This window comes from Dendrobates tinctorius, unplaced genomic scaffold, assembly GCF_039654945.1.
Source record: "Dendrobates tinctorius isolate UK_male_01 unplaced genomic scaffold, ASM3965494v1 ptg000192l, whole genome shotgun sequence".
In the NCBI taxonomy this organism is placed as follows: domain Eukaryota; kingdom Metazoa; phylum Chordata; class Amphibia; order Anura; family Dendrobatidae; genus Dendrobates; species Dendrobates tinctorius.
The window spans coordinates 5,614,285-5,902,642 of record NW_027361859.1 but is presented as its reverse complement, the minus strand read 5'-3'; the positions used below and the strand labels follow the sequence as shown (position 1 = coordinate 5,902,642).

Genomic DNA, 288,358 nt, shown 5'->3' with positions numbered 1-288,358 from the left:
TATTGTATGTGTTGTGTGCTTTGTGTTTTTTTTTTACTAACAATTGTACTCCGTCGCCGGATACAGGGACTACTCTCCCATCCTAATAGCCAGATGAGAGCAGTAGTCCCATACGGCGACTGAGTACAATTGTCGCACTATCGTCGCATGGGGACGGACAGACGCACACAGACAGACACACATATACATACCAAATCAATCAGACGGACAACATCCATCCCCATGCGACGATAGGACTCCATGCTGGTTGAAAGATGGAGACTTCATCTTCCAGCACACACACACATTCCGCCCACACACTTTCTCCTTCCTGACATCACTTCCCTCTGCAGCGTTTTTGACACCCTAATCCGCAGCAAAACCGCAGATCTTTTTTCCATCTGCGGTTTTGCTGCGGATTTGACTGACTCAATGCAAGACAATGGGTGCAGAAACGCTGCAGATCCGCACAAAGAATTGACATGCTGCGGGACAAAGAACGCTGCGATTCCGTGCATTTTTTTCCACAGCTTGTGCACAGCGGATTTTGTTTCCATAGGTTTACATGGTACTGTACACCGCATGGAAGACTGCTGCGGATACGCCAGGCCAAATCAGTTATTTGGTCACAACACCACACATAAAAATGCAATAAAAAGAATAAAATGTTGCATTTACCCTAAAATGGCGCTAATAAAAACTACAACTCAGCACCTAAAAACCAAGCCCTCATATATCGACTGGAAACAAAATGTAAAAGTTACAAGTCTCAGAAAATGGAGGTACAAACCAGTTTTTCCTTTTTCTTTTTTTAAACAAATTTCATATATACATAAATAATTAAGAAATCATTATTGTCAGGGTATTTTTTTACAGCACAATGGACTCTGTAAAAATGAAACCTCACAAACAATGGCAGAATTGCATTTTATTTACCCTACTTGAAAGGTTTCAATCAAAACTACAATTCATCCTGTCGAAATGTCTCAAACAGCGACAGACAACTATAAAAAAAAAAAAAAGAACTTATGGCCCTTAGAGGAAGACTAAAAAAAAAGAAAAAAGAAAATTGGCTTTGTACTTTTGGGGTTAAATAAACCTGCAAGGGAAAGCATTCCATCTCCCATCAACCCCAGAAAATGGAAGAACAGGAGGTGATAGAGAAGTGAGGAAAGAGTGAGCAGAATGGATGTCATCAGTCCTGTCAGGAAGATAAAGGGAAAGAACAGAGAATCCACTATCATCATCTGCCTGAGCCTCCTCCATTATATCTGAGGTACAGAGCGAGACACAGAGCCTCCTCCATTATATCTGAGGTACAGAGCGAGAGACAGAGCCTCCTCCATTATATCTGAGGTACAGAGCGAGACAGAGCCTCCTCCATTATATCTGAGGTACAGAGCGAGACAGAGCCTCCTCCATTATATCTGAGGTACAGAGCGAGACACAGAGCCTCCTCCATTATATCTGAGGTACAGAGCGACAGACGGAGCCTCCTCCATTATATCTGAGGTAGAGAGCGAGAAGCAGAGCCGCCTCCATTATATCTGAGGTACAGAGCGAGACACAGAGCCTCCTCCATTATATCTGAGGTACAGAGCGAGAGACAGAGCCTCCTCCATTATATCTGAGGTACAGAGCGAGACAGAGCCTCCTCCATTATATCTGAGGTACAGAGCGAGACACAGAGCCTCCTCCATTATATCTGAGGTACAGAGCGACAGACGGAGCCTCCTCCATTATATCTGAGGTAGAGAGCGAGAAGCAGAGCCGCCTCCATTATATCTGAGGTACAGAGCGAGACACAGAGCCTCCTCCATTATATCTGAGGTACAGAGCGAGACACAGAGCCTCCTCCATTATATCTGAGGTACAGAGCGAGAGACAGAGCCTCCTCCATTATATCTGAGGTACAGAGCGAGACAGAGCCTCCTCCATTATATCTGAGGTACAGAGCGAGACACAGAGCCTCCTCCATTATATCTGAGGTACAGAGCGACAGACGGAGCCTCCTCCATTATATCTGAGGTAGAGAGCGAGAAGCAGAGCCGCCTCCATTTTATCTGAGGTACAGAGCGAGACACAGAGCCTCCTCCATTATATCTGAGGTACAGAGCGACAGACGGAGCCTCCTCCATTATATCTGAGGTACAGAGCGAGAGACAGAGCCTCCTCCATTATATCTGAGGTACAGAGCGAGACACAGAGCCTCCTCCATTATATCTGAGGTACAGAGCGAGACACAGAGCCTCCTCCATTATATCTGAGGTACAGAGCGAGAGACAGAGCCTCCTCCATTATATCTGAGGTACAGAGCGAGACACAGAGCCTCCTCCATTATATCTGAGGTACAGAGCGACAGACGGAGCCTCCTCCATTATACCTGAGGTAGAGAGCGAGAGGCAGAGCCGCCTCCATTATATCTAAGGTACAGAGCGAGAGGCAAAGCCGCCTCCATTATATCTGAGGTACAGAGCGACAGACGGAGCCTCCTCCATTATATCTGAGGCAGAGAGCGAGAGGCAGAGCCGCCTCCATTATATCTAAGGTACAGAGCGAGAGGCAGAGCCACCATTATATCTGAGGTACAGAGCGAGAGACAGAGCCTCCTCCATTATATCTGAGGTACAGAGCGAGAGACAGAGCCTCCTCCATTATATCTGAGGTACAGAGACAGAGCCTCCTCCATTATATCTGAGGTACAGAGCTGCCTTCATTATATCTGATGTACAGAGCAAGAGAAAGAGCCTCCTCCATTATATCTGAGGTACACAGAGAGAGACAGAGCCTCCTCCATTATATCTGAGGTACAGAGCAAGAGACAGAGCCTCCTCCATTATATCTGAGGTACAGAGACAGAGCCTCCTCCATTATATCTGAGGTACAGAGCTGCCTTCATTATATCTCAGGCACAGAGCGAGAGACAGAGCCTCCTCCATTATACCTGAGGTACAGAGCCACCTCCATTATATCTGAGGTACAGTGACAGGCAGAGATGCCTCCATTATATCTGATGTACAGAGCGAGAGAAAGAGCCTCCTCCATTATATCTGAGGTACACAGAGAGAGACAGAGACTCCTCCATTATATCTGAGGTACAGAGCCTCCTCCATTATATCTGAGGTACAGAGCGAGAGACAGAGCCTCCTCCATTATATCTGAGGTACACAGAGAGAGGCAGAGCCTCCTCCATTATATCTGAGGTACACAGAGAGAGGCAGAGCCTCCTCCATTATATCTGAGGTACACAGAGAGTGACAGAGCCTCCTCCATTATATCTGAGGTACAGAGCAAGACAGAGCTGCCTCCATTATATCTGAGGTACAGAGCAAGACAGAGCCGCCACCATTATACCCGAGGTACAGAGCGAGAGACAGAGCCGCCTCCAATATATCTGAGGTACAGTGACAGGCAGAGATGCCTCCATTATATCTGATGTACAGAGCAAGAGACAGAGCCTCCTCCATTATATCTGAGGTACAGAGACAGAGCCTCCTCCATTATATCTGAGGTACAGAGACAGAGCCTCCTCCATTATATCTGAGGTACAGAGCTGCCTTCATTATATCTGAGGCACAGAGCGAGAGACAGAGCCTCCTCCATTATATCTGAGGTACACAGAGAGAGGCAGAGCCTCCTCCATTATATCTGAGGTACAGAGCTGCCTTCATTATATCTGAGGTACAGAGCGAGAGACAGAGCCTCCTCCATTATATCTGAGGTACACAGAGAGAGGCAGAGCCTCCTCCATTATATCTGAGGTACACAGAGAGAGGCAGAGCCTCCTCCATTATATCTGAGGTACACAGAGAGTGACAGAGCCTCCTCCATTATATCTGAGGTACAGAGCAAGACAGAGCTGCCTCCATTATATCTGAGGTACAGAGCAAGACAGAGCCGCCACCATTATACCCGAGGTACAGAGCGAGAGACAGAGCCGCCTCCAATATATCTGAGGTACAGTGACAGGCAGAGATGCCTCCATTATATCTGATGTACAGAGCAAGAGACAGAGCCTCCTCCATTATATCTGAGGTACAGAGACAGAGCCTCCTCCATTATATCTGAGGTACAGAGACAGAGCCTCCTCCATTATATCTGAGGTACAGAGCTGCCTTCATTATATCTGAGGCACAGAGCGAGAGACAGAGCCTCCTCCATTATATCTGAGGTACACAGAGAGAGGCAGAGCCTCCTCCATTATATCTGAGGTACAGAGCTGCCTTCATTATATCTGAGGTACAGAGCGAGAGACAGAGCCTCCTCCATTATATCTGAGGTACACAGAGAGAGGCAGAGCCTCCTCCATTATATCTGAGGTACACAGAGAGAGGCAGAGCCTCCTCCATTATATCTGAGGTACACAGAGAGTGACAGAGCCTCCTCCATTATATCTGAGGTACAGAGCAAGACAGAGCTGCCTCCATTATATCTGAGGTACAGAGCAAGACAGAGCCGCCACCATTATACCCGAGGTACAGAGCGAGAGACAGAGCCGCCTCCAATATATCTGAGGTACAGTGACAGGCAGAGATGCCTCCATTATATCTGATGTACAGAGCAAGAGACAGAGCCTCCTCCATTATATCTGAGGTACAGAGACAGAGCCTCCTCCATTATATCTGAGGTACAGAGACAGAGCCTCCTCCATTATATCTGAGGTACAGAGCTGCCTTCATTATATCTGAGGCACAGAGCGAGAGACAGAGCCTCCTCCATTATACCTGAGGCACAGTGCGAGACAGAGCCACCTCCATTATACCTGAGGTACAGAGCGAGACACAGAGCCTCCTCCATTATATCTGAGGTACAGAGCGACAGATGGAGCCTCCTCCATTATATCTGAGGCAGAGTGCGAGAGGCAGAGCCGCCACCATTATATCTGAGGTACAGAGCGAGAGACAGAGCCTCCTCCATTATATCTGAGGTACAGAGACAGAGCCTCCTCCATTATATCTGAGGTAGAGAGCGAGAGGCAGAGCCGCCTCCATTATATCTGAGGTACAGAGCGACAGACGGAGCCTCCTCCATTATATCTGAGGCAGAGAGCGAGAGGCAGAGCCGCCTCCATTATATCTAAGGTACAGAGCGAGAGGCAGAGCCGCCTCCATTATATCTGAGGTACAGAGCGAGAGACAGAGCCTCCTCCATTATATCTGAGGTACAGAGACAGAGCCTCCTCCATTATATCTGAGGTACAGAGCTGCCTTCATTATATCTGATGTACAGAGCAAGAGAAAGAGCCTCCTCCATTATATCTGAGGTACACAGAGAGAGACAGAGCCTCCTCCATTATATCTGAGGTACAGAGACAGAGCCTCCTCCATTATATCTGAGGTACAGAGATGCCTCCATTATATCTGATGTACAGAGCGAGAGAAAGAGCCTCCTCCATTATATCTGAGGTACACAGAGACAGAGACTCCTCCATTATATCTGAGGTACAGAGCCTCCTCCATTATATCTGAGGTACAGAGCGAGAGACAGAGCCTCCTCCATTATATCTGAGGTACACAGAGACAGAGCCTCCTCCATTATATCTGAGGTACACAGAGAGAGGCAGAGCCTCCTCCATTATATCTGAGGTACACAGAGAGAGACAGAGCCTCCTCCATTATATCTGAGGTACACAGAGAGAGACAGAGCCTCCTCCATTATATCTGAGGTACACAGAGACAGAGCCTCCTCCATTATATCTGACGTACAGAGCAAGACAGAGCCGCCACCATTATACCTGAGGTACAGAGCGAGAGACAGAGCCGCCTCCATTATATCTGAGGTACAGTGACAGGCAGAGATGCCTCCATTATATCTGATGTACAGAGCAAGAGACAGAGCCTCCTCCATTATATCTGAGGTACAGAGACAGAGCCTCCTCCATTATATCTGAGGTACAGAGACAGAGCCTCCTCCATTATATCTGAGGTACAGAGCAGCCTTCATTATATCTGAGGCACAGAGCGAGAGACAGAGCCTCCTCCATTATACCTGAGGAACAGTGCGAGACAGAGCCGCCTCCATTATACCTGAGGTACAGTGACAGGCAGAGATGCCTCCATTATATCTGATGTACAGAGCGAGAGAAAGAGCCTCCTCCATTATATCTGAGGTACACAGAGAGAGACACAGAGCCTCCTCCATTATATCTGAGGTACAGAGCGAGAGACAGAGCCTCCTCCATTATATCTGAGGTACAGAGCGAGAGACAGAGCCTCCTCCATTATATCTGAGGTACAGAGCGAGAGACAGAGCCTCCTCCATTATATCTGAGCTACAGAGCGAGAGAAAGAGCCTCCTCCATTAAATCTGAGGTACAGAGGGAGAGACAGAGCCTCCTCCATTATATGGCAGGCAGCACACCACGCTGCCGCTATAGGGCCCCTGAGTAAGAGGGGCCCGGTGCTCCCCCCCCCGCATTCAACTTATCGGCATCATGGACGCCGATACAGTTGAAATCAGAGATTGAGGAGAGAGCATCATGTGATGCTCTCTCTCCCATCACTCCCCCTCTGCGTGTGCCAGCAGTGGAAATGATGAGACGTTCAGATGCTCTGCAGAAGTCAGAGCAACAGGGAAAGAGGAGGAGAGGTAAGTTGTGCGTGTGTCTGCTGCGCTATACTGTGCTGCGTGCGTGTCTGCTGCGCTATACTGTGCTGCGTGCGTGTCTGCTGCGCTATACTGTGCTGCGTGCGTGTCTGCTGCGCTATACTGTGCTGCGTGCGTGTCTGCTGCGCTATACTGTGCTGCGTGCCTGCTGCGCTATACTGTGCTGCGTGCGTGTCTGCTGCGCTATACTGTGCTGCGTGCGTGTCTGCTGCGCTATACTGTGCTGCGTGCGTGTCTGCTGCGCTATACTGTGCTGCGTGCGTGTCTGCTGCGCTATACTGTGCTGCGTGCGTGTCTGCTGCGCTATACTGTGCCGCGTGCGTGTCTGCTGCGCTATACTGTGCTGTGTGCGTGTCTGCTGCGCTATACTGTGCTGTGTGCGTGTCTGCTGCGCTATACTGTGCTGTGTGCGTGTCTGCTGCGCTATACTGTGCTGTGTGCGTGTCTGCTGCACTATACTGTGCTGTGTGCGTGTCTGCTGCACTATACTCTGAAGGGGCTGCAGTATACTCAGAGGTGGGATGCATTACACTATATGTACCCACATTATACTGTATTGAGGACTATTTGTATATATTTGTATATTCTTCCTCAGCCAGATTAAGGGTAGGTGCACACAGTCAGTAAATGATACTTGTGCAGCGTCCAGATCTTACAGTATAGTGGATGGAATTTCAGAAAAATCCCCTGCCCACTATGCGTCCACAGACACCAGTGGCTCACCTGCGGAGATTGCAGCATGTCTACTTGTCTTGCGGAGAAGCGAGTCTCCTCAAGATAAATGTCACCGGTACAATGTATTGGATGCGTTGAATCCGCACCTTTCAATTAATACACGCGGAGTCATCTGCGTCCAATAGCCGGCAGTGGACATGTGCTGCGTCCAAAGCGCTGCCAATTACCGGACGTGTGCACCTACCGTAAGGAGGCCGGGAAACAATTATCGAACGACTCCAATAGTGTAGCTCGCACTTGGGTAGCGGCCTGGACTCAGCGCAAGTAACTACAACAGAAAGGTTTCTGTGTCATGTGCAATATGTGAGCATTTATCTACAACCGGCTCTGCCTCCATTATATCCGAGGTACAGGGCCTCCTCCATTATATCCGAGGTACAGGGCCGCCTCCATTATATCCGAGGTACAGGGCCGCCTCCATTATATCCGAGGTACAGGGCCGCCTCCATTATATCCGAGGTACAGGGCCGCCTCCATTATATCCGAGGTACAGGGCCTCCTCCATTATATCCGAGGTACAGGGCCGCCTCCATTATATCCGAGGTACAGGGCCTCCTCCATTATATCCGAGGTACAGGGCCGCCTCCATTATATCCGAGGTACAGGGCCGCCTCCATTATATCCGAGGTACAGGGCCGCCTCCATTATATCCGAGGTACAGGGCCGCCTCCATTATATCCGAGGTACATGGCCGCCTCCATTATATCCGAGGTACAGGGCCGCCTCCATTATATCCGAGGTACAGGGCCGCCTCCATTATATCCGAGGTACAGGGCCGCCTCCATTATATCCGAGGTACAGGGCCGCCTCCATTATATCCGAGGTACAGGGCCGCCTCCATTATATCCGAGGTACAGGGCCGCCTCCATTATATCCGAGGTACATGGCCGCCTCCATTATATCCGAGGTACAGGGCCGCCTCCATTATATCCGAGGTACAGGGCCTCCTCCATTATATCCGAGGTACAGGGCCGCCTCCATTATATCCGAGGTACAGGGCCGCCTCCATTATATCCGAGGTACAGGGCCGCCTCCATTATATCCGAGGTACAGGGCCTCCTCCATTATATCCGAGGTACAGGGCCGCCTCCATTATATCCGAGGTACAGGGCCGCCTCCATTATATCCGAGGTACAGGGCCGCCTCCATTATATCCGAGGTAGAGGGCCGCCTCCATTATATCCGAGGTACAGGGCCGCCTCCATTATATCCGAGGTACAGGGCCGCCTCCATTATATCCGAGGTACAGGGCCGCCTCCATTATATCCGAGGTACAGGGCCGCCTCCATTATATCCGAGGTACAGGGCCTCCTCCATTATATCCGAGGTACAGGGCCGCCTCCATTATATCCGAGGTACAGGGCCTCCTCCATTATATCCGAGGTACAGGGCCGCCTCCATTATATCCGAGGTACAGGGCCGCCTCCATTATATCCGAGGTACAGGGCCGCCTCCATTATATCCGAGGTACAGGGCCGCCTCCATTATATCCGAGGTACAGGGCCGCCTCCATTATATCCGAGGTACAGGGCCGCCTCCATTATATCCGAGGTACAGGGCCGCCTCCATTATATCCGAGGTACAGGGCCGCCTCCATTATATCCGAGGTACAGGGCCGCCTCCATTATATCCGAGGTACAGGGCCTCCTCCATTATATCCGAGGTACAGGGCCGCCTCCATTATATCCGAGGTACAGGGCCTCCTCCATTATATCTGAGGTACAGGGCCGCCTCCATTATATCCGAGGTACAGGGCCGCCTCCATTATATCCGAGGTACAGGGCCGCCTCCATTATATCCGAGGTACAGGGCCGCCTCCATTATATCCGAGGTACAGGGCCGCCTCCATTATATCCGAGGTACAGGGCCGCCTCCATTATATCTGAGGTACAGGGCCGCCTCCATTCTGTGCTGCACACTGACCTTTCTGATCCCTCACCTCTCCGATTACTGGCCGGTGTCAGACCGTTTCCTCCGCAGTTATTCCTGGAGTTACCAGTCCGCACAGTGTGAATGGGACGTTGTGTGTGAGGAAATGTTCCCGGCCTCCGGTATCAGGTACTGAGTCCTGCACTTGTTCTCTCTGTACAGCAGGGGGCGCAGTAACAATCAATCCCTGTGCTCTACTATAGTCACCCTGGTAACAGTCAGTCTAACACCGCCCGTATACACACTGCTGAAGGGGTTAATGTCACTGCACCCAATAATGAGGAATCTCCAGCACCTACCTCCACCCGCAGAGCCGCACTCCACATATATGGCTGCTCTGTGCGCACAGGACCTGGGATGAGGTCACAGGAGGGGAGGAGTCAGGGGTCACATGATCAGGGGCCTCAGTGTATGCAGGACTCTGCTGTGCTGGTTGTCATGGTGCTGGATGAGGGGAAGTTTCTGTGTGGGGTCAGGAGGGGTTTACAGGGGGGATGTAGCAGAGCCACGTGTGTGTACGAGGTGTACGGAGCAGAGCCGTGTGTGTACGAGGTGTACAGAGCAGAGCCGTGTGTATGAGGTGTACGGAGCGGAGCCGCGTGTGTACGAGGTGTACGGAGCGGAGTCGCGTGTGTACGAGGTGTACGGAGCGGAGCCGTGTGTGTACGAGGTGTACGGAGCAGAGCCGTGTGTGTACGAGGTGTACGGAGCGGAGCCGTGTGTGTACGAGGTGTACGGAGCGGAGCCGCGTGTGTACGAGGTGTACGGAGCGGAGCCGCGTGTGTACGAGGTGTACGGAGCGGAGCCGCGTGTGTACGAGGTGTACGGAGCGGAGCCGCGTGTGTACGAGGTGTACGGAGCGGAGCCGCGTGTGTACGAGGTGTACGGAGCGGAGCCGCGTGTGTACGAGGTGTACGGAGCGGAGCCGCGTGTGTACGAGGTGTACGGAGCGGAGCCGCGTGTGTACGAGGTGTACGGAGCGGAGCCGCGTGTGTACGAGGTGTACGGAGCGGAGCCGCGTGTGTACGAGGTGTACGGAGCGGAGTCGCGTGTGTACGAGGTGTACGGAGCGGAGCCGCGTGTGTACGAGGTGTACGGAGCGGAGCCGCGTGTGTACGAGGTGTACGGAGCAGAGCCGTGTGTGTACGAGGTGTACGGAGCAGAGCCGTGTGTGTACGAGGTGTACGGAGCAGAGCCGTGTGTATGAGGTGTACGGAGCGGAGCCGTATGTACGAGGTGTACGGAGCGGAGCCGCATGTGTACGAGGTGTACGGAGCTGAGCCGTATGTGTATACAGGGTGTGCGGAGCCGAGCCGGTTTGTGTACGAGGTGTTCGGAGCCATGTGTGTACGAGGTGTACAGAGCGGAGCCATGCGTGTGCGGAGCCGTGCGTGTACGATGTGTGCCAAGCGGAGCCACATGTGTATACAGGGTGTGGATGAGATGTGCGGAGCCGTGTCTGTACGAGGTGTACGGAGCGGAGTCGTGTGTGTACGAGGTGTACGGAGCGGAGCCGCGTGTGTAAGAGGTGTACGGAGCGGAGCCGCGTGTGTACGAGGTGTACGGAGCGGAGCCGTGTGTGTACGAGGTGTACGGAGCGGAGCCGCGTGTGTACGAGGTGTACGGAGCGGAGTCGCGTGTGTACGAGGTGTACGGAGCGTAGCCGCGTATGTACGAGGTGTACGGAGCGGAGCCGTGTGTATGAGGTGTACGGAGCGGAGCCGTGTGTACGAGGTGTACGGAGCGGAGCCGTATGTGTATACAGTGTGTAAGGAGCGGAGCCGGGTTGTGTACGAGGTGTGCGGAGCTGTGTGTGTACGAGGTGTACAGAGCGGAGCCATGCGTGTGCGGAGCGGAGCCGGGTTGTGGACGAGGTGTGCGGAGCCGCGTGTGTACGAGGTGTGCAGAGTGGAGCCGCGCATATATGAGGTGTGCGGAGCGGAGCCGCATGTGTACGAGGTGTACGGAGCGGAGCCGCGTGTGTACGAGGTGTACAGAGGGGAGCCGTATGTGTACGAGGTGTACGGAGCTGAGCCGTATGTGTATACAGGGTGTGCGGAGCTGAGCCGGTTTGTGTACGAGGTTTTCGGAGCCATGTGTGTACGAGGTGTACATAGCGGAGCCATGCGTGTGCAGAGCCGTGCGTGTACGATGTGTGCCGAGCGGATCCACATGTGTATACAGGGTGTGGATGAGATGTGCGGAGCCGTGTCTGTACGATGTGTACGGAGCAGAGCCATGCGTGTGCGGAGCCGTGCGTGTACAAGGTGTGCAAAGCGGAGCCGCGCGTGTACGAGGTGTATGGAGCGGAGCCGCTTGTAAGAGATGTACGGAGCGGAGCCTTGTATGAGGCATACGGAGTGGAGCTGCGCATGTATGAGGTGTACGGAGCGGAGCCGCGTGTATGAGGCGTACGGAGTGGAGCCGTGCGTGTATGAGGTGTACGTAGCAGAGCCGCGTGTATGAGGTGTATGGAGCGGGGCCGCTTGTAAGAGATGTACGGAGCGGAGCCTTGTATGAGGCATACGAAGTGGAGCTGTGCATGTATGAGGTGTACGGAGTGGAGCCTGCGTGTATGAGGTGTATGGAGCGGAGCCGCGTGTATGAGGCGTACGGAGTGGAGCCGCGCGTGTATGAGGTGTACAGAATCATAGAATCGCAGAGTTGGAAGGGACCTCCTGGGCCATCTGGTCCAACCCCCTGCTCAAAGCAGGATTCGCTAAATCATCCCAGTCAGATATCTGTCCAGCCTCTGAAGACTTCCATTGAAGGAGAACTCACCACTTCTCGTGGCAGCTTGTTCCACTCATTGATCACTCTGTCAAAAAGTTTTTTCTAATATCTAATCTGTGTCTCCTCCCATTCAGTTTCATCCCATTGCTTCTAGTCTTTCCTTGTGCAAATGAGAATAAAGTTGATCCTTCTACAATGTGACAGCCCTTGAGATATTTGTAGACAGCTATTAAGTCTCCTCTCAGTCTTCTCTTTTGCAAACTAAACATACCCAAATCCTGCAACCTTTCCTCATAAGACAGGGTTTGCAGACCGGTCACCATTCTGGTCGCTCTTTTCTGAACTTGCTCCAGTTTGTTGATGTCTTTTTTAAAATGTGGTGCCCAAAACTGTACACAATATTCCAGATGAGGTCTGACCAAAGAGGAGTAGAGGGAAATAATGACTTCACATGATCTAGACTGTATGCTTCTGTTAATACATCCTAGAATTGCATTTGCCTTTTTTGCTGCTGCATCACACTGTTGACTCATATTCAGTCTGTGATCTATTAGTATACCCAAGTCTTTTTCACATGTGCTGTTGCTCAGCCCTATTCCTCCCATTCTGTATATGCTTTTTTCATTTTTATTGCCCAGATGTAGTACTTTGCATTTTTCCCTGTTAAAAACCATTCTGTTAGTTGCTGCCCACTTCTCCAGTTTATTTATATCTTTTTGAATCCTCTCTCTCTCTTCTCTAGCATTAGCTATCCCTCCTAGCTTTGTGTCATCAGCAAATTTAATCAGTTTACCCTCAATTCCTTCATCTAAATCGTTGATAAAGATGTTGAACAATACAGGGCCCAGGACAGAGCCCTGTGGTACCCCACTTGAGACATTCTTCCAACTGGATGTGCAGCCATTTACGACCACTCTTTGGGTCCGATCACTAAGCCAGTTATGAATCCACCTAACAGTTGCCTTGTCCATTCCATACTTAGTCATTTTTTCAATAAGGATTGTATGAGATACTTTGTCAGATGCTTTGCTGAAGTCAAGATATACTATATCTACAGCATTTCCTTGATCCACCCAATCAGTGATTCCGTCATAGAAGGAAATTAAGTTAGTCTGACATGACTTATTAGTTACAAACCCATGCTGACTCTGTTTAATCACTTCATTCGTATCCAGGTACTGACATACATGTTGTTTAATAATTTGTTCAAAGATCTTTCCTGGTATAGAAGTCAGACTCACCGGCCTATAGTTGCCTGGGTCCACCTTCTTCCCCTTTTTGAAGATAGGAACAACATTTGCTCTTCTCCAGTCTTCTGGGACTTCTCCTGTTCTCCAAGAATTTTCAAAGATTATGGAGAGGGGTTCAAAAATTTCTTCTGCTATCTCTTTCAGTACTCTGGGGTGTAATTCATCTGGACCTGGAGACTTGAATTCATTTAGGTTAGCTATGTGTTTCCTCACTTTCTGTTTATAGATATCCCGGATTCTTCTATTCCCTTAATAGGACAGTGAAGAACAGTTGATGTTACATTTCCTTTCTGAGAGAAAACAGATGCAAAATAGGAATTTAAAAGTTTGGCCTTCTCAACATCCTGTCTTACCATTTCATCATTTTCATCCTGTAAAAATCCTATAGCATCTTTGACTTTTCTTTTACTTTTGACATATCCCCAAAATCCTTTATTATTGCTTTTGACATCTCTTGCAAGCCTCAATTCATTGTCAGCTTTAGCTAATCTGATTTGTGCCCTGCAGGTTCTGCAGACAGCATTATATTCTTCTTTAGATATGCCTCCCTCTTTCCATTTTATAAACATTTTTTTCTTCCTTTTTAGCATGTGCTTAAGTTCTGTGTTCATCCATCCTGGCTTCCTTAAATGCTTCCTATTCTTCCCTCTTTTCGGAATTGTTAACAATTGTGCTTTGAGAATTTCATTTTTCAAGATTTCCCATCCTTCCTGGACATTTTTGTCTTTAAGGATATCCAGCCATTGGATCCCTCCAATTCTCTTTCTGAATCCCTTAAAATCTGCCTTTCTGAAATCTAACCTTGTCGTCTGAGTCTTCACAGGTCTTCCTCCTCTAGTTATCCAAAATTCTAAAATAGCATGGTCGCTACCTCCTAGGGTCCCAGCCACTTTTACCTCCTCAACCATTTCCTCCCTGTTTATAAGGATTAGATCCAAGGTAGCAGTTCCCCTTGTTTTCTCCCTTACCTTTTGGAAGATAAAGTTGTCAGCAAGAGAGGATAAGAATTTCCTTGACCTGTTAGTTTTGCCTGAGAGAGATTCCCAACAAATGTCTGGATAGTTGAAATCTCCCATGACAACTATGTCATATTTTTTGGAGAACTTAGCCATTTGATGCATAAAGAGTTCATCCATATCTTCAGCTTGCACAGGCGGCCTGTAGTAAATGCCTACAATGGTGTCCTTTCCATTGTTCTGTCCCTGTATTCTTACCCAAACAGTTTCCACAGAACTCGCAGTCTCTGAAGCTTCAATCTCTGTGCAGATATACGCGTTTCTAACATACAATGCGACACCCCCTCCTCGTTTATCAAGTCTGTTTCTTGCAAATAAGTTGTATCCTTCTAGTCTTGTATTCCAATCATGTGTATTGTCCCACCAAGTTTCAGTGATTCCAATGACATCATATTTCTTTTCCTGTGTTAGTTGTTCCAGTTCTCCTTGTTTGTTGCCCATGCTTTGTGCATTAGTATAGAAACATTTTAGTTTGTAATTGGTTTCTCTTTTTCCAATATTTGTATTAATTAGATTCTTTCGTCTTTGTTCTTCCTTTCCACTTCTAATAGCAGAGTTCTCAATAGCATTTGTCAGGTGTATGGCTTTTTCTGGTCTTTTGCTTCCCTTCCCATGTTGTTCTAGTTTAAAGCTCTCCTTACAAGTGTAGCAAGGCGACTTCCAAATACATGCTTTCCAGTCTTCGTAAGGTGCACCCCATCTCTAGCAAGTAGTCCATCGTATAAGTAATTCACTCCGTGATCCATAAATCCAAATCGTTGCTGATGGCACCATCGACGTAGCCAGTTGTTCACCTGCAGAATCTTATTCCACCTCCTTGTTCCATGGCCATCCACTGGGAGGATGGAAGAGAAGACCACCTGCGCTCCCAGTTCTTTCACTTTCTTGCCTAAGTCTTCAAAGTCTCTGCAGATGATTTCCAGGTCGTTTCTTGCGGTGTCATTTGTCCCCACATGTAGTAGCAGGAATGGGTAGTCATCTGTAGGTCTGAAGAGTCCTGATATCCTGTCAGACACATCTTTAATTTTTGCACCTGGAAGACAGCACATTTCTCTTGAAGTTATATCCGGTCTGCAGATAGCGGCCTGTGTTCCTCTCAACAGGGAATCCCCCATGACCACCACTCTCCGTTTCTTCTTCACAACATTTTTCTTTCTCCATCCAGGAGGATTCTGAAGGCGTACAAGGTTGCTGTTTGTGGGCAAAGTCTTATCCTGATGTATATCTTCATCGTTTTCCTGCGTGAGAGCCTGGTACTGGTTTCTGAGCAGTATGGGTGCTGACTGCCTCCTGATCCTCCTGCTTCTCTGGGTCACATGTCTCCATTCCTCTGTTTCTTCAGGTGCACGTAGGAGGCGGTGCATGTAGGAAGCGTATAGAGTTGAGACGTGCGTGTATATGATGTGGGCAGAGCAGAGCCATGTGTGTTTACCATGCGCATGGAGCAGAGCCCTTTTTGGGTGTGTATGTCACGCACAGAGCCACATATGAGTATGGCATGTGCACAGCGGAGTTGTGTGTTTCTGGAACTGTTGTGGAAAACAAAATCTACGTGACAAACAACTGTTACAAATAATAATTTCCAGAACTAATGCACTTACATTTCGGTGAGTACAACACACTAACAATCGGTCATAAAGGTGAAACTTGTATAAAGTAACACAGTTTATCACAGCCGATCCTCTGTTATAAGGCTGTGTACGCACGTTGCGGATTTGCTTGCAGAAATTTCTTCGCGGTTTCTGGATCTCTTGGCAGGAAACACAGTGGAAATTCCACACGATTTTTATGCAGATTTGTATGCGGAATTGTTACCTAAATAAAGATATATTATTTAAAAAACTGATGTCATTTCCATGTCCAACCTCCATTGTTGATGTGCTTCATCCAAGGTAGGCTCTATTCTCGATTCTCCGCCCACACACTCTTCCTCCTTCTGAAATATTTTCCTTTGACAAATTCGACATCGTTTTTGGCACCAAATCCGCAGCTAATCCGCAAACCTTTTTAGGCTGTGTGCCCACGTAGCGTTTTTTAAGCGTTTCCGCAGTGTTGTTAAACGCGCGATACTGACGCGGAAACGCTTAAAAAAGGCATTCTGTAATGCTGTAGATAAGCCCCGGATGTAACCTGAAAGAGAAGAAAAACACGTTAGATTATACTTACTCTGGGGTCCGGTCCAATGGGGTTTCACGGTCCTGTCCGGCGCCTTCCATTTTCTAGCGATGACGTCCTTCTTCTTACTTCTGCTACGGCTCCTACGTAGGTGTACTTTCTCTGCCCTGTTGAGGGCAGAGTAAAGTACTGCAGTGCGCGGGTGCCGGACCTCTCTGACCTTTCCCAGCGCCTGCGCACTGCAGTACTCTTGCTCTGTCCTCAACAGGGCAGATAAAGTATGCCTGCGCAGGAGCCGCGGCAGAAGTAAGAAGGAGGACGTCATCGCTAGAAGATGGGAGGAGCCGGACTGGACCGCGACACCCATCGGACCAGACCCCAGGGTGAGTATAATCTAACTCGTGTTTCTTCTCTTTCAGGTTACATCAGGGGCTTTTCTATAGTATTACAGAATGCTGTAGATAAGCCCTGATGGCGGTGGCCGCATCTCATATGCCAAAAATGAGGTGACAGATTCCCTTTAATGAGGCCCACGACTCATTTCTTGATAGGTCGAACTCAAATAGAACTAGTGCCACGATACATGGAGGACAAATACAGAAACTGATAGACCATCTGGAGCTGACAGATATGTGGAGATGGCAACACCCCACTGATAAGGACTATTCCCACTATTCTCATATCCATGAATCCCATGCAAGGTTAGACTCTTGACTATTGGGTTTGCCAATGGTGTTGCTTGTCTTCTCGACAGATATATTGAATGTTGATGTCTCCCATCATGCTCCAGTGGTATTTAAATCTAGATTAACAAATCCAGTACCAAAAGAAAGGAGGTGGAGGTTCCCCTCTTACTTATACTCGTCTGATGATCGCAGGGTCTTTCTGCAGTCATCCTGGAATACATACAAAGAGGATAATAAAGAACGTTGCAGTGATGCACATCTATTCTGGGAGGCCTTTAAGGCTGTACTAAGCGGACAAATTATCTATGTTGGGAAAAAACGGAAGAAATTGATAGAGGCGACATTAGCGACACAGAGACAGTTAACGCAGGCTTATTATAAGAATTTCAAACTAATAGACAAATACTTCTGGAAGCTTAGGAGGCCATGGAAAACATATCTCTAGGGCATGAGAGAGCGCTGTATAGTCTAGACTATCAGAAGCACAAATATTTTAAATGGGGGAATAGGTCGGGGAAGTTACTTGCCTCTCTCACTAAACCATATAGAAATGCGACTAGAATTACCAAAATATGTAAACAAAATGGTAAAATCATAACAGATAATGAAGAAATATTGGACGAGTTTAGACAATTTTTTTAGCTCTCTGTATGAAGTCGGGGGGAGAGGAGACCGAGGTATTGCAGGCCAGCTCTGCACTTAAATGTTCTAAAGCATCGGGTCCAGATGGGTATAGTGGGGAGTACTATGAAATTCTGGGTCCTTCAGTGGGTCCACATTTGTGTGAGTTGTTTAATGGAATTATAGAAAAGGGGAACATTTCAGATAGTTTCAAGGAAGCATGTATTGTTATTAGTGTTGAGCGATACCTTCCGATATCGGGAAATATCGGATTGGATTGGATTGGATCGGACCGATACCCAAATAGTATCTGATATCGCCGATTCCGATACCAGAAACCAATGCAAGTCAATGGGACAGAAAAATCGGAATTAAAATAAACCCTTTCTTTCCTTGTAGGTTAATTTTACATGAAGGAAAACAACTAAGAATAATGTAGAATGTATTGGGGGAGGTGGAGGAGACATTAAATGCATAGAGGTTTAGCCCAATCAAATGGAATAGCAGGAATTATTTTTTTTTTAAGACGTTTGGAGTTACAAATATATTGACAATGTTAAAGGGGTTGTGTAGCAATAGAGGGAGACGTTCAGAAAAGGCACATGTTGGCGGAGTGTTGGAACGGAGTGCTTCATCTAGCTTGGAGGTTGACTGAGCCCCTAACCCGGAGGACACGGCACGGATGCGGGCACCTGTATGCACAACAGACTGTGAGTAAAGCTTTGGAACTACATGCCCTGGTGTCCTCCAGTTATTCCTGCGCCAACACACTCAGCACTGCTACATCTCTGTGCCTGGCACTGCACCATCTACGTCTCTTCACTACCTCTCCATCTACACTGCCCTGGGACTACTGCCCTACCTGTGGAGGGCCACAACATCAAAGCTGCACCACACCATCTGTCCCAGAGGATCTGTCTGCAGCGTCGGCTGAACATCTTCATTGCCGACCACAGGTGGCGTCACGAATCATTCACTCATAAACTTTAATCATCATCCCCACATTCAACATTTCCCTTTTACAATGGACGCCCAGGACCACGGACCGGGTCACAGCTACCGTGACATCTCCCATTGAAACCAACGGGCCCGGTACCGAGTACCCCACCAGCCCTGGCGGGCGATCCAACTTGGCGGAAATACACAACAGAACATGTTGTCCGGGCTTTTCACATAATCTCAGTGCATATCTAGGCTGCAGAATGCTGACAATAAGTAATTTACCTTCTGTGGCTAGTCTGCACGGTTTCCAAGATATCATCTCTTGCTTCTAAGATAAACGTCCAGGGGGGGGTGTTCTGGCATTGAAATGAGAACTGGTCGTTTCCTCCTCCCTCATTAGTTTCACGTTCCATAGATCACTGTTCAGCGTGTGTCTGGGGGAGGAGCAGCTGGGTGGTCTGCTCGCAGCCAATCACAGCCATGCCATTAGTTAACATGCCTACATGCCTAACAGGATGTGCCCACACTTCTTAGGATTCCTCATTGGCTGAATCAAATCAAACTGGCTCATAATATTATGGGAACTTCCGATTCCGGTATTCGATATGCAAAAAGTATCGGAACTCAGTATCGGAATTCCGATACCCGATATTTGCAGTATCGGAATGCTCAACACTAATTGTTATGCTTCCAAAACTTGGGAAGGATGCAATGCAGGTAGAGGGTTATCACCCAATTTCATTGCTTTACTCGAACTTTAAACTTCTTACCAAAATATTGGCAAACAGGGTCCAGCAAATTATTCCTGAAATAATCTCACCACATCAGATGAGGTTTGTACATGGGAAGTCAATAACCTATAATATTGGAACAGCGATAGGCACACTATCTTGTAGTAATCTTATTAATGGTACAAAGAACATAGTGGTGGGGCTTGATGCCGACAAGGCTTTTGATAGGGTTTTGTGGAATTAGCTTTGTAATTTACTGGAAATTAGGGGCCATGGTTTTGCTCTGCAATCAGGTTGATATATTGAGATCCCACGTCCAGGCTCGTTATGAATAACTAGATGGAAGCCTGATGCTATCACATCGGGAGGACGGTAAATGTCACAATGGGGGCAGGCTTTTGAGAATCTCTCCCCCCATGTGCTCACCCACCTATCCACTCTCTCCCCATGTGCTGACTTCTCCAGTCTGTGCTCTCTTTTTGACCTGTCAACCCCATGTGCTATCCCCCTTGTCTGCTGTCTCTCCTTCCTGTGCTGTGTTCTCCCCTCATGTGCTGTCCCGTTTGAGCTGTCTCCCCCGTGCTCTGTCTCTCTCACCCCTGTGTCTGACCATGTACAGAACATACCACAGCTCCTGGGCAGTGGAGGAAGCAAAAGACAATACTGACATTACAGCAGGAGATCGCAGAGGATACATTTTGTGAGGTAAAATATTGTTTAAAAACAGTCAGTGAAATATTTTACCTCACAAAATGAATCCTCTGTGATCCCCTGCTGTAATGTCAGTATTGTCTTTTGCTTCCTCTCCTGCCCAGGAGATGTGGTATGCTCTGTACATGGTTAGACACAATTTTTAGAATGAACTTTCGTTCGTGGGAAAACCGCTTTAAGGTGACCGGCTTCCTCTGCCTGTAGACACATCGTGCATCTGCCGCTGGGATCAGCTGAATGATTTACTGCGCCTGCGCGGGATTCACGCAGGTGCAGTGCAACGGTGTTCCACTGGTGGTACCGTTGTGGTACTAGCAGGTACGCAGGATGCAGTGTCGAGTTGCGAGTCGGATTGGTTTTTACAATAACGTTTATAGGCCTAAAGGAAACTTTCCTCAGTCTCAGCCTGTTCAACCAAAAGGGGTAACAAGGGTTGCCCTTGCAGGGGCTCAATACAGTTCACACAAACAGAGGAGAACACGACTACGTCCGGCGAGAGCCGGTCACTATAGGGCCGCGGTATGGCCGACTATGGGTCCTTAACTATATAGTCAACTTAGCCGTCCTGATGTCCCTCGGCGTCCTGACGTCCCTCGGCGTCCTGGTCGGTGGTTCTTCGGCGATGCAGCCGCTGGGCCCAGCTGTTGAAGAGTTAGCGTAGTCTTCGAGCGTTCCGCCGCTCCTGTGGCGCTGGGATGCCTCCGGCCCCAGATGAGTCCTTGGACGAGTAGGCCGCAGCCCCTGGACGGGGGCAGGCTGCAGCGATGCGGGGTGGCGGGTGACAGACCACCTGTGCAGTTAGCCCCTGCGACGGGGACCCGCGATGAGCAGAAGCTTGGCCCTTGCAGCGGACCGGAGCGGGAAAGTGGTAACATAGTAACATAGTTATTAAGGTTGAAGGGAGACTTTAAGTCCATCTAGTTCAACTCATATCCTATCCTAACTTGCCCTAACATGTTGATCCAGAGGAAGGCAAAAAAAACCCATGTGGCAAACAGTAAGCTTCACATTGGGGAAAAAAATTCCTTCCCGACTCCACATACGGCAATCAGACTAGCTCCCTGGATCAACGCAATATTAAGGAAACTAGTGTATATACCCTGTAATATTAGACTTTTCAAGAAAGGCATCCAGTCCCTTCTTAAATTTTAGTAGGGAATCACTCATTATCATTACAACATCATATGACAGAGAGTTCCATAGTCTTGCTGCTCTTACAGTAAAGAATCCACGTCTGTGAGCATGCTTAAACCTTCTTTCCTCCAGACGTAGAGGATGCCCCCTTGTCCCCGTCACAGGTCTAAGAGTAAAAAGATCATTAGAAAGCTCTTGGTATTGTCCCCGCATATATTTATACATTGTAATAAGATCACCCCTAAGCCTTCGATTCTCCAAACTAAATAACCCCAAATGTAATAACCTGTCATGGTATTGCAGACCCCCTAGTTCCCTAATAACCTTGGTCGCTCTTCTCTGCACCCGCTCCAGTTCAGCTATGTCTTTCTTATACACCGGAGACCAGAACTGTACACAGTATTCTAAGTGTGGTCGCACTAGTGACTTATATAGAGGTAAAATTATGTTCTCCTCATGAGCATCTATGCCTCTTTTAATGCATCCCATTATTTTATTTGCCTTTGCAGCAGCTGCCTGACACTGGCCGCTAAATGTGTTTGTCGTCCACCCATACACCCAGGTCTTTTTCAGTGACTGTTTTGCCCAGTGTTTTACAATTAAGCACATAATTATACATCTTGTTCGTTCTACCCAAGTGCATGACCTTACATTTATCCCCATTAAAGCTCATTTGCCATTTATCAGCCTAAGCTTCTAGTTTACATAAATCCTCCTGTAATATAAAATTGTCCTCCTCTGTATTGATTACCCTGCAGAGTTTAGTGTCATCTGCAATTATTGAAATTCTACTCTCTATGCCCCCTACAAGGTCATTAATAAATATGTTAAAAAGAAGCGGGCCCAAAACTGACCCCTGTGGTAACCCACTGCTAACCGTGACCCAGTCCGAGTGTGCTCCATTAATAACCACCCTTTGTTTCCTATCCCTGAGCCAGCTCTTAACCCACCTACACATATTTTCCCCTATCCCCATTGTTCTCATTTTATGTATCAACCTTTTGTGTGGCACCGTATCAAAAGCTTTTGAAAAGTCCATGTACACCACGTCCACTGCATTCCCTTGGTCCAGTCCGGAACTTACCTCTTCATAAAAGCTTATCAGATTAGTCTGACAGGAACGGTCCCTTGTAAACCCATGTTGATATTGGGTCATGAGGTTATTCTTCTCCAGATACTCCAGTATAGTATCTCTTAGGAAACCCTCCAGGATCTTACCCACAGTTGAGGTTAAACTTACTGGCCTATAATTTCCAAGTTCAGTTTTTGTCCCCTTTTTGAATATTGGCACCACATTTGCTATACGCCAGTCCTGTGGTACAGACCCTGTTATTATGGAATCTTTAAAGATTAAAAATAATGGTCTATGACTGTACTTAATTCCTGCAGTACTCGGGGGTGTATCCCATCCGGGCCCGGGGATTTGTCAATTTTAGTGATTTTTAGATGCCGCCGTACTTCCTGCTGGGTTAAGCAGGTGACATTTAATGGAGAATTTTTATCCCTGATCATGTTATCCGTCATGGGATTTTCTTGTGTAAATACTGTTGAAAAAAAGTCATTTAGCATATTGGCTTTTTCCTCCTCCTCCTCCACCACCATTTCACCCAGACTATTTTTAAGGGGGCCAACACTATCATTTTTTAGTTTCTTACTATTTATGTAGTTAAAGAATATTTTGGGATTATTTTTACTTTCTCTGGCAATGAGTCTCTCTGTCTCAATCTTTGCTGTCTTGATTTGCTTTTTACAGAATTTATTTAATCTTCTGTATTTAGTTAATGCCTCATCACTACCTACTTGCTTTAATTCTCTAAATGCTTTATTTTTATCTCTTATTGCGCCCCTTACAGCTCTATTTAGCCATAGTGGTTTCTTCCTATTTCTCGCATGTTTATTCCCATACGGTATATATTTGTCACGGGGGCTTAGTTCAACTAAGGCTGAAATACCCGGGGCCCCTGTGGTGTCCCTTTACTAGGGGAAACCCTGTCTGACCCTCAACCCAGGGTTTTTGCTGAAGGTGCAAATGCCTGAGCCTCCGACCTTTCCTTATCTCCTGCTCAGCCCTGCACTTAACCCTCCACCCTCCACCCAGTGAGAAGTCACCACCAAAGCTCCCACACAAATAATGACAGACAGGGAGAACTTAAACTGCACTGCGCCGCACACACACAGGAATAAACAGTAATGTGAACAGGGCACAACTAAACACAAATATGGGAAGGAGAAAGGATAACGACGGATCATACGACACCAGATATGAATCTCTCTCTCTTGAACACCTCCACTCCAGACCGGAACCACTTGGTATGAAACACAAGCTATAATCGGCGACGCCCATAGGCCAGCATGACTATTTAAAGACCGTGGGCGTGACTAACCATCCAACCTGGTCTCCAGCAGGATTAACCCCCGAGAGCCTGAAGATCAGGCCGGCGCCACTGAGGCTATAGTGGCTGGAGGTGGAACTACCTCTGCCTGCCGGATGCTGTGGTGTGAACAGCGTCCGACATGACAGTACCCCGTCTTCTACGAGGGACCCCAGGGCCCTCAAGACTCATAGGACCCGGCTTGTCCGGATGACGACGGTGAAAAGAACTGACCAGCCGATCCGCATGTATGTCTGAGGCTGGAACCCAAGACCTCTCCTCTGGACCATACCCCCGCCAGTGCACCAAATACTGAAGAGTACGGCGTACTACTCGAGAGTCCACTACCTTGGCGACCTCGAACTCTAACTCGCCATCCACCATGACTGGAGGTGGCATCGGCGTCGTGTCCACCAAGCCTACCACCTTTTTCAATAAAGCCCTGTGAAACACGTTGTGTATCTTGTACACCGCGGGAAGTTCCAACCGATAAGCTACTGGGTTAATGATGGCAGAAATCCTAAAAGGCCCAATAAACCTTGGACCCAGTTTTAAAGAAGGGATTTTGAGTTTTATGTTCTTCGTAGCTAACCACACCCATTCACCCACACACAGGTCCGGACCTGGCACGCGTCTACTGTCAGCCACCCGTTTGTACCTGGCACTCATGCTCAACAAACGCTGTTTCACCCGCCTCCAGACTGATGACAATTGGGCTCCTAGCTGATCCTCCTCCGGGACACCCCCGGAGTCACCCTGACGTAAGGTACAAAACTGAGGATGTTGACCGTACACACAAAAGAATGGAGACTCTCCTGATGACTCTTGGCGGTGATTATTTAATGCGAATTCGGCCAGAGGAAGGAAAGTAGACCACTCCTCCTGGTTGTCGGACACAAAGCATCGTAAATACTGTTCTAGATTTTGGTTCATGCGCTCAGTTTGTCCATTAGACTGTGGATGAAACGCCGATGAATGTGACAACTTGATCCCCAACCTTGAGCAAAAAGCTTTCCAAAACCTCGCCACAAATTGCGTACCCCTATCAGATACTATGTCAGACGGTACTCCGTGGAGTCTGACCACCTCCTTCACAAATACCTGAGCCAACGTCTTAGCATTGGGCAAAGAGGACAACGCCACAAAATGCGCCATCTTTGAAAAACGGTCAACCACCACCAGGATGACCGTGTTCCCTGCCGAGGCTGGCAAGTCAGTGATAAAATCCATGGAGATTTCTGTCCATGGCCTATTGGGTACCCCCAGAGGCTGTAGCGTGCCAGCAGGACGGGTTCGGGGTGACTTAGCCCTAGCGCACGTGATGCAAGCTGCCACGTACGAGACCACGTCCTGCCGGATTTTGGGCCACCAGAAACGACGCGATACCAGCTCTAAGGTGCCCTTCACCCCTGGGTGACCAGCCAGTACCGAATCGTGGTGTTCCTTCAACACCTTAGGCCGAAGATGCAGGGGTACAAATGATTTGTTGGTGGGAAGTCCTGGTGGTACCTCCTCTTGGGCCTCGGCAATCTCCGCCTCTACCTCAGTCGTGAGAGCCGAGACCACTACCCCTTTCTGGAGGATGGGTACCGGCTCTTCCCGAGGTTCTCCCCCCGGAAAACACCTAGACAAAGCATCCGCCTTGGTGTTTTTAGCCCCGGGACGGTACGTCACAAGAAAATTGAAACGAGTAAAAAACAATGCCCAGCGAGCCTGCCTAGGAGACAGACGCTTGGCCGACTCCAGGTAGAGCAGATTCTTATGGTCGGTGATAACTGTGACCTGGTGAGCCGCCCCCTCCAAGAAGTGTCGCCATTCCTCAAAAGCCAGTTTGATGGCCAACAACTCCCTGTTGCCGATATCATAATTCCGTTCGGCCGGCGACAACTTCTTGGAGAAGTAGGCGCATGGATGCATCTCGCTCAAGGACGAGCCTTGAGACAGTACTGCCCCCACTCCCACCTCCGACGCATCAACCTCTACCACAAAAGGTTTAGACACGTCTGGTTGCACCAGAATGGGGGCTGAAGCAAAACTATTCTTCAGACGCTCAAATGCACGTATAGCCACCTCAGGCCAGTTCGCCAGATCGGCACCCTTTTTTGTCATGTCCGTGAGCGGTTTGGCGACAGTCGAAAAGTGTTTTATAAATTTCCTATAATAATTCGCAAACCCAAGGAACCGCTGGAGTGCTTTCAGACTCTCCGGCCTCTCCCATTGCAACACCGCTTGCACCTTAGCGGTGTCCATTTTAAAACCAGCTGCGGACACAATATATCCCAAAAAGGGCAACTCCTGGACAAAAAATAAACATTTTCCCAGCTTAGCATAGAGCTGGTTCTCCCGGAGCAACTGTAACACCTGCCTAACATGCTGCAAATGAGTGTCCCGATCGCTAGAATAAATGAGGATATCATCCAGGTATACAATCACAAATCTCCCCAGGACATGAGCAAAGACATCATTAATAAAATGTTGGAAAACGGCAGGCGCGGTGGTCAACCCAAACGGCATAACCAGACTCTCAAAATGACCCTCAGGAGTGTTAAACGCCGTCTTCCACTCATCCCCCTGACGGACCCTTATGAGGTTATACGCCCCCCTGAGGTCCAGCTTGGAAAACCATTTTGCCCCCGCTACCTGGTTGAACAAATCCGGGATCAACGGCATTGGGTAGGGATCACGGATAGTAATCTGGTTTAACTCTCGGAAATCCAGACACGGGCGTAACCCCCCATCTTTCTTCTTAATGAAGAAAAACCCCGCGGCTACAGGCGAGGACGAAGGCCGGATGTGACCTTTGCTCAGACTCTCCGCGATGTAGTCTTTCAGAGCTTGTCTCTCAGGACCAGAAATATTAAACATCCTGGCCTTAGGTAATTTGGCCCCGGGTTTTAACCTAATAGCACAGTCATAGGCTCTATGTGGAGGCAGTTCTGAGCAACCCTTCTCAGAGAAAACATCCGCGAAATCCTGCAAAGCCTCCGGCAGGCTGGGCGTCACGGCGGACACACATGTGGCCAAGCAATTGTCTTGGCAGAAACCACTCCATTGTACTATGTCCTGAGTCTTCCAATCAATTACCGGGTTGTGCCTGGACAGCCATGGAAAACCCAGGACCATTTGAGCTGGGAGATTACGGAGGACCCTACATGTAACCGACTCAGAATGTAGGACCCCAATGTGGAGTTTCACCTCTGCCACAAACTCAGTAATCTCCCCTTGAGGGAGGGGAACAGCATTAATGGTCACCACCTGTATGGGGTGAGGAAGTTTTTCAATCTTAAACCCGGCGGTGTGTGCAAACTCCTCATCTATGAGATTGGTGGCGGAACCGCTATCCACAAACACTGATATAGGTAGCTCTCTGCCGGCGACAATAACCTTGGCAGGGAGCATACATTGAGATACCATCATGGAGGATATGCATACGCTCAGTTGGGTCTCCTCCATACCCTCTGAGCTTAACAGTTTTCCGCCGGTGTGACCCTCTTAGGTAGTACCGGGCAAACGTTAACATAATGACCTCCTTTACCACAGTAGAAACATGCTCCGGACTTCCGGACTCCCGGAGCGCGAGGCTGAACCTGTGCCACGCCAGCAATCTGCATAGGTTCAGGGGACTCATCTACTTCAACCACACCTGCACCTCTGTTTTCCCCCAGAGGTAGCGTCTCCTGTGCCCCCTGACGAAAACGGCGATCAATACGTATCACCAAACTCATGGCAGACTCCAATGATGCCGGAGTCTCATACATCAGGAGGGCTTGTTTCACCCTCCCTGATACCCCATGAATAAACTGGCTCCGCAGTGCTGGGTCATTCCACTGTGTGTCTACAGCCCAGCGGCGAAATTCCGAACAATAGTCTTCTGCCAAGCGCTCCCCCTGGCGGAGGGCGCGGATTTTAGATTCCGCTAGAGCCAGTCGGTCAGGGTCATCGTAAATGAGCCCGAGGGCAGAAAAAACATTATCGACCGAATGAAATGTAGCAGAGTCAGGTGGTAAGGAAAATGCCCATGCTTGGGGGTCACCACTCAGTAATGACAACACCAGCCCTACTCGCTGGGCCTCATTACCTGAGGATATTGGCCGCATGCGGAAGTATAATTTGCAGGCCTCCCGAAATACGACAAATTTGCTGCGATCGCCTGAAAATCGTTCTGGCAGCGGAAACTTCGGCTCTGCACCGATACCTGCAGATGCCGTTTGCACCTTTGCTACTACCAGGCCCTGCTGCTGAACTGCCCCATTCAACTCGGAGACCTGTATGGACAGCGCCGCCAACTGGCGGGTTATGGAATCTAATGGATCCATGGACTCCTGAAAAAATGTGGGCCGATTATAATGTCACGGGGGCTTAGTTCAACTAAGGCTGAAATACCCGGGGCCCCTGTGGTGTCCCTTTACTAGGGGAAACCCTGTCTGACCCTCAACCCAGGGTTTTTGCTGAAGGTGCAAATGCCTGAGCCTCCGACCTTTCCTTATCTCCTGCTCAGCCCTGCACTTAACCCTCCACCCTCCACCCAGTGAGAAGTCACCACCAAAGCTCCCACACAAATAATGACAGACAGGGAGAACTTAAACTGCACTGCGCCGCACACACACAGGAATAAACAGTAATGTGAACAGGGCACAACTAAACACAAATATGGGAAGGAGAAAGGATAACGACGGATCATACGACACCAGATATGAATCTCTCTCTCTTGAACACCTCCACTCCAGACCGGAACCACTTGGTATGAAACACAAGCTATAATCGGCGACGCCCATAGGCCAGCATGACTATTTAAAGACCGTGGGCGTGACTAACCATCCAACCTGGTCTCCAGCAGGATTAACCCCCGAGAGCCTGAAGATCAGGCCGGCGCCACTGAGGCTATAGTGGCTGGAGGTGGAACTACCTCTGCCTGCCGGATGCTGTGGTGTGAACAGCGTCCGACATGACAATATTGTGCACAGCTCCTATTCAGGATGCTAATAAACGTCTCCCATTTTCTTTGTGTATTTTTATGTCTCAGGATATCGTCCCAGTTAATTGCACCAAGATCATCTCTCATCCGTTGGAAATTTGCTTTCCTGAAGATTAGTGTCCTTGTAACCCCTCTACTACACATCTTATTAAAGGATACATGAAAACTTATTAATTTGTGATCACTATTACCCAAGTGACCCCCAACCCTTACATTTGATATGCGGTCTGGCCTGTTGGTTAATATTAGGTCTAGCAGTGCCCCCCCTCTTGTTGGGTCCTGAACCAGTTGTGAAAGGTAATTGTCTCTCATAGTAGTCAAAAACCTATTACCTTTGCTGGAACTGCAGATTTCGGTTCCCCAATGTATTTCAGGGTGTTGAAGTCCCCCATAATAATGACTTCTCCTTGAGTCGCAGCTTCATCTATTTGCTTTATGAGGATATTCTCTGTTGCTTCCATTATTTTTGGAGACTTATAACAAACCCCTATCAGTAATTTATTATTTTTCCCCCTCCCCTTATCTCTACCCACAGGGACTCTACATTTTCATTAGATTCATATATATTATCACGAAGGATGGGTTTTAAGGATGATTTTACATATAAACACACGCCTCCCCCTCGCTTATTTGTTCGGTCATTTCTGAACAGACTATAGCCCTGTAAATTAACCGCCCAGTCGTGGCTCTCGTCCAGCCATGTCTCAGATATCCCCACCATGTCATAATTATGTTCCAACAACATTAACTCCAGTTCCTCCATCTTGTTGACGAGGCTTCTGGCATTAGTATACATGCACTTTATGTATCTCTCTGTACCTCTATTCTTTCTTAAATTATTAACTGTTCTAACCCCACCCCCCATGCCACCCCCACCCCCAATTTATTTGTGCCCAGGTCTCTAACTGCACTGCTTTCCCCTCCTATAAAAGGAATACCCTCCCCCCGTCCCTAGTTTAAACACTCCTCCAACCTTCTAGCCATTTTCTCCCCCAGCACAGCTGCACCCTCCCCATTGAGGTGCAATCCGTCCCTAGCGTAGAACCTGTAGCCAACTGAGAAGTCGGCCCAGTTCTGCAGGAACCCAAACCCCTCCTTCCTACACCAATTCCTGAGCCACTTATTAGTGGCCGCCAACGGCACTGGACTTGCCACGGACACTGGTGAGAGCGGGGCAGCTGCGGGTGTCAGGGAACAGGCCGCAGCCGCGGGACGGCAACGGCCGCGGGCGACCGCGGGTAGGCCGCAGCCACGGACTGTGGGAAGGCAACAGCGGCCGCGAGCTGTGGTGAGGTGGCAGCGGCCGCGGGCTGGAGCGGGGCAGCAAGTCTCGGACGGTCATCTCGGCGCCGTCCCTCTGCTGAAGTCCTCAGTGGGCGTCTTCCCTGGCACTGGTAAGTCGCTCTAGCTCTGTCGTTCCCACGGTCTCTTGCTGCCTCTGTCCCGGTCTGCTGACTCATCGTGACTGGCGCTCCCCGCCCCTTTTATACTGGCCTCTCCCATAGCCCAGCTGTCCATCTCAACGGTCCATCCCCGAACTCTGTCCCCCAGGAATAGTTTCCCCCGGAACCTACATGATGGCTCCCTTGGTTCCGGCCCGGACACTCGACGGGGGCCGTTCCTCCCACACCGTACAAGAGGCTGTGTGAGTGTATGCGTTAGTGTGACTGTGAGTGTGTGAGTATGAGTGTGTGAGTCTGAGTGCGTGAATGTGTGTTGTGCGTACGGCTTATATAGTGTGTGTGTGGTGCGACGGTGTTCCGCTGGTGGTACCGCACAATGGGTTTGTACCAGCAGCAGTTTCCATATTGAGACACCCATCACTTGGGTGTCCCAATATGGTGGTCAGTGAACTTCCGCCACTTGGAATTCTGGGATACAGTGTCATCTGGACAGAACAGGAAATGAAAACATTACAAGGCAATTATATAAATCCAATGAGGTACTAGACAGGGTTACCCACTATCTCCATTATTATTTAATTTGGCGTTAGATGCCCTATTAAGAACTCTTCAAAACTTACCAGAATTTCAGTGGATACACTCTGGAAACGTAGAGACTAAATTACTAGCTTTTGCTGATGATATTCTGTTGATTATAGCTAATCCGACCCAAACTATTCCAGCCATAGTGTAAGATTCAGAGATCTTACCGGGTTTAAAATGAATTATAACAAATCGGAAGCATTGGCAGTATTCAGATCGGGTAGGATATCTGATGGTTCCTTTCCCTTCCAGTGGAGGACGGAATCTATTGGATATTTGGGCATACGACTCCCGGCAGATCCCCACGCTCTTTATAGACTTAACTACAAACCCTTTATTATGAAAATAACCTCTTTGGCTCATGGAAACACTTCACCTTGTCATTTTCGGGGAGATGTCACTTACTCAAAATGATAGTGTTCTCGAAGTTATTATATTTAGTAAGTTAGTGCCCAAGTCTGACAAATCTATTGAACAAGGCTTTCAGGCAGTTTATTTGGGGAATTGGGGGTAGATCGCACATTGAGCTGTGTAAACTGCAATTACCAAGGAATGAGGGCGGTATCCATTTCCCCGATATTAGAAGATATAATATTGTGGCTAACTTTAGGTATATAACCGATTGGTTGCGGGGGTCTTCACACTTCGCCAATGTTCATGTGTAAATTGGAGAGTGGAATGTCACCCTTTCAACCTTTTCTAGGCAACCCCCTGTTTTTAAAAGGTAACCCACCCAAAGATTATATGACCCTCGCACAGCAGAAATGGATTTTAGTGATTTGCTTATTAGACCATTGTTTCTCTATGATTACTTTTGAAGAGGCGGTACAGCGTTTTCCATTGTTTAAAGGCAGACTGTTTCTATTTCTTCAAGCACGTAGCTTGGCCCTTAAGTATGTTAATAGTAGACAAGGGCATAGCTGGGGAAACAGGCTTGATATTATCTTTAGAACGGGTAGAACTCAGGCGACATCAACTAGTAATATATACTCTATCTTGCGAAGAGAGTGGTCGTGGGATACAAAAGATACAGGCCCGGCGAGATGGACAAAAGACGTTGGGGGTTGGAGGTACAGGATATATAGGAAATGACTATGACACAAAGAAAAATCATTCCATACAGCAGTTATACTGATATGGCTTTATTACTTATGCATAGGGCTTATATCACCCCTTATACAACCTTTGGCAAAAATCATGGAATCACCGACCTTGGAGGATGTTCATTCACTTGTTTAATTTTATAGAAAAAAAGCAGATCACAGACATGGCACAAAACTAAAGTCAATTCAAATGGCAACTTTCTGGCTTTAAGAAACACTAAAAGAAATCAAGAACAAAAAATGTGGTAGTCAGCAATGGTTACTTTTTTTTAGACCAAGCAGAGAGGAAAAATTATGGAATCACTCAATTCTGAGGAAAAAATTATGGAATCATGAAAAACAAACAAACCAAAAAATTTTCATTCCCAAAACTAACACCTGCATCAAATTAGATCTGCTCGTTAGTCTGCATCTAAAAAGGAGTGATCACACCTTGGAGAGCTGTTGCACCAAGTGGACTGACATGAATCATGGCTCCAACACGAGATGTCAATTGAAACAAAGGAGAGGATTAAAAGAGGGTAAATCATCATGCAATGTTGCAAAATTAAACAACTGAATGAACATCCTCCAAGGCCGGTGACTCCATAATTTATGCCAGGGGTTTTATACAGTCCAAGATGTCCCCCATGAATTCATATCAATGTGCAAAATGTGGTCAGCATAAATCTGATTTATTTCATCATATGTGGAGCTGTACTAAAATTCTAAAGTTATGGCATGATATCCATGATGAACTACAACATACTTGTAGGGTAGAGTTTCCCCTTACCCCACAGTGGGCAATTTTCAATGTCTTTGAGGAGCCTCAGAAATCACTACCTAAACATTTGAAGGCTATATTGGTGATCTGGGCCTCAGAGGTCAGGAAATGTATTCTGCATCAGTGGTGAAGAAGAATATTCATAATTGAGAGTCCTCAGTGGTTGATACCTTTTAAAGGGAATCTGTCACCCCTTTTTTGAGATATCATATAATGATATCATTCAATTGTGTGTCACATAAGGATTCTCTCAATACTTTTGCTTCCCCCTGACCCCGCACCTTTCGTGCATAAATACATCTGAACCGATATAAAAAAAGGTATGTAAACTGCCATGGTCCGGTCCGCTGGGCGGGGCTTATTCAACTGCTCGCCCCCTCCCTGTCTTGCTCTATGCATTTCTTCTTGTGCAGAGCAAGACAGGGAGGGGGGGAGCAGTTGAATAAGCCCCGCCCAGCAGAGCATACCATGGCAGTTTACATACATCTGAACCGATAAAAAAAAGGTATTTAGGCATGAAAGGTGCGGGGTCAGGGGGAAGCAAAAGCACTGAGAGAATCCTTATGTGACACACAATTGAATGATGTCATTATATGATATCTCAAAAAAGGGGTGACAGATTCCCTTTAATGGCTAACTGAAAAGATGGTAACACATTGCAAGCTTTCGAGACTACTCAGGTCTCTTCATCAGGCATTGACTAGTACAACATCTGAAGAATCACATATATATGCACAACACAGCACAGAAAAAATGCAATAGATAAGACAAGTGACGTGAAGCAGAATTATCATTATGGTAAAGGGAGAAACATAAATATTGGACCAGTTCATAGATAAGGAGTCTGGATGTTTTATTGTCCTCTGATTGGGGTCTCCTAATGTGTTGTGATGCCCCTACAAGGTCTTAGGAGCAAATTCCTTAATTGTAAAAAGACAAATCCATGCAACACATTCATTCCAGCACTGAGAGTGTCAAAGGTCGTCATAAATTTATACTCCCAGTAATTTCATATCCATGGTGTTGTTGTGATCAGGCATACAAAAATGTTTTGCCACAGGTAGATCCATTCTTTTTTCTTTTATTGTATGACGATGAGCATTCATCCTTGTTCTAAGCTTTTGCCCTGTCTCCCCCACATACAGACCCCCAGTTGGACATTTAGTACAAATAATTAAGTACACCACATTAGATGTAATGCAGCTGAAAGTACCTGGGATCTTGTACAGTGTAGTCTTGATGTGAGTTGGGGATCTTTATCTTGTCCGTGGTCATTATAAATAGACAGGTTTTACATTTTTTCTGGTTGCAAGGAAAGGTTCCTGCAGCTGTTGGAGAGGACAGGGAGCTTCTGACAATGATGCTTCTTAGATTTGGGGGCTGCCTAAAGCATAGTAGTGGGGGGTCTGGAAAAATGGATTGTAATCGGGCATCTTTTTGTATTAAAGGTTGTAATTTCCATGCAGCTCCCCTTAGCACTTCCAGATTTGGGTTGTAGGTGACTACTAGAGGAACCCAGTTATTTTCTTCTTTAGCTTTGTAATGTAGCAGGTGATTCCTTGACATTCTGGTGGCTCTTGTAATTTGGTTTTCAATTGTTCTTGGATGGTAGCCCTGATTCAAAAAGGTCTTTTTGAGGTGACCAAGGTGTTTGTCTCTATCCATGGGGTTGGAACATATACGATAGTATCTGATGGCTTGGCTATAGATAATAGAGTTCTTTATGTGTTTTGGATGGAAACTGTCCCATTTAAGGTATGTTGGACGGTCGATTGGCTTCTGATACAGGGATGTCTCTATTTCATTGTTTTTTAGCTTAATCATGGTGTCCAAAAAGTTAATTTCAGTGCTGGAGTAGTTGAGTGTTAAGTTGATGGTGGGATGAAACTGATTAAACTGTTCATGGAACGTCTTTAGCTGTTGCTCAGACTCCGTCCAGATTATTAAAATATCATCAATGAAGTGGTAGTAGGCCAAGGGCCTGATGGGACATGAGGACAAAAAGTCGCTTTCACGCTTGGCCATGAAAAGATTTGCATACTGTGGAGCCATTTTACTTCCCATAGCTGTGCCAATCTCCTGTAGATAGATCTTGTTGTCAAATTCAAAGTGATTGTGAGTGAGGATGAATTTTATAAGTTTCACCACAGCATCAGCATCAGTCCCTGTGTTTTCCATGAAGAATTTGCAGGCATTTAATCCATCTTGGTGTGGGATATTAGAGTACAAAGATTCCACATCCACGGTGGCCAGGATGGTTCCTTCTGGTAGAGGACCTATTGCTGCTAGTTTATTCAATAGGTCAGTTGTGTCCTGAATGTAGCTGGCTGTATCTTTCACCAGCGGTTTAAGAATACCCTCTACCCATCCAGATACCTGCTCAGTAAGGGTGCCCACACATGAAATAATTGGTCTTCCTGGATTTCCAGATTTCTGGATTTTGGGAAACATGTAGAATGTCCCTATTCTTGGACTCTCTGGTATCAGGTCATCGCCGGCTCTTATGGACTGGTCAGGCAGACAAGATACCAACTTGCTTAGCTCCTTGTAATAGTACTGTGTAGGATCCGACTCCAATTTTCTGTAGTAGCGTGTGTCCATAAGTTGTCTGTTTGCTTCCTTCATGTAGTCTGACGTATTCATCAGTGGTTAAATCCAGAGGCACCTTCGAGATCATTAATATTATCTAAGGTTCATTATTTGTTTAGGATGGACTGGTTAGAGACTTCGACAAACAAAGAAAAATTGGCTGAGAATTTTTTTACCAGATGGTCTTCGTTTGTTCCCACTCTTGATTTAGAATCTAAGAACAGACTTAAAAAGCAATTTGAAAACACAACCTGGTGCTTATTACAATGTATTGGTGGACAAACACCAATTTAACAAGAATTGTCGAATGATGATGCACGTAGGGAGGGATGGGGCAAGGGGGGGTTAAATGTTAACATAAACTTAACTACAAGCTACGCCATAGCCATTTAATGTACTATTAAAGGGAATCTGTCACCCCATTTTTGTCCTATAAGATGCGGCCACCGCCATCAGAGGCTTATATACAGCATTCTGTAATTCTGTGGATAAGCCCCCAATGTAACCCAAAAGATAAGAAAAATAAGTTATATTATACTCACCCGGCATCCGGTCCGGTGGGTGTCGCGGTCCAGTCCGGTGCCTCCTATCTTCTAGAGATGACATCCTGATTCTTAGTTCTTCCGCAGCTCCTGCGCAGGCATACTTTCTCTGCCCTGTTGAGGGCAGAGTAAAGTACTGCAGTGCACAGGCGCCGGACCTCTCTGACCTCTCCCAGTGCCTGCGCACTGCAGTACTTTACTCTGCCCTCATCAGGGCAGATAAAGCACGCCTGCGCAGGAGCTGCGGCTGAAGTAAGAAGGACGTTGTCACGTCGCCGTAAAGACTCGGGGCCTGCTGTCCTGGCCTCTAGGAGGCGCCGGACTGTCACGTCACCGTCTGACTCGGCGCCTGCTGTTCCTGCCTCGGCCACTGGGAGGCACCGTGGTTCGCCCCCGAGTGATGGCGGCGACAGAGAAGGGGCTCCTGCACAGGCATCTAGTGGGCGCAGGCTCCGCTCCTCTGTCAGTCATGAAGGGGTTGGTGCATCACCATCTGGCCTGTGCCTGGGGGCGGTCCTGATGACATCATCATCTGTCCGGGAACCTGTGAGGGATGACCTGATCCCTCAAATACCTTGGGACTGGTCTTGCAAGCCGCCGGATATATTCTTGGTTCCCCTGTGTGCTACGGTGTGATTTGCTATTGTTTGACTCTGACCTCAGCCTGGATTTCTGAGCCCTCTACTGCCTGATGATTTTGTACCTCTGCTACTCTCCTGGTTTGTGACCTTGACCTGGATATTCGACTCTGCTACTGCCTGCCGCTTTTGTACCTCTGCTACTCTCCTGGTTTGTGACCTTGGCCTGGATATTCGACTCTGCTACTGCCTGCCTTTTTTGTACCTTTGCCACTCTCCCGTTTTGTGACCTTGGCCTGGACTGTCTACTCTGCCACTGCCTGCCAATTCGGTACCTCTGCTGCTCTCCCGATTTCTGTCTACATTTTTGGTTCCCTGCCTTTTTCCCCTTGGCGACCGTCCTGCTCTGGTCCACTGCTCCTCTAGACAGCCACCCCCTGGGCCTTGCTACAATTCCAGATCCCAGTATAGGGGTTAAGGGTCTCGGGGTTTCTCGGGGTGCTGTCCCTATTGCAGCCCAGATTCTCGGATGGACGTCACAGACAGAAGATGGTAGGCGCCGGACCAGACAACACCCAACGCACAGGACCACGCCCCCCGGTGAGTATAATCTAACTTGCTTTTCTTCTCTTTCAGGTTACATCGGGGGCTTATCTACAGCATTACAGAATGCTGTAAATAAGCCCCTGATGGCAGTGGCTGCAGCTCATAGGCCAAAAATGAGGTGACAGATTCCTTTTAAATGCTTAGGGTTATTATCGTGCTGAATAGTGTATTTCCTCTTCATCTTTTTAGCAGAGGCCTGAAGGTTTTGATTCAGAATTTACTGCACCAAAGTATAATGCTGCCTCTTCAATGCCTCACTGTGGGGATGGTGTTTTTTTGGTCATGCGCAGTGTTGGCTTTGTGACAAACATCATGATCTCATCAGACCAAAATGCTTTTTCCCATGATATAGGTTTTGGTAAAACACAGTTGAGCTTGGATGTTTTTCATTGTAAGAAAAAGGCATCCGTCTTGCCTCCCTACACCTTATATTGTTTAGTCTCCTGAAGGGATTTGAACCTGCGATCGTATAATCCTTTATAATATTACACTATATACACTGACTTGAAAATGTATTCACCCCAAACTCTCCTCCGCCACCCCATTGGTATTCTTTGTGTTTTGCTACTTTACAACCTGGAATTTGACTGTTTTTTTCTTTTGAGGGTTTGTATATCATATAGTGATCCTCTGAAAGTATAATAATCCCTACATTAAAAACAACCTATATAATAATAATCTTTTATTAATAATAATCTTTTATTTAATAATCTTTTATTTTTATATAGCGCTAACATATTCCGCAGCGCTTTACAGTTTGCACATATTTTCATCACTGTCCCTGATGGGGCTCACAATCTAAATTCCCTATCAGTATGTCTTTGGAGTGTGGGAGGAAACCGGAGTGCCCGGAGGAAACCCACGCAAACACGGGGAGAACATACAAACTCCTTGCAGATGTTGTCCTTGGTGGGATTCGAACCCAGGACTCCAGCCCTGCAAGGCTGCAGTGCTAACCACTGAACCACCGTGCTGCCCCAATATAACCCACAGAGTACAAGAAGAAACAGGATGGGGAGGATCCAAGTACTAAAAACATTTCAAAGTTTATTACTGACAAATGCATCTATACAACAGATAAAGGTAAACCTTTTTGACACCTTTCACTCCCTCCTCAGGCCGAAAGCACAAGCCCCTATCACAGACATTTGTGCTGATGACCTGGCCTCCCACTTTACAGAAAAAATAGATAATATCCATCTGGAAATCTGCTCCCAACCACCAAGTGCTGTGACTCCGATCCCTTCCTGCATCTCCCCTGACTCACTTTCCACATTTGATCCCATCACAGAAGAAGTCTTCAGACTCCTCTCTTCCAACCACATGCACTACCGACCCCATTCCCTCACATCTCCTCCAGTCTCTCTCTCCAGTCGTCACAACTCACCTAACTGCAATCTTTAATCTCTCCCTCTCCTCGGGCATTTTCCCATCCTCCTTCAAACACGCCATCGTTACTCCATTACTAAAGAAACCCGCTCTCGACCCATCCTGCACAAACAACTACAGACCAGTCTCCAATCTCCGCTTCATCTCTAAACTTTTGGAGCACCTAGTATACTCCCGCCTTACCTGTAACCTCTACACTCACTCCCTTCTAGACCCTTCACAGTCCGGCCTCCGCCCCCTACATTCGACTGAAATTGCACTCATCAAAGTGACCAATGACCTTCTGACAGCAAAACGTACCGGTGACCACTCTCTGCTCATTCTTCTCGACCTATCTGCAGCTTTCGACACTGTTGACCACCATCTCCTACTCTCTAGGCTCCAGTCACTAGGTATTAAGGACACTGCTCTCTCCTGGTTCTCTTCCTATCTTTCTGACCGCTCCTTCAGTGTTTTGTTCTCTGGCTCCACGTCATCTCCTCTTCCTCTCGCTGTCGGGGTACCTCAGGGCTCAGTCCTTGGCCCCTTCTCTTCTCTCTCTACACAGCCCCAATTGGACAGACCATCAGCAGATTTGGCTTTCAGTATCATCTTTATGCTGATGACACACAACTATATACGTCATTCCCCGACCTTACCCTCGCTGTACTACAGAACGCCAGTGACTGTCTGTCCGCAGTCTCCAACATCATGTCTGCTCTCTATCTGAAACTCAACCTCTCCAAAACTGAACTTCTTCTGCTCCCGCCATCTACTAACCTCCCTAAATCTGACATTTCCCTCTCCTTGGGTGGCACCACAATAACACCTCGGCAGCAGGCGCGCTGTCTGGGTGTTATGTTTGACACTAATCTCTCCTTCACATCCCTTATACAATCTCTTGCCCGCTCTTGCCACTTACACCTAAAGAACATCTCTAAAATCCGCTCTTTTCTCACCATGGAAACAACAAAAACCCTCACTGTAGCATTGATCCACTCCCGCCGGATTACTGCAACACTCTATTAATTGGCCTCCCCGTTACTCGACTATCCCCTCTCCAGTCCATACTTAATGCAGCAGCCAGGGTCATCTATCTGGCTAATCGGTACTTGGACACGTCCGCTCTTCGCCAGTCCTTACATTGGCTGCCCATTCATTATAGGATCCAATTCTAAGTACTTGTTCTCACCCACAAAGCTCTCCACAGTGCAGCACCCCTTACATCTCCTCCCTCATTTCTGTCTATCGGCCTAACCGACCGCTGCGCTCTGCAAACGACTTTCGACTAACCTCTGCACTAATGCGTACCTCCCACTCCCGACTTCAAGACTTCTCCCGCGCTGCGCCAATCCTCTGGAATGCTCTAATCCAAGAAATTAGGACTATCCACAATTTGCATAGTTTCAGGCGCTCCCTCAAAACACATTTGTTCAGAGTGGCCTATCACGTTCACTAATCAAAGTCATTCTATGTGTAAGTGTGCATGTGTAGCCCATTCACTATCTCCATCCATCCCTCACTCCCTCAAGATGGCTGGACCATCATTGTAAATACACCATTGTAAAAACACACCTGTACTTTTTGTCTCCCCACCTCATTGTAGATTGTAAGCTCTCACGAGCAGGGTCGTCTTATTTTGCTTTAAGTATTGTATTGTTAACGTTGTTACTTATGACTTGTGTTTTGAAGCTGTTAAACTGTAAAGCGCTGCGGAATATGTTAGCGCTTGTCACGGGGTCCTTCTCTGGTATCACACAATCAACAGAGCAAGCGAAGAGTAAACAATTCCAAGACCTTTATTCAGGCAAAAATACGAAAGGGTCCATATTCAGTCCACCACACAAAGGATAAGATAGTCCAGAATAAGAATGCAGTCCAGTATCAGGATAAAATGTCCAGGGAAACGAGATTCCACAACTCTAGCATTCAGAGGATAAAAATGGATCCCTCTCTCTGAAATGCAGCCTTTTCACCATCATGTCTATACGGGAACTGACCTGTCCAGCTGCCGTTCTTCCCCCCACCCCCTTCCTTGTCCAGGGGTAGTCCAACAAGTTGCCTCCCAGAGGAAAACAAAAGGCCTTAGGGATTAATGCACTACAGGGGGTCATCAAGAGACAGATACAGTGAGGCTGTAGACTTACAATGTAATAAGAAAAACACTATGAAAATAACTGGAATTGTTAAAAATAGGAATATACAAAAAATGACATCCACATAACATCACACCATCACAACCTCTCCCCCCCATAATAAGTGAGCACGCCATGAGGTCTACACAGGCCTCTGGCCTGCTCACTTTAGTCCATATTGCTCAGTTATTTATAGTTCCCATTGTCCCCTGTTACGCGGTTCAGCCATGTGAGGGGGTTGTGGTCTGTAACAATTGTGAAGTCTCTGCCATACAAGTAGGGCTGCAATTTTTTTAGCGCCCATACGATGGCAAGGCACTCCTTTTCAATAGTGGCATAGGCAACTTCCCGATCCAGTAGTTTCCGACTGGCAAAAGCAACAGGATGTTCTTCTCCGGCGGTGTTCACTTGGCTAAGTACTGCCCGAATCCCAAAGGTGGATGCATCTGTCTGCACGAGGAACCTGCGTTTATAATCCGGGGCAGCCAAGACAGGAGCAGTGACGAGGGCAGTTTTTAACGCTGAAAAGGCATCCTTGCATGCCGTCGTCCACGTCACATTCCTAGGCATGTTCTTGCGGGTCAGGTCGGTTAGGGGCTTGGCCAAGGTGCTGAAGTTAGAAACAAATTTGCGATAGTAACCAGCAGTTCCTAAAAACGCAAGTACCTGCTTTTTAGTCTGGGGTCTACACCAGTTGCTAATGGCTTCCACCTTGGCAGGCTCAGGCCTTAAGTGTCCCACCCCCTACTCTATGCCCGAGGTACTGCACCTCAGCCATCCCTATTTGGCACTTATCAGGGCGAATGGTCAGTCCTGCAGTAAGGATACAGTCCAGCAGTATGCCCAAGTGTTTAAGATGTTCCTCCCAGGTTGTGCTAAAAATGGCGATGTCGTCTAAGTAAGCACAGGTAAAGTCCTGACATTGTTGTAACAGTCGATCCACCAGTCTCTGGAAAGTAGCGGGGTGATAGCATGGTAATCCAGGATAGTCCGCTTTACAATGTTATAATCCCGATTCCGCAGTGCATCAATGGTTCGGTAAGCCTCCGCCAAGCTTCCGTTCAGGAGCCCCACTAACAAACGCATCCAGCTAGAGTGGGGCACCTCCATCACAGCACACTGCTGCTCAAAGTCTTTGAAGAACCCCTCCACATCTCCAGAAGCCTCATCAAATGGCTTAAACTCTGTCCGGGTGATCCGTACAGGCTCCCGGATTGTTGGGGTTACACTCCACATTGCGTTACTCCCTTTTTCAAGCTCCATTGCTTCCTGTCTCCGCTGTGCCTGGCGGGCAGCCTCCTCCTTGTACTCCTGAGAGACGCCGGGGCCCAGAACCGCCATCTCTTCTTCATACCACACCAACCACTGGCTTTTCTGGATGGGGATCCCGGTCTCCAGTGCTTGTCCTTCAGACATCTGGGAGGAGGTGGCCGGGCTAGCGCCCACCAGTAGATCGATTAAGGCCTCTTTAGTCAGTTCCTGGTAGTTCAGGCCCAGGTCTCTGGCTCTCTCCTGTAAACTGCATACAGTCCAATTTCTGTACTCACTCTGTGGGTGGTTCTCCACTGGGTTACGCTCTGTTGATCCCACTGCTGCCACCAGTTGTCACGGGGTCCTTCTCTGGTATCACACAATCAACAGAGCAAGCGAAGAGTAAACAATTCCAAGACCTTTATTCAGGCAAAAATACGAAAAGGTCCATATTCAGTCCACCACACAAAGGATAAGATAGTCCAGAATAAGAATGCAGTCCAGTATCAGGATAAAATGTCCAGGGAAACGAGATTCCACAACTCTAGCATTCAGAGGATAAAAATGGATCCTTCTCTCTGAAATGCAGCCTTTTCACCATCATGTCTATACGGGAACTGACCTGTCCAGCTGCCGTTCTTCCCCCCACCCCCTTCCTTGTCCAGGGGTAGTCCAACAAGTTGCCTCCCAGAGGACAACAAAAGGCCTTAGGGATTAATGCACTACAGGGGGGTCATCAAGAGACAGATACAGTGAGGCTGTACACTTACAATGTAATAAGAAAAACACTATGAAAATAACTGGAATTGTTAAAAATAGGAATATACAAAAAATGACATCCACATAACATATCACACCATCACAGCGCTATATAAATAAAGATTATTATTATTAATCCTAAACAGGTCATCACAATTATTATATCCTAATCCTGTAACTTTGTCTGTGGTACCTATACCCGGTTCCCTGGTCATAGTGCAGACAGCTCCAGTACATCTGATATCTACGAGTGTGAATAAAAACCTATCTTCAACTCTCCAAGTTGACCGTAAAGTCCGGCAGTCTCCTTATCCTGCTAGTCAGTGACCTCTGTCATGTTTCCCCGTGTCTTCAAACCCGACGCCTGGGAGTGGCCGCTGCAGTATCGGTGCCTGCCTAGGAGTGGTACTTGGTGGCTACCTGCAGCCCAGCCTGTCTCCACCATCAGGAGCTCCAGCAAACACCAGGTAGCTGCTTCCTAGGCAGGTCTGGCCCTGTGGCACAGTGGGTCCATGAACCACGTGCGTCACCTGCGGGCGTGACACTCTTTATTGTGAAGCAAACAACAGGACAAAATAGCCGAAAAATTTCAGTGTGCATAACTATTCATCCCCCAAAGTCAGTACTTTGTACAGCCTCCTGTTACCACAATTACAGCTGCAAGTCACTTTGGATGAGTCTCTATGAGCTTTCCACATATTGCCAATGGGATTTTTGTATATTCCTCAAGGCAAAACTGCTCCAGCTCCTTCAAGTTAGATGATTTCCTCTGGTGAACAGAAATCTTCAGGTCTGCCCACAGATTCTCAATTGATTTAAGGTCTTGGCTTTGACTAGGCCACTCCCAAACATTTACACATTTCCCCTTAAACCTCTCAAGCAGGGTCGGACTGGCCCACCGGTGACACGGAGGATTATTGGGTGGGCCCAGGCACTGACACATGCAACTGCATAGGGCCCCCACTGCTCCAGGGGCCCCCAGCCAGTGGTGTGTCACTAATAGTGGGTGGCACACCACGCAGATGCTATGGGGGCCCCCAGTGCCAGTGGAGCAGCAGTGGGTGACAAGAGGCAGAAGCCGACCCTGAGTTTGCTTATTCCTATGGTACTGGACTACAGTCTAGGATTTGACCCGGCTTGTTTGACTTCTCTTTTGCCATCTGGTGGTAGCTTCGCTGCTGCACGGCAGGTCTGCTTCATCTGTGTGCATGACCTCTCTCCACTCTATTGCCACCTAGCGGAGCTAGGTGGCAATAGAGCACTGCAGCAGCTTGATAGCAATTGAATCAATCATTCTCCTTTAATGATCCTTTCTACTGTGTCTTGATTTGATACCATGAATCCACCAATATGTGCACCGGAACAGATGTTGACAGATCATGAATAAAGGTGCAGAGCGCACCAAAAACGCGTTGATGTTCTTGCTAATGGACAATATGTGGAAGTAACAACGTTTTAATACCACACCAATAACGCTGAAGATTTTCTGTTAAGCTGGATCCTTCTCTACTATACCTTGGTTGTTTCAGTTTCTGGTAGAATCGCTTTTCCGTGCTCCAAAGGAAAATAGGCTGTTTTCGGTGAAATGGCTTCTTCCTTTTTCATTTAGTAAGGTTCTTATCTGTGGATGTTAGTTCACATGAAAGGGACTGGTAAAGTAGTAGCCAACCGTTTATTGAATCCTTCAATGAATAAATTTGTAACACCACTACAAGTCACAAACCAACTCGCTCCAACTAGATTAGATAAACTCCTCGCTTGCGGCTACTACTGAAGTGCTCTACCCTCTTGTCCTTAGGGAAATGGAGCACTCACCCCTTTCCCTAATCCCTTTTTGGTAATCTATATTGTATTCCTGGGTTCAAATCCCACCAAGGACAACATCTGCAAGGAGTTTGTATGTTCTCCCCGTGTTTGCGTGGGTTTCCTCCGGGCCCTCCGGTTTCCTCCCATATTCCAAAGACATATACTGATAGGGAATTTAGATTGTGAGCCCCATTGGGGACAGCGATGATAATGTGTGCAAACTGTAAAGCGCTGCGGAATATGTTAGCGCTATATAAAATAAAGATTATTATTCCTGACCAATGACAGATTTTAATAGAGTCACTCGTTTGGCTCAATCAGACATCTGTGCACATCGGTCCGAGTATGGACCATAAAGCACAGACAGGCCGTGGCTCTCCTAACTCAAGTGTTGCAACCTCATAGATAAGAGGCTGTCATGCTCGTTTCGGGAGACCTACTGCCAGCCTATGCTTTGCAGTCCGTGCCCATAGACATCTGATTATGCTTTGCAGTCCGTGCCCATAGACATCTGATTAAGCCCTCATTCACACAAGCTGGAAATTATTACTAGAAACACTAAAATCAGAACTACAGTTTACTGTAAATGAAAGATTTATTTAAAATACATCAGTATTAATGAAGGAGGAAGACCTGGTGGCACAATATACCAAGCAGGAAAGGGAATTATGTTGCAAATTTCACCGGAGTAAAAGTCAGAGGACCCCATCAAGCGAAGACGTTCTTGAATTCAATGTAACTTTCTCCTGCAGCTAACAATAAATCTAATGAACTACACATTTTTTGTCCATTAATACTAAGTTTGTATGTAGAGTAATGTCATTACAATGTTATAGATGCCAAGAGGGGGATGCCGATTATAGGCATCTAATATTTCCCTTTTCTTGCGTTTGTACCTTTTTGAGCTGGTCCGATCTCCAGTACTAGTTATTCCTAGGATATGCCAGTTGGGTCTCATTGATCGTGATGAGCCTTGGCTACGCGATTCCTGTATATTATGTGAAACTTTTCTTGTGGCATGGATGTACAGGAGTCCAGATAGCCTGCTCAGTAGTGTAATATGGTTGATAGAATTAGCTCTGCATGACCTATAAATAAGAATTTCCCAGAAGAGCATTGCATGGCCTTTAAGTCTCCTTACGCCAGCATGTCAGGCATGTAACTCTCCACAAGGAATGACATTACCCCTTACACTCCTCTGAAAGGATCATTTCAAAAACAGAAAAATGTCTTAACATACCTTCGAAGTATAGGGCAATCCTCGCCACTATTTCTATCCTAAAATGCCTATCAGCTCTCCCTCATTTCTATAGGTTTTAAAGCAAGGTTCTAACATGATGCCTCTTACTTATGTTTGGGCAAAATAATGCAGGAGGAAAAGTTAATTAGTGTAAAGCTAATATCTCCATAATGGAGATGAAAAATAAAATTATTAAAAAAATACATTTTATTCAGATCTGCAGCCACTTCATCAAGAAATACGTAAAATGTAATGAAAGGTCTTTTTTTAAAGGGGTTCTATGTGGTCCGATATTGGGGGCATGACGTGGGCCTGGCCTGCCCCCCTGATAATAATGGACCACATACAAGCAGACAGTATCAGGGGGCAGGCCGATACTAGTAGCTGGAGGAGGCCATGCCCCCAATATTGGACTGCATACAAACAGATAGAATCAGGGGGCTCCTGCTACTAGCAGGGAGCAGGCTATGCCCTCTGTGTGACGTAACATCCCATAAGGGAGGGAGAGCAGTGAGGAGCAGCTGCAGTGTAACACAGCATTACAGGTAGTGTGAGGATAGGAATCACTATTTATGTTAACATAATAATCTATGAAGGTATGTCCATTACAATAATTTTTTTATCTCCCCGGTGAACCCCTTTAAAGGGAATCTGTCACCCCTTTTTTCGAATATGAGCTGCCGGCACCGACATCAGGGGCTTATCTACAGCATTCTGTAAAGCTGTAGATAAGCCCCTGATGTAACCTGAAAGATAAGAAAAAGGAGTTAAATTATACTCACCGGGAGATGGTCCGGTATTTGTCCGATGGGTGTTGCGGTAATGCGCCTCCCATCTTGATACCATTTTGGTGTATATTCGATCTTTTGATTGCCCGAAATTGCATTTTATCGTAATGTAGCAGTGACCAAAAAAACTGAATTCTGGCATTTTTTATTTTTTTCTTGTTAAGCTGTATACAGATCGGGGTAATTCTTTTTTATATTGATAGATCAAGCGATTCTGAACGCGGCAATACCACATATTTGAGCTCACGTCAAAGGGAGGGATTCCGACGTCAGCGTACTATTACGCCCAACGTCAGAAAGGGGTTAAGAAGATGAAATTTCTCTGAAAAACATTTTCAAAATTTTCATCATGAAAATAGTTTCATTCCTGTGTGAGTTCTCATGTACAAAAAAAAAAAAAAAAAAAAAAAAAAAAAAAAAAAGAGTTGACTAATAGGAATAACAAAGACAGACATGAAAATGGCTTCTCACCAGTGAATTCTCCTATGTGCAGCAAAATGTGGATTGATGTTAAACTGTTTCTCACATTGAGAACATAAAAAAATAGCTACTCACTAGCGTGTGTTCTCTTATGTTTAACAAGATCTCCTTTGTAGGCAAAACATTTTGAACATTCTGCGCATGAAAATGGTTTCTCCCCTGTGTGAATTCTTTGATGTGCAGAAAGATTTGCTTTCTGATTAAAACATTTCCCACATATTAAACATAAATAGGGTTTCTCCCCTGTGTGAGTTCTCAGATGCATAACAAGGTTTGATTTATAGGAAAAACATTTCCCACATTCTGAACATGAAAATGGCTTCTCCCCTGTGTGAATTCTCTGATGTGCAGTAAGATTTGATTTCTCATTAAAAGATTTCCCACATTCTGAACATGAAAATGGCTTCTTCCCTGTGTGGTTTCTCTGATGTCTAATAAGTTTTGATTGAATGCTATAACATTTCCCACATTCTGAACATGAAAATGCCTTCTCCCCTGTGTGAATTCTGTGATGTGCAAAAAGATTTGCTTTGCTGTTAAAACATTTCCCGCATTCAGAACATAAAATTGGCTTCTCTTCTGTGTGAGTTCTCTGATGTCTAACAAGTTTTGATTTAACACTATAACTTTTACCACATTCTGGACAAGAAAATGGCTTCTCCCCTGTGTGAACTCTAAGATGTACAGAAAGAGATGGTTTGTCATTAAAACATTTCCCACATTCTGAACATGAAAATGGTTTCTCCCCTGTGTGAGTTCTCGTGTGCTTAACAAGATCTCCTTTGGAAGTAAAACCCTTTCCACATTCTGGACATGAAAATGGTTTCTCACCTGTGTGAATTCTCTTATGTGTAACAAGATCTCCTTTACCAGCAAAACATTTCCCACATTCTGAACATGAAAATGGCTTCTCTCCTGTGTGAGTTCTCTTATGTACAACAAGATTTGATTTCCATGTAAAACATTTCCCACATTGAAAGCATGAAAATGGCTTCTCTCCTCGGTGAATTCTCTGATGTGCAACAAGAGTTGATTTGTGCTTGAAACTTTTCCTACATTCTAAGCATGAAAATGGCTTTTCCCACGTATTAGCTGTTCGATGTTCAACGTCACTTGAGTTATTTTCATTTTGATTAACAGTCTGTAATGATTCAGAAGATAGGGCATGTTGAAAAGTATCAGATGGTAGATCTTTGCTGTGAAGGTCTGGAATTATATACGGAATAATGACATTCACTTCATATGGATCTTCGGTTTTAAACCCATTTTCATCGTTTTTAAAATCTGAAATTATCCGAAGTCCCTCTGAGCTCCCAGCACAGTCATCTGCCAAGATAAAAATGTATATATACATATTTATTTTTCAGTAACATTGTAGTAAAATTCAATTTATAACTGGCTTAGGCCTGCTTCACACATCTGTTTTTTGGCGTCCGCCAAAGTGTGAAAAACGGATCAGTTTCCATTTTGCCACAAACGGATGCTACCGGATCCGTTTTTTGGACGGATCTGCCTTAGCGACTAATGCAAGTCTCTAGTTAAAAAAACGGATCCGCCAAAAAAATGGCGGATCCGTTTTTTTTTGCTAAACGGCGGATTTTGACGGACGTCTAAAAACGGATGTGTGATCCACCTCTAAGACAGCAGCGGCAACAGGAGAAGTCAATCCAGTGACTGATAGGTTATGATGTTAGGCCAACAGATTATACTCAAACACTCCATTACAAATGCCGTATTAACCCCTTCTCGACCAATGACGCCTACGTAGGCGTCATGAAAACCTGTGCCAATACGACCAGTGATGCCTACATAGGCGTCATGGTATAAATAGCATTCCTGCGGGTCGGGTGACCGGGTCACTGAAAGGTCACCTGACCCGCAGGTACAGGAGGCTTTGAAATAGCATCGGCCATGACTGGAGACAGTGATCAGAGCCCCCCCCACCCACTGATGGAGGAGATATGCCCCGCCACCGACTGACGGCGGCGATCTACCACCACCGTCAGCATCTGCTCACCCTCCCCGCCGCCTTCCGATCACCCCCCATGGTACCCTCCGAATCACACTGTTGCTCCCGGTGTCCCGCCGCCATTGATGATGGATGGGCGCCGTCATCTTCCAAAATAGCAGGCGCATGCGCAGTGCGCCCGTCGAATCTGCCAAGTGGCAGATTCCATTCATTCATCGCAGGTACATTTTGACCACTGTGATAAACCCTATCACAGTGATCAAAATAAAAAAGTAAATACCCCCTTTATCACTCCCTTAGGTAGGGACAAATAATAAAATAAAAAATATATTTTTATTTTTCCATTAGGGTTTGGATTAGGGTTAGAGGTGTGTTGGGGTTAGGATTGTGGTTAGGGGGGTGTTGGGGTGAGGGTTGTGGTTAGGGGTGTGTTGGAGTTAGGGTTGGAGTTAGAATTGAGGGGTTTCCACTGTTTAGGAACATCAGGGGGTCTCCAAACGCGACATGGAGCCACCATTGATTCCAGCCAGTTTTGCCAAGCCCAGACATGTGCCCAAACAGTGGTTTACCCCAACATATGGGGTATTAGCGTACTCATGACAAATTGCAAAACAACTTTGGGGGTCTAATGTCTCCTGTTACCCTTGTGAAAAAAAAAAATTTGTGGCAAAAAATGATTTTTTATTTTCACGGCTCTGCGTTCTGTGATGCACTTGGGGGTTCAAAGTGCTCACCACACATCTAGATAAGTTCCTCGTGGGGTCTAGTTTCCAAAATGGGGTCACTTGTGGGGGAGCTCCAATGTTAAGGCATATAGGGGCTCTCCATACGTGACATGGTGTCCGCTAACGATTGGAGCTAATTCAAAAGTCAAATGGCGCTCCTTCCCTTCTGAGCCCTGCCGTGCGCCCAAACAGTGGTTTATGACCACATATGAGGTATCAGTGTACTCAGGAGAAATTGCCCAACAAATTTTAGGATCCATTTTATCCTGCTGCCCATGTGAAAATGAAAAAATTGATGCTAAAAGAACATTTTTGTTGGAAAAATTAAAATGTCCATTTTTTCCTTCCACGTTGCTTTAGTTCCTGTGAAGCACCTGAAGGGTTAATAATGTTCTTGAATGTAGTTTTGAGTAGCTTGAGGGGTGCAGTTTTTAGAATGGTGTCACTTTTGGGTATTTTCTGCCATATAGACCCGTCAAAGTGACTTCAAATGTGAGGTGGTCCCTAAAAAAAAATGGTTTTGTAAATTTTGTTGAAAAATGAGAAAATCGCTGGTCAATATTTAACCCTTATAACTTCCTGACAAAAAAAAAAAAAATTTGTTTCCAAAATTGTGCTGGTGTAAAGTAGACATGTGGGAAATGTTATTTATTAACTATTTTGTGTCATATAACTCTCTGGTTTAACAGAATAAAAATTCAAAATTTGAACATTCAAAATTTTCGAGTTTTTTTTTCACAAATAAACGCAAAAATTATCGATCTAAATTTACCACTAACATGAAGCCCAATATGTCACGAAAAAACAATCTCAGAATCGCTAGGATCCTTTCCCGAGTCATTACCTCATAAAGGGACACTGGTCAGAATTGCTAAAAATGGCCAGGTCATTAAGGTCAAAATAGGCTTGGTCATGAAGGGGTGAAGAACCAGGGGGCGTTCATTACGGGTAAAAGAAAGGCGATTTCAGCAGCTAAATAGGAAAGGGTTCTTTACAGTTAGAGCAGTCAGACTGTGGAATGCCGACCACAAGAGATAATAATGGTAGACACTAGAACAACTTTGACTGGATGCTTTCCTTGATACACATAACATTGTGGGTTTTAGTTAAATTAGTGACAAAATTTACGATTGGAGGAGAAAGATTGAACTTTCTGGACCTAGGTCTTTTTTTCAACCTATGCAAGTATGTAACTACCTGCACTCTAGCACCGAAAAAAGGCACAGTGATGCATCAGTATAAATAGCCATGGCTTTGGAGAAAGTTTAGGGCTGGAGTAGAACATGTAGTTTGTATAATTTTGTGTTATTATTAGCAAAAGCAAGGAGTGGATTCAAAAAAGTAGCACTAGTCTTTTATACTTTGTTATACCCAAGAATAGGTAATGATGGAGATTTATTAAGACCGCTGTAGATCGTTGACCGGTGAAGATTTTCATTATAATTTACATCACTTTCTAACAAATTATAGTAGATTGATCAGGCCGTTCATGCTCTTCACACCCCACACCTATACTAAGCTCCAAGGACATTTTGGGAAAGTGTTGAAAACAGAGGTGAAGGTTTAAAATGAGACAAGCCAAGTTGACCATATGGCGTGTGTCATAATTTGCATTTTGTTGTGTTTTTTTACTTTGGAAAAAATATGGGTGCACTGGAAGTCCCAGAAAGAATTAGCTTGAGATCCATGTAGAAGCCAGCACTTTTTTTTTTATTCAATAGTTTTTTATTAAGGATTTTTGGAAATAACAGGTATAACAAAGGGGGGGGGGGGGGGTAAATTAACAGGTTCATCATAAGTACAATAAAGCGTACAGTATTGATACATTGAAAAATAATATAACAAAAAATACAATGAAGTAATGAACCAGGGAATGAGAGAGGATAAACTGAAAATGTTGAAACTTTCCTCTCGGCTGGGGTAGGGGAAAGAACAGGGACATCAAAACAGTAAGTTAACAAAGGGGGGAGAAAAAAAAAAAAAAAAAATATATATGAAAGGGTATACTCTCCAAGTGTAAAAATCTATAGGAATCCACCAAGTAAATTGGCCAATTCAAAACTCCACAGGCTATCAGATCGTTTCCCTCAATGGTGGAAGGTGTACTTGCTATACATAGATTTGTTAAGTACAGAATAATTTTTTTACGTCAGGTCACACGCTCCATCTTTGTTGAGTTTTATCCTTTTTAGTAATGTCCCATGATAGAATTAGTTCATGTGAATAGAATGAGTCCATTCTCCACCAAATGTCATCCAGTGATGGGATTGATTATGATTTCCAATTGGAGGCGAGGGCTTGTCTTGCGGCAGTAAGTACAAAAGAACAGAGCCATCCATTAGCATAAGGAAGATCAGTGATGCCTATGTTTAATAAAGCTAATGCCGGGCTCATTGGAACTGCGCATCCAGTACAAGCTGATAGTATCTGAAATATATCATCCCAAAAGGGTTTTAATTTACAACATGGCCACCAAGAGTGTAAAAGCGTGCCTATTTCGCCACAGTTTTTCCAACAAAGAGGGGAAGAGATCCTTGAAAGAAATGGGCTATACGATTGGGGGGAGGTACCAGCGAAGTTGAATTTTTTTTGCAATTTCCATGTGGTTAATACACAATGAGCTTTTAAAGGGGCCAGGATATGGCTAATTGCCATTGTTCTTGGGTAAAGGAAGTGCCTAGGTCATTTTCCCATTTGACCATGTATTGAAGCTTATCATTTGTGGGAGAGTTAAGATAATTGTAGGCGACTGAGACCCCTCTAGAAAATCTTTTTTTCCCCAGGATAAAATGTTGGATTGAAGACGGGGCTACTTGGGAAAAAATTGCTGGATGAGAGGATAGGAAACTTTTCAATTGGACATAGGAGAAATAAAAATTACCAGGGAGTTGGTATGATGATCTTAGATCCTCAAAAGTTTTGAGGAAGACTCCTGAAAGCATGGCTTGCAAATTAGGCACACCATAATCATCCCAGCGATGGAATTGGGAAAATGGGACCACCCAATCAAAGCTTTTAAATGAGACATATTTCAACGGGATGTGTATCAGCTTTCTAGAGATCAACTCTTTCCACATTCTGAGGGCGTGTTCCATCACAGGAAGCGAGCAAGACTGTGATCCCGGGTGTAAGAACTCCGCCTCCATCGTTAGTCTAGTAGAGTGGAGTTTGGTGTTGGATTTTTCCATAAAACCCAAGAGTGTTTGGATGTAGTATCCCACCACTCTTTAAGGGCATCAATCATGCATGACTTATAATAAAGATGGATATTCGGCAGTCCCAAACCTCCCTCTCCCGTCTTATAAAATAGCAAAGAACTCTGAAATCTAGACTTTTTACCACCCCAAATGAAGCGGAGTAGCAGGGACTGGATCTCATCCAGCAATTTTCTAGGTAAGGGTAGTGGGATACATCTTAAAATGTATAAAATTTTTGGCAAAAATATCATCTTACAAGTCTGTATGCGTGCCATCCATGAGATTTCTAGGGCGCTTATTCTATTTAATTCAGGCTTAATGGAATGTATTAATTCCGCAATGTTTTTGGATACTAAGTCATTGGAAGGGGAAACCAGGTGAATTCCCAGGTAGGTAATAGAATTTTTAGCCCAAGTAAACGGCAAGGAGTTTTTTAATCTAGTAATCAATCCGGGAGGACAACCAATCGGAAGGGCCATCGACTTTAAGGAGTTCAATTTGTAAAATGATACCTTAGAAAATTGAAAGAGAATAGCTAAAAGAGCTTGAAGAGAGTTTTCGGGATTTGTCACAGAAACAATTACATCGTCTGCGTACAGCCCGACCGGCTAGGCCACCTTCCCTATCCTTACTCCTGTGATAGCTTCGCAGGTACGTATCTTCTCCGCCAGAGGCTCCATCACCAATGCAAAAATTGCAGGAGATAAGGGGCACCCCTGACGGGTACCGTTAGAAATATAAAAGCGGCCCGAACTAAAACCTGCTGCCAGTACTTTTGCACTCGGGGAAGAATATTGCGCCATTATGGCTCTCTGGATATGTCCAGTGAGCCCAAATTTAGTCAGCACCGCCTCCAGGTATCCCCAGTGCACCCAATCAAACGCCTTTTCTGCGTCTAGCGAGACGATCACACTGGGGATCCCAGATCTCTCCGCTCCGTGGAATCAAGTTCACGATGCGGCGGGTTGCATCTCTAGTTTGTCTCCCCGGTACAAAGCCCATTTGATCCGGCATAACCAGTTCAGGAAGGACTGTGTTGATTCTTTGGGCCAAGATTTTAGAATACAGTTTCAGGTCGCAATTCAAAAGGGAAATGGGCCTAAAATTCTGTCTTGTTAGGAGGTTTGCCTGGTTTTGGAAGACTCACTATTGTTGCTTCTAACAACAGTGAATTAATTTTGCTTTTAGTTCTCCAGTACAGAAATAGCCGTTGCAGGTATGGAGATAATTGTTCTGAAAATACTTTATAATTCTCATTGGCAAAGCCATCTGGGCCTGGAGCAGATTGTAATTTAGATGATCTAATTGCTTCTATCACTTCTTTGACCTGGAGAGGAGAATTCAAAAATTCCAGTTGGATCTGTGTAATCCTAGGTAGATTAACAGATGTAAGAATTGCTCTCTTTGTAAAGTGGAGGGATGATGGGTACTAAGATCTGAGTTTAAATTATATAAGTGGGAGTAATAATCAGCGAATGCATTTGCTATATCTGTTGGGTCATATATCTTTTCCCCTTTTGTATTGAGTAAATGGTCAATCCTCCCCTTAGCTGTCAATTTCTTCACTCTACGGGCAAGCAGTGCGCCTGCTCTATTTCCCATGGCGTAATATTTTGCTTTAACTCGCTTTAGATTATGTTCATATTTGAATAATAAGAGCTTCCGTAGCTCATTTCTACTCTTCAATAGATCATTGCTAATTGAGGGGTCTTATTTTGGTTTTGTTTTTCTTCTAGAATATTTATCTGGTTTAAGACTGACCGCACTTCACCCTCTCTGCGCTTTTTTTTCCATTGAAGCTAGTTCCATACATAAACCTCTCATGAAGGCTTTGTGCGATAACCACAGGGTCTCATCAGAAACTTCTCCGTTACCATTAATCTCGAGAAATTCTCTCAATTCATTAGATAAATATTCCCTGTTTTGAAAGGATTTCAAAAGGAAAAAGTGTTCAAGCGCCAGGAGAAGGCAGAGAGTGGTGTGCCGTCACCCCCCGAGTTCTAATACAATCGAGGCATGATCTGACCAGGTAATTGAGCCTATTTGGGAGGATTTACAGAGTGATAAGGCTGTCCTATCCACCAAGAAATAGTCTATTCGGGACAGAGATGCAAACCTAGAGGAAAAATACGTATATCCTCTCTCGTTGGCATGGTGGTATCTCCAAACATCATGGAGAGCCTCTTCCGCTATAATTCCCTTCAATTCCTCCCGGATGGTTGTCCGTGCCGAATCAACATCCAAATCTCTAGATATAGGGGTGTTAAAGTCTTCGCAAATCACCAATGGGCTCTATGACATAGAACAAATTTTCTTGAGAACTTTAGTGAAGAATATTTTAGTGGAATTATTAGGACTATAAGGTCGCTATTGTATAAGGAGAGTTATTTAGAAGGCAAGAGAGGATCAAAAACCTCCCATTGGGATCTGTAAGTTGGGATAACACAGAGAATGAAATAGTGTGTTTTATCAGTATAGCTACGCCTGCTTTTTTGTGTGGAGCATTGGCCTGGAGTATTATAGGGAATTGTTTATTAGTTAGGCGTGACGCATCTTTGGGAAGTAGGTACGTCTCTTGCAGGCAAATCACGTCACATTTAGATGAGCATATTTCCTTCCAGAGAAGAGACCTTTTAAAAGGGGAGTTTAATCCTCTCACATTCAGAGATAAGAACTTAATACCCATAGCTTCATACCAAAACTCTTAAATACACTCAAAAGAAAAATTTGATCGGCCCTGCATAATCCTGAGAGAGAGATGACTCGGAAAATACAATTATGGTTACTTGGAGAGTAGGGACCCTGTGAAAAAAGGTTAGAATACAAAAAATAAACATATAGAAAAACAGGTAAAACAGTCAGAACCATGTAGATTTTGGTAGCGCCCAAATGATAGCGAACCATCCGGATATACGCTATCAAGTAGGGGAAGCGTAGAGGATACGGATGAGAAGAGAAAAAAAAGTAATCAAGTCCGCACCTCTATGCCGGGAGGCGCTAAGAGGAAGCAAGTGCACGGAGAAAATAACCAAAGTTGAACTCCAAAAAGAAAAGAATCACAGACCTCATCAATTTACAGTGGTCCAATCAGTTGGAATTTTTTTATATTGCTGATCCGTAGGAAGGGAGGAGACAAACCCTTCTGGGAGAAGTTTCCATTTGCTGAGTTGGGATTCTGCATGTCTCGGTGACAAACAACAATTTCGTCGCCTTTATTTATTAGTAATTTTACCGGAAATCCCCAGTGATAAGGAAAATTGATGTCTCTCAGAATTTTTGTATATGGGGCAAATTCCTTGCGTCTCGCTAACGTGGCTGCTGATAAATCTTGAAAGACTGTAATGCCTTGAAAAGGAGCAGGAAGATTCAGAGATTCTCTAATACAGCGTAGAAATTTTTCTTTGATGGAGAAAAAATGAATCCTCGCTAAGGTATCTCTGGGTAGCGAGGGATTTATGGACTTGGGTTTAGGTACCCTATGGATTCTGTCCACCATCAATTCGAATGCGGAGGTTTCCGGCAATACAGCCCGCAATAGATTTTGAAAAAACTGAGCCAATTCAGAGTTTTTAACACTCTCGGGTATCCCGCGTAATCTCACGTTGTTTCTGCGAGATCTATCTTCCTGATCTCCCATTTTATTTCTTAGGTATTTAGAGGTGTCTTTCATCTCATAGTATGCATCGACCAGGGTATTGTGGGAGGCCGCAAATGCCACCATTTTATCTTCTAATCGAGATGTACGTTCTTCTAAGTTCCTTACATCCTTTTTTAAAGCATTCACCATCTGCTTCATATCATCTTTTAGGGATTTGTGTAAGGTACCCAATAATTCTTGCATCGTATTTTTAGTTAATGGGGCGTCTGCTGTCGTGGAGTCTTCTCCCATTATTGAGCTTTCGCGGGAGGAGTGTCCCAAGGGCGATGGTAAACCCGTTTGTGTTTCACCCTTAGTGGCTGGTGTATGGGCTTAGCAGTCAGCTTAGCAGGTGAGGTCGTTTTGCGTGGCCTGCCCCTCGTCATTTTTGCTCTTTCAATGAACAAAGAGTAGAGAGATCGTATATATTATATATAGTCCAGCTTGCGATAAATGTCTCTACTGCCCTTCTTTTCTTTGAGATTAGAACTGCTTAGTGCAGCTTCTAAGGAGGTCTGCGAGGTTGGAGCTACCACATTATGATATTAGCATAGTAGAAAGACTCGGTTGACAAATTGATTTGCTACATGTTATTTGGAATATAGGATTTATCCAGGACACATCCGGATTGATGGAGGAAGAAAAGTGGTAAGTAATGTTCAAAGACTCCTGAAGGCACCAGTAGATGGCAGTCACACACCAAGTTTCTCAGGTGGTGTGCAGTCCAGGAGGAGAGCATCGAGTCCCATAACCTTTCAGTGTGTAATTCTCACCATGTGCAATTATAAATACCAGGAATATATTTACATGCAACCAAAGCATGTTTCTTCAGCTGGGGGATGGCAGATTGCTGATTAATCAATGAGAGATTAGAATCATAGAATCGTACAGTTGGAAGGGACCTCCTGGGCCATCTGGTTCAACCCCCTGCTCAAAGCAGGATTCGCTAAATCATCCCAGTCAGATGTCTGTCCAGCCTCTGTTTGAAGACTTCCATTGAAGGAGAACTCACCACTTCTCCTGGCAGCCTGTTCCACTCATTGATCGCTCTAACTGTCAAAAAGTTTTTTCTAATATCTAATCTGTGTCTCCTCCCATTCAGTTTCATCCCATTGCTTCTAGTCTTTCCTTGTGCAAATGAGAACTCCGGGGTTCAGGAACTCACACCAGAAGGGGGAGGGAGCCAGCAAGATGGCCGCAAATCACTCTCCCCTCCTGCTTGTTTCCAGCACTCACCCGCTGACAGCAGCAGTCTGCAGGCTTCACTTCTCACCCCTTCGGCCTCCTGTCAGTCCTCCCATACACCACAGTCACAGTTGATAAGCAGAAAATGATGGAGTGGTGGGGCAGGTCGCCCGTCCTGGTTAGGCCACAGCTCACGTGCTCCAGAAGTAAGATCTCGGAACGGCGATGAAGGGCTCCAGACCCCACCCGACCACACACCCAGGTCCCACCAGTCAGGATTCCTGAGGTATCTGGACTGCAGGCTGTAAAATCTGCACGGATGGCTGAGATCAGAGGTGGATGGAATACATAGCTCTCCTCTGCACGTCTGCTCCCCTCAGCCTCCGAAGCCAGAACTCTTAAGGGGGTTTTACACATTGCGATATCGCTAAAGCATCACCGAAAAAACGTAATTCTGGCGTTTTGATTTTTTTCCCCCGCTATGCCGTTTAGCGATCGGGTTAATCCATTTTTTTTATTGATAGATCGGGCGATTCTGAATGTGGCGATACCTAATATGTGTATGTGTGATTTTTTTATTGCTTTATTTTGAATAGGGCGAAAGGGGGAGTGATTTAAACTTTTATTTTAAAAAAAAAAAAAAAAAAAATTCATATTTTTAAGAACTTTTTTTTTTTAAATTTTGGCATGCTTCAATAGCCTCCATGGGAGGCTACAAGCTGCCATAGCCTGATTGGCTCTGCTACATATAGGCGATGAGCAGATCGCCTATATGTAGCTGAATTAATGCATTGCTATGAGCGCCGACCACCGGGTGGCGCTCATAACAATCCAGCATCAACAACCATAGAGGTCTCCAGGAGACGCTGGTAACTAAGGTACACATCGGGTTTCTAAGCACTGCGCGCTGCTTAGAAGCCCTGCGTTTACCTTAGTAACCAGCGTGCTGATCGCTGGTCTCCCGCCTGTCACACGTAGCGATGCGTGCTGGCCAGCGGGAGACCAGCGATCAAAAAAATGTCCTGGCCATTTCAGGACGATCAGCGATACCCAGTGGGGGGCCGGTCGCTGGTGTCACACACAGCGATCTCGGTGGTGAGATCGCTGTTGCGATGGGATCGCTATGTGTGACGGGGGCTTAAGTTCTCTTCTGTTCTTTACGAAAATATCTTAACATTATCTTTTGGATCCTGTGACCCAGGCATCTATGTGGGTGAAAGCAGTAATTGTGTCCATTTGTACGGAGTCTTATTTGTTCAAATACTGAACTGAGATGATAAAAAGGCTTGTCTGATTTGGCATTGGCAATCACCCGCTATCCATTGATAATAGTTTACTTATCTACATCTTGGAATTTTACGAATACACTTTACAAATAACAGTCCTCCTTCGAGACTGGAAAGATACAACATGTTTTTTTATTGGGGTGGTAAAATCCTGACCATTTTTACGGTTTCAAATGACTCTAGTACCTTCTGAATTTACTTTGTTTCCATCAACAACAAAAATTGTTTCCCTGTCTTTTATCCTCACCCACTGATCTCAGCCTTGCCAACAATTTCAGCATTGCATTTATGTGCACCTGCATAGCCTTTTCTTTGCTTAGGCTAGTTTCACACTAGCTTATTTTCCACGCAGTGCTCGGCGCCGCTAAGGCCCGCCCCCTGTCTAATTTCTGTATATTGATCTGTGTAATAAATTCCCACAAATCATCTCTATGCAGTAACATTTTCACTATAAACTTCCATAGCTGGTCATTGTTCAGTTTGACCACTGATTGTTTTGCTTCATACTCTATGTTTATCCATGAAAATAATACTTGCCCCAAAAATAAACCTAGCAAGATTTTACCGGATTTTGGAGTATGATTGAAATATAAGCCCTATTCCAAAACTAAACCCTAGTTACAGGTAAGGCTTGGTGTGTGTGTGTGTGTGTGTGTGTGTGTGTGTGTGTGTGTGTCCGGGATTGGCATCTGCACCGTCGCAGCTACAGCCACAATATTTGGCACACTCACACGTCTGGACCCCGAGAGCGTCACAGACTATGTTGTGAGGCGAAATTTTAACCCCGCACATTCCAATCCACCAAACAATTTTGCCCCTATCTACATAATGGGGAAAAAGTTAAAGGAAAAGTGTTGGAGGCAAATTGACAGCTGCCAGATGTGAACAAGGGGGACTTAAAGAATGAGAGCGATGGCGCCAAAGAGTATATACTGTACAGTTGCTAAGGTGGGGCCCTGACATGGGAAACTCACCACACACGGGGATATGAACACACACACAAAATGCGCCACACACTACCACGTGCTGCAACACATATACCACCCTCAGCACACATTTCACCACACATACACCAACCTCGCCACATAAAAGTCGAAACACAAAAGTCGCATCTCAAAACTCGTCACGCTGTCCCAGAGCTGTTTAAAAGATGAAAAATGAGCTGTGATTGGTTGCTATCAGCAACAGTTTTCTTTGTAGACAGTTGTGGTAACTGAGGCCTATTATTCTTATAATTTCTATGGTGTTATCGTCCTTCTGTAAAGCTGGAAATAACACAATTTATTACCGTGCCAACACAGACCACCCTCTGACACAGACTGCAGGGGGAGCCAAGTATCACTCAGGATAGGATTAGATACACGGCTCAGCAGTCAGTATCACACAGGATAGGATTAGATACACAGCTCAGCAGTCAGTATCATACAAGAGAGGATTAGATACACGGCTCAGCAGTCAGCATCACACAGGATAGGATTAGATACGAAGCTCAGCAGTCAGTATCACACAGAATAGGATTGGATACATGGCTCAGCAGTCAGTATCACACAGGATAGGATTAGATACATGGCTCAGCAGTCAGTATCACACAGGATAGGTTTAGATACATGGCTCAGCAGACAGTATCACACAGGATAGGATTAGATGCACGGTTTTTATGTGCAATATAATCATTATAATTTGTTATAACTAACCACAGTTGGTTACTATGCCCAGGCAACGCCGGGCTCTTCAGCTAGTGTATATACAGTACAGACCAAAAGTTTGGACACACCTTCTCATTCAAAGAGTTTTCTTTATTTTCATGACTATGAAAATTGTAGATTCACTCTGAAGGCATCAAAACTATGAATTAACACATGTGGAATTATATAATTAACAAAAAAGTGTGAAACAACTGAAAATATGTCTTATATTCTAGGTTCTTCAAAGTAGCCACCTATTGCTTTGATTTCTGCTTTGCACACTCTTGGCATTCTCTTGATGAGAGGTAGTCACCGGAAATGGTTTTCACTTCACAGGTGTGCCCTGTCAGGTTTAATAAGTGATATTTCTTTCCTTATAAATGGGGTTGGGACCATCAGTTGTGTTGTGCAGAAGTCTGGTATATACACAGGTGATAGTCCTACTGAATAGACTGTTAGAATTTGTATTATGGAAAGAAAAAAGCAGCTAAGTAGTAAAGAAGAACGAGTGGCCATCATTACTTTAAGAAATGAAGGTCAGTCAGTCCGAAAAATTGGGAAAACTTTGAAAGTGTCCCCAAGTGCAGTAGCAAAAGCCATCAACGCTGCAAAGAAACTGGCTCACATGAGGACCGCTCCAGGAAAGGAAGACCAAGAGTCACCTCTGCTGCGGAGGATAAGTTCATCCGAGTCACCAGCCTCAGAAATCGCAGGTTAACAGCAGCTCAGATTAGAGACCAGGTCAATGCCACACAGAGTTCTAGCAGCAGACAAATCTCTACAACAACTGTTAAGAGGAGACTTTGTGCAGCAGGCCTTCATGGTAAAATAGCTGCTAGGAAACCACTGCTAAGGACAGGCAACAAGCAGAAGAGACTTGTTTGGGCTAAAGAACACAAGGAATGGACATCAGACCAGTGGAAATCTGTGCTTTTGTCTGATGAGTCCAAATTTGAGATCTTTGGTTCCAATGACCGTGTCTTTGTGCTACCTCAGAAAAGGTGAACGGATGGACTCTACATGCCTGATTCCCACTATGAAGCATGGAGGAGGAGGTGTGATGGTGTGGGGGTGCTTTGCTGGTGACACTGCTGGGGATTTATTCAAAATTGAAGGCATACTGAACCAGCATGGCTACCACAGCATCTTGCAGTGGCATGCTATTCCATCCAGTTTGCGTTTAGTTGGACCATCATTTATTTTTCAACAGGACAATGACCCCAAACACACCTCCAGGCTGTGTAAGGGCTATTTGACCAAGAAGGAGAGTGATGGGGTGCTACGCCAGATGACCTGGCCTCCACAGTCACCAGATCTGAACTCAATCAAGATGGTTTGGGATGAGCTGGACCGCAGAGTGAAGGCAAAAGGGCCAACAAGTGCTAAGCATCTCTGGGAACTCCTTCAAGACTGCTGGAAGACCATTTCCGGTGACTACCTCTTGAAGCTCATCAAGAGAATGCCAAAAGTGTGCAAAGCAGTAATCAAAACAATAGGTGGCTACTTTGAAGAACCTAGAATATAAGACATATTTTCAGTTGTTTCACACTTTTTTGTTAATTATATAATTCCACATGTGTTAATTCATAGTTTTGATGCCTTCAGGGTGAATCTACAGTTTTCATAGTCATGAAAATAAAGAAAACTCTTTGAATGAGAAGGTGTGTCCAAACTTTTGGTCTGTACTGTATATACATATACACACACCATATGTGTATGTATGTGTAGTGAGTTTATATACTGTGAGGCAGTGACTGGTGTTACATGTGAGGTCACTGTATGTTCCATCCAGGATGCGCACAGTGGCGTATTGAGGTCATGAGAGTGCATTGCAGTCACAGACGTAGCTGTGGTTGCAATGCAGAATAAAGTGAGTATAGGTCTTGACATGCTGATTGTCCAAGGCAGATTTAGGGAAAACCTGCTCTGGGCATTTGTGTTTTGAAACGGACTTCAAAACGGTAGTGGGGCAGTTAGTTTCATTCCCGGCCTGGGTTTTCCATGTGGCTGAAGGCTACAGGTTGTTAGTTAAAAACCCTGCGGTATAGGGTTTGCGTGTGTCAGGTTCAGAGTCAGTGTCTGTCTGGTGTTTGGAGGAGTACAAAGCAGAAGGCTCCACCTGTGTGAGTCAACACTGGCCAGCGGAGACAAACAGCCAAGGCAGCTGAATAGCCTGGCACCCACAGCGTACACAGTGGTACATTTGCCTACAGCAACGGGTCTCGGAGGTGGACTGTCTTGTGCCTGACTGTGAACCGGAGAGAGACTGTCTTGTGCCCAGAGTTGGACTGACGTGTTTAGTGACTGTAAACTGGAGGATATGGTTTCCGGCTGCAATCCGGCGGATATTGAGTACTGTGTAGTGCTGCGAGTTGGACTTTAACATGGCGGTGCAGTTGTCCACGGCAACAGTCAGAGGTGAACTGACGTGTTTAGTGACTGTAATCCAGAGAATATGTACCCGGCTAAGAACCGGAGATGGACTGTGTTTTGAAGCATTATAAAACCGTTTTGTTTTGAATTTTGCTGGGTCCCTGCCTCATCACTGCACACTTTGCTACCGCTGCACTACATATGGCTGAAGAATCCGGGGCAGGGTGAACTGAGGCATACCCCAAAGAGTACTGCATGTCGGTGAGTAAACCAGTTGGAAAAATAGAGGAGCGTTTGAAACAGGTGGTCCTCATTCAACAGCAGCAGAAGCTGCAGTTCCAGCGGCAGCAACAAGAGGTGCTGCAGTTGCAACGGAAGCAGCAGGAGCTACTATATCAGCAGCACTACCATACGTGAGTGCGTGTACGTGTGTGTGATGATATTATTATATAGGAATACATGTTGCTCAATAATATATGTGGATTGTTGTTCACGTGAAAAAAATAAGACATCCCCTAAAAATAAGCCCTAACCCATCTTTCGGACCAAAAAATAATTTAAGACCCTGTCATTTTCAAGGAAACAGTATATATAAGATTACTTATATTTAAAAGATGAAAACTTCTAGAAGATTCCTTGTGACATTCTGTTCACTAAGGCTGGTTTTACACTCGTCGTGTTTTTTACGGCCCGTATTGCGGTGATTTTTGTGGTCTCCTGCAAAAACGGGCTGCAAAAAACTTTCTTGGATCGCCATTTTTCCTTGTTATAACAAATAGCAGGGAAAAAACGGCGCTCCGCAAATACGGTGTACCGCAAAAACAAGGTAATGTTGTTTTTGCGGTACCATTGAAATGGATTGCGGCCGTGTCTGTAAGCCATGAAAAATATCGTGCAAGCTCAATATTTTTTCACGGCCGCAAATACGGCCCTCATGGCCATACGGAGCACGGCGCTCCTACTAGTTTCTGAGGCCCCATAGAAATGCATTGGGGCCGCAGAAGCGGCCAGCAAAAACACGGCAAGTGTAAAACCAGCCTAATCTATATAATTTATCTAATCTATATCTGTGACCATTACCTGTTACAGATTTCTGCTTTCAGCAGAACCATCAGCACTCAGATATAATGAGAGCATGAACTACTTTACTTGGGAAATACAACAACCAATATCTTCACCATTAGGTTACGAAAGAGGATAGAAGAGAACCAGACACAAACAAAACTCAGAGGTCATATAGTACAGACAAATTAATAGTACACACTGCATCATCTGCTGATTGCATAAATTTGCAGCTGCTCCTATTACAACCAACATTATTTTTACTTTGCATCAGTTATTCTTCAGCCTATTTGGTTTAAACCTTTCTATATCTAATTACCTTATATAACCTCTTATCTTTACTACCTAACATTATTTCCCAAAGAAAGCGGTGACTGCACTGTACGCTCACGTGGAGGTATATGTGGCCTGTTTCTGGGAATTATCATTATGCTTGAAATTGTTCTCCACCATCATGACATGGGAATGCACTTGTGGTGAGTGAGGGGCGATGCTTCATGGCCCACTGAGGTCAAGGTTTTGAATGGCGGTGGTAACAATGCACCACTGCAACCATGCCAGATGTTGACACCTTCATGGTTGGGTACTAGGTCTGGTTCTATCTTCCAATATCTTCAAGAAATATCCCACCCCAAACATTGTAGAACATATCTTCCACTCCCATCCCTCAGTTAATTCCCCTATGCCATGCTGTCTTACGGTTTATGATCCTGGAAGAGAGAACCACACAGTGGAGGAGTTTATCCTCTGCATGAAACTGCAACTTCACACTGGATGTCTCACTACCAACTTAAACAGAGCAACATAGTAAGAAACAATGCCAGAAACACTGTGGTTGCAATGTTTTTGGCCAAAGTAACACATTCTCCATGCATGGTGCACACAATAAATTTGGTGGTGCAAAATATTCAGCCACTTTAAGAAGCTGGTGCTCATGGACAGGAGAGTGCTTGGACATTTAATAAGTTAGAATATGGGAAAGAAGGCCCTCCAGGCTTTCCAGCGACAAAAAGATCTGACTGTGCACTGCCCAGTTTGCAACATTCCAATTACCGGTAAATGCAATTCTACATTTGATATTTTGGACCATCTGCACAAGCAGTGGAAATCATGTGTAAGAGGGAGGAGGTGGGGGAAAGAGAGATCAGAGAGATCAGCTCACAAAAAGTGCGGGAAAAAATGTGACCTCTAAAAATGAAAAGGTGCATGGACTCCAGACCGATTTCTGGGCAGGAACAGCCTGAGGAAAGAAATTCAGGACTAAAAGCTTGTGAGCCTGAATAGTGTAGACCCGTGTGCCTCCCTATTGTCCCCCTTACCTCCCTCCCTCCTCCTTTTCATTTTACATTTTTTTATCTTAGATATTTTTAATGTTGCGATTAAAAGTCATATTTTAATATCTTTACCTTTTGATAATGCTGTAATTTCTTTCCACACGAAGTGGAAAGCTTTCAAAGATTATACCATGTAGTAGATCACGTGGTGTTTGACATTTGGTGTTGGAAGCTGATGAGGGATGCGTGGCGCCTAGGCCCTTCAAATAGGCCACCAGATTTGACAGCAGGGACAACTGACCCATCAATGAAGTTCTCACCCTGATATTTATATTAGTGCAAACACTTACAATAATGAGACAAGGAAGAGAGGAAAAAACAGCAAGTTCTAAATTTTCCTTGCTGCCCTGGGGCAGTTACAGACCCGCGGGGACAATGTCTCATACAGGAGGATCAGGAACTAGGAGGACTTGAAGAGGATGACGATCAGGAACATTTGAAGAGGCTACATTGAATTGTCCAAGGCTCTGGTAGGAGACATAGCTTATGTCATGGCTCGGTTTAGGTATTCTGCTTGCGCAGAAGATAATTACATAACACAGGTAAAAATATTATAAAAACATGAATGAATCAGTTGGCAGGGGCCTGGATACAGTCATATGAGACAACAGAATGTCATACTCTTTTCAGGACATATTAAATTTTTTGATATCTTGCAATTGCGGTCAAACCGATTTGAAGCAAAACAAATTTTGGGGTCGAATTGAGCATATCAAACCTAAATCGAATTTTGAGAAATTTGGTCATCTTCAAATAATGGTCAAATCAATCAAAAAAAAATTAGACTATCTAAGGCTCACGTCTGTATCCCTTATCTCACTTCTCCTAAATAATTTTCTAAGTCGATTCAGAATCAAATCAAAGTGGAAAATCTCTCCTTTAAATGTTGATATCAGAGATACCGTATTTTGTGGATTATAGGACGCACCCCAAAATAGGAAAAATTTTTTTTTTTTTAATAAAATGGTGGTGCTTCTTATAATCCATTCATCTTATTGATTACCGGGGGCGGTGGCTGCTGTGAAGCAGGGTGCCAGGGTCGCTACTGGAGGAGGCAAGAGTGGAGCGTTGCTGCAGGCCGCAGGCTGGGATGAGGGGGTGTTCAAATGTGCGGTGTGCCGCTGTGGGTGTCCGCCAACATTTTGTGAAAGGCCAGAGCCCCCGCATCATGGTTTCCTATGTGGTGGACTCCTGGAAAATGGCTGCCGGTGGCGGAGCAAGCACAGATAGAGATCTCGGCACCAAGATCTCAGGAGATGAGCACACAGAGCAAGCAGAGTACTGATTCAATAGAATGCCTACAAATATATCACATAATTCTACCAAGTAGTGAATGAATAGAATATGGAAACTACAACTCACCTGCGCTGTCATCTGAAGGAATTTCCACTTTATACCAGTCATCATCCCTCACAAAAGATTCAGTTGAATTAAAACTGTCCAGATCTTCACTCTGAAATAAATATTGTAAAAGTCACAGACAGATGGAGAAGTCACATCTATGATCAGCTCTAATCCTGCCATCTCCACCGTTCTCATTACACAAGTATAAAACATATAATCCTGGTGGATAAAACTAGACTGAGCACAAGACCTTCACAGCCGTCTACACATCATAGGGGAGATCTCATGGCACCTTCTCTCCATCTACCTGATGATCCTGAGGAACATTGGGATCTTCTTGTTTACAGTCCTGTGGAAGAAGAGAATGGAGACATCTCTCTGGTGTTGTCCTCTTACTGGATAGATCTGGCGGAAACACATACAGGGACTGAATTCATTCTTTACATACAGATAATTATAGGCCGTGTGTATTTAGTCCTGTCTATTACCTGGTGATGTGAGGGGCTGGGGAACCTCCATCATGACGTCCTTGTACACATCTTTGTGTCCTTCTAAATACTCCCACTCCTCCATGGAGAAATAGACGGAGACATCTCGACACCTTACAGGAACCTGACACATACAATGATACAGTCATCCCCCGATCCCTTCATAGCGTTACTTTATAATGTCCCAGCATTCCCAGCAGTGTCACCTCTCCAGTCAGCAGCTCAATCATCTTGTAGGTGAGTTCTAGGATCTTCTGGTCATTGATGTCCTCATGTATCAGGGGGTGAGGTGGAGGCCCTGTGATTGGGCTCAGGGGTCTTCCCCATCCCTCAGACACAGGGTCCTGACAGCGCTCACTAGAGGTCTTCTTCACTACTGTGTAATCCTGGTTATGGAGAGACACATTAATAAATCTCACTACAGACATTTCCAGAGTCCTCACCTCTCCAGTTCTGTCCATCTGTTATTCCCACAGATAAGAATGATGTAATGTGACGTCATCAGAATCTCTCACCTCTCCAGTAAGCCGGAAGAGGATCTCTAGGGTCAGGTGTAATATCTTCTCCGCCACCTTGTCCTTGTCCCTATTCATCCTTGACAGTCAGTCAGGAAAATTATTTTATATAGCAGATGTCCACAGAGGAACCTGAATGAGAATAAAGAATCCAATCTAAAAATAAAATTACAGGGGAAGTGGCTATGCAGTGAACTGAGAGGAATGCTGCCATCCAGACCTCCACCAGTCAAGATTGAATCCAATAATTATATTAAGGACGCACAATCCCAGTTGATACGACTCCATAAAAAACTGAGTGGTGATCCTACTATAGAAAATGGGAAATTGACTGTTTTCCGGATCAGACGTTATTACATGGGCAGAACGGTGGCTCAGTGGTTAGCACTGCAGCCTTGCAGCGCTGGAGTCCTGGGTTCGAATCCCACCAAGGACAACATCTGCAAGGCGCTTGTATGTTCTCCCCATGTTTGCGTGGGTTTCCTCCGGGTTCTCCGGTTTCCTCCCACATTCCAAAAGACATACTGATAGGGAATTTAGATTGTGAGCCTCATCGGAGACAATGATGATAATGTGTGCAAACTGTAAAGCGCTGCGGAATATGTTAGCGCTATATAAAAATAAAGATTATTATTATTATTACATGGGGATGATCAATCTGTCCTTGAAAAATGCCCTAACTAATATGTATTTTTTAATCAATCTACTGCCCAAAATCCATAAGTACATGGTTAGTCCCATTGTGTTTGGTATTGACTCAATTTTTAAGTCTCTTGCAGTGCACAAGGATAATATATTTACAGAGAATTGTTAAGAAAAGACCTCACTTTTTGAAGAATACCAAAGATTTTGTGAATTGAATTCATCAGATTGTGTACAGGTATTACTTTATTATGTTCGTTTTACATAAAACATTTATACCCTTGCATTCAGTATGGTGAAAGCTTATCAGCCGCACAAGAGAAATTGAATCGTGGTTGTTCTTTCTCCAATGGAAAAAACAAACAAAATCAGGTTCTAGAAGTCACTCCTTGATAATATTTTGCTTAAAAACTATTTTTGTTTGGATCCGATTTTGGCTTACATTGCAGTCCTGATCTGGCACAACCTAGTAAATATGCCTGTTTGGCTGATATTAGGAATGCAAGCCCAGGACTGGGATCACTGCGGCAGGACGTCGCTCCTCAAAATGAGGAAAACGAGAGTGCAGCAAAGGCCAGATGGATATTAGTGGTAGGAGGACAGACAGGTCCATCTGCCGCCAAGACCGTGAATGCCGAACAGTGTGTTTTCTGACGGGTGCTCGGGTTCGGCATATTGAGGATCGGATAGACATATTGCTGGGTGGGGCTGGGGAAACCCATGGTATGCATTGGTAACAATGACAAAGTTAAAGGGAGGCAGAAGGTCCTTAAAAACGATTACTGGGTTCTAGGAGAGAAGCTGAAGGCCAGGACCTCCTAGGGGGTGTTTTCAGAAATACTGATGATGTTACGAGAGTCACTAGATAGGCAGCGCGAGCTTAGGGAGGTAAATAAGTGGCTTAGAAATTTGTGCAGGAAGGTTTTTTTTTTAATCTAAGGAAGTGAAGGAGTTAAGGCCCCTTTACATTTAGCGATGCACCAGCGATCCGTCCAGAGATCCGACCCGGTCAGGATCGCTGGTGCATCGCTAAATGATCGCTAGTGAGCTGTCACACAGGCAGACCTCACAGCGATGCAGCAGCGACGCAGCACACGATACTCACCTTTCACACACACAGCGATCCTGACGTCCTCCTGCCCGCCTCCACGCGTCGCTCGTCGGCGCCAGCAGGAAGCGCCCGACGAGAAATGGAGCCGGACATTCTCGCGCGATCAGCGATGGACAGCGGGGGAGCCGGTCGGAGGCAAGTATCACACATAGCGATATCGCTATAACGTCACAAAATCGTCGACGTTATAGCGATATCACTATGTGTAAAACCCCTTTAGACTTGGCATTTAAAGATCCATCATTTACTTTAAATGCCAGTGCAGATGTAATTTGCCTAACTTTACCTTTTATAGGCTGGCAGAAATATAATCCTGTCCTTAGAGGTAGAGCGATTTATCAACTTAAATGATGGTTATGAAAACACACTAACCATTTTTCATAGAATGGTAGAGTTGGAAGGGACCTTCAAGGTCATTGTGTCCAACCTTCTGCTCAAAGCAGGATTCGCTAAACCATCTCAGGCAGATGTCGGTCCAGCCTCTGTTTGAAGGCTTCCATTGAAGGCGAACTCACCACCTTGTGAAACCAAAAATGTAATCTATTTATTAAGGTGTTCCCTTGGTAAGGTGCACGCAGAGCAGACCGTTAGAATAATTAGGGTTCGTTTGAATGAATGCCGCTCAATTATTAAATTGTCTAGTGAGAAAATTATAGAAAAGGGAATGAACTTAGGAAAAGAAGGGAAGGTGTATGATCTAAAATGGAATGTTATAGAAGGCATTTCCGGGAACTATGATGAACAAATTTGGATAATATGTTTACGAAAGGAAACCTACTGTTATTTGAATTCATTAAGACCTAAAGAAGTTAAGATACGCCACACTTACATAATGTTTGTTATTTAGTTTTTAAAGGGAATCTCACCTATTTCTTTGGCCTATAACAGTGGTCCCCAACCTTTTTTGCACCAGGGACCGGTTTCAAGCAAGACCATTCTTCCATGGCCCGGCAGGGCAGGGATGGAGGTGTGGCAGGGGCGGGGCTTTGGTCATAAGGGGGCGGGGCTATGGACACGGTTGTAGTGTAGCAGTGCATACTTATAATTAAATAACATTTATAATGTGACTCAACTCACCATAGGTTTTGAATGAGTGCTCCATCACCCCATTCTTGCCTGCTCCATCACCCCATCACTACCATCTCTCCATCATTGCCTTCACCCCATCAATGCCTTCTCCCATCACCCCAGGCATCATGGCCTTCTCCCATCACCCCAGGCATCATGGCCTTCTCCCATCACCCCAGACATCATGGCCTTCTCCCATCACCCCAGGCATCATGGCCTTCTCCCATCACCCCAGGCATCATGGCCTTCTCCCATCACCCCAGGCATCATGGCCTTCTCCCATCACCCCAGGCATCATGGCCTTCTCCCATCACCCCAGGCATCATGGCCTTCTCCCATCACCCCAGGCCTCATGGCCTTCTCCCATCACCCCCTCGCATTCTGTAATGCTGTAGATAAGCTCCCGTTGTAACCTGGAAGATAAGAAAAAATGAGTTATATTATACTCACCGGGGGGGGTGTCCGGTCCGGGTCCGGCGCCTCCCATCTTCTAGTGATGAGGTCCTTTTTTGCTTTCGTCGCGGCTCTGGCGCAGGCGTACTGCTCTGTCCTGTTGAGGGCAGAGTAAAGTACTGCAGTGCGCAGGCGCCGGACCTCTCTGACCTTTCCCGGCACCTGCGCATTGCAGTACTCTGCTCTGCCCTCAACAGGGCAGAGAATTACGCTTGCGCGGGAGCCACGGCAGAAGGAAGAGGACGTCATCGCTAGAAGATGGGAGGCGCCGGACCGAACCGCGACACCCATCGGACTGGACCCCCGGGTGAGTATAATCTAACTCGTTTTTCTTATCTTTCAGGTTACATCAGGGGCTTATCTACAGCATTACAGAATGCTGTAGATAAGCCCCTGATGGCGGTGGCCGCATTTCATATGCCAAAAAATCGGTGACAGATTCCCTTTAATGATATATTGATAATTGGGTATTTGTATGTGATTCCACTACACATTGGATATAAAAAGTCAAAGTTAAATTTCCAAGTTTTTGTCATGTAAAAAAAAAAAAAAAATCATACTAAGAAGAATAATTACAAATATGTTTCCACCTATAATGTTGCCCGTAATCTGTACAAATTCCTTAAAAAAATAAACTGAAATCTTTTCAGGTAGAAAAAGAAAAATAAAGAACTAAAAATGTGTTTTCATAAACGTGCACTCCCATAAACTAATATCTTTTTGATGCCCCTTCTGAATTCATGACAACGTTCAGTCTCTTAGGGTCGCAGTCTATCAATGTGGCACATCTAGAATTGGCTAGCTCTTCCTGGCAGTAGCTACACATCTGTTATATTGTGGGGGGCATGTCCTGTGTACAGCACCCTTTACAGGTCAACCACAGATTTTATGTTGGATTCAGGTTTGGGCTCTGGCGGGGCCATTCCATAACTTTAATTGTCTTCTGGCGAAGCCATTCTTCTGCTTATTTGGAGGTCGCTTAGGGTTGAGCTGTGTGCTGTTGATTACTTACAGTCAATGATTCATCACTATGAGATTATCACTGCTAGATCGGATGTGCACGTGACTGCTAGTAAGACTCCGCCCCCTCCTGTGATAAGCAGCTCACTGTCAATAGACAACGGAGAGCCTGGTGGGAGCTGGGTTAACTTTCTCAAATCTGCTGCATTCTACATCTAAAACTCAATTGCGTCAGAGCTGCTGCACCCAGTAAACTAAGTGATACATTGTTGGATTCAGGGTCTCCTTGCCTACATCACGCTGCTCACAGATGGGGTAGCAAAAACCTGCTGGCAGATTCCCTTTAATCAATATAATATTACATATGTACTACTTTTTGATATTTCTTAAGTTTTGCCGTATGGAAGTTGTCTATACTTGTTGGGTTGTATTTGTACGAAAAGAACAGAAAGAATTCTTGAAGAGACATTGCGAGATGGTGTCATTTATGGCAGCTATTATAATTGAATGCTCTGACATACCACCTAATTTTGGCCTGTTTACCATCTGATGCAGTCGAAAAGACCCCCTGAGGGACAGTTTGAGACTTCTCTTCTCTCAATCTGAGCACTTTTTTTGCTGTGGCCTACTGCCGTGACCAAAGCCTGGGGATCAATTTTCGGGTGACCCAAGGACATCATGTAGCACTTATGTGCTGAATATAAGTTAGATAGCCTTATTTCAAATTGGGGTCACCTGGCAGTCATAGAATCATAGAATCGTAGAGTTGGAAGGGACCTCCTGGGCCATCTGGTCCAACCCCCTGCTCAAAGCAGGATTCGCTAAATCATCCCAGTCAGATGTCTGTCCAGCCTCTGTTTGAAGACTTCCATTGAAGGAGAACTCACCACTACTCGTGGCAGCCTGTTCCACTCATTGATCACTCTAACTGTCAAAAAGTTTTTTCTAATATCTAATCTGTGTCTCCTCCCATTCAGTTTCATCCCATTGCTTCTAGTCTTTCCTTGTGCAAATGAGAATAAAGTTGATCCTTCTACAATGTGACAGCCCTTTAGATATTTGTAGACAGCTATTAAGTCTCCTCTCAGTCTTCTCTTTTGCAAACTAAACATTCCCAAATCCTGCAACCTTTCCTCATAAGACAGGGTTTGCAGTCCGGTCACCATTCTGGTCGCTCTTTTCTGAACTTGCTCCAGTTTGTTGATGTCTTTTTTAAAATGTGGTGCCCAAAACTGGACACAATATTCCAGATGAGGTCTGACCAAAGAGGAGTAGAGGGAAATAATGACTTCACGTGATCTAGACTGTATGCTTCTGTTAATACATCCTAGAATTGCATTTGCCTTTTTTGCTGCTGCATCACACTGTTGACTCATATTCAGGCTGTGATCTATTAGTATACCCAAGTCTTTTTCACATGTGCTGTTGCTTAGCCCTATTCCTCCCATTCTATATATGCTTTTTTCATTTTTATTGCCCAGATGTAGTACTTTGCATTTCTCCCTGTTAAAAACCATTCTGTTAGTTGCTGCCCACTTCTCCAGTTTATTTAAATCGTTTTGAATCCTCTCTCTCTCTTCTCTAGTATTAGCTATCCCTCCTAGCTTTGTGTCATCAGCAAATTTAATCAGTTTACCCTCAATTCCTTCATCTAAATCGTTGATAAAGATGTTGAACAATACAGGGCCCAGGACAGAGCCCTGTGGTACCCCACTTGAGACATTCTTCCAACTGGATGTGCAGCCATTTACGACCACTCTTTGGGTCCGATCACTAAGCCAGTTATGAATCCACCTAACAGTTGCCTTGTCCATTCCATACTTAGTCATTTTTTCAATAAGGATTGTATGAGAGACTTTGTCAAATGCTTTGCTGAAGTCAAGATATACTATATCTACAGCATTTCCTTGATCCACCCAATCAGTGATACCGTCATAGAAGGAAATTAAGTTAGTCTGACATGACTTATTAGTTACAAACCCATGCTGACTCTGTTTAATCACTTCATTCTTATCCAGGTATTGACATACATGTTGTTTAATAATTTGTTCAAAGATCTTTCCTGGTATAGAAGTCAGACTCACCGGCCTATAGTTGCCTGGGTCCACCTTCTTCCCCTTTTTGAAGATAGGAACAACATTTGCTCTTCTCCAGTCTTCTGGCACTTCTCCTGTTCTCCAAGAATTTTCAAAGATTATGGAGAGGGGTTCAAAAATTTCTTCTGCTATCTCCTTCAGTATTCTGGGGTGTAATTCATCTGGACCTGGAGACTTGAATTCATTTAGGTTAGCTAAGTGTTTCCTCACTATCTTTCTGTTTATAGATATCCTGGATTCTTCTATTCCCTTAATAGGACAGTGAATAACAGTTGATGTTACATTTCCTTTCTGAGAGAAAACAGATGCAAAATAGGAATTTAAAAGTTCAGCCTTCTCAACATCCTGTCTTACCATTTCATCATTTTCATCCTGTAAAAATCCTATAGCATCTTTGACTTTTCTTTTACTTTTGACATATCCCCAAAATCTTTTATTATTGCTTTTGACATCTCTTGCAAGCCTCAATTCATTTTCAGCTTTAGCTAATCTGATTTGTGCCCTGCAGGTTCTGCAGACAGCAATATATTCTTCTTTAGATATGCCTCCCTCTTTCCATTTTATAAACATTTTTTTCTTCCTTTTTAGCATGTGCTTAAGTTCTGTGTTCATCCATCCTGGTTTCCTTAAATGCTTCCTATTCTTCCCTCTTTTCGGAATTGTTAACAACTGTGCTTTGAGAATTTCATTTTTCAAGATTTCCCATCCTTCCTGGACATTTTTGTCTTTAAGGATATCCAGCCATTGGATCCCTCCAATTCTCTTTCTGAATCCCTTAAAATCTGCCTTTCTGAAATCTAACCTTGACGTCTGAGTCTTCACAGGTCTTCCGCCTCTAGTTATCCAAAATTCTAAAATAGCATGGTCGCTACCTCCTAGGGTCCCAGCCACTTTTACCTCCTCAACCATTTCCTCCCTGTTTATAAGGATTAGATCCAAGGTAGCAGTTCCCCTTGTTTTCTCCCTTACCTTTTGGAAGATAAAGTTGTCAGCAAGAGAGGATAAGAATTTCCTTGACCTGTTAGTTTTGCCTGAGAGAGATTCCCAACAAATGTCTGGATAGTTGAAATCTCCCATGACAACTATGTCATATTTTTTGGAGAACTTGGCCATTTGATGCATAAAGAGTTCATCCATATCTTCAGCTTGCACAGGCGGCCTGTAGTAAATGCCTACAATGGTGTCCTTTCCATTGTTCTGTCCTTGTATTCTTACCCAAACAGTTTCCACAGAACTCCCAGTCTCTGAAGCTTCAATCTCTGTGCAGATATAAGCGTTTCTAACATACAATGCGACACCTCCTCCTCGTTTATCAAGTCTGTTTCTTGCAAATAAGTTGTATCCTTCTATCCTTGTATTCCAATCATGTGTATTGTCCCACCAAGTTTCAGTGATTCCAATGACATCATATTTATTTTCCTGTGTTAGTAGTTCCAATTCTCCTTGTTTGTTGCCCATGCTTTGTGCATTAGTATAGAAACATTTTAGCTTGTGATTGGTTTCTCTTTCTCCAATATTTTTATTAATTAGATTCTTTTGTCTTTGTTCCTCCTTTCCACTTCTAATAGCAGAATTCTCAATAGCATTTGTCAGGTGTATGGCTTTTTCTGGTCTTTTGCTTCCCTTCCCATGTTGTTCTAGTTTAAAGCTCTCCTTACAAGTGTAGCAAGGCGACTTCCAAATACATGCTTTCCAGTCTTCGTAAGGTGCACCCCATCTCTAGCAAGTAGTCCATCGTATAAGTAGTTCACTCCGTCATCCAGAAATCCAAATCGTTGCTGACGGCACCATCGACGTAGCCAGTTGTTCACCTGCAGAATCTTATTCCACCTCCTTGTTCCATGGCCATCCACTGGGAGGATGGAAGAGAAGACCACCTGCGCTCCCAGTTCTTTCACTTTCTTGCCTAAGTCTTCAAAGTCTCTGCAGATGGTTTCCAGGTCGTTTCTTGCGGTGTCATTTGTCCCCACATGTAGTAGCAGGAATGGGTAGTCATCTGTAGGTCTGAAGAGTCCTGATATCCTGTCAGACACATCTTTAATTTTTGCACCTGGAAGACAGCACATTTCTCTTGAAGTTATATCCGGTCTGCAGATAGCAGCCTCTGTTCCTCTCAACAGGGAATCCCCCATGACCACCACTCTCCGTTTCTTCTTCACAACATTTTTTCTTTCTCCATCCAGGAGGACTCTGAAGGCGTACAAGGTTGCTGTTTGTTGGCAAAGTCTTATCCTGATGTATATCTTCATCGTTTTCCTGCGTGAGAGCCTGGTACTGGTTTCTGAGCAGTATGGGTGCTGACTGCCTCCTGATCCTCCTGCTTCTCTGGGTCACATGTCTCCATTCCTCTGTTTCTTCAGGTGCACTTCGAATTTCTTCTCTTTCTGTAACATGAAGAGATAATTCTGCTCTGTCCAAGAACTCTTCACCTTCCTTAATGATCTTCAACGTAGCTAACCTCTCTTCAAGATTTTGCAACTTTTCCTCCAACAGGGACACAAGCTTGCATTTGTGGCATGTGAAGTTTGGCTTTTCCACTGGTAAATCTGTGAACATGTAGCAAGAAATGCAGCTCACCAAATGGCTCCTGGCCTCTTCCATCTTGAGATTTCTTAAAAACGATGAAAGATGAGCCAAAATTCGCGCGCCGATAGCAGAGGAACTTCCTCAATACTTTCTATAAGTCTGGAATCTTTTTCTTCTTACAGAGGTCCATGAGCTCAATTTTTTCAGGGCCATCTCCGTTCACGTGCCTCTTAATGAATCAGAATCGTCTGACAAGTGGGGTGCACCTCCATAGCTATAGGATGTGCAGGTGTGTGGCTGGAAATGTAAATGAGCCACTAGTCGCTGTGGCCTCTTTATCCACCAACTAACAAAGACAATGAATTTGCTGACTGCATTAATTCTAAAATATAATGATGATCCCTCTACACTGTGACATCCCTTCAGATATTTGTAGACAGCTATTAAGTCTGCTCCTTTTTTTACAAGCTAAACATTCCTTGTAGGACATACTTTGCAGTCTGCTCACCATCCTGGTAGCTCTTTTCTGAACTTGCTACAGTTTTTCAAAGTATTTTTTTTAAATGTAGTGTCCACAACTGGACACAATATTACAGATGTCTCTGATCTGTCCATCTTCTCCAAATCCATCTGTGAGTTTTATCATGGATTCTGCTATTCTTGAATCTTTAGCTATTCCTGACTTTGATTTTTGTTCTCCTTCTCTTCAACTCTTGGATCATCAAAATTCACCCTTATCTGACCTGGAAGATGCCCAGGTTCCAACTATTGGTGTACCTCAGGATCCTGCCTATAGACAAGCAGATCCTCAGTCACTTTCTTCCTGCTATATAGCTCACCTGGTGACATGGATCCTCTAAACCCAGGTCTGGGTGGGCAATCCAGGGCACTAATGCAGCAGGAGAAAGGCGCATATGAAGCAAAGACTTGAAAACACAGGAAGCTGCAGGCAGACAGGACACATTAAAGCAGGTATATTTGCACAAAGAACCAGAAGCAAGAGTCTTAGTACTGTAATGCTCCATCCATTTTGTGCTGCACACAATCACCATTGCCCATTGTGGCTGCTGCCCTCTCTGACAGCTGCCCTCTAACCCATGACCTCTCTGACCATTGATCTCTCTGTTCACTGACCACTGTCCTCTCTGATATCTCTAACCACTGATCTATCTGACCGCTGCCCTCTCAGACCGCTGACCTCAGACTACTGTCCAGTGCGGCCGGTGTCAGATCGTTTCCTCCGCAGTTATTCCTACAGGTGGAGTTATCAGTCCACACAGTGTGAATGGGACGTTGTGTGTGAGGAAACTGCTGGGATGTTCCCGGCCTCCGGTATCAGGTACTGGCTGCTGTACCGAGTCCTGCACTTGTTCTCTCTTATTTATTACTAGTTGAAGAGCCCGGCATTGCCCGGGCTTAGTAACTAACTACGGTGTGTGTATAGAGACACCAACTCCACATAGGCACATTCACTATAATATCCCACATTATCCGGTCAGCCAGAGCCACAGGACTACTACCGCTAATATCCCACATCATCTCGTCAGCCAGAGCCACCGGATTACTACCCCTAAAATCCCACATCATCCCGTCATCCAGAGCCACCGGACTACTACCCCTAATATCCCACATCATCCAGTCAGCCAGAGCCACTGGATTACTACCCCTAATATCCCACAACATCCCGTCAGCCAGAGCCACCGGACTACTACCCCTAATATCCCACATCATCCCGTCAGCCAGAGCCACCGGACTACTACCCCCAATATCCCACATCATCCCATCAGCCAGAGCCAATGGACTACTACCCCTAATATCCCATATCATCCCATCAGCCAGAGCCACCGGACTACTACCCCCAATATCCCACATCATCCCATCAGCCAGAGCCAATGGACTACTACCCCTAATATCCCATATCATCCTGTCAGAGCCACCGGACTACTACCCCTAATTTCCCACATCATCCCATCAGCCAGAGCCACCGGACTACTACCCCTAAAATCCCACATCATCCCGTCAGCCAGAGCCAATGGACTACTACCCCTAATATCCCATATCATTCCGTCAGCCAGAGCCACCGGACTACTACCCCTAATATCCCACATCATCCCATCAGCCAGAGCCACCGGACTACTACCACTAATATCCCACATCATCCCATCAGCCAGAGCCACCGGACTACTACCCCCAATATCCCACATCATCCCATCAGCCAGAGCCAATGGACTACTACCCCTAATATCCCATATCATCCTGTCAGAGCCACCGGACTACTACCCCTAATTTCCAACATCATCCCATCAGCCAGAGCCACCGGACTACTACCCCTAAAATCCCACATCATCCCGTCAGCCAGAGCCACTGGACTACTACCCCCAATATCCCACATCATCCCATCAGCCAGAGCCAATGGACTACTACCCCTAATATCCAATATCATCCTGTCAGACCCACCGGACTACTACCCCTAATTTCCCACATCATCCCATCAGCCAGAGCCACCGGACTACTACACCTAATATCCCACATCATCCCGTCAGCCAGAGCCACCGGACTACTACCCCAATATCCCACATCATCCAGAGCCACCGGACTACTACCCCTAATATCCCACATCATTCCGTCAGAGCCACCGGAATACTACCCCCAATATCCCACATCATTCCGTCAGAGCCACCGGACTACTACCCCCAATATCCCACATCATTCCGTCAGAGCCACAGGACTACTACCCCCAATATCCCACATCATTCCGTCAGAGCCACCGGACTACTACCCCTAATATCCCACATCATTCCGTCAGAGCCACCGGACTACTACCCCTAATATCCCACATCATTCCGTCAGAGCCACCGGACTACTACCACTAATATGACACATCATCCCGTCAGCCATAGCCATCGGACTACTACCGCTAATATCCCACATCATCTCGTCAGCCAGAGCCACCGGACTACTACCCCTAAAATCCCACATCATCCCGTCAGCCAGAGCCAATGGACTACTACCCCTAATATCCCACATCATCCCGTCAGCCAGAGCCACCGGACTACTACCCCCAATATCCCACATCATCCAGAGCCACCGGACTACTACCCCTAATATCCCACATCATTCCGTCAGAGCCACCGGAATACTACCCCCAATATCCCACATCATTCCGTCAGAGCCACCGGACTACTACCCCCAATATCCCACATCATTCCGTCAGAGCCACAGGACTACTACCCCTAATATCCCACATCATTCCGTCAGAGCCACCGGACTACTACCCCTAATATCCCACATCATCCCGTCAGCCAGAGCCACCGGACTACTACCCCCAATATCCCACATCATCCAGAGCCACCGGACTACTACCCCTAATATCCCACATCATTCCGTCAGAGCCACCGGAATACTACCCCCAATATCCCACATCATTCCGTCAGAGCCACCGGACTACTACCCCCAATATCCCACATCATTCCGTCAGAGCCACAGGACTACTACCCCTAATATCCCACATCATTCCGTCAGAGCCACCGGACTACTACCACTAATATGACACATCATCCCGTCAGCCATAGCCATCGGACTACTACCGCTAATATCCCACATCATCTCGTCAGCCAGAGCCACCGGATTACTACCCCTAATATCCCACATCATCTCGTCAGCCAGAGCCACCGGACTACTACCCCTAATATCCCACATCATCCCGTCAGCCAGAGCCACCGGACTACAACCCCCAATATCCCACATCATCCCATCAGCCAGAGCCAATGGACTACTACCCCTAATATCCCATATCATCCTGTCAGAGCCACCGGACTACTACCCCTAATTTCCCACATCATCCCATCAGCCAGAGCCACCGGACTACTACCCCTAAAATCCCACATCATCCCGTCAGCCAGAGCCAATGGACTACTACCCCTAATATCCCATATCGTTCCGTCAGAGCCACCGGACTACTACCCCTAATATCCCACATCATCCCGTCAGCCAGAGCCACCGGACTACTACCCCCAATATCCCACATCATCCCATCAGCCAGAGCCAATGGACTACTACCCCTAATATCCCATATCATCCTGTCAGAGCCACCGGACTACTACCCCTAATTTCCAACATCATCCCATCAGCCAGAGCCACCGGACTACTACCCCTAAAATCCCACATCATCCCGTCAGCCAGAGCCACTGGACTACTACCCCCAATATCCCACATCATCCCATCAGCCAGAGCCAATGGACTACTACCCCTAATATCCAATATCATCCTGTCAGACCCACCGGACTACTACCCCTAATTTCCCACATCATCCCATCAGCCAGAGCCACCGGACTACTACACCTAACATCCCACATCATCCCGTCAGCCAGAGCCACCGGACTACTACCCCAATATCCCACATCATCCAGAGCCACCGGACTACTACCCCTAATATCCCACATCATTCCGTCAGAGCCACCGGAATACTACCCCCAATATCCCACATCATTCCGTCAGAGCCACAGGACTACTACCCCCAATATCCCAAATCATTCCGTCAGAGCCACCGGACTACTACCCCTAATATCCCACATCATTCCGTCAGAGCCACCGGACTACTACCCCTAATATCCCACATCATTCCGTCAGAGCCACCGGACTACTACCCTTAATATCCCACATCATTCCGTCAGAGCCATCGGACTACTACCCCTAATATCCCACATCATCCCGTCAGAGCCACTGGACTACTACCACTAATATCCCACATCATCCCGTCAGCCAGAGCCACCGGACTACTACCCCTAATATCTCACATCATTCCGTCAGCCAGAGCCACCGGACTACTACCCCTAATATCTCACATCATTCCGTCAGAGCCACCGGACTACTACCCCCAATATCCCACATCATTCCGTCAGAGCCACCGGACTACTACCCCTAATATCCCACATCATCCCGTCAGCTAGAGCCACTGGACTACTACCACTAATATCCCACATCATCCCGTCAGCCAGAGTTATCGGACTACTACCACTAATAACCCACATCATCCCGTCAGCCAGAGCCACCGGACTACTACCCCCAATATCCCACATCATCCCGTCAGCCAGAGCCACCGGACTACTACCCCCAATATCAAACATCATCCCGTCAGCCAGAGCCACTGGACTACTACCCCTAATAACCCACATCATCCCGTCAGCCAGAGTTATCGGGCTACTACCACTAATATCCCACATCATCCCGTCAGCCAGAACGACCGGACTACTACCCCTAATATCCCACATCATCCCGTCAGCCAGAGCCACCGGACTACTACCCCTAATAACCCACATCATCCCGTCAGCCAGAGTTATCGGGCTACTACCACTAATATCCCACATCATCCTGTCAGCCAGAGCTACCAGACTACTACCACTAATATCCCACATCATCCCGTCAGCCAGAACGACCGGACTACTACCACTAATATCCCACATCATCCTGTCAGCCAGAGCCATCGGACTACTACCCCTAATATCCCACATCATCCCGTCAGCCAGAGCAACTGGACTACTACCCCTAATATCCCAAATCATCCCATCAGCCAGAGTTATCGGACTACTACCACTAATATCCCACATCATCCTGTCAGAGCCACTGGACTACTACCACTAATATCCCACATCATCCCGTCAGCCAGAGCCATCGGACTACTGGCCCTAATATCCCACATCATCCTGTCAGAGCCAGAGCCACCGGACTACTACCCCTAATATCCCACATCATCCTGTCAGAGCACGAGCCACCGGACTACTACCACTAATATCCCACATCATCCCGTCAGCCAGAGCTATCGGACTACTACCACTAATATCCCACATCATCCCGTCAGCCAGAGCTACCAGACTACTACCCCTAATATCCCAAATCATCCCGTCAGCCAGAGCCACTGGACTACTACCCCTAATATCCCAAATCATCCCATCAGCCAGAGCCACTTGACTACTACCCCTAATATCCCACACCATCCCGTCAGCCAGAGCCACTGGACTACTACCCCCAATATCCCACATCATCCCTCAGCCAGAGCCACTGGACTACTAACCCTAATATACCCACATCATCCCGTCACAGCCGCCGGACTACTACCACTAATATCCCACATCATCCCGTCAGCCAGAGCCATCGGACTACTACCCCCAATATCCCACATCATGACTGCCCACTCTCCCCAGTCCCACAAGCTCGCTGCCTCGGAGTAATCCTTGATGCTGATCTCTCCTTCAAACCACATATCCAAACCCTTTCCACTTCCTGCCGACTTCAACTCAAAAATATTTCACGCATCCGTTCATTCCTCACCCAAGAATCTGCAAAAACCCTAGTCCATGCCCTCATCATCTCTCGCCTTGACTACTGCAACCTCATGCTCTGCGGCCTCCCCTCAAACACTCTCGCACCCCTCCAATCTATTCTAAACTCTGCTGCCCGACTAATCCACCTGTCCCCCCGCTATTCCCCAGCTTCTCCCCTCTGTCAATCCCTTCACTGGCTCCCAATTGCCCAGAGACTCCATTACAAAACCCTAACCATGACATACAAAGCCATCCACAACTTGTCTCCTCCATACATCTGTGACCTTGTCTCCCGGTACTTTCCTGCACGCAACCTCCGATCCTCACAAGATCTCCTTCTCTACTCCCCTCTTATCTCCTCTTCCCACAATCGCATACAAGATTTCTCTCGCGCATCACCCCTACTCTGGAACTCTCTACCACAACATATCAGACTCTCACCTACCATCGAAACCTTCAAAAAGAGCCTGAAGACCCACCTCTTCCGACAAGCCTATAACCTGCAGTAACCACCGATCGACCAAACCGCTGCACGACCAGCTCTACCCTCGCCTACTGTATTATCACCCATCCCTTGAAGATTGTGAGCCCTCGCGGGCAGGGTCCTCTCTCCTCCTGTACCAGTTATGACTTGTACTGTTTAAGATTATTGTACTTGTTTTTATGTATACCCCCCTCACATGTAAAGCGCCATGGAATAAATGGCGCTATAACAATAAATAATAATAATAATAATAATAATAATTATTATCATCCCGTCAGCCAGAGCCACAGGGCTACTACCACTAATATCCCACATCATCCCGTCAGCCAGAGCCACTGGACTACTACCCCTAATATCCCACATCATCCCTCAGCCACAGCCGCCGGACTACTACCCCTAATATCCCACATCATCCCGTCAGCCAGAGCCACCGGACTACTACCCCTAATATACCCACATCATCCCGTCACAGCCGCCGGACTACTACCCCTAATATCCCACATCATCCCGTCAGCCAGAGCCACCGGACTACTACCCCCAATATCCCACATCATCCCGTCAGCCAGAGCCACAGGGCTACTACCACTAATATCCCACATCATCCCGTCAGCCAGAGCCACTGGACTACTACCCCTAATATCCCACATCATCCCTCAGCCACAGCCGCCGGACTACTACCCCTAATATCCCACATCATCCCGTCAGCCAGAGCCACCGGACTACTACCCCTAATATCCCACATCATCCCTCAGCCACAGGACTACTAACCCCAATATCCCACATCATCCCATCAGCCAGAGCCAATAGACTACTACCCCTAATATCCCATATCATCCTGTCAGAGCCACCGGACTACTACCCCTAATATCCCACATCATCCCATCAGCCAGAGCCACAGGACTACTACCCCCAATATCCCACATCAATCCGTCAGAGCCACCGGACTACTACCCTCAATATCCCACATCATTCCGTCGGAGCCACCGGACTACTACCCCTAATATCCCACATCATCCCGTCAGCCAGAGCCACCGGACTACTACCCCCAATATCCCACATCATCCCGTCAGCCAGAGCCACCGGACTACTACCCCTAATATCCCACATCATCCCATTAGCCAGAGCCAATGGACTACTACCCCTAATATCCCATATCATCCTGTCAGAGCCACCGGACTACTACCCCTAATTTCCCACATCATCCCATCAGCCAGAGCCTCCGGACTACTACCCCTAATATCCCACATCATCTCGTCAGAGCCACCGGACTACTACCCCTAATATCTCACATCATCCTGTCAGCCAGAGCCACCGGACTACTACCCCTAATATCCCACATCATTCCGTCAGAGCCACCGGACTACTACCCCTAATATCCCACATCATCCCGTCAGCCAGAGCCACCGGACTACTACCCCTAATATCCCACATCATCCCATCAGCCAGAGCCAATAGACTACTACCCCTAATATCATCCTGTCAGAGCCACCGGACTAAAACCCCTAATATCCCACATCATCCCGTCAGCCAGAGCCACCGGACTACTACACCTAATATCCCACATCATCCCGTCAGCCACAGCCACCGGACTACTACCCCCAATATCCCACATCATCCCATCAGCCAGAGCCAATGGACTACTACCCCTAATATCCCACATCATCCCGTCAGCCAGAGCCACCGGACTACTACCCCCAATATCCCACATCATTCCGTCAGAGCCACCGGACTACTACCCCTAATATCCCACATCATCCCGTCAGCCAGAGCCACCGGACTACTACCCCCAATATCCCACATCATCCCATCAGCCAGAGCCAATAGACTACTACCCCTAATATCATCCTGTCAGAGCCACCGGACTAAAACCCCTAATATCCCACATCATCCCGTCAGCCAGAGCCACCGGACTACTACACCTAATATCCCACATCATCCCGTCAGCCAGAGCCACCGGACTACTACCCCCAATATCCCACATCATTCCGTCAGAGTCACCGGACTACTACCCCTAATATCCCACATCATCCCGTCAGCCAGAGCCACTGGACTACTACCCCCAATATCCCACATCATTCCGTCAGAGCCACCGGACTACTACCCCTAATATCCCACATCATCCCGTCAGCCAGAGCCACCGGACTACTACCCCCAATATCCCACATCATCCCGTCAGCCAGAGCCACCGGACTACTACCCCTAATATCCCACATCATCCCATCAGCCAGAGCCAATGGACTACTACCCCTAATATCCCATATCATCCTGTCAGAGCCACCGGACTACTACCCCTAATATCCCACATCATTCCGTCAGCCAGAGCCACCGGACTACTACCCCTAATATCCCACATCATCCCGTCAGCCAGACCCACCGGACTACTACCCCTAATATCCCACATCATCCTGTCAGAGCCACCGGACTACTACCCCTAATATCCCACATCATCCCATCAGCCAGAGCCACCGGACTACTACACCTAATATCCCACATCATCCCGTCAGCCAGAGCCACCGGACTACTACCCCTAATATCCCACATCATCCCGTCAGCCAGAGCCACCGGACTACTACCCCTAATATCCCACATCATCTCGTCAGAGTCACCGGACTACTACCCCTAATATCTCACATCATCCTGTCAGCCAGAGGCACTGGACTACTACCACTAATATCCCACATCATCCCGTAAGAGCCACCGGACTGCTACCCCTACTATCCAACATCATCCTGTCAGCCAGAGCCACCGGGCTACTACCCCTAATATCCCACATCATCCCGTCAGCCAGAGCCACCGGACTACTACCCCTAATATCCCACATCATCCCGTCAGCCAGAGCCACCGGACTACTACCCCTAATATCCCACATCATCCCGTCAGCCAGAGCCACCGGACTACTACCCCCAATATCCCACATCATTCCGTCAGAGCCACCGGACTACTACCCTCAATATCCCACATCATTCCGTCAGAGCCACCGGACTACTACCCCTAATATCCCACATCATCCCGTCAGCCAGAGCAACCGGACTACTACCCCCAATATCCCACATCATCCCATCAGCCAGAGCCAATGGACTACTACCCCTAATATCCCATATCATCCTGTCAGAGCCACCGGACTACTACCCCTAATATCCCACATCATTCCGTCAGAGCCACCGGACTACTACCCCTAATATCCCACATCATTCCGTCAGAGCCACCGGACTACTACCCCTAATATCCCACATCATTCCGTCAGAGCCACCGGACTACTACCCCTAATATCCCACATCATTCCGTCAGAGCCACCGGACTACTACCACTAATATGACACATCATCCCGTCAGCCATAGCCATCGGACTACTACCCCTAATATCCCACATCATCCCTCAGCCACAGCCGCCGGACTACTACCCCTAATATCCCACATCATCCCTCAGCCAGAGCCATCGGGCTACTAGCCCTAATATCCCACATCATCCCATCAGTCAGAGCCACCGTACTACTACCACTAATATCCCACATCGTCACGTCAGCCAGAGCCACCGGGCTACTACCACTAATATCCCACATCATCCCTCAGCCAGAGCCACCGGGCTACTACCACTAATATCCCACATCATCCCGTCAGCCAGAGCCACTGGACTACTACCCCTAATATCCCACATCATCCCTCAGCCAGAGCCACCGGGCTACTACCACTAATATCCCACATCATCCCGTCAGCCAGAGCCATCGGACTACTACCCCTAATATCCCACCTCATCCCGAGCTAACAGACTACTACCACTAATATCCCACATCATCCCGTCAGCTAGAGCCACCGGACTACTACCCCCAATATCCCACATCATCCCGTCAGCCAGAGCCACCGGGCTACTACCACTAATATCCCACATCATCCCGTCAGCCAGAGCCACTGGACTACTACCCCTAATATCCCACATCATCCCTCAGCCACAGCCGCCGGACTACTACCCCTAATATCCCACCTCATCCCGTCAGCCAGAGCTACCAAACTACTACCACTAATATCCCACATCATCCCGTCAGCCAGAGCCACCGGACTACTACCACTAATATCCCACATCGTCACGTCAGCCAGAGCCACCGGAATACTAGCCCTAATATCCCACATCATCACGTCAGCCAGAGCCACCGGGCTACTACCACTAATATCCCACATCATCCCGTCAGCCAGAGCCATCGGACTACTACCCCTAATATCCCACCTCATCCCGTCAGCCAGAGCTACCAAACTACTACCACTAATATCCCACATCATCCCGTCAGCCAGAGCCACCGGACTACTACCCCCAATATCCCACATCATCCCGTCAGCCAGAGCCACCGGACTACTACCCATAATATCCCACATCATCCCGTCATCCAGAGCCACCGGGCTACTACCACTAATATCCCACATCATCCCTCAGCCAGAGCCACCAGACTACTACTCCTAATATCCCACATCGTCACGTCAGCCAGAGCCACCGGGCTACTACCACTAATATCCCACATCATCCCTCAGCCAGAGCCACCGGACTACTACCCCCAATATCCCACATCATCCCATCAGACAGAGCCAATGGACTACTACCCCTAATATCCCATATCATCCCGTCAGCCAGAGCCACCAGACTACTACCCCCAATATCCCACATCATTCCGTCAGAGCCACCGGACTACTACCCCCAATATCCCACATCATTCCGTCAGAGCCACCGGACTACTACTCCCAATATCCCACATCATCCCGTCAGCCAGAGCCACCGGACTACTACCCCTAATATCCCACATCATCCCGTCAGCCAGACCCACCGGACTACTACCCCTAATATCCCACATCATCCTGTCAGAGCCACCGGACTACTACCCCTAATATCCCATATCATCCTGTCAGAGCCACCGGACTACTACCCCTAATTTCCCACATCATCCCATCAGCCAGAGCCACCGGACTACTACACCTAATATCCCACATCATCCCGTCAGCTAGAGCCACCAGACTACTACCCCTAATATCCCACATCATCTCGTCAGAGCCACCGGACTACTACCCCTAATATCTCACATCATCCTGTCAGCCAGAGGCACTGGACTACTACCACTAATATCCCACATCATCCCGTAAGAGCCACCGGACTACTACCCCTAATATCCCACATCATCCCGTCAGCCAGAGCCACCGGACTACTACCCCTAATATCCCACATCATCCCGTCAGCCAGAGCCAATAGACTACTACCCCTAATATCCCATATCATCCTGTCAGAGCTACCGGACTACTACACCTAATATCCCACATCATCCCGTCAGCCAGAGCCACCGGACTACTACCCCCACTATCCCACATCATCCCATCAGCCAGAGCCACCAGACTACTACCCCCAATCTCCCACATCATTCCGTCAGAGCCACCGGACTACTACCCCCAATATCCCACATCATCCCGTCAGAGCCACCGGACTACTACCCCCAATATCCCACATCATTCCGTCAGAGCCACCGGACTACTACCCCCCAATATCCCACATCATTCCGTCAGAGCCACCGGACTACTACCCCCAATATCCCACATCATCCCGTCAGCCAGAGCCACCGGACTACTACCCCTAATATCCCACATCATCCCGTCAGCCAGACCCACCGGACTACTACCCCTAATATCCCACATCATCCTGTCAGAGCCACCGGACTACTACCCCTAATATCACATATCATCCTGTCAGAGCCACCGGACTACTACCCCTAATTTCCCACATCATCCCATCAGCCAGAGCCACCGGACTACTACACCTAATATCCCACATCATCCCGTCAGCCAGAGCCACCGGACTACTACCCCTAATATCCCACATCATCTCGTCAGAGCCACCAGACTACTACCCCTAATATCTCACATCATCCTGTCAGCCAGAGGCACTGGACTACTACCACTAATATCCCACATCATCCCGTAAGAGCCACCGGACTACTACCCCTACTATCCAACATCATCCTGTCAGCCAGAGCCACCAGGCTACTACCCCTAATATCCCACATCATCCCGTCAGCCAGAGCCACCGGACTACTACCCCTAATATCCCACATCATCCCGTCAGCCAGAGCCACCGGACTACTACCCCTAATATCCCACATCATCCCGTCAGCCAGAGCCAATAGACTACTACCCCTAATATCCCATATCATCCTGTCAGAGCTACCGGACTACTACACCTAATATCCCACATCATCCCGTCAGCCAGAGCCACCGGACTACTACCCCCAATATCCCACATCATTCCGTCAGAGCCACCGGACTACTACCCTCAATATCCCACATCATTCCGTCAGAGCCACCGGACTACTACCCCTAATATCCCACATCATCCCGTCAGCCAGAGCAACCGGACTACTACCCCCAATATCCCACATCATCCCATCAGCCAGAGCCAATAGACTACTACCCCTAATATCCCATATCATCCTGTCAGACCCACCGGACTACTACCCCTAATTTCCCACATCATCCCATCAGCCAGAGCCACCGGACTACTACACCTAATATCCCACATCATCCCGTCAGCCAGAGCCACCGGACTACTACCCCTAATATCCCACATCATCCCGTCAGCCAGAGCCACCGGACTACTACCCCTAATATCCCACATCATCCCGTCAGCCAGAGCCACCGGACTACTACCCCTAATATCCCACATCATCCCGTCAGCCAGAGCCAATAGACTACTACCCCTAATATCCCATATCATCCTGTCAGAGCCACCGGACTACTACCCCTAATATCCCACATCATCCCGTCAGCCAGAGCCACCGGACTACTACCCCAATATCCCACATCATCCAGAGCCACCGGACTACTACCCCTAATATCCCACATCATTCCGTCAGAGCCACCGGAATACTATCCCCAATATCCCACATCATTCCGTCAGAGCCACCGGACTACTACCCCCAATATCCCACATCATTCCGTCAGAGCCACCGGACTACTACCCCCAATATCCCACATCATTCCGTCAGAGCCACCGGACTACTACCCCTAATATCTCACATCATTCCGTCAGAGCCACCGGACTACTACCCCTAATATCCCACATCATTCCGTCAGAGCCACCGGACTACTACCCCTAATATCCCACATCATTCCGTCAGAGCCACCGGACTACTACCCCTAATATGACACATCATCCCGTCAGCCATAGCCATCGGACTACTTCCCCTAATATCCCACATCATCCCGTCAGAGCCACTGGACTACTACCACTAATATCCCACATCATCCCGTCAGCCAGAGCCACCGGACTACTACCCCTAATATCCCACCTCATCCCGTCAGCCAGAGCTACCGGACTACTACCCCTAATATCCCACATCATCCCGTCAGCCAGAGCCACCGGACTACTACCCCCAATATCCCACATCATTCCGTCAGAGCCACCGGACTACTACCCTCAATATCCCACATCATTCCGTCAGAGCCACCGGACTACTACCCCTAATATCCCACATCATCCCGTCAGCCAGAGCAACCGGACTACTACCCCCAATATCCCACATCATCCCATCAGCCAGAGCCAATGGACTACTACCCCTAATATCCCATATCATCCTGTCAGAGCCACCGGACTACTACCCCTAATTTCCCACATCATCCCATCAGCCAGAGCCACTGGACTACTACCCCTAAAATCCCACATCATCCCGTCAGCCAGAGCCACCGGACTACTACCCCCAATATCCCACATCATCCCATCAGCCAGAGCCAATGGACTACTACCCCTAATATCCCATATCATCCTGTCAGACCCACCGGACTACTACCCCTAATTTCCCACATCATCCCATCAGCCAGAGCCACCGGACTACTACACCTAATATCCCACATCATCCCGTCAGCCAGAGCCACCGGACTACTACCCCCAATATCCCACATCATCCCGTCAGCCAGAGCCATCGGACTACTACACCTAATATCCCACATCATCCCGTCAGCCAGAGCCACCGGACTACTACCCCTAATATCCCACATCATCCCGTCAGCCAGAGCCAATAGACTACTACCCCTAATATCCCACATCATCCCGTCAGCCAGAGCCACCGGACTACCACCCCAATATCCCACATCATCCAGAGCCACCGGACTACTACCCCTAATATCCCACATCATTCCGTCAGAGCCACCGGACTACTACCCCTAATATCCCACATCATTCCGTCAGAGCCACCGGACTACTACCACTAATATGACACATCATACCGTCAGCCATAGCCATCGGACTACTACCCCTAATATCCCACATCATCCCGTCAGAGCCACTGGACTACTACCACTAATATCCCACATCATCCCGTCAGTCAGAGCCACCGGACTACTACCCCTAATATCCCACATCATTCCGTCAGAGCCACCGGACTACTACCCTCAATATCCCACATCATTCCGTCAGAGCCACCGGAATACTACCCCTAATATGACACATCATCCCATCAGCCATAGCCATCGGATTACTACCCCCAATATCCCACATCATTCCGTCAGAGCCACCGGACTACTACCCCTAATATCCCACATCATTCCGTCAGAGCCACCGGACTACTACCCCTAATATCCCACATCATTCCGTCAGAGCCACCGGACTACTACCACTAATATGACACATCATCCCGTCAGCCATAGCCATCGGACTACTACCCCTAATATCCCACATCATCCCTCAGCCACAGCCGCCGGACTACTACCCCTAATATCCCACATCATCCCTCAGCCAGAGCCATCGGGCTACTAGCCCTAATATCCCACATCATCCCATCAGTCAGAGCCACCGTACTACTACCACTAATATCCCACATCGTCACGTCAGCCAGAGCCACCGGGCTACTACCACTAATATCCCACATCATCCCGTCAGCCAGAGCCACTGGACTACTACCCCTAATATCCCACATCATCCCTCAGCCAGAGCCACCGGGCTACTACCACTAATATCCCACATCATCCCGTCAGCCAGAGCCATCGGACTACTACCCCTAATATCCCACCTCATCCCGAGCTAACAGATTACTACCACTAATATCCCACATCATCCCGTCAGCCAGAGCCACCGGGCTACTACCACTAATATCCCACATCATCCCGTCAGCCAGAGCCACTGGACTACTACCCCTAATATCCCACATCATCCCTCAGCCACAGCCGCCGGACTACTACCCCTAATATCCCACCTCATCCCGTCAGCCAGAGCTACCAAACTACTACCACTAATATCCCACATCATCCCGTCAGCCAGAGCCACCGGACTACTACCACTAATATCCCACATCGTCACGTCAGCCAGAGCCACCGGAATACTAGCCCTAATATCCCACATCATCACGTCAGCCAGAGCCACCGGGCTACTACCACTAATATCCCACATCATCCCGTCAGCCAGAGCCATCGGACTACTACCCCTAATATCCCACCTCATCCCGTCAGCCAGAGCTACCAAACTACTACCACTAATATCCCACATCATCCCGTCAGCCAGAGCCACCGGACTACTACCCCCAATATCCCACATCATCCCGTCAGCCAGAGCCACCGGACTACTACCCATAATATCCCACATCATCCCGTCATCCAGAGCCACCGGGCTACTACCACTAATATCCCACATCATCCCTCAGCCAGAGCCACCAGACTACTACTCCTAATATCCCACATCGTCACGTCAGCCAGAGCCACCGGGCTACTACCACTAATATCCCACATCATCCCTCAGCCAGAGCCACCGGACTACTACCCCCAATATCCCACATCATCCCATCAGACAGAGCCAATGGACTACTACCCCTAATATCCCATATCATCCCGTCAGCCAGAGCCACCAGACTACTACCCCCAATATTCCACATCATTCCGTCAGAGCCACCGGACTACTACCCCCAATATCCCACATCATTCCGTCAGAGCCACCGGACTACTACTCCCAATATCCCACATCATCCCGTCAGCCAGAGCCACCGGACTACTACCCCTAATATCCCACATCATCCCGTCAGCCAGACCCACCGGACTACTACCCCTAATATCCCACATCATCCTGTCAGAGCCACCGGACTACTACCCCTAATATCCCATATCATCCTGTCAGAGCCACCGGACTACTACCCCTAATTTCCCACATCATCCCATCAGCCAGAGCCACCGGACTACTACACCTAATATCCCACATCATCCCGTCAGCTAGAGCCACCAGACTACTACCCCTAATATCCCACATCATCTCGTCAGAGCCACCGGACTACTACCCCTAATATCTCACATCATCCTGTCAGCCAGAGGCACTGGACTACTACCACTAATATCCCACATCATCCCGTAAGAGCCACCGGACTACTACCCCTAATATCCCACATCATCCCGTCAGCCAGAGCCACCGGACTACTACCCCTAATATCCCACATCATCCCGTCAGCCAGAGCCAATAGACTACTACCCCTAATATCCCATATCATCCTGTCAGAGCTACCGGACTACTACACCTAATATCCCACATCATCCCGTCAGCCAGAGCCACCGGACTACTACCCCCACTATCCCACATCATCCCATCAGCCAGAGCCACCAGACTACTACCCCCAATATCCCACATCATTCCGTCAGAGCCACCGGACTACTACCCCCAATATCCCACATCATCCCGTCAGAGCCACCGGACTACTACCCCCAATATCCCACATCATTCCGTCAGAGCCACCGGACTACTACCCCCCAATATCCCACATCATTCCGTCAGAGCCACCGGACTACTACCCCCAATATCCCACATCATCCCGTCAGCCAGAGCCACCGGACTACTACCCCTAATATCCCACATCATCCCGTCAGCCAGACCCACCGGACTACTACCCCTAATATCCCACATCATCCTGTCAGAGCCACCGGACTACTACCCCTAATATCACATATCATCCTGTCAGAGCCACCGGACTACTACCCCTAATTTCCCACATCATCCCATCAGCCAGAGCCACCGGACTACTACACCTAATATCCCACATCATCCCGTCAGCCAGAGCCACCGGACTACTACCCCTAATATCCCACATCATCTCGTCAGAGCCACCGGACTACTACCCCTAATATCTCACATCATCCTGTCAGCCAGAGGCACTGGACTACTACCACTAATATCCCACATCATCCCGTAAGAGCCACCGGACTACTACCCCTACTATCCAACATCATCCTGTCAGCCAGAGCCACCAGGCTACTACCCCTAATATCCCACATCATCCCGTCAGCCAGAGCCACCGGACTACTACCCCTAATATCCCACATCATCCCGTCAGCCAGAGCCACCGGACTACTACCCCTAATATCCCACATCATCCCGTCAGCCAGAGCCAATAGACTACTACCCCTAATATCCCATATCATCCTGTCAGAGCTACCGGACTACTACACCTAATATCCCACATCATCCCGTCAGCCAGAGCCACCGGACTACTACCCCCAATATCCCACATCATTCCGTCAGAGCCACCGGACTACTACCCTCAATATCCCACATCATTCCGTCAGAGCCACCGGACTACTACCCCTAATATCCCACATCATCCCGTCAGCCAGAGCAACCGGACTACTACCCCCAATATCCCACATCATCCCATCAGCCAGAGCCAATGGACTACTACCCCTAATATCCCATATCATCCTGTCAGACCCACCGGACTACTACCCCTAATTTCCCACATCATCCCATCAGCCAGAGCCACCGGACTACTACACCTAATATCCCACATCATCCCGTCAGCCAGAGCCACCGGACTACTACCCCTAATATCCCACATCATCCCGTCAGCCAGAGCCAATAGACTACTACCCCTAATATCCCATATCATCCTGTCAGAGCCACCGGACTACTACCCCTAATATCCCACATCATCCCGTCAGCCAGAGCCACCGGACTACTACCCCAATATCCCACATCATCCAGAGCCACCGGACTACTACCCCTAATATCCCACATCATTCCGTCAGAGCCACCGGAATACTATCCCCAATATCCCACATCATTCCGTCAGAGCCACCGGACTACTACCCCCAATATCCCACATCATTCCGTCAGAGCCACCGGACTACTACCCCTAATATCTCACATCATTCCGTCAGAGCCACCGGACTACTACCCCTAATATCCCACATCATTCCGTCAGAGCCACCGGACTACTACCCCTAATATCCCACATCATTCCGTCAGAGCCACCGGACTACTACCCCTAATATGACACATCATCCCGTCAGCCATAGCCATCGGACTACTACCCCTAATATCCCACATCATCCCGTCAGAGCCACTGGACTACTACCACTAATATCCCACATCATCCCGTCAGCCAGAGCCACCGGACTACTACCCCTAATATCCCACCTCATCCCGTCAGCCAGAGCTACCGGACTACTACCCCTAATATCCCAAATCATCCCATCAGCCAGAGTTATCGGACTACTACCACTAATATCCCACATCATCCTGTCAGAGCCACTGGACTACTACCACTAATATCCCACATCATCCCATCAGCCAGAGCCATCGGACTACTACCCCTAATATCCCACATCATCCCGTCAGCCAGAGCCACTGGACTACTACCCCTAATATCCCACATCATCCTGTCAGAGCCAGAGCCACCGGACTACTACCACTAATATCCCACATCATCCCATCAGCCAGAGCTACCAGACTACTACCCCTAATATGCCAAATCATCCCGTCAGCCAGAGCCACTGGACTACTACCCCTAATATCCCACATCATCCCGTCAGCCAGAGCCACTGGACTACTACCCCCAATATCCCACATCATCCCTCAGCCAGAGCCACTGGACTACTACCCCCAATATCCCACATCATTCCGTCAGAGCCACCGGAATTCTACCCCTAATATGACACATCATCCCATCAGCCATAGCCATCGGACTACTACCCCTAATATCCCACATCATCCCGTCAGCTAGAGCCACTGGACTACTACCACTAATATCCCACATCATCCCGTCAGCCAGAGTTATCGGACTACTACCACTAATAACCCACATCATCCCGTCAGCCAGAGCCACCGGACTACTACCCCCAATATCCCACATCATCCCGTCAGCCAGAGCCACCGGACCACTACCCCCAATATCCCACATCATCCCGTCAGCCAGAGCCACTGGACTACTACCCCCAATATCCCACATCATCCCGTCAGCCAGAGCCACTGGACTACTACCCCTAATAACCCACATCATCCCGTCAGCCAGAGCTACCAGACTACTACCACTAATATCCCACATCATCCCGTCAGCCAGAACGACCGGACTACTACCCCTAATATCCCACCTCATCCCGTCAGCCAGAGCTACCGGACTACTACCCCTAATATCCCACATCATCCCGTCAGCCAGAGCGACTGGACTACTACCCCTAATATCCCAAATCATCCCATCAGCCAGAGCGACTGGACTACTACCCCTAATATCCCAAATCATCCCATCAGCCAGAGTTATCGGACTACTACCACTAATATCCCACATCATCCTGTCAGAGCCACTGGACTACTACCACTAATATCCCACATCATCCCATCAGCCAGAGCCATCGGACTACTACCCCTAATATCCCACATCATCCTGTCAGAGCCAGAGCCACCGGACTACTACCCCTAATATCCCACATCATCCTGTCAGAGCCAGAGCCACCGGACTACTACCACTAATATCCCACATCATCCCGTCAGGCAGAGCCATCGGACTACTACCACTAATATCCCACCTCATCCCGTCAGCCAGAGCCACTGGACTACTACCCCTAATATCCCACATCATCCCGTCAGCCAGAGCCACTGGACTACTACCCCCAATATCCCACATCATCCCTCAGCCAGAGCCGCCGGACTACTACCACTAATATCCCACATCATCCCGTCAGCCAGAGCCATCGGACTACTACCCCTAATATCCCACCTCATCCCGAGCTACCAGACTACTACCACTAATATCCCACATCATCCCTCAGCCAGAGCCACCGGGCTACTAGCCCTAATATCCCACATCATCCCATCAGTCAGAGCCACCGGACTACTACCACTAATATCCCACATCGTCACGTCAGCCAGAGCCACCGGGCTACTAGCCCTAATATCCCACATCATCACGTCAGCCAGAGCCACCAGGCTACTACCACTAATATCCCACATCATCCCGTCAGCCAGAGCCACTGGACTACTACCCCTAATATCCCACATCATCCCTCAGCCAGAGCCACCGGGCTACTAGCCCTAATATCCCACATCGTCACGTCAGCCAGAGCCACCGGACTACTACCCCTAATATCCCACATCATCCCGTCACAGCCGCCGGACTACTACCACTAATATCCCACATCATCCCGTCAGCCAGAGCCATCGGACTACTACCCCTAATATCCCACCTCATCCCGAGCTACCAGACTACTACCACTAATATCCCACATCATCCCGTCAGCCAGAGCCACCGGGCTACTACCACTAATATCCCACATCATCCCGTCAGCCAGAGCCACTGGACTACTACCCCTAATATCCCACATCATCCCTCAACCACAGCCGCCGGACTACTACCCCTAATATCCCACCTCATCCCGTCAGCCAGAGCTACCAAACTACTACCACTAATATCCCACATCATCCCGTCAGCCAGAGCCACCGGACTACTACCACTAATATCCCACATCGTCACGTCAGCCAGAGCCACCGGGCTACTAGCCCTAATATCCCACATCATCACGTCAGCCAGAGCCACCGGGCTACTACCACTAATATCCCACATCATCCCGTCAGCCAGAGCCATCGGACTACTACCCCTAATATCCCACCTCATCCCGTCAGCCAGAGCTACCAAACTACTACCACTAATATCCCACATCATCCCGTCAGCCAGAGCCACCGGACTACTACCACTAATATCCCACATCATCCCGTCAGCCAGAGCCACTGGACTACTACCCCCAATATCCCACATCATCCCGTCAGCCAGAGCCACCGGGCTACTACCACTAATATCCCACATCATCCAGTCAGCCAGAGCCACCGGACTACTACCTCTAATATCCCACATCATCCCGTCATCCAGAGCCACCGGACTACTACCCCTAATATCCCACATCATCCCGTCATCCAGAGCCACCGGGCTACTACCACTAATATCCCACATCATCCCGTCAGCCAGAGCCACCGGACTACTACCACTAATATCCCACATCATCCCGTCCGCCAGAGCCACTGGACTACTACCCCTACTATCCCACATCATCCTGTCAGCCAGAGCCACCGGGCTACTACCACTAATATCCCACATCATCCCGTCAGCCAGAGCCACTGGACTACTACCCCTAATATCCCACATCATCCCTCAGCCACAGCCGCCGGACTACTACCCATAATATCACACATCATCCCTCAGCCAGAGCCACCGGACTACTACCACTAATATCCCACATCGTCACGTCAGCCAGAGCCACCGGGCTACTAGCCCTAATATCCCACATCATCACGTCAGCCAGAGCCACCGGGCTACTACCACTAATATCCCACATCATCCCGTCAGCCAGAGCCACCGGACTACTACCACTAATATCCCACATCATCCCGTCAGCCAGACCCACCGGACTACTACCTCTAATATCCCACATCATCCCGTCATCCAGAGCCACCGGGCTACTACCACTAATATCCCACATCATCCCTCAGCCTGAGCCACCAGACTACTACTCCTAATATCCCACATCGTCACGTCAGCCAGAGCCACCGGGCTACTACCACTAATATCCCACATCGTCCCTCAGCCAGAGCCACCAGACTACTACCCCTAATATCCCACATTCTAACTTCCATACCGGGGATCGCTTTAGGACAGGCCTGGGGTCAAAACCAAAGCGCAGGTTTGAGTTTCACCGACTTCCGTAGCAATGATCCCTTTAAGAGGGAAGATGTGCCTCTGGGATGGAGGATGTGTGATGGGTATATGGGCACGGGAGGGGGGGATTCATTTCTGTCTTGTGCTCTCTGCTCCTTTCTGGGGGGCAGACAATGGCTGGGAGCTTATGTTCCCGGGGATGCTAGATTTCTCCAACCATGGCAGTGTCTGCTGAGGTGTTGTCCTGGAGTGAGAAAACTATTGCTCAATGCTCATAGCAACCAATCACAGCTCAGCTTCTTTTAAACAGCTCTGGTGAAATGAAAGATGCTTCGTGATTGGTTGGTGATACGCACACACATATACACTTTTACACACACACACACACACATATATATATATATATATATATATATATATATATATTTACCTAACTAACGGGGTAATAAACGGGGAGGGGGGTATTTACTATTTTTTTTATTTTGCTCACTGTGATAGGGTTTATCACAGTGATCACAATGTACCTGTAATGAATGAATGGAATCTGCCAGACGGCAGATTCGGTGGGCGCACTGCGCATGCGCCCGCCATTTTCTTCCTGGACCAAGATGGCGGAGTCCACTGGAGGAGGGCCTGGGGACCATGAGGCCCACTGGGAGTTGGGGTGGGATCGGGTACCCTATATCTCTCTCCTCTGATATGCAATCACATCAGAGGAGAAATTACATGCAAAATCGCGGCTTTTTTGCGGTCGCCATTATAGGGTTAATAACGGCGATCGCAAAAGCGGGGTGGTATAAACCAACCCGATTCATGTTCTCTGGGGTCTCGACTACCCCCGGCAGCCGAGACCCTGGAGAAAATCTGACTCTGGGGGCGCTATCCACTTTCTCCACAGCGCCGTGAATTAACGGCGCTGTGGTTTATGTACCCTTAACTACGGCCATTAAAAGGCGTATCGGCGGTCGCTACGGGGCTAAATAGCTCTGGTGAAATGCAAGATGCTCAGTGATTGGCTGGAGCTATGTAGAGTGGGTGTGGTTGATACACACATACATTCATAGATGCTTCGCTTAAATAGCGCCATCATATTCCACAGCGCTGTACAGACATTATCATCACTGTCCCCATTGGGGCTCACAATCAAAATTCCCTTTCAGTATGTCATTGGAATGTGGGAGGAAACCGGAGAACCAGGAGGAAACCCACGCAAACACGGGGAGAACATACAAACTCCTTGCAGATGTTGTTCCTCTATAGTCGTCCTGGTAACAAGCAGTCTAATGCCAGCCCTTCTTCCTGCGCTCTGACCCCCCCCCAGATGTGAGCCGTCTACAGCCGAAGAGAAGGGCCCTGAAATAGTCTCAGTGCTGAAGGGGTTAAAGTCCCCCTGCACCCAGTAACGATCAATCTCTGCCACCTACCTCCACCTGCAGAGCAGCACTCTAGACGATCCTGTTTACAATGGAGGCATGATGTCACAGGAAGGGGCGGAGCCTCCCACAGGGCAGAGGTCAAAGCAGGGAGCTGCAGGACGGAGATGAATGACTGGGCTGGAAAGTGAGCGGAAAGGAGGGGATTTATATAACAGCAGACGACTGACTAGTCTAATATGTACTGTATTCTACCACAACCCCGCAGAGCCGCACTCCACATATATGGCTGCTCTGTGCGCACAGGACCTGGGATGAGGTCACAGGAGGGGAGGAGTCAGGGGTCACATGATCGGGGCCTCAGTGTATGCAGGACTCTGCTGTGCTGGTTGTCATGGTGCTGGATGAGGGGAAGTTTCTGTGTGGGGGGTCAGGAGGGGTTTACAGGGGGGAAGTAGCAGAGCTGTGTGTGTACGAGGTGTACGGAGCGGAGCCGTGTGTGTACGAGGTGTACGGAGCGGAGCCGTGTGTGTACGAGGTGTACGGAGCGGAGCCGTGTGTGTACGGAGCGGAGCCGTCTGTGTACGAGGTATACGGAGCGGAGCCGTGTGTACGAGGTGTACGGAGCGGAGCCGAGTGTGTACGAGGTGTACGGAGCGGAGCCGTGTGTGTACGGAGCGGAGCCGTCTGTGTACGAGGTATACGGAGCGGAGCCGTGTGTACGAGGTGTACGGAGCGGAGCCGCGTGTGTACGAGGTGTGCGGAGCGGAGCCGTGTGTGTACGAGGTGTACGGAGCGGAGCCGTCTGTGTACGAGGTGTACGGAGCGGAGCCGTCTGTGTACGAGGTGTACGGAGCGGAGCCGTGTGTACGAGGTGTGCGGAGCGGAGCCGCGTGTGTATGAGGAGAACGGAGCGGAGCCGTGTGTGTGTACGAGGTGTACGGAGCGGAGCCGCATGTGTACAAGGTGTACGGAGCGGAGCCGTCTGTGTACGAGGTGTACGGAGCGGAGCCGTCTGTGTACGAGGTGTACGGAGCGGAGCCGTGTGTACGGAGCGGAGCCGCGTGTGTACGAGGAGAACGGAGCGGAGCCGTGTGTGTGTACGAGGTGTACGGAGCTGAGCCGCATGTGTACAAGGTGTACGGAGCGGAGCCGTGTGTACAAGGTGTACGGAGCGGAGCCGCGTGTGTATGAGGAGAACGGAGCGGAGCCGTGTGTGTGTACGAGGTGTACGGAGCGGAGCCGTCTGTGTACGAGGTGTACGGAGCGGAGCCGTCTGTGTACGAGGTGTACGGAGCGGAGCCGTGTGTACGAGGTGTACGGAGCGGAGCCGCGTGTGTATGAGGAGAACGGAGCGGAGCCGTGTGTGTGTACGAGGTGTACGGAGCGGAGCCGTGTGTGTGTACGAGGTGTACGGAGCGGAGCCGCATGTGTACAAGGTGTACGGAGCGGAGCTGCGTGTGTACGAGGTGTACGGAGCGGAGCCGTCTGTACGAGGTGTACGGAGCGGAGCCGTGTGTACGAGGTGTATGGAGCGGAGCCGTGTGTGTATGAGGAGTACGGAGCGGAGCCGTGTGTGTATGAGGTGTATGGAGCGGAGCCGTGTGTACGAGGTGTATGGAGCGGAGCCGTGTGTGTATGAGGAGTACGGAGCGGAGCCGTGTGTGTGTGAATGAGGAGTACGGAGCGGAGCCGTGTGTGTATGAGGTGTATGGAGCGGAGCCGTGTGTGTATGAGGAGTACGGAGTGGAGCCGTGTGTGTATGAGTAGTACGGAGTGGAGCCGTGTGTGTATGAGGAGTACGGAGCGGAGCCGTGTGTGTATGAGGAGTACGGAGTGGAGCCGTGTGTGTATGAGGAGTACGGAACGAAGCCGCGTGTGTATGAGGAGTACGGAGCGGAGCCGTGTGTGTATGAGGAGTACGGAGCGGAGCCGTGTGTGTATGAGGAGTACGGAGCGGAGCTGTGTGTGTATGAGGAGTACGGAGCGGAGCCGTGTGTGTATGAGGTGTACGGAGTGGAGCCGTGTGTGTGTACGAGGTGTACGGAGCAGAGCCGCATGTGTACAAGGTGTACGGAGCGGAGCCGTGTTGCCGGATGAGGGGAAGTTTCTGTGTGGGGTCAGGAGGGGTTTACAGGGGGGGATGTAGCAGAGCCGTGTGTGTGCGAGGTGTACGGAGCAGAGCCGCATGTGTGCGAGGTGTACGGAGCAGAGCCGCGTGTGTACGAGGTGTACGGAGCGGAGCCGTCTGTACGAGGTGTACGGAGCGGAACCGTGTGTACGAGGTGTACGGAGCGGAGCCGTGTGTACGAGGTGTATGGAGCGGAGCCGTATGTGTATGAGGAGTACGGAGCGGAGCCATGTGTGTATGAGGAGTACGGAACGGAGCCGCGTATGTATGAGGAGTACGGAGCGGAGCCGTGTGTGTATGAGGAGTACGGAGCGGAGCCGTGTGTGTATGAGGAGTACGGAGCGGAGCCGTGTGTGTATGAGGTGTACGGAGCGGAGCCGTGTGTGTGTGTACGAGGTGTACGGAGCGGAGCCGCATGTGTACCAGGTGTACGGAGCGGAGCTGCGTGTGTACGAGGTGTACGCAGCGGAGCCGTGTGTGTCCGAGGTGTACGGAGCGGAGCCGTGTGTGTACGAGGTGTACGGAGCGGAGCAGTGTGTGTACGAGGTATACGGAGCGGAGCCGTGTGTATACGAGGTGTACGGAGCGGAGCCGTGTGTGTACGAGGTGTACGGAGCGGAGCCACGTGTGTGTACGGAGCGAAGCCACGTGTATACGAGGTGTATGGAGCGGAGCAGTGTGTGCGCGAGGTGTACAGAGCGGAGCCGCGTGTATACAAGGTGTATGGAGCGGAGCCGCATGTGTACAAGGTGTACAGAGCAGATCCATGTGTGTACAGGGTGTACGGAGCAGAGCCCCGAGTGTACGAAGTGTACAAAGCGGATCTGCGGTCTGGCTCCATCAAGTGTGCATCAGAAAAATGCCAGAAATGGACCAGAAGATATGAGTAACCACAAGGCTGAAGTTGGTTTCTTATTCGTCAGTTTCTTATTCAGTAATTTTTTCTTTTCTGTTTTTTATAGGTTTAATCCCTTAACGACCAAGCCATTTTGTAGGTTAAAGACCAGGCCTTAATTTTGAAAGCGGACCACTGTCACTTTATGTGGTTATAACTCTGGAACGCTTCAACGGATCCCACTGATTCTGACATTGTTTTTTCCTGACATATTGTACTTCATGTTAGTGGTAAAATTTATTCGATATGACGTGCGCTTTTATGGCAAAATTTTTTAAAATTTTGCAATTTTCAAACTTTTAATTTTTATGCCCTTAAATCACAGAGATATGGCACACAAAATACTTAATAAATAACATTTCCCACATGTGTACTTTACATCAGCACAATTTTGGAACCAAATTTTTTTTTTTCTTAGGAAGTTATAAGGGTTAGAAGTTGACCAGCGATTTCTCATTTTTACAACAAAATTTACAAAACCATTTTTTTAGTGACCACCTCACATTTGAAGTGAGTGTGGGGGGTCAATATAACAGAAAATACTCAAAAGTGACACCATTCTTCTAAAAACTGCACCCCTCAAGGTGTTCAAAACCATATTCAAGAAGTTTATTAACCGTTTAGGTACTTCACAAGAATTGAAGCAATGTGGAAGGAAAAAATGAACATTTAACTTTTTTTCCCCAAAATTTTTGTTTGGACACAATTTTTTTTATTTTGTCTAGGGTTTCAGGAGAAAATTAACCACAATATTTGTTGTGCAATTTCTCCTGAGTACACCGATACCCCATGTGTGGAGGAAGACCAATCTTTAGGTGCACGGCAGTGCTCAGAAAGGAAGGAGCATCATTTGAGATTTTGAATGTCAAATTGGCTGGAATCGACAGCGGACGCCATGTCGCGTTTGGAGACCCCCTGATGTACCTAAACAGTGGAAACCCCCATAAGTGACCCCATTTTGGAAACTAGACCCCCCCAAGGAACTTATCTAAATGTGTCTTGAGCACTTTGAACCCCCAAGGGCTTCACAGAAGATTATAACGTAGAGCCGTAAAATTAAAAAATCATATTTTTTCCCCAAAAAATGATCTTTTCACCCCCAATTTTTATTTTCCCAAGGGTAACAGGACCCCTAAAGTTATTGTGCAATTTGTCCTGAGTACGCTGATACCCCATATGTGGGGGTAAATTACTATTTGGGTGCATGGCAGAGCTCGGAAGGGAACGAGTGCCATTTGACTTTTTTGGCTGCAATTGAGATCAGACGCCATGTCGCATTTGGAGAGCCCCTGTGTGCATAAACAGTGGAAACCCCCCACAAGTGACCCCATTTTGAAAACTAGACCCCCCAAGGAGCTTATCTAGATGTGTGGTGAGCACTTTGAACCCCCATGTGCGTCACAGAAGTTTATAACGTAGAGCCGTGAAAATAAATCATTTTTTTCCACAAAAATGATCTTTTTTCCCCCAAATTTTTATTTTCATAAGGGTAACAGGAGAAATAGGACCCCAACAGTTGTGGTGCAATTTGTCCTGAGTATGCTGATACCCCATATGTGGGGTGGATCCACTGTTTGGGAGCAATGGCAGAGCTCAGAAGGGAAGGAGCACCGTTTTGGAATGGTCTGCGGGCGTCATGTTGCGTTTGCAGAGCTCCTGATGTGCCAAAACAGTAGAAACCCCCCACAAGTGACCACATTTTGGAAACCAGTCCCCCCATGGAGCTTAACTAGATGTGTGGTGAGCACTTTAAACCCCCAAATGCTTCACAGAAGTTTATAACGCCCGGGCGTGAAAATAAAAAATCATATTTTTTTCCACAAAAATGATCTTTAATGAGCTATAATTTTTCTATATTTCGGCCGACAGAGTCATGTGCAGGCTTGATTTTTGCGGGAAGAGCTGACGGCTTTATTGTTACCATTTTCGGGCTCATAACGTTTTTTGATCACTTTCTATTCTGATTTTTCTGTTCATTTTTTGAATGAACAAAAACCAGCAATTTAGGAATGCTTTTTTTTTCCCCTCTGTTCCGCGTGTGGTAAAATTAGTATGGCAGCTTTATTCTTCGGGTCACTACGATTACAGCGATACCTCATTTATATCTTTTTTTTATGTTTTAGTGTTTTTTACACAATAAACACTTTTATAGAAAAAATAATTTTTCTGCATCACTTTATTCTGCGAGCTATAACATTTTTATTTTTTCGCTGATGATGCTGTATGGTGGCTCAGTTTTTGAGGGACAAGATGACGGTTTCAGCGGTACCATGTTTATATGTCTTTTTGATCGCGTGTTATTGCACTTTTTCCAAGCGGTCATCATGGCACAGGTCGGGTGCCGCGACTACATCGCGGACACCGACCTGAGACAGAGGGAGCCCCCTACCCTCTGCCTCCCCTCTGAACGCTGCGATCGCAGCAGTGAGGGAGTTAACAGCCAGGGGCGGAGGGGGCTCCACTCATAGCTGTCAGTGCAGGAAGCTCAGCCACTGCAGCGTTGAGCTCCTTCCCTTATCGGGCAAGGAGAAGCTCAAATTTCAGCTTCTCCTGCTCATCACTGCTGTGTTTGGTCTGTCAGATTGACTGACCAATCACAGCACTGTGGATGAAGGGACCGAGTGCAAGGATCCCTGCTCCCCTTGCTGTGCCTCTCAGCTGTCATAGACAGCTGTCGGCACTGAACTGAAACTGCATGTTTACACGCAGTGACAGTTCAAAGGCAGGACGTGCAGAGTCCGTCATTATGCGGGAAGTCACCTCCTGCAATGACGGACTCTGCACGTCCATAGACATTTAGGGGTTAACAACGAAAAATAAGCATCACAATAATAACATATAATGCAGCGAGGTGCCGTGATGTGAATACACTTAAAACAGCTACAAAAACTCTAAAATTGGCACAAAAATAAGCATCAAAGTGGGCACCAAAAAGCGTTAAAGAAAGGGTTAAACGGCTTCGGTCCACTGATATCACACTGCAGACATATTGAACAGGGAGCCCAACATCGAAACCTGGCCCCTCCAGCCTGGCCCAAATGGGTTCTGGGCATCAGAATTGGCACCAAAGTGGGCAAACAACCAATTTTCACAGATTTGAATAAGTAGCTGATGTTTTTAAGGTGTTAAATGACATTGGGCCACTGATCTCACACTATGAGTACACAGATAGTGATGCCCTGCATCAAACCCAGGTCCCTCCAGCCTGGCCCAAATGGGTTCTGGGCGTCAGAACTGGCATCAAAGTGGGCAAACAGAACAGCCGATTTTCACAGATATAAGTAAAGTAACTGATGTTTTTAAGGGGTTAAAAGACTTTGGGCCACTGATCTCACACTAAGAATACATAGATAGTGGTGTCCTGTATCAAACAAACCCAGGTCCATTCAGGCTGGCCCAAATGGGTTCTGGCCATCAGAATTGTCATCAAAGTGGGCATCCCCATGTGCAGCATGTCACCCCCGTAGGATCCCCATGTTCTGCACGACACCCCCATAGCCTCCCCATGCCCACTCAAACACCCCATACATAGAAAATAAAAGAATACCACATACTCACCACGGTCCCATTGCCCAGCATTCTGCTTCTGTCTTGGTGTCTCCGGTGCGAAGAATCTCCGCAGTACACAGCTGACGCGATGAAATGTCATCGCGTCAGCTGTTTCACACGCTGATTGGTGGAGGAAGTGGCCGGAGGCCCCTCCTCCACAAATGCAGTCATCGCAGATGGAAAAAGTGAGCGGGCAACCATGGTGCGGCACGCAGACCTCTGGTTTCCAGCCCCACGGCTGTCTCGGTTCGCACTTTGCCCATTATTGTAGAATGAACTTTTTATGTTTTCCATAAATTTCACCTGAATGTCAAATATCCCTAACTTTTTGTGAGTAGTGTAATATATATACACTCACTGGCCACTTTATTAGGTACACCTGTCCAACTGTGTGTTAAGACTTAATTTCTAATCAGCCAATCACATGGCGGCAACTCAGTGCATTTAGGCATGTAGACATGGTCAAGACAATCTCCTGCAGTTCAAACCGAGCATCAGTATGGGGAAGAAAGGTGATTTGAGTGCCTTTGAACGTGGCATGATTGTTGGTGCCAGAAGGGCTGGTCTGAGTATTTCAGAAACTGCTGATCTACTGGGATTTTCACGCACAACCATCTCTAGGGTTTACAGAGAATGGTCCGAAAAAGAAAAAAAATCCAGTGAGCGGCAGTTCTGTGGCCGGAAATGCCTTGTTGATGCCAGAGGTCAGAGGAGAATGGGCATACTGGTTCGAGCTGATAGAAAGGCAACAGTGACTCAAATTGCCACCCGTTACAACCAAGGTAGGCAGAAGAGCATCTCTGAACGCACAGTGCGTCGAACTTTGAGGCAGATGGGCTACAGCAGCAGAAGACCACACTGGGTACCACTCCTCTCAGCTAAGAACAGGCATCTGATGGCTACTTTCAGCAGGATAATGCGCCATGTCATAAAGCTCGATTCATCTCAGATTGGTTTCTTGAACATGACAATGAGTTCACTGTACTCAAATGGCCTCCTCAGTCACCAGATCTCAATCCAATAGAGCATCTTTGGGATGTGGTGGAACGGGAGATTCGCATCAGGGATGTGCAGCCGACAAATCTGCGCCAACTGTGTGATGCCATCATGTCAATATGGTCCAAAATCTCTGAGGAATGCTTCCAGCACCTTGTTGAATCTCTGCCACGAAGAATTGAGGCAGTTCTGAAGGCAAAAGGGGGTCCAACCCGTTACTAGCATGGTGTACCTAATAAAGTGGCCAGTGAGTGTATAAATTCTGTTCCGATTGTAGCTCTCTATGACCTATTGTTCTCATGATACTCACCAAAAGATATTAATTTATGGCAAAATGAATGGACTATTTAGAATCAAGTTTACCACGTAGGCAAATCAAGCACTTTGGAATATTTTAGACAGGGATCCAGATCTCTAGGACCTACCAATCTCCACATATTGCCCCCCCCCAAAAAAAAAAACAACACAAAACCAAATATAAATTTACATGCCAACATTTGGATCGATCAGGACCAAGTTTGCCGCATTGGTAAATCATGCACTTCGATAGATTTTAGACTGGGTTTCAGCTCCCTAGGATCTGCCGAACTCAACATATGTGCAAAATAATGTAATGCAAAAGCAAATCTTTAAATCTCTTCAGGACACCACTACGGATACATAAAATGTCAGTGGATAACGCAGAGCGTAAAATGTCTGCACATAACTCAGATACGTTAGCGTTATATCAGTAGTAAACTTAGTTTTTAACCACACACCCAAACAACAAGTTTAGTTCATAAGTTGTGTAAGGTAGCGCTTGTTATTCAGATAGGGGATACTCGCTAGGCAGCCGATAAATCACGTCTGGCATAGGTTTCTTAACATAACTCAGTCCATTCAGTTTATTATGCAGCATAAACCAAAGCAACAGCAACAGAAAGTTCATATAAACATAATAGTGTCCATCACAGATCTTCACTCTGTTTATCCTGTGGTTACACAGGTTGTGCAATGTCCAGCACAGACTCTCTAGCCTCACAGTTGTATCCCCTGTCAGGGTTACCTCATGGTTGCTTCACCACGCTGCAGATGTCCGTTCCCTCTCCTGGGGACTCTCAGACACGTGCAGCCATTATGCACACAGGCACTTAGAGGAAGGCAGACACATCTTCCAGCGAGACCTTCCAAACGGACCAACCGGGTCCAAGCATTCACTCATGTGACCTACCCTGGCCACCTTATATGGTCCGTAGCCACGCCCACCGGATCACATGGCTAAGACCTCATCACAGGTTCTTCAAGCATTCATATACACATATACTTTACTATGGCTTTCTAGACACCCGCCCCTAGGTAGGTTTGTATGTAGCTGGTCCCACCCGTCTCACCAGCTACCTGGAAAGCTCTCCCTGACACAGTGTAACGAAAGCTCAGCAGTACCTCTGCTGATCAACACACATTCAAGCTTCCATCCCAAGGCCACCTACCTTGGGATACGTAATGATCATTCAGCATCCTGCCACTCATCCTCTCTCCTGGGACACCCACACAGCGCCCCCTAGCGGGCACAGTGGTCACTACACCACATACCTCCCCCCTCTGTTCAAACTTGTGGGGTTGAACACACAACATTACCTTGGGATCTCGAGACCGGGCACCCATGTCCCCTTGCCCAACAGGTCGAGAGACCCGTCTCCGTCTGTTTTGTCTGTCATATGGCCTCATCTCTACGTTAGGCCTCCCCCGCCCCCAGCGGTCAGAATATCAGCCTTGATCTTTGGCCCTCCAGTCACAGTCTGTCTGCGCCATCAGACACTGTTTAGTCATCACACTCCTCCAGTGCGCTCCGTCACCTCCTTTTCTGTCTATGCGTCTGGTAACAAATGGCACATCACTATGTCTAAGTTCGCTTTTCATTGCATTAACCTCATGGTTCATTGCATCTGCTGTTTCTGTAGCATCCTCCAGTTCACGCTGTCATCTATGGTGCAATGCATTGGCACGTTGAGCCTCTTTCTCCGCTTCTTCCACCTGGCGCTTCAGCTGTTTCAGCCGAACATTATTTTTCTCTGCCTGGCCTTTGTACTGCTTAGAATTAAGCCTTTCATCATCCATTTGCATTAGTACCTCCTTCAGTTTTTTCTCCGCACGACATACTTGTTTGCTTGCAGATTGTCGCTCTTTAGTTTCAGCCTCCAGCTGTTCCTCCAGTTGTGCAACCTTTGCTTTTAACTCCTTAATCTGGCGATCTAACTGCTGACGGGCATTCTCGTTCTTCTGAGCATTACTACATTCTGCATTCAAATCAGCATTCATCTGGTCAACCTGAAGTGTGGCCTTTCTCAGCCTGTCATTGGCTAATTCAACGTTGCCTTGTTCTTCCTTCACTTCTTCCAGCTGAGCAATGCGAGACTCTAACCGCCTCTTTTCTTCCAAAGCCAGAGCATCTTTACCACAGTTGTTGGCAATCACATCAGCCAGTTCATCTCTTTCCTGCTGTGCTTGCCTCTTAGCATGCTCTGCAGCAGCAAGCTCCTCCTGCATATGGATCATCTCTGCTTCCATACTTTTCAGTTTCTTCTTATCTTCACTCTGTTCACCACTTGGGCCTGGCCTCTATAAGCCTTCGTCCCAGTTCTTCTCCCGCAGAGGACCTCTTACAGTTTTTGTGAGTACTCGTACCTCTTCTCTGAGGGACTTATTCAGACCTTGCCACGTTGCCAGGTGACCTTTGAACTCAGAGACTTCCTTCTCTAGCTCTTCTAGTCTGTGCTCCCTTTCTCTCTCAGAGCCACAGTCACACCGAAACTGAGTCACCCCGATCATCCGAGTGAACCCTCCAGTTACCATCTGACCGTGTGTCCGCTCCAGTCGTCTCATCTCCCAGCCCACCATCCATCATGTCACGATACGTCAGGTCCATAAGTTGGGCAGATGTATCGCTTTTTCTGGTCACTTCTACAACTGACTTGTCCACTTTAGCGAGCGTCACCATCTCAATGTCTGCTAGCCCAACAGTAGAAATGTCTCCTTGCTGTAGAGGAACTCCCCTCTCCCACAAGCCAGAGAACAGTCTAGAGTCGCGGCCTACAACCACTGGACAGGATAGATTCGGGACTATCGCTACATCCTGTCCCTCGATGTCCCAACCTGTCTCAAAGACTACCCTGGCGATCGGGCAACTCTTAGTGCGCCCATGGTTGCAAGTAACCCACACCTTTCTGCCGGGTATCTCAGGAGCAACCCGCACTAGAGTCACCGGGCTCCCAGGGTCGACCAGACCAACTATATCTTCATTATCTATCTGGAGGTCACACCCCCTTGGCATCTTGCCGGCTGGGTAGTTCACCAGGCAGATAGGACAGACATAGGACATTTGCTCCTGGCAACAGTTCATCTGTACCAGCCTTTTCACATCTGGATGCTCCGCCCCCATTCCTCGGGACTCCACCCCTTCTTGGGTTACCACCCCGATTTGGGCCACCGCCCCCTTTCGGGATTTCCCCATGTCCTTTCTACAGGTCTCCTTAGACCACAGTTCAAACCAAAACAGTTTATGTCTTTAATGATACCACACAAGTTCTTGTTGGCACCACCACAGCTCCTGCTGTCACCGATCTCCGACACCTCCGGCTGCCGTTCACACCACTCAAGCCACTTGTCACCTTCGTAAACCCGCCGAGTTACAGGAAGCCGCTTGTCACCTTCTTGACCCCACTGAGCCACCGCAAGCTGACTTGAGAGGGAAAAGAAAAAAAATACACACAACACAAAACTCACGTGTCCTATCTGTGTGCTATTCAGGACGTCCGGCTCCTCCTGAGACCATTCAACACACAGGGCGCACCAGGTGCTATTCAGGGAGCCGACCCTCCTCCCAGGGTTTCCCAACACACCGGCCTCACCAGGTCCAGTGGCTCGGCGGGTGCTATTCAGGACATCCATCTCTGCCTGAGACTGTCCAACACACCTCACCAGGTCCAAGGACACAGCACATGCTCCAGGGATCCAATTCTCCCAGAACCTCCCAACACTGACCCTCCAGGACCTTGCTCACTGAACCCTCCAGGTACACAGTCTTTCTCACTGACCCCAGTCAGTACAACACGGACACCTGTCCATTACCTGTGTCGGCCACACAGGTTCTCGGGTACCTCTTATCCACAGAGGCACCCTATAGCAATCACCAGTCTCTTTCTCTGACCCCGGTCAGCACATCACACGGTTTTCACGACCGCCACCTTCCGGCCACGCAGGTTCTCGGACCCCTCTACCGCAGAGGTGTCCTATAAGTCTCTATCACTGACCCCGGTCAGCATATCACACGGCTCTCAAGACCGTCAGCCCTCCTGGCTCAGCGTTGCCAGCATTGTAACACGTGCTGTTGGAACCGTTGCCCTTAGAAACCGAATTTTGCAGTCCTCGTCCGTTGCCCCTAGCAACAAGGCTGCAACAGTTCCCATAGCATTCTCCACCAGTTGTAAGGTAGCGCTTGTTATTCAGATAGGGGATACTCGCTAGGCAGACGATAAATCACGTCCGGCATAGGTTTCTTAACATAACTCAGTCCATTCGGTTTATTATGCAGCATAAACCAAAGCAACAACAACAGAAAGTTCATATGAACAGCATAGCGTCCATGACAGATCTTCACTCTGTTTATTCTGTGGTCACACAGGTTGTGCAATGTCCAGCACACAGGCTCTCTAGCCTCACAGTTATATCTCCTGTCAGGGTTACCTCATGGTTGCTTCACCACGCTGCAGACGTCCGTTCCCTCTCCTGGGGACTCTCAGACACGTGCAGCCATTATGCACACAGGCACTCAGGAAGGCAGACACATCTTCCAGCGAGACCTTCCAAACGGACCAACCGGGTCCAAGCATTCACTCATGTGACCTACCCTGGCCACCTTATATGGTTCGTAGCCATGCCCACTGGATCACATGGCTATGACCTCATCACAGGTCCTTCAAGTATTCATAAACATATACTTTACTATGGCGTTCTAGACACCCGCCCCTAGGTGGGTTTGTATGTAGCTGGTCCCGCCCGTCTCACCAGCTACCTGGCAAGCTCTCCCTGATGCAGTGTAACAAAAGCTCAGCAGTACCTCTGCTAATCAACACATATTCAAGCTTCCATCCCAAGGCCACCTACCTTGGGATACATAACGAGCATTCAGCATCCTGCCACTCATCCTCTCTCCTGGGACACCCACACAGCGAACTCCTAGCAGACACAGTGGTCACTACACCACAGTTGGTATAGTTTAAGTGGGAATTCCAAGAGATTTGTCTCTGGGGGAACATACTTCTTCCACTGCATGAGGTTGACCAATCATAAGGTGGCAGCAACACACGGGGGATAAAAAGAACAGGCCTTCCTCTCCTCACTGATCTTTGCAGCTATTGTGTAGAGATACAGCACAGATGAATTATTTATCTGTTATACACCTATCCTGATTATGCTTTGCTCTCATCGCCTTGGTCCGCTCAACTCTGTTGTGCTACGTTTTGGGCTTTGCAAGTGGCCTGGCGTGCTCCCATGTTTTCATATGCCTATGCAAGGCACACTGTGTTTTAGTATTAATACTCTTAGTCTCCTGTATCCTGTCTGACTGCAGCCGCTAGTGCTTCCAGTATCTGTGTCCTGGTGTCCTGTCTGCCTGTGGTCTCCATTGCTTGCAGTACTTGTTTCCGGTGTGCCTCACTTGCCTGCTGCATTGACGGGTGAGGCCCCTGTGCCCACCTGGACCTAGGCCTTGGAGGATCAACCTCACCAGGTGAAAAATAATTCCAAGACCATGGGTTCCCAACGGTGCAGCAAAAATAACACCGTTGCAGTGGAATATGGACAGCATTTCTGTACTTGTGGTGAGACTGGCTGTCAGCCAACGTGATCTTGTCTAGGCTGTGCAAAACCTCTCAGCCAGTATGAATGCACTGCTCCAGTTTCACCACCAGCTCATCAACACCTGCCACACCTTAATGTTTAACACCCTGCTTAGGAAAAAGCTACACATTTGCCTACCCCTGTAGGTTTTAATGATGATCCTAAAGTCTATCAAGGTTTTGTGAATCAATGCACTGTACACTTTGAATTTTTAAAGACACAAAATTCCCAATACATGTTGGACAACTGGAAAAGGGGCATGAAGTCACATCACAAATCCAGGAAAAGAAAGCACCAGCTCAGAAACATGAGATAAAAAACAGGAGAAAGAAGAGCCAAAAGGTGTCCTTGAAGTTATAAATAAAAAGCAATTTGAGATGCAGATAGCAAGCGCGAGCCAGTGATCGGATGTGGGGGGCAAAGAAAAGCTCGGAGTCAAGTATGACCCCAAGACAGCGGGCATGTTGCTGGGGAGTAATAGAGGAACCACACACAAAAATGGCAATGTTGGGTATAGGTACATTAGTAGAGGGAGGAAACACAAGTGTCATGGTTTGAACAGGGTTCTTGCCCTGCACTCACAGGGTTAAGTGTACATGGCCTCTTTCTGGATCTGGGAGGGGTATTTATACTCTTTACCAGGGTTCTCTGTCAGCTATACTGTTATTCTGGCTGTGTGTCTGACCCCCTGGTGTGCTTGTATATTGCATTGCTTGCTTGCTTCCCGTGTATGACCCGGTCTGTCCCCTCACTCTGTACTCCGTCTCTCATTTTGGTACTATTGTCTTTTCTGGTTCTGACCTCCTGGCTTGGCTATCATTACGCCATTACAGTTTGTCCCTATTGTACCGTCTATTGCCCGTTCTGGTTTTCTGATCTGTTGCTACGTCCTGACTATCCATTCTGTCTAACCATTTGGTACTGTCATGCGATCTCGTGCTTTGATCTGGTTTCTGTCTCTGTCTATGCCCCTTGGTAACATTGTCCAGTAGTTACCTTTCTAGGAGTTTCCCTGCAGCTCCTAGCTCTGAGGAGCTTAGGCCACGCTCCCAGCAGTCCCGTGCTTCAGATCCTGTGAGCCTGGAGCATACATCGTCACCACTGCTGCCCCGCTCCACAGGTGTCTTTTTGCACAGTTTTTGTACTCAGGACACGCGCACTGGCTCAGTGAGCAAGTGCAGTGCGGTGTTCTTGACATTATAGCTGAACCAAAACATTTAAACGAGGTTTGCACTTTTTTTTTCCTTGAGTCATGCAGGCTCTCTCTGAGCAAGTGAATAGCCTCACTCAAATGATGCAAAACCTGTCTGGAGCAGCGAACCCTGGCTCAGTCGCAGCAACAGGTTCAGAGGGAGGTTGCTGATGCCATGCAGGGTTCTTTTCCTTCTGCGGCCCGGGGTGAGGGTACCCCAGATGTTTCCTTAATCTCCCCTAAATCACCTGTTAAATTGCCTGACATTTTCTCTGGGGATAAAAAAACATTTAAGGATTTTAAGGAGGGGTGCAAACTCTTCTCGTTAAGGCCACGCTCCTCTGGGGATGAGAGTCAGAGGGTTGGGGTCATTATGTCTTTGTTAAGGGGCTCCCCTCAGGCTTGGGCTTTTTCCCTTCCCCCTACCTCCCCTGAGAGAATGTCAGTGAATGCATTCTTCGAGGCCCTCGGGCATATCTACGATGAACCCGGGATGACTCGGGGTTTGTTCTGTAGAGGCCTGTCCGAATGTTTGAAAGATGCACTAGCACTTTATCCACCGGATTCTTTGGAGGACGCTATGATCCAGGCTGTCCACATGGACCGTAGGCTGCGGGCAAGAGGGGTCATGCTGCAGGAGAACCCTTTATTCTCCAATCTGAGAGACTCTGCATCTAGTCCTGAGCCCATGGAGGTTGGTGCCACGTCATTGAAGGAAAAAGAGAGGAGACGCCGTAGAAACAACAAATTGTGCTTTTACTGTGGATCCGCTGGACATTGGAGAAGGAACTGTCCTTCTTGCCCTTCTTCAGTGAAGCCGTCAGGAAAACGACTGAGTCTGGGTAACAATCGAGGAGGTTGCCCAGACTCCTAGGTACCCTTTTCCTCACTTACTAAAATTCTGCTTCCGGTGGAACTAGAACTTACAGGCGGTCTGGTTGTGACTACCGCCTTTGTTGACTGTGGTTCTTCTATTAATCTGATCGATGCCAAAGTTGTGACTTTTCATAAGATAGGGATAGTCAGGTTAAAAGATCCTGTTAAAATTGTGGCAATTGATTCTTCTCCTATCACCCAGGAGGGAATTTGTTTCATGACTGATACCTTTTCTCTGAAAGTGGGTTCCAGTCACATGGAAAAATTAAGGTGTTTTGTTCTAAATAATCTGCCGACTGGACTGGTAGTGGGTATGCCTTGGCTTCAACGTCACAATCCTACTATTGACTGGGTCACGGGGGAGATCATTCAGTGGGGTTGTATGGCTAACGGTCTATGTTGTAACTTGACAACTCTTGTCACCCCAGTAAAATCTGTGTCAGTGTTGTCTGTCGATCTGGAAGGTATTCCATAGTACCTGAAAGATTTTGAAGACGTATTTTCTGAAAGTGAGGCTGAGGCGCTACCACCACATAGACCCTTTGATTGTGCCATTAATCTAGTACCTGGAGCCAAGTTATCCAAGGCTCGCCTGTTCACTTTGTCCGGGCCCGAACGTCTAGCCATGAAGGAGTACATTACCGAGAGTCTTCGCAAAGGGCATATTAGGCCTTCTGTTTCACCTGTGGCGGCGGGCTTCTTTTTTGTTAAGAAAAAAGATGGTGGTTGCGGCCGTGCCTCGACTTTCGGGAATTAAACAAAATTACTGTGAAAAATACATACCCTCACCCCCAAATTCCTGATCTATGCAACCAACTCACCGGGACCAAGTGGTTCTCTAAACTGGATTTACATGGGGCATTGTTATGATTGAGTCACCGTAGGAGGCAAAAACAAAAATGCTAGCTAAGTCCAGAAAACCAGAGAGGTTGGCAGCTATCGGATTGCAGACCCCTGATCCTATCACAACAACTAACAGTAGCCGTGGGGGGTTCCTACGATGCCCTAGACCCCTCGATCACAGCCGGAGAATTAAATAGGCCTAAAGAAAGAAAGGGGAAATCTAAACTGCCCCAGAGCAGACCCCAAAGCAATAGGCAGCCCCCAACATATAATGACGGTGAAGCAAGATGAAAACACTAACACAGACAGAAAGATAGACTGAGCAAAGCCGGGGCCCAAAACTACCTAGATAGGAAAGGACAGGAAGGCTGCTGTCTGCAATCCGTGAAAAACCCTATGAAAATAAGAGCCAACAGACTGACAGTGAAAAAGGCCCTGAAGACGCTAGGCTTCAAAAAAGCTATGTCAGTACTCAGGAATATTCTGAAGACAGAGCAACCGGCAAAAGGAGATTCAGCTCATCCCAGCAGGGAATGGCAGAATCCAGAAAAGCAAGGAAAACAAATACAAAACATAAATGCAAACAGGCAAAGCAGAAACTTAGCTTTAGGGAAGCAGGAATCAGACTGGTGTCCTAGAAGTCCACAGAGAAATCACCCGCAGGGCAGGAGGGCGTCGGCAGCCTTATATCCAGTCAGTGACTCCACTCAGCCAGTCATCCTCATTAGACTCAGGTGCCTGATAATCAGGTTCATTACCTTCCTTTACCAGAATAGGGAGTTCCCCAGACCTCAGTGAAGAAGGGGAAAATGAACTCACAACAGGGCATATAACCTTATAAGAGTCCGGGAAGGGGACGAATGGAAAACAGCATTCCTGACGACTGAAGGGCTGTTCGAAAACTTGGTTATGCCCTTTGGTCTCACCAACGCTCCTGCTGTTTTTCAGAATTTTATTAATGTAATTTCCTCTGATTTAATTGGTCGTTTTGTGGTTATCTTTTTGGATGACATTCTGGTGTACTCGGTGGACAGTCAGTCTCACTTGCATCATTTGCGGATGGTTCTCATGAGACTGAGGGAGAATCATTTGTATGCCAAGTTGGAAAAATGCTCATTTTTCATGCAAGAAATATTCTTTCTGGGGTTGATTGTGTCAGGGGAGGGGTTCCGCATGGATCCTAAGAAGGTCGAGGCTGTTACGGATTGGGTGCAGCCTCATGACTTGAACTGGTTGCAGCAATTTGTGGGCTTTGCTAACTTTTATAGGAAATTTATTAAGGGCTTCTTGCAGGTGGTAAAGCCTCTAACAGACCTCACTCTCAAGGGAGCTGATGTAAAAAATTGGTCTGTTGCTGCAAAAAATTCTTACATGACATTAAAAAAGTGCTTTTCTTCAGCCCCTGTATTGGTACAACCCGACCCGTCAAGACCTTTTGTCGTGGAGGTTGACGCCTCGGAAGTAGGGGTGGGGGCAGTTTTGTCTCAGGGCCCTCCTACCCTTACTAATCTGAGGCCTTGCGCCTTCTCTAAAAAATTTTCCTTTGCCGAAAGAAATTACGATGTCGGCAATAGAGTTGTTGGCGGTAAAGTTGGCTTTTGAAGAATGGAGGCATTTCCTGGAGGGGGCCGTTCATCCCATTACAGTCATCACTGATCACAAAAATTTGGCCTATATCGAGTCTGTCAAGAGATTGACCCCCAGACAGGCTCGGTGGGCGCTTTTTTTTTCTCCATTTCAGTTTACCATCTGTAGCGTTCCACCATGTGAGTGGATGGGGATTACCCACTTTGCAGGTCTTGGAGGTAAACACTGGCACATTTAGAGTTTAAATGATTCCTTTCTGTTTATTTGCTCCATAAACCTCACAGAACAAAACACGGTTTCCAGCCTTCACAGCAGTCAAAAGCAACATAAACAGTCCTTAGCTGGGCTGTGTTCCCTCAGGTCCTGTGCACACAGGCCAGGGAAAAAAACCTCCAAAAAATATTTTTAGGATCACAGACAAAAAGAAAACCAAGGTAGCAACAGGAAAAATGATCCCTTAGGCTGTGTGCACACGCTGCGGATTCCGCTGCGTTTCCGCAGCGGTTTTGGCCGCTGCGGACACGCAGCAGTTTTAGCTGCGGTGTACAGTACCATTCATTTGAATGGGAAAAAAAAAAACGCTGTGCCGACGCTGCGGAAAAAACCGCGCAGATTTGCTGCGGTTTTGAATCCGCAGAAAGAATTGCATGTCAATTCTTTCTGCGGAAACCGCTGCGGGTTCCTATCTCCACCATTGTGGAGATAGTGAATCCGCAGGACCAAACCGCAGGCAAAACCGCAGATAATCCGCAGGTCTTTGGACCTGCGGATTATCTGCGGTTTTTCCAAAATCCGTGCGGATTAATCCGCAGCGGATTCCGCAGCGTGTGCACGTACCCTAAAACTTCACTTTTAATCAATATTTAAAATCTGGACAATCCCAGTTCATAGGGACTAGGGTAATATTTAAACAAACACCAGACAAAGAATAATAAATACTCCGGGCCACTAAACTCGCTCTAATAGGCCCTAGCAGTCCCTGCCTAACCGCGGAGGTTGGCACCCTAATTGTAGACGATAGTGGCGCCCCCGCTCAACGTCGGTGACCCTAATACACCCTAAGAGACCCTAGTCCACGGCGAGGATACACAGAAAACACAAGCACACAATAAACACCCGAAAAAAAACCCTGGTGGAGAGACTGTATAACGTCTCTAAGATATTTGACTTATCTCGTACTAGAATCATGGGCATATAAACCCACCCTGAATAATATCTCGTAGTAAAAAATACTGATATATAGCAGCTTTTGATGACTTATCTCATAATAAAAAAGGCTTATGCTGCAAAAAATGACAGACCAGATATAGCCCCGCCAAAAAAGGCTTTTTATTTTCTTTTTCTTTTTTTGAGGGCTATATCTGGTCTGTCATTTTTTGCAGCATAAGCCTTTTTTATTACGAGATAAGTCATCAAAAGCTGCGATATATCAGTATTTTTTACTATGAGATATTATTCAGGGTGGGTTTATATGCCCATGATTCTAGTACGAGATAAGTCAAATATCTTAGAGACGTTATACAGTCTCTCCACCAGGGTTTTTTTCGGGTGTTTATTGTGTGTTTGTGTTTTTCTGTGTATCCTCGCCGTGGACTAGGGTCTCTTAGGGTGTATTAGGGTCACCGACGTTGAGCGGGGGCGCCACTATCGTCTACAATTAGGGTGCCAACCTCCGCGGTTAGGCAGGGACTGCTAGGGCCTATTAGGGCGAGTTTAGTGGCCCGGAGTATTTATTATTCTTTGTCTGGTGTTTGTTTAAATATTACCCTAGTCCCTATGAACTGGGATTGTCCAGATTTTAAATATTGATTAAAAGTTAAGTTTTAGGCACACAGGCCAGGGCAATGTCCATAGCAGAGCTCTATCTGCAGCCGCAGACACAGGAAGGCTTCTCCTTCCTTAGAACACAGACCACTCTGTAGTGTCCCACCTGGACACATGGAAGTCTGTCCACACTCTGACAGGCTCCCTCACACTCACATGTGCTAAACACCTCAATTACATAGCCGTGTAACCACACCCATAGGTGAGGTATGGATCACATGAGCTGGTCACATGGTCAGGACCTCACCACAGGTCCTGAACATACACATATCTTCAGGCAAAATGGGGTACAGTCCGCACCCTCACCCAAAGGTGAGGCAATATGGGTAGCCAGACCCTCCCATCTCTCATAGCTACCCGCAACCCGGACACAGTGCACTAAATGACACCTTTAGTGCTCATGTACACTATAGACAAAATACTCCGGATTGCATCGCAGGGAGCATCCATCCATGTGACATATACCTCCCATTAACCACGCGACCACCCGTCACACCACATATTCCCCCCCTCTGCCTAAAGCCGTGGGGCTTGGCACTTTCTATTACTCAACCAGAGATCCTTCTCGGTCGTCTCTGCCAGTCAAATCGTCTATCAAAGTCAGGCCCTGCTACTGAACCCTTCAGTAGGCGTCCACTATCCGACTCTGTCTCGTTCTTTGATAAAGATGGGCCCATGTCAGACCACCCGCATCCCCAGCGGTCAGTATTGTGTTGCGACTCCCTTGCCCCCATACCTCTTGTCTGGACTGACTCTTTGCCACCACGTCTTCTACAGGGTCTCCCGCCTAGGTCACTCAGCTCTGAGCTAACTGAGGCATCACTACTTCCTCTTCCATCAGGCCACCTACTGTCATCTCTTTGCTGGCCATTTCTCCTAAGGTCTATATGGTCCCGAGAGCAGCCCTTCCATTTATCTCTATGTACTCTCTTATCTCCAGCTTGAGGACTTCCAGTCTTAAGCGAACCTCTTCGCTTTTCTATACCGTGAGTTGAAGGTGGCGGCCATCTTCTTTCCATTTCCTGCAGCTCTCTCTTGATCTGCTCCCTCTTAAGTCTTAGCTGCTCTACTTCTTTCAGGTATGACACACGATACTCCAGGAGCATCTGGATATTCCCAAGGCTCTCCATGGACCCGACAATGAGGAATGGTACCATCCCATCTTCACCCATGTTCTGGGCTTCGTCATCAGCCGGAATCCTCACTCTCATCACGCCAGACCTGTTCACCATCTCCTGCATCACTTTCCCTAACCTTCCGATGACTTTCCTCACCAGACCTCAGGGCACTTGAATGATGTCTTCTGCAATGCCCCGCTGACTTTGAACTTTCCTCGCACACTCTAGACATCGAGCGGCTTTTTTCTTCAACAGGATCATCTGCTTTGTGCAGAGGCATTGTAGATGCATATCCCTCAGGATAGCAACCCGCTTCCTTGTGACTTCCTTAGTTGACAGTATGACCAACCGCTTCGTCTCTAGTGCCCAGATCACACTACATGCTTCTATAGCCTTCCTAAAGGCTTCATGCACATCCTCAATGGCACACGCTTCTCGCATGTCTTCGTGTACCTCCATTATACATTTGAAAAGCGAAGTCTCCCCTTCTTGGACATACTGTTGGACCTCCTCGTCCTGAGCGTCAGCATAGTTTTCCAAGCCATCGGCATCCCTTGTATGGCCATCTGCGTGGCACTTCCCCAGCTGGATTTCTTCCTCCGTGGAGGCCCCTTCTTTGGTCAGCCTCTCCATCTCACTCTCCTTCACTGTGATCAGCTCGGCAGAGCACAACAGTTTGATTTCCCGGACATCCGTGGATTTCTGGAGCTGGGCCTTAGTCTCCTTTATCTTGAGCTCTTGAAGAACTCCATCTCGCTCCTCTGCCAAGCAGCGACGCTCATCCTCTCTCCGGAGAATCTCCTGTTGATGCTTCTCTTGGGTCGCTCTGAGCACTTCTATATCTTCCAACAGGGTCTTGTTCATGGTTTTACATGCTGACAGGTGACATCTGAGCTCAGAGACTTCCTTCTCCAGCTCATCCACTCTGTGCTCAGTCACTTGTCTAACGACCCTTTCTTGCTCGACTGTCTCTTTAAGCAGCTCTACCTCACGGTCCTGCTCTCTTTTGGCCAGCACGTGTCACATCATCAGCTCTTTAATTAGACTTTCACATGGGCTCTCTTGCCCACCTACACTCTGCCTCTTCAGAGCTCCAACTGTTCCTGCATCCTCCTCTAGGGTCTCAGCGAGCCTACTACAGGTCTGTTTTAATTCCAGCCCTTCGCTAACTCCCTCTGTGCTGGAGTTTGTCCGCGACAAAGTGACCTCCTTACTACACTCTCTTTCCCTTGTGTTCCAGTCACAGTCTGAATTGGAGTCACCCCCACTCACCCTGTCATCCTGGAACAGCAAATCCCTACTCACACCGGTGTCGGACCCCTTTCCTGGAGGTACCCCGTTTCCCATGGTCACACATTTGGTCACCCCAGCCAAGTCCCCGAATTGCTCAGACCCACACTTTCTCTCAGTCACCCAGAACTCTGGACTATCGACCTTAGGTGGTGCTACCTCCTCCTTTGAGCCACCCCACACTTCATCAACTTCCCATGCATCGTCAAACAAGACAAAGTCCAGTCCCGGCCCCTCTCAAAGGGATACACTAAGTTTGGTAGTATACTGCCACGTTGGCACTCAATGCTTTTGGACCCCTCAATCATTACTCTGTCCACAGTATAGTCCACAGTGACCCCATATTTACAGCGAACCTTGACCTTTTTCTCGGTCAGACAGAAAACGAGAGGAGTTCCTGTCAGTCACCTGACTCTTTGAGTCCAGCCGTCCAGAGACTCCTTCTCGCTGTAGCATCACGGTACACACCTGTGGCTTGTCATCAGTTGGAAAGTCTATGCCGCACTCAGAATAGGTAAGACATAAACACCACTGTTCCCCAGACATGTCCACTGAGGTAACCAGTTCCACCCCTTTTGAAATCTCCGCCTCTTTTTGGACCATTATCCCTTTTGGGACTCCGCCTCCCTCTGGGACTCCACCCCTTTTTGGGCCACTATCCCCTTTTGGGACTCCGCCTCCCTCTGGGACTCCACCCTTTTTGGGGCCACCACCCCTTTTCAGGATTTCCCCATGTCCCCTATAGAGGCCTGTACACAGCAGTCTATCTGCCCCAACAGTACCACAGTACACCTAGGACTCTGGGCTTGTACTGGCCCATTAAGAGTTTGTGTGACCTGGTTCACACTGTCTTCCTATGATACGTCACCACTCCTGTTGCAGTCACAAACCACTGTCACCTCCGGATGCCGCTCACAAGCTGCTGCTGCCACTGCAGCTCCTGCTCCTGCAGAACCTCTTGCTGCAACTTGCAACTGCAGCTCCTGCTACCACAGACTTTGTGGACCCACCGATCCACCGCAAGCTTCGTAACCCCGCTGAGTTAAGGGGGTTTTACACAGCGATATCGCTAACAATATCGCTAAAGCATCACCGATTTGGTGACGCAGCAGCGATATCGCTATGTGTGATACTTACCTCCGACCGGCTCCCCCGCTGTCCATCGCTGATCGCGCGAGATTGGCCGGCTCCATTTCTCGTCGGGTGCTTCCTGCTGGGCGTCCTGCTGGCGCCGACGAGCGGTGCGTGGACGTGGGCAGGAGGACGTCAGGATCGCCGCGTCTGAAAGGTAAGTATTGTCCGCCAGATCGCTGCTATGTCACTGTGAGATCTGCCTGTTTGGCAGCTCACTAGCGACCATTTAGCGATGCACCAGTGATCCTGACAGGGTCGTATCATTGTTGGGATCGCTGGTGCATCGCTAAATGTAAAGGGGCCTTTACAGCCAGACGCTCGTAACCTTCGTGACACTGCCGAGTCACAGCAACACCTTCAGCTTTTATAAAGAGAAAAGGAAAAAAAACCAAAACACATGCACAGTCTCTCACTGACCCTGGTCAGTGCAACACGGATTCCTGTCCTTTACCTGCTGGTGTCAGCCACACAGGTTCTCGGGTACCTCTCATCCACAGAGGCACCCTATAGCGACTTCTCAAATAGTCTTTCCCTGACCCCGGTCAGCATACCACAGACTCCTGTCTGTTACCTGGTGGGGATGGCCACACAGGTTCCTGGATGCCTCTTCTCCTCAGCGGTATCCCACAACTATCAAAACAGTCACTTGCTCTGACCTTGGTCAGTATTACTCACGATTTTCCAGACCATTTGCTCTCCTGGCTCAGAGTCGCCAGCACTGCCACATGTGCTTCTTGGAACCGCTGCCCGCAGTCTGTCACCAATTGTAGAGTTCCACCATGTGAGTGGATGGGGATTACCCACTTTGCAGGTCTTGGAGGTAAACACTGGCACATTCAGAGTTAAAATGATTCCTTTCTGTTTATTTGCTCCATAAACCTCACAGAACAAAACACGGTTTCCAGCCTTCACAGCAGTCAAAAGCAACATAAACAGTCCTTAGCTGGGCTGTGTTCCCTCAGGTCCTGTGCACACAGGCCAGGGCAATGTCCATAGCAGAGCTCTATCTGCAGCCGCAGACACAGGAAGGCTTCTCCTTCCTTAGAACACAGACCACTCTGTAGTGTCCCACCTGGACACATGGAAGTCTGTCCACACTCTGACAGGCTCCCTCACACTCACATGTGCTAAACACCTCAATTACATAGCCGTGTAACCACACCCATAGGTGAGGTATGGATCACATGAGCTGGTCACATGATCAGGACCTCACCACAGGTCCTGAACATACACATATCTTCAGGCAAAATGGGGTACAGTCTGCACCCTCGCCCAAAGGTGAGGCAATATGGCTAGCCAGACCCTCCCATCTCTCATAGCTACCCGCAACCCGGACACAGTGCACTAAATGACACCTTTAGTGCTCATGTACACTATAGACAAAATACTCCAGGTTGCATCGCAGGGAGCATCCATCCATATGACATATACCTCCCATTAACTACGCGACCACCCGTCACACCACACATCACATTCCGCCCGGGATCTAAAAACATCAAGGCTGATGCCTTATCCCGAAGCTTTGATTCGATGTCCCCTCCAGAACCTCCCTCCTCCATTCTTCAGCCAGGAGTAGTGGTGGCCGAAATCTCATCTGAGTTACAGAGAGGGATTTTGGAGTCCCAGGCTCGGGCTCCGGGTGGTAAACCCCCGGGTAAATTGTTTGCACCGGAACGTTTCCGTCTCGGACTTATGCAGGAATTTCACAATTCTATGTTGAGTGCTCACCCTGGGATTGCAGCTACCCGGGGGGCAATTGTGAGGGGTTTCTGGTGGCCCTCTATGGTAACAGATATTAAAAAGTTTGTGACTGCATGTGGGGTGTGCGCTCGTTCTAAAAGTTCTCAGGTCCGGCCGGCCGGGGAGTTGGTACCTTTCCCAATTCCGGATAGACCATGGACACATTTGTCCATGGATTTTATCACAAATCTTCCTCCTTCCAGGGGCAACTTGGTGATATGGGTGGTGATGGATAGGTTTTCAAAGCAAGCCCACTTTGTACCTCTCCCCGCGTTACCATCTGCTGAAACCCTGGCCCGCTTATTTATGCAGCATATAATTCGGTTGCATGGAGTGCCTATGAATGTGGTGTCAGACAGAGGGGTACAGTTTGTGGCCAGGTTCTGGAGGGCTTTTTGCAAAAAGCTGGGGATTTCATTGTCCTTCTCTTCTGTCTACCACCCAGAGCCTAATGGACAGATGGAGCGCACAAATCAATCGTTGGAGAAGATTCTGAGATGCTTGGCCTCTTCTAGGCAGGAGGACTGGTGTGAGGTATTGCCCATGGCAGAGTTTGCGTTCAACGGTCGTGTGAGTCAATCTACTGGGAAGTCTCCCTTTCAGATCAACTATGGGTTTAACCCACATTTAGGAGAGTTTTCCCACATGGATTCAGGTAGTCCTGGAGCTGAGGGTGTGACAGAGGAATATTTCCAAGGCCCAGGAAAACTATAAGCGGTTTGCTGACAGGAGGAGGGGGTCAGGTCCAGCATTTGCAGTAGGGGAGAAGGTGTGGCTATCCACCCGCAATATCAAGCTTAAGATACCATCTATAAAGCTGGGCCCCAAGTTTATTGGCCCATACAAAGTTGTGGAGGTTGTTAACCCAGTAGCCTACTGACTGCAGCTGCCCACCTCCTTTAAAATTTCTGATGTCTTCCACAGGTCTCTGTTAAAGCCTGTGGGGATGGTGAGAGAGGATCCCTCATCAAATGTTCCACCAGTGCTGGTAGAGGGGCAGCTGGAGTATGAAGTAGGGTGCATTGTTGACTCCCGGTGGTTGCGCCGGAGACTCCAGTATCTGATACACTGGAAGGGGTACTCTCTGGTGGATCGGTCATGGGTTCCAGCCAGTTCGGTGCATGCCGAACGTCTGGTGCAGGCTTTCCACGCCAGATACCCAGACAAAGCTGGGGGTCCAGTGGCCCCCCGTTAATAGGGGGTACTGTCATGGTTTGAACAGGGTTCTTGCCCTGCACTCACAGGGTTAAGTGTACGTGGCCTCTTTCTGGATCTGGGAGGGGTATTTATACTCACTCTTTACCAGGGTTCTCTGTCAGCTATACTGTTATTCTGGCTGTGTGTCTGACCCCCCTGGTGTGCTTGTATATTGCATTGCTTGTTTGCTTCCCGTGTATGACCCGATCTGTCTCCTCCCTCTGTACTCCGTCTCTTGTCTTGGTACTATTGTCTTTTCTGGTTCTGACCTCCTGGCTTGGCTATCGTTACTCTGTTACAGTTTGTCCCTATTGTACCGTCTATTGCCCGTTCTGGTTTTCTGATCTATTGCTACGTCCTGACTATCCATTCTGTTTAGCCATTTGGTACTGTCATGCGATCTCGTGCTTTGATCTGATTTCTGTCTCTGTCTATGCCCCTTGGTAACATTGTCCAGTAGTTACCTTTCTAGGAGTTTCCCTGCAGCTCCTAGCTCTGTGGAGCTTAGGCCATGCCCCCAGCAGTCACGTGCTTCAGGTCCTGTGAGCCTGGAGCATACATCGTCACCACTGCTGCACCGCTCCGCAGGTATCTTTGTGCACAGTTTTTGTACTCAGGACACGCGCACTGGCGTAGTGCGGTGTTCTTGACAACAAGGAGTTCAGTCTTTGACAGGTTCAGTTTCAGATATAGTGAGAACATGATGTTAGACACAGCATTTAGACAATCGCTGGTGTTTTCTAAAAAGACAGGCATGATATCAGGAGAAGAAGAGTATAATTGGGTGTCATCAGCTTAGAGATGGTACTGGAAGCAAAATGTACTGATTGTTTGACCAATAGGGGCAGTATACAAAGAGAAAAGGACGGGACCTAGAACCGATCCTTGAGGAACCCCAACAGTAAGTGGAAGATGAGAGGAGGAGGAGCCAGCAAAAGATACAGTAAAGGAGCGGTCAGAGAGATAGGAGGAAAACCAGGAGAGAGCGGTGTCCTTGATGCCGATGGAGCGGAGCATAGTGAGGAGGAGCTGATGATCCACCGTGTCTAATGCTGCAGAGAGATCCAAGAGAATTAGCATGGAGTAGTGACCATTATATTTAGCTGTTAATAGATCATTCTAATAATAAATTTTATTTCTATAGCGCCGATATATTCCGCAGCACTTTATATTTCAGAGGGAACTTGTAAAGACAATAGACATTACAGTAAACAATAATCACATAGATCAAAACAGATACCAAGAGGAATGAGGGCCCTGCTCGCAAGTTTACAATCTATGAGGAAAGAGGTAGACACGAAAGGTGGGTGGTAACAATTGCCCTGATTGTATGGACCAGCCATAATGTTAAGTGTGTAACAGTACAGACACAGAGGGCTAATAGATGTTTAAAGCATGTGGGAACATGATGCGGGGAACCTGGTTATGGTAAAACTTTTGACTGTGCCACACAGGGAAACATAGTAACATAGTTTTGAAGGCTGAAGGAAGACCTTATGTCCATCTAGTTCAGCCTATTTTTAGTGCAGCTGTTCTGCATTGTTGATCCTGAGGAAGGCAAAAAACCCACAGAGTAGAAGCCAATTTTCTCCATAGGGAAAAAATTCCTTCCCTATACCTATAATATTATATTATTCGTAACCTTCTATACTGTTACTCACAAGAAAAGCATCCATTCCTTTCTTAAATTCATTCAGTGAGTTGGCCATCACCACTTCCTCAGGAAGAGAATTCCAGAGCCTCACTGCTCTTACCGTGAAGAACCCTCTTCTATGCTGGTGCAGAAATTGTCTGTCCTCTAAACGAAGAGAATGACCCCTTGTTCTTGTCACAGTCCTTGGTACAAACAGTTCATTGGAGAGATCTCTGTATTGGCCTCTGATATACCTGTACATATATATTAAGTCTCCCCTAAGTCTTCTCTTTTCTAGAGTAAATAGACCTAATTTTGATAACCTTTCTGAGTATTGTAGTGAACCATCTCCATTTATCACTTTAGTAGCCCGCCTTTGAACCCTTTCAAGTTCAGTAATGTCTTTCTTGAGCACCGGCGTCCAAAATTGCACACAATACTCCAAGTGTGGTCTGACGAGTGATTTGTATAGAGGGAGAATTATGTTTTCATCTCGTGTCCTCAGACCTTTTCTAATGCATCCCTTGATCCTATTTGCTTTGGCAGCTGCCTGACACTGGGCACTCCAATTTAGCTTCTTATTGACTAAGATGCCTAAGTCTTTTTCCATGTCTGATTTCCCCAGCAGTTTCCCATTTAGTAAGTAATTGTAGCATCTGTTTCTCCTTCCCATGTGCATAACCTTACACTTATCTGTGTTAAACCTCATTTGCCATTTTTCAGCCCAATTCTCCAATTTACGCAAATCTGTCTGTAGTTGCAAACTGTCCTCCTTTGTGTTAACTACCTTACATAGTTTTGTATCATCTGCAAATACTGATATTTTACTGTGTAAGCCATCCACTAGATCATTAATAAATATATTAAATAGTAGGGGGTCCAATACAGAACCCTGTGGTACCCCACTAGTAACCCTGGCCCAATCTGACTATGCACCATTAATAACCACTCTTTGTTTTCTATAACTAAACCAGCTACCTACCCATCTACACACATTTTCTCCTAGCCCAAGCTTTCTCATCTTACTTGCCAACCTTTTATGTGGGACAGTGTCAAATGCTTTAGAGAAGTCGAGATAAATGACATCCAATGATTCTCCTTGGTCCATTTGAGAGCTTACATCCTCATAGAAGCTGATCAGGTTAGTTTGACAGGAGCGATCCGTCATAAATCCATGTTGATATGGAGTTAAACATTTATTAACACTGAGATATTCCATAATGGTATCCCTTAGAAACCCTTCAAAAATTTTACCCACAACAGATGTTAAGCTTACCGGCCTATAGTTTCCAGGTTCCCTTTTACACCCCTTTTTGAATATTGGTACCACATTTGCTTGCCGCCAATGAAAAGGAACAGACCCTGTTTCTATAGAGTCTTTAAATATAAGGAATAGAGGACTGGCTATCACATTACTTAACTCCCTTAATACCCGAGGGTGAATGCCATCAGGGCCTGGTGATTTGTCAATTTTAATCTTACTAAGGTGCTTCTGCACTTCTTCCTGGGTTAGTCATGTAATACTTAATGGGGTGTTTACATTATCACTCTGCATTTCCCCTGGCAAATCCTTTTCCTGTGTGAACACTGTTGAGAAAAAAGTATTTAAAACATTTGCTTTTCCCACATCGCTCTCTATGATTTCACCCTCATTGTTTTTTAAAGGGCCGACACCATCAATTTTAATCTTTTTACTGTTTATATAATTAAAGAATAGTTTGGGGTTTGTTTTACTTTCCTTAGCAATGAGTCTCTCAGTTTCCACTTTTGCTAAATGTATTTGTTTTTACACATTTTATTTTTTTCTCTATAACTTTTTAATGCTTTTTCATTGCCTTCTTGTTTTAGTTTCCTAAATGCTTTGTTCTTGTTATTTATTGCCCTTTTTATATCCTTATTTAGCCACATTGGTGTTCTCCTGTTCCTGGCCCTTTTATTTCTGTACGGTATGGCTAGCTCGCAGTGGGTGTGTAAAACTGATTTAAATATTTCCCATTTATTTTCTGTGCTCCTATTTTTGAGGACATTGTCCCAATCAATTCGGCGAAGGTCCTCTCTAAGCTGATCAAACTTTGCTTTCCTGAAATTCAGCGTTTTTGTAACCCCCTTCCAGGGCACCTTACTGAAGGACAAGTGGAATTGTATTATATTGTGGACACTGTTCCCAAGGTGCCCATCGACTCGTACTTCTGTTATTCTATCTGGCCTGTTGCTTAAAATTAAGTCCAGAAGGGCTGTCCCTCTAGTTGGGCCCTGCACAAGTTGTGACAGATAGTTATCCTTGGTTACTGACAGAATTTGGTTTCCTTTCTGAGATACGCAGGTTTCAGTTTCCCAGTCTGTCGGGGTAGTTGAAGTCCCCCATAATAATCACCTCATTGTGATTTGCTGCTTTGTCTATTTGTTTCAATAATACATTTTCAGTGGTTTCTGTTATATTTGATGGCTTATAACAAACCCCATTAGGATTTTATTACTTTTCTCTCCTTGTATCTCCACCCATAGAGACTCCACCACTTAATTTCCCTCTTGTATATCTTCTCTTAGTGTGGGCTTTAAAGTGGACTTTATATATTGTGGTGTAGTTACCACTGTGTCGGCTAGGGGGCGCTGTGTGGGTGTCCCAGGACGGGTGTACAGGCACATTCAGTGTGGTAACAGGAGCAGGGTCCTAAATGACCATTGTGGGTCTCAAGGTGGGTGGCCTTGGGATGCAGGCTCCAGGGTGTATTGATCAGCAGAGGTACTGCTGATCTTTCTGTTACACTGTATCAGGGAAGCCTGTGTGTCTATACAACCTTTGGTGATGTCATAGCCATGTGATCCCCTTTGGGTGTGGTTACAGGGCTATGTAATTGAGGTGTTTGGCACATGTGAGAGTGTGGAGGGAGTCTGTCAGAGTGTGGACAGACTTCCATGTGTCCAGGTGGGACACTACAGAGAGTGGTCTGTGTTCCAAGGAAGGAGAAGCCTTCCTGTGTCTGCGGCTGCAGATAGAGCGCTGCTCTGGACATTCCCCTGGCCTATGTATATTAGTTGTATATGGGGAGGACTACACCTCCCAGCATGTGCTGAGACTCTCGGTCCGAGTCTGAAGCCACGGACGTTTATGTTCTTTTGTGCCTAAGATAGAGGCTATTTTGGTGATACGCTGAGTTATGGTTTATGGAGCAAATAAACCTCATGAACTTTGGGAAGAACCTGCCTCATGATTGTCTCCCGCTGCACCTGAGCGAGTCACATCCCTACAATTGGTGACAGACTGCGGGCAGCGACTCCCAGAAGCACGTGTGGCAGCGCTGGGGATTCTGAGCCAGGAGAGCAGATGATCTGACAACCGTGAGTAATACTGACCGAGGTCAGAGAAAGTGACTGTATTAAAATTTGTGGGATACCTCTGGAGGAGAAGAGGCGTCCAGGAACCTGTGTGGCCGACACAGGTAACAGACAGGAGTCTGTGTTGCACTGGGGTCAGTGAGCAAGGTCCTGGAGGGTCAGTGTTGGGAGGTTCTGGGAGAGGAATCGGATCCCTGGAACACATGCTATGACCTTGGACCTGATGAGGCGTGTGTTGGGCAGTCTCAGGCGGAGACGGATGTCCTGAAGAGCACCCGCTGAGCCCCTGGACCTGGTGAGGCTGGTGTGTTGGGAGACCCTGGGAGGAGGGTCGGCTCCCTGAATAGCACCCGGTGTGCCCTGTGTGTTGGACGGTCTCAGGTGGAGACGGTACGTCCTGAGTGGCACACGAACAGGACATGTGAGAGACTGTGCATGTGTTTTTTTTTCTTTTTTTTTTTTTCTTTTCCTCTGCAAAACCTGAAGGTGCTTGCTGTGGCTCAGTGGGGTCACGAAGGTCTCGCAGCACAGGGACCTGGTGTTTTCTTTAAGGGATCTGCCCTGGGAGCATTGGTAGCAGACGCTGTCTGTCTACACCATCCTGCTGCAGCTTTATTGCATGTGACTAAGCGGATACAGCAGTTGTGGCTTTACACAACTATTGAGGGTGAGTACCCTGTATTATTGCTGCATAACCCATTATACCTGCACTGGTAAGGCCCTATGGGCGCACTTTTGTGGCTTTTTTATCTTTGAGGGTGACAAGCGGCTTCCAGTAACCCGGCGGGGTTACGAAGGTGACAAGCGGCTTCCGGTGGATCGGCGGGTCCACGAAGATGGCGCAGCAGGAGCTGCAGTGACACCAGCCGCTGTGTATGTGTGTGAACAGCAGCCGGAGGTGCCGGTGATCAGTGACAGCAGGAGCTGTGGTGGTGCCAGCAAGGACTTGTCTGGTATCGTGAGAGACAAACTGTGTGGTGTGAACTGTGGCCTAAGAGGTTCTGCAGGACGGACATGGGGAAATCCCAAAAGGGAGTGGTAACCCAAAAGGGGGCGGTGACCCAAAAGGGAGTGGTAACCCAAAAAGGGGTGGAGTCCAAAAAGGGGGCGGTGACCCAAATTGGAGTGGTAACCCAAAAAGGGGTGGAGTCCCAAAAGGGGGCGGTGACCCAAATTGGAGTGGTAACCCAAAAAGGGATGGAGTTCCAAAAGGGGGCGGTGACCAAAATTGGGGTGGCAACCCAAAGCAGGGTGGTGGTCCAGAAAGGGGCCAAGTGTGAAGAAGTGACAGCACTGGGTGACTCAGTAGGTACGTCTGGAGTAACGCAGTGTATGTGCAGGTCTTTTTCAGAATGTGGAATATCCTTTCCAGGTAGTAATGACGGGCCACAGATGTGTACAGTGATGCTGCACCGGGAAGGAGCCTTTGGTCGGCTGGACTCAGAGAGTCAGGTGACTCTGACAGGAACTCCTCTCGTTTTCTCTCTGACCGAGAAAAACGTCAGGGTTCACTGTAAACACGGGGTCACGGTGAACTACGCAGTAGACACAGTAGTGTTTGAGGGGACCAAAGGTGGTGAGTGCCAAGGTAGAGGGATACCACGGGACTTAGTCTATGCCTGGGAGAGGGGCCGGGACTTTCTTTTGTTTGATGACGTTTGGTCTGACAATGGAGATGCTTCGACTGTGGGGCCAGCGGACACTGAGACAGTAACGGCTCCTGACATGGACAGGTCAGAGGTAGAACTGACCAGAGGAAGAAGTACATCTGCCCAACTGACGGACCTGACGTCTCGTGATAAGACAGATGGTGGGCTGGGAGACGAGACTACTGGACTAGACACATTGGTGCTGGACGGTAACTGGAGGGTTCACTCGACTGGTGTGACTGACCCAGTGGTACCCTTTGATGATATAATTAAAGAGGTAGTGGTGAGACACGTGCTGGCCAAAAGAGAACAAGATCATGAGATACAGCTGATAAAGGAGACTGTAACAGAACATGTCGAACGGGAAAGAGTCCTAAGGCAAGCAGCTGAGCACAGAGTGGATGAGCTGGAGAAGGAAGTCTCTGAGCTCAGAGGTCACCTGTCAGCATGTAAAACCATGAACAAGACCCTGTTGGAAGATATGGAGGTGCTCAGAGAGGCCCAAGAGAAGCATCAACAGGAGATTCTCAGGAGAGAGGATCAGCGTCGCTACCTGGCAGAGGAGAAAGATAAAGTTCTGCAAGAACTCAGTGGAGTAGTAAAAGGTCTTCTGCAGGAGAAGTGGAGGGGCGAAGACGTACAGCGGCCTTGCCCGACTGATAGCAAGGCAGAACTGCCAAAGCCCATCTTGGAAAAGGGTCCTGAAGACTGTAAATCTCAGGAAGATGGTGAGCCAAGAGCTGCACAAGACAGTCATCCGGTCATGACAGATATCTTGAGGGAAGTGTCCGTGGGGAACCCAGAGCCATCTGTCCAGGATGAGAGCAAGTCCACGACCTTCAAGGTTGTAATGGAGGTACCCGAAGACGTGCGAGAAGCGTGTGCCAGCGAAGGTGTGCATGAGACTTTTAAAAAGGCAGTAAAGGCCTATAGTGTGAGCTGGGCACCAGAAACAGACCAGTTGGTGATACTGGCAGAAACGGAAGACACAGAGAGAAGGGTGGCTGTCCTGAAGGAGATGCACCTACAATGTCTCCGCACGAAACAGATGCTCGTGGAGCGTAATAGGAAAGCCGCTCGACGTCTGGAGCTTGCAAGGGAAGCACAAAGTCGGCTGGGCTTTGTGGAAGACATAATTCCGGTACCCAGAAATCTGGTGGGGAAAGTCGTTGGCAGACTTGGAAAGGTGATGCAGGAGATGGTGAATCGATCCTGTGTGAAGAGAGTGAGGATCCCACCTGCTGGTGAAATCCAAGTCGTTATTGAAGATGACATGGTTCCTGTCATTGTGGTTGGTTCGGTGGAAAGCATTGGGAAGCTTCGCATGCTCCTGGAATATCGGGTAGCGTACCTGAAGGAGATTGAGCAGCTAAGACAGGATCGACTGCAGATGAATGAGCAGATAGAGAACGTCAGGTGGCGTCCACCTCCAACCCAAGGTGTAAGGACCCGAAGGGATCCTCCAAGGAATGAAAGGACAGGTAGTCGAAGGCAAGAACGTCGAGAGTCCACAAGTGGCCGTTCTAATCGTAGTAACATAGGCACGAGACCCGGTGGTGGACATAGTGACAGAGGGTCAGACTCAGACCAGCCAGTTGGCCCAGCTGGACGTGGGACTCATGACAGTGTGAACTGGGAGAGCCGGCCGGTGACAGAAAGGTCGGGTGACGGAGCGCACTGCAAACAGGTGGAGACTAAAGAGTGTCTGATCACACTGACGGACGTTGATGGGAAGGCCAAAGCCCAAGGCCGAGATACTGACCGCTGGGGGCGGGGGAGGCCTAACGTGAATATGAGGCAGTTTGACTACCGAAACAGACGGAGATGGTCCTCTCGACTTGTAGGGCAAGGTGACATGGGTGCCAGGTCTCAAGATACCTGGGTGATGTCATGTGTTCAACCCCACAAGTTTGAACAGAGGGGGGAGGTATGTGGTGTAGTTACCACTGTGTCGGCTAGGGGGCGCTGTGTGGGTGTCCCAGGACGGGTGTACAGGCACATTCAGTGTGGTAACAGGAGCAGGGTCCTAAATGACCATTGTGGGTCTCAAGGTGGGTGGCCTTGGGATGCAGGCTCCAGGGTGTATTGATCAGCAGAGGTACTGCTGATCTTTCTGTTACACTGTATCAGGGAAGCCTGTGTGTCTATACAACCTTTGGTGATGTCATAGCCATGTGATCCCCTTTGGGTGTGGTTACAGGGCTATGTAATTGAGGTGTTTGGCACATGTGAGAGTGTGGAGGGAGTCTGTCAGAGTGTGGACAGACTTCCATGTGTCCAGGTGGGACACTACAGAGAGTGGTCTGTGTTCCAAGGAAGGAGAAGCCTTCCTGTGTCTGCGGCTGCAGATAGAGCGCTGCTCTGGACATTCCCCTGGCCTATGTATATTAGTTGTATATGGGGAGGACTACACCTCCCAGCATGTGCTGAGACTCTCGGTCCGAGTCTGAAGCCACGGACGTTTATGTTCTTTTGTGCCTAAGATAGAGGCTATTTTGGTGATACGCTGAGTTATGGTTTATGGAGCAAATAAACCTCATGAACTTTGGGAAGAACCTGCCTCATGATTGTCTCCCGCTGCACCTGAGCGAGTCACATCCCTACAATATAGACAGACTCCACCCCCTTTCCTTTTTTTACGATGCCTCCTAAGCAAATCATATCCTTGCAAGTTAGCCGCCCAGTCATAGCTGTCATCTAACCATGTCTGTTATTCCTATGTCGTATTTTTCTTCATACATTACCAACTCCAGATCTTCAGTCTTATTGGTCAGGCTTCTTGCGTTGGTCAGCATGCAGGTAAGAAGTTTTGCTTAATTTTTTCTTAGCTTCCTTCTAAGTACCCTGTCCTCTTTACCACATCTAGTATCCTTTATTAGTTTGTCCATCTGCTGCATATTCTTGTCTGCTGTTTTTCCTCCCATCCCCTCTTCTTCTAGTTTAAAGCCCTCCTGATGAGTGTGGCAAGTCTTTTGGTGAATGTGTGTTTCCCAGGTATTGTGAGGTGTATCCCATCTCTTGCGAGAAGTCCATCGTAGAGGTAATTCACGCCATGGTCCAAGAATCCAAATCCTTGCTGCCTGCACCACCGTCGTAGCCAGTTGTTCACCTCTAGTATCCTATTCCATCTTCTGATGCCATGGCCATCGACTGGGAGGATTGATGAGAAAACAACCTGTACGTTCCGTTCCTTTATTTTCTTCCCCACAATTTCAAAGTCTGGGGTTAATGTGTTGAGGTGGTAGGCCAGTCTGAATAAATGCGTTTTCAGGGCACGCTTAAAATTGTAGGGATTGGGGACTAATCGTATTGACCTGGGAAGTGCATTCCAAAGAATTGGTGCAGCACGTGTATAGTCTTGGAGGTGGGAGGTTCTGATTATTGAGGATGCTAACCTCAGGTCATCAGCAGAATGGAGGGCACAGGTAGGATGGTAGACTGAAACGAGGGAGGAGATGTAGGGTGGTGCTGAGCCATGGAGTGCTTTGTGGGTGAGGGTAATAAGTTTGTACTTGATTCTGGAGTGGATGGGTAGCCAGTGTAATGACTGGCACAAGGTAGAGGCATCGGTGTAACGATTGGCGAGGAATTTGATCCTGGCTGCAGCATTCTAGACAGATTGGAGGGGGGAGAGTATGGTATGAGGGAGGCAGATTAGAAGAGAGTTACAATAGTCGAGACGAGAATGAATAAGAGAAACAGTAAGAGTTTTTGCAGAGTCAAAAGTAAGAAAAGGTCGAATTCTAGAAATGTTTTTGAGGTGCAGATGATTAGAGACTTTAGTGAGAGCAGTTTCAGTAGAGTGTAAAGAGCGGAAACCGGATTGGAGAGGGTCGAGAAGAGAGTTATCAGAGAGATAGCAGATCAGACGGGAGTGGACCAGGCGTTCCAGGAGTTTAGAAATGAAGGGAAAATTAGAGACTGGTCTATAGTTAGCGGCACAGTTTTGGTCGAGGGATGGTTTTTTTTAAGTAGTGGATGTATGATGGCTCACACCAGGGATTAATTCAGTGGGACATTATGACATCCAGTTCAGTACCCTGTTTGCTGAATTGGCCTGGAGCAGGGAAGCATTTCTATCTTCTTCGCCAGTCATATCTAGTAATGTGAAAGATGAACTTGTAGGTCGAGATTTGCCTTCTTCACTTGACAATTTAATATCCCTCACTACTCGTGTGGACTTAAGTTTTAAAGAATGATCTAGGGAAATACTCTGGATTCTTGTGTCTCTCCTCCAAGAGTATTCAAGATCCCCTCCCAGATCGGCATTACCAGAACCTATGCAAATCAGTAGTTAGAGATTGTCACCAGCGGAAAGACCCCTTTGTCCCACTCTGCTGCTCCCACCTTCTCTGGTCTCCTCCCCCTCCCCCTCTTCTCTCTCTCCACCCCCCACCTATGCCTCTTTCAGTTTTTCTCATACATCACTACATTCATACAGTGGGATACAAATAACACCACTCACCCTTTTTTCACCTATTCTTCCTATTCACATATCATGTGTTTCAGGCTGCGGCGCAACTTGTATGCACATACAGTATATATCTGTTTCACAATCATATCTTATTTTACCAAATTTCTTTTCTCGTTGCTTAACCCCTTTACTACCAAGGGTGGTTTGCACATTAACTCCCGGGCCAATTTTTATAATTCTGACCACTGTCCCTTTATGAGGTAATAACTCTGGAAAGCTTCACTGGATCAAGGCGATTCTGACAATGTTTTCTCGTGACATATTGTACTTCACTTCAGTGATAAAATTTCTTCGCTATAACTTGTGTTTATTTATGAAAAAAACGGAAATATGGCGAAAATTTAGAAAATTTAGCGATTTTCAAACTTTGAATTTTTATGCCCTTAAACCAGAGTTACGTGACACAAAATAGTTAATAAATAACATTTCCCACATGTCTACTTTACATCAGCACAATTTTGGAAACAAAATTTTTTTGGTTAGGAAGTTATAAGGGTTAAAAGTTGACCAGCGATTTCTCATTTTTACAACAAAATTTACAAAACCATTTTTTTTAGGGACCACCTCACATTTGAAGTCACTTTGAGGGGTCTATATGGCAGAAAATACCCAAAAGTGACACCATTCTAAAAACTGCACCACTCAAGCTACTCAAAACTACATTCAAGAAGATTATTAACCATTCAGGCGCTCCACAGGAGCAGAATCAACATGGAAGGAAAAAATTAACATTTAACTTTTTAGTCACAAAAATGATCTGTTAGCAACAATTTTTTAATTTTCACAAGGGTAACAGGATAAATTCGACCCCAAAAGTTGTTGTCCAATTTGTCCTGAGTGCGCTGATACCCTATATGTGGGGGGGACCACTGTTTGGGCGCACGGCAGGGCTCGGAAGGGAAGCAGCCGTTTGACTTTTTCAACCTAAAATTGGCTGGAATTGAGATTGGACGCCATGTTGCGTTTGACGAGCCCCCAATGTGCCCAAACAGTGGAAACTCCCCTCAAGTGACCCCATTTTGGAAACTAGACCCCCTAAGGAACTTATCTAGATGTGTGGTGAGCACCTTGAGCCCCCTAGGGCTTCACAGGAGTTTATAATGCCCGGGCGTGAAAATAAAAAAATCATATTTTTTCCACAAATATGATCGTTTAGTCCCCAATTTTTTATTCTCCCAAAGGTAGCAGGGGAAATTGGACCCCAAAAGTTGTTTTCCAATTTGTCGGGAGTACGCTGGTACCCCATATGTGGGAGAAAACTACTGTTTGGGCACACGTCGGGGCTCAGAAGGGAAGAAGTGACGCTTTGGAATGCAGACTTTGATGGAATGGTCTGCGGGCATCATGTTCCGTTTGCAAAGCCCCTGATGTGGTTAAACAGTAGAAAACCCCCACAAGTGACCCTATTTTGGAAACTAGACCCCCTAAGGAACTTATCTAGATATGTGGTGAGAACTTTGAACCCCCAAGTATTTCACTAAAGTTTATACTGCCCAGGCGTGAAAATAAAAAATCCTATTTTGTGCCCACAAAAATGATCGTTTAGTCCCCAATTTTTAATTTTCCCAAGCGTAACAGGAGAAATTGGACCCCAAAAGTTGTTGTCCAATTTGTCCTGAGTACGCTGGTACCCCATATGTGGGAGAAAACTACTGTTTGGGCACACGTCGGGGCTCAGAAAGGAAGAAGTGACGCTTTGGAATGCAGACTTTGATTGAATGGTCTGCGGGCGTCATGTTCTGTTTGCAGAGCCCCTGATGTGGTTAAACAGTAGAAACCCCCCACAAGTGACCCCATTTTGGAAACTAGACCCCCTAAGGAACTTATCTAGATATGTGGTGAAAACTTTGAACCCCCAAGTGTTTCACTAAAGTTTATACTGCCCAAGCGTGAAAATAAAAAATCCTATTTTGTGCCCACAAAAATGATCGCTTAGTCCCCAATTTTTAATCTTCCCAAGCGTAACAGGAGAAATTGGACTCCAAAAGTTGTTGTCCAATTTGTCATGAGTATGCTGGTCCCCATATGTGGGGAAAAAACTGTTTAGGCACACGTCGGGGATCGGAAGGGAGTGACGTTTTGGAATGCAGACTTAGATGGAATGGTCTGCGGGCGTCATTTTCCATTTGCAGAGCCCTTGATGTGCCTAAACAGTAAAAAAAAACCCACAAGTGACATTGTTTTGGAAACTAGACCCCCAAGGAACTTATCTATATGTGCCCCAACTAATCTAATGTTTCCGGTAAAGTAATTTAGTAGTGCATTGAGGTGTGGTACAATTTGAAGCAATCCTCCATACACAGGCCAGGTTTTTCGGGGCAGGTGTCGCATTGATAAATGGTGTCCTTGCGTATTCCGTTTTTGTAACACACTCGGCACCATTTTTGAGACTTACCTTTTTTTCCAGTTTGCGGGACCTTCCCCCGGGAAATGATGACCTGGTACAATACGAGCACCTTCAGTTCCAGAAGTTCTGGGGCCCACTCCTTCCAGAGTGCCAAACATCAGGGCCTTAACCACTACCTCCTGGAACTCAAGGTACGACATATCGGTGTGGTGTGCACATTGTGACAGCAGGAATGCGTTGAGCATTGCCAATTCGACGATGTGCATGGCCAGCTTTTTGTACCACACCTTGGCCTTTCTCAAAGCATTGTATGGTTGGAGGAGTTGATCGGAGCGATCAACGCCCCCCATGTTTTTATTGTACCCCAGCACACATTCAGGTTTGCTGACCTGTGCAGAGCTACCCCGTACTGTGCTGAGGGCACTGCCATCACCATGTATGGTGGTCAAGAGAAGGACATCCCTCTTGTCCTTGTACTTGACCACCAGCAGGTGTTCGCTATTTGGGCCCTGCTTTCACCTTTTCTAAGCATCTGCCCAAGTAGTGCCTTCAGGAGGCCTCTCTGATTTTTGCGGACAGTACCACAACTGCAGTACCTCGCGCAGAGAGGGATTTGTAGAGTGGGACACTGGTATAAAAGTTATCAATGTAGAGGTGATAACCTTCATCCAGCAGTGGGTGCACCAAATCCCACACAAGTTTCCCACTCACTCCCAGGTCAGGAGGACACTCAGGGGGTTCAATCCTGGTGTCCTTTCCTTCGTACACTCTAAACCTGTGGGTGTACCCTGAGGTACTCTCACACAGCTTATAGAGTTTGATTCCGTACCTGGCCCTCTTACTGGGCAGGTAATGACGGAATCCGAGCCTGCCCTTAAAATGGACCAAGGACTCATCCACGCAGATGTTCCTTTGGGGCACGTACACTTCAGCAAACTTTTTGTTGAAGTGTTCGATGACCGGCCTAACTTTGCACAGACGGTCAAAGTTGGGGTCATCTCATGCGGGACACTGTGCATTATCGTTATAATGCAGAAACTTGTGGATGGCCTGAAAACGCGTCCGGACCATGACCATTCGGAACACTGGAGTGTTGTATAAAATATCAACACTCCAATATTGCCGAATTTCCAGCTTCTTCAGGATACCCATGTGGAGGACCAGGCCCCAAAACTGCGTCATTTCAACTGCGTCCTCAGAAGACCAGTTAGTATAGGATGAACGCGGGTTTTGCTCCAAAAATTGCCGAGCGTACAAATTAGTTTGCTCCACCATGAGGTTAACAAAATCCTCAGAGAAAAAGACTTTGAAAAAGTCAATTTCTGTGAGGCCGGTGGTGTCAAACTTGATTCCTGATTCTGCCACAAAATCAGGAATCAGTGGCTCGTAATTTTCGGGGGGCAAGGTCCACACAGGGTCTGCTGAATCAGCTGCGGGCATGGTGGGCGCCGCCTCATCTTCTGTCCTGGATCGTCTGCGTGGCGGTTCCGCAGGACCCGAGGAGGAAGATGAGGAGGGGGAAGAGGATGAAGAATCCGAAAAATAAAGAAAAGTCGGATCATCATCCTCGCTATCAGTGTCGGAGGCAAGTAAAGCATATGCCTCCTCCATTGAATAGCGCTGTTGGGAGGAACGTGATGGGCGGGACATTTTTTGTGTAAATATGGTGCTTGGGTGTACTTTATTTATAACTGTGTATGTGGTGGGGGGGCTAGTGATTGGTGCACACTATCCTGTAAGAAAAAGCTAAAAGGAAATGGGGAGCAAAATACCTGTGAAAAAAAGTCTAAAACAGCAGGTCCTAGATATGATAAGTGAACGGCGTCACTTATCAAAATTTAGTGGCTGCTGGATGTGTGCACAGGGGTGGCTCAAAGGGGGGGAGGTGAAAAAGAAAAATGTAAAACAGCCAGCACGAACTTTGATAAGTGAATTGCGTCACTTATCAAAATTCGGCGGTTGCTAAATGTGCACACGGAAATGGCGCAAAGGGGGGTAAAAAGATGGGGCTGGGGGGATTGGGGTGGATGAATAGAGATCGGGCAGGGATCAACAGTTAGGGTTGTAGCTAGGTGGCACAAAAAGGGGTGAAAAAAATGAAAAACGGCAGGCACAAGCTCTGATAAGCGATGTGCATCACTTATCAAAGTTTTGCGGCTGTGGGATGTGTGTGCGGAGGTGGCGCAAAGGGGGCTAAGGAAAAAAAAAAGCGAGCACGAGTGTTGATCGGTGAACTGTATCGCCGATCAACGCTCACCGGCTGCGCACGGAGGTGGCGCAAAAGTGGGGTGGAGGGAGATAAAAATAGGAGGAAGGGGGATGGGGGATTGGGGTGGATGAAGAGAGATTGGGCAGGGATCAGTTAGGGTTGTAGTTAGGTGGCACAAAGGGGGGTGAAAAAAATGAAAAACGGCAGGCACAAGCTCTGATAAGTGATGCGTGTCACTTATCAAAGTTTTGCGGCTGCGGGATATGTAGGAGGAGGTGGTGCAAAGGGGGCTGAGTGAAAAAAAGCGAGCACGAGTGTTGATCGGTGAACTGCGTCACCGATCAACGCTCGGCAGCTGCGCACGGAGGTGGCCCAAAAGGGGGGGTGGAGGGCGGTAGAAGGAAGGTGAAGGGGGGTAAAAGGGGGGATGGAGGGGGGATGGGGGATGAAGATAGATTGGGGGGTGAAGATAGATTGGGCAGGGGATCAGGGATCAATTAACACTTACAGTTGTAGTGTTCTTTCTTCTGCAGGGATTGTGATGCTACAAGCAACCATTATGACATCATCAACACACACACTTTTATATATATATATATATATATATATATATATATATATATATATATATATATATATCTACTATTCTCTGTACAATTCAGCATCCAATATATTTGCAGTTTTTAATTTGTATATTATTTCTTGATTATAGCCATAGAGGACAATTCCCCGACAATACCTGCGCCACCCCCTTGTGAAAAAATCTGTTTCAGCCCATACGATCTGACTGAACACGCGAGCATACGCTGCCTGCGTCCTGGCTGTCAGATGCTTCCTGTGTCTTTATGTTTCTGATGCGATGGGTCACATGACTTGTGCCCCTGTGTCATCGGTCACATGACACGGGTGGCAGCGGACTTGCGGCTCCTCCTGGCGGCCCATGCAGCAGCTCGTCCCGGTCTCTTCCTATTGGCCAGACGCTCATTGTTAAACCTCTCAGTTCATGTTGGACGCCACCTCTTGACTTGTTCCGAAACGCGTCGGGTAGTGTGTCACACATATTTTCCTTCTTGTTACTTCTTGTATATACGCTACTGCAAGCATATATTTAAACAACAGTAATTCTTATGGTATATATGTGGGTTGTGCATGGTATTCACACTATTTAGCTATATGCTATATGCTATTGCGTACTCTTTGGAACACTCACAACCAGTACTCTGCCCCCTATATTATCCAGAAGCTGTTGCCAACTTGCCCACACTGATGGTTTCATTACACCCATTATTGGTTTACCCCAATTGTGCTGGACCCCCAGATCTTATGATTTTTTACATTAGCGACTTTCTTTTATTACTGATATCTACACCTAATATGAATTGCGCTTTGTTTTTTACCTGTTTGATCTCTGACCTACTACGATCTTTTATCATGTTTTGTATATGTTATATGTAAGTGCGGGCATTCTTCTTCAAGAATTGCCACCATATAACATGTCTCTTTAATAAAGGTGTTTTATCTTCACCAACACTTTCCAGATTATCTTTTTGGCCATATGTTGGGTGTTTTCTCTTTTGGCCTTTCCTAATTTATATCTGAATGGTCTGCCATTTATTTTTCTAGCAAATATACATCGTTATTCTATCACAGCATCTATCATTAGTCTCCAGTTGATATATATGATTTGTTTTGTTCAGCATGTACTCTCTCACCAGAAGAAAGATCTGTCATATTTAACAAGGGCTCTGTTTGTATTGTGGTTAATGGGATCACTCTTGTACTGACGGTTTCAAACAGGTAAACTTCAGCCCCTAGGTGAGGAAGGAAATATTGCCATGGGAGTAACTCTATTCCTCACTAAAGATAAATTGCTTGTGCTTATGTCTGTTTCCTTTGGTTCCTCTGTGTACACAGAACAAAAATGCATTCAGTCTGGAGCAGCAGATAATTTCATGGACTTCTCTTTGGCCAAAAGGCTATAAATTAGTTTTGCTTCCTTGTAGAAGCATCTAAAACTAATCTCTGCAAATGGCCCTGTAATTCCTGGTGGTAGTATCTAATGCCAGACAGACAAAAGGAAACGCATCAGATTGGTGCACTATACAGTGGGGAAAAAAGCATTTAGTCAGCCACCAATTGTGCAAGTTCTCCCACTTAAAAAGATGAGAGAGGCCTGAAATTGACATCATAGGTAGACCACAACTATGAGAGTCAAAATGAGAAAACAAATCCAGAAAATCACCTTGTCTGATTTGGCAAGATGTGTTTGGCAAGTTATGGTGCAAAATAAGTATTTGGTCATTAACAAAAGTTCATCTCAATATTTTGCTATGTATTTGTTAGCAATGACAGAGGTCAAATGTTTTCGTCTTCACAAGGTTGGCACACTTTATTGGTGGTATGATGGCCCATTCGTCCATGCAGATCTCTAGAGCAGTGATGTTTTGGGCCTGTCGCTGGGCAACACAGACTTTCAAATCCAAAGGTTTTCTATGGGGTTGAGATCTGGAGGCTGGCTAGGCCACTCCAGGACCTTCATATGCTTATTATTAAGCCACTCCTTCTTTGCCCTGCCGGTGTGCTTGGGATCATTATCATGCTGAAATACCCATCCAAGTTTCATCTTCAATGCCCTTGCTGATGGAAGGAGGTTTGCTGTTATGATTGAGTCACCGTAGGTGGCAAAAACAGAAATACCAGCTAAGTCCAGAAAACCAGAGAAGTTGGCAACTATCAGATTGCAGACCCCTGAACCTATCAACACAACTAGCAGTAGCCGTGGGGGGTTCCTACGATGCCCTAGACCCCTCGAACACAGCCGGAGAATTTAAATAGGCCTAAAGAAAGAAAGGGGAAATCTAAACTGCCCCAGAGCAGACCCCAAAGCAATAGGCAGCCCCCAACATATAATGACGGTGAAGCAAGATGAAAACACTAACACAGACAGAAAGATAGACTGAGCAAAGCCGGGGCCCAAAACTACCTAGATAGGAAAGGACAGGAAGGCTGCTGTCTGCAATCTGCAAAAACCCTATCAAAGACATAAGCCAACAAGCTGATATGAAAAAGACCCTGAAGCAGCTAGGCTTCAAAAACTAAATCAGCACTCAGGTATTTTCAGAAGACAGAGCTAAAGGAATTCAGCACACCCAGCAGGGAATGGCAGAAATCCAGAAAAACAAAGCAACACAAAGTCAAAGCAGAAATGCAAAAAGCCAAGCAGCAAACTTAGCTTTAGAGGAGCAGGAATTCAGACTGGTCTCCAAGGATCCCACAGAGAAAACACCCGCAGGGCAGAAGGGCGTCGGCAGCCTTATATCCAGTCAGTAACTCCACTCAGCCAGTCATCATCATCAGCCTCAGGTGTTTGATAATCAGGCTCACTACCTTTCTTTACCAGAAGAGAGAGTTCCTCGGGCCTCAGTAGTGAAGGGGAAAATGAACTCATAACAGTTTGCACTCAAAATCTCACGATACATGAGATACATTCATTCTTTCATGTACACGGATCAGTCGTCCTGGTCGCCTTGCAGAGAAACAACCCCAAAGCATGATGTTGCCGCCCCATGTTTCACAGTAGGTATGGTGTTCTTTAGATGCAACTCAGCATTCTGTCTCCTCCAAACTCGACAAGCTTTGTTTCTACCAAACAGTTCTACTTTGGTTTCATCAGACCATATGACATTCTTCCAATACTCTTCTGGATAATCCAAATGCTCTCTAGCAAACTTCAGATGGGCCCAGACATGTACTGGCTTAAGCAGGGGGACACAGGACTGGCGTATAGCAAATGTGGTGCCAATATTCAAAAAGGGGACAAAAACTGAACTTGGAAATTATAGGCCAGTAAGTTTAACCTCAACTGTGGGTAAAATCCTGGAGGGTTTTCTAAGAGATACTATACTGGAGTATCTGGAGAAGAATAACCTCATGACCCAATATCAACATGGGTTTACAAGGGACCGTTCCTGTCAGACTAATCTGATAAGCTTTTATGAAGAGGTAAGTTCCGGAATGGACCAAGGGAATGCAGTGGATGTGGTGTACATGAACTTTTCAAAAGCTTTTGATACGGTGCCACACAAAAGGTTGATGCATAAAATGAGAACAATGGGGATAGGGGAAAATATGTGTAGGTGGGTTAAGAGCTGGCTCAGGGATAGGAAACAAAGGGTGGTTATTAATGGAGCACACTCAGACTGGGTCACGGTTAGCAGTGGGGTACCACAGGGGTCAGTTTTGGGCCCGCTTCTTTTTAACATATTTATTAATGACCTTGTAGGGGGCATAGAGAGTAGAATTTCAATATTTGCAGATGACACTAAACTCTGCAGGGTAATCAATACAAAGGAGGACAATTTTATATTACAGGAGGATTTATGTAAACTAGAAGCTTGGGCTGATAAATGGCAAATGAGCTTTAATGGGGATAAATGTAAGGTCATGCACTTGGGTAGACCGAACAAGATGTATAATTATGTGCTTAATTGTAAAACACTGGGCAAAACAGTCACTGAAAAAGACCTGGGTGTATGGGTGGACGACAAACTCACATTTAGCGGCCAGTGTCAGGCAGCTGCTGCAAAGGCAAATAAAATAATGGGATGCATTAAAAGAGGCATAGATGCTCATGAGGAGAACATAATTTTACCTCTATATAAGTCACTAGTGCGACCACACTTAGAATACTGTGTACAGTTCTGGTCTCCGGTGTATAAGAAAGACATAGCTGAACTGGAGCGGGTGCAGAGAAGAGCGACCAAGGTTATTAGGGAACTAGGGGGTCTGCAATACCAAGACAGGTTATTACATTTGGGGTTATTTAGTTTGGAGAATCGAAGGCTTAGGGGTGATCTTATTACAATGTATAAATATATGCGGGGACAATACCAAGAGCTTTCTAATGATCTTTTTACTCTTAGACCTGTGACGGGGACAAGGGGGCATCCTCTACGTCTGGAGGAAAGAAGGTTTAAGCATACTCACAGACGCGGATTCTTTACTGTAAGAGCAGTGAGACTATGGAACTCTCTGCCATATGATGTTGTAATGAGTGATTCCCTACTAAAATTTAAGAAGGGACTGGATGCCTTTCTTGAAAAGTATAATATTACAGGGTATATACACTAGTTTCCTTAATATTGCGTTGATCCAGGGAGCAAGTCTGATTGCCGTATGTGGAGTCAGGAAGGAATTTTTTTTCCCCAATGTGAAGCTTACTTGTTGCCACATGGGTTTTTTTTGCCTTCCTCTGGATCAACATGTTAGGGCAAGTTAGGATAGGATATGGGTTGAACTAGATGGACTTAAAGTCTCCCTTCAACCTTAATAACTATGTTACTATGTTACTTCTGGCACTGCAGAATCTGAGTCTCTGGTGGTGTAGTGTGCTAGTAATGGTAGCCTTTGTTACAGTGGTCCCAGCTCTATGAAGGTCATTCACTAGGTCCCCCTGTGTGGTTCTGGAATTTTTGCTCACCATTATTGTGATCATTTTGACCCAACAGGGTGAGATCTTGTGTGGAACCCCAGATCGAGGGAGAATATCAGTGGTCTTGTATGTCTTCCATTTTCTTATTATTGCTCCCACAGTTGATGTCATCACACCAAGCTGCTTGCCTATTGAAGATTCAGTCTTCCCAGCCTGGTATAGGGCTGCAATTTTGTTTCTGGTGTTTTTCGACAGCTCTTTGGTCTTCACCATAGTGGAGTTTGGAGTGTGACTTTGAGGTTGTGGACAGGTGTTTTTTATACTGATAACAAGTTCAAACAGATGCCATTACTACAGGTAATGAGTGGAGGACACAGGAGCCTCTTAAAGAAGAAGCTAAAGGCCTGTGAGAGCCAGAAATCTTGCATGGTTTTTAGGTGACCAAATACTTTCCACCATAATTTGCAAAATAAATCTTGCCAAATCAGATAGTGGATTTTCTGGATTTGTTTTCTCATTTTGACTCTCATAGTTGTGGTCTACCTATGATACCAATTACAGGCCTCTCTCATCTTTCTAAGTGGGAGAACTTGCACAATTGGTGGCTGACTAAATACTTTTTTTCCCCCACTGTACACTACATATTAAGGACATTTTTCAATTTTTCCACTATTTAATGCATGGGTGCTTTTAGGACTTCAATGACTACATCTTCATGCACCGGTCTTTTACTGGTCTCCTGACCAAATTACCCAGTGGGATCTATCCCATTTTCACAAATGCCTCAAACATCTACCTCAGCCCCCTCCTGTTAAATTCTGTTCTGCATCTACTGCCTTCAAATTGCCTGTGGCCTGTCAGGACTACACAATATCTTCTCTAAGCATAGGGCCAAGAAACTGCCGACTCGTCAGCTGTATGAATGAGCCATTCCCCTTCTTCCAAGCATGGAACCACCTAGTGAGAGCGTTTATCTTCTCTCTCTCCCACAGACTGAGACAATGTCTGCATTTATTAAAGAGAACCTGGAGATGACATTCAGCCAAAAATATTCATCCTGTCATGATCCAAGTTGGAGCTGACAGATTAAATGCACAAAGTAACCTTTTTTTTTTCCTTTGGCTGTGTGCCAAAGGTGATTTTGCCCCTGGTGGTCATTAGGGTCATTGCACTGTGGTGGTTTCAGTTGTAGTTTTCCCCCGGTGGCCATTAGGGTCATTGCACTCTGGTTATCTTAGTTTGTGGACGTGATTATGTAACAGGTGTGATTGCTCTATAAAAGAGTGTCAGGTGTGTCAATCACTGTTGGTGATAAGTTCCTCATTTGCAAGAAAGCCTGGGTGAAGAATGGAGCTGAAGGAGAGTCACAGGCAGCTCAGCGAGAGTCCTGGAGTAGCAGCTATGGTGTCTGCAAGGAGGGCTGACATGGCTTGGTGGAGTGTCAGCTATGGTATCTGCAAGGAGGGCTGGCATTGCTTGGTGGAGTGGAGGCTATGGTGTAGAGCTGCACTCAGGATGCTGGACTCGGTTGCTGGAAAGCTGGACTCAAAATGTTGGACTCTTTGGCAGAAAAGCTGGACTCATTTGCGGGACTCTATTTCTGGACAGCTGCACGCAGGTGGTGGACTCTGTTTGCTCCAAGGCTGCACTATGGTGTTGGATCCGGTCGGAGGAAACGATGCATGCAGGTGGCGGACTCTGTTGTTGGGAGCGTAAGCAACAGAGCAAAGCTAAGTGGTGTTCCCATGTTTTGACACTTTTCCTTATGTGTATTTTAGTGCAGTGGTGGGATTAGTTTCCGCACCGACCATTTCCCTAGTGAGGGTTTAGGTGCAGGGCGAGCTAGGGATATTAGGTATCCTGATCGGCGCCCAGTGCGGAATCAGCCTAGGGAACGTTAGGAGTGTAGAGACACTGACTCAGGGGAGTGCAGGGGGTCTCCCCTTCCCCCTTCCCTATCGCAGGGCCACCATTGTTATTGTTACCCAGGTTTTCCCTATCCCCTTTGTCTGGTTGTATTAGTTACCGGCCTGGGGGCCGCATCACACTGGACAATTACACGTGCCGTGTCCTGTTGTATCAGTTACCGGCCTGCTGGCCGTGTCACACAGGACGGGGCACATGACACATCCCCAACTGATGCAAGTTTTTTCTTTGTTAACAAAAAAGATGGATCCAGGACACCATACATAGACTATTGAGGCTTGAATAAACTCACTCTGAAAGACAGTTATCCATTGCCCCTCATCTCTGAGTTATTCAGCGGAATTAAAGGTGCTATTGTCTTCACCAAGATAGATTCGCATGGTGCTTATAACTTAATTCTTATCAAAGATGGGAATGAATGGAAGACAGTGTTCAACATCTGCGATGGTCACTTTAAATATCTGATGATGCCTTTGGGATTATGCCATGCACCGGCTATGTTTGAGCACTTCATTAAAAACATCTTTTGTTATGTCCTGTATCAATATGTCTTAGTTTATTTGTACAACGTCCTAATTTTTTCCAGAGACGTGGACTCTCATTACCTTCATTCCCTTTTCATTCTAATGAGACTACGATGAAACCTCTTCTATACCAAATTGAAGCAATGTCTGTTCAAGTGACAACAATTGCCATTACTTGCCTACATCATCTCTTCTGGCGGTCTTTATATGGACAAAGAGCAATTTTCTGTCCTACTGGATTGGCCATATCTAGTCAGTCTTAAGGCTGGTCAAAGATTTCTTCAATTTCCAAATTATTACCACCAGTTTATTAAAAGTTACTCTGTGATCGCTCCACTGATGATCCTAACTTGAAATGGCACTAATTTCCAGAACTGTCAATCTCCTCTTAAAGCCTTTCTAAAACTCAAGACTGGTTTCTGTACTCTTCCTGTCCTGAACCATCCTGATGTGGACAGACCTTTCTACCTTGAAGTGGATGCCTCTGCTATTGGGGTAGGAAACTTCTCTTGAAAGATATATCTAGAGCAAAAAGTCATACCTGTGGACTCTTCTCCAGAAAAACAAAATTATTCTATTGGTGACTGAATTCTTAGTCATAAAATTGGGAATTGAGGAATGGCAACATCTTCTTGAAGGAATTACACTCCTAGTGACTATATTGACTGCAAAAACCTGGAGTATGTTCAGTCTGTTCATAGGCTAAATATCTGTCACTCATGATGGTTGCTCTTTTTCTTACAATTTGCTTTCTTCCTCTTTCGGCTGTTATTGACTCATTTGGGAGGAGCCATAAAAGGAGGAGGCTACTGGTACACACCGGTCTCGGATCTAGACTGGTCCTCTCAACTCTTTTGTGCTCAGTGTCAGGCTTTGCAAGTGGGCCTGCGTGCTCCCATGTGATCACCTGTCTAGTTCTATTTAAAGTCTACCAAGACCTGTGACTTGGTATTAAGACTCTTAGTTCTTTAGTGTCCTCAAGTGCTTCCAGTATCTGCTCCCTATCAGCTTTGTGATATGCTGTCTGCTTGCAGCTGTCAGTGGTTACGGTATCTGCTCCATATCTGCTTCCTGGTGTCTTGTCTGCCTGTGGTCTCCAGCGCTTCTAGTACCTGTTTCCCATGTAACTTACATGCCTGCTGCACCAAAGTCTGTGACCTGTGTACTCACCCGGTCCTAGGGCTTGGAGGATCCACCTCACCACGTGAGACAAAATATCATTACAAACACTTTCATATCTTATCTCACATTGCTCTCATTTCTGATCCTCCTCCCTCATTGACTGCCATTCGATGAGATCTGGAAGAGATTATAATGATAAATAGCTCTGCGGTACCAGGTCCTTTTGTCTGCCCTTATTCACACACTGATGTCAACTTTGACGCGGGATAAGGTTTTAATATTAGACAGTGTAGGACTGACCTGTTGACAGAGTCACCTTGCCGATGGTGGGACTGCTTTTATGCTATATTTGATCAAAAACAGTATTACTAAGAACTCTGACTTATTTAGATGCCCTTTTGCTTTTTATTTAATTACATCAGGGTTTTTCTCATTTTGTCTTTTGTAGGTTTTGTATGCTTTATGGCCAATGTGAACATGTGTTTATATGCTGCATGTATACCAACTCAAACCAAGCTCAATTTTTGTGTTCTTTTCTTTGTACTTTGCATTCTGTGCAAGCCGGCGTGTGGCCTCCCTCTTCTGAGCTAGAAATTGTATTTAAAGGCTTCCCCTGACTGGTGTCCACTGGTTGAGACCCAGTCCTTTTGTCTGCCCTTATTCACACACTGATATTAACTTTGACACATGATAAGATTTTTAATATTAGACAGTGTAGGACTGCCCCGATCACAGAGTCACCTTGTCGATGATGGGATGACTTTTATGCTATATTTGATCAAATACACTATTATTAATAGGCAATAGGCAAGCAGCTTGGTGTGATGAAATCAACTGTGGGAGTAATAATAAGAAAATGGAAGACATTCAAGACCACTGATAATCTCCTTCGATCTGGAGCTCCACGCAAGATCTCACCCCGTGGGGTCAAAATGATCTCAAGAATAGTGAGCAAAAATCCCAGAACCACACAGGGGTACCTAGAGAATGACCTGCATAGAGCTTGGACCACCGTAACAAAGGCTACCATCAGTAACACACTACACTGCCAGGGACTCAGATTCTGCAGTGCCAGATGTGTCCCCCTGCTTAAGCTAGAACATGTCCGGGCTCATCTGAAGTTTGCTAGAGAGCATTTGGATTATCCAGAAGAGTATTGGGAGAATGTCATATGGTCTGATGAAACCAAAGCAGAACTGTTCCATACTTACTGTGAAGCATGGGGTGGGAACATCATGCTTTGAGGCTGTTTCTCTGCAAAGGGTCCAGGACGACTGATCCGTGTACATGAAAGAATGAATGGGGCCATGTATTGTGAGATTTTGAGTGCAAACCTCCTTCCATCAGCAAGGGCATTGAAGATGAAACTTGGATGGGTCTTTCAAAATAATAATGATCCCAATCACACCGCCCGGGCAATGAATGAGTGGATTCGTAAGAAGCATATGAAGGTCCTGGAGTGGCCTAGCCAGTCTCCAGATCTCAACCCCATAGAAAACCTTTGGAGGGATTTGAAAGTCTGTGTTGCCCAGTGACAGGCCCAAAACATCACTCCTCTAGAGGAGATCTGCATGGAGGAATGGGCCAACATACCACCAACAGTGTGTGCCAACCTTGTAAAGACTTATAGAAAACATTTGACCTCTGTTATTGCCAACAAAGGATATATAACAAAATATTGAGATGAACTTTTGTTAATGACCAAATACTTATTTTCCATCATATTTTGAAAAATAAATCTTGCCAAATCAAACAAGGTGATATTCTGGATTTGTTTTCTCATTTTGACTTTAATAGTTGTGGTCTATCTATGATGTCAATTACAGGCCTCTCTCATCTTTTTAAGTGGGAGAACTTGCACAATTGGTGGCTGACTAAATACTTTTTTCCTGACTGTACACCGAGAGACAAATCTCTGGTAATACAAAGTTGAACTATAACATAAATAATAGCTTAGGGCAGCACGGTGGCTCTGTGGTTAGCACTGCAGCCTTGCAGCGCTGGAGTCCTGGGTTCGAATCCCACCAAGGACAACATCTGCAAGGAGATTGTATGTTCTCCCTGTGTTTGCGTGGGTTTCCTCCGGGCACTCCGGTTTCCTCCCACATTCTAAAGACATACTGATAGGGAATTTAGATTGTGAGCCCCATCGGGGACAGTGATGATAATGTGTGCAAACTGTAAAGCGCTGCGGAATATGTTAGCGCTATATAAAAATAAAGATTATTATTAATAGCTTAAACTTTACAAGCTAATAATTCTGCACCAAAAAGTAAAAATGAAAGCTGGGTAATTATACTAGTCTCCTACAAAAGAATCATTTCTAAAACGGAAACAAATCAGTGATGCTTAATGTAATTCTTCCTTCAATGCAACCATACCAGCTCTCCCTCAACTATACAGATCCTACGGCAATATCTTAAAGGGCATGTGTCATAACATTTGACTTATTTAAACTATTAATATGGGCATACAGGTTATAGAATGCTGAAAAAAGTCCTACCTGTGTGTCTAATATCTGGTGCCTTGTTGAGAAATCATCTTTCATTACATTATATAAATGACCTCTTCCAACCTCTGGGGAGGATGGTGCCTGGAAGATAACTCTGCCTCCAGAGCTTATTTTACATGAAGGGGAGTTACCAGTGAGACAACTAAAACAGAACAGGAGAAATGATATTTGTCTTCTTACAAACACATTTTTGTTTCTCTCTCAGCTCTGCTTTATTGCAACAATATTACAACCCTGTCTGTTTGTGAGCTGGAAGCTGAAAGGAACCTGAATATGTGTCAGTTATTAGCACACACAGCTCTGCAGTGAGATCAGGAGAACAGAGAGCGCCATTACACATCACACTGGTAACCATTACACATCAGATGGGTAACTCCCCCTTATACTGTATTTCAAACAAGCTCTGGGGGCAATTATTTCCAGGCAGCGTCGTCCCCAGAGTCAGGAAAAGACCCCTATATAAAGTGATAAAAGATGATTTCTCTGCAACAACACATCTGATATGAATCATACAGGTAGAACTGGTTTCTGCATTCTACAGCCTGTATGACCATGTTAATAGTTTAGGTAGGTCAAATATGGTGACAGATTCCCTTTAAAAATAGACAATATAAAAGATAGATACAAAGAGATTGATATTAACATTACAAACAGTTGTTTATTAATCCTTGGTTACAAGTTCTAAAGGGGCGGTCCGACACCTGTCTTCTATGTGGTCTGGTATCAGGTGCGGGTAGATGCTGTTGTACTTGATTAGGACAGTTGAAGAGGGAACCATCCAGTCCCCAGTTGATCTCATCTGATTATTAAGACACCAGAATTATTAGATGTGACATGTTTGGTGTCTGATGTTTGCCTCAGCAACTGTCCTGATCATGTATACAAAACGAGTGCTGGTCAACCCCTTTAAGATGAACTTATAGTGTTCACATAAAGGTAAAGTATTGGAAATACACGGTGAAATATTTACATTGTGATAAACATTCTACTTTCCGATTTTTATTGGTCATTACATTTTCTAATCATTTTCATTTAGTGTTCTAAATTGCTTTCACTTTTAGAGTTGTGACTTAAAGAAAACCTGTCAGGTCCCCCATGCCCTCAAAACCATGTTATTACGCCCCTGTGGGTATGTGAACATAATATGCACGAGCAGCGTCATCGCCGCTCATGCAAATCTGTGCACGAGCGCCACTCATTCCGACAGTCACTGCCTCTCTGAAGCCAGGTGTACGCTTCCTGGCTTCAGATTCACGGTGCGTACTGCGTATGTCCAGAAGTTCTGAAGATGGATTCCGGTCATGCTCAGTACGTGGCTCTGGAGCCGGGAAGAGTATACCTGGTTTCAGAGATGCAGTGACGTCGCCGGAATGAGCGGCGCTGATCCGCAGATTTGCATGAGCAGCAATGACGCTGGTTTGTGCAAGTTATGTTATCACGCCCACAGGGGCATGATAACGTGGAAAAAGGGCTGACTAGTCTGGGGCAACTAACACCCAATTGACTAGTCAAAGTCCTCGTTAGCTTAGGAAAATGGAAGTTATAAATGCATTTTTAAGGTCTTTATTTCACTGAATTATGCTATACAGGGCTAGTTAGGGAGGGAGTTTGAAGACAGATAACTGAATGCTGCTGGATTGGAAGGATGGAGGACCTGGCCAGTTCCCGTTAACTTTTACTGTAACTTAAAAATAATTTTATGAAATGGATACTTCCCTGTGTGTAGGGAAATATATAAGTTCTTTGTTAAACATTTTCCAATTCTCAATTTTAAAGTGGCTTCTCCCCTTTGTGTGTTCTCCGATGTGCAGCAAGATTTGATTTGCTGGAAAAACCTTTACCACATTTTGGACATAAAAATGGCTTCTCCCCTGTGTGAGTTTTCTTATGTCTAACAAGATTTGTTTTGTCGGTAAAACATTTCCCACATTCTGAACATGAAAATGGCTTCTCCCCTGTGTGACTTCGCTGATGTGCTGAAAAATTTGCTTTCTTGTTAAAACATTTCCCACATTCCGAACAAGAAAATGGCTTCTCCCCTGTGTGAATTTTCTTATGTGCAACAAGATTTGTTTTGTAGGTAAAATATTTCCCACATTCTGCACATGAAAATGGTTTATCCCCTGTGTGAATTCTCTGATGTGCAGTAAGATTTTCTTTCTTGTTAAAACATTTTCCACATGTGGAACATGAAAATGGCTTCTCCCCTGTGTGGCTTATCTGATGTCTAACAAGTTGTGATTTAATGCTATAAGATTTACCACACATTGAACATGAAAATGGCTTCTCCCCTGTGTGAGTGCTTTTATGTTTAACTAGATCCCCTTTGTAAGTAAAACATTTACCACATTCTTCACATGAAAATGGCTTCTCCCCTGTGTGAATTCTGTGATGTACGGTAAGACTTGTTTTTTTGGTAAAACATTTCCCACATTCTGAACATGAAAATGGCTTCTCCCCTGTGTGAGTGCTTTTATGTTTAACTAGATCTCCTTTGCAAGTAAAACATTTCCCACATTCTTCACATGAAAATGGCTTCTCCCCTGTGTGAATTCTGTGATGTACAGTAAGACTTGTTTTCTTGGTAAAACATTTCCCACATTCTGAACACGAAAATGGCTTCTCCCCTTTATAAGCTTTTTGATGTCCAATATCCCTTTTGTTATTTTTGTTTTGCTTAACAGTCTGTAATGACTTAGAAGATAGGACCTGATGATTAGGAATAGATGATAGATTTTTGCTGTGAAGTGCTGGCTGTTTATCTGGAATAATGTCTTGCTCTTCATACATATATGGTGTGGTACCATCATCATCTGTTTCAAAATCAGTAACTGTCAGATGTCCCTCTGACACACAGTCATCTGCCAAGAAAAAAATATATATTTTTTAATAAATGCATTCTTTGGAAACAGATTGTATTAAAATTCAATTACTAGCTGACAAAGACAGGGGTACAAACTGTAGACTTCAATGCAAGGAATAATAGATTATGTTATTCAACCAAGAGGTTGTACAATTTTAAAATATTTCTTCTAATGTTAGTTTTTGTATAGTTTTATATTTTAATGTGCTTGTCACCAAATTTTTCTAATGAAATGTTCAGTGGAGAATTTACATTATGCAGAACAGTTCACCCTTGGACAACAGCCTTGGATTAGTTATGATGATAAACCACAACAATGAGGCCAGGTGATAATGACATCTCCATGATTGGGCAGATCTGGTTCTACCAGGCAGCACTTATCCATCTTTTCAGGATGAGTTGTTTGTCAGTGGCCTCATTTTTTGTGTACATGTAACTTATTAACACACTTTTTAATAACTCTTAGTGGAAATGAATAGAAAATAAAAAACACTTCTGCCAATTTTACGCTATTCGCTGTGTTGCACAAATAAAATGCTAATCGTGGGTCAGTACAAAAATGGCAATAGCAACTGCAATCCGTCGCTTCCTATAGCCTTCAACAAGCTTCTTACACCTCTCAACTGGAATTCTAAACCACTGTTCTATTGCAAACTACTCCAGGTCTCTCATATTTGAAGGGTGCCTTCTCCCAAAAGCAATTTTAAGTTTTCTCCACAGGTGTTCAATGGAACTTAAATCCGGACTCATTGCTGGCCACTTCAGAACTCTCCAGTGCGTTGTTTTAATCTATTTCTGGGTGCTTCATGACGTATGTTTGAGGTAATTGTCTTGCTGGAAAACCCATGACTTAGGACACAAACGCAACTTTCTTTCACTGGGCACTACATTGCAACCCAAAATCATTTGGCATTCTTCAAACTTCATGATGCCTTGCACACATACAAAGCACCCAGTGTCAGCTGCAGCAAAACAACCCCAAAATATCTTTGAATCTCCTGCATATGTGACTGTAGATACTATATTCTTTTGTTTGTAGGCCTCAGTCAGTTTTCGGTAATCAGTAGAATGATGTACTGTGCCAAAAAGCTCTATTTTAGTCTAATCTGGCCACAAGATGCTTTACCAGAAGGATTTTGGCTTACTCAAATACATTTTGGCAAACTGCTGCCTAGCTTCTTTATATCTCTGTGTCAGCAGTGGGGTGCTCCTGGGGCTCATGCCATTACATTGTATTTAATTGAAATGGTAACGGATAGTTTGTTCTGACACTGTTGCACCCTGAGCAAGCAAGACAGCTTGAATTTCTTTGGAACTTGATCCACCATCTGGACTATCCTGTGTTGCAACCTTTCATCAATTTTTCTCTGCCATCTATGTCCAGGGAGATTAGCAACATTACCATGGGTCGTAACCTTATTGTTTATGTTGTGCACCGTGGACAAATGAACATTAATCTCTCTAGAGATGGACTTGTACAACAATTTTGGCTTTCAAGTCCTCAGATAGTTCTTTTCTCTTCTTTCTGTTCTCTATGCTTAGTGTGGCACATATAGACTCACAATGCAAAGATTGAGTCAACTTCTCCCCTTTTTATCTGGTTTTCATAGTGCTCACACCTGTTACTTGCCACAGTTGAGACTGAATGAGGATCACACGCTTGAAACAAAGTTATTTACCGACAATTTTGGAAAGGTGCCAACAATTTTGACAGGCCCAGTTGGAGGGTTTTGTGTGAAATTATGTCCAATTTACTTTTTTTCCTGTTTTTTTGTGTTGTTCCAATACAAATAAAGGTAATAAACATGTGTTTAACAAAACATGTGGAATTGCAATAATTTTCTGGGAGAATACTTAATTTTCTAGAACGCTTTCAAGGGTGCCAACATTGTCGACTATGACGGTACTTTTTTAGTATGTTTTTGACACTGGTTTACGGCTCTTTTTGGTGTGTCATGCTTAAAATAAAGTTGCTTTCCTTTTGATACTTTGTGGTATTTGACTTTGAGAAAACTTTATTGATGAAGTCATGTGCAGATTACAAGCTAGTGGAAACTCACTAAACATCATGTGGTTTTTTTTTTACCTGCGGGCTTTCCACAGTTAATGCAATTTTATAGGGAAAATCTGGACATAACTCAGTGTACCCGCAAGAGAAATTGACATCTTGTGCATTTGAAACATGCACCACAGGTCAAATTTCACAGCATTTCTACTTAATTATGCCAGATATAAATTCCATAGGACCAGAATCATAGATTATTGTCTGAACTATTCACTAAGAAATTCATGTGTTTATTTCTTTGGTTTGTCAAGAGTCTGAATGGTAACTCTTCTGGTACGTTGAATTGATTTTTGTAAATTAATGAATGGTTATTTACCTCTTATATCAGCTCTTACAGCTTATTGTACTGATATCTTTGCAAAACAGGGATGGAGGATCACTGAACATTGATGTTTGCTGAAATGTTGATTACACATTATACAAGGTCATGCAGTTTGTTGACTTGCAGTCATTGAAGGATAAACTATAAATATTCAAACAATGTGGTTAACATCATCACCCCTTTCCCTTGACCTGTGAATGGTGGCTTGAAGGACAGTTGCAAAGGAGACTTTTCCTCTGTTCCAAGTGACTCTACAGGATGTCAGATTAGGGGACAACAATCCCAACTGGAAGAACACAGATGTCCTCCATTGACCATCACTAAACCCTCAGACGTCTTGAAGAATCCAGGCTGTGGCAATCAGGTCACCTGACGATATACCTCAATGCTGTCGGTTAACTTCCTAAGCATGTTGGTTGCCTACTCTGTGGGTGCCCGCCAAAAGCGGGGTGCCCCGGTAGGGGTAGTCAGCCCTGGAAGTGACTCTTATCCCGGTGAGTCAGAGGAAGGGTGACACCCTGTAATTTGCACCATCTTGCGTATTTTGCTGGGACTGTTCTATGTGTATTTTCCAGTTTTGTGGTTCAATAAAGTATTGCCACACTGTTTTACCTTCACCCTGGGTTGTCGGAGTAGTATTCTGCCCATGGTAAAAGGTGAGTGGTCGTTCAGTGGGATGATCCCTGGTCCATGTGATTTTGAACCAGTGAACTAAAGCACCCGCTGACCCCCTGTCTCCACAGCATGTTATTTCTTTAAATTCCATCCACCTTGTTGGAAATGTAAGACGCTGTATTTCTTAGGCAGCATCAAAATGTCTTTGTGGGAAATTAGCCGAAATATTGAATTGTTTTGACACTTTATTTTTTACAAAGTTTACCGTACAGTATAATTGACATTAGGAACTAAGAGGACTTGAGGAGGATGAGTAACAGGTGGATTTGGATGCAGACACTGAGTTGTCCCAGGCTCATACAGACGATATAGCTTACTCTCATTGTGAACTTGATAATGATGACAATGAAGACACTGACTAGGATGACTAAATGTCATATACTGGGGAGGAGAGTGAAATAGCATGGTCTTTAGTCACACTAATGAGCATTGCAAGCTGACTTTTTTGTTGCTTGCAGGCTGACAGGTGTAATTTTACAATCATTAAAGTGATGATTGTTGGTTAGCCATGCTGTTAGACCCTCTCTGTAAAACAAACTGTGAAAATTTTTAGTGATTTTCAAAAGAAGGAAAACCTGAAGTATTACCAGGATAAGTTCTATATTCAGCTTATGGTAGCTTTCGCCCTGCAGATACCTGCTGTATGTCTGACCTGGTATACACCTGATGAAGGCCTACTGTCATGTCGGACGCTGTTCACACCACAGCATCCGGCAGGCAGAGGTAGTTCCATCTCCAGCCACTATAGCCTCAGTGGCGCCGGCCTGATCTTCAGGCTCTCGGGGGTTAATCCTGCTGGAGACCAGGTTGGATGGTTAGTCACGCCCACGGTCTTTAAATAGTCATGCTGGCCTATGGGCGTCGCCGATTATAGCTTGTGTTTCATACCAAGTGGTTCCGGTCTGGAGTGGAGGTGTTCAAGAGAGAGAGATTCATATCTGGTGTCGTATGATCCGTCGTTATCCTTTCTCCTTCCCATATTTGTGTTTAGTTGTGCCCTGTTCACATTACTGTTTATTCCTGTGTGTGTGCGGCGCAGTGCAGTTTAAGTTCTCCCTGTCTGTCATTATTTGTGTGGGAGCTTTGGTGGTGACTTCTCACTGGGTGGAGGGTGGAGGGTTAAGTGCAGGGCTGAGCAGGAGATAAGGAAAGGTCGGAGGCTCAGGCATTTGCACCTTCAGCAAAAACCCTGGGTTGAGGGTCAGACAGGGTTTCCCCTAGTAAAGGGACACCACAGGGGCCCCGGGTATTTCAGCCTTAGTTGAACTAAGCCCCCGTGACATTATAATCGGCCCACATTTTTTCAGGAGTCCATGGATCCCATGGATTCCATAACCCGCCAGTTGGCGGCGCTGTCCATACAGGTCTCCGAGTTGAATGGGGCAGTTCAGCAGCAGGGCCTGGTAGTAGCAAAGGTGCAAACGGCATCTGCAGGTATCGGTGCAGAGCCGAAGTTTCCGCTGCCAGAACGATTTTCAGGCGATCGCAGCAAATTTGTCGTATTTCGGGAGGCCTGCAAATTATACTTCCGCATGCGGCCAATATCCTCAGGTAATGAGGCCCAGCGAGTAGGGCTGGTGTTGTCATTACTGAGTGGTGACCCCCAAGCATGGGCATTTTCCTTACCACCTGACTCTGCTACATTTCATTCGGTCGATAATGTTTTTTCTGCCCTCGGGCTCATTTACGATGACCCTGACCGACTGGCTCTAGCGGAATCTAAAATCCGCGCCCTCCGCCAGGGGGAGCGCTTGGCAGAAGACTATTGTTCGGAATTTCGCCGCTGGGCTGTAGACACACAGTGGAATGACCCAGCACTGCGGAGCCAGTTTATTCATGGGGTATCAGGGAGGGTGAAACAAGCCCTCCTGATGTATGAGACTCCGGCATCATTGGAGTCTGCCATGAGTTTGGTGATACGTATTGATCGCCGTTTTCGTCAGGGGGCACAGGAGACGCTACCTCTGGGGGAAAACAGAGGTGCAGGTGTGGTTGAAGTAGATGAGTCCCCTGAACCTATGCAGATTGCTGGCGTGGCACAGGTTCAGCCTCGCGCTCCGGGAGTCCGGAAGTCCGGAGCATGTTTCTACTGTGGTAAAGGTGGTCATTATGTTAACGTTTGCCCGGTACTACCTAAGAGGGTCACACCGGCGGAAAACTGTTAAGCTCAGAGGGTATGGAGGAGACCCAACTGAGCGTATGCATATCCTCCATGATGGTATCTCAATGTATGCTCCCTGCCAAGGTTATTGTCGCCGGCAGAGAGCTACCTATATCAGTGTTTGTGGATAGCGGTTCCGCCACCAATCTCATAGATGAGGAGTTTGCACACACCGCCGGGTTTAAGATTGAAAAACTTCCTCACCCCATACAGGTGGTGACCATTAATGCTGTTCCCCTCCCTCAAGGGGAGATTACTGAGTTTGTGGCAGAGGTGAAACTCCACATTGGGGTCCTACATTCTGAGTCGGTTACATGTAGGGTCCTCCGTAATCTCCCAGCTCAAATGGTCCTGGGTTTTCCATGGCTGTCCAGGCACAACCCGGTAATTGATTGGAAAACTCAGGACATAGTACAATGGAGTGGTTTCTGCCAAGACAATTGCTTGGCCACATGTGTGTCCGCCGTGACGCGCAGCCTGCCGGAGGCTTTGCAGGATTTCGCGGATGTTTTCTCTGAGAAGGGTTGCTCAGAACTGCCTCCACATAGAGCCTATGACTGTGCTATTAGGCTAAAACCCGGGGCCAAATTACCTAAGGCCAGGATGTTTAATATTTCTGGCCCTGAGAGACAAGCTCTGAAAGACTACATCGCGGAGAGTCTGAGCAAAGGTCACATCCGGCCTTCGTCCTCGCCTGTAGCCGCGGGGTTTTTCTTCATTAAGAAGAAAGATGGGGGGTTACGCCCGTGTCTGGATTTCCGAGAGTTAAACCAGATTACTATCCGTGATCCCTACCCAATGCCGTTGATCCCGGATTTGTTCAACCAGGTAGCGGGGGCAAAATGGTTTTCCAAGCTGGACCTCAGGGGGGCGTATAACCTCATAAGGGTCCGTCAGGGGGATGAGTGGAAGACGGCGTTTAACACTCCTGAGGGTCATTTTGAGAGTCTGGTTATGCCGTTTGGGTTGACCACCGCGCCTGCCGTTTTCCAACATTTTATTAATGATGTCTTTGCTCATGTCCTGGGGAGATTTGTGATTGTATACCTGGATGATATCCTCATTTATTCTAGCGATTGGGACACTCATTTGCAGCATGTTAGGCAGGTGTTACAGTTGCTCCGGGAGAACCAGCTCTATGCTAAGCTGGAAAAATGTTTATTTTTTGTCCAGGAGTTGCCCTTTTTGGGATATATTGTGTCCGCAGCTGGTTTTAAAATGGACACCGCTAAGGTGCAAGCGGTGTTGCAATGGGAGAGGCCGGAGAGTCTGAAAGCACTCCAGCGGTTCCTGGGGTTTGCGAATTATTATAGGAAATTTATAAAACACTTTTCGACTGTCGCCAAACCGCTCACGGACATGACAAAAAAGGGTGCCGATCTGGCGAACTGGCCTGAGGTGGCTATACGTGCATTTGAGCGTCTGAAGAATAGTTTTGCTTCAGCCCCCATTCTGGTGCAACCAGACGTGTCTAAACCTTTTGTGGTAGAGGTTGATGCGTCGGAGGTGGGAGTGGGGGCAGTACTGTCTCAAGGCTCGTCCTTGAGCGAGATGCATCCATGCGCCTACTTCTCCAAGAAGTTGTCGCCGGCCGAACGGAATTATGATATCGGCAACAGGGAGTTGTTGGCCATCAAGCTGGCTTTTGAGGAATGGCGACACTTCTTGGAGGGGGCGGCTCACCAGGTCACAGTTATCACCGACCATAAGAATCTGCTCTACCTGGAGTCGGCCAAGCGTCTGTCTCCTAGGCAGGCTCGCTGGGCATTGTTTTTTACTCGTTTCAATTTTCTTGTGACGTACCGTCCCGGGGCTAAAAACACCAAGGCGGATGCTTTGTCTAGGTGTTTTCCGGGGGGAGAACCTCGGGAAGAGCCGGTACCCATCCTCCAGAAAGGGGTAGTGGTCTCGGCTCTCACGACTGAGGTAGAGGCGGAGATTGCCGAGGCCCAAGAGGAGGTACCACCAGGACTTCCCGCCAACAAATCATTTGTACCCCTGCATCTTCGGCCTAAGGTGTTGAAGGAACACCACGATTCGGTACTGGCTGGTCACCCAGGGGTGAAGGGCACCTTAGAGCTGGTATCGCGTCGTTTCTGGTGGCCCAAAATCCGGCAGGACGTGGTCTCGTACGTGGCAGCTTGCATCACGTGCGCTAGGGCTAAGTCACCCCGAACCCGTCCTGCTGGCACGCTACAGCCTCTGGGGGTACCCAATAGGCCATGGACAGAAATCTCCATGGATTTTATCACTGACTTGCCAGCCTCGGCAGGGAACACGGTCATCCTGGTGGTGGTTGACCGTTTTTCAAAGATGGCGCATTTTGTGGCGTTGTCTTCTTTGCCCAATGCTAAGACGTTGGCTCAGGTATTTGTGAAGGAGGTGGTCAGACTCCACGGAATACCGTCTGACATAGTATCTGATAGGGGTACGCAATTTGTGGCGAGGTTTTGGAAAGCTTTTTGCTCAAGGTTGGGGATCAAGTTGTCACATTCATCGGCGTTTCATCCACAGTCTAATGGACAAACTGAGCGCATGAACCAAAATCTTGAACAGTATTTACGATGCTTTGTGTCCGACAACCAGGAGGAGTGGTCTACTTTCCTTCCTCTGGCCGAATTCGCATTAAATAATCACCGCCAAGAGTCATCAGGAGAGTCTCCATTCTTTTGTGTGTACGGTCAACATCCTCAGTTTTGTACCTTACGTCAGGGTGACTCCGGGGGTGTCCCGGAGGAGGATCAGCTAGGAGCCCAATTGTCATCAGTCTGGAGGCGGGTGAAACAGCGTTTGTTGAGCATGAGTGCCAGGTACAAACGGGTGGCTGACAGTAGACGCGTGCCAGGTCCGGACCTGTGTGTGGGTGAATGGGTGTGGTTAGCTACGAAGAACATAAAACTCAAAATCCCTTCTTTAAAACTGGGTCCAAGGTTTATTGGGCCTTTTAGGATTTCTGCCATCATTAACCCAGTGGCTTATCGGTTGGAACTTCCCGCAGTGTACAAGATACACAACGTGTTTCACAGGGCTTTATTGAAAAAGGTGGTAGGCTCTGTGGACACAACGCCGATGCCACCTCCAGTCATGGTGGATGGCGAGTTAGAGTTCGAGGTCGCCAAGGTAGTGGACTCTCGAGTAGTACGCCGTACTCTTCAGTATTTGGTGCACTGGCGGGGGTATGGTCCAGAGGAGAGGTCTTGGGTTCCAGCCTCAGACATACATGCGGATCGGCTGGTCAGTTCTTTTCACCGTCGTCATCCGGACAAGCCGGGTCCTATGAGTCTTGAGGGCCCTGGGGTCCCTCGTAGAAGACGGGGTACTGTCATGTCGGACGCTGTTCACACCACAGCATCCGGCAGGCAGAGGTAGTTCCACCTCCAGCCACTATAGCCTCAGTGGCGCCGGCCTGATCTTCAGGCTCTCGGGGGTTAATCCTGCTGGAGACCAGGTTGGATGGTTAGTCACGCCCACGATCTTTAAATAGTCATGCTGGCCTATGGGCGTCGCCGATTATAGCTTGTGTTTCATACCAAGTGGTTCCGGTCTGGAGTGGAGGTGTTCAAGAGAGAGAGATTCATATCTGGTGTCGTATGATCCGTCGTTATCCTTTCTCCTTCCCATATTTGTGTTTAGTTGTGCCCTGTTCACATTACTGTTTATTCCTGTGTGTGTGCGGCGCAGTGCAGTTTAAGTTCTCCCTGTCTGTCATTATTTGTGTGGGAGCTTTGGTGGTGACTTCTCACTGGGTGGAGGGTGGAGGGTTAAGTGCAGGGCTGAGCAGGAGATAAGGAAAGGTCGGAGGCTCAGGCATTTGCACCTTCAGCAAAAACCCTGGGTTGAGGGTCAGACAGGGTTTCCCCTAGTAAAGGGACACCACAGGGGCCCCGGGTATTTCAGCCTTAGTTGAACTAAGCCCCCGTGACACCTACATGGCCGAAACGCGTTGTGTTTTTTTATAACAAAAAATGTTTTAATGTTTTTATTGCCTTTTAAAAAATTTTGCATTTTACTTAGGCTGATTTCACACTTGCGTTTTTTAGCGCTGCGCCTTGTGCGCTATCGTGCACATGCGCATTGCTCCCCTATATTTAACATGGGTGCTCATGGTCTAGCACATGCAAAAAACAGCATTACAGACCATGGGAACGCATGTGTGCGCTAGGACATGCGCACGCATGCGTTTAAAATTGCATGCGTTTTTTCAGTTAACATGGTGAGAAACTGGTTAAATCGCATGCGCAAAAAAACAGCATCGCATGAAAAATGCATGATGCATTTTTGCATGCGTTTGGTATGCGCACGAGGTGCAGCGCAAAAAAACGCTAGTGTGAAACTAGCCTTAGCCAATAAAATATCATCTAATTTAACGTCAGAGATACTCAGTTATTTGGCTATATAACCTTCTTGCTCCAAATTGGTTAAGGATCCTCTGAAGGAAGCGCCCTGAAACTTCTTTATTTGATTTATGCCAATGATGGAATAAAAATTCAAGTTTTTATTGTAACGAGCTGGAATTTGCCCTTTTTTCCTACGTGTATCTCCAACTTGTCTAGGAAGATGATGTTACAGAGATGCGTCAGGCAACTTGCAAAACTCGACATGGAGCACAGCAATGGGCAGCGGTCATATGGGAGTGTAGCCAACCCGGACTGGACAGGTGATTAACACAGCAATCGCCAATAATTAGATCTACCAGTGGGGACATGGGAGACTGACTCTTTATCAACAAGGCAATGATGCCACTGCCACTACCTGCCTGTTGATCATGATCCAAGCTGTACTGAATATGCAGCCAGTGCTAAAGACATCTCCTGCCTGTCCATTATGTTTCAAACTGTACTACTGCTGCTGCTAATGCCCTTAGACAACCAGAAATCATTTGCCTGTCTATTGTGTTTTATACTCTGCTGCCCCTGAGATTGAACCCTGCCCTGCACAGGGTAGATCTAACAAAAACTCCCAAAAGGGATAATTTTTGGACAGTTAAAAAGAATCAATGCTTTTTCATAGTTCCCAATCTGCTTCTCTTGGAAGGGATACCTACCCAGCACAGAATAAAAATTTAGAAAGACATTAAACAGATGCCCCCCAAAAATGTAATTTCTCACAGCTAAAATTAAGCATTGCTTTTGATTTGGCATAGATAGCGGTGCAGAACAAAGCACAAATTCAACAGTATCAAACTCATATTTGTAACAACCAGTTAACAAATAAAATATAGAGCCCACTACTCACCTGCGCTGTCAACTGAAAGAATCTCCACTTTAAACCAATCTTCCCCACTCACATACGTCTCTGTAGTATTAAAATTGTTTAACTCTTCACCCTGAAACAAATATTGCAAAAGTCACAGACAGATGGAGAAGTCACATCTATGATCAGCTCTAATCCTGCCATCTCCACCATTCTCATTACACAAGTATAAAACATATAATACTGGTGGATAAAACAAGACTGAGCACAAGACCTTCACAGCCGTCTACACATCATAGGGGAGATCTCATGACACCTTCTCTCCATCTACCTGATGATCCTGAGGAACATTGGGATCCTCTTGTTTACAGTCCTGTGGAAGAAGAGGATGGGGACATATCTCTCGTGTTGTCCTCTTACTGGATAGATCTGGAGGAAACACATACAAGGACTGAATTCATTTTTTACATACAGATAATTATAGGCCTTGTGTATTTAGTCCTGTCTATTACCTGGTGATATGAGGGGCTGGGGAACCTCCATCATGACGTCCTTGTACAGATCTTTGTGTCCTTTTAAATACTCCCACTCCTCCATGGAGAAATAGACAGCGACATCCTGACACCTTATAGGAACCTGACACATACAATGATACAGTCATACAGCGATCTCTTCATAGCATTACTGTATAATGTCCCAGCATTCCCAGCAGTGTCACCTCTCCAGTCAGCAGCTCAATCATCTTGTAGGTGAGTTCTAGGATATTCTGGTCATTGATGTCCTCATGTATCAGCGGGTGAGGTGGAGGCCCCGTAATTGGGATCAGGGGTCTTCCCAATCCCTCAGACTCAGGGTCTTGACAGCGCTCACTAGAGGTCTTCTTCACTACTGTGTAATCCTGGTTATGGAGAGACACATTAATAAATCTCACTACAGACATTTCCAGAGTCCTCACCTCTCCAGTTCTGTCCATCTGTTATTCCCATAGATAAGAATGATGTAATGTGACGTCATCAGAATCTCTCACCTCTCCAGTAAGCTGGAAGATGATCTCTAGGGTGAGGTGTAATATCCTCTCTGCCATCTTCTCACTATTTCTTTCCATCCTTGACAGGTCAATTTGAAAAATTCTCTTATATAGAAGATCTCCACTGAGAGGATTCGATATTATAAAGACCTCAATGTGAACTAGATCATAAACATAATAATATCAGCATCAGTAACATCATAAAAAATCCTGTGCAATATCCAATGATTGGCAGCAGAAATTATGCTGACATGTATGGTATGACATGTGTGATACTTATTTTGTTACAGACCGCTTGCTGGGAATTGCTTAGGAAACCTCATAAAGAACCTTTGTGTTTTTACCCCCTTGGCAATATATAAGGTAGGACTACATACAGGGCCTGGAAAAATAATTTGTACCCATGAAATTTTTCAAATTTTTTCATATAACACCAAGAAACTTAAATATATTTTATCGGGACTTTATGTGACACAAACACAAGGTAGTAAGAATTTGTGAAGTGTAATGGAAATTATACATTTTTTTTATAATTGCCATTTTCTATTGAAAATAAACATTTCCAAAGTGATTAACATATAACATGAATATCGACATTCAAAACAATAAATTGTCAAATCCATGAGCCAGCAGGATGTTGCCGATATTATATTAGATGGCATTATAACAAATGAAATAACAGCAGAATGTTCAACCATTGTATAGATGAATCAGTATACTCAAAAGTAGAGGACCAACCAGAAACAAGACAATACATTAACAAGGGGGGGATATCTGAAAATCAGAAAGGGAAGACCGGGAGTGGCTATATAATCTAGAATCGGGTTCATGTATTTATTGAGGCCCAAAAAGTGTCCCAAGGAAACCAGATAGAATCAAATCTATCAATCGTGTCATTTATGCAGGGCTGCGTGGTATTCAAAATTTCTAACATCTTTAATTCTGGCATATAAGTCAAGTGTAGATGGGGAGAAGCTTGCTTCTAATGGGACACCACCAAACATCTGGCAGTCTTTAAGATATGTAAGAGGAGCCTAGTAGTTTTTGTATTAGGGAAGGTGGAAAAATGTTAAGGAGAAAAATCTGGGGGTCCAGAGGCAACGTCAAATCCAAAACCTGGGTAAATCAGTGAGCAATCCCAGAATATGTGAAAGATCGATCCGCCTGAAAGGTTGCACCTCCAGCAGAAGGGAGAGATAGACGGGTCCAGCCTATGTAAGAATTCAGGTGTATGATACCAGAAATGAAGGATCTTGTACTGATTTTCTTTATATGTGACTCAAGATGCCAATATAGCTGCTCTCGACCAGACAAGTCCCCAATGTACATCAGTCAAAGCTTTTCCCAAATATCTCTCCCATGTAAGCATGTAGGGATGTCTCGTCAGGGAGTCTGCATCAGGTTTTTGAATGATGTTATAAATTGCGGAAATTAATCCCTTCTTTGATGTACCGTTTCTGCATAATCTTTCAAAAGCGAAGTGTCTAATTTGAATATACTGAAATAGCGAGAGACCATGTGTGGATAGACTGGATTTTAGTTCTAGGTATGGGAGTATGGATCTTTTTCTATGATCTATAATATCAGCAAAGTTGAATTTGCGTGAGAGCACACTCCCGTCATTTGTTGGGTCAAACTATCAGGGAAGCCTGGGTGGTACAAAAATGAGGTAAAAGGAGAGTTTGTGGACGAAAGTTTACATTTTTTGGAACAAGTTTTCCAAATGCTTTTAGTTAGGGCCATCGAGCCAAGGAGGTCACACGCGCAGGGTAGCAGCAAAATCTCTAGAGTTCATTACCTTCGGACATGTTGCAGTGCGGTCACGAGATAGGAGACAGGACGGGACCCTCTTAAGCCTTGACGCGCGTTTCACCACTTCCTTGTGGTTTCATCAGGAGGCGTCACTTTTTCATGATTAATAAATTTTTGCATGATCTTTAGATACATTGTGAGCCTCTATTTCTTCAGGGTTTACTGCTACATGATTAATATTCTGAGTATTCCAACATACACTAATGTGTAGCCTCAACTATATTGGGTTTAAATAATATTATTATTATTTTTTAGATATTCCCCTTTGTTTGTTATTTTTTGGTCTAATGTATTGGTCTAGAGGCTTTTCCACCTGACTATGTGGATTGGTTTTTTGGTTTAATGGAACAAAGCCCACCTGATCTTTATGGACCAAAGAGGGCTGGTAAAATTTAGGCGAGTTGCCAGGAGTTTAGTAAAAATTTTGACATCGGAGTTAAGCAGGGCAATTGGCCTGTAGTTCTTGCAGTCTAGTCCATCCTCACCTGGTTTGGGGATTAAAGTCAAGTATGAATGCAGCATAGAATCAGGGATTGGGGCCCCTTTTAGGAAAGAGTTAAAGAGGATGGTAAGGGTAGGGAGAAGTTCTATACATTTTTTTTATTTTAAAAATATAAATCTAAAAATTGTGACATGCATTTGTATACAGCCCCTTGTTGTCTGATACTGCTAAATAAAATCCTGAGTATTAATTTGCCTCCAGAAGTCAAATAATTAGAAACTTGAGTCCATCTGTGTGTATTTTTTTAAGTATAACTACTCCTGTTCTGTGAAGGCCTCAGAGATCTGTTTGAGAACTTTATTGATCAAACAGAATCATGATAACCAAGGTGCACACCAGTAAGGTCAGGGATAAAGTTGAAGAAAGTTAATGCAGGGTTAGGTTATAAAAAAAATAGCCCAAGCTCTGAGCATCATAGAAAAATAGGAGTAGAAGGAGTATCGCACAACTGCAAACCTACTAAGACATGGCTGTCCACCTAAGTGGACATCCCAAGCAAAAAGAGCACTGAAAAGAAGCAGTCAAGAAGCCCATTATCTCTCTGGAGGAGCTGAAGAGATCCACAGCTCAGGAAGGAGAATCTGTCAATAGAACAACAATTAGGGCTCACTCACATGATTTAATTACACAGCTGTGTAGTTATCTGTGGTGTCACATAAGACTGCAAGTAACATCTACTACATTATCTGTACTCGGTGACTTATCATTCTTATTAGAACATATACATACACGTTGTGTCAGCACACTGCGAATAATACACGAACTCCAATATTACTGCAAACGTTAAAACGTAAGGTACTGCTAGTACTTTTTGATGAAGGAGTGTAAATCCATCCAACCACGTCACGGTGACCTTTACTATAGACAGTGCCTATCACTAATGACCTCTCCATGTGCCGAACATCTGAATGGGGAGAGACGAGGAGACCTTGTGTGGGAAAGATACTAAGGAGCGAACGTTCTTAACGTTTACAGCAATATTGGCCTCCATGTAGTCATATAAGTCACAGGTCAGACCCCAGCGACCAGCAACGGGGGAGAACGTGTGTATTCAGGGGGGAAACATGGAGAACGGAACAGCACAGAGATGGTAAAGAGCATTTATTATATGGGGAGGAAAAATGGCCGAGTGTGACCAGCGGCTAATCCTGAGAGAGAATAACGGGGCCCCAGCACCTACCTCCACCTGCAGAGCCGCACTCCACATATATGGCTGCTCTGTGCGCACAGGACCTGGGATGAGGTCACAGGAGGGGAGGAGTCAGGGGTCACATGATCAGGGGCCTCAGTGTATGCAGGACTCTGCTGTGCTGGTCTGAATAAATAAGCATGTGCACAGCCGTAGGGAGGTACCAGAGTAGATTCCCACACCGTAGGACAGTGGTCCCCAACCTTTCTGACCCAGAGAGCCTCATTCAGCTTAGAGAGAGAGTCGCGAGGCACATTCAGCACTGAGAGAGGGACGTGAGCCACATCCAGCTCCTGTTTATCCACCTTACAGTATTGGCGACCAGAGCCTCCATTACGGGTAAAATGATAACCAAAGCTTTTCGACAGAAATTTACCCTGAAGCAGTACAACAAGATCCAGTGGTTTCCACAATCCCCCCATTCAGTATTCTCCCATCCAGCACTCCTAACACACTGTCCAATCCAGCTTCAGGCACTTTCTCTGACAGGTAGTATCATCCCTTCTCCAGTGTACCTTACTTAAATTATCTCTAAACCCCTAAGACAGTATATGTGCATCCATTTCTGCTGTTCTGTGCAGGGCTACTCACAAAATTCACCATTTTGAGATTTGCTCTTCATACCTGTTTGTTAGACCTGGCGCTAATGCACCAAGCTGGAAGAGAGCCGCGAGCCACACGTGGCTCCCAAGCTACAGGTTGGGGACCCCTGCCATAGTGAAACCATGTGTGTACAAGGTGCGTGGAGCGGAGTCGTGTATGGTATGAGATGTATAGAGCGGAGCCGTGTGTGTATGACATTTGCGGAGCGTATCGGCGTGTGTACAACATGTACCCGTGTGTGTACGGAGCATACCCACGTATTTACTTGTGCAGAGCGGAGCTACGTATGCACGGAGCATAGCCACATGTGTTCAACAGGTACGGAGCGTAGCCACTTGTGTATATATCGTATCCGCATGTGGACGACGTATTCTGAGCATAGCCATGTGTGTATATGACATGTAGAGAGCATAACCGTGTGTGTACAGCATGTAGCCGTGTGTGTACGACATGTAGGGAGTGAAGATGCGTGTGTACGAAGAGGAGCCGAGTGCATTTGACATGAACGGAGCATAACCACATGTGTACAAATCGTAGCCGCGTGTGTGCGGTGTGTATGGAGCGGAGTTGCGTGTGTACGGAGCGTAGTCACGTGTGTACATGTACGGACAGGAGCTGCGTGTGTACGATGTGTTCGGAGTGTACCTGCATGTGTAAAAGGTGTATGGAGCGGAACAGTGAGTGTACGGGGGATACAGAGCAGAGCCACGTGTGTACGGGGTGTAAGGACCATACGTGAGAAGGAGCTGAAGTTGTTCCATCACTATGAGAGGATCCGTATCATTGAGCTGAAGAATCAAAGTGGAGGCGGTGCCACACCATTTGCCTTCATCAGATTCCAGGATCCACGGGATGCGGAGAATGCCGTGAATGGAAGCAGTGGATACGAGTTTGGTTCTCGGTGATTACGTGTGGAGTTTCCCAAGTCAAGCCAGAGACCAGGGGAAGGATATGGGGGACCCCTCTGGAGGAATGGATCTCCTTCCCAGTGAACTGAATACAGAGTCCTCGTCTCAGAGCTTCCCCCCTTGGGAAGTTGGTAGGATCTTAAAGATCATATGAGAGAAGCTGGAGATTTCTTCTATGCTGATGTGCACAAGGATGGCATGGGGATTGTGGAATTTGTTCACAAGGAAGAAATGGAATATGCTTTGAGGAAACTGGATGATACAAAGTTTTGCTCTCATGAAGGTGAAACCTCTTACATTTGTGTCTGTGCTAAAAGATATGCTAATGGATTGTGGAGATGGATGGCTAATTAAGATGAGGGAGGTATATGACGACATAGCATTTATTTTTAATTATCCAGACGTATTATTTCAGTAAGCCCAGGCACATGAGTTAGAGTTCATGTGAGAATGACTGTTGACTTTTATTGTCAATTTAATTAATGTTCGATGGCTGCTATTTGTTGACTGGCTGCTGATTAGCTATTGTATCTGTCCTAGTATTGTAGTCCTCCTGGTATTGTTCTACTATGTTTGGGAAACAAAGGCACAGGAGAAGTGAACAATGTTTGTTAATATGTTGATGACCCATTGGTGCCCTGCAAATATGAAGGACAATCTATGCATTTTGATTGAACATTTCAGCAGTGAGGGATTGCCTCCTTCCCACAAGCCTGTGGAGGAATGTCTGAATGAGAGCTGTGAACTAAAAAAAGGAGGATCTGCCTGTGTTTAGAGACATTCTACATTACATATACAGTAGTAGCCATGGCATCATGGCTCCAACTGAAGAAATACAGAGCTGCTTCATTGACCATCACTGACCATTCAAAGACGTTTAGAGAATCCAGGTTGGGACAATCAAGTCACCTGGTCTCTTACACCAATGGACTGTCAACTTCTTAAGCTTGTCATTACCTTCTCTCTGTGGGTGCCTGACAAAATTGGGGTGCCACTGGTGTGGGTAGTAGGCCATGGAAGTGGGTCGCCCTCCCAGGGCTGTGGGGTACTCGATGCTGGGTCGGTCCTTCAGAGGGGAATGTCACAGCAGCGGTGACCCGGTCCGTGGCCCTGGGCGCCCATGTAAAAGGGGTAGAGTTAGGAATAAAGTTTGTAAAGGATTCGTGACGCCACCTGTAGTGTTCGGCAAGGGAGGTTTTAGGCCGACGCTGCAAACAGATCCTCTGGGACAGATGGTGTAGTGCAGCAATGATGTTGTAGCCCTCCACAGGTAGGGCCGTTAGTCCCAGGGCAGTGTAGATAAAGGTTTAGGAAGAGGGTGCAGTGTTTGGCACAGAGATGTAGCAGTGCTGAGGATGTTGCAGGAAGGAGGCAAGGACACAACAGGGTGCAGTTTCTTTACCTTTACTTGGCAAACGCAGTCCAGGATCCTGACTACAGATGGCACAGGAGCAGGCTAGCCTGGAAGCAACTCAGGGATCTCTCTATCAGATGGGTTGTGTAGTGTCCTTCCTAGCGCTGGCTTGAGATACATGCAGTACGGTGTTACACTAAGGTTCCTCCTTCTTATCTTCTCTTAGCACTACCTCGTATGGCAGACAGCTGTAGCCCTCTATCTCTCTTTGCTCACCAATCGCTGTTGTGCCTCTGAGTCTTAGGTGGGAATAGAGCATTTACAGCTTCCTACTCCTCTGGTTTCTGTTGCAGGACCTTCAGTATCCATACAACCGTGGAGACCAGGCTCCAGATCTTGCGCTATCAGTGGGAGGGAGCTCTCTCTTCTCAGCTCAACCTCCAGCTTCTCTCCACACATCTACACTCGTTGCCCTCCTCACACCAACTACTATTTCCCCTCCTGGCCCTCAGAGCGCGCTCCTCCCCAATCCTGGTTCAGAGCTCCCTCTGCTGGTCTTGAGTGGGAATGTGTTGCATGTAAATCATTAACTGCTAGAGAGACCCTTCATTGCTTCCAAGCCTGGCATCACCCTCCCTGGAGGAAGGCAATGCCACTGTGGCGGCCATACTCCTGGGGGCGCCACATTCCCCCCTAGTGCAAGTCAGCACTCCTGGGCTGATGAAAAACATAAAAACATATAACAAATGACAATCAAACACTTAGGGAGGTTAAAAGATTTGAAAAAGAAAAAATTACAAAAACCAAAAGCTCCGAAAATAGTCCTGTGATGATAAGTCCAAACATCAACATCCATGGTCCATTCCTGGGCAAATGGTGAACTATTTACATATATACATGTACAGGTTAACATTACTTTAACTTATTTAGGCTGGTTTCACACTTGCGTTTTTTGCGCTGTGTTTTAGCTTTTTTTCCCTATACTTTAACATGGGTGCGCATATGTGCGCATACACATGCGTTTGTACGCGTTTGTATGCTCATGCTTTTTTTGCAGTGTGCGCTCGGGCGCACAAAATGCATCCTGTTGGATTTTTTGTGCATCCGACTTGCCCAAAAAACGCATGCGCACGCAATGCGTTTTTTTTTTTACAGCAAAACACCCATTAAAGTCTATGGGTGCGCATACGTGCGCATTAAAATGCGCACATATGCGCTAAAAAAGCATGCGTTTTAAAAAATGCACCAAAACCCGCAAAAAACGCACACAAAAGCATGATGCATTTTTTCATGCGTTTGTGTGCGCAAAGAACGCGCAGCAAAAAAAACGCAAGTGTGAAAGTAGCCTTATATGCGGAATCTAATGGATGGTATACCTTGTGTAGTACGGGTAGATCTACATAACTCTGGTGTGGGTAAACTGGGTAGTAGTCTGCGAACTCTTAGTCTCACCATGGGTATGACAGATTCACCACTGGCAGGGCGAGGGTTCTCTGGCTCCACTGCTGGTATGGCATCTGCTACCTGAACTTCCTGATTTTCAGAGTTCTCTTGAGTCACGTCTTCTTGTACTACCAGTTGGGGAAATGTCAACACAGGCACCACTATAGCATCATTTACTTTAGTCCAATTGGCAGGGAATTCTCCAAGTATAATGCTGACTTTTGCTTCTTCTTCCATGGGTTGAATGTTATTTTGTTCTTCCATTCTTTCTTTTAACTGGTCAGGGCATAATTTCAAATGATCCCTCGATATTGCTGCTGAGGTTTCTGCTCCATCTTTACTAATAAGGCACACCTTGGTATTTTCAAAGTTTGAGGGTAGAATGGTGTAAGGTTCAGCTTCCCATTGGTCATCTAATTTATGCAGTCTTCTTTTCCTCTTGAGGACTTGTTCTCCTGGTGACAAGGGAACTGCAGGGGCATGTTGGTTGTAGTGCCTTTCGTGTTTTTGTCTTGCTTGTGCTAGACTCTTTTCCACACACTCTTGTACTCTACGGTACTGCTGTGTTGTCTTTCTGTATCCCAGTCAGCATCTGGGGATGTCATGTCAGGTGTAAGGACTCCTGTTGTGAGTTCATTCTCTGGTTCACCAGTTGTGAGTTCTCCTTCCAGACTCCCCCTGGTGGTAACAGGAGGTAGTGAGGCTGATTTGATCGGTGGAGATCTGCCACCTGAGAATGAGGATGACAATTGGACCTCAGGAGTCTCAGATTGGATTTAAGACAGCCGACGCCCTATTTAGTTGCGGGTGATTCCTTCTGGCTTGTCGGCTCTTGGTTTTCAGCTCTGTTCCAGTCATCTAAAGCTAAGTTTTTCTGCTAATGTTCACATTTGATTTTGTTGGTCTATTCAGTTTTTTGTGTGGTCAGCCAGCCCCGGATGGGGGCTGTGCTGAATTTCCACTCTTATTTATCAGTATTTTGCCAATTTGCTTTTTGCCCCTTACTAGTTTGGTCTCTTTTTGCTCTGTCTCAGAATATTTCAGAGTGCTGATATAGTGGGAGAAGTCTAGTGACTTCAGGGTTAATTTTGCTATCAGAAGTGTTGGACATTATTTTTGTAGAGTTTTTTGCAGGTTGCAGACAGTGTCTTTCCTTTCCTTTCTAGTTAGTTTGGGCCCCATCGTTTGCTCAGCCTATTTTCCTGCCTGTGTTTGTGCCTTCATCTTGTTTCACCGTCAATACATGTGTGGGGGCTATCTATTCCTTTGGGGTCTGCTCTGGGGCAGTTAGTTTTCCCCTTTTCATGCTTCAGGCTTATTTAGTCCTCCGGCTGTGACGAAGCATCTAGGAACATCGTAGGTACGCTCCACGGCTGCTGCTAGTTGTGTGGTAGGATCAGGGATCTGCAATCTGCATAGTTACCAACCTCTCTGGTTTTCTGTGACTTAGCTTGTTTTGCTTTTTTCTCCTCGGTGACCCATTCATAACAGACTCCCATGTCCAAATCAATAGGCAGCTTACCAGGCCTCGCTCTCATTAGGTAGGCTGGAGTACAGTTGGTAGAATTCACAGGGATGTGATTGTAAAGGTCTACCAGATCTGGCAACTTTTCTGGCCATAGATTCCTCTCTTCCAAAGGCAAGGTCTTCAATAGGTCAATCACTACCTGGTTCATCCTTTCACACATGCCATTGGTCTGTGGATGGTATGGTGTCCAGATCTTCTTACAACCATACAAGTTACAGAATTCCTGGAACACATCTGCCTCAAAGGCGGGACCTTGATCTGTAAGCACTCGCTCAGGATACCCATGTGGTCTACAGAAGTGCTGTTGGAATGCTCTGGCTGCTGTCCTGGCTGTTTGATCTTTGACAGGCACAACTACCAGGAATCTTTAGTAGTGGTCCACGATGGTAAGAGCATAGATGTAGCCTGACCGGCTTGGGACCAGCTTCACATGGTCTAGGGCGACCAACTAGTGGCTGTTTGGTTACTATTGGCCGCAGAGGAGCTCTCTGGCTGTTTCGATCCTTTCTGCACAGGTTACATTGTCCACACTCCCGACACCACTTTTCAATGGCTTTCCTCATACCAGCCCAGTAGAATATCTCCCAGAGCAATGCTTCCAACTTCTTCCATCCGAAGTGGCCAGCTCCATTGTGGTATGCTTCCAAGACCATTGATGCCTCTCTCTTTGGGACTACCACCTGCCAGACCAGCTCATGAGTGCAGGCATTGATACTCCTCCGACACAGCTTTCCTTCATAGATGAACAGCTGGCCTCTTTCCTTCCACAACTGCTGGGTTTCTTCAGGATCATCCGACTCTGGGCGTGAGTCAGCTTGTGACAGTAACTCCTTCACCAGGCGGACTGTGGGGTTGCTATCCTTTATTTCTGCCCAGTCATGGTGGGACAATGGATTTAGGGTGATCTCTTTCAAGCCAGACCGTCAGTTTCTCACTCCTTGAGCACGTTGGGCAGCAATTGGCCGGTGGAAGGGAGGTAACTCTATTTCTTCAAGAGCCTCAGGGTCTTCTCCTGCATCTGGCAGATTAGGCATTCTGGACAGCGCATCAGCATTGGCATTCTTGTGCCCTGCTCGGTACTTGTTGGTAAATTCATAGTTAGACAGCTGAGCCATCCATCGCTGCTCCAGTGCACCTAGTTTTGCAGTTTCCAAGTGAGTCAACGGATTCTTGTCCGTGAAGATGGTAAACTTGGCTGAAGCTAGGTAATGCTTGAATATTTCAGTCACAGCCCAGACTATGGCCAAGAACTCCAGCTTGAAGGAATTGTAATTGTCGGAGTTCCTTTCAGTAAGACGAAGCTTCCTGCTGGCATAGGAGATCACTCTTTCTTTGCCTTTCTTTACCTGTGACAGTACTGCTCCAAGTCCCATGTTGCTGGCATAAGTATACAACACAAACGGTTTGTCATAATCGGGTAGGCCAGAACTTCATCCCCTGTGAGAGCCACCTTCAGTCGAGTGAAGGATCTCTCCAACTCCTCAGTCCATTCAAAGGTGGAACTTTTCTGTTTGGCCTTCTTGGACTGCCCCACCAGAAGATTTTGCATGGGGGTGGCTATCTCCGTGAAGCCTTTGATGAACCTTCGGTAGTAGCCTACCAATCCAAGAAATTGGCGTACTTCATGGAGGTTACTGGGTTTCGGCCAGTCCCGGATGACTTTGACTTTGTCAGGATCTGGTGCCACACCTTCTGCACTCACCACATGACCGAGGTACTGTACCTTGGGCTTCAGGAGGTGGCATTTGGAAGGCTTCACCTTCAGGCCAAAGTTGGACAAGGCTTCAAACACCTCAGCCAGGTGTTCCAGATGGTCTTCATAAGTCTTGGAGAAAACAATGACATCATCAAGGTACAACAGGACTGTCTCAAAGTTCATGTGTCCCAGGCAGCACTCCATCAGCCATTGAAATGTTCCTGGGGCAGTGCAGAGCCCGAATGGCATGTAGTTGAACTCACAGAGACCCATTGGGGTGGTAAATGCTGTTTTCTCCTTGTCTGCCTCTGCCACGGGAACCTGCCAATACCCACTAGTGAGATCCAAGGAGGAAAAGTAGTTAGCAGTTTTAAGTGCAGCTAATGATTCCTCAATTCTAGGTAATGGGTAGGCATCTTTATGTGTACTGCTGTTAATTTTCCGGTATTCAACACACATTCTCATGGCACCGTGTTTTTTCTTTAAAAAAACTATGGGAGTTGCCCAGGGGCTACAACTGTCTCTGATAACCCCAGCTTCTTTCATCTCTCTCAACATACCTTTAGCACATTGGTATTGTGATGGGGGGTATAGGCCAGTACCTTTCCTTAATGGGTGGATGATCTCCAGTGGGGAGATCATGTTGAACCCCTTTTGCCTTCCCAAAATCTAGGGGGTGTTTACTGAATACCCGCTCATACTCCTGGGTCACTCTGTAAACCCCATTTTTCTTGTATGAAGGTGTAGAGTCAGTCCCCACCTGCAGTTGCTGGCACCACTCCTCCAGCTGCTTGACAGAGCCGTTGTCATCCACCTGGTCGGATAAGACCAAGGGCTCTGCTGCCTGCATTGCATTGTTACTGACAGTGAGCAGCTTAGCAACTGTGGCATACCGAGGCATTGTGACCTCCTCCTCCCCACAATTCAAGAGGCGTACAGGTACTCTCCCTTTTCGGATATCAACTACCTCTCTGGCTGTCAGGAGAGTGGGCCTGCTATCAGAGTATACTGGCTCTACCGATGCCTGGTAATCCTTTCCTCTGAGACCTATAGCTGCCCGACACCAAATCAACATTTCACATCTGGGGGATATTGCAATGGGAAAAGCATCACTCACTCTGACGCTGCCAATTTCTCCGCCAGAGAGTTCTACCTGTTGTCTTTGCATCAGGGCTTTGATCTTCTGCAGGATTCGTTGTTCACTGGAACCAGCAGTCTCAGCCACCTGTTGCAACAAGACAATAACCTCGGAAAGACAATTTTCAATTACTTTTGTACCAAGAGTCATCATGGGATTACATTCTCGTCGATCAATATCCACAACTATCAGACCTTGAGATTTTAGCTCTACCCGACCCACTTTAACAGTAATTTCTTTACATCCTATCTGCGGCAAAGACTGACCATTACTGGCAACTACCGTCAGTTCATCAGTTGGGCTACGGGTCAGTTCAGAGTCAGCCCAATACCGCTTGTAAAGGATATACGGCATAGTGGTCACCTGCGAGCCAGTGTCAAGCAAAGCATTCATGGGGATGCCGTCAATCACCACTGGAAGGACTGGTCTCCCTCCAACATACTTGGCTCGCCAGTTCCTTGGGCCTTGTGGTCCTACTCCTGGGGGTTGGCCCTCTGCCCCAGGGGTTACTCGTTTAAAGGACAGAATCTTGCAAGATGACCTGCCTTGTGACAGCGATGACAGATGGGACGTCCGTCCTGATCATTGCGGTCGTTGTTCCTCCCTCGGAGTGGCGGGGTTCTCCTCTTCCGGAGCCACGGGACATCCTCTGGACTGGAAGCAAGCTGGATCTTCTCCTTGGAGGACACCTGCAGGGACTGCACGGTTTTAGTAAGTGCAGCCATACCTTTGATCAACTCCTGGACCTGAAGACGCAGTTCTTCAGTTGGATCTTTATCCAGAGTCTGGGCATCAGCCTCCACAGGGATGGAAGAGAAAGATGTTGCTTCCTGGTGGTAGGTGATCGCTGGGCGCCTAGGGATCGCTGGACGGTTGGCAGTTGGTTCCTGCAGTACCCAAATAGCCCTGTCCTTGAAATCAGCAAAGTCCAGGTCAGGGTTTTGTAGGGTTATGATGCGCAGCTGTGCTCTGTGGGTACTGGATATGAGTCCTTCAATGAACTGCTCCTTTAACAGTTTGTCTTCCTCTTTCACACTGTCAGGATCAACTTGCTTGACGGCTCGCAGCGCCTCCTGCAGGTTAAGAGCATAGTCCCTTATACTGTCATGCACGTTCTGTTTACACCCAAAGAACCTCATCTTGATTTCAGCTGCAGTGCTGGTGTCAAAGGTGCTTTTTAGCTTGGCCAAAATCTTTTTAACAGTCTCTTTGTCAGTGTCCTGCCAGGCTTTTACTTCTCTCTGTGCTGCACCTGTTAACTGCCCAATTAGGATATTCACCTTCTGGCTTTCAGAGAGAGGATACACCTCAAACAAACTGCACAGTCTCTCTTTAAATTCACTCAGGGTATGCGACTCACCCGAGTACTGCGGTAGCCAGGACGCTCCCGGTATGTAGGGCATTGTGAGAATCATGTGGGAATAGTGGATGAGGGCAGGTATATCTCGCCCAGATTCCTTTCCTATGTGGCCTAGTCTGGTCAGTATTGCACCTGCTTACTAATGAATAATGGGAGGTGGATATAAAAGGATGCCAGGTGGTTGTGTGAGTGTCTCAGCCTGGGAACACAGAGAGTCTGTCTGTGTGAGAGACACATGTGAGTGAAAGCAGTGCCCACTGCAACTGTGGTTTGGCTGGACGGGAGAAGCCCGCCAGTTGGTAGTTAGGTTGTCCATTGTTTAGTTAGTGCCGGACAGGCAAGGATTTGTTTTATGTTTTATTTCTTTATGCATTGCTTTCACCATTAATAAACCTGACCCAGTGTCAGTTATACCCGAATCCCAGCTCTGCGCCTGAGTTTCATGCTGAACGCACGTGACCTTTGACCCCAGCAAAGGCGATCCCGGAGTGTTTTATCACATTGTGGTGGAGAACGCGGGCATCACGTTGCAAGCATGAGCATGGAGGACGTGGTGAAAGCGCTGGTACAGTCCACCGCCGTCCAGCAAGAAGCTAATCGGGTGATGATGGCCCAGCTGAAGGAGTTGGTGGACATGACAGCTACCGATCGTTCGCTTCTCCAGCAGGTGGCGCAGCGCCTGGCAAGCCTAAATGAGGTTAACCTGGAAGCCAAGTCGAGAGTGATTCACGTGAGTCGGTACTGGCAGAAGATGACGACCGAAGATGACGTCGAGGCATACCTGACCACGTTTGAACAGACGGCGGTGCGAGAAAAATGGCCGAAGGCACGATGGGCCGGCCTGATTGCCCCGTTTCTTTCCGGTGAGGCCCAAAAGGCGTATTATGACTTGGAACCTGAAGCTGCGCAGGACTTTGACAAATTGAAAGCCGAGATCTTGGCCCGGCTGGGAGTGACGACCGCTGTCCGTGCACAGAGTGCATCAATGGACTTATCAGCCGGATAAACCACCGCGGTCACAGATGTTCGACCTGATCCTCGTGACGAAGAAGTGGCTACAACCCGAGGTGCTGACAGCGCCAGAGATAATCCAGAGAGTCGTCATGGACAAGTGCCTGAGAGCTCTACCTCCAGCCCTGAGGAAGTGGGTAAGCCATGGAAATCCTACGACGGCAGATCAACTGGTGGATCTGGTTGAACGTTACTCCGTGGCGGAAGGACTCCGAGACGACGCTACCCCACCTCGTTCTTCATCGTCTCCACGTGGAACCGGTAAGACTGTTCCTGGGAGTAGGGGAGATGGAAAAATCCCTAAGACAGTGGGGGAGGAAAACGGGACTGCCCGCACTGCGAGGCCGAGAGTAACGAACTATGTTCTAAGCAAGGGGCCCGTTAGGTGTTTCCGCTGCCAAGAGATGGGACACATTGTTGCGAACTGTCCGCTCACTACTGAACCCATGCAGTGCGACGTCACAGACTCTAAAAAACGCATGTCTATGGTTGCACGGGTAGTGAGTGTGAATGCTGGTCAAAAGGAGGTGGAAAAACACTTGTGTGATTTAACTGTTGATGGAAAAAATGTGGTGGCATTGTTAGACTCGGGAAGTGTGGTGACTCTGGTGAAGGCCAGTCTGGTGTGAGCCCCGCCTGGACTATCAGACAAATTTTCTGTAACGTGTGTGCATGGAGACACCTGTTCGTACCTCACCACAGTCATATGCATTACTACTTCCTATGGGTCTGTGCAACATAAAGTGGGACTCGTCCCGGCATTATTGAATGATGTTATCCTGGGCCGGGATTTTCCCCACTTCTGGCAATTGTGGGAGAATCAGTTGATACCCCAGGGTAATAATGTACATGATTCGTCTCCCCGGGCGCGTGTGGGTCCCGAACCCCTGGAAGAGGTCTCCCCGGAAGACTCGGGGGAATAGTCTGCTGGAAATGACCTACAGTTCCCGTTTTCAGTCATGGCGGGTGATACGGAGGAGACCGGGGAAGAGGAGGAGGCCGACAGCCGTCCACCTCCCCGTTTGCTGGATTTAGAAGTTCAGAAAGATGACTTCCAAAGCGAGCAAATAAAGGATCCTACCCTTTCTCAGGCTAGGACAAATGTAAAAGTGATAAATGGGGTACCCGTAGAACCTGGCTCTAGGCTGGCATATCCTTACATGGTTCTGGAGAATGATTTACTCTATCAGATAGAGAAAAAGGGGGAAGACATGGTGCAACTATTAGTCGTGCCAAAACCCGACCGGCGGCAGGTGTTGGACCTGGCCCACGGACATGTGATGGGAGGTCACCTGGGTGTCCAGAAAACCACCGAAAGGATATTACACTGTTTTGTTTGGCCCGGCATGCATCACGATGTTCGTGTATATTGTGAGTCTTGTCCTGACTGCCAAGCCTCTGCACCTAAGCCCCGGTTCTGTAGCCCTTTGGTACCCCTACCTATTATTGAAGTCCCATTTGAGAGGATTGGGATGGATTTAGTTGGGCCCCTTCCACGGTCTGCACGTGGACACCAACATATCCTGGTCATCTTGGATTATGCCACTCGTTACCCGGAGGCCATACCTTTGCGTAACACGGCCACCAAGACGATTGCCAAGGAACTGGTGCATGTGTTTAGTCGGGTCGGTATACCAAAACAGATACTAACCGACCAGGGGACCCCCTTTATGTCCAAAGTAATGAAGGAGCTCTGCCAATTGTTACAAATCGAATCGTTACGCACATCCGTGTATCACCCTCAAACAGACGGGTTGGTCGAACGGTTCAATAAAACTCTGAAGCAGATGCTGAGAAAGGCGATAGACAAGGATGGGAAGAACTGGGACTATTTACTTTCGTATTTGCTTTTTGCCATCAGGGAAGTGCCCCAGTCTTCCACGGGGTTCTCGCCTTTCAAGTTATTGTACGCCCGACGTCCTCGTGGACTGTTAGACGTTGCAAAAGAAACCTGGGAGGGTCAGGTCACTCCGTTTAAAACGGTGATAGATCACGTCACACAAATGCAGGACCGTATTGCGGCTGTTATGCCTATCGTCAAAGAACACATGATGCAGGCTCAAGGAGCCCAAAAAAGAATCTATGATGGGGCGCCAAGATCCGTACGTTTGCACCCGGAGATAGGGTGTTGATCCTGGTCCCCACGGTGGACAGTAAGTTCCTGGCAAAGTGGCAGGGCCCCTTTGAGATTAAGGAAAGAGTTGGTGAAGTAAACTACAAAGTATACCAGGCAGGTAAACGGAAACCTGAACAGATTTATCATGTAAATCTGATAAAACCCTGGAAAGATCGGTCTGCCTTGTCAGCGGAGCTGGCCCGTCCCGTCTGCTCGCATACCGTACCGGAGGTACGGGTTGCAGAGACACTCTCGGAGTGGCAAAAGACTGAGGTCAGGCAGTTTCTACTTCACAACCAAAAGTTTTTCTCAGAAAAACCCGGGCAGACTACGCTAATGAAACATGACATCGTAACGGAACCTGGTGTCACTGTTCACGTGAAACCCTACAGAATTCCGGAAGCGCGCCGTGAAGCAGTTTCCCGAGAAGTGAAGGCAATGTTAGAGTTAGGTGTCATTGAGGAATCGCACAGTGCTTGGTCCAGCCCGATTGTGTTAATTCCTAAACCGGACGGCACAATCCGGTTCTGCAATGACTTCAGGAAACTGAATGCGGTCTCAAAGTTTGATGCCTATCCTATGCCCCGGGTCGACGAGTTAATAGATCGGTTAGGAAAAGCCCGGTATATTACGACCCTAGACCTAACAAAGGGGTATTGGCAGATCCCTTTGGCGGAGGCTGCCAGAGAAAAGACGGCATTTGCTACGCCGGAAGGTCTATTTCAGTATGTGTATATGCCGTTTGGACTGCACGGAGCACCGGCGACCTTCCAGAGACTGATGGATCGAGTCCTGAGGCCAGCATAGGCAGTACGCTTTGGCCTATTTGGATGACATTGTCATTTACAGCTTGAACTGGGAGACTCATCTCCAGAAAGTACAAGCTATGATTGATGACCTGTGGGAGGCAGGTCTAACCACGAACCCCAAGAAATGTCATATCGGGCTAGAAGAAGCCCGGTATTTGGGGTATGTAATTGGGAGGGGTGTTGTTAAACCCCAGGTTGATAAGATTCAGGTGGTTCAGGACTGGCCACAACCTGTCAACAAGAAGCAGGTGCAAGCCTTCCTGGGTATCGCCGGCTATTATCGCCGGTTCATACCCAATTTTGCAGCCATCGCTACCCCCCTGACGGATCGTACAAAAGGGAAAGACTCCGTCATGATTAAATGGAGTTTAGCGGCTGAAGAAGCCTTCCATAGCCTAAAATGGGCACTTTGCTCTCAGCCCGTACTGGTGACTCCGGACTTCCGCAGCGAGTTTGTGGTACAAACGGATGCCTCCGATACCGGTATCGGGGCCGTACTGTCACAAGTGAGGGACGGAGTGGAACACCCAGTCCTCTATCTCAGCAGGAAGCTGAATAAACACGAGCAAAGGTATGCAGTCATAGAAAAAGAGTGCCTCGCCATTAAGTGGGCTCTAGAGGCCCTCAAATATTACCTGGTGGGCCGAAAGTTCAGGCTGATCAATGACCATGCCCCTCTCAAGTGGATGCACTTGAGCAAGGAACGGAATAGCCGGGTGACCCGGTGGTTCCTTGCCCTGCAGGCCTACACTTTTACGGTGGAGCACCGCCAAGGGGTACAGATGGGGAATGCAGATGCCCTGTCCCGAGTGCACTGTTTGGTGGGTGTCATTGATCGACTGAAGTGGTCTGAGCAGAGGGGGGGGATATGTGAGAATCATGTGGGAATAGTGGATGAGGGCAGGTATATCTCGCCTAGATTCCTTTCCTATGTGGCCTAGTCTGGTCAGTATCGCACCTGCTTACTAATGAATAATGGGAGGTGGATATAAAAGGATGCCAGGTGGTTGTGTGAGTGTCTCAGCCTGGGAACACAGAGTCTGTCTGTGTGAGAGACACACGTGAGTGAAAGCAGTGCCCACTGCAACTGCGGTTTGGCTGGACGGGAGAAGCCCGCCAGTTGGTAGTTAGGTTGTTAGGTTGTCCATTGTTTAGTTAGTGCCGGACAGGCAAGGATTTGTTTTATGTTTTATTTCTTTATGCATTGCTTTCACCATTAATAAACCTGACCCAGTGTCAGTTATACCCGAATCCCAGCTCTGCGCCTGAGTTTCATGCTGAACGCACGTGACCTTTGACCCCAGCAAAGGCGATCCCGGAGTGTTTTATCACAGCATGGACAGCAGCATTATGGGGACCACTGCGGTGGGCGCTGAGGGGTTTGCGGGAGTGTCCGCCTCTGCATTGGCGTTGTCCTCAGACATTTTTTCTCCCCACTAGTTAACGTGAGCCAGGCCGCGGGGTTGCGCTGGCTTACCGGAGGCCGCTCCTCGGCTGGATCAGGGGACGCCGAAGCTGCAGGCCTCAGCTTCACTTCTCGCGCGCTGTCCTCTTCCCGCACGGTACTTCACTGCTTCGCGCTCTCCGGCAGGCTCCTCCCACGAAGGCCCGCCTCTTTTGTTTCCCACGCGCGCCAATCAGCGGGATAATGGCGGCAATGGCGCCAACAGTCTTTTGCACAAAACACATTCACTGGCACACAGGACCCGGGGATACCGGGCTCCATAATCCTCTTCATGACGGCAAAAATGGGTTGCCCTCCCAGGGCTGTGGGGTACTCGGTGCTGGGCTGGTCCTTCAGAGGGGAGTGTCACAGCAGCGGTGACCCGGTCTGTGGCCCTGGGCGCCCATGTAAAAGGGTTAGAGTTAGGAATAAAGTTTGTAAAGGATTCGTGATGCCACCTGTGGTGTTCGGCAAGGGAGTTGTTAAGCCGACGCTGCAAACAGATCCTCTGGAACAGATGGTGTAGTGCAGCAATGATGTTGTAGCCCTCCACAGGTAGGGCTGTGTTAAATATTAATAATCCGTTATTTTCTTATAAGACTCAGTTCTGTACATTGCTTTAGCTTACACGACATAGGCTATTTTTAAGCTTGGCTCATGGTAAATGTCAAACTCCATACATACCAGGATCACGTGCTTCAAGAGACGTATATAATTCATGGCTAACTCTAGAGGTCGCTGGATCCTTTCCTCACCATCATGAGACACAGACGCAAGATGACATAACTGAACAACTGGTATGTTACTTTACTACAAAGAAGCCTAAGAGAGACAGAGGCCATTTGCTATTCAGGATCCCGGAGAGAAAGAAGATGACAAGCTTTTGCAATAACTAATGAACAATTTCTCTTTCATCTATTTTTTATGTTTTTCTGTAATAACCTTTCTTTGATGGAAGAATCCAAATAAACCACTATATTTTTATCTGGTAACTAGTCCTGAGTATTTTACAGGATAAGCATTATTTTACATTGGAGAGCCAGCCAGATCTGAATTTTTGTATTTTTTTTTGCGGATTTCCCTCAACTTGCCCAAAAGGGGGATTGAACTTTGCTAACGTCAAATCATATGTGCAAGTTATCAGGAATTCCACTATTCACAAGAATCAGACAGAATCTAGAAGTGACGACTAAGAATTGCCAGATGGATTGAGAAGTACTACAAGTGCCAAAGTGCCAGACGTGTGAAGACCGGAGCCCAGCGTTGTCCATCAAAGGAACAAGCTGAGAAATTTCAAGGTAAGAGAAATGGATGTAATTAATTCTTATGCTAAGCAGAGTAGATTGAAATTTAAGTCTGTAGACAAGTCTAATCCAGAAGTATTATGGCTTAGATTATATGCTGAGTGCGAACTGGCGAATCAGAAGTTAGATTGTAAATTTTTCAATAGAGAAAGAGAGAGATTAAAAAATATTCTACAGATGGTAGATATATTTCATAGATCTGTGTTAGAGAAATCCAAAAATGATTGTTGTGATGTTCTCGAGATTGATTGTAATCAAGTGTCTGTAGCGGCCATTGAAGGTGACCTTGCAGACGTGGAACAAGATGGAGAAGTAGGAGGAGACTTCAGAACTGACGTAGATGACGTACAAGGGAAAGACGTACCACTAAAAATAGACGACTCACAGGCCCAAATCCGAAGTAAAGTAAGGAAAAGTTTGCTAAAGATATGCAAAATAATTCCTGCATATGAAAACAAAATCCATGTTTGTAGAAACTCTGAGGTTTTTGAAAGTTGTGTTGATAAATTTGATTTATCTAACGAGGAGAAGAATCAGTTGTTCAAAATGTGGATCCCTGTAAATTTTGCTAGGAGATTGACTTTAAAGTTATCTGGTGAAACACATGAGAATTTAACTGATAAAGACAGATTAAAAATTCTCATTTTTTGATCATCAAATGAAAATCATCCAGATATTGATATTCTTCAAAAATTAAGGATTGGTCGGAAGGAATGTACCTACACATTCATGTCTATATTTCACCGCTTGTATAGAACGGTCATGGAGAATGTCAAAACACAGTCCCTCATAAGGAGTTTTGTAAGCAAATTTTGGTTTCTAAATCCTGCATCTCGTGTTATTGCGTCACAAAAAGATTCTTTATTTGAATGTGCGCAATCCCTTGATTTTGCCAGAAAACACGAGAATCGTGAAAGGAAAGTAAATTGTGCTAATTTTGTGAAGACAGGCAGAGTAAAATCTTATCAGAAGCCGGTATTAGCAAAGCCTTCTAAAATGAGTTTTCCTCAAAATCAAATCTATGAAGAACGAAGAAAATTCCATATTTGTTATAAGCCATATGGAATGATGCAAAGGATCACCGAAAAAACTTCACAGTTTAAGCCCTATAAAATTCCAAGTTCTGATCTTCTTTCTGTAACAAAGATGGCCGAATTTGACAGACAGAAGCAGGTGGTGAGTGACATCATGGCCTGTAAACTGAATACTCTGCTCCAAGAATCTATCAGCTTTAAAATGGCAAGAACTTTTCAGGATATTTTTTGCAGAGAAATAAGTATGGGTTTAGGAATTGGCTAGAAAAAGTAATTATATATATTGTGTAAAAGTGTTATACAATTAGTGAGTTATATGTAATTATTTTATAGAGTATAATCCTGTAGTTCTATAGTTTGTGTAATGTGATACGTTTGTATGAGGCCTCAGGATTCTGAATGAGAGAGAAAAAAACAAAAAAAAAACCCAAAAGCTTTTATCTTTAGGAGGAATATGCAGATCAGTTAAATTATTAGAATATTAGGATATATAATGAAATATTATCTACACAACATATATTTCTATAGTAATTATTATTTCTTGATTTAGTTAATTGTGGATAAGTGCAAAGTGCAATCGCACATCAAAATGGTTTATGCAAATTAAATTTTCCAAAGGATAATTTTATGATATTCAAATTAATTTTGATGGTTACACATCTTCAGACAAATAATGGTATAAGCAAGTATAATATTTACACAATTTATAAATTAATTATTTTTCATTTTGGTTTTGATAAATGAATTATTTTATGAAACAATATTTTTTGGTATTAAGGGGGAAAATATGTTTTTGATCCTGACTACATCATCACATTTGATTAATACCTCTTCTTCACACATTTTAATAAAGAACAAATATAAATAAGGTTCAATGATATAAGTATTGGGTATAATAACATTAAGTATTATAAAGAGTCATTTCTTTACAGTAAGAGGAATATTATATGCAAAGTTGCATAATTTGAATATTTTGGAAATATTAAGGGTATATGTTACTGAAGGCATAACTACTCTGCATCAACATAAAGGCCTTATTTTTATTTTTATTCTTATTCTTAATTTTCAATTTTTTATTCTAGTTTTATTTTTAATTCTTACATTTTTATTTTTTCTTTCATCAATAGTAAAGTAATATCTACTATAGAATTTTGCTTCGTTAAATATAACAATGATACGGTTTCATTACAAAGAAAAATGTTTCACTTCTGAGTTATATGCAACAATTCTTTTATTCATTCATTCGCTCACTCATATATTCTTATTTTGGTTCATGGCTTTACATTCCTACATATTATTAGTATAATAAATATATTCCTTATTAATAAAGATGATAACACTGGTTACATAAAACAGTGACACCTATGGGTTGAAAAAGGTAATTACACCTATGACATAAAAAAATGTTCTATCACATGAAAAAAATATGGATAATAATGTATTATCACTTATTATTGGTTTATTATTTCAAACATTTCAAACATTGAAATCCATATACGGTACAAATTCTGATAATAATTATATGGATATTACTGATTGCTATGGTACGCTGTGATATTATAGGATAGGAAAATTACCAGATTTGGTACAGAATAGGGAATGAAGACTTCAAGCAAGATACTGAAATTATGTTAATAAAGACTTTTCATATTTCTAAACTTTATTGATTCTTATCAGTTGCAAGAAGAAGAATGTCGCTATCCAGAAGTCCCAGAAGGTAACAAAGCTATGATTTCTCAGTAAGACTGTGTTACTTACAAGTGCAGTATCCACCACTGACAGTCACAATTAAAGTGTCTAACCTGACAACCAGAGGAGATGATCCTATGATGCTGAGATGAACTGTGTTATCACGTTCTTATCAAGTTCCAGAGGTTTCTAATCACCTGTAAAGCTTCAATGTAAAGCTGGTGAACAATGAAGGTAATTATCAGGAAGCTACAACCCTGATATGTGTCCTGTGCATTAGGACAAGGACTGGTTATGGTGCTATGTTTAGCAAGGAAGAGTCATTTTAACCCTTGCTTTACTGACCAAAGACGTCACACCTGTTCAAAGACCAGTACTGATGAAGGATTCCAGAATATCCAAGGCGAGCCAATGTAAGCCCAGGTTTTTAAAGATGACACTGCACAGATATTAAAGCTGCATCTATAAACTTTGTTTTCGTATTAACATTTGAAATTATGGACTTTGATTTGATACACAACACGATTTCTACAACATCTATATGCTATAGAAAAAACTGTGGTTTTAAAAAGAACCAAGAAGAAGACAGAAGACATCAAAATGACGACCAGATGACATCAGATGATGATGACTGGACCTGAGATGCTTCAATTTAGACTTAGGGAAGTATAATTATACATATTGTATATGAATATTGTTCACGGCTTATCATAACATGAATTCACATCAATTATGTCATTGAGTACTTATAACGGTAATCTGATGTTATTGATATTAAATTATTTTGTCAAAGAAGAAGAAAAGAAGGAAAAAAGATCTCATTATATTTTGAGGGTTCCAATTAATGTCTGTCTCCCTCAAAAGGGGGAATTGTTAAATATTAATAATCCGTTAATTTTTTATAAGACTCAGTTCTGTACATTGCTTTAGCTTACACGACATAGGCTATTTTTAAGCTTGGCTCATGGTAAATGTCAAACTCCATATATACCAGGATCACGTGCTTCAAGAGACGTATATAATTCATGGCTAACTCTAGAGGTCGCTGGATCCTTTCCTCACCATCATGAGACACAGACGCAAGATGACATAACTGAACAACTGGTATGTTACTTTACTACAAAGAAGCCTAAGAGAGACAGAGGCCATTTGCTATTCAGGATCCCGGAGAGAAAGAAGATGACAAGCTTTTGCAATAACTAATGAACAATTTCTCTTTCATCTATTTTTTATGTTTTTCTGTAATAACCTTTCTTTGATGGAAGAATCCAAATAAACCACTATATTTTTATCTGGTAACTAGTCCTGAGTATTTTACAGGATAAGCATTATTTTACATGCTGTTAGTCCCAGGGCAGTGTATATAAAGGTTTAGGAAGAGGGTGCAGTGTTTGGCACAGAGATGTAGCAGTGCTGAGGATGTTGCAGGAAGGAGGCAAGGACACAACAGGGTGCAGTTTCTTTACCTTTACTTGGCAAACGCAGTCCAGGATCCTGACTACAGATGGCACAGGAGCAGGCTAGCCTGGAAGCAACTCAGAGATCTCTCTATCAGATGGGTTGTGTAGTCTCCTTCCTAGCGCTGGCTTGAGGTACATGCAGTACGGTGTTACACTGACGTTCCTCCTTCTTATCTTCTCTTAGCACTACCTCGTATGGCAGACAGCTGTAGCCCTCTATCTCTCTTGGCTCAGCAGTTGCTGTTGTGCCTCCGAGTCTTAGGTGAGAATAGAGCATTTACAGCTTCCTACTCCTCTGGTTTCTGTTGCAGGACCTTCAGTATCCATACAACCGTGGAGACCAGGCTCCAGATCTTGCGCTATCACTGGGAGGAAGCTCTCTCTTCTCAGCTCAACCTCCAGCTTCTCTCCACACGTCTACACTCGTTGCCCTCCTTACACTAACTACTATTTCCCCTCCTGGCCGTCAGAGCACGCTCCTCCCCCAATCCTGGTTCAGAGCTCCCTCTGCTGGCCTGGAGTGGGAACGTGTTGCACGTAAATGGTTAACTGCTAGAGAGACCATTCATTGCTTCCAAGCCTGGCATCACCCTCCCTGGAGGAAGGCAATGCCACTGTGGCAGCCATACTCCTGGGGGCGCCACAGAAGCCCCAAAGTTGCAGCTTTCTAATCCCGGCGAGTCAGTGGAAGGATGAGACTCTGTAACTTGCACCATCTTGGGTATTTACTGGGATTGATCTGTATGTTATTGTTTGTTGGTTCAATAAATTATGGCCATCTTGTTTTACCATCACCCTGTGTTGTCTGAGTAGTATTATGCCCACATTAAAAGGAAAGTGGGCGTTCAGTGGGATAATCCTTGGCTCATACGGTCTTGAGCCAGTGGACAAGAGCACTCCCTGACCTGCCGTGTCTTCACACAAGGTCTTCAGAATAAAGAATGAATGGGATACAAATAGTGAGAGAAAGAATTTAAGATTGATTGATATTTCTCAAATCATAATAGAGAGACTGCAAAATATTAATACTGTAAAGAAAAAATATCTATACAGTATTAAAATCTAACATGCTTACGTTCTCAAGCAAATACTTTTAGTTTTAGTGAGTGACTGAGTTAGGCAACATGCATGTCTTCAGTATTTGGTCAGTATTGTACATCACTATTTGTAAGCCAAAATCAGGACTGGGACAATCAGAGGCAAAGTATAAGAGAAACATATCACCACTTCTGTATTTTTCCCCCATTCCTGGTTTTGGATCACAAATTCTGATGTAAAATACTGAACATGTGAACATGGCCTGATTTTGAGAGTCTTTTTTTTTTTTTTTTTTATTCCAATCAATTTTTATTGTAGGAAGTTACAATAGAAAAGGGAAAAAATTCAGGTATCAATGGCATTAATACACAAAGAGAACAACGCTGTAACACGTGGTAGTAAATCCTTTGATTATGATTCACATTTCCCATCACACCACCAACAATCATGTCTGATACAAGTTACAAGTTTTTTTTTTTTTTTGGTTAATCAACACCTAATACGTATAAAGGCAACCTACCATTTACTCTTTAATCCTCAAAACGAGGGTTTCAAACAACCAGAACCAGAGAGTAAGAAAGGAAGATAAGAAAGGGGAAGGGAGGAAGAGGTGGGGGGGGAGAACCATGGATGGTTGCAAAGAGGCAACCAGGGAGGGGGGGGAGCTAGGGAATTAGATGGCGTTCAGGGTAGCCCGAGCAGTAACAACAACATAGATATAAACACCTTGAATATTGACAAGTGGTACGGATGAACTCCCTGCGTAACACTCTCTTTGACCCTATTTGACCCATTTTATTAATCTCAGACAGTTTGCCCTGGAAACAGATGCCTGACAGGGGATGCATATACAGAGTTTAGCCACGTGTCCCAAGTCTGAAGTATTTTGTTTTTGGCGCGGATGGAGTGAGCCAGACAGAACTCGTATTGGCAATGGAGATTAATTCGGTTATATAGTTCAGCTAATGTAGGTGTCTTTGGGGATTTCCAATAGCTACTTATGCAATATCTGGCAGCAACTAGAATGTGAACCAATAATCCCCTGGATTCCCAAGAGAACTCCTCTATACCCACGTTTAGCACTGCCAGACCCGGATTCGGATTAATAGTATTGCCTGTCAGCTCACCCATCAGGCCAAACACCTCCAGCCAGAACGAGAAAACCTTGGGACAAGCCCACCAGCAGTGACCAAGAGTACCCCTTTGGAGGCAGCCCTTCCAACAATGTGGCGAATAATTTGGGAGGAACTGTGCTAAGTTGGCTGGGGACCGATACCATCGCAGGTGTACTTTTTTCAGTTGCTCCAGATGATTTATGCACTTGGAATATTTTTGGATATTTGCTGAAGCCGAGTGCCAGTTTGAAGGAGAGGTAGAAACATTCAACTCCACGTCCCATTTATTCATATAAGGAGATTTTTGCTCTTCGGGGGGGTTATTGAGCCATTTGTATGTTGAGGAGATACCTTTGGATTTAATTATCTTTTTAAATACCAAAGCCTTTGTTGTAGGTAACAGAGGATTCGACTTTAGAGGAAATTTAGAGGCCAGAAAATGACTAATTTGGATGTGTTGATAGAAACAACCCTTTAAAGAGGGGTGTTTCCGTACTATTTCATTAAAGGGGTTAACACCCAAATCAGAGAATAGATCCGCCAGCACTGTAATGCCCGATCCCTCCCACCTGGCTAGATTCAAAAAGGGGATTTGAGATTCCAACGACTTGAGGGAAATCTCTGAAAGAGGAATCTGAATCTTATGAATCAAGTCATTTCGCCAGACCTCCAGGGAAGCTGACATGGTGGGAACACACGGGGAGAACCGTGAACGGCTCAAATATTCTGCTTCCATCATTCTTCTGACCGAGCCCTGGCGGGACAGGAAATTTTCAATCTGAGCCCATCTATGTGAATTACCTGGACGCCACCATTCCTTTAGTGATTCAATTAGTAAGGCTTTATAATATGCCGATATGTTTGGGGTGCCCAGTCCCCCTGAGTCATATGGGGGATATAACACTTTACCTGCGACCCTAGCCCTTTTATTACCCCAGACAAATTTGTTAGTCAACGATTGAAGTTTCATCAGGGTTTTGTGAGAAATTTTGATGGGTAAGCATCTGAGTACATACAATATTTTGGGTAAGAAAACCATTTTAAAGGACTGTATCCTGGCCATCCAGGACAACGATATTTTTTCATACCTTCCCAATTCCGTTTCTAAATTTTGGATCAGAGGTTCCAAATTTTCTTTAATTAACATCTGCGATGGTGTCAGCTTAATACCTAAATAAGGTATCCCCCTATCGCACCATTTGAATTGAAAGGCCCCCTCCAGCACACTCCTGGCTTCCACCGGTACATTAAACGGCAATATCAAAGACTTTGCCGCATTAAGCTTATAATACGACACTTTAGAAAAGTTCGATAATGTGTTTACCACTGCTGGAATCGAAACTACAGGGTTAGAACAGGAAATTATCACATCATCTGCGTATAAAAGAAGTTTATGTTCAAATTCCCCAACTCTTATACCAGAAATGGCTATGTTTTTTCGTATAGCTTCCGCCAGAGGTTCTACCACTAAAGCAAAAATAGCGGGAGACAATGGACACCCCTGGCGAGTGCCATTACTTATTTGAAATTTAGATGACAGAAACCCCGATGCCAACACTGACGCATTTGGGTAAGAGTAGAGAGCTAGAATGGATGACTTAATTTTTCCCAAGAACCCGAATTTTGTTAGAACTCTCTCCAGGTATCCCCAGTGCACCCTGTCAAAGGCTTTTTCAGCATCAAGAGACAGGAATGCACTGGGTTCACCCGATATCTCCACCAGTCCAATCAAGTCAAGCATCCGTCTGGTGCCATCCTTAGATTGCCTGCCTGTCACAAAACCAACTTGGTCTGGGGCCACTAAGGCCGGGATCACTTTATGAAGTCTATCCGCCACTAGTTTGGCATAAATTTTAACATCACAATTTAGGAGTGAAATGGGCCTAAAATTACCCGGGGTGTCTGCAGGTTTCCCTGGCTTGGGTAGCGTGATAATAATCGCTTCCAAGTTGTCTGGGGAAATTGACCCTTTATTTTGCCAAAAATTGAAGGTTTTTAACATAAAGGGGGACAGAGTGGATGTAAATTGTTTGTAATATTCGTATGGCAGCCCATCGGGGCCCGGGGCAGAGTTAGACTTAGTCATTTTGATGGCACCTAGGATTTCATGTGTAGTAAAGGGAAGATTAAGTTCCTCTAATTGCTCATCTGAGACCCGGGGAAGATCCAGGGTGTCTAGAAAGCCCTGTATATCCACTTGAGTCGGCTGTGACGTGTTGGAATCATTTTTTAGATTATACAGGGCCTCATAATATTTCGCAAATGCTTCTGCTATTTCAATGGGATGTCTAGTGATTATTCCATTTGGGTCCCTCAGGAATTCTATTTTAGATTGAATCTCACGTTTTTTCGTCCTTCTTGCCAATAAGGACCCCGCTCTATCCCCCATAGCATAAAATGTCGATCTATTTTTTTTTAGATTATGTTCGTAATTTTGCAGGAGTAGGGATCTTAGTTGAAATCTATGGGTTACAATTTCTTTAGTCAAGTTAGGGGTTGCTTTGGCTTTATTCAGGGATTCAAGGTGATGAATACGGGTTAATATATATTTAATATCTGCGTCTTTTTGCCGTTTTTGGATGGAGGCCAGTTTTATGAACTGCCCCCTGACTACTGCTTTATGAGCAGCCCACAGGGTCTCGTCAGAAATTTCCCCATTATTATTAAGTTTGAAATATTCTGTTAACACTGACTCTACTTCATCATGTACCTTCTGCCTACCAAGCAAGCTAGTATTCAATCTCCACCTGGGGGAATTTAGAACATTAAAGCCACCCTGAACAGACAAAGAGATCGGCGCATGATCTGTCCAAGTGATTAAACCAATATCAGCTGCAACACAATTACTTATAGATTTGCTGTCGACCAAAAAGAAATCAATTCTACTGTATGAGCGATGCCTGGAAGAGAAGAATGTATAGTCTCTTTCTGATGCATGTAAATATCTCCAGATGTCATGAAAATGGAATTCATTGATGAGATGCTTAAGTTCCTTAGCATGTGAGATGTTGATGTTGGAGCAATCCATGGAGAGTATAACAGGTATATTAAAATCTCCACAGATGATTTCCGCCCCTGTGGCAGTATCCTTGAATGCTTGGAAAAATTTCCTAGCAAAGGTCAATTGCGATGAATTTGGGGAGTAGACCGTTGCCAAGGTATAAGGGACACTGTTAATATAACAAGACAAAATAATATATCTTCCATCCGCTCCATAACTGACATTTATCAATTTAAAGGCCACTGAGTTCTTTATTAAAATGGCCACTCCTCCTCTTTTTTTTAAGTCATTAGCAAAAAAGGCGTGTTGAAACCTGGGATGAAGTAGCCGTTTATTATCTGTGGAAAGAAGGTGGGTCTCCTGAATGCACGCTATATCACAGTTAGATGCCATCACCTCTCTCCACATCATTGACCTTTTTGCTGGGGAGTTGAGTCCGTTCACATTAATAGACAATATCTTAATTTTCATATTGGAGCCGCAGGGGGGGTTGAATTCCTAGGAACGCCATCAGGGATGAGAAGGGTTAGACCAAAAAGGAATTGAAAGAAATTTCTGAAAAAAATTAAAGAACATTTTTGAGAAGAAGAACAAAAACAAAAAAGTTCCATCAACACCGGTTTGCCCCGAGTAGGGTGACCGGAGTATAACCGCTCGCCATAGGCGAGAACATCAGGGGGGCTACGTGACATCCCGTGTCACAGGAGCAAGGACAGCAGGTGCCATAAGCAGGAAGGAGTCCCAGCTAAGTTGCTGACCATTCAGGGTTAATCTTGTCTGGAGATCTTCTTTGATTCTCCCGCCCGCCAGGGTTTGGTGGGTGGGCTATTCCCCAGTCATCCAGCAATTTGCCCAGCTGAGAAGGAGTATGACATATGTAAGTGCCTCCATCTTTGAAAATTATCATCCTCACCGGAAAACCCCACTTGTACTTAATGTCTTGATCTCTAAGGAGTTTAGAAAGGTGGGCGAATTCTCTTCTTTTATTAAGAGTTGTAGCAGAAAGATCTGGGAAGATTTTTAGTCCCATGAAAGTGTCTGGCAGGGCTGGACTTTCCCTCAGTGTGTACAGCACAGCTTCTTTTGTTTTATAGAAATGAAGTCTAGCCAGGACATCTTTAGGCAGAGCTGGATCTATGCCTTTGGATTTAGGGACTCTATGAATTCTGTCCACTATCAGGTCTCTGGCATCCCATCCAGGAAGTATAAGCTGCAGAAACTTGTGGAAGTATTCATGGAGGTCTTTATCTGCTACAGATGAGGGAATCCCTCTGATTTTTAGGTTATTTCTTCGGGATCTGTCCTCTATATCACTGATTTTAAGTTTTAATGCCTCCACCTCCTTTTCCAAAGCTGTGTTAGCATCTATCAGATTGTTATGTGATGTTGCAAATTCAGCCATTTTAGTTTCTACATGCTCTGTGCGATCACCCAGAGACCTGATTTCTTCCTTCAGCTCTCTGACTATTTCTCTGAGATCACCCTGTAGGGAAGCCCTCAGCGTTTTCAGCAGAGATTGCATTGTTTCCTCTGTCAGAGGAATGCCTGTATTGCCTCTCACACAGCCTGTATCTCCTTGTGAGGAGTGGGAAGACGCTGAGTGGGAAGCCAGCACCATCTTGCTAGGTGAGGAGACTTCTCTATCCCGGGGGTAAAAGTCTGTCAGTTTGGCTGGAGTGCCAGTTTTTTTAGGTCTCAACTTAGGCATCGCTAAGGGCTGGGGTTACTCACACCTCCTGTAGCTGGTAATCCTGTTATCTGTGAGCTGATAAGAGCTGGTTTATCCTGCTGAAGCACAGAGCTCTCCTTTCAAGCAGCCGTCAGCCGTCGCCATCAGCGTGCAGGCCACGCCCCCCTGATTTTGAGAGTCTTAGCAGAAACGTTTTCTGTTTGTCAGAACTAAAGTACTCAAATGTCAAAATGGCTGTTTGGGGATAACAAATACAGTACTCAAATGTAATAGCTGTAGGTTTAAGTGTCCCAAAATGAGGTCCTGATTTTTGTACTGTTTTTGTGTGAATTCTTTCTCTCTGCACACGGGGAAGAGAACTTTACTAAACACCTGTTGTCCAAGTCTCAGGAATTCCACCATATCAAATACTTCAAGTCAAAAGGCTCAGACAGAATCTAAAGGAATCTACAGATGGATGAGGATTTGTGTCTTCAACCATAAAAAGGAGCTGTACGTGTTCTATCCAAACGGAGGTCTGAGGAAATTGGCAAAGCCACAGAGGACCATCCATTGACGCTTGGATTAGTCTAGGAAAGTGAAAGACGTTCCATAGGTGAGAATATGGATTTTAGTCATGATTATGCTAAGAAAAGTAATATAGAATTTAAGTTTATTAATAGCCACATTTTTACCAGACACACAAAATCCAAATGTTACAGAAGAAGGTTCACAGGCAGATCATAGAATGGTAGAGTTGGAAGGGACCTCCTGGGTCATCTGGTCCAACCCCCTGCACAAAGCAGTATTCACTAAATCATCCCAGACAGATATCTGGCCACCCTCTGTTTGAAGACTTCTATTGAAGGAGAACTCACCAGCTCTCGTGGCAGCCTGTTCCACTCATTGATCACCCTAACTGTCAAAAAGTTTTTTCTAATATCTAATCTGTGTCTCCTTCCATTCAGTTTCATCCCATTGCTTCTCGTCTTTCCTTGTGCAAATGAGAATAAAGATGATCCTTCTACAATGTGACAGCCCTTGAGAAATTTGTAGACAGTGTAACGTTCCACCGTGTGAGTGGACGGGGATTACCCACTTTTCAGGTCTTGGAGGTAAACACTGGCACATTCAGGATTAAAACAAGTCCTTTCGGTTTATTTGCTCCATAAACCTCACAGTAACAAAACACGGTTTCCAGCCTTCACAGCAGTCAAAAGCAACATAAACAGTCCTTAGCTGGGCTGTGTTCCCTCAGGCCCTGTTCACACACAGGTCAGGGCAATGTCCATAGCAGAGCTCTATCTGCAGCCAGACACAGGAATAGCCTTTAGCTCAGGCGAAAGCAAGCATAAAATGTCCATTACATCAGGCTCAGACCTGGAGCCTCAGCAAAGCACAGGAGGCTTATCACTCCTCACATACAGCCAGTATACATTGGCCTCACCGGGTCAGCAGCCTCAGCACGTGGTTTTCAGGAAGGTAGCACACCTTCCTCCACATAGGCCTGCCGGGACCTTCCACATGGCCCAATCAGATCCATGTGCACTCATGTGACCAGACCTCAGGTACCTTATATGGTCCATAACCACACCCACAGGTGATCACATGGCTATGACCTCACTAAAGGTCCTATTACACACATCCACACACAGGCTTCCCTGACACATTGTAACGGAAACGTCAGCAGTACTTCTGCTGATCAATACTCGTGCCTGCATCTCAAGGCCACCTACCTTGGGATACTTAGCAGTCATTCAGCATCCTATAGCCATTACCACATTGGATATGCCTGTAGGCCCGCCCTGGGACACCCACACAGAGCCCCCTAGTGGACATAGTGGTCACTGCACCACAACAGCTATTAAGTCTCCTCTCAGTCTTCTCTTTTGCAGGCTAAACATTCAAAATCCTGCAACCGTTCCTCATAAGTACATGATTTGCAGACCGGTCACCATTCTGGTCTCTCTTCTCTGAACTTGCTCCAGCTTGTTGATGTCTTTTTTAAAATGTGGTTCCCAAAACTGGACACAGTATTCCAGATGAGGTCTGATCAAAGAGGAGTAGAGGGCAATAATGACTTCACGTGAGCTAGACTGTATGCTTCTGTTAATACATCCTAGAATTATATTTGGCTTTTTTGATGCTGCATCACACTGCTGACTCATGTTCAGTCTGTGATCTATTAGTATACGCAAGTCTTTTTCACATGTGCTGTTGCTTTGCCCTATTCCTCCCATTCTGTATGGGTTTTTTTTCATTTTTATTGCCCAGATGTAGTACTTTGCATTTTTCCCTGTTAAAAAGCATTCTGTTAGTTGCTGCCTACTGCTCCAGTTTATTTATATCTTTTTGAATCCTCTCTCTTCTCTAGTATTAGCTATCCCTCCTATCTTTGTGTCATTAGCAAATTTAATCAGTTTACCCTCAATTCCTTCATCTAAATCATTGATAAAGATGTTGGAACAATACAGGGCCCAGGACAGAGCCCTGTGGTACCCCAGTTGAAACATTCTTCCCACTGGATGTGCAGCCATTTACGACCACTCTTTGGGTCCAATCACTAAGCCAGTTATGAATCCACCTAATAGTTCCCTTGTCCATTCCATACTTAGTCATTTTTTCAATAAGGATTGTGTGAGATACTTTGTGAAGTGCTTTCCTGAAGTCAAGATATACTATATCTACAGCTTTTCTCTGATCCACCCAGTCAGTGATTCTGTCATAGAAGGAAATTAAGTTAGTCTGACATGACTTATTAGTTACAAACACATGCTGACTCTGGTTAATCACTTCATTCTTATCCAGGTACATACATACATGTTGTCTAATAATTTGTGCAAAGATCTTTCCTGGTATAGAAGTCAGACTCACTGGCCTACAGTTCCTTGGGTCCACCTTTTTGAAGATAGGAACAACATTTTCTCTTCTCCAGTCTTCTGGGACTTCTTTTCTCCAAGAATTTTCAAAGATTAAGGAGAGTGGTTCAAAAATTTCTTCTGCTATCTCCTTCAGTACTCTGGGGTGTAAATCATCTGGACCTGGAGACTTGAATTCATTTAGGTTAGCTAAGTGTTTCCTTACTATCTTTCTGTTTATAGATATCCTGGATTCTTCAATTTCCTTAATAGGACAGTGAAGATCATTTGATGATACATTTCCTTTCTAAGAGAAAATAGATGCAAAATAGGAATTTAAAACATCATGTCTTACCATTTCATCAATTTCATCCTGTAAAAATCCCCAAAATCCTTTTTTATTGCTTTTGATGTCTCTTGCAAGCCTTAAATAATTGTCAGCTTAAGTTAATCTGATTCATGCCCTGCAGGTTCTGCAGACAGCATTATATTCTTCTTTAGATATGCCTTCCTCTTTCCATTTGATAAACATTTCTTTCTTCCTTTTTAGCATGCGTTTATGTTCTGTGTTCATCCATCCTGGTTTCCTTAAATGCTTCCTATTCTTCCCTCTTTTCAGAATTGTTAACGATTGTGCTTTGAGAATCTCATTTTTCAAGATTTCCCATCCTTCCCGGACATTTTTGTTCTTAAGGATATCCAGCCATTGGATCCCTCCAATTCTCTTTCTGAGTTTCTTAAAATCTGCCTTTCTGAAATCTAACCTTGACTTCTGAGTGTTCACAGGTGTTCCTCCTTTAGTTATCCAAAATTATAAAATAGCATGGTCGCTACCTCCTAGAGTCCCAGCCACTCTTACCTCCTCAACCATTTCCTCCCTATAAGGATTAGATCCAAGGTAGAAGATCCTCTTGTTTTCTCTCCTACCTTTTGGAAGATAAATTTGTCAGCAAGAGGATAAGAATTTCCTTGATCTGTTTTTCCTGAGATTCCCAAAAATGTCTGGATAGTTTAAATCTCCTATGACACCTATGTCATATTTTTTGGAGAACTTGGCCATGTGATGCAAAAAGAGTTCATCCATATCTTCATCTTGAACAGGCGGCCTGTAGTAAATGCCTACAATGGTTTCCTTTCCGTTGTTCTCACCTTGTATTCTTACTCAGTTTCCACAGAACTCCCAGTCTCTGAAGCTTCAATCTCTGTGCAGATATACGCATTTCTAACATACAATGCGACACCTCCTCCTCGTTTATCAAGTCTGTTTCCTGCAAATAAGTTGTATCATTTAGCCTTGTATTCCAATCATGTGTATCGTCCTACCAAGTTTCAGTGATTCCAATGACATATTTCTTTTCCTGCGATAGTAGTTCCAATTCTCTTTGTTTCTTGCCCATGCTTTGTGCATTCGTATAGAAACATTTTAGTTTGTGATTGGTTTCTCTTTCTCGAATATTTTATTATTTAGATTTTTTTGTCTTTGCTCTTCCCTTCCACTTCTAATAGCAGAATTCTCAATAGTATTTGTCAGGTGTATAGCTTTTTCTGGCCTTTTGCTTCCCTTCCCACATTGTTCTAATTGAAAGCCTTATAAGTGTAGCAAGGCGACTTCCTAATACATGTTTTCCAGTCTTCGCAAGGTGCACCACATCTCAAGCAAGTAGTCCATCGTATAGGTAATTCACTCTGTGATCCAGAAATCCAAATCCTTGCTGATGGCACCATCGACGTAGCCAGTTGTTTACCTGCAGAATCTTATTCCACCTTCTTGTTCCATGGCCATCCACTGGAAGGATGGAAGAGAAGACCACCTGTGCTCCCAGTTCTTTCACTTTCTGGGATGAAATACAACGGAAAAAAATTATATGATAGAGCAGCACGACTTAGTCTTAAAATACACAATCAATTAATGAATTAATGAAAATTATAAAAGACATTCCAAATTACTATGACAAGATGATGCCTTTTAAAATGTGGGCATTTTTGAATCACAGACAAATTCAACCTTACTAACAAAAAAGCAAGACATTCAAAGTATGGCTACCCTCGCGTATGGCAAAAAGATTACAGACCACAACTAGATTAAATGAGTATAATGAATTGACACACAATTAAAAATACTGATTTAGACAGCTGATATGTTCACCACAGGTGAGGAAACATCCATGGTAGATATCTTAAGGTACTGTCACACTTAGCGATGCACCAGCGATCCCGACCAGCGATATGACGCGGTCAGGATCGCTAGTGCATCTCTAAGTGGTCGCTAGTGAGCTGCCACACAGGCAGATCTCACCAGCGACATCGAAGGGGTCGGGGTCGCTACTTACCTGTCACACTAGGCGATCCTGCGTCCTCCCGCCCGGCTCCACGCTCGTCGCTCCACAGGAAGCGCCGCAGGAAGCTGACGACGAGAAACGGTCCTGGACGTTCTCGCGCGATCAGCGATAACCAGCGGGGGAGCCGGTCATAGGTAAGTATCAGACATAGCGATATCACTAGCAATATCGCTATAACGTCACACTGATTTTGTGACGCAACAGCGACCTCGCCAGCGATCTCGTTACGTGTGACACTTAGCAGCGACCAGGCCCCCGCTGCGATGTCGCTGATCGTGCTCGAATGTCCTGGGCCATTTTTTGATCGCTGGTGTCCCGCTGGCCAGCATGCATCGCTGTGTTTGAAACCGACGAGCGACCTCGTTAGCGACTCAGAAATCATGGACGCAGGCGGGAGTCGTCAGAATCGCTGCTGTGTGACACTAAGCGACGCACCAGCGATCCCGCCGAGATCGTTGCTGCGTCATTGGGTAAATTTGACTGTTTGACAGCTTTCTAGCGACCTTTAGCGATGCACCAGCGATCCTTACCAGGTCGTATCGTTGTCAGGATCGCTGGTGCGTCGCTTAGTGTAACGGTACCCTAACCCATATATTCTGCTTATCTTTTGTCCTAACACTATCTGTATTTACATATCTGACCATTGCATATGTGTAACCATCATGTATATAGTGTATTGTCTAGTGTGGCCTTAAGGTTATTAAATATACAGTATAATGTAACCTTGAGATGCTCTTTTATCTCGATCCACGAATCCACACGTCGTCCATTTCTTAGTTTAACTTTCTATGCTACCGGGGCAGGTTTCTGGCCCAAAATAATCCCATTAAAGGACTTGGCTTATATCTAGCGAGGAACTGGTGGCAGTTTTGTGTTTCACTGGTGCTAGTGAAAGGAGCCTCTCAGCCTGTCAGTTTTGTGACTGAGTGTGATGCCACATCAATGACTGCATGGGCCACATCCTCCCACTCTCTGTGCCTCTCTGGGCCCATGTTGACAGGGGGAGTCAGTGTAAAACTGAACCAAGCTGACCTTGTGTTTCCCCAGGGGGTTTGGAACATCATGTTGGTGATAGTGGGGATGATGGCATTACGTGATCCATCTGACATAATACTGATGTCAGGCAGGTGGTGAGGTGCGGGTTCATCAGCGGCATTCTGCGTGATCTCCCCAGCGTCGTCCTTCACACAGAGACAGTTATATCAGGAACAGGTAAGTTTGGAAGGGAAAATGGACCAAAATTATCTACCAAACCTTCCACACCTCCATTTCACTCTTTTAGACCCAATCACATTGACAACAAACAAACGCAATCACCATAGGGACCATTAATAAGAAAAATCAGAGCGATGACAGTGAAGGTTTCAGATTCCAGGGACAGAATTTAAAATGCTTTTAAGAAACACACTGGTCTGATCCCATCTACCCCTCCCTTCTGACTAGCCAAGACTGCTCCTACCCCCATCCACAGGAATTTGTGACTTGTTACATTGGATGATTGTGGAAGACCATTTGTCAATAGGTTATGTGCACACGTTGTAGATTTGCTTGTGGAATTTTCTGCGCGGATTCTTCCTCTCTTGGCAGAAAACGCAGTTGAAAATCCACGCGGATTTCTATGCGTTTTTGTAAGCTAAATAAAGATATATTATTTAACAAAAAAAAAAAGAATTGTGATGTCATTTCCTTGTTCAACCACTTCTTTTACATACTCCATTGAATACCATATCACCACATACCATGTTCAAATATGTTTACACACACAAAACAAGTATAAGTGAATAAGTATAGATAGATATATCTAAAGCTAGATAGATATATCTATAGATAAATAGATATATTGTCAAGAAAGTAACTGACTCGGTATGAAACGACCCAGCAGTAGGTCGGTCACCAAACAGCACAACAAACAAGGGAACACCGGGGACACAATTACAACGGTGGGCCCTGCGATAGGGAACAGATAAATGGACACCTCCTGAACTTTCCTAAGGATGTGCCCTGATCTCCCTGACGTCTCTATACAGGTTTTTTCAACCTGTCGCCGAGCAGGACACCTAAGCCCTCACTTGCCCTGCACCTATCCTTAAGTAGGGAATTGGCAAGTGATGACACTGGTCCCACCGCTGCACTAATGCAACACAAAAGGAAGGTATAACAGACAAGGTAAAGGAAAACAACACTTAGCTCTCTGCTGCAAAGCACTGCACAGCAGGAATGAAACACCAGATCCACCGGACTCAACTGACGAACATCTCCCAGCAACCTCCTCCCAGCTTGGTTGGTGCAGAATGACCTCTAACACCGACAGTCAGCTGATGCATCAGGTGACCTTTTGAAGGAAGGAGGGAGTGGTCACCACCTGCATCAGCAAACTCAGCAGCAATGTAATTACACCAGCGGCCACCGGGGAAAAAAAATGACATTAACCCCCGATGGCCTGAAAGGAAAAAAGTTCAAATGTGAGAATCCAGATCTGCCACGGATCCAAAAATGGATTGTGACATATATCTATAGATAGATCTATCTGTAAAAAATCCAAAAAGCAGGAACAGCACACCGGTTTTTCAGGGTTAAATAAGAGCTGTTTATTTAGCCCATAAGTGCGACATTTCGGTTGAAGTGGCGAACCTTTTTCAAGTTCCACTTGAACCGAAACGTCGCACTTATGGGCTAAATAAACAGCTCTTATTTAACCCTGAAAAACCGGTGTGCTGTTCCTGCTTTTTGGATTTTTTGCATCATAAAGGTTTGGTACATGCCTTTGGGAGATTTGCACCTGGACTCTCTTTTGTATTTTTGTGCTGCTCTATTTCTTGTCTTCAATAGACATGTCTGTAGATAGCTGTATCTTATCTGTAGATAGATAATACCAATCCTGATGTTTAGTAATGAACATAATAAAATGGTACATAAAGAGTTAAAGACACACACACACTCACAAAATCTGCGTTAGGCCGGGGTCACACTTCGAGAAACTTGCACGAGTCTCGCACCTCATTTCCCGGCATTGCCACCGACACTCGGACCGGAACGTTCAGCTGCATAGAAATACATGCAGCCGCACACTCATGTCCCGAGTACTGAGGTGCAAGATTCGTGTGAGTTTCTCGCAAATATGACCCTGGCCTTAAACGCAATATCTGATTTTTAAAAAAAATGGAAAAAAAATTGCGTGGGCTCCTGCGCAATTTTCAAAACCAGAACAGGGAAAGCCGGCGACTGGTGGCAGACGTTTATAGCCTGGGAGGGGGGTAATACCCATGGATCTTCCCAGGCCATTAATATCAGCACACAGCTGTGTATTTAGCCTTTATTGGCTATTAAAATAGGGGAGCCCCCCCAAAAAATAACATGGGGTCCCCTATAATTAATAACCAGAAAAGGCTATGCAGACAGCTGCGGGCTGATATTTATAGCTTAGGAAGGGGCCATGGATATTGGGCTCCCCGGCTACAAACACCAACTCTCAACCGCTCCAGAAATGGCGCATCTCTAAGATGCGCCAATTCCGGCACTTAGCCTCTCTCTTCCCACATGCCCGGTAGTGGTGGCAAGTGGGGTAATAGTTGTGGGGTGGATGTCACCTCTGTATTGTAAGGTGACATCCAGCCCACGGCTTAGTAATAGAGAGGCGTCAATAAGACACCTATCCATTACTAATCCTATAGTTGTTACATGTTAAATAAAGACACAGCCAGAATAAAGTATTTTAATGAAATAAAGCACAACAGTTTCCTATATTTCTTATACACCTAATCCATGCAAAGCCCTCGATCTCCTGCAACAAAAAATAAAATAAACCAACACAAACACTCCCTGTTCCTATCATGATCCATGCTGGATCATGACAGATAAAAGCACTAGTAACCTTTTTTTTATTGCACTGTGGTGGTTTCGGTTATAGTTTTGCCCCCCGGTGGCCGTTAGGGTCCTTGCACTTGATGTTTTCTTTGCTTTGCCTTTTGCCCCCGGTGGTCACTGGATTATAGCAATTTGTGGCCCCTGATCATTTGGCCATTCCCTTTTCCTATATAGGGTCACATGGTCTATGAGCAGGTGTTGGTGAAAGCGTCTTTTTGGGATTCCAACCACGGTGAAGGGAACAGCTTGCTGAGGTGTGAAGCCACTGCAGAAACCTGGTGAAGTTAGCAGCTGGCTTGAAGGTTGGAGCCACTGCTGAAACTGGTGTTGAACTCTGGCTGCCCGGTGTCCGCAGCAGAGTGAGATGGTGAAGGTGGCAGCTGGCTCTGAGGTGTCGAGCCACTGTGAAAAGTTAATCCGGTGATGCACTCTGCTGCCTGGTGCTGCAGCAGAGCAAGATAATTCTTTTTGGTGTTTCCCGTTTGTATTTTTCCCTGGTGTGTATTAGTACAGCGGTGGGGCCAGTGCCTGCACCACCCAGCTCCCTAGCAAGGGATAGGTGTAGGGTGTGCTAGGGTGATAGGTATCCTGCGGAACCAGCCTTGGGATCGTTAGGAGTGGAGGGACACTAACTCAGGGGAATGCAGGAGGTCTCCACGTCCCCGATCCCTATCGCAGGGCCCACCGTTGTAACTGTTGCCCCTTTCCCCGTGTCTTGCTGTTTCAGTTACCGGCCTGCGGGTCGCGTTACACAGGACAGTTACACGTGCCTTGTCTTGTTGTTTTAGCTACTGGCCTGCGGGTTGAGTCACACAGAACGGGTCCACGTGACAGTTCCGAGGTAATCCATTTAATAACGAGTGCCCCACAACGATCTCCCGTGTAGAACAGTGACATCGGGAGATATGACTGCTCTACAGGGCCTCCGTTGATGCACTGACAGGAGGTAATGGCTCCTGCACTGCATCACTGAAGAGGTCACCAGAGTTCGTGCTCTCACTTTACGGCACCACTGCGTGAGAATTTTCTCACACAGTGTTGCCAGTGACAGCATGAACTCAGGTGACCTCTCCCGGCGGCGGACGGATACACTGCGGAGGACCTCCGGTCAGTGCATCGCCGGAGGCCCTGTAGAAAAGTGACATCTCCCGATGTCACTGTTTCTCACAGATCGTCGTGGGACACTCGTTATTAAATTCAGTATGGCGGAAAGATAAGTATAGGTTGGTTTATTATTTTATTTTTGTTACAGGAGAATGAGGGCATCGGGGACCAGGTGTTTGGTGAGTATGTACTGTATGTAACATACAGTACATACTCACCAAACACCTAGTCCCCAACTGAACAGGGGAAGCTGCGGCTATATACTGGTGACAGGGGAGGCTGGTGCTGCTGTATACTGGGGAACATGGGAGGCTGGTGCTGCTATATACTGGTGAACAGGGGAGGCTGGTGCTGCTGTATTCTAGGGAACAGGGGAGGCTGCTGCTATATACTGGGGAACAGGGGAGGATGGTGCTGCTGTATACTGGGGAACAGGGGAGGCTGCTACTATGTACTGGTGAACAGGGGAAGCTGTTGCTATATATGGTGACAGGTGAGGGTGGTGCTGCTGTATACTAGGGAACAGGGGAGACTAGTGCTGCTATATACTGGTGAACAGGGAAGTCTGGTGTTATGCAGGCTGGGGATTTAGAATGGGGATTAGGGGGCATTTTCCTACTGAATAGTTTTTATTGGTGCTATAAAGTAAAATCTACATTAATATGTAAATGAGCGTGTTTCGCAGCACTTTCGTATTTGTTTACTAAAGCTTATCTTTATTGTCAGCGCTCCGTTAGTAAAAGTGAGTGCTGTCTAAAATCAGCTTGCAAGTCTGCGCTTACTCACTGAGGCTGGTTTCACACTTTTTTTTTTCAAGTCAGGCAAAATCAGGTTTTTTAGCAAAATCCTGATCCTTTCAAGATCCAGTTTTTTTGTCCATTCACTTTAATGGTGTCAGGAAGCAACCTGAAGTAACAGGATTCTACCTGATACCATGAAAGTGAATGATACCTGTTTGTTCTTGGTTTACCTTTGAACACCTTCAGTAAAAAGGAGGAGTGAATGAGCAGACAGCATGTAGCTATATCACTAGGCCTCTCCTCACTGAAGCAATGGTTAGGTCACCTATTTTAAACTCTTGATGACTTTGAAAAGCTGAAGGTGTTAAAAAAATGCTCAAAACACAACCTGTGCGCAGCAAGCACAGACGTTCATTCTTTTAGTGTTCAATTAGCACTTAACGTTTTACAGCGTAGATCTGCCTTAAATAGATGTCATGTGCACAGACTCAGTGTGTGAGGGGCGCGACCACGAAAACTGCCTAGGGCAGCATGAAGGCCAAATATGGCCCTGTGTATGTTGTATGTTTTTTTTTTTTACAATTGAACACTGGCATCATCTGATGGGAATACTACTATCCCATGATCGGCTAATGCTGTCACTGTTATATGTGACAGCAGACGAAGCCGGATGGGAGCAGTAGTCCCATCAGACGATGCCTGGCTACACAGACCCGCATACACACAGAGACTAAGGGATCCCGGCTTTGTATGCGGGGGTCCACTGACTGGTCAGCCGTGGGGTTGAAGGAGACAGCTTGCCTTCTCCTTCTTTCCTAGGAGCGCATGGAAAGGGTTAAAAAGATTTAGTCTCTTACCTTAAAGGGGATGTGCTCATTGGCTGATGTAGGGTTCTTCCGGTTCTGGTTCCTCCCCTTTCAGAGGGTATAAATTGAGGTGATTGGGGTTTCTCGGCCTCTTTGTCCCGGTGGATCGAGAGCGGAGGTGAACTGTGAGTTAAAAAATGTCAGCATGGGAGACCGAGATTCGGGACCGAATAGGCAGAGAGGGCATAGGGTGGATAGCAGAGTTAATGCAGGAGCCGTGGCGAGCTCTATTAAAAGAAATGCAGCGCCGGGGGGGTCGGTGGTTGAGTCGTGGGCTCCGGTCCTGTGAGCGGTGGAGTGAGTCCGGCGGTGACTCAGCCAGGGCGCGCACGTGGCAGTGCCATGTCTGTTGCCGGCATAAGTGAGGCGCTTGCTGAGGAGACGGAGGGGTTGGAGGTGGCCCCTCCCCTCATGTGTAAAATTAAAAAAAGGAGCGGGAAAGTTACAGGACGTGGCCGCAGCGCGTCTCGCAGCTCAGTAAAGAAGGGTTCGGGTACACAGCAGCTATCAGCTGTTATCCCGCTCGGTAGGGGGGAGGGGTTAGCTGAAGGACAGACCGCTGTACCCAGAGAGAAAAAAAGAGTTGCTGCAATGGGGGGTGCACAAAGCAATAGTTCGTCAGCAAGTGAGGAAGGGAGGAAAAGAGGGGAGGTGGAGGGGCGATGCAGGGCTATAAAACAAGGGGAGTTCAAGCGACAGTGGAAGAGGGTATTAATGGGAACCAGGTGGTGGGTAATCAGCAGCTTGTCCCTATGGCTCCCATGCTGAACATAGCAGTGGCGCAGCTGGTTCAGCCGCATATGGCAGTGAATTTGCAGGTGCAGTCGTTGCCCCAAATGGCAATTGCCTCACAGACAACCACCTTGCCGTCGGCAGTTTTGTCACCATCTATGGTAACAGGAGCTGATGGTACCTCACAGGCAACTAGAGTACTTTTTTCCCCGACACAAAATCAATCGCAGATGGGCATGTCGGTAGAAGATATGGCAGGCAATTCAGCCTTTGTTAGTAATATTGGAGCATGGGGGATAGCGCATCAGCAGGGTATGCTGGCTGCTCCCACTGTGGGTTTGGTCCCTTCAGGACTAGCTTCTAGGGAAGCTTCTGTTAATCCACGGAGCCGCAGGGGTGCGGGAAGGAGGAGATATGACAGATCTTTGTCCTCTTCATCGGATTCATGGAAAGGGTCTGGCAGACGTTATAGTCGCCACAGTTATCGGAGGAGGAGGAGAGCTGGGTCCCGGTGCAGTCGAAGGTCAAGATCTTCGTGTCATCATTCGCCGTCGTCATCGGAGTCTCGTGGCCGGAGTCGGGCATCGACGCGTCAGTCAGAGCATGTACAGCAGGAGCAGCAAAGTGTGCACGAGAAAGAAGAGGTTATTGCGCAAACGACAAGGCCGGTTTCTGAGGTGGCGAGTGGTGAGTTTAGTTATGCGGGAGCCTGGGGGGGATCGGGTGAGAGGTTTGTCACTATTGAAAATTTGAAAAGCATTTTGGAGGGTAAAAAATTGGTAGTGAACCCGAAATTAATAGCGCAAGTCAGAGGACCCAATACTCCGGCACCTTCGCGTTCAGACATTCATAGGGACGTGTTTTATTGTGGTGTAGCTCTATTAGGTGCTCATTTGGAGCAGGAGACCATAGAAAAAATTTGGGCAAATGATTATATTGATATTTGGTCAATTATATCTACAGAACAAAGCACAGTTGATCGCGAGCGCAGATTGAGTGACAGACCTTATGAGCGTAGGCCGAAGGTGGCAAAAACAATTGGCTACAAGCCTTTTTCATATTAGGCTGCGTCATGGGAAGAAAGCACCCTGAGCATTGTTCGGAGCTGTTTTTATACATGGATACTATATACAACTCATACAAGACTCACGGTGGTGCAGCTTGGTGGAGATATGATAAGAATTTTCGGCGGCGTTTAGCTAACAATCCGCAGTTGGGATGGGGGGGTAAAAGCCATGGATTTGTGGCTTCATCTCATGATGTCGCAGAAGAGCAGCCAGCCCTTTCACTCTGGCGCCCTTAGCCAGCAGCCGGGTTTGGGGCTAGTTGTTGTACGAAGGCCAGGAACCTGCTGGTTGTTCAACAAAGGTCACTGCAGGTTTTATGGATTATGCAAATTTAAGCATGAGTGCTCATCATGCGGTGGTGCGCATGCAGCCTCAAAATGCCCATGTATCAATGCAAAAGGTGCATTCGCTAGGACAACAGCACAACATGAAAGCAAGGACCCCGGTGAAAATCACCGCGATGGAGCCATGGTTAAGCAGGTACCCCAATGAATTAGCTGCGGCTCAGTTGAGAGTGGGTTTTAAGTTTGGGTTTTTCATACCGTTCAAGTTTTCCGAATTTTCATCATTTTCGGAGAATTTGAAATCGGCCAGGGAGCTTCCGCTGGTGGTGGCTGAAAAGATAGGTAAGGCTACTTTCACACTTGCTTTTTTTTGCAGCGCGTTTTTCCCACAAAAAAACGCATGGAAAAAACGCATACAAACGCATACAAATGCTGCGTTTTTTTCAAGCATTTTTATGAGCATGCATGAAAAAAACGCAGCGTTTTTATGCGTTTGTATGCGTTTTTAGTGCGTTTTTACCGCGTTTGCGTTTTTTTCCAACATTAGTTGGCTCCTCACACTAACCCAAACCATGACTTTACTAACCCTAACCCTATCCCTGACCCTAACCCTTAACCAAACCATACCCTAACCCTGACCCTAACCCTTAACCAAACCATACTAACCCTAACCCTTAACCAAACCCTACCCAAACCCTAACCCTAACCCCTAACTAACCCTAAACCCTAACCCTTAACCAAACCATACTAACCCTAACCCAAACCCTAAACCCCCTTAACTAACCCTAACTCTAACCCAAACCCTTAAATTCCATTGTCTAACTAATGGTCAACAAAAAAACGCATGCGCAAAAAACCGCATACATGAGCATGGCAATGCGCACATATGAATAGTATAGGTAATGGGGTGCTCACCACAATAAAATAGGTGCTCAGGGGTAAAGAGTAAATACTAGTAGAAAAGATAACCCCGGCACACTCATATGAATTTCAAAAGGTAAATGCACATAGCTGCTAATAATTTTTATTCAGGATTTGTAGCGGACCAAAAAATGAAAAATACAGATAAAATTATCCAACGTTTCGGCTCACAGGCCTTTATCAAGGAATTATCTGTAAATAGATAGAAGACAAACGGGTCCTAAATGCTGACTGGATCTATGTTCAATAGTGACCCATAAGAGACGTTGGATAATTTTATCTGTATTTTTCATTTTTTGGTCCGCTACAAATCCTGAATAAAAATTATTAGCAGCTATGTGCATTTACCTTTTGAAATTCATATGAGTGTGCCGGGGTTATCTTTTCTACTAATGCGCACATATGCGCACCCATAGACTTATAATGGGTGTCTTGCTGTAAAAAAAACGCATTGTGCGCGCATGCGTTTTTTTGAGGCAAGTCGGATGCCCAAAAAATGCAACAGGATGCGTTTTGTGCGCCCGAGCGCACACCACAAAAAAACGCATGCACGGAAAAATGCATACAAACGCATGTGTATGCGCACATAAGCGCATCCCATGCAAAATATAGGAAAAAAACGCATGCGTTTTTAGCGCTAAAATACAGCGCAAAAAAACGCAAGTGTGAAACCAGCCTAAGGAAGTGTCGTTAGGTCGCATGTTGGGACCTTTTGTATCCCCCCCCTTTCAAATTTAAGGGTTTCTCCTTTGGGAATTGGTCCCAAAAAAGAGCCTGGAGAATTCAGGCTGATTCACTATCTGTCGCACCCGAAGGCTTCATCAGTAAATGACGGAATTAGTGAGGAAGAATCTTCGGTGGTTTATGCTTTATTTGATCAGGCGATATGGTTGGTGCGTCAGGCAGGTCATGGAGCATTATTGGCCAAGTCGGACATTGAGTCTGCTTTTCGTCTGTTACCTGTTCACCCAGATTGTCATGATTTATTGGGTTGTTTTGCGGATGGTGCTTATTATTATGACACTTGCCTTCCTATGGGTTGTGCCATTTCATGTAGGTATTTTGAGTTATTCAGTACTTTCCTGGAATGGGTCATAAAGGTGGAAGCGGAGTCGCAGAGGGTTACACATTACTTGGATGATTTTTTTGTTTGTTGGATCAGCGGCGTTGGATGGCTGCGGCAAGGTTTTGGCTAAGTTTAAGGAGATTATGAGCAATTTTGGAGTACCGTTAAGTGAAAAGAAAACGGTTGGTCCAGTCACCTGCCTCTCTTTCCTGGGAATTGAGATTGACACGGTGGAAATGGTGTTTCGTCTGCCTCTTGAAAAGATTTCAAAATTAGTGGATTTGATAGATGGTTTCTTATCAAGGAAAAAAGTGACGCTGGTTCAAATGCAATCCCTTTTGGGTTGTTGGCGTTCGCGTGTAGGGTCATGCCAATGGGCAGAATTTTTTCCCGGCGGTTGGCAATGGCGACGCGGGAATAAAACTGACACACCACAGGGTTCGCTTGGGGGTTCCTTTGTTGGAGGACTTAAGGGTATGGAAGAGTTTCTTGAACAAGTATAACGGTTGTACCTGTTTTCAAGAGGCAGAGAAGTCCTGTCAGGAGATATCATTGTTCGCGGATGCGGCTGGTTCGACAGGATTTGGAGTCATTTTTTGGAGCCAGTGGTGCGCTGAGAGATGGCCGTTGGAATGGGCCGAAAGGGAGTGGACAAAAAATCTTACACTTTTGGAGCTTTTTCCATTGTTGGTGGCGGTGGGGATTTGGGGGGAGCAGTTGCGGAATTCCCACATTTGTTTCTGGTCAGACAATGAAAGCGTGGTTCACGTGCTGAATCACTTATCATTCCGGTTATAAAATTGATTCGGTTCATGGTATTAAAATGTTTACATTGGAATATTTGGTTCCACGGGCGTCATGTGCCAGGTATCGAAAATACTATGGCTGATTCATTGTCACGTTTTGATTTTCAGAAATTTCAGGAGCTCGCTCCAACCGCGTCACAGAGGAATGCGGTGCCCAGAGTACCTTTGGGAAATTCCGGGAACCTCCTAATGCCATTGGTCCAGGCTTCGGTTGCTTCGTCGACATGGAATGAATACGGTAAGGCATGGCAAGAGTGGATGGGATTCGTGGGTGACCTTCCGGTGGGTTTTTCTAACGAATCAAGGTTGGTAGTGACGGTGGCTTACGTTCAACATTTACATGCAATGGATGTCTCGGCAACGTTGGCTAGACACAGGTTATCAGGTTTGGCTTTTCATTTTAAGCTTCGGGGTTGGGAGGATGTTACAAAATGTTTTATTTTGCGCCAGGCCTTAAAGGGGTGGGAAAGATCGCGGGTACCGATTCAAGTAAGGCGACCTATTTCTTTTTCATTGTTGCGTAGAATTATTGGGTGTACAGCTCTTCTTTTGAATCAGCGTTGTTTTCAGTGGCATTTGGTGTGGCCTTTTTTGGGGCTCTGCGCGTCAGTGAGCTAGTGGCGCCGTCATTCAGGGTACCCGGTGGTCTTCAGCGCAGTGATGTATCCCTGTGCAATGGGGGAATTTATATTTGGATTCGGCGGCCAAAAACTGATCCTACGGGAAGCAGGTTATGGTTCTCGCTATGGTCTATTCCTGGCCCTATATGCCCCATTGCATTGGTAACAAGGTATTTGGAGGTAAGGCCAACCAATCACTTGTTTTTTGCCACGAGAACGGGTCCCCGTTAACTAGATTTCAGTTCCTGGCGGTGCTGCGTCGTATTTTATCATGCTTGGGCCTCCCTCCAGGTGATTTCGGTACGCATTCATTCAGAATCGGCGCAGCTACAGAAGCAGCTTGCGCGGGCCTCAGGGAAGAAGTAATGAAGATAGGAAGGTGGCGTTCTGCGTGTTTTTTCGAGTATATTAGGCCTGAATGTTTGTGGATGTTATTTTCTAATTCTCTTTTCGTTTCAGGTGGTGCCAGACCGAGTGTTTGGATATGGGGACATTCATTTGTTTTTTGGGCTGCGCAGAGGGCTGAGTTGCGCCCTGGTGGGAGGTCTCTGGGTTTCTATAATGTGGAAGTAAATTGGAGGGGGATTCGGGGATTATTGTGGTCACAGGTGTTGGTGACCTCCCCGGTCATTTTGGTATTGCATGCAGGGGGAAACGATTTGGGGTCCATACATCTGATGGAACTTTTAACGTTAATGCGGGCAGATATGGATAAGTTTCCTGTTTTTTTTTCCCTGTTGGTTATGGTTTGGTCCGAAATAATTCCTAGAGTGGTGAGTCGAGGCACTCGAGATTGGTCTGGGATCAAAAGGGCTCGAAGACCAGTAGATCAACGAGTATCGCGTTTTGTACATTTTAAGGGAGGCATTGTTGTAGGCACAGACAGTTAGAGGGTAATAATGCCAGGCTTCTGCGTCCGGATGGAGTACACCTAACAGATGAGGGGTTGGATATTTTCCTGTCGGGTTTGCAGGAGGGTATTGAGGAGGCAATTTTTTCTTTGGGTGGGGGGTCGTAGCTCCTTGAGGTGGTCGCTACTCCTTGGCGGAAAAGCAAGAATGAGTAACATGTGCCGGGAGTCCGGTGACATATCCACACAATTTTCCGATGGTTAATCTGGAGTGCTGCGACCTTACCCCTCCAACAATGGGTGTTAAAAAAGAGAGCTGTTGTGATTGGTTACTCTCCAATAAAATTGTTTCCGTTGAAGAGTGCGTGTTAGTGTCTTTCTTTGCGCCGGGAAAGAAGGAGAACGGGAGGTTTCTAGGTATGGACAGTCTGAGGGAGCCCGGCTTTGTATGCGGGGGGGTCCACTGACTGGCCAGCTGTGGGGTTGAAGGAGACAATTTGCCTTCTCCTTCTTTCCTAGGAGCGCATGGAAAGGGTTAAAAAGATTTAGTCGAATACCTTAATGGGGATGTGCTCATTGGCTGATGGTTCCTCCCCTTTCAGAGAGTATAAATTGAGGGGATTGGGGTTTCTTGTCCTCTTTGACCTGGTGGATCGAGAGCGGCCCTCCCTCCCTCCCGTTGGATGGTTTATTGGGATATGTTTTGGTTGTTTTGTCTCAATGTGATGAAAGTCGCAGCAGTGGCGGAAAAGCAAGAATGGGTAACATGTACCGGGAGTCCGGTGACATATCCCCACAATTTTCCGATGGTTAATCTGGAGTGCTGCGACCTTACCCCTCCAACAATGGGTGTTAAAAGAAGAGAGTTGTTGTGATTGGTTACTCTCCAATAAAATTGTTTCCGTTGAAGAGTGTGTGTTAGTGTCTTTGTTTGCGCCGGGAAAGGAGACGGGGAGGTTTATAGGTATGGACAGACATACACAGACCCGCACACACACAAATTCACAGACACCCGCAGACAGACACGCACATCTTCTCCGCCCACACATAGTCTCCGCCCACACATACTTCCTCCTGTCTTTCTGCAGCGTTTTTGGCACGCAACTCCGCAGCAAAACCACAAACCTTTTTACACCTGTGGTTTTGCTGCGGATTTGATTGACTGACTCAATGGTAGTCAATGGGTGCAGAAATGCTGCAGATCCGCAAACAGAATTGACATGCTGCGGAAAATAAAATGCTGCGAATCTGGGCGGAGCATGTGCACACCAATTCTGTAATTCCCATTAACGTTAGTTGTGCACTACATTGCGGATTTGGTGCAATTCCGTGCGTCCAAAAACGCTGCGGATCCGCAACAAAATCCACAACGTTTGCACATAGCCTTACTGATCTTGATTTAATGCTAAACCCAGATTCACCAGTTTGTATAATTGTTGGTTTTAGTGGAAAAGGTGGTTCTAGAGTGTCAGGGACCAGAATATTTGTCAGGACTTTTCTAGTCCCTCAAATCCTTGATATCACAGGCCGGGAAGGTCATGAGTAACACCCGCTGTGATCTTTGGAGCGAACAGTTCTCTGCTGCCTCCTATCATTCGGACAATTACACGATTGGCAGGGTACAGAGCTGTGAAGCTGCTTAATTAAAAGGCGAGGATCCCTCTGATGTCTAAGTGATTGACATCCCTCTGATGTCTACGATGTGTATTGTCTCCACAGAGACAATTTGAACTTTTTGATGTTCAATTTTAACCCTGTATCATGGAACAGTTCAAATAATTCTGTCAAAAAAGAACCAAAAATGTTGAAAAATATCAACAATTTCAAGATTACAAGTCCACCTCTAGAGAGCTTAAAGTTCTTTTTTCCATGGTGCGCAACATAATCAAGAAGTTTACAACCCATGGCACTGTAGTTAATCTCCCTGGATGTGGACAGAAGAGAGAAATGAATGGAAGGTTGCAATGAAGGATAGCTCGGATGGTGGATTAGCAGTCCCAACCTAGTTCCAAAGAAATTAACATTGTCCTGCATGCTCAAGGTGCATTAATGTTAAACGCTATGGCAGGAGACCTGGGAGGACCCCACTGCTGACACAGAGACATAAAAAAGCTAGACGGCAGTTTGCCAAAATGTACATAAGCCAAAATCTTTCAGGGAAAGCGTCTTCTGGACAGATGAGACCAAGATACAGGTTTTTGGAAAGCACATCATTCTGTTAACTGAAAATGGAATGAACCTGCAAAGAAAAAAATGCAGTACCTATAGTCAAACATGGTGGAGGTTCAAAGATATTTTGGGGTTGTTTTGCTGCCTTGACTGTGTGCAAGACATCATGAAATCTGAAGATTACCAAAGGATTTTTTGCTCACGATGTAGTGCCTTGGGTTTGCATCGTAGGTCATGGGACTTCCAGCAAAACAATGACCTTAAAATAGATGGAAACAAAGAGCTGGAGAGTTATGAAGTGACCAGCAATGGGTCAGAATTTAAATCTCATTGAACACCTGTGGAGAGATCTTAAAATTCCTGATAGGAGAAGGAGCCCTTCAAATATGAGAAACCTGAAGCAGTTTGAAAAAGAAGAATGGACCAAAATTCCAGTCAAGAGTTGTAAGAAGCTTGTTGATGGTTATAGGATGGATTGCAGTTGTTTATTCCAAAGGGTGTGCAATCATATATTAAGTTGAGGGTACCAACAATTTTGTCTGACTAATTTTTGGGGTTGTGTGAAATGATGTCCAATTTGTCTTTTTTCCTTTTTTTGTGTTGCTCCAATACACAAAGGAAAATAAACATGTATAACAAAACAAGTGTAATTGCAATAATTTTCTGGGAAAAATATTTCACTTTCTAGAACAATTTCAAAGGTGCCAACACTTTTGTTCATGGCTATATAAATGAAATTCTGTGGTCTGATCGACTGGGCCAATCTGCACCAAGTTAAGTACATTGGTAAATCAGACACGTAGAACAATTTAGACAAAATTTAAGCTCTCTATGAGCTACCATTCTCAAGATATTCACCAAAAAGCTCACTCCAAAAATAAATATTAATTTATGATGAAATGACTGGACCATTCCGCCCCATGTTTGCTCCGTAGGCAAACGGAGATTCAAATCTGAAGGACCTACCATTCTACACATATTCTCTCCCAAAAGAACACAAAAGCAAATATAAATTTACAATCTAAAGTTTGAATTGATCTGGACCAAATTTGTCACATTGGTAAATCAGGCACTTTGGAAGATTTTAGATTGGAGTTCCGATCCCTAGGATCTGCCTTTCTCAAGATATGTGCAAAAAAAAAATCGAAAACAAAAGCACATCTTTAAATCTCTTCAGACACCACTACAGATACATAAAATTTCAGTCCATAACTCAGCACGTAAAATGTCTATACATAATTCAGATATGTTAGCTTCATATCAGTTGTAAACTTAGTTTTTAACCACACACTCAAACAACAAGTTTAATTCATAAATTGGTATGGTTTAACTGGGAGTTACCAGAAATTTGTCTCAGGGGCATATACTTCTTCCACTGCCTGAGGTTGACCAATCATAAGCAGGCAGCAACACATGGGAAAAAAATAACATTGCCCTCCTCTCCTCATTGATCTGTGTAGAAAGACAGCACAGCTGAATTATGTACAGTGGGGGAAAAAGTATTTAGTCAGCCACCAATTGAGCAAGTTCTCCCACCTAAAAAGATGAGAAAGGTCTGTGATTGACATCATAGGTAGACCACAACTAGGAGAGTCAAAATGAGAAAACAAATCCAGAAAATCATGTTGTCTGATTTGGCAAGATTTATTTTGCAAATTATTGTAGAAATAAAGTATTTGTCCACTAACAAAAGTTCATCTCAATATTTTGTCATACAGTATATCCTTTGTTGGCAATGACAGAGGTCAAACATTTCTGTAAATCTTCACAAGGTTGGCACACACTGTTGGTAGTATGTTGGCCCATTCCTCCATGCAGATCTCCTCTAGAGCTGTGATGTTTTGAGCCTGTCGCTGGGCAACACGGACTTTCAATTACCTCCAAAGATTTTCTATGGGGTTGAAATCTAGAGACTGGCTAGGCCTTCCGGGACCTTCATATGCTTCTTACGAAGCCACTCCTTCATTGGGCGATCAAAAGATCATATCTACACCAAAATAGTATCAATAAAAATGTCAGCTCAGAACGCAAAAATAAGCCCTCATTCACATCCAGATCACGAATAATGGAGACGCTACAGATCTCAGAAAATGGCACCATGGTTTTTTTTCTTCAATGTCCCCTCCCAGACTGTCCTCACCAGAACCTATGCAAATCAGTTGGAAGAGATTGTCACCAGCTGAAAGATTCTGTGTCCTTTAACAAGGACTCTGTTTATATTGTGGTTAATGGGATCGATCTCGCACTGACTGTTCCAAACTAAAGGCCAAACAGGTAAACTTCATCCCCAAGTAGAGGAGAGAAGTTTGATTATGTGAGTAACTCTATCCTTCACTAAAAATACCGTATTTTTCAGACTATAAGACACACCACAAATTTTCAGAAGGAATACAGGGGAAAAAAATTTGTGTGTCAAATGGGGGTCCATCTTACAGTCTGAATTCAGCTTAATGGGGGGGGGGGATCTGCTGCGCTGGTGGAGCGTGGTCACAGGTGGTGTTTGGTGGTCTGGCGATGATATAACTTCCAACACAGACTGGTGCGGCAGGTTCGGCGGTGCTCGTGGTGCGAGGGCTCTGCTGACAGTTAGTGAAAGCCCTGAGCCCCCACACATCCATTGCTGCGATGCGGTGGCCTCCGGGTAAATGGCCGCCAGGGACAGCACATGCATAGATTGAGATCTCTGCACCGAGATCTTGTCTCCCGAGATTTCGGGACAAGATCTCATCTCCCGAGATCTTGAGATGAAATCTCGTTGCAGAGATCTCTATTTACGCATGCGCCGCTTCCAGCCATTTTCCCAGAGGCCACCCATCGCATCAATAGAAGTGCAGGGGCTGCAGGCTTTCACAAAATGTCGGCGAAGCCCCCGCACCACAGAGCACTGCCAAATACTGCCGCACCCGCCTAGAAAGGAGTGTTATCATCACTCTGCAGCGTTGGACTGCTGCAGAACCACCCGACTCCTGCTGCCGCCACACTACTTGTAAGTATATTCCGACTATAAGACGCACCCTCATTTTCACCCAAAAAAATTTGGGGGGAAAAAAGGGAGTCTTATAGTCCAAAAAGTAAGGTAAATTACCCATGCCTATGTCTGTTTCCTTCATTTTCTCTGTGTTCACAGGACAAGCATTCATTCATTCTGGAGAAGCAGAGAATTTCATGAACTTCTCTTTAGCCAAAAGGCCGAACATTTCTTTTGCTTCCTTGCAGATACATCTAGAGCTAATCTCCAACAAATGGCTCTGTAATTCCTGGTGGTGGCCAGTTTATTAAAAACTACTGTCAAGTGATTGCTCAACTGACGATCCTAACACGGAAGGGCACTAATTTCCGGAAGTCGTCAAAATTTGCTGTTCAATCCTTTCTAGACCTGAAAACTGATTTCTCTGCTGCTCCTGTCCTGAATCATCCTGTTGTGGACAGACCTTTCTTCCTTGAAGTGGATGCTTTTACCATTGGAGTAGGAGCGGGTCTCTGTGAAAATACCTCTAGGATGAGAAATCATATCTGTGTATTCTTCTCCAGGAAATTCTCCCAAGAAGAACAGAATTATTCCACTACTGATCATGAACTCTTAGTCATAAAATTTGGCATTTAGGATCGGCAACATCTTCTTAATGGTGCTAAGTTCGCAATGACCATCTATATTGACCACAAAAATCTGGAGTATCTGCAGTCTGTTCGTAGGCTGAATCCCCATCAAGCTCGATGGTCGCTATTTTTCTCACAATTTGATTTCACCCTCTTTTGGCTGTTAGGGACTCATTTGGAAGGAGCCATAAGAGGATTGGGGGGGTACAGTTACACACCTGTCCTGGGTATGGCTTCTACTCACTCCAGTCTGCTCAACTCTGTTGTCCTCCATGTTGGACGTTGCCAATGTCCCGGCATGCTCCCATACGATCGTTTGCCTAGTCCTATATAAAGCCCACCAAGACACACACCAGTGTCATGGTATTAAGACTCTTAGTTCTCCTGTGTCCTCCAGTGCTTCCAGTATCTGCTCCATGTCTGCATCCCGATGTCCTGTCTTCCTATGTTCTTCAATGCTTTTAGTAACTGCTCCATATCTGTTTCCCGGTGTCCTTTCTCCCAATGGTCTTCAGTGCTTCCAGTATCTGTTTCCCATGTGCCTTTCATGCCTGCTGTATGCCTGTGGCCCATGTGCTCAACCAGTCCTAGGGTTTGGAGGATAAACCTCACTATGTGAGACTAAACAGTATCATTACAAACACTTCTAGATCTTATCTCACATTCTTCTTAGTTGTGATCTTCCAGCCACACTGACTGCCATTCGATGAGACCTGGTAAGGTTCATATTGATACATAGCTTTGCAGCATCTCTACATATTAGCTGCAGACGTCAGTGATGAAAGGAGGGTGTATCTTTTTCCCTTGCATGATGCTACCTACTTACGATTGTTAACCCCATTAAAGGGAAGTACAAGCCCGCAGAGACAAATCTCTGATAACACCCAGTTAAACTATAACATAAATAGCCTTAACCCCTTAACGACCGCCGATACGCCTTTTAACGGCAGTAGTTAAGGGTACTAAAACCACAGCGCCGTTAATTCACGGCGCTGTGATTTAAGTGAATAGCGCCCCCCAGTGTCAGATTTTCTCCAGGGTCTCGGCTGCCAGGGGTAGCCGAGACCCCAGAGAACATGAATCGGTTGGTTTTTACCGACCCCGCTTTTGCGATCGCCGTTATTAACCCTATAACGGCGACCGCAAAAAAGAAAAAAAGCCGCGATTTTACATTTAATGTCTCTCTCCTCTGATGTGATCGCACATCAGAGGAGAGAGAAAGAGGATCCCCGATCCCCCCCCCGGTACCTCTCCGTGGCCCTCCGTCCCCTCCCGGTGGTCCCACGTCCCACCGGCGTCCTCCGATGGGCGCCGCCATCTTGAAAATGGTGGGCGCATGCGCAGTGCGCCCGCCGGGAATCTGCTGGCTCCGGCTGGCAGATTCCATTCATTATTCTGATCGCTATGATAAACGGTCATAGTGATCAAAATAAAAAAAATAGTACATAACCCCCCTGTTTATCACCCCTTATATAGGCAAATATAATGAAATAAAGAAAATTTTTTTTTTTTCAGTTTTCCATTAGGGTTAGGGTTAGGGTTGGGCTAGGGTTAGGGCTAGGGTTGGGCTAGGGTTAGGGTTGGACTAGGGTTAGGGTTGGGCTAGGGTTAGGGTTGGGCTAGGGTTGGGCTAGGGTTGGGCTAGGGTTAGGGTTGGGCTAGGGTTAGGGTTGGGCTAGGGTTAGGCTAGGGTTAGGGCTCGGGTCACGGCTAGGGTTAGAATTAGGGTTAGGGCAAACTAGGATTAGGGTTAGAATTAGGATTAGGGTTGGGATTAGGGTTAGGGGTGTGTTGGGGTTAGGGTTGGAGCAAGAATTGAGGGGTTTCCACTATTTACCAACTTTGGGGGTCTAAAAATTGGGGTCTAAAAAATCACTTTTGTGGAAATAAAAAAGACTTTTTATTTTCACGGCTCTGCATTTATACACTTTTGTGAAGCGCTTGGGGGTTCAAAGTGCTCACCACACATCTAGATAAGTTCCTTAGGGGGTCTAATTTCCAAAATGGGGTCACTTGTGGGGGGTTTCCACTGTTTAGGCCCATCAGGGGCTCTGCAAACGCAGCATGATGCCTGCAGACCATTCCATCAAAGTCTACATTCCAAAATGGCACTCCTTCCCTTTCGAGCTCTCCCATGCGCCCAAACAGTGGTTCCCCCCCACATATTGGGTATCGGCGTACTCAGGACAAATCGCACAATAACTGTGCGGGTATGATTTCTCCTGTTACCCTTGTAAAAATAAAAATTTGGGGGCGAAAAGATCATTTTTGTGGAAAAAAAATGGATTTTTTATTTTCACGGCTCTACGTTATAAACTTCTGTGAAGCACTTGAAGGTTCAAAGTGCTCACCACACATCTAGATAAGTTCTTTAATGGGTTTAGTTTCCAAAATGGGGTCACTTGTTGGGGGTTTCCACTGTTTAGGCCCATCAGGGGCTCTGCAAACGCAACATGATGCCCGCAGACCATTCCATTAAAGTCTACATTCCAAAATGGCACTCCTTCCCTTCCAAGCTCTCCCATGCGCCCAAACAGTGGTTCCCCCCCACATATGGGGTACTAACATACTCAGGACAAATCGCACAACAACTGTGCGGGTATGATTTCTCCTGTTACCCTTGTAAAAATAAAAATTTGGGGGCGAAAATATCATGTTTGTGGAAAAAAAAATAGATTTCTTATTTTCACGGCTCTACGTTATAAACTTCTGTGAAGCACTTGAAGGTTCAAAGTGCTCACCACACATCTAGATAAGTTCCTTAATGGGTCTAGTTTCCAAAATGGGGTCACTTGTTGGAGTTTTCCACTGTTTAGGCACATTAAGGGCTCTCCGAACGCAACATGGCATCCGATCTCAATTCCAGCCAATTCTGCGTTGAAAAAGTCAAACGGCGCTCCATCACTTGCGAGCTCTGCAGTGTGCTGAAAAAGTAGTTTACCCCCACATATGGGGTATCGGCGTATTCAGAAGAAATTGTACAACAAATTTTGTGGTTGGTTTTCTCTTTTAACACTTGTGAAAATAAAAAAATTGGTTCTGAAGTAAATTTTTTGCAAAAAAAAGTTAAATGTTAATTTTTTCCTTCCACATTGATTTAGTTCCTGTGAAGCACATAAAGGGTTAGTAAACTTCTTGAATGTGGTTTTGAGCACCTTGAGGGGTCTAGTCTTTAGAACGGTGCCACTTTTGGTTATTTTCTGTCATGTACATCCCTCAAAATGACTTTAAATATGATGTGGTCCCTAAAAAAAATGGTTTTGTAAATTTTGTTGTAAAAATGAGAAATCGCTAGTCAACTTTTAACCCTTATAACTTCCTAACAAAAAAAAAATTTGCTTCCAAAATTGTGCTGATGTAAAGTAGACATGTGGGAAATGTTATTTATTAAGAAATTTGTGTGACACATCTCTCTGATTTAAGGGTATAAAAATTTAAAGTTTTAAAATTGCAAAATTTTCTAAATTTTCGCCATATTTCCGTTTTTTTCATAAATAAACACAAGACTTATCGAAGAAATTTTACCACTAACATGAAGTACAATATGTCACGAAAAAACAATCTTAGAATCATCGGGATCCATTAAAGCATTCCAGAGTTATAACCTCATAAAGGACAGTGGTCAGAATTGTAAAAATTGGCCTGGTCATTAAGCTGCAAACTGGCTCTGTCGCTAAGGGGTTAACTGTACAAGCTAATATCTCTGCAACGGAGAGGGAAAATTAAAAACATAAAATTTTTACTCAGCTCTACAGCCACTATTCCATGATGTGGTCAGTTGAAATGCTCAAACTGGTGAAAGGCCCTCTGAAAACTTTATAGAGCTAGGTAAAGCTGGATTATTATACTACTCTCCTATAAAAGGATATGTTAAAAAACAGGAAAGTGTCTTAACAAACCAAGATCCTTAATGTAATTCTTCCCTCATTAATTTTATACAAACCATACCAGCTCTTTCTCAACTACACAGGTCCTACTGCAATATTGTAGCTTATACACAATACCAACGATAGGTACAAACAGATGGATATTAGTATTAAAAGCAGTTGTTTATTAATCATTGCTTAAAAGTTTTAAAGAGGTGGTCCGATGCCTCTCTCTTCTATGTGTTCTGGTATCAGGTGCAGGTAGATTCTGTTGAACTTGATTAGGACAGTTGAAGAAAGAGCCATCCAGTCCCCAGTTGGTCTTATCTGACTATTGAAACACCATAATTATAAGATCTGGAATGCTTGGTGTCTAAAGTTTGCCTCAGCAACTGTCCCGATCATGTATACAATAGAATTGCTGGTCAACCCCTTTAAGATGCAGTTGTAGTGTTCAGAAAAAAGTAAAGTCTTCTATATACATGGTGAAATATTTAGGATTGTTATATGTATTACACTTGCTGATGTTTATTGGTCATTGCATACAGCACATTTCCTAATCATTATCATTTATTGCTCCAAATTGCTTTCCCTTTTAGACTTGTGACTTAACTTTTACTGCAACTTTTCTTGTACACTTCACCAATAAAATAATTTTATAAAATGTGCAATGGTTACTTCCCTGTGTAATTTCTCTGATGTGTAAGAAAATATAATTTGTTAAACATTTTACAGTTCTCAATATGGAAATGACTTCTCTGTGTGTATTCTCAGATGTGCCCCAAGATTTGATTTGTTGGTAAAACCTTTCCCTTTTGGACATAAAAATGGCTTCTCCCCGGTGTGAATTCTCTTATGTCTAAGAAGATTTGTTTTGTCGGTAAAACATTTTCCACATTCTGGACATGAAAATGGCTTTTCCCCTGTGTGACTTCTCTGATGTGTAGAAAAATTTGCTTTCTTGTTAAAACACTTCCCACATTCTGAACATGAAAATGGCTTCTCCCCTGTGTGGATTTTCTTATGTGCAACAAGACTTGTTTTGACAGTAAAATATTTCCCACATTCTGGACAAGAAAATGGCTTCTCCCCAGTGTGAGTTCTCTGATGTACAGTAAGACTTTCTTTCCTAGTGAAAAATTTTCCACATTCTGAACATGAAAAAGGCTTCTCTCCCGTGTGAGTGCTTTTATGTTTAATGAGATCTCCTTTGCAATTAAAAGATTTCCCACATTCTTCACATGAAAATGGCTTCTCCCCAGTGTGAATTCTCTGATGTACAGTTAGACTTGTTTTCTTAGTAAAACAGTTCCCACATTCAGAACACGAAAATGGCTTCTCTCCCATGTGAGTGCTTTTATGCTTATTGAGATTTCCTTTGCAAGCAAAACATTTACCACATTCTTCACATGAAAATGGCTTCTCCCCTGTGTGAATTCTCTGATGTACAGTAAGACTTGCTTTCTTAGTAAAACAGTTCCCACATTCTGAACACGAAAATGGTTTCTCCCCCGTGTGAGTTCTTTTATGTGTAATGAGACTTCCTTTGCAAGTAAAACATTTCCCACATTCTTCACATGAAAATGGCTTCTCCCCTGTGTGAATTCTCTGATGTACAAAAAGACTTGCTTTCTTAGTAAAACAGTTCCCACATTTTGAACATGAAAATGGTTTCTCCTCTGTATGAGCTTTTTGATGTTCAGCATCCTTTCTGTTATTCTCATTTTGCTTAACAGTCTGTAATGTATTAGAAGATGGAACCTCTTGATAAGGAATAGATGATATATTTTTGCTGTGAAGGGCTGGCGGTTTACCTGGAATAATGTGATGCTCTTCATATATATATGGTGTGATACCATAATCAGCTGTTTCAGAATCAGTAAATGTCAGATGTCCCTCTGATGTACAGTCATCTGCCAAGAAATAAAATATTTATTTTTTCATAATGGGGTCCTTTGGAAACAAATTGCATTAAAATTCAATTACTAGCTGACAAAGACTTGGGAACAAACTGTAGACTTCAATGCAAGGAGTAGTAGATTATGATATTAAGCCAAGAAGTTGTACAATTTTTAACCTCTCTTATAATGCTACCTTTTTTATATACCATAGCTTTATATTTCCTGTGCTTGTCACCAAATTTTTCTAATGAAATGATCAGTGAAAAATTATAAAGAGGCCTGTAAGTCAGTACTATTAGGTGGTATCTGTCTCATACACTCCCTGATAGCTACATGGAGCAAAACAAAAGGGAGGAGCAGGATGGTCGTGTATAAAGAAGCCATGACTTTAGAGCAGGTGTAAGGTTGGACAAGTACATGTATTATTGCATGTATTTGCATTACCAAAATTAAGAAGCAAAGAGAAATAAAAGGAGGACAAGTGAAACATTGACTTTTGAGACATAAATGGGAACACTGGGAACCTGAAAATTAATCTGAAGCAGTGTCGTTATCCTGTCATGATTGCCAGTCTCTGATCTTTGGGCAATCACTCAGCTTAATTACATAAAGTGTATTGTATATTCCTTCCAGAAAAGTATGGCCATTTCTGCATTAACATGAGTTTTAGTTTCTTTGCCCAAAGTACTAAAGCTCATGAAAAATATATTAAGCAGGAGTTTAAAAAAATGGGACACAACAAATATAAAGCTGTTCATCTAGAAAACAGATATTTATACGTACAATATCTGTTATACTGTCTCATGATTATGCTATAACGTACTTGGCATCTAACTGCACTTCTCTTCATACCAGCTGCATTAACCCCTTCCCGACCTTTGATGCCACGTAGGAGTCATGAAAGTCGGTGCCAATCCGACCAATGATGCCTATGTGGTGTCATCGAGAGATCGCGTTCCTGCGGTTCAGGTGACCAGGATCAATGAAAGGTCACCCGACCCTCAGGTACAGGAGGACCTGTGCTTCACCCAGGGGGGGTGGCTTTGACCCCCCCGTGGCTACGGTCGCTCTGATTGGCTGTTGAAAGTGAAACAGCCAATCAGAGAGATTGTAATATATCACCAATGAAACTTGGTGAAATATTACAATCAAGCCATGGCCGATGCTGCAATATCATCGGCCATGGCTGAGACTGCAATCTGCCCCCCCCACACCGACTGACGGTGGCGATCTGCCACCGCTGTCAGTATTTGCTCCCCCTCTCCTGCCCTCCGCTACCCCCGCCTTCCGATCACCCCCTTCCCCCCTCCGGTACCTCCCGAATCCCGGTGCCTCCCGGTGTCCCTCCAATCTTCATCCATGGGCGCTGCCATCTTCCAAAATGGCAGGTGCATGCGCTCGCCAAATCTGCCAGCCGGCAGATTCATTCATTCAAGGTACATTTTGATCACTGTGATAGACCCTATCACAGTGATTAAAATAAAAAAAGTAAATAAACCCCCCCGTTATCATCCTGATAGGTAGGGAAAAATAATGAAACAAAGAAAATATGTTTATTTTTCCATTAGGGTTAGAATTAGGGTTGGAATTAGGGTTAGGGTTGGAATTATGGTTAAAATCAAGGTTAGGGGTGTATTGGGGTTAGGGTTGGGAATAGGGTTAGGCTTGTGGTTAGGGTTATGGTTAGGGTTGGGATTAGGGGTGTGTTGGGGTTGTGGTTAGGGCTGTGTTGGGGTTAAGGCTGAGTTAGAATTGAGGGGTTTCCACTATTTAGGCACATCAGGGGGTCTCCAAACACAACATGGCACCACCAGTGATTCCAGCCAATTTTGCGTTCAAAAAGTCAAACAGTTCTTTCTCCTTTCCGAGCCCTGATGTGTGCCAAAACAGTGGCATCAGTGTACTCAGGAAAAATTGCACAACAACTTTAGGGGTCCAATTTATCCTGTTACCCTTGGTAAAATAAAAGATTGGGGGCTAAAAAATTATTTTTGTGGAAAAAAAATGATTTTTTATTTTCACAGCTCTGCATTATAAACTTCTGTGAAGCACTTAGGGGTTCAAAGTGCTCATCACACATATAGATAAGTTCCTTGAGGGGGTCTAGTTTCCAAAATGGGGTCACTTGTGTTTTTTTTTACTGTTTAGGCACATCAGGGGCTCTGCAAATGGAACATGACGCCCGCAGACCACTCCATCAAAGTCGGCATTTCAAAACGTCACTACTTCCCTTCCGAGCCCCGACGTGTGCCCAAACAGTGGTTCCCCTCACATATGGGGTACCAGCGTACTCAGGACAAACTGGACAACACCTTTTGGGGTCCAATTTCTCCTATTACCCTTGTGAAAATAAAAAATTGCGGGCTAAAAAAATCATTTTTTGAGGAAAAAAAATATTTTTTATTTTTTTATTTTCACGGCTCTGCATTATAAACTTCTGTGAAGCACTTGGGAGTTCAAAGTGCTCATCACACATCTAGATAAGTTCCTTGAGGGGTCTAGTTTTCAAAATGGGGTCACTTGTGGGGGGTTTCTACTGTTTAGGCACATCAGGGGCTCTGCAAATGGAACATGACACCCGCAGACCATTCCATCAAAGTCGGCATTTTAAAACGTCACTACTTCCCTTCTGAGCCCCGTTGTGTGCCCAAACAGTGGTTCCCCCCACATATGGGTTACCAGCGTACTCAGGACAAACTGGACAACAACTTTTGGGGTCCAATTTCTCCTGTTACCCATTTGAAAATAAAAAATTGCTGGCTAAAAAATGATTTTTTGAGGAAAAAAAAAATGATTTTTTATTTTCACGGCTCTGCGTTATAAACTTCTGTGAATCACTTGGGGGTTCAGAGTACTCACCACATCTAGATAGGTTCCTTGGGGGGTCTAGTTTCCAAAATGGGGTCACTTGTGGGGGGGCTCCAATGTTTAGGCACACAGGGGCTCTCCATACGCAACATGGTGTCCACTAACGATTGGAGCTAATTTTCCATTCAAAAAGTGAAATGGCGCTTCTTCCCTTCTGAGCCCTGCCGTGCGCCCAAACAGTGGTTTATGACTACATATGAGGTATCGGTGTACTCAGGAGAAATTACCCAGCAAATTTTAGGATCCATTTTATCCTGTTGCCCATGTGAAAATGAAAAAATTGAGGCTAAAAAAATTTTTTGTGAAAAAATACTTTTTCATATTTACGGATCAATTTGTGAAGCACCTGGGGGTTTAAAGTGCTCACTATGCATCTAGAAAAGTTCCTTGGGGGCTCTAGATTCCAAAATGGGGTCACTTGTGGGGGTGCTCTAATGTTTAGGCACACAGGGACTCTCCAAACGTGACATGGAGTCCGCTAACGATTGGATCTAATATTCCATTCAAAAAGTCAAATGGCGCTCCTTCCCTTCCAGGCCCTACCGTGCAGCCAAACAGTGGTTTATGACCACATATGAGGTATCGGTGTACTCAGGAGAAATTTCCCAACAAATTTTAGAATCCATTTTATCCTGTCGCCCATGTGAAAATGAAAAAAACTGAGGCTAAAAGAAATTTTTTGTGAAAAAAAGTACTTTTTTTTTACGGATCAATTTGTGAAGCACCTTGGGGTTCAAAGTGCTCACTATGCATCTACAAAGATAAGTTCCTTGGGGTGTCTAGTTTCCAAAATGGGGTCACTTGTGGGGGAGCTTCAATGTTTAGACACACAGGGGCTCTACAAACACGACATGGCAACCGCTAAATATTCCAGCATATTTTCCATTCAAAAAGAAAAATGGCGCTCCTTCCCTGTCCACTTTTTCCTTTCACATTGCTTTAGTCCCTGTGAAGCACCTGAAGGGTTAATAATCTTCTTGAATGTAGTTTTGAGTAGCTTGAGAGGGTCAGTTTTTAGAATGGTGTCACTTTTGGGTATTTTCTGCCATATAGACCCCTCAAAGTGACTTCAAATGTGAGGTGATCCCTAAAAAAATGGTTTTGTAAATTTTGTTGTAAAAATTAGAAATTGCTGGTCAACTTTTAACCCTTATAACTTCCTAACAAAAAAAATGTGTTTCCAAGATTGTGCTGATGTAAAGTGGACATGTGGGAAATGTTATTTATTAACTATTTTGTTTCACATAACTCTCTGATTTAACAGAATAAAAATTAAAAATTTGAAAATTTCGAAATTTTCAAAATTTTCACCAAAATTCCATTTTTTTCACAAATAAACGCAAAAATTATCGACCTAAATTTACCACTAACATGAAGCCCAATATGTCACGAAAAAACATTCTCAGAATCGCTAGTAACCGTTGAAGCGTTCCTGAGTTATTACCTCATAAAGGGACACTGGTCAGATTTGCAAAAAATGGACAGGTCATTAAGGTCAAAATAGGCTGGGTCATGAAGGGGTTAATAGAGTCCATGGCCATGCTGGTGGGGATGCTGCATGATGCACGTGGTTTCCCAATCTAACTGCCTGCATGGCAGATTAACCACTCTATTTGTATAGAAAACTGGCTCTGTTTTGTGATTGTGAGTGTTGCTTCTTGGTTCTGACTCAGCTTGTTGTCTGACCTGGCTTCTGGGTTGTCCCCCAATCTGTCTATACACTTGTTGCTGATCTCTAGACTCCCTTCTATTTTGCTTCCCATCCTGGAGTTGGAATCGTAAATGGTAAATACCAAAAATCTCTTGGACTCAGTGCTTGGTTTCACCCTGACCAAGCTTACTGCGTTTTGCCTCACTTTGCTGGTAAGCATAATAGCCATTATAATAATTGTAATCCTAAGGCCTGTTTCACACTTCAGTTGTTTGACATCAGTCAAAATCCGCCGTTTTGCAAAAAAAAACGGATCCGCCATTTTTTTTGGCGGATCCATTTTTTTCCCCATTGACTTGCATTAGCTGTGGATTTTGATGGATGGTCGTCCGTTCCATCTGTTTTTTGACGGATCCGTTATAATTTTGGCGTCCACTGTCTGGAGTGGACGGACAATGAAACGTTTTTTGTCTGCGTTAAAACAGCGGATAGCAACGGATCCGTCGCTGTCCGCGATGCGTTATAATGGACGCCTATGGGCGACGGATCCGTTGCCAACTGTTAATTGACGGTATCCACCAACGGATCCGCCTTTTTATACTGAGCTTGCCCGGAAGAATTTCCTTTCATGACATTTAACCTCAAAACCCGTTCTGGCAGCCAAAAAAAATCTCTCTCTCTCTTCTCTCCCTCCTCTCCCTCTCTGTCCTTTTCCAGAGTCCTATTGCTTTAAATTTCAGTCATTGGTGGCTGAAACGGATTTATCAAAAAACGGATCCAGTGCATCCATTTGGTGTCAAACGGAAACGGATCCGTTTTTTTAATCCTTGGCAGATTTCAACTGATGTCAAAAAACTGAAGTGTGAAACAGGCCTAACAAGATAACTGGCCAATTCGGTTAGAATGGACCGTCTGCAAACTATGGTGGATGAATTTCATGACAAGTTTCAGCTGGAGTGTGAATTGGCCAAAGTCAAATTTAAGTATCCCTTAATGCTGATACTGTTCCTGAACTCAAAATAATTTTACCTGTTTATTTCTAGAGATTAAAAGAAATTCTTCCTTTTCCGTGAAAGTTGTGCATTTTCTGCCCTCAATCCTCTGACTCTGAACCACTTGATAGACTATTTTTTTTTTATTACAAGAAAATCCTCAGATGTGGGCGATCTTTCTGCCATCTGTGTCTTGAGATTTGTTATGTGTGGAAACCTTTGATGACCGAAACAGAATAACAGTGCAGAGTGGGAAATTTTTGCTCTTTTTGATTAGAGAGTTGGCTACAAATTCTCAGTGTAATGATCTTAGGATTTGATGTCAATTTCTTCTCGGAGTCTTTGAGGAAATCTACCTAGATGAAAAGATATTTCCTTGATTTATCCAAGATTTTGTTGCTATGTTTGTTCAATTTAATTGAAGGCTACTGGGATGTTGAAATTGTCCCTGACTGTCTTAGAGAGATAGACAGAGAGAGACATTATCCACAAAATGCACTCTATACAGAGAATGTCACGCTGTGACGGTCTTCGGTAAGGAAGGGGGCCTCAAACTGTCCCTGAAACTGGGACTCAAACTATACCTATTGAAGTTAGAGAGGCCGAGTCTCTGACTTTTATATACTCCTGTACAACCCTGATATGTCCAAATGAGGCATGGGACAGAAATATAAAGTAAACAAGACACAAAGACAAAACAGGGATAATAGAAAACCTCTATCAGCTTAGGTTCTACTTGCATTTTGTCTTTAGTCTCTAACAAGATCATTCAGCTCAATTCCAGAACATAGACCGTTTTTCTGTTCCTGTATTAGAACTTTATTCTTTTTGTTGCTTTACGAGTCATATTTTTCCTAGAACCAGACTATCTCTGCTTTATTTGACCTTGAAGTTTGTGGTTGTTGCCGGATCGGGCAATAGAGGCAGCTCCTCTTTCGGTGTCGCTGAGATCGGTGTTATCTCTGATCATGGCTGTTACTTTGGGTGCTCGTTGGTTAGTCAAAAGTATTTTAAGGCATCCAGTTTGACATCTTAATCAAGGTGATCACAGAGGCTTAGAAGCAGTTCCTGGGCAATCATTGTGTTTAATAGTAGGCTACAGAGTGTGATCGGCCTCAGCACCGTATTGTACAATTACATCAAGGTACATGAAGCGGTAAGATCTTCACTGTGATCTACATTCATGAGAATAATTAAGTTCAACAATGGGCAGCAGTCGTATAAAAAAGGTAGCCAAGCCCTGTTCGCGACCGAAGATTAACACAGCTATCTCCAATGATTAGGTCTACCAGTAGGGACAAGGGTGACTGACTCTTTATAAACAAGCTAGTTATGCCACTGCTGCTGCATGCCTGTTTATCATGATCCAAACTTTAGTGAATAAGCAGCCAGTGCTAAAGACATCTCCTGCCTGTCCATTATGTTTCAAACTGCACTACAGCTGCTGCTAATTCCGTTAAACAGGCAGAAATAATTTTCCTTTTTATTATGTTCCATACTGTACTGCCCCTGAGTAGGAACCTTGCCCTGCACAGAATATATACCAAAAAACTCCCAAAAAGGGATAATTTTTGGACAGTTAAAAGGAGTCATTGTTTCTTCACAGCTACCAATGTCCTTCTCTTGTAAGGGATGCCTACCCACCATAAAATAAAATAAAAATAGCAAGATATTAAACAGATGACCACAAAAATTTAATTACTCACAACTAAAATTAGGCATTGTTTTTCATTTGGCATAAATAGTGGTGCAAAACATAATATGAATTCAATAAAATCAAAGTCATATTTGTACCAACTAGTGAATAAGTAAAATATAGAGGCCACTACTCACCTGCGAGGTCATCTGGAAAAATCTCCTCTTTACACCGCTCATCACCTCTCACATATGTCTCTGTAGTATTAATATGGGTCAGATCTTCACCCTGAAACAAATATTGTAAAAGTCACTGACAGATGGTGAAGTCACAACTATGATCAGTTCTAATTCTGCCATCTCCACCGTTCTCATTACACAAGTATAAAACATATAATACTGATGGATAAAACAAGACTGAGCACAAGACCTTCACAACTGTCCACACATCATAGGGGAGATCTCAGGACACCTTCTCTCCATCTACCTGATGATCTTGAGGAACTTTGGGATCTTCTAGTTTACAGTCCTGTGGAAGAAGAGGACGGGGACATCTCTCTGGTGTTGTCTTCTTACTGGATAGATCTGGAGGAAACACATACAGGGATAGAATTAATTCTTTACATACAGATAATGATAGGCCGTATGTATTTAGTCCTGTCTATTACCTGGTGATGTGAGGGGCTGGGGAACCTCCATCATGACGTCCTTGTAAAGATCTTTGTGTCCTTCTAAGTACTCCCACTCCTCCATAGAGAAATAGACAGCGACATCCTGACACCTTATAGGAATCTGACACATACAATGATACCGTCATACAGCGATCCCTTCATAGTGTTACTGTATAATATCCGAGGATTCCTAGCAGTGTCACCTCTCCAGTCAGCAGCTCAATCATCTTGTAGGTGAGTTCTAGGATCTTCTGGTCATTGATGTCCTCGTGTATCAGGGAGTGAGGTGGAGGCCATGTGATTGGGCTCATGGGTCTTCCCCATAACTCAGAAACAGGGTCCTGACAGCGCTCACTAGAGGTCTTCTTCACTACTGTGTAATCCTGGTTATGGAGAGAAACATTAATAAATCTCATTGCAGACATTTCCAGAGTCCTCACCTCTCTATTTCTGTCCATCTATTATTTCCATAGATAAAAATGATGTAATTGTGACTAGGGATGAGCAGAAACTTTGATGTTCGGGTTTACAAAGTTCGGCCGAACTGTAGGTAGTTCAATGTTTGGTTCAGTATTTGATTTTGACCCTGAACTCAAATCCAATAGAAGTCAAATAGGACCTGAATTCCTGTGCTGTCAAATGGTCATAGTAAAGGCCAGAGGGCTGCAAAAGGAATCTAAATAGGGTAAGAGCAGGACAACTGCCCTGAAAACAAATGTGGATAGGGAAATTACTTAAAATAACATAGAATTAAACAAAAAATAGATATATTCATGTCCAAGTGGAGGGTAAGGTGGAAGTGGACGCAGCGGTGTAGATGGAGGAGGCAAAGGAGGAGTAATCCAACACTGTTTGTGTTTTTTGGTGGGTTTTTTGTTATAGAAGTGACTTAAAAGAATCTAGAATTAAGAAAACAAAATATAACAATCTACAATGAGGAGGCATAGGTCCAAGTGGAGGAGGAGGTGGATGTTGTGGTGTAGGTGTGTAAGGAGAAAGACCGGACCACGGGTACCTGCATGCCGAGTCCGAAACTAGGAAGACTGCGTCCTCTGTTCCCGGGGGACAGCTTTGAGGAGGCGGACCTTCCCCTGCAGCCTGAGGGAAGCCTGAGTGGGAGGGACCTTCCTGCAGACCAGAAGAGGCGGGGAAAGAGAGGTAGAAAGCGCGCGCAGCAGCCGGGATATAAAAAAGAGAAAAGTGTGCGAAGGACGGGACTTTGGCGCAAATGCAGAGCAGCGCGCAGTGTGGTAAGCGGCGCGCTGGGCTGCCCCTTCCCTCACTAAGTACCGGCATTGCGGCAGGGTCTGACCGCCTAGAGCGAGACCGCTGCCAGGAGAGAAGCCGGGTGCAGAACAGAGCAGAGCCGTACACACAGGACAGGGTAGAGCCATGCACACAGGAGAGAGCAGAGCCAGCCATGCAGAACCACAGAGAGAAAAGTGCCCCGTCGAGGGAGCACCAGCATTGTGCAGGCCAGCGTCCGTCATTCCCCGTCACCAGCAGGGGAGACCAGAGGGGGCTCGCTTGACTGAGACTGTGAGGAGAGTTATGCAGGAGTCACATCGGGCTTAGACAGTACAGTGGCCCGTAACCTTGTAGGCATCTACAGTATATGGACTAGGGGCAGTGGAAGGTACCGGAGACCGACCACTGTTACCAGAAGAAGGGGTATCGTTTGCTTGCTGGACCACATTAATAAGGACACCGCGTCGGCCGTTGCCGGCGCCATTGAGTTTGCAGCAGGAGCTGCAGTTTAAGTACTTCCTGACATCTGTGCTTATGCACCGCCGTTATTTTGAACCGTTGTTCTTCACCTTAAGAATATCCTTTGATTTAATGTACTGTTTGTCTTCTCTGTATAAATGTGTGTCTCCCTACATCTTTCTCCATTCCTGCTGTTTAACCATTTACCTCCCTGAGTGGAGTATTCCCCTGTAAATAAACCTGTTAACCCTTGCTCTGCCTGCGTCCTGTCACTGCATCCCACATTCCAGCTTGTAACCTTACACTTGGCGTAGTCGGCAGGATGCAGTCTACGGGAGCAGGGGTGGCAGACCAAGCGGTTGGGGGTGTTCCAAGGGCCAGTATACCACTGGGGACAATTTTGAGTAATCTCCCCAAGTTTACAGGGAGCAACGTTCTGTTAAGGAGTTGGACTGAGCGGGTCAGGGGAATGATAAGAATGTACCTCATGACTTCTGCGTTAGTGGCGGAGGTTGCCCTGATGCTTTTAGATGGAGAGACCAGGGATTTTGTCATGCTACGACCTCCACATGAGCGAGACACCTTTGACAAAGTACTGCAAATACTTGAAGAGACACATGGAGACCCCACGGACATAGGGGAGTTATGCACGTGCTTACTTAGGCATATTCAAAGAGAGGGGGAAACTGTGACGCAGTACATGAAAGTGCTACAGGCGTTACACACTGCAATTCTTAAGAAAGACAGCATAGGCATTGGACCCCCTGACATATTGCTGCGAGACCAGTTGGTGACAGGTCTGAGAGATGTGCCGCTTGGGCGGGTGTTGCGTGAGCGCCTGCGAGCTAACCTGCACATGACTTTTACAGAAATTGGGGCAGTGGCACGCATAGGCGAATAGGGGCAGGGGGTTGCAGCCTTGATAGGGATGGTCTGGTGTTGCAGAGTACCCAGTCCAAACGAGGAAGAGCCAATGTGGATCCACGAATTACGGCAGGGAATACAGAAGGTATGGGAAAAAGTTGAAAAGCTGGAGGAAGCTCTTACGGCTGTCTTAGACTCCCGTGCCATACCCCAAGATGACTCGCAGCAAAACCTAAAGGAAGATAGGGGAGAGGTGCGGAGTATCAGCGGTACCCCAGCAGTTGTCCTGAAATTTGCTTCCAGGTCGTGGAGTGAAGAAAGAATGCAGAGGGGGCATGCTTCCCAGAGGGGACGGCGATCCAGACCGAAGCTCCCACCAGACAAGCGCAGAAATGGGTGTTGGACGTGTGGAAGAATGGGACACCTGTGCAGAAGTTGCCCTACCCGAAACAGACGACGGAGAAGATCCACTCATCCCTCCGAGGGTCCTGCAAGTTGGAGAGAACGCCGTCCCTGGGAGAAATGGTAAGGCGAGACGAGAGCAACCGACCCCAGAGCCAGACAGAGCCATGACATTGGGCGCAGAGAAGAGATGGAGAAGGGGTCGAATGTCTACAGTGATGTGTCTGCGTTGGTCAGGGGCGTGGAGGCGAGCCTGGTGGAACTCCAACTTGCTTCTGAAGGTTCCGTCTGTGAGACTCAGCCTGAAGGAACAGAAGGGACGTCCACCCGAGAAGACCACCAAAGTGTTTTGCTACCTTGCCTACCACAAGTTCCAGAAGGAGGGGAGAAAGTGCCACGTGTTCTTGCGACGCTCATTCCCGAGGTTTCCGATGGTGAGAAGGAAGAACCACTTGTCCCATTCTCTGAAGTGAAAAGTTTTCCACCCACCAGCCCAAGGGATCCTAACCACGTAGAGGAGATGCAAGGTATGCCTGAGATGTTTCCTCCTGCAGCTATGGACTATAAAGAGGGAGAATCTCTCGACGTGTCATACATTGACCCAGAAGAAGAACAGGCCTTGGAGATTGCTGGTCCATGGGACCTGGATGAACCCCCCGTTCCCTGCCACTCAACCTGAAGTTTGGAGTGACCCTAATGAGCTTTACTGGCAGAATTTGATGTGGGAGAGGCAGGAGCGGATGCAGAAATTGTGGGCATCTGTCGGACCGCAGAAGAGCATAATAGAGTACAAAAAGTCCTCGCCTGTGAAATGGCGAGCTAAAAGAGAGGGAGAATGTAAGGAGATAGACCGGACCGCGGGTACTTGCATGCCAGTTCCGGAACTAGGAAGGCTGCGTCCTCTGGTCCCGGGGGACAGCTTTGAGGAGGCGGACCTTCCCTGCATGCTGAAGGAAGCCTGAGTGGAAGGGACCTTCCTGCAGACCCAGAGAGTCGGGGAGAGATAGGTAGAAAACACGGGCAGCTGCCAGGATATAAAAAGGACAAGCATGCGAAGGATGGGACTTTGGAGCAAGCGCAGAGCAGTGAGCGGCGCGCTGGGCTGCCCCTTCTCTCACCGAGTACTGGCATTGCGGCAGAGTCCAACCGTCTAGAGCAGGACCGCTGCCAGGAGAAAAGCTGGGTTCAGAACAGAGCAAAGCCATGCGCACAGGAGAGAGCAGAGCCGGCCGTGCAGAAGCCACAGAGAGAGGTGCCCCATCGAGGGAGCACCAGCATTGTGCAGGCCAGCGTCCACCATTCTCCATCACCAGCAGGGGGGACCAGAGGGGGGAGAGTATCATGCAGGGTGTGTCGGTGACTACCAGAAAGCAAGATGCAGAACGTACTGTGTCCGTGAGTACTACACACGTGCCTCTTAAGAGAGACACTTGCACCCTGACTGGGTCAGTAAATACCTGCCGAGCCACATTAGGTTCGTACAAGACCGTGACCTGTGCTACCGTCAGCCACTGTGGGCTCGCTTGACTGAGACTGTGAGGACACTTGCACAGGAGTCATGTCGGGCTTAGACAGTACCGTGGCCAATACCCTTGTAGGCATCTGCAGTATATGGACTAGGGGAAGTGGAAGGTACCAGAGACCGACCACTGTTACCAGAATAAGGGGTATTGTTTGCTTGCTGGACCCCATTAATAAGGACACCACGTCGGCCGTTGCCGGCACCATTGAGTTTGCAGCAGGAGCTGCAGTTTAAGGACTTCCTGACATCTGTGCTTATGCACCGCCGTTATTTTGAACCGTTGTTCTTCACCTTAAGAATATCCTTTGATTTACTGTACTGTTTGTCTTCTCTGTATAAACGTTTGTCTCCCTACATCTTTCTCCATTCCTGCTGTTTAACCCTTTACTTCCCTGCATGGAGTATTCCCCTGTAAATAAACCTGTTAACCCTTGCTCTGCCTGCGTCCCGTCACTGCATCCCACGTTCCTGCTTGTTACCTTACAGGTGGAAGAGGCAAGGGAAGAGTAATCCAATACTGTTTTCAGCTGGAGGTGGTAGACATTGCGGTCTGGGTGCTAGATTAGGATGTGTAAGGTTGCCAACACTGTTTTTATATTTGGGTAGTCACCCAAATTAAAACAAATGCCAGAGTTGAACACTGGCTGGGTGCAGCTGATATAGTTGTCTAGTCAGTCAAAGGTATGGACAAGACCTGTGGGAACCTCGCCTGGTTCACTTTAATGAATGTGAGCATGCCCACGTTGTCTGTGGACAGGTCAATGTGCTAAACACATGTTCCAACAATCCACTTGCTGCACGGTAGGCCAGTACCTCCAAGGCATAAAGGCTCTGGCCATGTGTCCAAATAGGAGACCTGGAAGCTAAATGGGGTAGGACCCATCAGTTAGTACGTGGAGACTTGTGGACATGTACTCTTACACCATGTTGATGTAATGCTGCCTCCTGGGACCATATCAGATGGTAGTGCCAGAGATGGTAGTGCCAGATGTGGCATGCCGAGAAAGTTTTTCCACATTTCAGCCATGCTAGCCCTGCCCTCTGAGGTGGTGGCGGTGCCCCAGCTGCATTGGCGACTTCCTTCTCCGCCTCAGCCTTGTTCTTCCATTGAGCACCCGCTGTCAGGTGGGAAAGCAGTCAGCAATTTCTCTACCAGCATGCGCTTGTATTCAATCATTTTGCAATCCTGCTACATTGGCGGAAGTAATAATGGTATGATGGTATGTTGTCCTTGTAGCGGAGATCCAGCAGGGTGGCCACCCAGTAATCAGCACTGGCAACAATATGTGCAAATCAGCAGTAGTTGCGCAGGCACAGCAGCATGCATTCGTTCATGTGTGCCAGGCTGCACAAACTGTCCACAGCGTGAAGTGTATCTTCTGGGTGCTCTGTATCCTCCTAGCCACACTCCAGTGATGCCCGTGCACTGCTTTCAGCGCCACCCTGTTGTGAACACAGTTCCTCCTAATCCTCAAAAACTGTCCCCTGGCTGGACGGTTGTGTACCTAGCCACCATTGGTACAGTAATACACCGAGCTATGTGGGGACTAGAGGTCTGATAACAGTGTGAATTGGCCATGCTCCACTTCCTCCTGTGCCACCACCTCATCCATTATCACTTAAATAGTTTTTTTTTCCAGCAGGCATAGAAGTGGTATAGTAACGATGATGATGGTGTCATATTGGTGGAGTATTCAAAGCAGCGCAACACAGCACACATGTTCCACATGGAGGTCAACTCATTGGTGGTGAGGTTGTGTTGTTCCACAGAGTGACTCAGCAGCTGAAACTTCCTTATTGACTGCTGCTGCTTGCAAACTCTCTCCAGCATATGCAAAGTAGAGTTCCACCTTGTGGGTACATCGCACATGAGGAGGTGAGTGGGAAGGCAGATGAGACGCTGCAGCGCAGACCACTGAGTAGCAGCAGGAAGAGAGTGCCGAAAGCGCACACACACACTGTCCAAACTTTCAGTAGCAGCTCTGAAATATGTGGGTCGTTTTTTAGGCAGCTCTGCACCACCAAATTCAGCATGCACAGCAGGCACGCAATGGGCGTCAAACCAGCTAAGCCCAGATCTGCTACAAGATTTCGCTCATAATCGCACACCACCAGGCTGGGCTTGAGTTTCACCGGCACCAACCACTCATCTGTCTGCTGTTTGACCCCATCCATAGCTTCTGTTTCTGCTTTCGTTTCCCCCTGGCTTCGCTGAACATGGTGGTGCAGTTCTTACTGTAACCTGATGAGGAGGCAGTGAACGAAGCAGAGTAACGCGCAACATAGAGAAATGCCCAGCAATCCTCGGTAGTGGTAGGATGTGCTCCAGAACGCCTTCAGCCTTTGTCCCAGCCACCTCTACATTTATCTAGTGAGCAGTTAGGGAGATGTAATATCCCTGGTCATGCTTACTGGTCCATATATTGGTGGTTATTTGGACTTTGACACTGATGGCATTGTGCAGTTGTGATTTGGTCCGCAACATGTGTGTGCAGTGCAGGGATGACACACCTGGAAAAGTAATGGAAAAGTAATGGAGGCTGGGAACAAAGTAATGCAGGACAGCCATCACCAGTTTTTTAAAACTGTCCATCTCCAACAACTGAAAAGGCAGCATTTCAAAGGCCAGTCATTTGGAAATGCTGTCATTGAAGACTATGGCTTGTAATTGAGTAGCTGCTTCTGATCTGGTCATTACCTTTCCCTATAAAACCTGACCAAACCTTCTCTTCTTTGTCAGTGAAAGTTCTGCTTCCTAGCTCCTTTTAGACGTCTTTCTGAATAGGAGATTGTTGTTATTAATAGATATTGTTGCGGCGTGCTGTTTTTGGGTATATGCTTTTCTCATTGTAGTATTCCCATTTGGTTGGTACATTCCTATCCTTTCCTATATATCTCTCTACCATTGGTGAGCGTTTGTATGTTTGTTGCTTTTTGTTATCCCTGTCTGTATTACGTGTTGATACACTAGCATTCCTGTCCCAGGGACAGCTTAGGGAATAACAGAACAGTAAGGCTGGTGGCCCAAACCTCCTCACCTTCAGTGGTACCTTTGGAAGCAGGGAAGGATAAGGCCCCAGAGACTGCTCAGGGCCCCTTTCCCTAATCACGAACAGTCTCAGCGTTTCATTAATGCGAAGGATACTGGAGGCACTTTAGATATATAGAGGATGGGATAGAGAGCCACCCCTCCCTTCTCCCGTCTCCCATGTATAACTCTGAGGCTCTACTGACATTTCCTACCCACTCCAAACCATCCAATACCTCCATGCAGCACTCAAAACATTCATACAATTCATCCCACCACCTGCTGTTTTTTCTCCTTTTACTAGTTGCAGGCGACATCTCCCCCAACCCTGGGCCTCCCTCCACCAGCATACATTACTTTCCTCCAGCTGCATATAGAAACCCTGCTAATCTTATTAACATTCAGTACATGCCTTCTCCTATCACTTTCCAATGTGCTCTCTGGAATGCACGGTCTATGTGTAACAAACTGACTTACATTCACGATTTTTTTCTCTCTAATTCCCTTAACCTTCTGGCTATTACAGAAACCTGGATCCAGCATTCAGACACCACCGCTGCTACCGCTCTCTCGTTTGGTGGGATGAAATTTTCACATACCCCCAGACCTGAGAACAGACAGGGTGGAGGTGTTGGTTTGCTCCTTTCATCACAATGTGCTTTCCAGGTCATCCCCCGGTTTCCTCACTTACATTTCCTTCCTTTGAAGTCCACGCCGTCAGACTCTTTAAGCCCTTCTCCTTACGAGTGGCGGTTGTCTATCGCCCCCCAGGCTCCTCCCGCCAGTTTCTAGACCACTTCGCCACCTGGCTTACTCACTTTCTATCCTGTGACATCCCCACCATCATCATGGGAGACTTTTTTTTTTTAATCAGATAAATTTTTATTTATGATAACAATTACATCATATACATGATATCAAGCAATTGTTCACATATAAACATGTTTTTATAAACAAAAACAAAACTCCTCCCTCCCTTTTCCCCCCCTATCCCCCCTCCGAGATCCCTTCGGTGCCTTCCCCGTTCCTCGTCCAGTACTCTTTCCAACATCCATATATAGTTATGTAATGTGAATATCTTCCATATCCCAATACGTCCCTCCCACCCCTCTAACTCCATTCTACCCATGGCTGCCATATCTTGTGAAACACCTCAAGTTTATTTCTCTTAGTGTAAATACTTTTTACCAATGAAATTATATGCTCCGCCTGCGCAAGAAAGTCCCGTCTAGTCGGAGGCTCCTCTCTGATCCAAAACCGGGCAATCAATTTCCTTGCTATGAACAACAGTCTAGCAATCGCCAGTTTGACCATAGCCGCCGCTGCCAATTCTTCCACAAAGCCTAAAATACAGATCAAAGGGTCTCTGGGGATTACACATTTATATATCCATTCGATCCGATTCAGTACAACTGTCCAGTATGTAGACAATCTAGGGCAACACCACAACATGTGCATCATATCTGCCCGTTCCTGCGAACACCGTGGACAATCGGAATCAGACCTCAAACCCATCTTGAACAATCTATCAGGAGTTCTGTAAGCTCTATGAATTACGTACAGCTGAGACATCCTCCCAGGTTCGCTCATAGAAATCTTAGGCACATATTCTAAAATAGATTCCCATCTATCATCACTTATTTCTCCCAATTCAGCCTCCCATTTCACTCTAGCCTTGATGGGATGACTGACTAGAAATGTAAATAATAAATCTCTATACACTTCTGAGATTGCCCCCTTCGTCTCGCTGTTCCCCAAAATGGAGGTCAGCGTGACATCAATCTGGACCTCAACAGGCCTCCTCCGACATTGCGATCGATACGCATGCTGAATTCTTTTATAATGATACATATTTGAGTGTGGAAGCTGGAACTCTGATTGTAGCTCCATGAATGATTTAAGTCTCCCCTGACCCACAAGCTGACCCATCCGTCTGATTCCTGCCTCTCTCCAAAGCCCAAATCCCTCCATTCACTGGAATTCTTGTAAATTTATGTTATCCCACACTGGAGAGTATTTAGTAAGGCCCGTGACACCCCTAATCTGTTTAACTTTCTCCCATACCTTATGAATAAGGAGAACCGTAGGAAACCTAGAGCCAAATTTTAAAAACTGCCCCCCTTCCAGGCTCTCTCCCAAAGGCCATTTCCCAAACAGCTTTCTCAAACTACTGGGCGATTGTTCCTGTCCTGTCTCCTCCCCCCATCCTCCCATATGTTGACATTGTGCTGCTAAAAAATATACCCAGGGATTAGGAAGCGCCACCCCCCCCTTCCTCTTTCGGCCTCTGCAACGTTTCTTGTTTAAGCCGTGGGCTTTCCCCCCCCCATATTAGGTCGCCGAACAGCGATTTAATTTTACAGAACCTACTCTGTGGGATCCAAATTGGAGAATTATGCAGTACATACAGCAGCTGCGGCATCACAATCATTTTTAAAAGATTTACCCTTCCAATCACCGAAAGATGTAATTTATTCCACGACGAAATCTTGGAACGAACTTTTTGTAGCAGAGGGCTTAAATTAAGTTCTTCAAAACTACTCAAAGGGAGGGCGTTCTGTATCCCCAGATATTTAAATCTCGAAACTACTCTCAATTTCGGTGATATTCCAACCTCCCCAATATCTCCATCTACTGTATCAATGGGCATGATGCACGATTTATCCCAGTTAATTTTGAGTCCAGAAAATTCTCCGAATTCCTCAATTAATGCCATCGCATTATCCAAGTTCTCCCCCGAGTCCCCCAGGTATAGCAGAATATCATCAGCGTACAGAGACACCTTCTCCTCCTTCCTTCCATAAACAAATCCCTTTATCTCCTGTTTATCCCTTATTTTAATAGCTAGGGGTTCCACGGCGAGGGCAAACAGCAACGGAGATAATGGACATCCCTGTCTCGTACCCCTATGTAGTGAGAAACTATCAGATAATTTATTGTTTACTCTGATTTTTGCCGTCGGAGAGGAATACAGCAACCCCACCCAAGACATAAACCTAGGCCCGAACCCAAAGCCCAACAGGACCGACCACAAGTACTTCTATTCTACACAGTCAAAAGCCTTATGGGCATCCAAAGACACTACCACTCTTTTTCCAGCATTATCGGCCGGAATTTGCATATTTAAATATAATCGTCTTAGATTGATTGCTGTAGATTTATTGGGCATAAAACCCGATTGATCTGGGTGAATTATTTTAGCCACCACACGGGTCAACCTGTTGGCCAAGGCCTTTGCCAATATCTTAATATCTGTCGTAAGAAGTGAAATCGGTCTGTAGGACTCCGGATCCAAAGGGTCTCTATCGGCTTTAGGAATGACCACAACAATGGCCTCTCTCATAGAAGTAGGCAGCTGTCCCCTCTCCAACGACTCATCAAATACCTTCACCAATTTAGTTATTACTTCTTCATTTAGTATTTTATAGACCTCCGTTGGAATACCATCTGCCCCCGGGGCCTTATTACCCGCCATGTCCGCCAATGCCACCCTCAACTCCTCTGCCGTAAGCAGCCTATCCATGCACTCTCTATCTTCATCCCCCAATCTAGGAAGCTCAATCGTCCCCAAATAACTGTCCATCTCCTCTTGACCTTTATGTGTCTGTGAGTATAACTCACTGTAAAACTGTTTAAATACTTCCAAAATTTGATCCCCCTGTGAAACCACGGTACCTTCCTTATTTTTAATTGCATATACATGGGAAGATTCCCGTTGTGCCGACGCCACCACTGAGAGCAGGTGTCCCACTTTTTCACCCTCCGCGTAGAATGCCTCATTCTGAAACGCCCGCCGTCTCTCCGCCTTACGGATATGAAGTTTATTAACTTCCAATTGGGCCACTTTCATGCGGGTCTGCGTATCTGTATTACACTGCGCACCCAATGCCTCCTCCGCTGCCCTTAGTTCCTCCATCACTGCTTTGTCTTGATTTTGAGACTTAGTCTTATATCGAGATACTTCTCTGAATAAAATCCCTCTCAAAAAGGCCTTCATAGTATCCCAGACTATATGGCCCTCAGCACTGCCTTCATTTATCCTAAAAAATTCTCCCAATTCTTCTCCCACCTTTCCCATATCCAGCAACCGTAACCAAAAGGGGTGAATTTTCCATCCCATTCCTGTCAACCTCCCTTGCCCTCCCAATTGTAGAGACACCTCCAGTGGACAATGATCCGATAGGACCCTGGGCAGATATTCCACTTCCTGTACCAAGTCATCCATTCCCTCATTTCCTAAAGCCACATCAATACGAGATAAAGATCCATATGTCGCCGAATAACATGAATAAGTATATTTCTCCATATTCCGAACTCTCCACAAATCTATCCAACCAATCTCCCTCATGTAGTTTCTAAAAGGTGTCACCTTCCCCCCCTTCCCACCCCCCGTATGTTTACCTTTATCCCAATGATCATTTGCAATATTATTTACATCACCGATTACAAGCAGCGGGACTCCCATCATTTCCCAGATAAGTCCAGAATTTCCTGTATCTTTTTTCTAGAGAATGGTGGAGGGATATACAAGGACACAATACATAATAATCTATTCAAAATTCTGCATACAATAAACACGTATTGCCCGTCCCTATCTATTATAGCCTCCACTTCTTCGTATGGAGTAGAATTGTGGATTAACACCGACACTCCCCTTGCATAGGCCGAATACGTCGAGTGATAAGCCTTCCTCACCCATCTTTTTTGTAGCATTGCGACTTTATCCTCTACCAGGTGTGTCTCTTGGAGGCAAATCACTGAGGGCCTCAGCTTCAGCAGATATTGTAAAATTGCAACCCGTTTTGAAGCGTTAGCGAGACCCCTAACGTTCCAGCTTAGAATCTTAATTCTATCCCCCATAATATGTTGCAATCCCAAACATTAGACACGTTATAGGTAGAATCTCGATCCTCCCCCCCATCCCTCCCCCCCACCTCCCCACCTCTATCCCCTTTCTCAACTTCCCAACTGGAATAAACTCCCCTCCCTCCCCCCCCTCCCCCTACCCCTCCCAAAAAATTAGTTGTCTCCCACAGCCTTTAAGCTGATAAGAATTCTCTCTCCCTCTCTATTTGAGAACCAGTAGGGCGTTTTAACAGCCTAACGATACAAGCTCTGTATTCCAACTACCCTCCCGTCCACATTAATCCAACTGCAATAAGCGTTGTGCCGCCGAACACAACCTTCTTAAACCAACATGGCATTGCTTCATCTCAAAGATGACCATTAACTTAGTAATTTCAAACTAAATCACAGTTAGTCACTGTTTCAACATCACTCAGAGTATGCTTCAACGGGTCCGTCCCGCTCTGATATTTTGTATATTAGAGTCAAGCCAGAGTGTCGCCTCCTCTGGGTTCTGAAAAAAGTGCACCCGGTCCAAAGCTGCGACTCTCAGTTTAGCTGGGTAGATCATCGAGTAGCGCACATCTATGTCTCGTAGTCTTCTTTTAACTTCTCCAAACGTCATCCGGAGCTTCTGGACTGCTGCAGAATAATCTGGGTAAATGGAGATGCGATTGCCATCTATGGTAAGTTCCGCATGGGTCCTGGCTTTCCTCAGCAGAGTGTCTCTGTCTCTATAATTCAAAACTTTAGCCAAAATGACTCTTGGAGCTGATCCTGGGGGCAGGGGTCTGGTGGGCACCCGATGCGCTCTTTCAACAGAAAACATTTTGGTAAGGCTGTCCCCTCCCACAGTATTCTTCAACCATGACTCAATGTACTCAGTGGGATTATTGCCCTCTGCTTTTTCTGGCACCCCCACAATCCTCAAGTTACTCCTGCGGGAGCGGTTCTCCAAATCATCAGTTTTAAATTCCAGCTCAGCTATACGTTGCATATACTTCTTTTCCCTTTTCAACAGTTCATTAACCTGGTCCTCCGCACTTCCCACACGTTCTTCCACCACCTCCACTCTCAGTTCAACTATGCGCACTGCAGCGTTAATCGCAGCCATCTCCCCCTTTAAATCATCCACACGACCATTCAGAGCTGCAAGGGCAGATTTGTTGTACATTACCACAGAGAATATGTCCTTGAGCGTCGGCTCTGCTACATCCAGTGTGTCAGGCTGCTCAAGCTGGCCAGTACATGCAGCCACCTCAGGGGATCTCCATTCCTCCCCACCACTCTGTGGCTGGCCCCCTCCTTCCTGCTGTGTCACAGGGACATGTTCTGGGTCAGGTCTCTCCCCTTCAGCCTCTGACTGCTCATTAGCAGCCTCCTCTGACCTTGCAAAGCGTTCCAGCCGAGCGATCACCTCCATCTTCCTCTGATATGCCGCGCTCGCCCTTGCCGCCTCCTCTGCAGCCTCGGCGCCATCTTGGGCCTGAGCATTTCCAGACGCTGCCAGCTCCTTCTGTCTCCTGCGCATCATCCTGCTGCGGGGCTCTTCTCCACCCGACCGCACTCTACTCCCTGCTACTCCCCAGGTTTCTGCACACTCCGTGGGGGAATTTCAGCGTTCGGCGGCGCTGCAAATAGCTATAATCAGGGAGATTGTGGCAGGAGAGCTCCTCTGCACGTCCTCTCACATCGTGCGCTAGGCCACGCCCCCATCATGGGAGACTTTAACGTCCCCATCAATGATCCCCTCTCCCAATCTGCCTCTCATCTTCTTTCTCTAACTTCTTCATTCGGCCTCTCACAGTTTACTAATTCTCCTACACATGAGGACGGGAATACTCTGGACCTGGTTTTCTCCTGTCCCGGCTCACTGCACGACTTTACTAACTCCCCTCTCCCGCTCTCGGACCACAACTTCTTTCCTTCTCAGTCAAGAATTGTCTCCTCACCCGGGACACCCCCACTTACCACACTTATCGGAATACACGTACCATTAATACCCAGCAACTTATGGACAATCTCCACACATCTTTAGCCCCCATCTCCTCCCTCTCCTGTCCAGACTTAGCATTGTCACACTTCAATAATACACTGAAGAATGCCCTAGATCAAGCAGCACCTTCTACATGCAGAAAGACCTGACACAGACAACGGCAGCCCTGGCACACAATGCAAACACGCTTTCTTCAGCGTGTGCAGAGCGGCAGTGGAGAAAATCTCTCTTAGCAGAAGACTTCATCCACTATAAGTTCATGCTCAAAACCTATAACTCTGCCCTTCATCTGTGGAAACAATCCTACTTCACCACCCTCATCACATCCCTATCCAACAACCCAAGATGACTTTTTGAAACTTTAACTCCATCCTGAAACCTAGAGTACAGGCCCCCATCACCAACCTCAGCGGTGAGGATCTGGCCACTTATTTCCTAGAAAAAATCAACCACATCCATCAGGATATCTCAGCCCAATCTCCTCAGTGCCTGGATCCCCTTCCCTGCCGCACCTCAAGCTCACTAGATATCTTTGAGCCTGTTTCAGAAGAAGAAGTTTCCAAGCTCTTCGCTTCCGCTCGGCTTACAACCTGCAACAGTGACCCCATTCCTTCACAGCTCCTGCAGTCTCTCTCACCAGTGGTCACCACTCACCTGACTAAAATATTTAACCTCTCTCTTTCTTCAGGTATATTTCCCTCCTCATTTAAACATGCCATCATAACCCCTTTACTTAAAAAGCCATCCCTGGACCAGAACTGCACTGCTAACTACAGACCTGTCTCTAACCTTTCCTTCATCTCTAAACTCTAAACGGGGCAGCACGGTGGCTCAGTGGTTAGCGCTGCAGCCTTGCAGCGCTGGGATCCTGGGTTCGAATCCCACCAAGGACAACATCTGCAAGGAGTTTGTATGTTCTCCCCGTGTTTGCGTGGGTTTCCTCCGGGCACTCCGGTTTCCTCCCACATTCCAAAGACATACTGATAGGGAATTCAGATTGTGAGCCCCATCGGGGACAGTGATGAAATGTGTGCAAACTGTAAAGCGCTGCGGAATATGTTAGCGCTATATAAAAATAAACATTATTAAACATTATTAAACTCCTGGAACGCTTGGTCCACTCCCGTCTAATCCCCTATATCTCTCGGATAATGCTCTTCTCGACCCCTTACAATCTGGTTTCCGCTCTTTACACTCTACTGAAACTGCCCTCACTAAAGTCTCTAATGATCTAATAAAAGCTAATAAAATTGCTCCCTGCTGATTCTCCTGGATCTCTCTGCCGCATTTGACACTGTGGATCACCAGCTCCTCCTCACTATGCTCCGCTCTATAGGCCTCAAGGACACAGCCCTCTCCTGGTTCTCCTCCTACCTCTCTGATCGCTCCTTCACTGTATCGTTTGCCGGCTCCTCTTCCTCTCCTCGTCCCCTTACTATCGGGGTCCTGCAGGGCTCTGTCCTAGGCCCCCTCCTCTTCTCTCTATACACTGCCCCTATTGGACAAACAATCAGCAGATTTGGGTTCCAGTATCATCTCTATGCTGATGACACCCAATTATACACTTCTTCCCCTGACATCACCCCTACCCTAATTCAAAATACCAAGGATTGTCTATCTGCTGTCTCTAACATCATGTCCTCCTTCTATCTGAAACTAAATCTCTCCAAAACTGAACTTCCTGTGTTTCTCCCCTCTACTAACCTCACTCTACCTAACATCGAAATAACCCTGGAGGGTTCAACCATAACTCCCAAGCAGCATGCCCGCTGTCTTGGGGTCATATTCGACACCGAACTTTCCTTTACTCCCTGTATCCGATCACTCACTCGCTCTTGTCACCTGCATCTTAAAAACATCTCCAGAATCCGACCTTTTCTCACCTTTGAAACTGCTAAGACTCTTACTGTCGCTCTTATTCATTCTCGTCTGGACTACTGCAACTCTCTTCTGATTGGTCTCCCTCTTTCCAAACTTTCTCCTCTCCAATCCATCTTGCAGCCAAGGTCATATTTCTGTCCAGACGCTTCACCGATGCCTCCATCTTGTGCTAGTCATTACACTGGCTACCTATTCGCTACAGGGTCCAGTATAAACTCATCTCTCTCACCCACAAAGCTCTCCACTGTTCTGCACCGCCTTATATCGCCTCTCTCATCTCTGTCTATCGCCCTACACGTGCCCTCCGTTCTACAAATGACCTAAGACTAACATCCCCCGTAATCCGAACCTCGCACCTCCGTCTCCAAGACTTCTCTCGTGCTGCTCCAGCTCTCTGGAATGCACTTCCCCAGACGATCAGACTGATACCTAGCCCCGACCTATTCAAGCACTCTTTGAAAACCCATCTCTTCAAACAAGCCTACCAGATCAACTACTCAGTAAACTAACTTTGCCCTGTTCCCTCCTTCCAAATATTATTCAGAATCTGCACCCTACTATTCATCTGTCTCCACACACTCCATGCACACGATAACTGCACTTGATACTTGACTATTGCACTTAAACACACGGGCTGATGACCGGATCATGCAGCTTTATATGAAAATCCCTATTTATTATAATTGCCAGACCTGAATTAACAAGCACTTTTCACCTACTGTGCCCCTCCATTTCCTTGTAGATTGTAAGCTTGCGAGCAGGGACCTCACTCCTAATGTCACTGTTTAAATTGTCTTAACTTGTATTGAATTTATTGTCTGTACATGTCCCTGCTTAATTGTAAAGTGCTGCGGAATATGTTGACGCTATATAAATAAAAATTATTATTATTATTAGATCCACTAGTATGCCTACACAACTAGCTAGTGTTCACAAGGCCTCACCCTTACTCCTGTATCCACCTGCCTCATTCTATGCAGTCACATGAGTACTTATACTTTAATCAGATCATTTCAACGCACACCTACTGTAGGTATAGCGACTGTCCACTAGCATAACCACAAACACAATTATCATGTTCAGATTCCTAATTATCTTAGCTTTAAATCCTCTTACTGTATTCTATTTTGCTATATATCAAAATCCTAAGCTACTCTGAATTCAGATTCATACTGTCTTTCCAATTGTAAGGTTCTTATTTCCTAACACAGCACTATAGCCTCTTTCCCCTGATGACGCCATCTGGCGAAACATGTTGGGGAGGCTAATGGCTGCTAATATTTAACAGCACTTTGCATGGCTGTGATGACTCCGGAAATGCCTACAGCCTAAAAGCTTGTTTATTGGCTGCACTGAAGCCTGTCAACAAACTTTATTATACATCCAAACTCGAACAGAAAACCAGAGTTCAGGGAAAAAGTCTGTGTTTGAAGTTCGGAACCGGCCACAAGGCCCGAACTTTACAGATAGGATTCACTTATCCCTAAATGTGACGTTATCAGAATCTCTCACCTCCCTACAAAGCTGGAAGAGGATCTCCAGGGTAATGTGTAATATCCTCTCCGCCATCTTATCACTTTTCCTTTCCATCCTTTATGAGTCAATCAGGAAAACTCTCTCATCTAGAAGATCTCCACTGAGAGGATCCAATATTGTAAATACCTGAAACGGAAGAAGACGAGACAATAAGTAACATCATAAAGAACCCTGTGTAATAGCACAATTACTAGAAACTTTATATCCAATCACTGGCAGCAGAAAAAATGCTGATATGTATGGCATGCAGGCTGAAAGTTACCCTGAGGCCCACAGCAATAGTTATGCCCTATTCACATAAAAAAAGAGTAACGCATGTTCTACTCGGGGCCAGTTTACAAACCAAGCTTGACCATTCAAATGAATGGATTTGAGAAAAAAACTTTGGGCAGCATGTAGATGGCATGTGTGTGATACTCATTTTTTAACGACAGATTGCTGCTTGGGAAACCACCTATAGAACCTCTGTGTTTTTATACCCTTGGCAATATATAAGGCAGCGCTACACACAGGGCCTTGAAAAAGAATTCGTACCCCGTGACATTTTTCAAATTTTTTCATGCTACACCCACAAACTTACCATAAATGGATTTTAGTAGGATTTTATGTGACCCCCAACACAAAGTAGCAAGTATTTGAGAAGTGTAAAGGGAATTTTTCGGTTTTCTAAATATTTTAAAAATATAAATCTAAAAATTGATATATGCATTTGTATTCAGCCCCCTGTAGTCGGATATGCCTAAATAAAATCCTGGGTGACTAATTGCCTCCAGAAGTCACAGAATTAGTAAAATGAGTCCATCTGTGTGTAATTTCTTACACAGTAAGTATACTCATTAATGCTCAGTGTAAATACAGCTGTTCTGTGAAGGCCTCAGAGATTTGTTTGAGAACTTTAGGTATCAAACAGCATCAGGAAAACCAAGGAACGCACCCGACAGGTCAGGGATAAAGTTGGAGTAAAGTAAAGCAGGATTAGGGTGTTAAAAAAAAACAACCCAAGTTCTGAACATCTCAGAGTACTGTTCAATCCATCATCCAAAATATGGAAGTTGAATGGCACAATTGCAAAAACAACCAAGACATGGCCGTCCACCTAAACCGACATACCGTACATCCCAAGCAAGGAGAGCACTAATTAGATTAGCAGCTAAGAGGACCATGGTCACAACGGAGGAGCTGCAGAGATCCACAGCTCAGGAGGGAGAATCTGTTTACAGGACACGCATTAGGGCTCGCTTACACAAACGTATAACACGGCAAAGTGCTATCCAATGTTTTATCGGATAGCAATCGGCCTAATGTTATAACATGGAGCAAAGCAGACCTGCGTTTTTTATCCCATGCCTATCCGGCATGAGAAAACAATCACAGCATTCTGCAAGTACATCCGATAATCAGATCACGCACACCCATACAAGTCTATTGGTGCATATGAAATATTGGACTGTGCTGGGATATGTCATCCGATTACTACAGACATAGTATAGAAAACTTTCAGGCACTATAGGTAATTTGAAAATATAATCTATGTTTTTATTAAAACAGACACACTTGGCATTAACATAAGAACCATCTTTTCAGCCTACTTCGGCCTTGTTCACGGTTATCTAAATAAAACATAGTCTGTTCATCACAAGATATTAACAAAAGAGATTCACATACAATAATAATAGGGGACAGTATAATATAAAGAAAAACACGAGCACATATAATGGAGGATTTCCAATGCTAAAGTGAAAAAGCTGTTTATCAATGGCCTTTTCCTATTGATATACCTTTGTATGACATACAGCTCTGGCAAAAATTAAGAGACCACTGCAAAATTTTCAGTTTGTCTGATTTTTCTCTTTATAGGTATATTTTTTGAGTAAAATGTAAATTGCTCTTTTATTCTATAAACTACTGGCAACATGTCTTCGAATTTCCAAGCACTAAATTTTGTATTTATTTTCAGAAAATGTGAAATGCCCTATCCTGGATCTCCTCATACCTTTCCAACTGCACATTCAGCGTCTCCCACTCCCACACCACCTCCTCATCCCACTCTCTCTCTGTTGGAGTCCCCCAAGGCTCTGTTTTAGGACCCCTACTCTTCTCAATCTATACACTTGGTCTGGGGCAACTCATAAAGTCCCACGGATTCCACTACCACCTTTATGCTGATGACACTCAGATCTACCTCTCTGGCCCAGACGTCACCGCTCTGCTGTTCAGAATCCCAGAGTGTCTATCAGCCATATCCTCCTTCTTCTCTTCTCGCTTCCTCAAGCTCAATGTGGACAAATCAGAACTCATCATTAGAGTTGAGCGATACCGTCCGATACTTCAAAGTATCGGATCGGAATGGATCGGCCGATCTTTAAAAAAAGTATCGGTATCGCCGATTCCGATACCGGAAGTCCCATTCAAGTCTATGGGACTTCCGGTATCGGAATAAGAAAAACCCTGTTTTTGCCTTGTACAGCCTCTCTGGGGTCTGTACGGGCCTTTCGGGGGGCTGTGCCGGCCTGCCAGGGGGTCTGTGCAGGCTCCGGTGGTCTGTGCCGGCCTGCCGGGGGGCTGTGCCGGCCTGCCGGTGGTCTGTGCAGGCTCTGGTGGGCTGTGCCGGCCTGCCGGGGGGCTGTGCCGGCCTGCCGGGGGGCTGTGCAGGCTCCGGGGGGGCTGTGCCGGCCTGCCGGGGGGCTGTGCCGGCCTGCCGGTGGTCTGTGCAGGCTCCGGGGGGCTGTGCCGGCCTGCCGGGGGGCTGTGCCGGCCTGCCGGTGGTCTGTGCAGGCTTCGGGGGTCTGTGCAGGCATCATCCGATGGGACTACAAGTCCCATCGGGCGATGCCTGCTACCATGACAGTGATTGACACATTAGCCAATGATGGGACAGTAGTAGTCCCATCATCCGGCTAATGTGTTGAATGTAAAAAAAAAAAAAAAAAAATTACATGCTACATACATGCTACATACATACAACATGCATACTACATACATGCTACATTCATACTACATACTACATACATGCTACATTCATACTACATAAATACTACATGCAACATACATACTACATATATACTACATACATACTACATGCATGCTACATACATACTGCATGCTACATACATACTACATGCTACATACATACCACATATATACTACATACATACTACATGCATGCTACATACATACCACATACATACTACATACATACTACATACATACTACATGCATGCTACATGCATGCTACATACATAACACATATATACTACATGCATGCTACATACATACTACATGCTACATACATACCACATACATACTACATGCATGCTACATACATACTACATGCTACATACTACATATATACTACATGCATGCTACATACATACTACATGCTACATACATACTACATATATACTACATGCATGCTACATACATACTACATGCTACATACATACTACATATATACTACATGCATGCTACATACTACATGCTACATACATACTACATATATACTACATGCATGCTACATACATACTACATACATACTACATGCTACATACATACCACATACATACTACATATATACTACATGCATGCTACATACATACTGCATGCTACATGCATGCTATACATACTACATACATACATACCACATATATACTACATACATACAATACATTCATACAATACATACATAGACATACAGTACATATAACATAGAGTAACATACTTACCAATACTTGTCACATTGTTCCCCGAAGCCATTGTCTTTTCCGGAATAAATATTAACATAACAAACCACAAAAATACTCACCCACGATCCGAAGCAGTCCACGAGTGTGTCCCACGACGATCTTGGGTAGAGAACTGCAGCATCAGCTGATGCTGCCGTTCTCTGCGGGCTGTAGGAATCCAATGACGGAAGGTAGGTATCCTTCCGCACTGTATTCCTCCGCCACTTAAAAAAAAAAAAAAGTCCCTAGTCTCACTTTATGCCATTGCTGTGTGGGAATTTCCCATGCAGCAATGGCATAAAGTGAGACTAGGGACTTTTTTTTTTTTAAGTGGCGGAGGAATACAGTGCGGAAGGATACCTACCTTCCGTCATTGGATTCCTGCAGCCCGTAGAGAACGGCAGCATCATCTGATGCTGCAGTTCTCTACCCAAGATCGTCGTGGGACACACTCGTGGACTGCTTCGGATCGTGGGTGAGTATTTTTGTGGTTTGTTATGTTAATATTTATTCCGGAAAAGACAATGGCTTCGGGGAACAATGTGACAAGTATTGGTAAGTATGTTACTCTATGTTATATGTACTGTATGTCTATGTATGTATTGTATGAATGTATTGTATGTATGTAGTATATATGTGGTATGTATGTAGCATGTAGTATGTATGTAGTATGTATGTAGCATGCATGTAGCATGCAGTATGTATGTAGCATGCATGTAGTATATATGTAGTATGTATGTAGCATGCATGTAGTATATATGTAGTATGTATGTAGCATGTATGTAGTATGTATGTAGTATGTATGTAGCATGTAGCATGTATGTAGTATATATGTGGTATGTATGTAGCATGTAGTATGTATGTAGTATGTATGTAGTATGCATGTAGCATGCAGTATGTATGTAGCATGCATGTAGTATATATGTAGTATGTATGTAGCATGCATGTAGTATATATGTAGTATGTATGTAGCATGTAGTATGTATGTAGTATGTATGTAGTATGTATGTAGCATGCATGTAGCATGCATGTAGTATGTATGTAGTATGTATGTAGTATGTATGTAGCATGCAGTATGTAGCATGTATGTAGTATGTATGTAGTATATATGTAGTATGTATGTAGCATGTAGTATGTATGTAGTATGTATGTAGCATGCATGTAGTATGCATGTAGTATGTATGTAGCATGTAGTATGTATGTAGCATGCATGTAGTATGTATGTAGTATGTATGTAGTATTTTTTTTTTTTTTTTAACATTTAACACATTAGCCGGATGATGGGACTACTACTGTCCCATCATTGGCTAATGTGTCAATCACTGTCATGGTAGCAGGCATCGCCAGATGGGACTTGTAGTCCCATCGGACGATGCTTGCACAGACCCCCGGACATCAGCACAGCCCCCCGGCAGGCCGGCACAGCCCCCCGGCAGGCCGGTACAGACCCCCACAGGGTGCACAGACCACCGGCAGGCCGGCACAGCCCCCCGGCAGGCCGGTACAGACCCCCACAGGGTGCACAGACCACCGGCAGGCCGGTACAGACCCCCACAGGGTGCACAGACCACCGGCAGGCCAGCACAGCCCCCCGGCAGGCCGGTACAGACCCCGGGCAGTCCACACAGCCCCCGGCAGGCCGGCAGAGACCCCCGGAAGGCCCGAAATGACGGCGCATCATGATGCGCACACACCGCGCATCATGATGACGTCAGGCTGTCAATCAACTTTGAACTTCCGATTCCGATGCCGAATTCCGATATTGAAAAAATATCGGAAGTCGGTATCGGAATTCCGATACAGCAAGTATCGGCCGATACCCGATACTTGCGGTATCGGAATGCTCAACACTACTCATCATCTTTCCTCCATCTCACAGATCTTCCTTACCCGACCTAGCTATAACAATTAATGACATCACTCTTTCCCCAGTCCGGAAGTCCGCTGCCTCGGAGTAACCTTTGACTCTGCCCTGTCCTTCAAACCGCACATCCAAGCTCTTTCTACCTCCTGTCGCCTCCAGCTCAAAAATATTTCCAGAATCCGTCCTTTCCTCAACCCTCAATCTACTAAAATGCTTGTGCATGCCCTCATCATCTCCTGCCTCGACTACTGCAACATCCTTTTCTGTGGTCTCCCTGCTAACACCCTCGCACTTCTCCAGTCATCTTTAACTCTGCCGCCTGACTAATTCATCTCTCTCCTCGCTACTCCTCCGCTTCTCCCCTCTGCAAATCTCTTCACTGGCTCCCATTCCCGGCCTCAGCGTATACAGTTCAAATTACTAATACTGACCTTCAAGGCCATCTATAACCTGTCTCCCCCATATGTCTCTGAACTAACCTCCCGATACCTTCCCTCTCGTAATCTTCGAACCTCCCAAGACCTCCTTCTCTCCTCCACATTTATTCGATCCTCACCCAACCACCTCCAAGACTTCTCCCGAATAGCCCCTATTCTCTGGAATTCTTTGCCCCAACAAGTCCGACTATCAACCACATTTGGATCCTTCAGACAGAACCTGAAAACCCACCTCTTCAAGAAAGCCTACAGCCTGCAATGACCCCACTACCTCCTTCTCTCTCACCACTACCGGTGATATCACCTCAACCAACACCGGAACTGCTGCAACCCACCAACCTACTGTCTCCTTTCCCACCCGAAAGGGCAGGGTCCTCTCCCCTCTGTATCAGTCTGTCATTGTAAGCATGTTTACTGTAAGTGATATCTGTAATTTGTATGTAACCCCTTCTCATGTACAGCACCATGGAATCAATGGTGCTATATAAATAAATAATAATCCAATTGTGTTTGTTTCAATAAAAACACAGATTATATTTTCAAATGACCTATTGTGCCTGAAGGTTTTCTATACTATTGGTGATTTCCTCTTCCAGATGGCACCATTTTAGGATTGCGGTTCCCTTCTCGGTGAATTAAACTACAGCCATATACAATGGAGAAGAGGGAGAAATTAAGCTCTTAGACTTACCTATCTACTTTGCCCCAGCTAGAAAGTGCCTCACCATATCGTGACCTATCATTACTGTTCCCACATACAGGGCCCTCAGTGCATTATCTGTACACTAAGAGGTATCACTGTGTTACCAGTACTGTTACATAGGACTGCAGGTGACATCTACTTCATTATTTATACTCAGAGAGGTATCACTGAGTTATCTGTCGTGTTACATAGGACTGCAGGTGACATCCACCACATTATCTGTACTAGGAGAGTTATCATTGTGCTATCGGTGGTGTTACATAGGACTGCAGATTACATCCACTACATTATCTGTACTAGGAGAGTTATAACTGATATCTCTGGTGTTACATATGGCTGCAGGTGAAATCTATCTGTCCTTACAGAGGTATCACCATGTTATCTGTAGGGTTTCATTGGTCTACAGGTAACATCTACTGCATTACAGGTGGTGTTACATAGGACTGCAGATAAAATCTACTGCATTACCTGTACTCAGAGAGGTATCGCTGTGTTATTTGTGGCATTACATAGGACTTCACATAACATCTACATTATATGTGGTGTTAGGCCTCTTTCAAACATCAGTTTTTGCCGTCAGTCGCAATCCGTCAAATTTTGAAAAAAAACGGATCCAGCGACTGGTGCTGCTGGATCTGTTTTTTTCTTATAGACTTATGTTAGCGATGGATTCCAACTGATGGCCGCACGTTTCATCCATCGTTCGCCAGATCTGTTGTAAATTGTTTGTTCGGTGGCTGGAGACGACGGACAAAGTAAAGTTTTCTGTCTCTGACGAAAAGCCGGACAGTGACTGATCCGGCGCCATCCGTCGTTGGCTATAATGGAAGCCTATGGGCGCAAGATCCGTCGCTGTTTGTCACATGACGGAATCCAACGACGAATTCCGTGTTTTTAAACTGAGCATGCTCCAATTATTATTACCCTAAATGTATACAAGCCTGCCAGGTAGGGCAGTTGGATCCGGCGAAACAAACGGATCAGTCGCATCAGTTTTTCACAACCTGTGACGGATCTGTTGAGCCAACAGATTGTGACTGACGTAAAAAAACTGAAGTGCGAAATTAGCCTTACATAGGACTGCAGGTAACATCCACTATATTACCAGTAATCATAGTTATCTTTGTGTTATCTGTGGTGTTACATAGGACTGCAGGTAACAGCCACTACATTAGGCCTCTTTCACACTTCCGTTTTTGACCATCAGTCAAAATACGCCAGGTTTTGAAAAAAACGGATCCGCCATTTTTTTTTTTTCCCCATTGAGTTGCATTACTGGCGGATCTTGACGGATGGCCATTCGTTGGATCCGTTTTTGTGAGGATCCGCCAAATTTTTTGCGTCCGCCGGCATGCCTGGACGGACCCTGCAACTTTTTTTTGCTGTTGGATCCGCATTTTCCAGTGCGCATGCCCGGAGAAAGGAAGTCAGGGAGAAAATTAACCCTGAAATCCTTTCTGGCGGACGAAAAAAATTCTTCTCTCTCTCTCTCCCTCCCCCTCTCTCTCTTTTCCCGGCCAGCGGTTCCTTTAAAATTCTTCATTCTGCGGATCCGTCACAAAACGGATCCTGTGGCATCTGTTCACATCAGTTAGGTACGGATCCGCTTTTCCGCCTTTTTGGCGGATTTTAACTGACACAAAAAACTGAAGTGTGAAAGAGGCCTTACCTGTAATCATAGTTATCATTGTGCTATCTGTGGTGTTACATAGGACTGCAGAAATAATCTACATTCTCCTTTCTGTAATGTTAGATGGGACTGCAGGTAACATCCACTACATTATCGGTACTCGGAGACTTATCGTTGTTATCAGAACATATACATACGCGTTGTGTCAGCACACTGCGACTAATACATGAACTCCAATATTACTGTAAATGGTAAAAACATAAACGTTTTGATGGAGTGTAAATCCATCCAACCACGTCACGGTGACCTTTACTATGGACGGTGCCTATCACTAATGACCTCTCCATGTGCCGAACATCTGAACAGGGAGAGATGAGGAGACCTTGTGTGGGGAAGATACTAAGGAGCGAACGTTCTTAACGATTACAGCAATATTGGCCTCCATGTAGTCATATAAGTCACAGGTCAGAACCCAGCGACCGGCAACGGGGGAGAACGTGTGTATTCAGGGGGAAACATGGAGAACGGAACAGCACAGAGATGGTAAAGAGCATTTATTATATGGGGAGGAAAAATGGCCGAGTGTGACCAGCGGCTAATCCTGAGAGAGAATAACGGGGCTCCAGCACCTACCTCCACCTGCAGAGCCGCACTCCACATATATGGCTGCTCTGTGCGCACAGGACCTGGGATGAGGTCACAGGAGGGGAGGAGTCAGGGGTCACATGATCAGAAACATCTGGGTGTGTACAAAAATGTATGTAGCAGAGCTTGGGGTGTAGGGAGCTTATGAACACAGCCACAAGTGTGAGACATATACATAGTAGAGTCATCTGTGTTCATTGTTTGCAGAGCTGTGCATATACGTGTATGGAGTGCATGTAGCAGAGCTGAGTGTGTGTGCAGTGTATGCAGCAGAGTTGGGTGTGGACGGAGCATATGTAGGGATCTGCTCATCGGTCTTCAGCTTCCTGCAATGGAGAGAAGCACAGAAGCTGCAGGTCCTGGATAGGAGATGATGGGCAACGATGAGCTGCCTTTTTCTTTACCCATTTTGTTATATTACAACCTGTGTTTAAATCTTTTTGTAATCTGATTTGTGTGTGATGCATCAGCACTAAATAGTCTACATCGGTGAAATGAGAAAAATATAGGCATAAATGACATTTATGGAATTAAATAGCTAAAAATTGGCTTGTGCATATTTATTACCTTCACAAGTTGCATGCTGTTATGATGATAGACTGGTTGGATCTGCTTTGCCTTCCCAGTAGCTGTGCATATTCCCCTTGCTCTGTTGTTGCAAGTGTTAAACAGTTCGCTTTGTCCCAAGTTTTCTCAGCTGCTCTGATTTCGCCACTCTCCTTTGGTATAAATGCTCACCTCATACATTGAGCCAGTGATAGTGTAGGGATGGCAGACAGGGCGACAGGGCCCAGGCAAATTAGGTGGTGGTGCTGATGCTGATAGGCGGGGAAGGTGTGCTGTGCTTAGGTGGTGCTGATCCAACAGGCTGGGGGGGGAGGTAACCCACCTCTTGACCCAAACAGACTGGAGACTGAGACAGGAAAGCGTGTTCAACAGGTCCGTATTTTATTCACCAACTCCTGTAACAACCTCCACAGACCATGACAGGACTTTTGGGAATTGCTTCTCTCACAGACCCGGGTACCTTTACTTGTGCTGTGTGTCACCGTCGTGGTGTCCCCTGTGGTTCTCTTCGCTGTGGCTGCCCTAGGCACCTTCACCACCCAGAGTACACCGTTGTCCTCACCCTCAGGGTGTCACTGTCTGCTGCTACCATCGTCTGGGTCACCCCCCGTGACCGTCTTCACTGTCAGGCTCTCTCTGAGGGCTCTCTGCTACCTCTCTCCTGACAGCAGACCCTCCTTTCTTGTGAGCTCCCCTGGCTGACTGAAGCTTCTAGAAGCTTACCTCAGTCTTTATACTCACAGCCTATGTAGCCCCGCCCACTGTCACCTCTGACCAATGAGAGTGACCTCGACCTCTGGCAGTTACATAACCTCTCTCATGGCAGTTATATAACTACCCTTTACAAGCTCCCCACTGCCCTCTAATCGTCACTCTCAATATGACACCCTCTTTCTTGATCTGAGTGCCTCTGTCGGGTCAACCTCCCCACAATAGCTTGCTATCACCTGGTTTGGAGCTGGAGGTGTGAGCTGTGTGAAGAGAGGTTGTCTAACAGTCGTCTCTGGAGATATATGGAAGTTCTTGTGTCTTCCTTTCCCTTGTCTCCTATTTGTTTAGCCTCACCTTTTCCTTTCCTATTCTCCTTTCTGTAGTCTGAGACCGCGTTGAGTGATTGCTGTTTCTTTTATCCTTGTCTGTTTCCCTTTGTGACTTTATGTTAGAGCAGTACTAGCATCCCTACTGCCCTACGCACTAGTCAGTGTCACGCTCTAGCAAGGACAGGTGTCATGATCCAAGGTGGATCTGACAGTTTAAATGCACAAAGTGAACTTTTTTCCCTTTGGCTTGGTGCCAAAGTGATGTGATTGCCCCCGGTGGCCATTAGAATTATTACACGTGGTGTCGTTCATTCTAAGTTGCCCCGGTGGTGGTGAGCGGTAGTGCACTTTAGTTTCTTTGGTTTAGTGCATGTAATTATAATTCAGGTGTGAGGCTCTATAAAAGAGTTCAGGTGGGTTCAATCACTGTTGGTGATATTGTGTGTCATTTGGGAAGCAAGCCTGGGTGAGGAAGGAGCTGAACATGAGTCCTGCGCAGCCCAGCCAGAGGGGACGAGTGGCAGCTATGTGGTCTGCAAGAAGGGCTGGCATAGCATGGTGGAGTCACAGTTTATGGTGTCGGCAGGAAGTGCTTGCATGGCTTGGTGGAGTGGCGACGATGGTGAGAGTTGCACTCAGCATGCTGGACTTGGTTGTTGAAAACTGGACTCAAGTATGCTGGACTTTTTGGCAGAAGCTGGACTCATCTTTGGGACTCTGTTTACTGGGCAGCTGCAACTGGTGGTGGACTCTGCTCCAAGGCTGCACTATGGTGAAGGATCCAGTTATGGTGATGGATCCGGGTGGAGGAGAAGATGCACACAGGTGGTGGGCTCTGTTGCTAGGAGCGTACGCAACAGAGCAAAGCTAAGTGGTGTTTCCTCTGTATTGTCATTTTCCCTCGTGTGTTTAGTGCAGTGGTGGGATTAGTTTCCGCACCGACCAATTCCCTAGTGAGGGTTTAGGTTCAGGGCGAGCTAGGGTTTTTAGGTTCCTGTGCATCGCCCGGTGCGGAACCGGCATAGGGAACGTTAGGAGTGCAGGGACACTGGCTCAGGGGAGTACAGGAGGTCTCCACTTCCCCATTCCCTATTGCAGGGCCCACCATTATTAATGTTACCCAGGTTCCCCCTTTATTATTTAAATTCGCCTTACTGGAGGCGGGGTTTCCAAATTTACGTGTAATACCTAAATTCGCCTGTTGGAGGCGGCGTATCCATCTGCACGTCTTATTATTTAAATTCGCCCCACTGGAGGCGGTGTATCCAGGGTCACATGTGTCTTATGGGTTCGCTTTGTGGTACTCGCTGCGTCCAGACACACGTGACCGTGACATTATCACCAACCTAACATTTTTTTCTGATGAGCCTTGGCCATGTGGAGACCGCTGAGTAATTGCTGCTGGGCCTCACTGAGGTGAGTGGGGAGCAGCAAGGTGTTTAGAGCCGCTGCAGCAGCAGTTATCAGGGTCTGGGGTCCCTGCTCAGGAAACCAGGAAATCAAAATGGTGGCTTTGGCAAATTGCGGGTCTGACAAAAGCCCCCCTTGAGTCGTTGCTGGGGAGCGGGACTTGTTCATACAGGTGGACGTAACCAGACAGGTGGGTGGAGTTGGTGATCCCCATGGTGCTGTCTGGAGTTCCCCGAGGTGAAGGGGTACGTCCCTGTAGTGAGCAGACTGGTGATAGTCCGCGGGGCTCACGCCAAATCTTCAATACCACCGAAGAAGCCGCCCCCTCCTGGTCGTGTGGAGGAAGGCGACCAGCGATTGTATTTTTCCTCCATGTCCTTGTGGCTTTGGTAAAAGCCCCCTAGAGTCGCTGCTGGGGAGCGGGACTTGTTCATACAGGCGGACATAACCAGACAGGTGGGTGGAGTTGGTGATCCCCATGGTGCTGTCTGGGGTTCCCCGAGGTGAAGGGGTACGTCCCTGTAGTGAGCAGACTGGTGATAGTCCGCGGGGCTCACGCCAAATCTTCAATACCACCGAAGAAGCCGCCCCCTCCTGGTCGTGTGGAGGAAGGCGACCAGCGATTGTATTTTTCCTCCATGTCCTTGTGGCTTTGGTAAAAGCCCCCTAGAGTCGCTGCTGGGGAGCGGGACTTGTTCATACAGGCGGACATAACCAGACAGGTGGGTGGAGTTGGTGATCCCCATGGTGCTGTCTGGGGTTCCCCGAGGTGAAGGGGTACGTCCCTGTAGTGAGCAGACTGGTGATAGTCCGCGGGGCTCACGTCAAATCTTCAATACCACCGAAGAAGCCGCCCCTCCTGGTCGTTTGAAGGTAGGCGACCAGCGAGTGTATATTTCCTCCATATCCCAGTCCCTTCACCTCCAGGTGTGAGCAGCAGGTGCGCTGTGGGGGAGTGGGGGCATATCTCAACCCTCGCCATTAATCAACCCTGGGAGGCACAGACCTCATGGTGAAAGGGTTGGAGGTTTGTGTTCCCTTGGTGAATAGCGAGGGTGTGAGTGTGGTGACAGCGGAGGGACGCCTCTGTTGTCGAGTCCAGAATGAGTTCACCAAATTTATGACTAACGAATGAAATGAACTTTCAGGTCCGGACCTGTGTGTGAACGAGCATGTATGGGTGGCCACCAAAAAACATCTTGTGGAAGTGTGTTGTGGAGTCTGATCAGCTCATAGCAAACATACACATACATAAACTCGTTCCCCAGGTCGGCGCTGTGGAGATGAGTGGTGCCTCCAGACCATTTATTGCCAATACCAGTGGCGCGTTTGTGAAGTTTCAGGTGGTGGTGGGGTGAACCCAGGATCTGGGCATCCCCGCTGTAGGTGTTTGCCTTATGAGGAGTGGTCTTGAGGGTCCAGAGGCCCCTCATTAAGGAGGGGGTACTGTCATGATCCAAGGTGGATCTGACAGTTTAAATGCACAAAGTGAACTTTTTTTCCTTTGGCTTGGTGCCAAAGTGATGTGATTGCTCCCGGTGGCCATTAGAATTATTACATGTGGTGTCGTTCATTCTAAGTTGCCCCAGTGGTGGTGAGCTGTATTGCACTTTAGTTTCTTAGGTTTAGTGCACGTAATTATAAATCAGGTGTGAGGCTCTATAAAAGAGTTTAGGTGTGTTTGATGACTGTTGGTGATATTGTGGTCGTCATTTGGGAAGCAAGCCTGGGTGAGGAAGGAGCTGAACATGAGTCCTGTGCAGCCCAGCCAGAGGGGACGAGTGGCAGCTATGTGGTCTGCAAGAAGGGGTTTCCAGATTTACGTGTAATACCTAAATTCGCCTGTTGGAGGCGGTGTATCCAGCTGCACGTCTTATTATTTAAATTTGCCTCACTGGAGGCGGTGTATCCAGGGTCACGTGTGTCTTATGGGTTCGCCTTGCGGTACTCGCTGCGTCCAGACACACATGACCGTGACAACAGGGATAGGAGCGTGATTGCCACATGGGGTGAAAGAACCCATCTAGGGATGTTAGGAAGCTTAGTGTTTTGCAGGGCAAGTATCAAGGGTGCCCCCCTTTAATCTTTCTCTATTTGCAGAGCTGCCTTCCTTTCTATCTTGCCATGTGCTATTTTGATTCTGGCAGAAGAGTAACACATGCTGTTGTGAGTTCATTTTCCCCTTCACTACTGAGGCCCGAGGAACTCCCTCTTCTGGTAAAGAAAGGTAGTGAGCCTGATTATCAAACACCTGAGGCTGATGATGATGACTGGCTGAGTGGAGTTACTGACTGGATATAAGGCTGCCGACGCCCTTCTGCCCTGCGGGTGATTTCTCTGTGGGATCCTTGGAGACCAGTCTGAATTCCTGCTCCTCTAAAGCTAAGTTTGCTGCTCGGCTTTTTGCATTTGTGCTTTGACTTTGTTTTGCTTTGTTTTTCTGGATTTCTGCCATTCCCTGCTGGGGTGTGCTGAATTCCTTTAGCTCTGTCTTCTGAAAATACCTGAGTGCTGATTTAGTTTTTGAACCCTAGCTGCTTCAGGGTCTTTTTCATATCAGCTTGTTGGCTTATGTCTTTGATAGGGTTTTGGCAGATTGCAGACAGCAGCCTTCCTGTCCTTTCCTATCTAGGTAGTTTTGGGCCCCGGCTTTGCTCAGTCTATCTTTCTGTCTGTGTTAGTGTTTTCATCTTGCTTCACTGTCATTATATGTTGGGGACTGCCTTTTGCTTTGGGGTCTGCTCTGGGGCAGTTTAGATTTCCCCTTTCTTTCTTTAGGCCTATTTAATTCTCCGGCTGTGATCGAGGGGTCTAGGGCATCGTAGGAACCCCCCACGGCTACTGCTAGTTGTGTTGATAAGTTCAGGGGTCTGCAATCTGATAGTTGCCAACTTCTCTGGTTTTCTGGACTTAGCTTGTATCTCTGTTTTTGCCTCCTACGGTGACTCAATCATAACAGAATCACCCGCCATACCGCAGATCCTAGGGTACTCAATAGCAGGAAAGAATTGTAAAAAAGAAAAAAAAAGTGTGTATATTTTTTCCTCTATATCTTTGAGGCCGTAGGGGGAATTTTTTTTTCTCTCAATGGAGATAAAGCAATTGTCTGATCGTGTGGAGCAGCTCGCTGCGGAAGTGCGGGGAATTTCCACCTACCTTGCTCATTCACATGCTGCTGAACCAAAGATTCCTACACCTGATGTATTTTTTGGGGATCGGTCTAAATTTTTGAATTTCAAAAATAATTGTAAATTATTTTTTGCCTTGAAGCCTAACTCGTCAGGGAGCTCCGCGCAGCAGGTTAAAATTGTCATCTCTTTGCTGCATGGCGATCCCCAGGATTGGGCGTTTTCTTTGAAACCAGATGATCCTTTTCTGACTAATGTGAAAGCATTTTTTCAGGCCTTGGGGTTGTTGTATGACGAACCTAATGCCATTGATCAGGCTGAAAAGACCCTGCTGGCATTGAACCAGGGTCGTGATTCTGCAGAATTGTACTGTCAAAAATTCCGAAAGTGGGCCGTACTTACTACCTGGAATGATAATGCCTTGGCTGCTCTCTTTCGGAAGGGGTTGTCAGAAGCCATAAAAGATACTATGGTGGGATTTCCTGTTCCCTCTGGTCTTGACGATTCTATGTCATTAGCCATTCAGGTTGATCGGCGTTTGCGCGAACGCAAAGCTGCACGAGAGGTGTTGCCACCTGTTGAACAAATGTCTGAACCTATGCAATGTGATAGAGTTTTTTCCAGAGAGCAGCGTCAGGAGTTCAGAAGGCGTAATAAGATGTGTTTTTTCTGTGGAGATGCCTCGCATATTATTTCTGTCTGTCCCAAACGAGAGAAACGCTTTGCACACACGTTTTCTGTTGGGGGTGTTCAACCTAAGTTTCTTCTGGCTATTACTCTGATCTGCTCCCTGTCCACATTTTCCGCCAAGGCTTTTGTGGATTCGGGAGCAGCCCTAAACCTAATGGACTTGGATTTTGCTAAACGTTGTGGATTTCCGATGACACCTCTGCAGACGCCTATCCCTTTGAGGGGGATTGATGCTACTCCTTTGGCTAAAAATAAACCTCAGTTTTGGACCCAGGTGGTGATGCGGGTCGCCCCAGACCATCAAGAAAATTGCAGATTTTTGGTGTTGCATAATCTGCATGATACTATTGTTCTGGGGTTTCCCTGGTTACAAATTCATAATCCAGTTTTGGATTGGAAATCTGTGTCTGTGGTGAGTTGGGGTTGTCGGTGTGCCTTTAGTGAGGCTCCGGTGTTTTCCACCTCTCCTCAGTCGCATGATGTTCCTGATTATTTGGTGGACTTTTATGATGTATTTAGTGAGAATGAGTCTGTGTCTCTGCCTCCTCATAGGAGTTATGACTGTGCAATTGAACTGAGCCCGGGGTGTAAATTTCCCAAGGGTCGGCTCTTCAATTTATCTGTACCCGAGCACGAGGCTATGCGATCCTATATTAAGGAGGCGTTGGAGAAGGGTCATATTAGACCACCCTCGTCACCCTTAGGTGCTGGGTTTTTTTTTGTAGCCAAAAAGGATGGATCATTAAGACCTTGTATTGATTATCGTGCCCTCAACAAAATTACTGTTAAATATCAGTATCCGTTACCCCTGATTTCTGATCTATTCTCCAGAGTTAAAGGTGCTTGCTGGTTTACCAAGCTTGACCTCAGGGGGGCATATAATCTTATTCGCATTAAGCATGGGGATGAATGGAAGATGGCGTTTAATACTCCGGAAGGACATTTTGAGTACCTGGTGATGCCTTTTGGGCTCACTAATGCCCCTTCTGTCTTCCAGTGCTTCATGAATGATATTTTCCGAAATTTTGTCGATAAATTTTTGATTATCTATCTGGATGATATTTTGATCTTCTCCAAGGATTGGGATTCTCATGTGGAACATATTCGGACTGTGTTCCGGATCTTGAGGGAGAATTCCCTGTATGTCAAAGGATCTAAATGCCTTTTTGGAGTACAGAGGATTTCTTTTTTGGGATTTATTTTGTCCCCGTCAACTATTGAAATGGACCCGGCCAAGGTACAGGCCATTTACGATTGGGTTCAGCCCACTTCTTTGAAGGCCCTCCAGAAGTTTTTGGGTTTTGCTAATTTTTATCGGAAATTTATAGCAAAATTTTCTAGTATTGCCAAGCCATTGACTGATTTGACTAAGAAGGGTGCTGATGTGTTAAATTGGTCTCCGGAGGCTGTTTCTTCCTTTCAGGAGCTGAAGCGAAGATTCACCTCCGCCCCGGTTTTGCGGCAACCTGATGTCTCACTTCCATTCCAGGTAGAGGTGGATGCTTCTGAGATTGGTGCAGGAGCTGTTTTGTCCCAAAAGGATCCTGTAACATCTAAAATGAATCCCTGTGCTTTCTTTTCCCGAAAGTTCTCTCCATCTGAATGTAACTATGATGTGGGGAATAGGGAACTGTTGGCCATGAAATGGGCATTTGAGGAGTGGAGACATTGGTTGGAGGGAGCTAAGCATCATGTCGTGGTCCTCACTGACCACAAGAATTTGATTTACCTAGAGTCGGCTAAGAGCTTGAACCCTAGACAGGCTAGGTGGGCCTTGTTTTTTACACGTTTTGATTTTGTGGTTTCTTTTCTTCCTGGAACGAAGAATGTCAAGGCAGACGCCCTCTCTAGGAGCTTCTATGCTGATTCTCCTGTGGTGACCAAGCCTGCTACCATCTTAGGCGAAGGGGTAGTTCTTTCTGCCATCTTGCCAGATTTGAGACGTGCTCTGGAAGAGTTCCAGGAGGACAAACCTGAGCGTTGTCCCAGTGGAAAGTTGTATGTTCCTGACCAGTGGAAGAAGAGAGTGATGTCTGAAGTTCATTGCTCTGCTTTGGCTGGTCATCCAGGTAATTTTTGGTACTAGAGATCTGGTGAGTCGGTTTTTTTGGTGGCCCTCCTTGTCTCGTGATGTCAGGAATTTTGTGCAGTCCTGTTGGACGTGCTCCCGGTCTAAATCGTGTTCTCGCTCTAGTGGGTTGTTGATGCCTTTGCCTGTCCCCAAGAGGCCATGGACCCATATTTCAATGAATTTCATCTCTGATATGCCTGTCTCTCAAAGGATGACTGTTATTTGGGTGATTTGTGATAGGTTCTCTAAGATGGTTCATCTTGTACCACTCCCTAAGTTGCCGTCTTCCTCTGAGTTGGTGCCCCTGTTTTAACAACAGGTGGTTCGTTTGCACAGGATTCCTGAGAACATTGTATCTGACAGAGGAGTCCAGTTTGTGTCTAGATTTTGGAGAACTTTCTGTTCCAGGCTGGGAATTCAGTTGTCCTTCTCCTCTGCTTTTCACCCTCAGACCAATGGGCAGACAGAGAGAACAAATCAGACCTTGGAGTCATATTTGAGATGTTTTATTTCTGCTGATCAGGATGATTGGGTTTCATTTTTGCCCTTGGCCGAATTTGCTTTAAATAATAGAGCTAGTTCTGCCACTTTGATGTCACCTTTTTTTTGTAACTTTGGGTTTCATTCTCGATTTTCTTCAGGGCAGGTGGAGCCCTCTGCCTGCCCAGGTGTTGACACTGTGGTGGAGAGAATGCACCAGATCTGGGACCAAGTGGTGGATAAGTTATCTCTCTCCCAGGAAAAGACCATTGGTCCCCAGTTTAAGGTTGGTGATATGGTGTGGTTATCATCAAAAAATATTGCTATGAAGGTGGCTTCTCCTAAGTTTAAGCCTAGATTTATTGGACCTTACAAGATTGTGGAGATTATTAATCTGGTCTCTTTTCATTTGGCTCTTCCTGTCACATTTAAAATCCATAATGTGTTCCATAAATCTTTGTTGAAGAGGTTTGTTGAACCTGTTGTTCCGGGGTGGCACCTCCAGACCCTGTATTGGTTGAAGGTAACATGGAATATGAGGTAGAGAAAGTACTGGATTCCCGTCTGGCTAGACGGAGACTCCAGTATTTGGTTAAGTGGAAGGGTTATGGTCAGGAGGATAATTCCTGGGTCTCTGCCTCTGATATTCATGCCAAAAGATTGGTGCGTGCCTTTCATCGGGCTCACCCTGATTGCCCTGGTGGCGTGGTTGAGGGTTCGGTGACCCCTCCTCAAGGGGGAGGTACTGTTGTGAGTTCATTTTCCCCTTCACTACTGAGGCCCGAGGAACTCCCTCTTCTGGTAAAGAAAGGTAGTGAGCCTGATTATTAAACATCTGAGGCTGATGATGATGACTGGCTGAGTGGAGTTACTGACTGGATATAAGGCTGCCGACGCCCTTCTGCCCTGCGGGTGATTTCTCTGTGGGATCCTTGGAGACCAGTCTGAATTCCTGCTCCTCTAAAGCTAAGTTTGCTGCTTGGCTTTTTGCATTTGTGCTTTGACTTTGTTTTGCTTTGTTTTTCTGGATTTCTGTCATTCCCTGCTGAGGTGTGCTGAATTCCTTTAGCTCTGTCTTCTGAAAATACCTAAGTGCTGATTTAGTTTTTGAACCCTAGCTGCTTCAGGGTCTTTTTCATATCAGCTTGTTGGCTTATGTCTTTGATAGGGTTTTGGCAGATTGCAGACAGCAGCCTTCCTGTCCTTTCCTATCTAGGTAGTTTTGGGCCCCGGCTTTGCTCAGTCTATCTTTCTGTCTGTGTTAGTGTTTTCATCTTGCTTCACCGTCATTATATGTTGGGGGCTGCCTTTTGCTTTGGGGTCTGCTCTGGGGCAGTTTAGATTTCCCCTTTCTTTCTTTAGGCCTATTTAATTCTCCGGCTGTGATCGAGGGGTCTAGGGCATCGTAGGAACCCCCCACGGCTACTGCTAGTTGTGTTGATAAGTTCAGGGGTCTGCAATCTGATAGTTGCCAACTTCTCTGGTTTTCTGGACTTAGCTTGTATTTCTGTTTTTGCCTCCTACGGTGACTCAATCATAACAACATGCTTAGTAAAAGGAAGTCCACCTGTGTGCAATCGAAGTGTCACATGTTTGTCAGTATGTACACTTTACCTTTTCTGAAAGGCCACAGAGGCTGCAACACCATTAAGCAAGGGGCACCACTGACCAAACAACACCATGAAGACCAAGGATATCTCCAAACAAGTCAGGGACAGAGTTGTTGAGAAGTACAAGTCAGGGTTAGGTTATAAATATCCCATTCTCTCAGGATCCCTCGGAGCACCATAAAATCCATTATCAAATGGAAAGAGCATGGTACTACAACAAACCTGCCAAGAGAGGGCTGCCCACCAAAACTCTCAGCCTGGACAAGGAGGGCATTATTAAGAGAGGCAGACCAGAAGGAGCTGCAGAGTTCCCAAGCAGAGACCACAGTAAACCGTACACTCCATAGAGGTGGCTTTTACTGAAGAGTGGGCAGAAAAAAAGCCTTCACTTACACAAACAATTACAAGGCTCGTTTTGAGTTTATCGAAAGACATGTGGGAGACTCAGCAAATGTAATGAAGGTACTGTGGTCAAATGAGAACAAAATTAAACTTTTTGGCCACCAAAGTAAACGCTATGTCTGACACCAAAACCAGTAAAGCTCATCACCTCAAGAACACCATCCCCACAATGAAACATGGTGGTTGCAGCATCATGCTGTAAGGATGTTTATCGGCAACAGGGACAGAAAAAATAGTCCAACTCAAGGGGAAGATGGATGGTGCAAAATTCAGGTATATTCTTGAGCAAAACCTGTTTCAGACTGTCAGTGATTTGAGACTCGGACAGAGATACACCCTCCAACAAGACAATGACCCAAAGCATACTGCTAAAGCAACATTAGAGTGATTTAAGGAGAAATGTGTAAATGTTTTGGATTGGCATGTCAAAGCCCAGACCTTAATCCAACAGAGAACCTGTGGTCAGACTTGAAGATTGCTGTTCAACAGAGAAAGACATCTAACTTAACCCCTTCCCGACATACATATACTGCTCTGTGAGAGCTGCGTTCCTGTAAAGAGAAGTATCTGGCACCGTGATTGTGTGGGCTCATACTAAGCACAATCTGGTGCGGGTGTCAGCTCTATGTGAGAGCTGACACCCTACAGCAATGTCCACGATCGGTGCAAGCACCAATCACAGTCATTTAACCACTCTGATGCCACTGTCAATAGTGACAGCGAGATTGAGGAGCATTGTACAGGGAGTGAGCTCCCTGTCATTAGCACAATGTGATGCAACTGCGTTGTGCTGATGGTCTCTATCATGACCCTCAGCTGAAATATGGCTGAGATGGCCTTCAGGGTACTGTTGGGAAGGTAGCCTGTCAGCACCTGCTGAGAGCAGGCACTAATACACCTCCTCCCCTGCCTGTCAGATGCTGCTCTGATGCCCTGCAGTGCAGAAGCATTGCAGAGTATCAAATCAGCGATCTATCAGTACACGGTGATGTCCCATCCCGGGAAAATGTAAAAAAGTTTTTAAAAAAGTTATTACAAAGTGTAAAAATAAGTGCAAAGGATAAAAATAAATTTAAAAATAAAGAACATAAAGCTCAGTCAGTCGAAAAATAAAAAAGTTATAGCTCTCAGAATAAAGCGATGCAAAAATATTTTTTAATAAAATAGTTTTTATTGTGTAAATACCCCAAAACATAAAAAAATTGTATAAATGAGGTATCTCCGTAATCGTACTGACCTTATCAATTTTACCACATGTGAAACGGTATAACAAAGAAAAAAATTCCTGAATTGCTGGTTTTCGTTCTACCTCCCAAAAATCAGAATAGAATGTGATAAAAAAAGGTCATGAACTCTAAATCTGCTCATCGCCCATATGTAGCAGTGCCGATCGGGTTGCGCATGCTTCTAGCTTCCTATGGAGGCTATTGAAGCATGCAAAAAGTAAAAAAAATGTTTAAAAATAAAAATTAAATTAAAAAAACCTAAAAGTTCAAATCACCCCCCTTTCGCCCCAATCAAAATAAAACAGTAAAAAAAAATCGCACATACACATATTAGGTATCGTTCAGAATCACCCGATCTATCAATAAAATAAAGCATTAACCCGATCGCTAAACGGCGTAGCGAGAAAAAAATTCAAAATGCCAGAATTACGTTTTTTTGGTCGCTAAGTCATTGCATTAAAAGCAATAACGGGCGATCAAAAAGAACGTATCTGCACAAACGTGGTATCATTAAAAACATCAGCCCGTCACGGAAAAAATAAACCTTCACCCGACCCCAGATCATGAAAAATGGAGACGCTACGAGTCTCGGAAAATTGCGCAATTTTTTTTTTTTTTTAGCAAACGTTGGAATTTTTTTCACCACTTAGATAAAAGAGGACATAGACATGTTTGGTGTCTATGAACTCGTAATGACCTGGAGAATCATAATGGCAGGTCAGATTTAGCATCTAGTGAACCTAGCAAAAAAGCCAAGCAAAAAACAAGTGTGGGATTGCACATTTTTGGCAATTTCACCGCACTTGGAATTTTTTCCCATTTTTGAGTACACGACATGGTAAAACCAATGGTGTCATTTAAAAGTACAACTCGTCCTGCAAAAAATAAGCCCTCACATGGCCATATACACGGAAAAATAAAAAAGTTATAGCTCTGGAAAGAAGGGGAGTGAAAAATGAAAATGCAAAACCAAAAATACCCCTGGTCGTTAAGGGGTTAATTAAACAAGTAGAACTTGATTTGGTAAGGCACACACCTGTCTATATAATACCTCACAGCTCACAGTGCATGTCAGACCAAATGAGAATCATGAGATAAAAGGAACTGGCCAAGAAGCTCAGAGACAGAATTGTGGCAAAGCACAGATCTGGCCATGGTTTCAAAAGAATTTATGAAGTACTCAAGGTTCCTAAGAGCACAGAGGCCTCCATAATCCTTAAATGGAAGAAGTTTGGGATGACCAGAAGTCTTCCTAGACCTGGCCGTCCAGCCAAACTGAGCAATCGTGGGAGAAGAGCCTTGGTGACAAAGGTAAAGAAGAACCCCTAGATCACTGTGGCTCTGAGCTCCACAGATGCAGTAGGGAGATGGGAGAAAGTTCCACAAAGTCAACTATCACTGCAGCCCTCCACCAGTCAGGCCTTTATGGCAGAGTGACCCGACGGAAGCCTCTCCTCAGTGCAAGACATATGAAAGCCCGCAAAGAGTTTGCTAAAAAAAAGCACATGGAGGACTCACTGACTATGAGAAATAAGATTCTCTTGTGTTATGAGACGAAGATAGAACTTTTTGGTGATAATTCTAAGTGGTATATGTGGAAAAAAAACAGGCACTGCTGGTGGCAGCATCATGCTATGGGACTGTTTGGTTGTAAGTGAAGGAAACATGAATGTGGCTAAGTACAGAGATATCCTGGATGAAAACCTCTTCCTTCCAGAGTGCTCTGGACCTCAGACTTAGCTGAAGGTTCACCTTCCAACAAGACAATGACCCTAAGCACACAGCTTAATTAACAAAGGATTGGATTCAGAACAACTCTGTGACCATTCTTGACTGGCCCAACCAGAGTCCTGACCTAAACCCAATTGAACATCTTGGGAGAAACCTAAAAATGGCTGTCCACCAACGTTCACCATCCAAACTTACTGAACTGAAGTGGATCTGCAAGAAAGAATGGCAGAGGGTCCCCAAATCCAGGTGTGAAAAATTTGTTGCATCATTCCCAAGACGACTCATGGCTGTACTAGCTCAAAAGGGAGCTTTTACTCAATACTGAGCAAAGGGTCTGAATACATATGACCATGTGAAGTAATCCATGTAATCCAGAATTGAACCAGAAGGGAACAGAAGGTAACTGGAAAGAGTCACTGTAAACAATGTTTCTGTTTGTTTCCACTCTGACCCCCATAATCCTTCACTTTCTTATAACCCCACTAATCCCTACACCAAGCAAGGAACTGTTCATCTCTTCTTCAATCCTTCCAATCCATCTCACCTCTTGCTCAGATCTGTTTCTCAACATACAATCCTCTGTGTCCAAACACAGACAGCCCCCTCATGCCCTCTCCTGCTCCCACCTGCTAACACTCTCTCTGCTCCTCCTCACTGCCGGCAATATCTCTCCAAATCCTGATCCTCCTCACCACATTGCCACAGTCATTTCTACCTCCCATCCATGCCCAATCACAACTTTCCGTAACGACTCCAACCTTATACCCATTCGACCGTCCCCAGCTTCCCCAGTCCCACTAATAGAAGCTCTGTGGAACGCTCGCTCTGTCTGCAACAAACTTTCCTTCATCCATGATCTTTTTATTATTAACAAACTTTCCTTCCTCGCCATCACCAAAATCTGGCTCACCCCCTCTGACACAGCCTCTCCTGCTGCACTCTCGTATGGTGGATTCCACCTTTCCCACACCCCCCGCCCAAGCAGCAAGCATGGTGGAGGAGTTGGTTTTCTCCTGTCAGATAACTGCTCCTTCACCCCAATCCCACTGCCACCCTCTGTTTCCCTCCCTTCCTTTGAGGTGCACTCTATGCGCATCTACTCCCCCTCCAACCTCCAACTAGCTGTCATATACCGCCCCCCAGGGCCACCCACCACCTTCTTTGACCACTTCACCACCTGGTTACTTCATTTCCTTTCCACTGATATTATTATTATTATTATTATTATTATTATTAATATTTATTTATATAGCACCATTGATTCCATGGTGCTGTACATGAGAAGGGGTTACATACAAATTACAGATATCACTTACAGTAAACAAACTAACAATCACAGACTGATACAGAGAGGAGAGGACCCTGCCCTTTCGGGCTTACATTCTATAGGATGGTGGGGAAGGAGATAGTAGGTTGGGGGGTTGCAGCAGCTCCAGTGATGGTGAGGCGGTAGCTCCAGTAGTGTTGAGGGGGCAGCAGGGATCATTGCAGGCTGTAGGCTTTCCTGAAGAGATGGAATTTCAGGTTCCGTCTGAAGGATCCGAGTGTGGTTGATAGCCGGACGTGTTGGGGCAAAGAATTCCAGAGGATGGGGGCTATTTGGGAGAAGTCTTGGAGGCGGTTGGGTGAGGAGCAAATAAGTGTGGAGGCGAGAAGGAGGTCTTGGGAGGATCGGAGATTACGTGAGGAAAGGTATCGGGAGATTAGTTCAGAGATGTATGGAGGAGACAGGTTGTAAATGGCCTTGTAGGTCAGTGTTAGTAATTTGAATTGGATACGCTGAGGGAATTGAAGCCAGTGAAGAGATTTGCAGAGGGGAGAAGCGGAGGAGTAGCGAGGAGAGAGATGAATTAGTCGGGCAGCAGAGTTAAGGATGGACTGGAGAGGTGCGAGGGTGTTAGCAGGGAGGCCACAGAAAAGGATGTTGCAGTAGTCGAGACGGGAGATGATGAGGGCATGCACAAGCATTTTAGTTGATTGAGGGTTGAGGAAGGGACGGATTCTGGAAATATTTTTGAGCTGGAGGCGGCAGGAGGTGGAGAGAGCTTGGATGTGCGGTTTGAAGGATAGGGCAGAGTCAAGGGTTACTCCGAGGCAGCGGACCTCCGGTACGGGGGAAAGCGTGATGTCGTCAATTGTTATAGATAGGTTAGGAGGATCTGTCAAATGGGGGAAAGATGATCAGTTGAGATTTGTCCACATTCAGTTTGAGGAAGCCGGAGGAGAAGAAGGAGGATATGACTGATAAACACTCCGGGATTCTGGACAGCAGAGAGGTGACATCTGGGCCAGAGAGGTAGATCTGAGTGTCATCGGCATAAAGATGGTACTGGAATCCGTAGGACTTTATGAGTTGCCCCACGCCAAGTGTATAGATTGAGAAGAGTAGGGGTCCTAGAACAGAGCCTTGGGGGACTCCAACAGAGAGAGGGTGGGATGAGGAGGTAGTGTGGGAGTGGGAGACGCTGAATGTGATATCCCCACTATCATCTTGGGCAACTTCAACATCCTCTTTGACACTTCCCTCTCAGCTTCCACTAAACTTCTATCTTTCACTTCCTCCTTCGGCCTCACTCAATGGTCTTCTGCAGCCACTCACAAAGATGGCCACACACTAGACCTCATCTTCACCCGCCTCTGCTTCCTATCTAGCTTCTCTAACTCACCTCTTCCTCTCTCTGACCACAACCTACTTACATTCTCTTCCCTCTCCTCCTCAGGTTCACAATCCCAACCTCAAAAAATTGCATACCCTCGCAGCAATCTTCAACACCTCAATCTACGCTCACTGTCTGAATCCTTCCTCCCACTTGCAGACATAAGTTCCCTACACAATGTGGATGCCGCTGCCGCTCTATATAACACCACAATAGCTGTAGCTTTGGAATCAGATGCCCCTCTCAAACATACCAAAGCTCGCAAAATCAACAGACAGCCCTGGCACACCAGTCTGACCAAAGAACTGTGGCGGGCTTCCAGGGCTGCTGAGCGGAGATGGAAAAGATCCCACTTCAATGAGGACTTTATCACATTCAAACAGTCCCTCACTACTTTCAAGGCCACACTCGCTGCAGCAAAACAAAACTACTTCTCTTCTCTCATATCCTCCCTGTCTCACAACCCTAAACAGTTATTCAACACCTTCAATTCTCTCCTCTGCACCAAGCACCTCCTCCCTCCCCACTCAGCTGAAGACTTTGCCTCATTTTTCAAGGAGAATATTGATAACATCAGAGACAGTCTTGAGGTACTGTCTTGAGGTACTGTCACACTTAGCGATGTACCAGCGATCCCGACCAGCGATATGACCCGGTCAGGATCACTGGTACATCGCTAAGTGGTCGCTAGTAAGCTGCCACACAGGCAGATCTCACTAGCGACATCGCTGGGGACGGGGGTCGCTACTTACCTGTCACACCAGGCGATCCTGCGTCCTCCCGCCCGGCTCCACGCGTCGCTCCTCGTCAGCTTCCTGCGGCGCTTCCTGCTGTGACGCCGCCGCAGGAAGCTGACGACGAGAAACAGTACAGCCTGTTCTCGCGCGATCAGCGATAACCAGCGGGGGAGCGGGTTGTAGGTAAGTATCAGACACAGCGATATCGCTAGCAATATCGCTATAACGTCACAAGTTATAGCGATATTGCTAGCGATATCGCTTAGTGTGACATGCCCTTTGGTCAACAACTCCCAGTGCCCTTCCTCCTAACTGCCCTGCCCTCCTCCTCCAAAACCAACTTCTCCACCATTACAGAAGATCGACTCTCCACTCTACTCTCAAGATCACATCTCACTTCATCCCAAAACTCACCAAAGTCTTCATCCCAACCCTAACCCACCTCTTCAACCTATCACTAACAACTGGTGTTTTCCCCTCAAGCTTTAAACATGCCTCAATCACGCATATCCTCAAAAAGTCCTCTCTTGACACATCCTCTGCATCTAGCTATCGCCCTATATCACTTCTCCCCTATGCCTCAAAACTACTGGAACAACACGTCTATCTTGAACTGTCCTCCCACCTCTCTTCATGCTCCCTCCTTGACCGATTATAATCTGGCTTCCGGCCACACCACTCCACTGAAACTGCCCTAACTAAGGTCACCAATGACCTACTAGCCGCCAAGGCCAAGCGACACTACTCTGTCCTCCTCCTCCTGGACCTGTCCTCTGCCTTTGACACAGTGGAACATTCCCTATTACTACAGACCCTCTCATCTCTTGGTATCACAGACTTGGCCATATCTTGGATTGCGTCATACCTAACAGACCGGACATTCAGCGTCTCCCACTCGCACACCACCTCCTCACCGCGCCCCCTATCCGTCGGAGTCTCGAAAGGTTCAGTCCTGGGGCCCCTGCTCTTCTCCATTTACACCTTCGGCCTCGGACAGCTCATAGAATTTCACAGCTTTCAGTATCACCTCTAAGCTGATGACATACAGATCTACATCTCTGGACCAGATATCACCTCCCTACTAAACAGAATCCCTCAATATCTGTCTGCTATTTCATCCTTCTTCTCCACTAGATTTCTAAAACTTAACATGGACAAAACAGAATTAATCATCTTTCCCCCATCTCACATGAACCCCCAACGGACCTATCTATTAAAGTAAATGGCTGACCACTCTCTCCAGTCCTACAAGCTCGCTGCCTCGGTGTTATCCTTGACACTGATCTCTCTTTCAAACCACATATCAAAGCCCTTTCCACTTCCTGCTGACTTCAACTCAAAAATATTTCACGGATTCGTACATTCCTCAACCAAGAATCTGCAAAAACCCTAGTCCATGCCCTCATCATCTCCCGCCTTGACTACTGCAACCTCCTGCTCTGTGGCCTCCCCTCTAACACTCTCGCACCCCTCCAATCTTTTCTAAACTCTGCTGCCCGACTAATCCACCTGTCCCCCCGTTATTCCTCGGCCTCTCCCCTCTGTCAATCCCTGCACTGGCTCCCCATTACCCAAAGACTCCAGTTCAAAACCCTAACCATGACATACAAAGCCATCCACAACCTGAGTCCTCCTTACATCTGTGACCTCGTCTCCTGGTACTTACCTACACAAAACCCCCGATCCTCACAAGATCTCCTTCTGTATTCCCCTCTTATCTTCTCTTCCCACAATCGCATACAAGACTTCTCCCGCGCATCCCCCCTACTCTGGAACTCTCTACCACAACATATCAGACTCTCGCCTACCATGGAAACCTTCAAAAAGAACCTGAAGACCTACCTCTTCCGACAAGCCTACAACCTGCAGTAACCACCGATCCACTAAACTGCTGAACGACCAGCTCTACCCTTGCCTACTGTATCCTCACCCATCCCTTGTAGATTATGAGCCCTTGCGGGCAGGATCCTCTCTACTCCTGTACCAGTTGTGACTTGTATTGTTTAAGATCACTGTACTTGTATGTATTATGTATACCCCTCCTCACATGTAAAGCACCATGGAATAAATGGCGCTATAATAATAAATAATAATAATGTGATATTTCAGTTTTGGTTTTTTTTTTAAATTTGCAAAAATATCTACATTTCTGGGGTTTTTTTCAGTCAAGATGGGGTGCAGAGTGTACATTAATAAAAAAATGAACTTTTTTGAATTTGCCAAATGGCTAACAAAGAGTGAAAATTTTAAAGGGGTCTGAATACTTTCAATACCCACTGTATATACAGTACATACCGTATTTACTTGAGTATAAGTCGAACCGAGGATAAGCTGAGGCACCTAATTTTGCCATGAAAAACTGGGAAAACTTATTGACTCGAGTATAAGCTGGTTATGCATTGTCCCCTCATCCCTATCCTGGTATGCATGGCTCCTCATCCCATCCTTGTATGCATGGGTCCCCGTCCCTGTCCTTGTATGTGTGGCGCCCCTGAGGGTTCAGCCGCCACAGAGGTACTGCACCTCCTCCTCAGGTCTGCTACCCCACCATCCAGGTAAGGTGGGGACACCTGACCACACTCCAACACCTGCATCCCACACAACATAGTAGTGTAGCAAAGCACCCTTTGGTGGCTCCCTGCTTGAAACACGAAGAGTGCTGGGAGGTGGGTGGAGCTTAGTCTGCACCAAAAGGTTGGGAAGAGTTTAAGATTTAGTCAGTCTGACAGGGTCAGAAGGAGAGAGAAGATCCCCAGAGTGGGAAGGACGAGGGAAGTGCTGCAGCGGACCTCAGTGACCTGGGTCTGCTGGTACAGGAAAGAGACATTGATGGAAAGCCTGACTCTTTATAAGAAAGATAGATTTGAATGGAACGTAAGGAGAAGACTTGGGGGCACAACAGCAATGTGAGTGAGCCGGGACTTAGCTGCAAGCAGTCCCCGAAGCAGGCTACAGCTGTCTGCCATACAAGTAGAGTTCATAGGAACATCTGACAGGAGGAACTCCAGTGTAACTCAGTATTGAGAGTACTTCACTATAGGCGCAAAAAGGGAGACGTTCAGAAAAGGCACATATGTTGGCGGAGTGTTGGAACGGAGTACTTCATCTTGCCTGGAGTTTGGCTGAGCCCCTGACCTGGAGGACACGGCACCGAGGCGGGCACCTGTATGCACAACAGACTGTGAGTAAAGCTTTGGAACTACATGCCCTGGTGTCCTCCGCTTATTCCTGTGCCAACCCACTCAGCGCTGCTACATCTCTGTGCTTAACACTACACCGCTCTCCTCTCCGCACTACCTCTCCATCTACACTGCCATGGGACTACAGCCCTACCTGTCGAGGGCCACAACATCATTGCTGCACCACACCATCTGTCCCAGAGGATCTGTGCAGCGTCGGCTTAACATCTTCATTGCCGAACACCACAGGTGGCGTCACAAATCATCCACTCATAAACTTAATTCCATCACTTAATCCCTTTTGCATGGGCGCCCAGGGCCATGGACCGGGTCACCGCTGCTGTGACAATCCCCTTTGAGAGACCGGCCTGGTACCGAGTACCCCACAGCCCTGGGAGGGTGACCCATCTTGGCATCACGAACAGGATGATGAAGCCTGGTGCCACCGGGTTCCGTGTGCCGTAGATTTATTGGACTTAATTGCTGAGACTGTGCAAAATAACCAAATTGATAGACTGTAAAATGGACTCTCAAAATGGCCGCTGGCGCGGTGAAGAAGGGCGTGACAATATGGGTTGTCCCAAGAAAAGAGCGCGGACTGTCCTGGGCCTCCCCTGCCTTAACTTCTATGCTACAGCAACATGGCCCACCCCCAGAGGGGTTCGTATACTGGCTTGGTATGGAGGAGTAGGAAGAAGACCCCGCCCCCAGAAGGAGGAGCGAGGCCCTGTGGCGGGAAAGGAGCCCGGGAAGGAGAGAGAACGCCAGGACTCCATGATGGAGGAAGAAAGGAGGCCTGAAGAGTGCGAGGAGGTTGAGCAGAACTTCCCCGGCGCAGAAGCTGAAGGCTCTGACCCTGCTTCCAAAATGGACCGCCAGCAACTGGAGGATGATATTGCCCAGCTGACACACCACCTATGGCTGAGACAAGAGGCTCTCTGGGCCCTGAACCTGCAGCGCGCCCAGGAGGGGCCCATATCTCCGGTACTCCCACCACCGGTACCCGCCGTCGCTGCTACAGTTCTTCCCCAGGCAGCACCTGTAGAGCCCGCAGCTGTTGAGACGCCACAGGCCGTGACTGTCTCCACCTCCACGCTGCAACCACCGCTGGGCGCTGCCTGTCTGGAGGAATAATTGGAGGGCCTGGGAGCTGAAGCCAAAGAAGAATCAACGCTCCTGCCTGGACCTAGCGCGGCTGAGCAGGTCCCACCGGAGACCCCAGTGGACCCAGAGCCGCCATGCGCTCCACCACCATCTCCAACCTTTGACCGGGCGGCCTCCGTCACCACTGCTGCCACCGGCAGCCTCCCAGAGCCTGCACCGGAGCTGATATCACCATGCCAGGAGGCTCCAGGTATGACTGCCGCCCCTGCACCCGGGAAGGCATCTGGGTGCACAGCTGCTGCAGCGTCAGGGCAGGTCGTGCTATACCTGGTCTGGGACCGGGACTTGAGTCCTTGGGGGGAAACACCTGAACCTCTAGCAGTGGTGCCCCTGTCCACGGTGGGTAGAGGCCGATCCCGGGAGGAGGAGGAGGGGACGGAGGCCAGATGCCAAGCGACCATCCGCCAGCTGGCAGCCGAGCAGAGGGAACGGGAACAGCGGAGACTGGCAATGCTGGGCCCTGACCTGGACCGGAAAGAAAGGGTCCATGCAGGTCACTATGGTCCCCGGGACTCAGCAGGATGGGGCCAGGTCCTGAATGTCAACAATGAGCGGGGGTTTGGTTTCATCTCAGACCCCCAGATGATCTCTGACCTCTTCTTAAGCAGGAGGGACGTTGAATCTCATCTCCGGAGGGGACACCCTGCTCGTGATCTGCAAACTGGAGAATACATCACTTTCACCCGGTATTAGGGGCTACGTGGCTGGTACGCTATGAATGTGCAGCGTATTCAGGAGGACTTTATATTGGCTTATAAGAAAGAAAAAGCCTATGTTCCCCCGGCAGGAATACCTCCCACAGTGGTAATCGTACCTGCCAAAGCACAGTAAACCACCTCCACTCCAGTGCAGCACCCCATGGTTACCCCTGCTATACCACAGGCAGCAGTTACTCCAGTTGCCACTTCATCTTATGTTAACCCACAAGCAAGAAGAGGATGTCCTCAAGTTCTCCGCTGGAAGCAACTCAAGAAACCAGCTTCCATCACCCCAGGAGGGAACCAACATTAACCCCTTTCTGCCATCCGACGTACTATCCCGTCCATGTGCCCTGGGCCCCTATGCCCATGGACGGGATAGTACGTCGGCGCGATCAGCGGCGCCCACGTGGTGAGCGCCGCTGATCGCGGCCGGGTGTCAGCTGATTATCACAGCTGACACCCGGCACAATGTGTCAGGGGCGGTCACGGACCGCCCCCGACACGTTAACCCCTTGCACACTGCGATCAAACATGATCGCGGTGTACCGGGAGTTAAAGGGAAGCATCGGCGGGGGGCTCCTTTCCTCCAGGCCCCCGAATCCAAGATGGCGACGGGGGCCTTCGGGGACCTGAGGAAGCTGGCTTCCTCAGTGCCTGCAAAGCGCAGGCATGAGGAAGCCTTCTGCAGTGCCTGTGTCAGATCGCTGATCTGTCACAGTGATCTGTGATGTGACAGATCAGCGATCTGTCACAGGACAGTGATGTCCCACCTGGGACTATTTAATAAAGTAAAAAAAAAATTAAAAAAAGTGTTAAAATAATTAAAAAAAAATCGCCAAATAAATTAGAAAAAAAAAAAAAAATATTCCCCCAATAAATCCATTTTTTGGAAATAATAAAAAAAAAAACAATAAAAGTACACATATTAGGTATCGCCGCGTCCGTAATGACTCGCCCTATAAAACTGTCCCATTAGTTAACCCCTTTAGCGAACCCCTTAAAAAATAAAAATAAAAAACGAAGCAAAAAATAATGATTTATTATCATACCGCCAAACAAAAAGTGTAATAACGCGCGATCAAAAAGACGCATATAAATATCCATGGTACCGCTGAAAATGTCATCTTGTCCCGCAAAAAACGAGCCACCACACAGCATCATCAGCAAAAAAATAAAAAAGTTATAGCTCGCAGAATAAAGCGATGCAAAAATAATTATTTTTTATATAAAATAGTTTTCATTGCATAAAACCGACAAAAACATAAAAAAACGACCTAAATGAGGTATCGCTGTAACCGTACTGACCCAAAGAATAAAACCGCTTTATCAATTTTACCGCACGCGGAACGGTGTAAACGCACCCTCCCAAAAGAAATTCATGAAACGCTGGTTTTTGTTCATTCTGCGTCCCAAAAATCGGAATAAAAAGCGATCAAAAAATGTCACGTGCCCGAAAATGGTAACAATAAAAACGTCAACTCGTCCCGCAAAAAATAAGACCTCACATGACTCGGTGGGTCAAAATACGGAAAAATTATAGCTCTCAATATGTGGTGATGCAAAAACTATTTTTACAATAAAAAGCGTCTTTTAGCGTGCGACAGCCGCCAAACATAAAAACCGCCATAAATAGTAAATCAAACCCCCCGATATCACCCCCTTAGTTAGGGAAAAATAATAAAATTAAAAAAAAGTATTTATCTCCATTTTCCCATTAGGGCTAGGGCTAGGGTTAGGGCTAGGGTTAGGGTTAGGGTTAGGGCTAGGGTTAGGGCTAGGGTTAGGGCTAGGGTTAGGGCTCAGATTAGGGTTAGGGGTGTGTTGGGGTTAGGGTTGGAGTTATAATTGGGGGGTTTCCACTGTTTGGGCACATCAGGGGCTCTCCAAATGCAACATGGCGTCTGATCTCAATTCCAGCCAATTCTGAGTTGAAAAAGTCAAATGGTGCTCCTTCCCTTCCAAGCTCTGCCATGCGCCCAAACAGTGTTTTACCCCCACATGTAGGGTATCAGCCTACTCAGGACAAATTGCAAAACAATTTTTGGGGTCCAATTTCTCCTGTTACCCTTAGGAAAATAAAAAATTGGGGGCAAAAATATCATTT

The 288,358-nt window shown here is 46.2% G+C and overlaps 2 protein-coding genes, 1 long non-coding RNA gene and 1 pseudogene across 7 annotated transcripts in view; 1 reads left to right on the top strand and 3 right to left on the bottom strand.

Moving 5' to 3' along the window:
• The window catches only part of LOC141055829 (uncharacterized), a 12,899-nt gene extending 3,259 nt beyond the window's left edge, over window positions 1–9,640 (bottom strand). Inside the window, exon 1 of one of the 4 annotated variants that reach the window (XR_012221536.1) lies at window positions 9,549–9,640. This is a non-coding gene — a long non-coding RNA (uncharacterized lncRNA). The other 3 variants (XR_012221537.1, XR_012221535.1, XR_012221538.1) reach the window with 3 other exon arrangements.
• Window positions 9,641–46,177: 36,537 nt separating this feature from the next.
• On the bottom strand, window positions 46,178–100,488 carry LOC141055805 (uncharacterized). Its single transcript, XM_073552518.1, has 7 exons — window positions 100,323–100,488; window positions 67,329–67,460; window positions 67,020–67,199; window positions 66,814–66,937; window positions 66,633–66,730; window positions 66,344–66,434; window positions 46,178–47,854 (listed from the first exon to the last, which is right to left on the bottom strand). Exons 2-7 carry the CDS (start codon window positions 67,404–67,406, stop codon window positions 46,596–46,598), a joined length of 1,830 nt encoding a protein of 609 aa, XP_073408619.1. The 5' UTR covers window positions 67,407–67,460; window positions 100,323–100,488; the 3' UTR covers window positions 46,178–46,595.
• A 53,833-nt stretch (window positions 100,489–154,321) lies between these two features.
• On the bottom strand, window positions 154,322–263,513 carry LOC141055791 (uncharacterized). 2 transcript variants are annotated; one of them, XM_073552499.1, is made up of 13 exons: window positions 263,450–263,513; window positions 254,437–254,586; window positions 236,883–237,062; window positions 236,677–236,800; window positions 236,496–236,593; window positions 236,207–236,297; window positions 228,776–228,874; window positions 167,990–168,150; window positions 167,681–167,860; window positions 167,475–167,598; window positions 167,294–167,391; window positions 167,005–167,095; window positions 154,322–156,544 (listed from the first exon to the last, which is right to left on the bottom strand). In XM_073552499.1, the coding sequence occupies exons 2-13, from the start codon at window positions 254,512–254,514 to the stop codon at window positions 155,454–155,456; spliced, it is 2,415 nt and encodes an 804-aa protein (XP_073408600.1). In that variant the 5' UTR covers window positions 254,515–254,586; window positions 263,450–263,513; the 3' UTR covers window positions 154,322–155,453. The 2 variants fall into 2 exon arrangements, with proteins under 2 accessions (XP_073408600.1, XP_073408601.1); XM_073552500.1 differs by lacking the exons at window positions 167,005–167,095; window positions 167,294–167,391; window positions 167,475–167,598; window positions 167,681–167,860; window positions 167,990–168,150 and having other exon boundaries at window positions 154,322–156,328; window positions 227,738–228,874.
• On the top strand, window positions 172,401–173,421 carry LOC141055920 (serine/arginine-rich splicing factor 9 pseudogene; annotated as a pseudogene).
• Window positions 263,514–288,358: the final 24,845 nt, after the last annotated feature.

What these genes read in the sequence shown, in the direction of transcription:
- LOC141055805 (XM_073552518.1), bottom strand. Translation starts at nt 67,406, where the DNA reads ATGAATAGGGACAAGGACAAGGTGGCGGAGAAGATATTACACCTGACC. An exon ending in TCTTCCGGCTTACTGGAGAG is followed by an intron (nt 67,200 to 67,328) that starts GTGAGAGATTCT and finishes CTCCATAACCAG; the next exon opens with GATTACACAGTAGTGAAGAA. An exon ending in CCAGCCCCTCACATCACCAG is followed by an intron (nt 66,731 to 66,813) that starts GTAATAGACAGG and finishes TGTTTCCGCCAG; the next exon opens with ATCTATCCAGTAAGAGGACA.
- LOC141055791 (XM_073552500.1), bottom strand. Translation starts at nt 254,514, where the DNA reads ATGGAAAGGAAAAGTGATAAGATGGCGGAGAGGATATTACACATTACC. An exon ending in TCTTCCAGCTTTGTAGGGAG is followed by an intron (nt 237,063 to 254,436) that starts GTGAGAGATTCT and finishes CTCCATAACCAG; the next exon opens with GATTACACAGTAGTGAAGAA. An exon ending in AAGTTCCTCAAGATCATCAG is followed by an intron (nt 236,298 to 236,495) that starts GTAGATGGAGAG and finishes TATTTGTTTCAG; the next exon opens with GGTGAAGATCTGACCCATAT.